The sequence below is a fragment of the Spermophilus citellus genome (genome assembly GCF_964194105.1).
Source record: "Spermophilus citellus genome assembly, chromosome: 1".
In the NCBI taxonomy this organism is placed as follows: domain Eukaryota; kingdom Metazoa; phylum Chordata; class Mammalia; order Rodentia; family Sciuridae; genus Spermophilus; species Spermophilus citellus.
In genome coordinates this window covers 15,452,324-15,740,681 of record NC_138182.1, presented here as the reverse complement: position 1 = coordinate 15,740,681, position 288,358 = coordinate 15,452,324, and the positions used below count along the sequence as shown (strand labels likewise).

Sequence of the window (288,358 nt, the reverse complement as noted above, 5' to 3'; positions counted from 1 at the left end):
GAGGAAAGTTCAACCTTCCATTTTCCCTTGAGACCTTTTAACATGACCTTTCGTTCTTCCAGCCATCTTTTATTCCTGGCCAGATGGCATAATATACAATCTCTGCCTGGTAGAACCAGGTTTATTTTCAGCCAGCTTACACTCCTGCTTTTACTCTCATGTTCAAAAGCTGCTCAGATGCCCAGTTATTGGTTTATTGGTCAGTGGAGGTGAGTGAATTATACTAAAATAGTGCAAGCTTAGCTGATTTTTAAGGAGTTGTTCATAGGAACAGAACATTTGGCTACTTTATTCTACTGGGCATATGTATCTGATGTTGGGTGCTATTTTTTTTTTTTTACAGTTACTTAGACTCTTTTTCTTCCCTTAAATATTCATCTCTAGCTGGTCTGTCTCTGTCAATTTAATACTTTTGCGGGATATTCCACATCCCTGCCATCCAGTGATGGACACTGCTGATCCTCTACCCAGCTGCATCTGTAGCATCTCGGCTTCCACCTGGGGTGTTAACCAGATTATTTTTCTATCACTCTTGCCCACACTGAATATGCTGAATACTGTATCTCTAAACTGGCTAGCCCACTCTCACAGCCTGAGTCTCTATTATCGTCAGCCACAGCATGCATATGTTTATTTAGTTTGCAGTCCTTAGGGAATCCTCTCTCTGTGCCCTTCCTCGAGTAACAAAATCTCTGGATTTTTTCTCTTCTGTTACATCTCCTGAAATACTCATCTTTGAATGTCTATTCCGAATGGCTACAGCAAGCTTTCCCACAACAGTAACATGTCCCTGCCTGCTTTGAATTCTGGCACAGGACAATGCGATTATTTTATGCATGCTTGCCTTGTGTCTTCTGGCTGTGTTCAGTCCCGCTGCATCTCTTGCTGCAGTTTCTATAAGCACAGCGGCTCACAAGCTGTTCTGAAATATGCAGCCTCCTTCAATCCAAATCTTGGTCTGTTTGTTTCGGCTGTGTGTTTTTGCACCAATTTCTTGGTTATGGCACTAGGAATTAGTCCTAAGCAGCCAAAATTCGGACAGTCCTGTAAACCATTCTATACAAAGTAGCAGATTTGTATTTGAACACTGAACCTCTCACCCTAGACAATAACAGAGTAGCCATTGAGAAAGATGGCTTAGATGTTGCAGGTGTGCAATGAACAGACTGGCTTTCCTGTAAACAGCCCATCTCAGCCCAGGGGCAAACTCAGAATAAGGAAGGAAGAGCAAAAGTGTCAAAGACCCCCAGAATTGCCCAGCACATCTTTTCTTCTCAATTAAATCCGTAAGATTACAAACTTATTCCAGTACTGTCTAAAATATCTGTTCTTTCTTCCTAGTTATGCTTTTCGGAGCTCTGTAAAACGGTTAAAGGTCCATGCAGAGCCTACTCTGTTAATCCAGATGGTGATGCTCCTTTGAAAGAGAGCAGTTGATAAGATAGGGATCCAAGATATAATTTTGCTAACTTTCTAGATAAAGTTTCTTAGGAACAAATGAGCCTTCCCCCCCCCCCCCGCTATGATTTACCCAGGAAAAAGTATGACTGAAGGCATTTTAAGAAAAAAAAAAAAAAAGCTTTCCCTAACTAAACTGTGGAAACAGACTTGCCATTCCCCAGCAGCAGATTCCTGCAAGGAGCTCCGTTTATCCTTACTCTTAATTACTGATAATTTGCACTTAAACTTGGGAAAGAGTCATGTCAAAGCCCTGACAACTCTTTATCAGTATTCCCATTTTAGTGGCACAGCTAAAGAGGCACAAAGAGGTCAAGTGATTTGCCCAAGGTCATGGACAGAGTATTATCTTTTCATCAGATTGTTTCTATGGTGCCTGGAATTGCAGGAACAATGATGTGTTCCCACAGCACTATGAGCCCAAGGAGAGGGCAGGAGGAAGAGATTGGTGAACCAGCTTGGTACCAGAAGAAAGAAGACCCATAGGACTGCCTTTAAGTGGGCAGTGGGACTGACTAGTCCCCAACCATGCTTATTTGCAAAAAGGAAATAACAGATGGAATTCATTCACATATCCAATATATTTTTTTACCAAGGGAATGCTATTGTAAGTGACATTGTCTCAGACATCCAATGGAAAAGTGCCAAGAAATATTAAGATGGTCCGGTAGGAGATTTCCATGTAAATGAAAACATAAGGCATATTAGCAGAAGTGAATATGTACATAGCACCCAACTATGAAGTCTCAGTTTCTAGCATAATTACAGGGGCATAATAGATACTCAATAAATATTTGTCAAAATGATAGTTATTCAGCCAGGCACTGTGCTACATGCCTATAATCCCAGTGGCTGGAGAGGCTGAGGTAGGAGCATCACAAGTTCAAAGCCAGACTAAGCAATTCTCAAAATAAAAAATAAAAAGGGCTGGGGATGTAGCTCAATGGTAAAGCACTCCTGGATTCAATCCCCAGTGCAGGAAAAAAAAAAAAAAAAAAAAAAAGAACAACTTATTCACTCACTACCATGCCTGAAGTTACCCTCTGACAGAGTGTTTGTATGTGTGATTTGACTGCCTGAGTTTATATAGGCAGGTTTTAGGAAGATAAGATTTGGATTGGTTTTTAGAGTAAGTTAAAAAAATTATTTTAGCCTATAATTTTTAAATAATTTCTAACTTTCAAAAAACATGCAAATACGGTCATAGAATTCTTATGGATCCTTCACTCATTTTCAAATATTAACACCTTACATAACCTTAGAGCTATTCTCAAAGCCAGAAAATTAATGTTGTTATAGTACTATTAGCTCAGCTGCACCCCTTATTCAACTTTCCCCACTAATGGCTGTTTGGGGATCTAGGACCTAATCCAGGATTGCACATAGCATTCAGTTACAGTGTTTCCTTGGCCATTTCCTATCTAAGCAATCTTGAATTGCCCTTGACCTTGGTACTTTTGGAAAGGACTAGCCATTTTGTAGAATGGCCCTTGATTTGGATTTATCTCTGGCATCCCCTTGAATAAATTTAGGTTATGTCTTTCTTGGGCAGAATGCCAAAGAAGCGATGCTTTGCTTTTCTCAGTACATGGTATCAGGAGGTACAAGGTGTCGCTATGCTTTGTTATGGGTGATATTAACTCGGATCATCTAGTTACAGTAGTATCGGAGAGGTTTCTCCACTAAAGGTTAGTGTTTTCCCCTTGTAATTAATAAGTTTCTTATGGGATTGCACTTTGAGGTTGTGCAAATATCTTGTTCCTCATTATCCTTTTGCCCACTAATTTTATCATCCACCCATGACTCTTGCCTACAATTATTACTGTGGTGTTTGCCAAATGGTAATTTTCTATTTCCATCATTCCTCCTACGTGGATTAATCAAAATTAGGCTATAATTATTTATTGAAGAGGTTTTTAAAATAAAGAATGGGATTTCACAGAGGCAGATTGAGAGCCAGTAACTCACAGAAAAAAGGAGATCCCAGGCTGCGTGAGAGATAATGACCAGGTCGTTGAGTGAAGCAATGGACAGAAGCCAGGCCTGTGACCAGAAGCATCACTCACTGAGAAAGAAAATAAAAGCCTTTAACAGTTTCTGAGAAGGCAGAAAGATACCTAAAGGGATACTCAAAGATCAGCATCTCAGGGTGCTGGGGATGTGGCTCAGTGGTCAGGCACTTGCCTGGCCTGTGTGAGGCCCTTGATTTGGATTTATCTCTGGTATTGCCTTGAATAAATTTAGGTTATGTCCTTTTGGGGCAGAATGCCACAGAAGTCATGTTTAGGTAAAAGTGATGGCGGAAGACTGGCAACCAGTACAAGGCACTTGGGGACAGATGGGCCTACAGCAGGATGAGTGGATTCATGAAAGGAGAAAAGGATCACCCTTCTGACTTCACTGGCAATTTGTGCAAAGACTTTGTTACCCCTAATGGAGACTGAATGCTTGGGAAATGCTGAGGATTTTGTAGAAAAATACAAAGACTACCCCCTGAGTTAGGTTACCTCAGATTTTTCATCTTCTCCCCCAATAAATGTTGGGTGGTCTTCCTAAAATCAATCTTGGGGGACACTGACCTTTATTTCTCATTTCTGCCTCAGCCAGAGTGAATTGTGGTCTCATGACTAGGTAATGTTAGGTAGGACCAAAACCACTCATGAGAGAGTATTTAGCTACTTACCAAACCTTCTATATTGGTGCAAAAGGAGAGGAAACGTCCAGGTTACCGTGACAGCTCCTCCTGCCTCAGCTCTCCTAGTGAGCCTGACATGGGGATCTGCTCTGGGATTTCAATCTCCCGGATGAGCAGCCAACAGGGCGAGCTGGAGGGTGCACATAAGGTGATTTCCATTCCATCTTCTCCTCCAGCTCCTCCACAGAGAATCTGGTTTGATCAGGCCTTGGATCCCTCTCCCAGTGTCTTGGCAGGACTGGTCCTAGTCCCCCAGGAACATGCTTTTGAAATAATGACTTTGGAGTCAAACTGAAACTGCTTGCTATTTTTTCTTTGGCTGATGAAGGTAAGTTGTCACTTCTGTGAATTCCTGTCCTGGGCCTTGAAATGGCACCAGAGCGTTGACCTGTCTCACCTGGAGCTCCTGCAGGGTCCCAGGCCTGTCTGACAGGCAGTGGTGGCCCCAAGTAGTATCTCTCTCCTTTCTCTAATCCTCCATCAAGGACTCTCCCTAACAAAGGGGTGGTAGGAGAACACTGCCCTCAAATTGGCATGGCAACAGAAGGGGGTACTCCAGGAAAAATAAAAACTGGGGGGAAACCTCCCAAATTTCAATTTGGGGGGACAGAATTTTGAGTAACTGTGTGTACTTTTGTGTGGCATGGAGGGCCAGGCCACTGGCTTGAGGCCTGGAGCAAAGGTAAGAGAGAGGCAGCTCCCTTCCTGCCACTCAGAGCCCCAAACCTTTCAAAGACTGATTTTTCATCTTCTCCTGGGGGGAGAGGGTGCACAGTGCTGTGGGTGACATGGAGGTTCCATTCAGCCTATCTGAGATCACTCAAATCACAGCCCCAACACTTACTATGTGACAAACCCCAAAAGCCTTGCATAGTGCTAAATGAATGGTGGCCATGACTAAGGTTAGGTCCCACAGCAGTGTTCTAATGCTCTGGGGTTTCTAGTTCAGTACTCTGTTTCCTTTTCTCATGACCATTCATACTGGCATTTTTTGCACCTCTATCAGAAAATTTAATTCTGTTATTCTCAGGAAATCGGATAATGTCTACTAGCAAGAATGTTATGCATACTTGGGTATAGATTATTAAAATGACATCTATTAAAAATGTCACCATGTCATATTTAAGTAGCAGCACATAAAAGCCAAAGTTCAACAAGCCCAAACCACTCATCATACCAGGCAAGTGAAACTGCTTGGCTGAGGGTTTCTCTTGAACATTCTTCCCTTGCCTCCTTCACCCCTGTGTCTGGGAGAATCCTCCTAAACAGACACGCTACCTTCTGTACTCTGTGCCTTTATTTTTACAAGTGTAGTTTAGTTTCAATTATTTGTGAAAATTCTTAATAGCATATATTATCCAAATAATGATGACCTAGTGTGAGACTTTACTGGAGACCACTGTTATTAAGTCTCACTGAGAAGTGGGGCATGACTGCTGAACTTTTATAGGAATTACAGGGTTATGGGGTTAAAAGCAAGGTGTGGCAGGACTCAGCAGTGCAAGACAAACACACAGGACTGTTAGAGTCCTTGGATGCTAAAGGAAGATCTAAGGAAGGAAGCTGGTGGACCGAAAGTGTTGTTAAAGGGGCCAGGCGTCAAGAATCCCATAGAATTTCTGTGAAAGAAACACTTGCTTTAATTAAGGACTGTGATTCCCTAAACTAAAAGTCAATAAAAACTTTTTTCCTAACCCAAACACAGAACAGGTTGAAGGACTGTGTGTGTTTCTGTCTGTGGTTCCTCAGATTACACATGGACAATCAGAGCAGCATCAGAAGGTCCAAGGTTCTTAGGAACCTTCACCAATGAGCAGGACTTTAAGAAGCCTAACCATATATGAAGTTTGGGGTCTTGTCCTGAATATTTTTCAGGACCTAATCCTCCTTTGTCAGTGAGTTTCTCTTACAGCCTAGAAAAATAATTTATAGGTATGGTTGTTAGGCCAGTTTGTATCCCAAATGGCTCTGGGTGAAAAGTGAGAAGTGCTCATTTCTTTTTTTGGGGGGTGGGCGGTGGGGGGGGGAAGGGTACCAGGGATTGAACTTGGCACTCAACCACTGCGCCACATCCCCAGACCTATTTTGTATTTTATTTAGAGACAGGGTCTCACTGAGTTGCTTAGTGCCTCGTTTTGCTAAGGCTGGCTTTGAACTTGAGATCCTCTGCCTCAGTCTCCCAAGCTGCTGGGATTCCAGGAGCGTGCCACTGTACCCGGAAAAGTGCTCATTTCTTTATTTTCTCCCTAAAAAATAATTTGTGGCCCCAGATACTTTTGTCCACCTTTTGAACATATGCCCACTGAGCCCTTGGAGAGTAAGAACTTACGTGCGGCAAGTTGAAAACAATATTGTTTTTATTATTTTATCCCATGTGAACCTCCTGGTGGGTGGCAGAGTGATTACAATTTTCTGTGGCCTGATTTATTTTCATACTGATTTGCCAGGCTACTGTAGCATTCCTACATTCCTTATAATTTGGGTGTTTATTACATACTTTACAAGGCACTTGAGTAATATGATATCAAACTTGAAAGTGGTATTGTATATACAGAAACTCTATTAATAAAAATTACTAAGTAGTGCTATTTGTTTATGGTAAAGGGGGATTGGCTCATAAGACGATGGAAGATTCCACTATACATAATGAGCTAATTAGCAATTTGGAGGTTAGTTTTCCTTATTTAACTATCTCAGCGACTGATTTCTGCCAAATTCACTGGAAAAATTATCTCAATTATTAATCTGTTCCCCCCCTAAATCAGGTATTTTTTATTTGAACATGAATCTCTATGTGAGTTTATAAAACCTCTATCAAGCTATATCTGGAAATCATTGTCCTACAGACTGTTGACCTGGGTCAACAAGCCATTTGTTGACCATGAAGACCATATTGCAATTACAGCTATCCCTCAATATCCGGAGGGGATTGGTTCCAGGTCCTCCTTCCCTGAAGACCAAAATCTGTGGTTGCTCAAGCCCCTTAGATAAAATAGTGTAGTATTTGTGTATAACCTTTGAATACCCTCCCATATATTTTAAATTATATCTATATTACTTATACTACCTAATACGATGTAGATACTATGTAAATAGTTGTTACCCTGTACAGTTTAGGGAATAATGACAAAGAAAAAAGTCTGTCCATGTAATCACACCTTCAGTAAGATGTAATTTTCCCCCAGTAATTTCCATCCAGAGTTGGTTGAATCTAGTAACATGGACCCCATCGGCATGGAGGCCCAGCGGCACACCTCCAACCACACTGAGAAGCCAAGTGGATTACATTGAGCCTCCGCTGCCTTCTCAATGTGTATCACTCCCAAAGCCTGGTGTTCCACCAAAAACCTTTCAAAATCCATCTCAGATTCCACATTCTGTGAATACCTGGAACACAGAGTTATTTCCTCATTTGACTCTATTTACAATAATCAAATTGCCACTGTCCTTCCAATCCCATTACCTTTGCAGAAAGTAAATTAGCAAGACCTGCTGAGTGAGCCCACTGCAGCCAATGGGTGCCCAGGAACAGACGCTACCTGAGTGTAAAGTCCAGAAACATTTATCTAGTGAACAATTTCTCGTTATTACCTTCATTAAGTCCTTTTTGCAAAGAAGGATTTAAAACAGTGGTTCTCAAAATGTGGTTCTCACACAGCAGCAGCAGCAGCAGCAGTATATGTTAGAAGTAACAACGCTCATGTCCCACCTGGACCTACAGAATCAGAATCTCTGAGTTTGGGGATCCACAGCCTCTACATGAGTCTGACTCTTTCTGAAGCTGGAGAAATAGTGGCTTAGAGAAATACTGCCCTGTAAGTTGGCTAGAAGCAAAAGTATTCTTTGGTTAGGCCTCCTTTGAATTCTTTTTTTTAAGGGGGTATGTTGTCACCAAGATTTTTTTTTAAACAGCAAACTAACCCTGCGCCTAAAAATTAAGGCTCTGGAATTAAAAAATAATAATTTATATATATATATATATATATATTTGAGATTTTGTTCATTTGTACATGTTTTTCTTGTTACTCAGTTAATCATACCTAATTAAAATTTATAGTGAATTTATATTGTCCAATTCCCTTTTCCTGAATTTAAACATATCCCAGAGAAATCATTACCCAACCATCCTTTTTTTTCTTTTCAAGTAAACATTCACCCATTACTTCTGTGACTAATCTAACTCATTTTCCGTCTTCAGAAGAAATTTTTTAAAAATCAACTTAAAAGGAAAAACAATGACAGGAAGATATCACAGACCACATGCATACTCTATACCACACAATATAGCTATCAGATATATTTATCTAGGGTCTTCCATGGAATTTCACATCATCCTGCTGGCTGTTTTTCATGCTTAAGTGTAATGTATAAAAATGAAGTAGTCATTAGATGGTTCAGCCCAGATCAGAGCCCTAGGGTTATTTGAAGAAACAAAATATCTTAACAATGAGATCCATAATCCCATTTCTCAGATGAGGCATTGAAAGGTTAATTGGGTATAAACATTAGCCAGATTTTCTCTTGGTTAGTTTCAATATTTCCAACTCATATTCATGTATATATCTGTTAAATTATAGTAGCAGTTCTGTATCTCATGTTGATGTAAAAGTTCAGATTATACATGTGCATGGTTTGTGATGTGATGTAATCATGACTTTTTACCAGTGTGTATTAAGCAGCTAGAAAGAACAAAGCACTTACCTTTAGTTTGTGGGAATGACAAAGGAAACAAGAGTTTTGGCCTGTGGTCTATTTTACAGGAAATAGGGGAAAATGATATTAGAGATACACACACACACACACACACACACACACCACCATGTATAAAATATACATGTGCACAACTGATAACAAATAAACATAGACACATAGACTTGAATGGCAGAAAGTTAGTGCTTGCCAACTGTTCCATGTCCTTCCCACACTCCCAGGCTTCCTTGATGTTAAATTGGCCACATCATTTGTTCTAATTGACTATGCGCCAAGGGCAAAGCAACTAAGCTCCAGGATGGCTTTTCCATTCCTCTCTTCCCCTCTGTGACAGCCTTGGGGACCATCTATTGCAGACAATATATCTAGAAATAGGGAGAAGGGCTGCTGACTCACATAGGTCATTATTGTTGTATTAAGTGAGCATTTAAGATGTAAGGATTTGTCCTTTGCAGCACCTGGTTTTGATTACCTTGCCTAATTCCACCTGGAAATGTGGAGCTGGGCGACCATGCACTGTGCTTCCTTTCCAGTCCACATGGTCCTCATGGGGAATGCCCTTCACCTGTCCATTCTACTGAGTTGTAATCTTTTAGGACCCAAGTAAAATGCCAGCTTATTCATTCACTTATTCATCAATATTTTGGCATATCTAATATGTGCAGAAGGTATGCAGAGAGTATGTATTCATTCTTGAGGATCCAATGAAGACAGACCCATGCCCTGGCTTCACAGATTTTGCACCATGGCAGGGAAACAAGAATAAGGAATTTTAATCCAGCCCCATGCAGAAGGCCTATCTTCCTGCCCTGAGTTTTGGCAGTTCCTCTTACACACTAACCCGGTCACTATTCTTGTTAGAGTACATGGTCTCCCTCTCCCACCAGGTGGCAAGCTCTTCAGTGGTCTGGACTTGATACTTACCTGTGACTCTTCCACCACTTCAAGAGGCTTTCTGTAGGCAATTACTGATGATGTATTTGGAGGGGTATGTTCAATGTATGAAAGAAATTTAACTTCTGGAATTATTTCGGAAAACTAATATTAATGTCGGGGAGGTCAGGAAATGCTTTATGGTGTTTTTTCAGGAGTATTCAGTTAGGCTGTAACGATTCATAATTAAATATTTTCCTCTTGTGTGCCTGGCACATAGGAAGTACTCCATAAATATTTTGAATGAATATGAACTCAGTGAGTGGGTTTCCTCACTTTCTTGTTGGTCAATGGCTCTCCTGAGTGAATGAATTCTTACCCTGAGGTACCCTCAGTAATTGAATGAGGAGACATGTCACACATTATTGTGGCAGATAGAGGCAGTCCCAAGTCCACAGAGGAGCAGGAATATTGGATTTTTTTTTTCTTTTTAACATCTTGAGAAATCAATATACTTAAACCAACTCAAGTGTAATTCTCTTTAAAATATTGAATTTATTTGGCAAAATTATGAAGGATCTTGTTTAAATTTTAGTGAACTAAAATATGAATGATGGTCTTCTTACCATTCTGTTAACAAGAAGTTTTCTCCAGGATTCACAGAAAGTACATAGACTTTGATAGTAATTTAATGAATTTAATTTTCCCAAGGGCCTATCTTTGATAAAGAGCAAACTGAAGATTAAAAGAAAATGAGGTTATTATATTTTTATACTAAATCTAATTTCATTTTGCTAAAATATTTCATTAAAAATTATAAAGCAATTGAAGGAAAGGTATTTTACTTATTTCTCTCCTCTTCGTTTTGTTCTGTTGAAGACCCCTGAGGACAAGCCATTGTTTTGCCTCTGTTACATTCTCATATATATTGTTGCTGGTGATCTAGCCACAATGTGAAGAGTTTAACCACCAGATAATAATACCCCATGGGGTATTGATGAAATAGCCATTTGTGCATATTGATTTATATTTCTAAGCTCTAATGTTTCTCCTTTGAAGCATTATTGATTCTGCATCTTAAACTTCCATAAGCAGTGATTATATTATTAAGGTTGGATTTTCTCTCATATAGAAATAAAGAGATTATTCTTTCTGTCTAATAATACTATTCACAAAATATCAAATAAAAACGGCTATTTAAAAAATAAATAAAGGCTCAGATGAAGCTGAGAGTTTAATCTGGCATGATGAAGCAAATATAAGGCACACTGAAGATAATACAGAGTAATAGTAGCAGTGTATGCTAATGACCTGCACCTTTTAATTAATGGAGTTGTTTATCGGGCTCCAGACAGCCGGGCCGTAGTCTCTCCTATTATTTTTGGAGATGTACAATCTTGGGAATTTAACGTGAAGTATGGAATGAATCCAGTGGTTTCCATGTAATCCACAGGAGTTTTTCGAAGCCTGAAGAGTGATTTTAATTGCAGATGTTAATCAGATGTGTATTTTCGCCTATGTTGTTATTCACCTGATCTTTTTATGTTGCATGATTTTTGTGTCACTCTTGAAATTAACATTGTTGTGTTGATTTTGTTCTTTTTTGATGCTGTGACATGGAATGTCATAACCATCCTGAGTGAATATGCAGAAAACAAGTCAGATCTTTCAAAACACTTGTTTCAATCCACAAGGGAGTTAAAAATAAATTGTTTTTCCTCCTAAGAGGTCTTCTGAAATGGGTTCCATTGAACTCAAATTACTTCAATTCAAATCAATATAAACTGGGCACCTATTGTTTTTCAATTGTTTTATGAAAGGAGCTTGGATGGTCAAGAGAAGGCATTTTTGTTTAGTGAGGTAGATCATAGGATCCAAGAGTATTAAAGCTAGAAGGAACCTTAAGATGCTAAATGGATCTTTGGTTTGTAGATGAGCAAGAAGAAGCCACAATGAAGTGGGAACATGTGCTCAAGTTCAGCAGCTGGTATTTCAGCTTGAACAAAGTCTCAGGCCTACTCCAAATCCAGGGAACTTTCTGCACATCAGACCTCCTCCTTATATGACCTGAGTAAAATCTGTCCAGGGTGAAGTTACCCTCTAGCTGTGTCTCAGACTCTCTGCTAATGGGCCCGTGGTTAACACTGACACATTCATTCAATGGGATCTTATATAGCCAGTCAAGATAATATTCATGAAGACGGTATAACACGGATTTGTGACAGGAGGTAATGATAAAGGAGGAAGCAAGAAATAAAGGTGTGTGTATAACATAATGACAATATTTAAGCCTTTTAATAGAAAAAGAAAGTGGAAAAAAATAGAAAGTTACTTGAACTTATATTTCATGGTAGGAATAGCAAAAAAAAAAAAAAATTCCTTATTCCTACTTTCCCAATTTTTAATTCAAACTTTCTTTATAAGGACAGACTATTTTAAAGTAGAAAAGTGAAAACAACTGTTCTTGAACAAATGTTCAAAGACACTTGAAGCAAAGCCCTTTTGCAGTGGTCTGAGGATGTTTCTGGAGCAGAACACACACTCAAACACAAAGACGAGAAAACCATCCAGTGGAGGAGTTGGAGTGAGGGTGCCAGTCCTGCTCCTTAGAGCTGTTTCTCAGGGAGACCAGGATGGGATGTGTGCCTTGGGTCCAGGGAGACAGGGAGCTCTCCCCAGCAGCACCAGCCAGAACCATGAAGAGAGGAGCGATTAAAAGACGTGGTGGAAGGAATCTCCTTGATAAAACCAAGCCCTAACCAGAATCCTCTCCAGCTACAGCAAGCAGACTTGAGTGACAAGCTCTGTCTGAGTGTGCGCCACACAGGAATCATGACCCTAAGACATCAGAGAGCCTAATTAAAATGGGGGGACCTTGTGATTCCTGCACCTCTCACTTAAATAATTTATTATGAAACATCTATCAACATTCACTACCCTCTACAGACTCTAATTTTCAGAATACCTTGCCTGGGTCACCCCTTTCAGTTCACTCTGTCAGTTCCGTGGGTTCCCACTGGCCTTTTGATTGTTCCATTTGGTCTCCTAGAGGTGAGTGCTGAAATTTCTTTTTAACAACTTCATTGGAGCTACTTTATACGAAATACACTGCATAGCTTTAAAAAATGCATTTTGAACAGTTTTGACAGATTTCTACACCCATGAAACCACAACCACTAAGAAGATACTAACATTTTCATCACTCCAGAAGATTCCTTGTGCTCCTCTCTCCAAGCTCCCTCCAAGCCCCTCCCCATACCCCAGGCAGCCATTCATCTGCTTTTTGTCACTATGGATTAGTTTTCATTTTCTAAAAATGTACACAAATGGAATTACTTTTTTTGTGTGCTTTCTTTAACTCAGAATAACAACATTCATGTTCATTCTAATGGTTAAAGGTATCAGTGGATGGCTTCTTCTTACTTACAATCAGTATTCTGTTGCATAAAACTATAACAGTTTACTTTTCTGTTGAGGGACATTGGAGTTGTTTTTCTTTTCAAGGGTATTACAAATTAAGCTGCTGTGACAATTCAGTACTCCTTTGTGTAGATGAACATTTTCCTTTGTCTTGGGTAAATACTTCAAAGTAGAATGGCCAGGTTGCATGTTATGAGACATTTGCTTTTTTAAGAAAATACTGCAATGTTTTCCATTTTCCTTGCCCACTGCAGCACCTGAGCATTCCAACTGCTCCAAATCCTCGACATCACTTGGTCTATGCAGCCTTTGGTTTTGCCACTCTGATGGGTACATTTGGATATTTCACTGTGAATCACACCTGCATCCCATCCTGGTCTCCCCATAGCTGGCACCCCATTCCAACTTCTCCAGTGGATGTTTGCTCTCCTTCTTCGAATGTCTGTTCTACTCCAGAAACATCTTTAGATCCACTGCAAAGGGGCTTTGTTTCTGTCTCAAGATGATGCCTAACTTGTCCTTGCTGGAGCTTCTTATTCTGTCGTGAAACTGAAGCCAAAAAGCAGTCATTAATTCTAGGAGATTCTTAAGGCTCCATCTTATTTGGTGGCTGAAAACCACAGAAATTTACTCTCACTCTCTCTGGGTTCTGCAGTTTAGAAGTTGGAAGTCGAGGTGAGGCAGGGTTGCGTCCCTGTCTTGGGGAGAATCCATTCGTGCCCTCTTTAGCTTTAGGTGGGCTGTGGCAGTCTTCTATGTTCCTTGACTTGTGGCCACATCACTCCAATCCTGCCTCTGACTTCACATTGACTTTTCCTCCGTGTGTGTCTTCTCTGTGTGTCTGTCCTAAATCCAGCTCTTCCTTTCCTTTCTCTCTCTCCCCCTCCCTCCCTCCCTCCCTCTTCTGTGTTAAAAAGATACTTGTCAGTGGATTTAGGACTTACCACGAGGATCCAGGATTATCTGTCTCAAAATCCTCAATCATATCTGCAAAGATCCCTTTTCCAGACCAGATAACATTCACAGATTCCAGGAATTTGCCCTGGCTATCATTTGGAAGGTCATTTTTCAACCTACCACATTGTTGAGAACTGGGCATCCTGCTGGACACATGACATTGCCTATTTTCCTGCACAGTATTATTCCCATTTTGGAGATAATCTAGACTTCGATAATTATCTTGTCTACTTTCAGTGCTGGCTAGAAATAGGGTCAGTAATTAAATCCGTTTTTTTCCCTGGCTCCCACAGTATTTTTGGCTACTGTGTCACAGAGATGTTAAAACCTCCAGAATGCTGAAAATTTTTCCTGAAATGTATGTGTGCTCAGTGGATTCTTAGATCCACAATTTAGCTTCATTCAAAGTCCTAAGATAGTCTTTGTATCAGTGATTCCCAATCCTGGCTTCACATCAGACTCACCTGAAGAACTTTCAAAAATGATTAATATCCAGTTTCACCACCAGAAGTGATATCTCAGGGATCGAGCCTTTTCAAGAAGCTATCCAAGTAACTCTTTTGTGCAAAGAAGGATTGAGGGGCCCTGGGATTCTCTGCCAAACCCATGACCTTGGAAGTCCTCTGAGGTAGGTTAACTCCATTCAATGATCAGAAATGACCCACAATACCTTCGGTGGTCAAAACCTAAGCCTCATTTTATCTTCATATTTTTTAAAAATTTGTTCTTTTTTATATACATGACAGGAGAGTGTAATTTGAAACATTATATCTACATGGAGTATAACTTATTCTAATTAGTATCCCATTTTTGTAGTTGAACATGATGTGGAGTTATACTGGTCGTGTATTCATATGAGCATAGGAAAGTTATGTCTGATTCATTCGACTATCTTTCATATTCCCCTCCCCACTCCCTTCCCTTCATTCCCCTTTGTCTAATCCAATGGACTTCTATGATTCCCCTCCCTACCCACCCACCTTGTTGTGGGTTAACATCCACCTATCAGAGAGAACATTCTGCCTTTGGTTTTATGGGACTGGCTTATTTCACTTAGCGTGGTATTCTCCAGTTCCATCTATGTACTGGCAAATGCCACAATTTCATTCTTCTTTATGCCAAACCTCAGTTTAGACTTACCCAAGTCTCTGGAAACTACAAGATGTCTAATTAAATTGTTCAGTAATTTAAATTCTATAGGTGTGAATAAATGAACTTACTTTACAGCTCTGCCCACTTTCTCTAGTTCTTTTTGTCAATCAGTGTTTCCTGAAGAAAGAGCTCTTTCAGACCCCCAGACCCTCATCTATAGAAAGTCACATATTCAAAAATATAACTCCAAAAGCTTCACACCCAGAGACAAACTGAAAGCCTTCATTTCTATCAAAGGAATCTGAAGTCAATTGTAATTTTCCCTCTTTGTATTAAGAAAGGCATATTATTTCTTCCTCTGCATAATTAGAAGTGGGTGGATGGATTGATCTGATTTTCTTTCTCTAAAAATTGCCCAAGGGTTAAAAGCAAACAGGGAAAGATTTCTTCCCCAAAATAAAGATTTGAGAGACAATTATGGTACCTTGATATTTGCTTCTTTAAACATAGTAATTAAGGAATTGAGATACCTATGTTGATATATTTCAAATGTTCATGTGGAATATCTTAAGTAGGTTTACACATTTGCTGGTACATCTTCCACAAACCATGTGCTATTGGGATTCCTTGTACTTGATATTTTATTGTGATTTCTCTTATCTGACACAATTCAACTGAGAAAGTATTCCTTTTCAGGTTTATATGTGAAAAACATACTAAGTGCAATGTTTATTATTTTGCTTTTTTTTTTTTGGTATTATGTTAGAGTCTGTTTGCATATTTTCCATAGAGAACTAGGGGCTAATCAAGGCCATTCTTGACTTTCCACTTTTTAAAAAATTACCATGTAATAATTGTACATTTTTGTGGGACACAGTGTGATATTTTAATACATGTATACGTGGTGTAATGATCAAATCAGGGTAGTACATTTCTTTATGTGTGGAGCTTTCAAGCCCCGCTCTTCTGGTTCTTTTCAAATACATTAAGAAATTTTTGTGAATAGTTGCAGTAGTGCTGTAGAACATTAGAACTTATCACTCCGGTCTCATGTAATGGAGGTCTCATTATTCAATCTCTGTCCTCTACCATTCCTAGCTCTAGTAGTCGCTATTCTACTTTTTTATTTTGAGATTAGCTCTTTTAGCTTTCACATATGAGAGAGATCATAGGGTATTCATCAGCAGTCACTTTTTAATTTATGAATCTATACCCTTTGGAAAGACACAGGAAAAGAAGTTTAGAGTAATTGCCAAGTCATATCTAAGATCATTCCAAGTCAGAAGTCTCTTTTGCAGAATACTCAAAACTGAAAGTCGTTAAGTCATAATCAACTTGAATGCCTCAGTTTGGGCACTTCCAAATGGAAGAAAGAGTTCCTGAGAGAGCTGTTCTGCAGAATATGAAAAGCCTTCGAGTTAAGAATGTGTCATGGATCTGTCCTCTGCCTGACTCTACAGCAAAATGGACTGAGAGATGCTGTATGGTATCATACAGGCTCATTCCCTAGTGTAATTCCAAAGAATGTGAGTGAGCTTCTAAAAATCAAGGGCTCCTTGGGGAATTTTAATCTGTAAAAATTGTGCAACCTCATATTTTCCAGAAAGGACTCAGCAGGGAAATTTTAAAACTTTCTCCTCTGGATGTGCTTGAAAGAAGGCAGTTCTCTCCTATCTAAGTGGTTGGGAAAATGAGTCCCAGAAACTTTGAACAGAGGCTTGCCAAGAGATTCTGCATTGTAACTCTGTCCTCAAATGCCCAATAGGTAGAGGGTGTGGCCTGGAAAAACCCTGCACATAACAATTTTCCATTCAGTCATCACTTGAAGTATAGTTCCCACAGTCGGTTGATCCGGGCTGTTTGGCCATTGCAGAACTGACTGAATGATACATGCTTGACCTGATTTTGTTATGAAGGTTAATAGCAAGGGGAGGTCACTAGCATTTCAGAGACCAGTGACTTTGCCTATGTTCATGAATGAATTATATCCCTTTTAAATGTTTTAAATGACTCTTTGGGCATCCAACTTTATAATACCCAGAAGTTGCTGATCAAACTAAGCATATTAGTATAGTTATAGCCTTAGTTGATCACAAACTGTGAATATTTCTCTACCCTTTTTATTTTGGAGAGTGTCAGCCTGCACTTGCTGACCATATGTTTTGGCAAAATAGATGTTCATTTCTTCCAGGGAGTAATAGATAGTTGTAAAATGTCACTTTTGGCATAGAGAATTTCATAGTCTCCAGAATGGATACACTGTTACCTTACTGATGGAGTTCAAATAAACTACAGAGTGGAAAGATATTTCCTTGAGAGTCCTAGAAGGAAGCAAATGGAAAGCAAGGCTCAGTGATTTCAGCCTCAGGGACATTGTTGAATGTCATGGGTGGAGAAAGGGATCAGAGTCTCACAGAGGATAAAAACAGGAGGCAGAATAATAGCACATGTAAGTATTCACTACATGTTTGCCAAACGATCATAATATCGAGCCACTGTAGTATGACTCGCAGTGTTAAAACCCCCATTCAAATTGAAATAGAAAGTGGGGTGGAAAATTATTTAATGTTCAAGAAAATCTCATTCAGGTTTTGCTGGATATGCATGCTCAAGTTATACACTCAGTTGCTGCCATCTCTTGCAGTTGAATATGACTTTTATCAGCACATGTTGGGTGCTCTGTAACAGTGTTAGAGTCGAAAGAGACTTTGGAGATTATTTGGCAGCTACTCCATATTCCTCTTCATGTGCTCCCTCTTAAAAGCATAAGCCAAGCATGGTTCATTGGACCAACTCTGGGTCATGTACCCATTCCTGCACCAATCACCTGACAGGAAAGGTTAACTATTTTAATTGGTCAGAATCAATCACATGCTACCCACCCCCATCCCCAAGTTAGTTATGCATGGGAAATATGATCTATGGCCAGAATAGGTTGATGGATCCAAGGTCAGAACAGAAAATAAATATTTCCACTACAAATATCATGCCTTGTCTATTTAGTATGTATTAGGAACTGTGCAAAAAAATTTTTATAAATAGTAAACCATTTTATGTGCCCAACAACCCCATAAAAGTAGAATGATATACAAAATATTAACATACTCACCTATGAATCAGAACAAATGTGGAAGGGTCCCTGTGGAACTGGCATGGAATCCTGGAGGTCTACACTGCACCAGGCATTAACCCCTTATTTTCTGCCTCATGAACACTCCCAGGGGAAAGAGATTCTTGTGGGAGAGGCCAGGGCAGCTGGTTGGCAGCAAAAACTTGGGAAGCCTGATGTAGTAGGGCTCTATTCACTTTGTCAGGAGTAATTCAGCATTTTCTAATAGCTGGCAGAGCCATACTCATGCATACCAGCTTGCTTGATGCCAGAGAAACAGGAATTACCTCTAGTTTACAAATGTGGAAACTGTATCTCACAGATTTTTATTAACTTGCTCAAGACCATGTTAGTAAACTGTGGAACTGAAATTCAAAGCCAGATTTATCTTCATCTAAAGTCTATGCCCTACCAAATATTCCACTCATCCAGAGATCCTCCATTTATTACAAGCATCCTTGTATACCTAGGTTTTACCCTTGAATAAGAAAAAAGTCTCCCTGAAAACCAGTGTGTCCTCAATTCTTTCAGCATGACTTTTATTAGTAAGACAGAACTCACATAGGTGCTCAGAATTCCAAACTTCTATCTTCCCATCGCTTACTCGGTTACCATGATTACTATTCATCAAATATTAATGGAACACTTACATGTTCAATCAATATATTTACATGATTCTGAGAAGGATAAGACACAAAATTAATGATATAAACACTGATATTTTCTTACATCATTTTGATTACAACCCTAAGCTTTGCTGTAAAAATTCAAAGGGATTTTTTTTTTACTAGAAAAGTCAAAATTCTTTGGGCATATTTTGGAAGATATTAAGATTAATATGTAACATTTTTAAAAGTTGATTTTGGAAGATAAGCCACTCCCACCCTCAACTAGCTGTGAATTTCCATAGCAAGTATAAGCACCTGAGAATGTGGAATTGGTCTTTCTGTTGCTTTTGAGATTGGCAGTGACTTCATTCCTCTCTAACACTGTGGCAGTCACTAGAGAAGTGTGAAGTGAGCAACACAATGCCCTTGGATTATAACTGCATGGTGTAAATGGTACCAAAACAAAACAAAATGACAACAAGAATTACAACAAAATTGTTAGTGTTGTAAATGCAAAGGGTGATTTGCATGATGGTCACATAATCCAGATAAGATCCCAGTTCCATCACTTATTGAACTTGGACTGCACTTAAACACACTGAGATTTAGCTTTCTAATCTGTGATAGGGGACATAATAGTACCTCCCTCATACAGTTGTTGTGAGGATTATTTGAAAAATCTGTGTAAAATGCTTAGCATTGTATCTGGTATATTCTGTGCCAAATGCTCTGAGAATAATTGCAGAAAAGAGAAATGTCAATCAGGTCACAGAACTAGAGGTGGCTTCCTGGTGGAAAGTGCTTTAATGAAATTTGAAAGATAAAGATGGAATAGATAATGGAGGAGGCAGAGGGGCAATTAAGACAAGGAGTGTTAGGTAATAAAGTATCAGGAGAGTAAAGTACGGAGTTTTGTAAGAAAGCAGTGGACACCATGATTTTATCTGGATGGTGGATGTAATAAAGGGAATGACCAGATAGAGACTGGAATGATGTGTGGGCCTATGTTTGACAGATTTTGAATCTTCCACAGGGTGTACAAGCAGTGCCTTACCCAGTGTTATAAATATGAATGAGTGAACAAAAATAGATTAAGTTCCTAGAGCTCTGAGGAGTGGGGAAAATAGATCTCTCTATCAACCTACCCACATTTCCATCACACAAAAAGGACAGGCTCCGTAGAGATGCTCAAGTACGGGATGATCCCATGATGGGGAGATGTACAGACTGTCACCAGTGGAAAACTGTTTCAACCACTGGGTGGGACAAGGGGAGAAGATAGTGTTTGATGCCCAGTGAGAGCTGGAGTGAGGGGGAAGAGCTGTTGTCCTGGGGGGGATACAGAGGGGTCACTTACTGTCAGACATGCTTCCCTGAAGCTCAGAAGGAGAAAGAAGCTGTCGCTCCACCTTCTGCTTTCCTGGTGCATCACGCTCCTGCTAAAGCCTCCCCTTACTCAAACCAGCTGGAAGCCAGCCCTCAAAGCCCCCCATCCAGAGACTAGACAGGACAGAAGGGTCAAGTGGAGGATATTTACCACCCATATTAGATCATTTTCAGATTTTAACATGTGCTTAGCTCATTTTGAAGAAGACTGCTTACTGTGACTTAACTTCATGTGACTTGTGTGGCATGTCTAGTAGGTTCAAAAGTGGGCCGAAATGGCCAGGATTTGGACCCCACATGAGAAAAGTGATGGGACCAAGCTCAGGTTCAAAACTAGGACTGGGTCAGGAGTTTCCCTGAAAAGGAAGGGGCAAGCTGAAACGCTGTAATTGCTACCTGGCTTTGTGCCTTATATAAAGCTTAGTAACTTCCCCAAATTGTAAAAATCAATACATTTTCACCACCAGAATCTGGACCAACCCTTCCTCCTCTCCCACCTTAGCTCCACGTATGTTTTTTAAGACCCCAACATCACAAGATGAGTTCTCCAAACCACCAATATAAAACCTGCTTATGGATAGGAGGTAGGAAGTCTTGTGAGTAAAATGATCACCAAACCACTACCTAATCCCAATTAAGATAAAGGAGAGGAATTCCAGTGCAGATAACCTTTTAAACTCTCATCCTGCAGTACATGAGGCAAACTAAGGCTCCGAAAATCAGCCAAGTGCCTCAGCAGTGGGGAGAGGAATTCACCCCAGGCAAAAAGAAAAGTTCAAAGCTATCTAAATATAACTTAAACTTATCAAGGAGATTTTTAAAAAGGAATATTATTCATTAAGAAGAACAAGAAATCAGGCTTGGGGTGTGGTTCAGGGTTAGAGCACTTGTCGAACATGCATAATGCCCTGTGTCTGATCCCCAGCACTTTAAAAAACAAAACAAAACAAAACAACAAAATCAAGATGCAAAGGCAGGCAAGAAGTAAAATAAAGAGTGTATGAAAAAGATGTGGGGAATAAAAGAGTCAATGTTAGACTGAATTAAGTTAACTAATTAGGAGAAGAATTAAAACAGAATTTAGCACAGAGATAAAGAGATGAGAGCTATAAAAGGGCATTGAAGATGCATATGCAAGACAGATTGAGATACTTCAATCTAGGCCTAATGAGAGTGAATGAAGTAGGGAAAGCTCTCCAGAAGGGCAGAACAACAATTTTTATATATATATATATATATTTTTAGTTGTAGGTGGACACAATACTTTATTTTATTTATTTTTATGCAGTGTTGAGGATTTTTTTTGCATTTTTTTTAAAAGAGAGAGAGAGAGAGGAGAGAGAGAGAGAGAATTTTTAATATTTATTTTTTAGTTCTCGGCGGACACAACATCCTTGTCGGTATGTGGTGCTGAGGATCGAACCCAGGCCGCACGCATGCCAGGCGTGCGCGCTACCACTTGAGCCACATCCCCAGCCCCAGAACAACAATTTTTAAAAGAACAATGGTTGAAAATTTTCCAGCATTGATGAAAGATATGACTTTCCAGAGTTAGGAAGCATAATGACAGGAAGTGTCAAATAAAAATGAATCCATATCTTAAAATATCACAAACTAACATAATAGTATATCATCAAAGATAAGAATTATTAAAGTTATGAAGATAAGATACAATATCTACAAAGTAAAAATAATGAAAGTTAATTTGGACTTTTCATCAAGAAGAATAGATGCCAGGAGACAATAAAGCATTATCTTCTAAATGATGAAGGAAAATAACTGCCATAAGGAATTCTGTACCCAGCTAAACTATCCCTAATGATGGTTGTGGTTGGTGGTACTGTTGGAGTAGTAGGGGAGAGGCAAAAGCCTTTTGATCTCCAGCTATACAACTCAGGAAGTTTACTATTTGTCTTATTTTGCTTGTACTGTTGTATCAAAATACTGACTGGATGGCTTGAACTACAGACATTTATTTCTCATGTTTCTGGAGACTATAAAGTCCAAGAGCAAGATGCTAATTGATTTTTCTCCTAGTGGGGCCCTCTTCCTGGTTTGCAGGTAGTCATCTTCTTGTTGTGTGTCCACACTGTTGGAGAAGGAGGTGTGTGTGTGTGTGTGTGTGTGTGAGAGAGAGAGAGAGAGAGAGAGAGAGAGAGAGAGAGAGAGAGCGCTCAAGGAAGAACAAGTCCTCTGGTCTCTTACAAGGGTACTTATCCTACCATGAAGATCTCACCCTCATGACCCTGTCCAAATTTAATTAATTCCTAAAGGCCCTACCTCCTAATACTATCATATTGGGACTTAGGTCTTCAACATATTAATTTTGAGGGGTAGACAAACATTCAGCCACAACATTGTTCCTGCATCGTCAATAAGTCTATGTAAGTTCTTTATAAAAAAGAAATATGCATCCAGGATAAACAAGTGAGATGAGAAACTATAATTAACTCAGAAATTAGATAATATATATTTGTAAAAGATGGTAAATACTCATTGACAAATTTAATAACTTCTATAAAATAAATAATAGCATAGTATTTTTATTTTAAAAAATTTTTTAGTTGTAGATGGATACAACACCTTTATTTTGTTGATTTTTTAACGTGATGCTGGGGATCGAACCCATTACCTCACACATGCTAGGCAACTAGGCAAGCACTCTACCACTGAACCACAACCCCAGCCCAGCATTGTGTTTTTTTTAAAGGTGATGTTTTTAATAATAAAACACCAAGAAAAATCATCTTTATTTTGTATCTAATTGTATCTATAATTTACTTAGCCATTGCCTAATTTTTTTTCATGGCAGCAGTAATTTCTTAAAGCTTCAAGCTCTATAGAATAAACATACTATTTTCATAAAATCTAAAAATAAATATTTTATTTTAGAATACTTTTATTTTATTTATTTATTTATTTATTTTTAGAGAGAGTGAGAGAGGAGAGAGAGAGAATTTTTTTTAATATTTATTTATTTTTTTTTAGTTCTCGGCGGACACAACATCTTTGTTGGTAAGTGGTGCTGAGGATCGAACCCGGGCCGCACGCATGCCAGGCGAGCGCGCTACCGCTTGAGCCACATCCCCAGCCCAGAATACTTTTAGATTTACTGAAAAGTTGCATATACTCAGTTTGCTCCATTGTTAATATCTTACAATAGTACATTTATCACAACTAAGGGACCCATATTTGTACACTATGATAAAATGCCATTGATTATTTGGATTTCAGTATGTCTTTACCGGTTCTTAATTTTTTCTATTGCAGAATCCATCCAGGATACCACATCACATTTAGTTATGTTTCTCTGGCCTCCTCTGGTCTACAACTGTTTTTTAGATTTTCCTTCTTTTTGATGACTTTTGACAGTTTTGAGAAACATTGGTCAGATATTTGGTGGACTGGTCCTCAATGTTGCTCTGTCTGATGTTTTCCTCATGGGTATACTGGGGTTCTGTGTTTTGGGGAGATAGACTCTAGAAGAACACACTTCCAAGTTCTTTCAGATTGTTGCAGGATATATTTCCTTGCTAGTGTGGGTCTGGGGTCCCCATTTTCTTGCTGGCTGTCAGCGAGGCTGCTCTCAGCTCCTAGAAGCTACCTGTATTTCATGTCACATGACTTTTGTCACTTCCATGACATCCAGTCCTTATCATGCTTCAAATTTCTCCAGCTTCCTTGTTTCTGACAAGGTCAGGCCCATGGTTAATCTTAAGGTCAGTTGTCTTGGAACCTTCAATACATCTGCAAAATCCCTTCAGAGCAGCACCTAGATTAGTGTTTTATTGAATAACTAGGGAAAGGGGTATGTATACACCAGGGCCCAGAATTTGAGGAACATCTTGGAATTCTGCCTATCACAGAAGGAGGAGGTAGAGGCACAGAAAGAGAAAGAGAAAGAGAGGAACAGAAAAATCATGAAGCAACTTCATTTTGTTTGTATTTCTCCATTTGCTTTATCTTATCTCTACTTCCATATTTCTTTTTCTTTTCTCTTAGTTCTCCCCTAACAACCCCAAATGCTATGTGCATGGAGTTTTAAGTTGTAGTAAAGCCAAATTGTAAAATGGAAATACCTCTAAAATTATATAGTCTGGAGATTTTCTAAACTTTTTATTAACAGTAGATATTTTAATGTTTCCCATGAATGTGAATCTGCTTGGGACCTGTCCATAACCTTAAAACTGTTCCATAACCTTAAAAGGCAAATATTTAAAGAAAATTATGCAAGGATATATCTTCTTATAAAATGTATTTTAAAACATATTTGTAAGACAGACTAATGCTAAACATATTTATATAGAGGTTATTATAAAAAGATGGAAATATCACTTCTTAAAATGGTACAATCCATCAGGGGAGACCAAGATGTAACAAATACATGGTCGTCTGATATGTTAATATTTGGTGCCATGAATATACCAGACAACACTTGTTCAACTCATTTTGCAGTGCTATTAGGCAGCTGTGAGCTGCTGTGAATCTTATAATCTCAGCATCTAGTTGTAATACTACTTCATGTTCAATATATATTAAAACATTTATTTTACTCAGCTTTCCACATATAGGTTTCTTAAAGAGGGATGTTTAAAGTAGAAAATCAATTTTGTGGCTCTGAACAAGCCCAAAGTTGAACAATTCAGAATAAAGATAAATAATTGAATAATTTCAGCCTCTAGATCCTGAAAAACTGGAATGCAAGCTCTCCAAGATGAAATAATTAATGATTTTTGGAGCAACCTATCGCAAGAGTACCCAAATATTACAAAACATACAGTTTGTGTTCTTTGCTACAACACGCTTTGTGCTCCAACAAAAACAAAAGAAATGAATAGACTTGATGTTGCCACTGATAAGAAGTTCTGACTCAGCCCCATTGTTCCAAATGTTAATATGCGATAGAGATGTAAGATAGAGTTCACTAAAAAGCTATTGGGTATGTTGTGTTTGATAATGAAATATATAAACCAAAAGATGCTTTATTTTGTTCTTATATTCTTTGTTCATTCTCACTAAAATAAAATTTAAGTTATGTTATTGTCAGTGATAGTATAGACTAAAAGCATATAAAGTATCAATGATAGAAATACCATTCAATATAAATTAAACAAAACCTTTGAACAGACCTTTCACAAAAGAAAATCTACACAGCAAATAAGCACATGCAAAGCTGTTCGACATCATTAGCCATAAGGGAAATGCATATTAAAACCAAACGAGATACCACTACATGCCCAGTAAAATGGCTAAAATTAAAAAGATTGACAACAGCAAGAGCTAGTGAGATGTGAAGAAACCAGTGTTCTCTTTAATTATGTAAAACAACAAAAACATACTCAGTTCTGGAGGGCCAAAGTTCAAAGTCAAGGTGTAGGCAGGGCCTTCCTCTGTGGAGGCTGTAGGGGAGAGTCCTTCCTTAACTTCCTCCAGCTTCCAGGGGCTGTTGGCATCCCTGTCTTCTGGCTGGGTCTCTCTCTGCTCCATCCTGACATCACCTCTCCTCCATATGTCTGTTCCTAATCTCCCCCTGCCTCTCTGTAATAAAGACATAGGTGATGGCATTTGGGATTCACCCAGAAAAGCCAGGATAAGCTCTCCCTCTCTAAAGATCCTTAACAGTTACACCTTTTGCCATGTAAGGAAATATTCACAGCCTCCAAGGATTAGGATGGCTGTCTTCAGTCACTGCACATCCCAAATGTCTATCAGCTGGTGACTGGATAAATCATTTGTGATATATCCACACAGAAGACTCTACTCATTCACAAAAAGGAACTAAGAACTGATAAATGCAACAACATGATTGCATTTCAAAAGTATTTTAAGTGAAAGAAGCCTGATTCAAAAAGCTACAAATTGACTCCTTTATATAAATTCTGGGAAAAGCAACACTGTAAAGATAGATAACTGATCAGTGGTTGCCAAGGGCATGAGACATAAGAAGTAGATTGACTTCATAGGAGCAAAAGGGAACTCTTTTTTTTCCCCCACAAGGGAACTTTTGGTGATGATGGAAATATCACCTATTTTGATTACAGTGATAGTCACATGACTGTATACATTTTAAAATTTATCAACCTGAACACATTTGAAATTGGTGAATTTTAGAGCTGAGCACAGTGGTACACTCCTATGGCTTTAACTACTTAGGAGGCTGAGTTAGGAGGATCCTTTAAGACCAGGAGTTTGAGACTGATCTAGACAACATAGCAAGACTTCTTCTCAAAAATAAATAAATAAATAAAACAAAATAGGTGAATTTTTTTTGATATAATGCATGCCTTAATAAGCCCACTTTGAAACAAGCATAACAAATTTTAATAATTTTGTGCATTTAATCTGAGACCACTATTTGGTCTTTACTTTAATCAAAATTCATATTATTGAGTTCCTGGTAATGTGTCAATATGTTACAAATTTTCATAGTTCTGTGGTTTAAAAAAGGTTTTGAAAAATGCATGAAACATCATCTTTAAATTTTTAATTTATTTTCTTCTCTTCTTTTGTCTCTCCTCTTTAGAATATGTTACCAGTTACAATGAAGAGGCTAAAGTAAGAATTCTCTCCAAGACCACATTTGTTTAATTGACATGGCAGCCCTTTAAGTTTCTGGAATTTCCTCTAACTTTCCAGGCCCACAAAATTTGGTCCCTAAACACACTGTATCCCTGTCCTAATTAGTTTCTGGCCCTTATCGCTCTCCATTTAGATTCATTCTCCATAGTGAAACACCAACATTACCTTTCAAAAAAAAAAAAAAATCACTGGGTGCACACCTGTAATACCAGCTGTTTGGCAGGCTGAGGCAGAAGGATTGCAAGTTCAAAGCCAGCCTCAGCAACTTAGCAAGGTCCTAAGCAACTCAGCAAGGCCCTGTCTCTAAATAAAATAAAAAATAGGGTTGGGGATGTGGCTTAGTGGCCGAGTATCCCTGAGTTCAATCCTCCTCAGTAAAAAAAAAAAAAAAAAAAAAAAAAAAAACTTCTCAGGTTTTTCTAATGTGCAGTCAGGCTTGTGAACCACTGACCTCCACCAATTCAACTCCAAGTGGTTGCCACTCATAGTGGGAAGTGTGGATGGGTTGGGAAGCAACTAGAACGCCCTCCCTCTATCAGCACCATTACTGTGGTCTGCCAAAAGGGTAAATGCCTCTTAAGAAGAATTACCCTGAACTCTAAATTAATGTTTTACAATGAAATAATATTTTCTTAATCCCATGCCTTACATAAATTTGAAAAACAACATACGATTTTCTAGCCATTCAGTTTGGCGTAAACTACTGGTCATGCTTGGTCAGTGTGTGTACCCAGGGGATCCCTTCCAATGGTTCTCTGGGCTTTTGCCCACTGGCTTGGAAACAGCTGCTGCCTTCCACAACCTCCTATAGAGATGATAAGCGACAGGACCATCATAAAGGGTGCATGGAGGGTTCTGCTGTCTTGCGGTCTCCTAAGACTACCTGTGTTTATGTGTGCGGGCACACAGTTCGGCCGCCCTGAGTGCCTACAGCTAAAGCGAGGAAGGCAGCTCAGGAGTCCACCTACAGCGCACAAGTCGGGTATGACAGGCCAGGAGAGAATTGGGCATCATCATACCCATTTTTGTGGATAAGGTGGGATCCTTTAAACTATACCCAAGCTGGCCTGCCCTATTCCATGTGCACTTCCTTCTTTCTTTTTTGAGGCCGGTGAACTAAAAGGGTTCAGATGGTTAAAAGCAAATAAACTAAAACGAAATCTAGAAAAGCCCATCCTCAGTACATCCCTGGGAATCCATAGTCAGGTGGCTACCAAATGGCAGGTACTGGAATGTGTCTACACACCCCCTCCCAGGGTCCCTTCGCAATGCCTCCCGATTTCTCACTTCTCTGTTCCACCTTCCCACCTGTGGAGGACGCACTTGCGGGAGAGCTGGGAGAAGCCCTGGGCCTCCCCGTGGGAACGAGCCAGCGATCGCTCTCCCCAGGGGCCTGGCGCGCCCCCTCCCTGGCTTCAGGGCGCGGAGTCACCGGCTGTGATCGCGTTCCAGGCAGCAGGCGGGCTCCCGCTCTGGCCGCAGCGGAGGGCGGGCGCCTGTGATCTGCGTCCAGGACGCGCGCGCGCGCCGAGCGTCCCGGGTTGCCCGCCTATGATTGCGCGCCAAGCGCAGCCCCGCGCCAGCGCTCTCGCTTTTCCGCCCCCGCCGAATCGCCGCACCAAGCTCCCGCGGAAAGTGCCAGGGATAAAGGGTCAGTGGAGCGCTTGGCTCAGGCCAAGGCTGTGGTCTGGTGAGTGCCCCCGAGACTTCGTGCACCCACCTGCACCCCGCCATTCACCAGATCCAGCGAGGATCCAGCGAGGCACCCCCCAAACCTTCCTAATGCCGGCTTGCCTCTAGACGGAACCGCGGAGGGGAAACAGCCTAAGGCACAGATCGCGGACCTTGGGGTTGCTAGTCTGTGCGGAGGAAGGACAGTGAACGCGTGCCCAGTTGGAGAGGAAGACCTCTCTGGCTTGGTATTTTAGTTCAACGCGGGGTGTTTTTCAAAGCAGGTGTGAATAGTTTAGCAAGAAAACATTTCTCTTTTAAATAGGTCCCTGAGCAATCTGAAATCAGACAAAAGCCTCACATTAGCATAGGGTGTGCAGAGCCACCTGTTCAAATAACTGGGGCAAATAGTGGGAAAACGGCCTTGGATAGAAGAAAAGAACTCAAAACCAGTGCAAATACTTGAACCCGGGTGAGTTGAAGGATTAAGCTTCATCGCAGTACCGGCAGCAGCGGGGTTGGGTGGTATACCCCACTTGTAATAAGAACTTGCATGGGTTATTTTTAGCAGCCTGATTCCATTAGATGAGATTGCAGCTTTTTTGCCTTGGCAAAATAAAAAATATGGGGGGAAAACCTTAGAGTGCCTGAATCCAGCAAGCATTGTATTTGAAAATCCTGATTTCAGGTCATGGGTGAACAGATAGGATTTTTTTTTTTTTCAATTCCACAAATAGCCCAGCCCTGGAGTCTGTGTCTAAGATTGTTGTTACTGCCTGCTTCCACTCCAAGAAAACAAAACCATGATTTCATCAGCATTAATTCTTAATATTTTTGATATGTTATTTTACATTTGTTTTGAGAGGAGCGGGGGAGGGAGTGGGAAGGTGAAAGGAGCCAAGAAAAACTTGACTAGGGGAGAGTGGGTGGGAGATCAAAGGGTGTCGAAGGTGGGAGAGGACCAGAGCCCAGCAGTGTGGGAACAGAGCCCATTGATGCAATGGAGATGGTGGCAAGAAGGGTCCAGAACCACCCTGAGACTAGAGCAAGGGACCTCTTCCCTGAGCCCTACCATTTAGAGAACCCCCTTCTAGCTCTCCTTGGTCCTGGTTGTCCCTATAGGGTGAAATGACTAAGAGCCTAGAGGGCACACCCATCTAGCGCCCATTCCTTCTTGGTGCTTGGTAACAGAGTGGGTTCCTAAGCCATCACCTGGGAGCTGGTTGGAAACACAGGCTCTCAGTTCTACCCCAGACCCCCAGCTTTTTAATAAGATCCTCAGGTGGATTGTAGGCACATTATAGATCCAGGAGCAGTGATCTTGACCACTCAGGGTAGAGAGGATCCAAGAATGGCCTGTTCAAGATGGCGCTTCAGAACATGTTACAAGGATGAAAGCAGCTGGCAACACTGCAGGTGTGAGTAGCCCTGGGTCTGAGTGGGTCCTTCTGGGAGCTAGGGAGAAGAAGACCAAACATGCTTGTGCCATCTGGGATGTCTTACCTGGTATGGGCTATGTGTGAGACAGCTCCCCTCATACTTCCACTTTTCAGCACAAAACTCAGAGAGTCCAAGATTCTAAATTTTAATCACACCTTCCAGATAGTTAAAATGGGTTATTAAAGTGGGAAGCTAACACATATTGTATTCAATACTTCATTAACTTGGTTTGTAGCTTTACCTATTTAGACCTGTGATTTGTGGACCTCCAATCATGTTCTTGCCCTGGGCCAGAAAATATTAGGGCTGGGCCCTGTAGGTCATAGACGTTTCCTACATTAAAAAAAGGGAACTCAGAAAGAAAGAGTCAGTGTAACATTGCACTTCTTAGCATGTAAATGCATAGTCTCTAAGCAGTTGTTTAAGAGTTTAATCTGCATCTGAATTTTTTTTTAATGTTGAGATGTCCATGACAGTTGTTTGCCTTAAAGGAGGATTAACTTCAAGAACAAACAGAATTCAACTTGTTCAACTAACACTCAGTATGAAAGCCATTCATTTTTTCAACCGACACTGATTATTCTTCCATTATGGCCCAGACACCATGTTTAGCTAGGCTCTGATGAATGAGACCTGGCTGCCCTCAAAAATTCCCTTGACCACTTAAGCAGGTTAAACCTCTCTTTACAAAGCAGGTCTGCTTCTTCAAACTTCCTTCTCCCTAAAATGATGAACTCCAAGTCAAATGCTCCAAGATCCTCCAATCAACTCTTACCTGGAGTGGACCTGAGGGATAATTTGGCTTTATAGGCAAGACAGGCAGGTGGATAGTGCTTAAATTTGTATATTTGACAGCACAAAGTAAAGGCAAATTCAATTGCTTATGTATTAAATCTTTTTTAGGATATTGGTCATTTCCTTATTGTGACTTGATATTATTAATGAAATCTGGTTGTTGAAATATCTTCACTGGTAAAGTTTCTGTCCTGTTTATCAAGGATGCGTTCTTCCCTTCCTGATGGATCAAAAACACCCACACCCTAAAACCAGGTGTCGCATTCATTGCTGTTTCTGCTGGGGAGAAAGCCCTTGCTAAACTCATGGTGAAGTACTGGTCACATCATGTTTTACAGTTCATATCCAGTCTCTTATTTTTAAAAGAAATTCAAAAGCACAAGTATTGACATGAAAAAATGACCAATGGTGGCTGCTCCAGCATTAGTGGGGAACACATTTTCCCCAATGCTTCTTAAATCACAACACATGCCAGCTACCTGGTCTACTGACTCAAAAACTCATGGAGAAGAAGAGGCTCTCAGCCCTGGTGAAATGAACATAGTAATGTTTATCAGGCAAGGCTGACCCTGATGTAGAACTTGTTCTCAAAAATGCCGTCTTCATCAGTAGATTAGAACAAGTAGATCGGGGGGAGAAGAGGAAAAGGGAAGGTGCTGGGAAATGAGATTGATCAAACTGTTAGGTACAGGTATAAATAGGGTACAGTGAATCCCGCTATTATGTGTAATTATAATGCACCAAGTTAAAAGTGCCATCTCCATTCCAATGACCAATAGCCAGGAAATCCATTAAGCTGGAGTCCTGTACTCATTAGGGGAGGAGGGAACAAACCTGAGAAGACAAGGGAACCAGCCTTTTCACTAAGATGGCACCAGAGTCAAGAAGGAAGTTCCTACCCCTTTCAAAGCCCGAGCTTTGAAAGCTCTGAAGGCCAAAGAGGCAGTGTTGAAAGGTGTCCACAGCCATAGGAAAGGAGATGTCCATGTCACCCACCTTCTGGCAGTCCAAGATACTGCTCTCCCAAGGCAGCCCGAATATCCTTGGAAGAGCTTCCCCAGGAGAAACAGGCTTGACCACTATGCCATTGTTAAGTTCCCTCTGACCACGAAGTCTGCCATGAAGAAGACAGAGGACAATGACACACTCATTGTGGACGTCAAGGCCAGCAAGTACCAGGTCAAACAGGCAGTGAAGAAGAAGCTCATGACGTGGCCAAAGTCAGCATCCTCATCAGCCCAATGGAAAGAAGTGTGTGTTCAGCCAGCTCCTGATTATGATGTTTTGGATGTTGCCAACAAAATTAGGATTATCTAAACCCAGTCTAATTTATAAACATACATTTGTTTACCAAAAAAGAAAAAAAAAATAGGGAACCAATAGCTAGAGATGGAAATGTTAATTACCCGGATTTTGTCATTACATATTATATCCATGGAAGGAATTGTCACACTGTACCCTATAAGTATCTACAATTAAAAAATAAAAAAGTCTTCATACAATAAATAAATAATCATCCCATAAAAAATCTACCTACAGACAGCTGTCTCGTCCTCCTCCGTGGCTGGCAGCCTGGAGGCTGGGCTGGCTTGTTGATACAGTCCTCACCTCTCAGCACAGCTGCTTGAGAAGACTTGAAAGTTCAAATTCCACCAAAATGAGTTATTGTTTCATGTTCCTAATCGTCATCTGCATTTCTGCCCCCACACATGTAGATCAGAAGCTTTAACTTTATTACTATCTGGGGAAACACCAAGTTTCTCAGGAAAATTTGCCTAACCATTTCTCTCTGCCTGATAACTGATTTCAGGTTCCTCCCCAAAAGACATGTGGCAACAAATCTGGGCCCATTGTGCAATTGAGGAGCCACGGTTTCCACAATGACTAGATCCCGATGTGGAGCAGACCACTCCTGTGGCTACTTGGAAGTTAAGCTAGACAGGACACAAAGTAGGCTATGTTCACCAAGCACTCTTTGACAGTGATATTTATGTATTCATAAAAAGGATTCCAAATTTGTAGAAATAAGTGAATATTTATCTCTCCTAAAAGTGCCATGCAAAAACCTTTTCTTTTTTTTTTTTTTTTTTTGTTTCGAGAGCACTTCACCAAGCCCAGGGTTCATGTGGTCTGTCTTTTTAATGGGAACACAGTGATTTAGAACAGCAACACTAGAAAGATAAAACTTGATATAAAACTTCTACTGGCCATAGAATTCAGTATTCAAGGGTGTGTCTGAAGCTTTCTACAGGCAGATGAGAAACTATTCTTAAATAAAGATCTACAAGTTTGTCCTAACTGAAAGAGGCACTGTAACTTCTCTTTACATATTTTCCTGGACCTTATAATTAACCCATGCTCATTGTAGATAATTTGGAGAATTCAAAAAGCCTACAAAAATTAAAATCAGCAATGCTCATACTGCTCAGAAATAACGATTTTTATCATTTTGATTGTTTAATTTCAGAATTTTAAGGATGCAAATGTGCTTTATACATTTATCAAGAGAAAATAAATGTAAGAGACAATGTTCAATGTTTATAAAATGTTAAATACTTAAAGGTAACTTTTGTCACTTAATATTATGAGTATCTCAATCACTAAATTATCTTTGCAAAGATGATTTTATTCACTGTTTAATACCTGATTGCATGAGCATACCAATTTTTGACTCTTTGGAATTCAGTTTCTTTCCATTTTGGATATTATAACATTGCAAAATAACATTGCAAAAATATCTCAATGTATATTTCCCCTCATTGGTATTTATAATTGTATCCCTAGAGTTGATCCCTAGAAGAGAATTTTTTGAGCCAAAAAGCAGGAACAGTTTGCATCATTCACATTTTAACCAGCATGTTTGATGCTGCTAATTTTTCTGTGTTTTTCCCAATAGTGTTTTCTATTTAACCCTTGGAAACTGGACAGTTCCCTCATTTTCACTGTATTTGCTAAGAAAGCAACAAAGAGGGGCTGCAGTTATGGCTCAGTGATAGAGTGCTTGCCTAGCACATGTGAGGCACTGGATTTGATCCTCAGCACACTATAAAAATAAATAAATAAAGGTATTATGTCCACCTACAGCTAAAAAGATGAAGGAAGGAAGGGAAGGAAAGGAAGGGGAGAGGAGGGGAGGGGAGGGGAGGGGAGGGAAGGGAGGGAGGGAGGAAGGAAGGGAGGAAGGAAGGAGTTTAGCAAAACAAAACTCAAATTTCAGTAGAACTCCAAAGTGACCAGAGATGTTAACCTCTGCTTTGTTAAATCAGACATCCATCCCCATTTCTCAATACTGTTCAGTTGCCAAAGTGAACTTTCTTGGAAGTGATTCCTGTTGGAGGGGAGGACACCTAGGATCAGTATCTCTCTCCAGTTTGCTTGCACACTGGCATGGTTACTGCATTCAAAAGTAGCAACACAACAGTGATGGTGCTTTCTTATAAAACCCACTAGCAGCAGCTGCAACTGGGTTAAACCAGGTCTTTAGAAAAAGTATGAAAAAGTTTATTTGCATATTAAGAAAGTTCTTACTGGAATAAACTCGATTGGCGCAACTCCAGGTAGAAATAGCCATGTATGGTGGGGAAACAGAGAGGTTGGAATAAAATGAATTTCAACTGGAACAGAGTTGGAATCATCTGCATGGCTTTAGCTGAGCAGCTAGTAGTGCTTTGTGCTTAACTTTTGGCAGAGATGCAAGGCATCCACTCCTAACTCAGCTGTCATCACAAGGACAGCATCATCCAGGTGCCCTCTGCTAACAAAATTATTTCACACAGGAGAGATACAGTATGTGATTTTTCGAGGTATAGTAATGCCAAATGCAGAATTGCTGATGAGCCAGATTTCTAGGACTGCAGCAGTCACCCACTGTTGGAGGGAGTGGCCACATGTGGACCTGCCTGCATCCTAGGTCTAGGTGCTGCACAGGCACTTGACTCCACATGCATATGCCACACAGGTATGCATATTTCTGTGCCTTTGCCTTAAGCTAAATTTAAGTGCTTCAGTTTAGAAGGAGCTGTACAAACCATACTCACAAAATTAAACCTGTCTGATGATTTCTGTAGAAGCATATAGTCATCAGCTCTTGTTTATCTAGATGTGGAGTCTTCACACAGTGGTGGAGCTGTGGAAAATATTGTTTTTAACTTTATGTTGAAAGAAATTCTAAGTCAATAGAAAAGTTGCAATAATAACACCATAAACTCCTATGTATCCTTCATCTAGGTTCACTCACATAACACTGTTTCCTATAGTTGTTTTCTGTCTTGATAATCTTTTGATTCAGAATCATGTTATGTATATAAATAACGTGTATATACACTTGTGCTGAAACATTTGAGAGTAAGTTGCAGACATAATGGTCCTTCATATCTAAAGACATCTGTTTTAGTTAGCTTTTTTTTGCTACTGTAACTAGAAGACCCAACCAGCACAATTGTAGAGGAGAAAAGATTTATTCAGGGACTCATGGTTTCATAGACAGCAGGCTCCATTCTTTGGGGTGGAGATGAGGCTGAACATCATGGCAGAGTGTGTGGCAGAGGGAAGCAGCTCACATGGTGATCAGGAAGCAGAGAGAGAGGTCTTCATTCTTCAGATAAAAATATATACCCCAATGAAACACTTCCTCCAGCCACACCCCACCCGTCTCCAGTCACCATTCAGTTAATCCCATCAGGGAATCAATTCACTGATTAGGTTAAGGCTATGGCCCAATCATTTTTCCTCCAAACCTTCTTGTATTTTTTCACACATGAGCTTTTGGGGGACACCACATCTAAACCATAACAACATCAATGTGTATTTCTTAAGAATAAAAATATTTTCTTACATTGCATGGTATAATGAATAAACCAGGAAACATGGCATTGACAAAACTCTCCTATCAATTATATATTTTTTAAATTAAAATTCTCCAATTGTCTCACTTCTGCCCTTGTTGTATTTTTTTTTTAAACAAATCTAGGATCCCACAATGCATTTCATTATCTTAAGTTTTCACTTAATCTGAAACGGTTCCTCAAACTTTAATGGTCACTAACACTTTAGAGTACTGACCAGTTGTTTTGCAGAATGTCCTCTAAGTTTGGAGCAATCTAATGGTCAATTTCATCCAGGTTGTGATATTTGGGGGCGGGGGCAGAAATATCACAGAAATGACCTGTCATTGTCACTGCCTCACACAGCAAGAGTGTGTTAGTTGGTCCCATTATTGGTGATGTTAATTCTGGTCACTTGGTTAGGGTGATATGAGCCAGATATTACAATGGGTAAGATATAATCGTCCTCTTATTAATATGGGAAGATACTTTCCATCTATGCATATGTATCATTCCCTTCCAAATGTTCACTGTATTATTTAGCAATCAATATTGATTTTGTTGGAATTATTTATGGTAATGATGGCTTCAATGGGTACTTTTTCAGCCAATCCTTCTACATTTATTAGTTGGCATTCTATTGCAAAGAGATTTTCCCCTCCCACTGGTCCATCCACCCTTCCATCTGTCCATTTTTTTATGTATCTACCTATGTGTGTTGCCTCTCTAGATCTTATTAGAATCAGTATGGACTCATGGATCATTTTAAATTCACGATTATGTTATAAACTGGAAAGTTTTAAGATCTTTAATCCTATCTGTTGTTCCTTTTTTTACTTAAAATACTCCTTAGAGGTTCATGTTGATTTATGTAATCTGTAAAATTTAATTTTAAAAATGTTTTTCACATAATGCCCTCTAAAATTAATTATTATTAACTTTTGGACCAACAGTGGTTTTTTTTTAAAGAGAGAGAGAATTTTAATATTTATTTTTAGTTTTTGGCAGACACAACATCTTTGTATGTGGTGCTGAGGATCAAACCCAGGCTGCACGCATGCCAGGCGAGCGCGCTACCGCTTGAGCCACATCCCCAGCCCAAGACCAACAGTGTTTTGCAATACCAGTCTTCCATCTATTGTGATGCATAATTGTGATTTGGCTAGTTTTATGAAAATGGTTACTAAGGGAAAGACAGATTTAGTCAGCACTTTCCAAAGTAAGCTTTCTGACAATATTCTTAGTGCATCTCAGTCTTGATTTTGGCCTGTCTTGAAAAGGCATATAATCCCATATGTTGACCTGTGGTGAGCCGTTTCTGCGGACTGTGGTCGCCATTACAAGATGGCGCTGGCTCCACTGTGGTCTGTAACAAACAACTCCTTATTTGGGAGAGTTGGCGCATGGTTTTTTAACACCCTATGAGAAAGCTCCACGTGGCAGCTTCGCATTGGGGCTTGAGATGCTTTATTAAGGCTGGGAGAGGCATCCGAGAGGAAGAAGAAGAAATATCAAGGACCTGAATAAACGGCTGAAAGAAGATTCCTGTTGTTGCGTCTTCCTTGCGGGCAAGGGGGTCGCGACAAGTGGTGCCGAAACCCGGGAACCAGAACTTTCAGACGTCAGGGGTGGTGCACCGGATAGTCCCAGGTAAGTGGGACCCGCGACCAAAGCGGGGATAGTCCCAGTAAGTGGGATCCGCGACCAAAGCGGGGTCAGCTCCTCTACAAAGAAAGAGAGAGCCTCATATTTTATTGCAGCTGCAATGTGTACTTTCAATTTTGTTTTCTGTGTTTCTTTTGTCGTCTGTGTCTTTTGTTTTCTGTGTTTCTTTTGTTGTTGTGTCATGGGTGCCGCATCTTCAAGTCCGCTTCTCCTGGCCCTAGATGGCCTGTTACGTTCCAAGGGCCTGGAAGTGAAGCATCGTACTTTACAGAGATTTTTACAGAAGATAGATATTGCTGCACCGTGGTTTGCATTTTCGGGCAGCCTTACCATACCTAGTTGGGATAAATTAGGCAAAGATCTTGACTTTGCTTCTGAGCAGGGCATATTAGAGGGCGGGGTGATACCCCTTTGGAGAATAGTCCGTAGTTGCCTCACAGAGGACAGATGTCATGACGCACTTACTAAAGGACAGGAAGTTCTAGAACAATTACATGAGGAGAAATCAGAGACGGCAGGAAGTGAGGTATCTCGGGAGGATGGAAGTGTGCGGAGCGTGAAACAGGGGAAGAGGCGATTGTATCCAGATCTCAGTGCGCTGCGCACACCTCCATGTGAAAGTGGGTCAGAGGAAGAGGAGAATGAGGAGGAGGAGCTTGGGAGGCTGTCTCGCCAGCTAGGGAGTTTAGCTGTAGGAGAAGGGAGCAAAGATAAGCAGGGGCTCAAGAAATGTGATCCTCCGGATCCACCGCCGTATGGTGGGGGTGTTTCGGGGAGAGCTTTCCATGCTCAAACATGGAAGGCTGTTCACGCTGAGATGGGTCTTGCTTATCCAGTTTTTCAGGACGATAATAGGGGAAGATTCCATGAGCCTTTAGATTTTAAAATTGTGAAGACCCTGGCGGAGTCTGTGCGCACTTATGGGGTGGATGCCGCCTTCACACTAACTCAGGTGGAGAGTCTGTCTAGATACTGTATGACTCCCTCTGATTGGGCTAGCCTTGTTCGGGCTTGTGTTTCCCCAGGTAAATATTTGGACTGGAGAACATTTGTGTTAGAGGGCGCAATAGAACAGGCCGCCCAAAACCATGCGGCGGGACATCCTCATTGGGATAAGGACATGCTTTTGGGGCAAGGTAGATTTGCTAATCAACAGACAGGATTCCCTCTTGAGGTATATGATCAAATTAATGCTCAAATGCAACTTATGGGGCCCATTCAAAGAGGGCTGCCTCTGCTCTCCTCTGTTCCTCAAGGCTGGCACATTATTGTTATTGACATTAAAGACTGTTTCTTTTCTATTCCTTTGCATCCTAAAGACTCGCAGCGTTTTGCCTTCACCCTTCCATCGTGTAACCACGAGGAACCAGATCAAAGGTTTGAGTGGGTAGTGTTGCCGCAGGGAATGGCTAATAGTCCCACGATGTGTCAGATGTATGTGGGGAAGACACTCGCACCTCTCAGACAAAAGTATTCCTCCATCAAGATCATTCATTATATGGATGATGTATTATTGGCTGCTAAATTAGAGCAGACAATTCATGAGGCCTATAAAGACCTAGTGAAGTTGTTAGCTCAATATGGACTGCATATTGCACCTGAAAAGGTTCAAACAGGGGATTCTATTAAGTATTTAGGAGCAACAATTGGGTATGGCAAATTACGACCACAAAAAATCACCATACGAACTCAGGATCTCCAAACTCTAAATGATTATCAAAAACTGCTGGGAGATATTAATTGGATACGAGGATATTTACATATTTCTAATGTTATGCTACAGCCTTTGTATGCTACTCTTAGGGGTGATCCAGATCTTACTTCCCCTCGTAGCCTCACTAAAGAGGCTAGAGCGGCCCTTATGACAGTAGAAGAAGCTATACAACATGCTACTTTATGCAGGCTCCAGAGTGATAAACCTTTCCAATTATGTGTGCTTGCCACTATGCGGCAGCCTACTGTTGAGCGTGCTCATCGCACCTTAAAGGAAACTTTACAAAAACAAAAGGGGGGAATAGGAGCTGAACATACTCCTAAAGAACGCCTGTCCTTAGCTCTCTTTACCATTAATTTTTTGAATTTGGATATTCACGGTCGCTCTGCGGCCGATAGACATGTGTCCCCTCAGCCCTCTGTGATTGGCTATGTTAAGTGGAAAGATGTTCTTACGGGCCAATGGAACGGCCCCGACCCCGTGCTGACATGGGCACGAGGATCTGTATGTGTTTTTTCCCAGGATCGCACGGAACCATTGTGGGTCCCTGAACGCCTGACAAGAAGAGTCTTGACGCCAGCTACTCAGCAACAAGAAATACCACAGCAACCCCGTGATGAGGATCTTCATTCTGCTGAGTGCTCTGGCTCTGGTGCTGGTGCCGATGACATGGACGACACCAATGCAGTGGTGGGCAGCGGCACGGGCTTGGCCAATGCCGATGCCGGTTCATGATTTAATGATTCCAGGAATGCCTCCCGTATCATTGGCGAATATTTGGCCGGAAATTGGTCCAGATAAAGCTATGATCATACAAGCTCTTGCAGCTTTAGAAAATGGCATCTCATCTCAAGTCTGGCTTGCGCAGATTAAACAGTAAATCTTTGACATGGTCGTTGCACCCCAAGTTTTATGAACATTGCACTGGGATCGACATGTCTTTCTTTGTTATTCTCTTAGTGTTGGAAAGCCCTTGCACTCTGCCGGCTTTACTGCCATTGCACGCAGATGGGTTTCCACACTAGTGCTTTTCTATCGCCTTAAGACCCGTGCCTTTCTTTTAGGGTGTTGCCAACTTGTTTGTCGTCGTATTTCTATACAGCCACAGTTCAGCCTCAGCCATCCCCCTTCGTCCACCATCATCACAATACAGGATGCGAGGCAAGGCACTGCACTTGAGTGATCCTTGAAGTGGACCTCAAGGAGAGCATGTCCTATTGCATGCGGGTTAGACGCGTCCACGCCCCGTCCCACGAAAAAAGGCGTCGGCTGATATGGCCTCAGATCTGGGGAAGGGCCCTCCTTGGGGCTGAGCCATACTATGCAGCCACTTCTGCACAGTGGGATAGGACCTCTACTCTCGCCTGTATTGTTTTTGGAAAACAAAAGGGGGAACTGTGGTGAGCCGTTTCTGCGGACTGTGGTCGCCATTACAAGATGGCGCTGGCTCCGCTGTGGTCTGTAACAAACAACTCCTTATTTGGGAGAGTTGGCGCATGGTTTTTTAACACCCTATGAGAAAGCTCCACGTGGCAGCTTCGCATTGGGGCTTGAGATGCTTTATTAAGGCTGGGAGAGGCATCCGAGAGGAAGAAGAAGAAATATCAAGGACCTGAATAAACGGCTGAAAGAAGATTCCTGTTGTTGCGTCTTCCTTGCGGGCAAGGGGGTCGCGACATTGACCACTCAGGCAAGTTAGAGCTTGCAGCATTGATGTTGGCCTTGTAGGACCAGGACATGTCATTCCTTTTATTCATGTTATTTTTAAGTTCTAAATTAAAATAAGCACATTTCAGGTATAATAATAAGTAATATTATAATAAATAATAAAATAATATATAATAAGAGGATGATTATATCTTACCCACTGTAATATCTGGCAGATATTACCCTAACCAGATATCACCCTGGAGTTGTAGCTCAGAGGTAGAGCAGGCGCTTTGCACATGTAAGGCACTGGGTTCAATCCTCAGCACCACATAAAATTAAGGTATTATGTCCATCTACGATTTTAAAGAAATTTAAAATAAATAAATAAACACATTTCTAGTCTTCAGCATAACTGCTGGTTAACTGAAAACATGAGGTTGTTTACCTTAAAACTTTAGATTTAAAAAGCAAAAGCTGTTGGGCTGGGGATGTGGCTCAAGCGGTAGCGCGCTCGCCTGGCATGCGTGCGGCCCAGGTTCGATCCTCAGCACCACATACAAAGATGTTGTCCGCCGAAAACTAAAAAGAAATATTAAAATTTCTCTCTCTCTCTTAAAAAAAAAAAAGCAAAAGCTGTTAATTCACATTCTTTATTTTTAAAGGAAAATCAATGGCCTGAACATAAACCCCTTTTAAAAGCTACATTCCTCATCAAGATCATGCTTGTGATTCAAGTATCTAATTGGTATACACATAGGCATAGTATTATAGTTTTTTAGACCTAAAAATTCCCTATCTAACATTGAACAGCATTTTAATGCTATTTAAAAATATTGCTACTGTCTTGAAGAACACCTTGAAAGCCTATGTGGTCTAATTTTAAATGTAAAGATCATGGTATAATTTTCTCCTGATTTATAAAGATCTAGTGTTTACGGAGATCTAACCACAAACCAGGCTTTGTTCTAAAGCAGTGCTTCTCAAAGATCTAGAGTTAAGAAACATTTTTACTTAAATTATTTTAAATCTATTGCAAATGAATAGTTCTACCACACAGGGCTGGCTAGGGTGTAGCTGGGGCCACATGAGCCTCACAATTCAAGTTCAACACTCGATCTGGTGTCTGGTCTGCTTAGCAAGAAGAGTTCACTGATCATGAGTTTAGAGTTGTGGTAATGTCAAAAGGCTATAAAAGTTTCTGAACACTTTCTTGAATATCTTGTGCTTATTGTGACTAGCTATAAGCTCTTCATGGACTGGCACTACTAACCCAAAGGCCATGCTTTGAGTGGCACTGCCGTAAAGTACTACACATTTCATCAATGAAAGTGTCCCCCAAGAAAAATTGCTATCCCAGTATTATCCTAATATTACAGAGAAAAAAAAAGGAGGGACAGTCTGTTTCCCCATTTCAAGGGCATATAGTTAGCAGGGAGTAGAACTTAGATTCAGACCCAAGCAGCCAGTGCATAGAGAAACTAGTGTTTGGACCCAGGTGGGTTAGATCCAGAGCCTACACTTCTTGTCAAATAAGAATAGTTCAGGGCTAGGGATGTAGCTCAAGTGATAGCGCGCTCGCTTGCAATGCGTGCGGCCCGGGTTTGATCCTCAGCACCACAAAGATGTTGTGTCCGCCGAAAACTAAAAAAAAAATATTAAAATTCTCTAAAAAAAAAAAATTTAAAAAAAAATAGTCCAGCTTGGATCATCAGACAAAGACCTCCTGAAATATACCTCCTACAGTTTACAAACAGCCTTCATACACACCTCACTTATTCACCTCTCTTGGTGGAAAGGGACCTTCTTCCTGTCCATGGTCAGTGCCTGTATCTCTTGGTTCCATTCTTCTTATTTTCCCTGTATGCTTCTGATCCATCAATAAGTGTGCAAGGACAGGGAGAAGATCCATTTTACAGATAAAGAAGCTGAGGTTTATTAAGGTAGAAACTTGCCCAAACATGTAACTAAGGCTGCATGGTTGTGGCGTGACCATATCCCAGTTTGTCGAGGATGATCCCAGTTTATTGTCCTAGCACCTTGCTTGGGGCAAGTGGCACTTCCATTTCACTTTCAAGTGTCCTACTTTGGACAGTAAATTCTTTGTCACCCCATGTTGCCAATAAGTGGCAGAGATGGAATTGACTATCTATATGACAGGCTCCCAACCAGGGGTCTGTTACCCCAGGCTATTCATTAAAATTTGTAATTAGGGCTGGGGATGTGGCTCAAGTGGTAGCACGCTCGCCTGGCATGCGTGCGGCCCGGGTTCGATCCTCAGCACCACATACCAACAAAGATGTTGTGTCCGCCGAGAACTAAAAAATAAATATTAAAAATTCTCTCTCTCTCTCCTCTCTCTCTCTTTAAAAAAAAAAAAAATTGTAATTATAAGTCCAGAGGGAGTATTCTCAGTCATTCAGCAAACATTTATTGTCACAATGTGACAGAAATTGCACTAGCAGATGTAAGCTGATAAATGAAAAGGTGGTTCAAGTCCTCAGAAACTTGGTTTAATGAGGAAACAGACCAAGAAACACTTACATTTAGGATAGGCTACCTAATTTATAGGACCCAGTGTAATGAAAACACAGGGCCTTTAAAAATTGAGAATTTCAAGATGGCATCAACAAGGCATTCAGCCAAGTGCTGGGCCCTTCCAAGAAAGAGCCCTGTCTGTGTTCATTACAATCAATGAGGCGTGCTCAGTGCATTACGGAAATACATAGGAGTTGCCCAATCCCAAAAGTGAGCCTAAGATAGCTTCCTGGAAGAGATGAAAACTGTGCTGACCTTAGGGAATACGGATTGGATATTTGCCTTGTGTAGAGTCATTGTGACTTAAGTGCATCCCCAATACTTGGGCTGTGACACGTGCGGTGGACACGCAGATGTGTTACCCTGATCCCCCTTTCAAGGCGTGTTGCCCCAGCTGGAAGAATTGCTGCCCGTGGGTAATCTGTCAGCCTTCTGGGGGCAGCTGGTATGCAATGACCGACCAAGGTGGAGGTACAAAGGCTTGGCCCCGGCACATGGCAGGACGATCCTTGTGCACCATTTTAGCTCACAGCTTCTTGTGGGGTGGGCTAAGGTTGTCTGGGCAACATTCGAGCTGTTTCTTCCTCCACCCAATCTTACTTCTTTCCTCTAGATTCTAAAGGTGTTGATCCCAAGGCTACTGATGCCAACAGCATCAAGAACACTAAACTTGATCGTGGTCACGACAGCATCCCATCCCAGAGAACCAAACTGCAACATGGACAAAACAGCACCCAGTATTCAAGGAGGACTTTTATTTGAAAATTATTGGTTATATGCATACTCATATTATTTATTTCTAAGCCTCCCAAAGGTAAAACAGTAGAAACAAGGGTTGTATGAACGTGGTTACCCTCTGTGTTAAAAGCCAGAATTCGATACAGATCAGCATGCCCATTAAAATGCACAAGCCATATTTTGTAGAAATGGAGTCATGACGTTATCAAAATTCTACAGGAAACCTATTTCTATTTTTCAATCTGTATTTGAGGAATAATGTAACCCATAACTACTAATTATGGAGTAGGATGTAATTTCCCTTATTGACACACTCAATTTTCAATGAATGAACATTTGAAAATTATATCATTGGAGAAGAAACCAGGTGGCAATAAACATGGCTTTCAGGTTGGACCGTTACTTATTGAACTTTCTCAATTTTCTTCATTCCAGGTGGAAGATTTTTCTCTTTCCTTTTAAATTATAAGTCCGCCCTTAGTAGTTGTGGCACATTAGAGGAAGTACAAATTAGTTTTTTGATGTGGTCTCCAGAATGTCACAGTCGTCTAGGTAAAGGTGAATCTTGAAGACATTCCCAAACAGAATTGACTGTGGGAAGTGACTTAATACACATTAAATGGAACACACTTCAGAGCACAAGATTCTGAACATTATTAATCTTTCAGAATTAGATTTGAAACAAATACTCAGATTTGAGAAGTGGGGCTTCTAACACCTCTACAAACATGGACTTTCATTGGTTTACAATTGACAAGTTAGTCAGCTGATAAATTAACTCACCAAATTGTCACAATGCTAAATAATAATCTAATTCACTGCCTCATTGAATTGAAAAGTTGATTCTTCTTCTCAAGTTAAGACATCAATTATTTATGGTGTTATCAAAAGGACTTAGCATTACATTGACTTATAATTCATTCCTAATAATGAAGAATAAAACAAAGACAGCAGGTGGAAACTCTTGGAGGTAATAAATATGTTTAGGACATCCATTGTGAGAATGGATTCACAGATAGATGTACGAAGTATACACATTAAATATGTACAACTTTTTGCATGTCAGTTATACCTCAAGACATTTAAAAAATAAAATCCAAAAAAACCTCATTTTATTTCATATCTTAATAAAATTGGAGAGGAAGTGAGATTCATGTAATTGGTTAAAGAAAATATAGGCCTTGATCTTTCATGTGCCAAGGACTTCAAACGTGTCATTTGCTGTGGGCCACAATACAACCCTAGAAGAGCCTTGGATTAAAACATAAACTCAGTAGAAATAATTTCCCAGATGCAGATGATTCATTTGTAGAAGACATATGAAAAGATATGTTCCCCACCTCCATGCCACCCAGAAAATTAAGGAATTGAATTTGGGATTCTAAAAGAAAAATAATATTGAGAACAATTTTTTTTGTCAACTCAGTTGTAAGGTATTTTAAATAGAAGTGCAGAAAACATATGAAAAGCCCAGTAGATACTGATCAGCCCAAACATACACAAACTAAAACCAAAACACTAGAACATTTTATGCACACTAGATGCCCTCCCATTTTGTATCTCTCCAAAATACCAACACCTTCCATCTCCCAAAGTTAAGAATTGCTCAAACCTAGGGCCGTATGCATGTTGTTTGAATGGAACTTGTTTAAATGGAATCATAAATATTCTTTTGGGTTAGACTTCTTTGGAGCAGTGTTGTGTTTGTGAAATTCATCTGTGTTGTTCATGTAGTTTAATTGCTTTCAACGTTGTGTGTTCTGCTACCTCATTTTCCTTCTCCTGTTGGTGAGCATGTCAGTTATTTCCAGCCTGAGCTATTAGGAATCGTTTGTAGGAACACCCTTGAATACCACTCTTGGTGCATATGTGTACACATCTGGCCAGTCAACAGGGTGTGCATCTTATGAAACTGCTATGAACTTTTTTCTAAAATAGGTTTTTCCAATAAAAATATTCATACCTGCAGCAGTACGTGCGTATTCCTGTTGCTCCATGGAGCCTTTTCCAATTGTTGGCCTCTTGGATATTCTCTTTTGTAAGATGAATTTTCAATTCAGGTCTCCTGTCCATTTCCCTAATTGAACTTTCTGTGTCTTTCTTAAGGAGCTTTAAGAGGTACATTTGATGGCACCGTTTACTCAAATTTTAGCCTATACCATAATCACCCTCTGGGCTTGTTAAAACAGATTACTGGTCCCTACCACCTGGGTTTCCAATTGAGCAGATCTGGGGAAGGTGCCAGAATCTGCATTTTTAACAAATTTCCAGGCGATGCTGCTAGCCCAGGGACCACTCTTGATAACTAATATTCCATCACGTTCTAAGATACAACAAACACCTTGACTATTTAATATTTGCTCAAGGCTGGGCATAAGCTAATATTCTCGTGCCAGAAGGGGAGCAACTGGACCCCCACAGCCACTGTTTCTGTCTATCCACAGCCCACGTATCTTCTTAGAAGACTTGGTTCACCTAAGCAGTCAACAGAACCCACTGATGAAGGAAGACATTCTTTTGATCTCAAGAAAACTCTGGCTTTCTTCAGCAAAGACATGAGTCAGCAATCCCTCTAAGAACAAAAATACAGACCTCTGAATGAAGAGGAAAACTGTCATTTATTTCAGTTGAGTTTTGTTTCATTAAAAATCCTATGACATCAAAACAGAAATGAAATAGAAACATGTTTATATAGCCGTGTAACCTCTAAAGGCCAAATGAACACATATATATTTAAAACGTTTCTCATATTTAAACAGACATCATTGTCATTTCAGTTTCCTGAAATACTAAACATGACTCTCGAAAAACAACTTTGTGCGTGATTGTTGTACTAAACATTAGTCGTAGACTTAATACAAAGTCAGACGGCCTCTGTGGCTCCATGTATTTTGGTGGTTTGCTGTGTGTGCTTTTTTTAATGCTTCATTCTAAAAAACATTCGTTTCTCTCTGTTAATGAATCGAAAAGCCTACTATATATGGGCATTTATGTGTGTGTATAGAAACATACACATACACACACAAACTGATGTATGCAACCTGAGGGTGATGATATCCTATTAACCTGAACTCAATGTACATAGCTACCACATCAAGAAGAACTGGACTCATAGTTCAAATGAAGTACAACAGGTCCTAGAAGTGTTGTGGTTTGTTGACTGCCTATTCAGAAAGACCCAAAGAAACTGCTGTTAGTGGTCAGAAGGAAACTAATCTGAACAGGCTCATGAAAGCTTCTGGAACCATCCTGAGAACATAGTACATAATTACAGCCAATGTTTGCAACAATTTTCAGTTTTAATCACCAAGTTGGAGAGCCTATGTATGCAGTTCTGAAAGGATCTTAGGAAAGGCTAAACCAAAAGATTTCTAGTCAACAAGAGGATTAACCTCCTGTAAACCAGAAATCCAAATAAGAATAATATTCCATATGTTAGGAATTATCCTTGGGGGTTTGGCCTCTTTGGAAAGTTATCACCATGCTGAGTCAGAAACTGCAAGGAAGTTCCATGTCTGAGCCAGGCAAATCTATAGATGAGGGACGTTCACATGTGTGTCCTTCATTATGGAAGCACGTATAAAGGCTCTCATCTTAAGAAAGCATATTCTTTTTTAGAACCTATAATAAAATATTGTCCTTCTATACTTTAGTCACATATCTTTTTGGAGCCAGGTCAGGGTAGATTCTCCCTCCTACGATGTTACTTGAAGTACATTTTTGTTGTTGTTTTGTTTTTTCCTGTTAGTTTTACCTGTACTATTCTAACCAGAGGCCTTTGGGGGAAAGTAAGGAGTCCTAGTTGAGAGTGGTGAGACAAAATGGCAACTTCACACAGTCTTCAAGTAAGTAGAGTCCCTGATATCACTGGAGGTTAGTGTCTTATTTTGGGGAACAGGGGAGGAAAAAACAAACAACAACAACAACAACAAAATCAAAACAAAACAAAAATATCCCAAAACTGATAACAAAAAAACCCTGTCATAACTGTATTCTATTCCTTACAAAATGGGCTTTGGCTCTGGGGTCTGTTAAGGCACAAAACCTGGTAGACACCTTTTATTGGTGGTCTGCACCTCTGATTATTTAGATTTTAAAAGAACAGCTATAACATTTGAATTTGAAAAGGGAGAAAATCCAAGAAAACTAACATCTTGTATGTGTAAATATCTGTTGCTAGAGTTAAGGAAAAAAACAAACTATAATGTAGTTTACACAGTGCAAAAACTATAGAAAAATGCCTTTGGAATTGATTGACATCCTGGTAGAATCATAATGCTGTCTCAAAAATGGTTAAGGCTGAAGGCTGTCCATTGGAAGTGTTCATAACCACAGGACCAGTGTGAGCAATATCTGGATAATTCCTTTTGAAGTACACCTATAAAAAAAAATAACAAGCATAAAAAAAAAACATCTTTAGAAGTTTCAAAGTCCTCCTCTCTAAGGCATTGCATCTCTGTGTCCACTTCTTCGTGTGAAGCAAATCATGTCATTTACTGAGGCACAATTACAAACCAGGGTTGTACATATGCTGCAGAGGAATTAGCCCCCTAAAACCCCCCGCTGGGCTGGGCTGAATGCCAAACCACCTGTAGATCCACTTTAGTTCAGATCATTCTGATTCCCAGATATATTTTATCACTCCATTAAATTGATAAGCAAAATCATTTTACTGACTCAAAACCTGGAGATAAATTAAAAACAGGGTGACAAAGAGGCTGGGAAATCTAGCGTCTGCACGAGGGTTTCTCATTTTCGCACATAAAATGAGCACAAATAGATTTGGATGTTAATATCAGGTTGTAATCCCTATATTTTATAAACTCTGACTGACAAGCATTCAAACTCTGGCTTCTGTGTATGAAATATCCCAGCGTTTAATTTGTGCGGCAAAGCAGTCACAGGGCCCATAGAAATGTGATCTGTGGATAGTGGGTCACAATAATGAAAAGCAGGGAAAAAGCTTGAACAATGACCCAACCAAGCAACTTCTCTAAAATGTAAGATGATACCAAATAATAGGACAGTCCTTTGCCAAGCCTTTGAGTTCCTGAATTCTACCAATTTCTAGCTGAACTAGAAGAGATACAGGTTTCCTGATAATGTATAATCAGAACATAAAGGAAATGAAATGCTGTCAAGTTTCTCTGTTCCACAATCATCCGTTTTTAGTAGCTGTATCGTATCTTGGTTCCTTGACAGATGCGTGTAACAAAATGAAATAATGTCAAGACTTGTGAGCTCTTATCTCCAAATGTGTTTGGGTGAAAAAGGACTTCGAATGTAACTTTTTTTTTTTTTTTATCCCCAAAGAAGAATGTGAAAAGTTTTGTTCGAGTCTTTAAAACAGAAAATGTACCATCTATCTGAGGCTGACGTGTGTCATAAGCTGGGTCTCTTAGTCATTCGATTCTGGATCTATTTTATGAACCCTGGCTCCAAATATATTTGTGGGTGCTGTCAACAAAGTTATCATTGGACATAATGGACTTCAAATACAAAATGAGGAGTGCTGAGACACCCACCTATGTGTTAAGCCCACTTTCTTTCTTTCATTGCTTGCATACTTGTTACTCAAAAAAAAAATCACTTAAACATAAAATTCAATATATTAAAATGTCACATAAGAAGAAAAGTAAATTCTCTACTAATTCCCACTGGGTGAAATTTGGGACAAGTTTTCAAAAATATGATACTTGTGTGTGGAGGTTCTGCTCTTTGAGGTAGCTATATTTTCAGTGGTTATAGATTTACATGTTTCAAAAGGGATATTTCTTGTTGAAACTAAAAACAAACAACAATGGAACAAATGGAAATACAACTGAAGTTCTGCTCCACAGTCCTCCTCAGATATGTTGGTTTTGTCCCCATGACCCTTCTCAATGTCATTTTTTATAAAGAAAATGATGCTATTTGCAATTCTTCACTAAATGGTCTTAGTTCCTGGTCTGAAAGGCTTGGTTGAGAACAACTTCCTTTTGTATAAAATCCTTCATCTGGTCTATCTTTCTCGAATCTGATGCCACGTGTTATAAAACATTCTGGACAAAGGCCTAGATGGATAGAGCATCTCTTATGCAGTGAGGGGAGTGGATGACTGCCCCTCTCCCGCAGGGTCCTCAGGTTGCAGACTCATCCTGGGGTGTAGAGGCACAGTCTCCATGCTCCCTCCTGGGACTTACTGCTGATCCTGGAAAAACTATTCTACCCTCCCTGGATACTGTCTGTAAAATGAGATAACAATGACTTACCTCATAGGAACTAATTAATGGCTGCACGCTGCAGGTGGAAAACACACCGAGTTAAGTGCTGGGTGTGTTTGGGAATGCTGCTCTGAGAAATGGCCCCTTAGTACACGGAAAGTAGCAGCATTACACCAGGAGTCCCATTTGTGGATCTTGATTTTATCATTACAGAACCCAGAGTCATGGTTGAGACTGTTCACTGAGTGAACGTGGCAAGCCGGGAGGAGAAAGTACAACGGAGAGGGTGCTAAAGCTGGAGGACCAGCACCTGCCAGTTGGGAACTCTGGGACATTATTAGCCTCCTCTGTCTCAACTTCTTCATGTGTCAAAAAGGGATAACCTTGTCACATAAGAATGTCTGTGAAGAGTGTATTGGAGACAGTGCTATACAATCTCAAGTCTGGGGCCAGCAGACTTTATGTCCAGTGGATGCTGGGCATCTTGCTCCTCTTCTTCTGGTTCTCTGGGGTCTGGTTCAAAGAGTCCCTTTGATGTAGTCTGAAACTTCATATTTAAACTCAGGCTCATCATAAAGCCACCATAACGGAATTAGATCTTACTAAAAGCAAGAAAGCAATACCAGCTCCCCTTCATGGACATTAACTGGGGCTTTTATTTTACATCAGCCCAACGTATTGAATTCTGGCTCAAGACCATCAGTTGCTTCTCCCTGATGTGTGAAACTCACGGTACCTCAAGGCCTCAGGTTCCTTCCTCATTAAAGCAGGTCTGATTTTGGTGTGCATCACTGGTGTGTATGTACTACTGTCAGAGAAATGGAGGGTTAGAGCTTCTGCTCTTAAGAAAATGTAATAATGAATTTTTCTCTCTCCAGTCCTTTTAGAAATCACCTTAAACATCAAAGAAAAAAAAGAATCAGCTCAGCCTTTGATGGAATCAGTTGTCATTGGAAACCCTGACTGGGAAAATATGCGGAAGGGTTGCCATGTGCCACTGGATTCAATGAGGTTGTGGAAAGAGAGACAGTGGACACCAGTGGGAGCAGATCTCAGCCATCAGGGAGAGTGCAGTCCTCCAACCAGCTGGCACCAACAGGAATCATACAGAAACAGCTTTGTTGAAGAATATACATTGGTGAGGCCCAGGGGGAGAGAGGTTCTGAGATGTGAGTTGCATTATAAATACCCATTTCTCTCTCTCTCTCTCTCTCTCTCTCTCTCTCTCTCTCTCTCTCTCTCAGTCATAAGGAGATTCTATGATAAACAGGGCGAATTTGCTTTGAAACCATGCCCTAGCCACAACTATCCCACAGCTCTATGGTCTAGGCAAAACTCATTTTATTCAAAAGTGAGAAGTAGGAAAAATAATAATAATAATAAAAAGAAGTATAAGATCTGTCAAATATACAAATAAAAAGTGAGAAAAGGAAAATGATGGACACATGATGAATGAATACTACTGATCAGGTGAAAATGGCAAAACAAAACAAACAAACAAAAAAACCCAACCCACCATAATGCAATACATGCAAAGGCAAAAGTTGCAGAACAACCAACCAATGCTCAACAGTGGTACAAGTGACTAGGGTGAAAATGCAAAGCAAAAAAGATGATGAGACCTGAATTGACAGAGGTCAACGGAGGAGTGAAGAGAAAAATGAAAATATCAATGAAATGAATGAAGAACTGAAGGGAGCGTGGAGATGGTTAGCCACGGATGGAAAAAAACTGCATGAGACATGGGAACAGGATTGAGTACTCAGTAAAACAACTGGAAATTAATAATTACAAAGGACTGGGAGAAACAGTTTATAAAACAGACAAAGGACACATAGCATAAACAGGACTGAGACTTGTAAAGAGGACAATATAATCAAATTTTTAAAATGGGGTAAATTTCCAGAAACAAAAGCCCAAGGGAAACACAGTGATATCCCAGGAAAAACAAATGACCTCCAAAATAAAGAAAGAATCCTTTGAGCACCAAGGGGAAAGACCAAATTATGTCTGTGTGGCTTCAGACTCCTTCACACGAATAAACAATTTTAGAAGACCTCAGACCAGAGATTATAACATATTAAGTCAAACAAAGTGTTCAAATTTTATAACTAGCAAGTTTAAATTAGACAGCAGCCAAACATTTCAGACATGTGATAAGTCACATATTCTAGCTCCAATGAACCCTCCTATAGAACACTGTTTTATAGCTTATTACTTATTTTTACTGCTACCCGTAATAATAAATATGTCTCACTTTACATGGAGTTCAGTACACATTCCTGATCTATAAGTACATCCCTATAGATTTCAAGGAGATCCATGAAATATCTAATATAGTTATTTTCCTTCCATTTCATTATTCTCTAATTCATTCCTTAAAAGCCACTGATTGTGATGGACTAAGCAAGTGCCAAACCCACTAGTGGATTACTAGAATCTAAAAAGGGCTACACTAGGGCTGGGGGTGCAACTCAGTGGTATAGCACAGCCTTGCCCAGTATGTGCAAGGGCCTGGGTTCAATCCCAGCACTGGGTAAAAAGTAAAAAAAAAAAAAAAAAAAAAAAAAAAAAAGACTATACAAGAGCACAAACCCTAGCCAGCTAAGAGTTGGGGAAAGTATCATCAATTAAAACAGAGAAGTGAAATACACAGGTCTAAATATATTTTAAAACTATTTAAACAACTAAAGTTTTGTAGTTAAAAAAAACCCTAAAATTTTACAGCATTAGCATTTATTATTAAGCTGATAATTAAAATAATTTCTAAATATTCAGAATTTCTAAAGCTATTCAGAATGCTTTGGACATTTCTTTTGTTATAACCAGCATTTCTTTTGTTATAACCAGGAGGTAAGGGTTTGGCCTCTAGCCTTCTGAAAAGCGAACAAATTTTTGTTATTAATAGATGACATTTCTTTATATCTGTAAAATGCTTATGTTCTTGGAAGCATGTAAATACATACCATCTCATCTGATCCCAGCAGGGTGAAGGGGCCTGGACAGTACTGTAATCCCTACACTACAGACTTGTATCCAAGGCCACTGCCTGCTAAGGGCCTCTTTATCTAGTTAATCTATTTAATCAGGTCCAGGCTCCTAGGATCCAGGATGCTAGGATGTTCTATCTGGTGATTTCACGAATAGATAAAATGGCACATCCATCCCACAGGGAGAACAAAGGAACTCTGAAAGCTTCAACTGGGTTTGCTGCACCCAAGAAGAGGATGATGGGCACTCAGCCCCTGTTACATGGTGAATGGTGTGGTGACCCCCTCCTCCCAGTGCTGAAGCACTAACCCCACTACCTCAGAATGTGACTGCATTTGGAGACAGGGTCCTTGAAGAGGCGAGTTCATTGAGGTACTCAGGGTAATCCAAGAGATTACAGGCAGAGGAAAGACCATGAGAAGACAGCCATCGACAAGCCAAGGAGAGAGGCCTCAGAAGAAAGTCATCCTGCTGATGATGGCTTTGACTCTGGATTTCCAGCCTCCAGAACTTGGAGAAAAATAAGTCCCCATGCTTAAAGCCAGCTAGCCCACAGGACTTTGTTAGGGTAGCCCAGCAGACTAACACACCCTCCAGCTTTATATGTCTACAAAGTACTTTTCTCTAGTTTTTCATGGATCATGTCTCTAAAGGCCAATCAAAGAGTGATTCAGCTGGCCTGCACCAACGTTTTCAGAAAAGCAACTATGTGGTCAAGGATACGTGACTTGGAAGTACCTTTACCCAGATGCTGAATTTTCTTTTCAAACCAACGAATTCTAATCTGTGAGATGAAAAGCTTGTTGATTTAGACTAATCCCCACGGTGTTAAGAGTTCTGAAGGAAGTGTTGATATTTGATCTTGTACATTTAAAAAGCTGACACTCTGACAGCTTGTTCTCCTAAGAGGACCAAGTGTGTGCAGAAATAACGTCAAGAAGATATTCAATGGGGCTAGCTATCTGTATTTCCTTTATCTTTCTGTAGAAGTGACCTGTGCTAGTGACGGGCAGGCCTGAGATCCAAGAGGGATGTTCTGCCTCTGGGGTAGCCTGGGTGACTGGGCCCACCTTGCACACCCAGTGAAATAAGAAGGAGTGTTTTAGACTCGATGCAGAATATAGCGGCTAGAACAGGCCGTTGGCCTTACCCAGCGACGTGCCTTCTGCTGACCAACCCATCAGTGCCCTCACAAGGGCCCTTGATCCCACATCCTTGCCAACCAAGTACCATAGGAAAGAACTGCTGTGAAGAGCCAGGGAAATCATTTACAAGGGAACTCTCAAAACTATGTAAGATAAATTATATGAACTACATGAACGTAACTGACCATTAGTATTGTTGAAGAAGATGAAAGCGAATCAAGAGTTCTAATTTTGTGACCTCTGTATACATGTTACACTTGAATTAAATGGAGGGTTGAAGGAAAACATTTCTCATTTGGTGTCTACTACAAACGAGGGTAACACTGGTCACTCTATTATCTTGGGGCCTTATTTCCTCATCTTTAAAATAAGGATGATAAACTGTGTTATCTCATGATCTAGATTTACTCCCCAAATTTCATGATCCATCTCTCATTACTCAATGCCTTCGTAATAATACATTTTTAAAAACAGGATTTTGACGTGTACATGGGGGAGGGGTGGTTCATCTCTATGATATGAAATGCTTGAGGTGTCAAAAGACAAGAGGTTTGAGTTTCCTGGCTGTTTTGTGACTAGATTACACAGGGAATCCCAAAGGATTGGTTGGGTCTTATGAGGGAAACTTGGACCAGCAGACACTCTAAAAGATGAAAGTCCCCTGGATGATTTGGGACTTTAGAAAAGTCTAGTGCTTCAAGTGCAGCTTCTCACCTTGGGTGCTAGCAGTGTAAGTCTTTATGAAAAGCTCAGTACACAGACAACACCATCTTCCCTGAGCCTATGCCTTGAACCCCAACCTTGCCAACTATTCAGCTAGCTATGTGATCCTGGTGAGTTCCATTCCCTCACTGAGCCCTGTCCTCTTAAACAGTCGTAATGATAGAAGGGAGTCTATCCTAGCACAGTGTGTCCCTCTCAATGAGTGCCAAAATATCACCCTCATCATCAACGGTTCAACACATGCACCAAACACCTCTGTTCTTCTCTATTCTTTGATTTATATGGCCCATGACTAGGGGCATGCCTAACATGTTGTTAGTACCAAGCATAATATTTTGAATATGTAGGCATATACATCACAACTTTAAACACAGATGCAAGATTCAAAGAAATATTGGAAGGCATAGATCCTCATTCTTAAACAAGAAAAAGAAACAGTGACAGAAGGAAACCTTTGCTACATTTTAGACAAATCACTCATACAAAAGGACTGTTAGATACTGGAACAGTATTATTCTGTTGTGTTTAAAAGATATTTAACATGATATATAAAACCAAGCAATGTTATTCTACCTATGGTGTTGAAAGCTTAGGAGATACAGAAAAGAATAAAGATGGAAAAGCTTATCCATGTTCTATGATGCTAAGAGGTGAACAGTTACGACAGGGAGCCTCATCGGGTACCACTGGAAGCCCTTGACCAACAAGTGGCAAGGAAAGTGGACATTCCCCCCACCTTCCTCCTTCCACCAACACAAAACCACCTTACAGAATTATTCAAAGAATTATGAGCCACCGTGTGACATTGGCTAAGTTCTTAAACCAAAGTGCAATATCCCATCTGTAGAAGGAGCTAGGACTGCATGGCTGTTGTTTTCAGACACCATGTAACCCAAATGTCTTTAGTACTCTGTAAACCTTCAAGCACTATTCAGACTGTAGCTTTGATGGATTTTTGATTTGTCCTGACAACAACGTTATCTTCTAGAAGGTAGAAGTACAAAGTGGTCTTTGGACCCAATCTTGACAAAGAATTAGGAGAAACCCGGGGAGAAAAGTGACAGTAGGAGTTTTCTTGACAAATTATAAAACAAAGAATCTTGTTTTATATCTACTTGTTTCCCTGTCTAGAACAAATGAACGATATTCCACATTTCCCTTCACACTCCCAAATCTCCTGGATGTACCTTGACAGTATTTGCATGTACCTCCAATGTCCTCAGCACACACATGAATGAAATTCAATGAGTCTGCAAAATGAGTATTCTGTTCTGTGAGATTCAGAACCTTCAGTCTACATGGGAAAAAAGTCCAGTCTAAAACTGTCCCCATCAGGCACACCTGCTTGCACGTGTATGTACATCCCACGGCCCCCAATGCTTCTGTCAAGTCTCCCAGGCCTGACTTCAACCTGGGACATGTTGAAGCTTTGTCTCTGGAGGTTTGTAATTGAAAGGGGGCACACAGTACTTGTTACCAGACCCATGGTGCCAAATTGTGAGGAACGAAGTAGTGAGACAAACTTTAATTACAGCTCCTTGGCACACACTCACCTGTTTTGCTGTTTCAGTGAGGGCAGCGGCTTCTGCCTTGCCCAGCTGCTGCACCATCTTGTAAAATAGGCTCTCTTTATTTTGCAGCAAAACGTACGGCTCATCATATTCTTTCAGTCTTCCTGAATCCAAAACCTGGTAATCAGCAGAAAGAAGTCCATTGAAACACAATGTTTTGCAGCAACATATTATAACTCAGACAATATTTCGGAAAGGGGCAGGAGGAGAATATAGAGAATCTATTTGGGTGGTAGGCCCGGAGGGTGTTTAAACGGTTTGATTACCCTGTTTTACGAAGCAAACAAAGGCCTAACCTGACCTTTTATTATTATAATGTTATAGGAAAGGAAGAAAATGAAAGTTCTAGACTATGATTATAGGCAATCAGCAGTCCTGTGCATTTTATATTCTGCCAAGGGCATCTGGGGTTGTTATTATTAGTTAGTGCTTTTAAAACTGGGTAACTTCTTGATTGAAGAAAATCAAACTCAATTTATCTAAAACACAAAGTAATGTCAGAAAACCGGACGGCAGTGACCTGACAGCAAATAAGCTGCTGAGCTGGTGTGATATAATCTGAGCAACAGCTGGAAGAGAAGTAAACGCTTGTGGAATTTCTTTAGGGGCCAACACTGTTGTCTGCTGGGAAGGGGGGCTACACCCCTGTTGGTGAGGTTAAGGTGCATTCTGAAGTCACCTCTGGGTGTAGTTTATTATTCTGAGAGCAAAAGACTGGCTAAAAGAGCTGCTACCTAAGCAGCTTTAGCATAATTGCTCTGCACTGAAGAAATCTCTAGAAATCCAATTTTCTCTTTGGATAAGACTAAAGAAGCAATTAAGAAATTGAGCTCGAAATTCCAGTGATCACGGCCACGCAGCACACGGGGGCAGCCCAATCTGAATTGCTGAGGGCCTGGAGATCTGTTTTCACAATTATCTTTCCTTGCTTCTGTCTCTCTCTTTCTTCAGCTGCCTGCCTTTTAGCCATCTTATTGCTCATTAATATGTCCACTGGAAATTGAAAGGGAGAGGAGGGGGCGCTTAGCTGTGCATTTCTTCTTATTAGTGGCTTTGGTTAATGGCTTCAGAGAGAAGAGAGAGTCTGAGACAATTGGCCCAAATGACGCACCTAGCAAAACCATTCTGATGTTAAGTGGTACTTAGTTCTTCAGTTAGGCCATGTTTAGAGTAAATTCATCTAAAGAGAATAGGCAGAAATTCTATGCAGGCACAGGTTGTTTTTCCACATCTAGATATTGCAGTTAATTCTGGCATTTAATCGGAAACATTTATTAAGTCTCACAAAAGGCATTTTCCCGTTAATCTTTTGTTTACTACCGTGAATCACTGCTAAGGGCAGCTTTCTCAAAAGAGTTCAAAAATAATTGAATCTGTCACATCCACATAATAATTAAAATGTCCTATAATTTGGCATGCCAATTTAGATGCCCCAAATGTGTAATTTTACTTAAGCATAGCATTACAGGGCATATTCACTCTTCCTGACATGGAAGAAAAGAAAAAAAAATGCAATTTTAAATACAGATCTCTCCCATGCCAAAGACTAAGTAAACGAGTGAATCTAGTTACTTTATAAAATAGTCAACTTTTCAATTCTGCAAAAGCAATAAGCAAACTTTTATAAAGTACTAATTCAGAAGTGGGGAGAGTGAGCTCTTCACAATGAAGACAGCACATATTTTTTAATGGAAAGAAGTCTATACTTCTTGTTCCTAATCATCTTCCTACAAAATTCATTCAGGTTTGAGATAATAGTATCCTTTCCATCTTCTCTCAGATGCTGAAAACATATGAATGCTTCTTACAGAACAATTGTCAGAATTGACCATAATCTAAAATGAGATATCCCCAGCCAAAAAACAAAAAACCAAGCTCTCAAACAAAACAAACAAAAAACCAAGAGGATTAATGTCAGGAAGACTATTTTGGTCAAAATATTTGATGCCTTGTGAGCATTAACAGTTTAATGACCATATTTGTTGGGACGATTTTAAATTGGGGGTATAACAAAAACTGTAATGATTTGTTATAATGCTTGACAATTTACTAAGAGAGAGAGAGAGAGAGAGAGAGAGAGAGAGAGAGAGAGAGAGAGAGAGAGAATATGCATACATGCACGAGAGCACACATATGCCAGGGACTAAACCCAGGGCCACATACATGCTAAGCACACTCTTGCACCACACCCAAGTCCCAGAAGTTGAATTTTAACTTTAGTAAGATAACAGTTTGAGAATGTAAAATACTCTTTAATATGCACTAAAATAAAATACAAGGCTGGGGTGTAGCTTAGTTCTGGGTTTAATCCCAAACACAAAACAGAAAGCACAGTATCCTCACACGACTGAATTATTATAGCCCCAAACAGATGAATAAACTAGTTTTTGAGGGATGGCATGTTGACATGCCCTGATACATAAATACAATCTGGCAAAGAATATGGTCATCATAAGATCAATGAAATCGCCTAATAAAAAGAGCACTTTTTGAACTTGAAAAGGAAAATAAAAATGGCTATGGGGGTGTACATTCACTGAATTTAAAGCCAACACTGTTAACTCTCAAAATAGATTAGATAAATAAGTTAGGTAATTAATTTCCTCCCTCCCTTCCTTCCTTCCATCCATCCATCCAAAATCAAGTAAGTACCTATTACCAAAGTGCTGTTTTAGAAATGGATTCACAAGCAAGCAAGGCCTAGTCTGTAACCTCCTTGCAGCTGCAGCTGAAGACTGAGCTGCAGAGAAGCTAAATAGCTTGGCCCAGGCATAGCTAAATAGCTTGGCCCAGGTGGCATAGCTGGGGCCCAAGGCCAGGTGTCAGCCTGCTTTCCCCTCCATGTGAGTTCCCAGAGAAAGACACCACTAGTCTACTTACTGTCAAGTAAAATAATCTTAAACATTTAATTTTGGAAGATACTCTTCCAGGGGCTGGGGATGTGGCTCAAGCGGTAGCGCGCTCGCCTGGCATGCATGCGGCCAGGATTCGATCCTCAGCACCACATACCAACAAAGATGTTGTGTCCGCCGAGAACTAAAAAATAAATATTAAAAAATTCTCTCTCTCTCCTCTCTCACTCTCTCTTTAAAAAAAAAAAGAAAAAAAAAAGAAGATACTCTTCCATTTGAACAATATATCACATAATTTAAGAAAATACGTCTGTAAACACAAATGTGTCCTCTGTCCACTTTCTACCACAATTTTATTAGATTTATCAAATCCCTTACTGTGTGCTTTATACACACTCACAGAAGAATAAAACCAATTTTATTTAACTTTCAGGATAAATAAATAAAGAAGTCACTCATAGCCAAAACACTTTGGAAGAAAATGTAAGTGACCTTTCATTAATTCCTGAATTTATTTGGTTCACATCTATAGCACACTTACTGCACTTGTGTCATTATACTGGATGGTATGGAAAGACAGGAAAGTCCCAGCCCTGCCTTTAGGGAGCCTATGCTGATAAGCAGCAAAAAAATACTCAAGAGACTCTACAGCGAGGAGACAAGCAGGAGATGAAGAAGCAGAAAAGGTCCCTAGGGCCAGAGGCTCTACAGAAAAGCCACAGGGAAGAGAAGGCAGCACACGGGGCTAGATAATAAACACGTGGACACACAGACACTGGGTGGAAGGACAGTGATCATTGCCAGATATTAAAAACATCATGGCGCCGGAAGTCTGCAGGTGGGAAAGTCACCTCCTACAAGGCAAGGAGCTGACAGACATGGCTCCCCTTGGTCACAACTGCATCCCCAGGATCTGGCATTGCCCTTGACAAGCACCGGGCACCCACTGCACATGAGCTGAAGGATAAATACAAAGGAAGCAAAACACACCGTCCATGGTACCTGACCATCCATGATATGGAGTTGGGGAGGCTGCAGGGGGAGAACAAGGAGGGGAGGAGTCTAGCTGGCACTGGCAGCAGGATAGGCAGGGGGCATGGGGATTATAGGGTTAGAGACAAGGACGCGGAGAACCACACACTTCAAATTGATGGCCCTGGGCAAGAGAGAAGAGAAGTAGGGATGAGACAGAACAGGGATGAGGGCAGAGGGTTGAGACTCAATTTATGTTAAATATTAGAAGACAGAAAAGAAGGGATAGTCAATCGCTGAAAGAGTCAACTTGGGATGCACATGGAAAAAAAAAAATACCAGGGCTAAAAATTTAGCCTCTTAGCCTTTATATTTACTGATTTGATCAAAGATTCTAGATCTTTCAGAACAAGTAAGCATAAAGCAACTCTGAATTTTCTTTCTGCATAGAAACAGCAGAGTTCTCAGTTTTTACCTTAACATTTTTTATATATATATATAAGAAAAGACTCCTGAAATCTCATGCTGGGTCCCCATCCTTCCTGTTCTCAAGTAAACTAAATAAAACTATGCATTAACATTGATGTGGCAGCTACCCTCAGCTCCAGGATGTCTCCAGGAATGCCAACCTCAAATTGCTTGCTGCTCTCTAGTAGGTAAAAGAAAAAAACATTCAATCAGATGCGTCAGTCAGTTACATAAGCTCAATGAAAATATGGTTATCAGGCCTACAGATCTGCAGATAGTCCAGGTAGCTGTCCTAGATACAAAAACTAGATGGACTCATTGCAAAATAATTTAATCCACTTTAATGGGCAGGATGCCGTCACAACAGTGGGGTGTGCTCAGGGAGTGGTGAGGGGCAGGACAGGGTCCAGGTAAAGGCTGACCAAGGAAAAGAAAAGCCCAGAGAAGCTTTAAATATGGCAAGAGAAAATAAAAGGGACCCCACTTGGGGACCAACAGAGAGAAGGGAGGTTCAGCCCTGTAGAGCTCAGCTTTGGGATTCCAGGGGATAAAGGGGCATCTGGGCAGTCATTGACTTAGAAATTAGCTTCACTGGCAAAAAGGTACCTGTGATTTCTTTTTTACGTGGCACTCGCCTCACTTAAAGAAGGTGGAGGCTAAACCGTGATGACCTACCTGCCACTCCCCAAAGCTCCTACTGTCCCCTGAACCCCCTCTCTCCTATTTCTTCTCCCAGAGTTTTTGCTTCTACCTTTGAGGTAATTTCTCCCCCCTGGAAACCTGAATCAAATCGTTCAGCACATGTTTGAAGGAACACGTTTAAAAAAATTCTGAAATGTTCTAACCGTGGTCACGTAAGCTTATCAAACAAAGTTCTGTGAAGGTGAAAAACAGAATTTAAATAACATTCAAGTGAGCGGCAACTTGTGCTTTTCCAGGTGGATCCATTACTGAAGTTACTGGTTTTGTTTTCTCCAAGAAAAGAAATGAAGAAAGATTTAAGTTTGGAAAGATGGCCAAGCCCTGAGAGGGCCCTGTAAGCAGAAAAGCTGCAATCCAAGTTTGTGAGCCATGGTTTGGGTTCTCCATAATCCATTCCCCAAGAATTCCCTCACTGCTGACAGTGACAACGTTGAACAGAGGCAACAGCAGTAGGTGCAAATCCTCTTCACCTTTGCTCATCTACCAGGAGAATCCAGAGGGGTAAGGACTGGGATGCGCAGGGCCTGGAGGGCCTGGAGGAAAAGCCTTGCTATTGGCTGGAAAGAAAACAGATTACCAGTAACCAGCGAATCCTGAACACTCCAGGGAGGACGCCGTCTTTGGCGAAGAGACAGTGTGGAGTATTTAGGAGAAAGAAGCTTGCTAATTTGCCTGTCTTGCTCCACTGTTTTGTGGCAACTGAGCGAACGAGGAAGATTAAATTAGCTGCCATAACGACTAAGCCATGTTTAATAAAGTTAAAATTGAGAGAACATCTTTATAAAAGAGAATTCTAAGCCTAACCCATTAATGGCGCTTAATGAACCAAAACTGGGTAAATCCCTTTGGAGAGCCAACACATAAACAAAGCTATTAATTAGGTCACAGTTGTTTCCCAACCAGCCTTTTGTTTGATTTACTTATAGTAAACAAAACCATATCCATCCGTCTTTGTGGAGAAGTATTCACCAGTGCAACAAAATGTAATTATTACAACTTAAGCACTTGCAATTACACGACTTTCCGATGACAATGCTGTTGGTTGTGCCCTTCATTAGCATCCATCACTTCCTTAGCTGCTCCCCAAGTCTGGCCGCTGGCCTCTGGAGCATTAGGTTTTGTGGCTAATTGACTTGTCTTTATGTCCTTGATGCATTCAGAATAACAGAACAGAGGTTGCTTGTTTTCTAGAGAGGGAATAGGTATTTCTAAAGCAAGCAAGAAAAATTTCTTTGAAAATCAAAGGTTTAAAATTATTAGCTGCCATAGTTTCAATCTTGAATGTCCTCCCAAAGTATAGGTGTTGAAGGTTTGGTACCCAGGGTGGGTGTTATTGGGAGGTGGTGGAACCTTTAACAGGTGGGGCCTAATGGGAGGCCTTTAGATCATTGGGGGTGTGCCTTTAAAAGGTCTGTGAGACTCCAGCCACTGCCTTGCTTTTTTGCTGGTCATGTGGTGAGCAGTCCTGTTCCATCACACATTCCTACCATGGCATGCTGCCTTACCACAGGCCCAAATGATCATAGACTGAAACCTCCAAAACTATAAGCCAAAATAAACCTTTTCTCTTTATAAGCTGAGTATCTCAGATGTCTTGTCACGGTGATAGAAAGCTGACTGGCATACTGGTGTTCTGTTCAACTGATAAACAAGCACTGAAATATAACAGAAAGTTTCACTCTGAGGTGGATGGAGCACAAAGGCCAACTCTCCATCTGTAAAAGTACGGAATGCATGTCTGTTAGGTTCCCTTAGGTCAAATCCTTCCATTCCCTGTAAAAAAAAAAAGCCAGCAATAGCAACCAGTTTAACTGACCACATTGACATTTCCTGGTAGGACCTCATGTGACACTGCTGATGATCTGGTGGCAAGGGAACCCTAAATTGTGATCTTCTCAACACTGGCGCTAGAAGAGGGAGGCCTACACATAAACAAAGCTATCTTGGGTCACAAAAAAAAAGCTGTTAATCAGCTCATGGTGAAAAATGTAGGGTCATCTCAGTGGGTTGCACATGACCTGTCCCAGGGTCTTCCCCATTCACGAAAGTGCTCAGGCCCCATCACAGAAACCAGCACTGACTCCTCTCTCTGCCACATTCAATCCATCACAGCCCTATTTTGCTATTTACCCCATATCCATTCATTTCACCATCTCCACTGCTAGTACCTTAGTCAAAATCACCCACATCCAGAGGGGAAGAGAGGGCACAACTGTCAGATGAGGGAGAACACTCATCTGAGAAACTGACACACAAGCAGTGTGGCTACACCTATTATGGAAAGAAGGTGGGCAGAGTGGGAGGGCGCTGGAAAGGGAGGGAGGGGCCAGACCACACATTGCTTCATAATCACGTTAAGGATTTAGAGAGACATTCTCTCTAAAAAAATGAGGTTCTTACCAGGAGACAATAGCAAGTAAAGTGTTCAACACATGGATACCTTTTGATACTGTCAATAAAGCTACTAGTTAAAGGAAATGCATCAACCAGACCTTCAACCCTGTGGTCACATGCCTTGACAAGATTTAGGAAGATCAGCTGACAATTCTGTCAGATTCTGTCCTTCCTTGCTATATCCCTAACCAGTCAGGATGCCATCTGCCTCAGGCAGCTTTCTTGAGCCTGTAGAAACCAGGTTAAAGTGGATTCTAGGTTTCTTTTGTCCCTTGAGGCCAATCTCTGAGTAGCAAACTCATTTCACTTAACTTGTTGCCCCTGAGTGTGTTCTGTCTCCCTGGATGTTAGAACAGGTAATACTGCAGCCCAGGATGTACCTGGAAGTGTTTGGATTCCTGTGCCTGGTGGTTGGCATGGTGATGATCTCTGCTCTCCTCTGTGCAGTGGGAGTCCTTCCCTGGGATTAGTGGACATGCTTCATTTTCCTATTTACCTTTTTAGACCACAATTCCAGGAAGGCAAAAAGAATGCCAAACAGTGTTTCTGGAATCAATGAGCATCTTAGAATGGCACACAATCACACACAGAAGTCTGCTGGAGCAGCCTAAGTCCTATTGCCATGCTGCAGTCAAGAAAAGGAGCCCCACTGCTTAAGTCTAAAACATCCTCTAGTTTGGGGCTGCCCCACTCTTGTTGGACAGCTCAGCAGAGCTCACTTCTGAACATGTCCTGCTCTGGGGAGTAGCCTGTTTCAATGCTGACAACTGGGTATTTTATTAATTGTCCCCACTAGTGATCCCCTCTGACAATTCGTGTGAGGTAGGGTGTGGGGGGGATATCCCCAAACTTCCCAAGACATCTAAAGAGCCAGCTCCATTATTATTGGAATAGAGGAGCTTGAATATCACCAATGGTTAACAAATTTTAGTCTGGACCACCCAATCACAGTGTAAACTCAATCTGGGACTTCGCATATACCCCATGGGGGCTTCTTGAATCCATCAAAGCATCACTGGATTCTAGATGGAGGTGATGGGGAGGGTCCACAGATAACGAAAATCATGGGCTGGGAGCTGGCCTGGAAAATAGAACCAAAACTTGTTTTCCTGGCCAGGTATGTTGGTACATGCCTGTAATCGCCTGTAATCCCAGCAGCTCAGGAGGCAGAGACAGGAGGATCATAAGTTCAAAACTAGCCTCAGCAAAAGAGAGATGCTAAGCAACTCAGTCTCTAAACTAAATACAGAATAGGGACGGAGATGTGTCCCTGGTACCCTAAACAGACAGACACACACCTTGCTTTCCTTTGGGCTTCCTGGAAGCCACAGGCACTTCCTTTGAGGGCTGCTGTCCTCCTCACTTTACGAGTCACGTCATAAGACTTACTGACAAGGAATAGGCAGCAACAGGAAAGGACAAAGAGAGACAGGAGAGAGAGAGAAGGAAAAGAGAGGGAATATGGAAGGAGAGACTGAATCAGGAAGAGCTAATCAAACCTGAGAGAAGATGCTAGAGACACAGCTGGGAGACTGCCATGTGTGCAGCCCCCGGGGCCGCCATGGGGAGACTCGCTGGCTACCCCCTACAATCCCTGAGCCCCAGATCTGCCTTTCTTCACCCTGACCTGTGATGCTGGGGCACACCCCATTCATAGGCTCTTTGGCCCAACGCCTCTGCTAGGTCCTGCCAGTAGGAGCACTACAGGGAGACCAAGGTGGGACACAGGTATTAACCTCCGGCTGCTCCAGCTCCTGCTAGCACCACCCTGGCCTCCAGCCTCCAGCCTCCAGAACCATTAGCACATCTGGAATCAGCCTCATGGTGCTTCCTCACAAACAGCGCCCCCAGCTGGACAGTGGGCCCTCCTCAGAGAACTGAGCACCAACAGTTGAGCAGCCCTCTTCTGATCTCCTGGGACTGAGATCTGTCCAAGCTACCTCCTAAGTATACCTCCCCAGTGTTTCTCTTCATGCTCCCAGTCCTCTGATTCCTATGTAACAAGTTTCCTATATTAAATCCTCTGTGGAAACTGCTTTTCTGATTAGGCTGTTTTAAAATATTATTTTTAATTGGCAAATCATATTTGTTTTACTTGTACGTAATACACACAGTGATCACATACACACGTGATGTGGAACGACTGAATCAAACTAGTTAACACAACCATCACCTCAGTGGCGAGATACTTGAAATTTACTCTTAGTTATTTTGAAGTATACAACACGTTAGGATTGATTATAGTTATCCTGCTCAAAATTTTGTACTTTGTGGGAAACTTTGTACTCCCCACTCCCAGTCTCTGGTAAAGTCCAACCTTCTAAGATTCTACAGATGAGGGAGATCATGGCAGTATTTGTCTTTCTGTGCCTGGCTTCTTTCACTCAGCATAATGTCATCTAGGAATATTGGCTTTTCTCCAAAGACATAATCTTCCATTTTAAGGCTGAATAGTATTTCACTGAGTATAAATATCAGTTTCCTTACTTATCCACTGATGGAGACTTAGGGTGGTTCTATACCTTGGCTACTGTGAATCAGGCTGCACTGAACCTGGGTAGGTAAATACACCTTAGAAATACTGATTTTATTTCTTTTGGACATACACCCAGAAGTGAAATTGTTCGATCCTATGAAGGAACCAACTTACTGTTTTCCATGATGGCTGTGCTAATTTACATTCCCACCAACAGTGTACAAAATGTTTTGCTGCAAATGTTCTTCTCTGGATCGTCTCACACACCCATTTCTGACAGAACACCTTATGAATGTCCAAACAGTTGAGAAACTGGAACCTTAGCCAACAACTTCCAAGCATTATAAATGAAAGGTTGAATTTTTTTTTTCTGAAAAGCTAAACAACCGTGACACAGAGAAAAATGATACTATCCCATCCCATTCTAGTATGAACTTTGGCTTCATCAGCCATCTCTTAACATTTGGGATATTTTCATTAGTTGGCCATCTAAAAGAAAAATGGCAACTCAAATAAATTTTTAATACAAAAATAGGCAAAGAGATGTACTGGCAATATTCCTTAATAGCAATGAATGTGTAATTAGATACTTGAACTATTGTCAAGAGTGAGAGGAAAGAGTATCAGAGTAACTTATTGGGGGATTTCTGTCAACTTTTCACATAAGGGATAAATTGAAAAAAATTAACGTACATAAAAGCTTCTGGAATTCCACAGGGGAAGGACTCACCATTATCCTGTCACTGTCAATAATAGTGTTCAGCCTGTGTGCAATGGTGAGCACTGTACACTGCGCAAACTTCTCCCGGATTTTTTTCTGTATCAACTCATCAGTTCTGGAATGAAAGGAGGTAAATTTGATTCAGTCCAGATGGGAAAAGTAGACTCATGACTTAAAAAAGAACAATCAACATTGTAAGACATTCATAAAACAATGGAAAACACGTTCCCTTCTAAACTGTTTGAAACTATCAAAAGTGAAATTCAGGAATGAGTTTGCACAAGGTGCCTGATCCATGTTGAGGACCCCTTACCTGAAATGCTTAGAACCTAAAGCATCAGGGATTCTGAATTTTTGGAACATGTGCATATATAAAATGAGATACATAGCCTAAAAGGTAACTTTGTATAATATTTTTAATAACTCTGGCATGAAATAAAGTTTATGTATTGCAGTGAAAGGGGAAAGGGTCTACCCTGCCCCCCACCCAGGGACAATGAATAAACCATGTGTTGTGTGCCTGTTTTGAGTACGACCTGTCACATGAGCTCAGGTGTGAAATTTTTCACTTGTGTTTGTCACATCAGCACTCAGAAAGTTTTGGATGTTGAAGCATTTCAGATTTTTTTTTAATTAGAATGCTCCACCTATAACATCACCTGCACTGTAAAACACATCCTTTCTTCCTCTGTTTTCCAGAATAAACATTATCAAGATTTATTTTGGGAGGTACACAGAGAACTTAGAAACATTTCTCAGCATCATCGCATGCTTCTCATTTACTACATTTAAAATCCATATTCACTGTTCACATCCTTCACCCATCAGTTGAAAGAAAGAAATTCATATTTGCTATTACGTCGACTTCAGCTCCATACCGTGGGTCCACATTTGCGGTGGCTTCATCAATAATCAATATCCGATTTTTCTTCAGAATTGCCCTGGCAAGGCACACCAACTGTCTCTGTCCAACACTAAAATTGGATCCTGATTCCGCCAATTCAGTATCCATTTTACCAGGAAGATCTTCAATGGTTTCTTTAAGCTGTACCTGCAGATACAGACAGAAGAATGACATTTTCCTAAACAAATTACCACTGAAGCAGGTGAGCCTCTTGGACATTAGAGCTTTGAAGCTCCTTTTCTCAGAAGGCATGTCTTAAGTGTATAGCCTTGGGATGGTGAGAGGTGTATCCAGTCGGCATTCATTAGAAAGATGGCTGAGTCAACTCAGAACAGAACCTGTCTGACTTACAGTGAACAAACCTAAAGGGACCCACTTGCTTCTCGGTCACCATGGATAAGCACTATTTGCGCTGGGTCACCTGCTGGTGCAAACTTCACTTTAAAAATGTACTATGTGCTAAATAAAATTATTCTCCAGGTAAAATGTAGCACAATGAAAATGTCCCTCCTTAGATTTTATTTTAAAGGTAAGTGCTCCTTATCTTTTATGGACAAAAACAGAATAACGGTTGGCTAAGGGCTGGAGGGCTGACTATAAACGAACACACAAGGGAACTTTTGGGGTGACAGAAACATTCCAAAACTGAAATTCTGTGATGGTTGCAGAGCTCTAAAAATTTACCAAAACCACTGAATCATGCTAATAAAGGGAGCATGTTCTGGTATGTAAATTACACCTCAATGAAACTGGTGCAAAGAAATGATCTCTGTGCCCCCATCACCTGAATCTCCTCCTGCCATGTGACATTTACGGAGACCTCCCAGGAAGTTTAGGGAGTCTCTCATAAACCAAGTTCTTTCTCCCAACATACAGAATGTCTCTCTCGAATATGTAAAACAGATCTTACAGTGGAGTCTAGGCATAGGACTCAGTACACAAAAAGGAAACTAGAAATACAAAGTCACTACAGGAACTATGGTTCTGTGAAGAATACTCCTTAGGTACTTCACTATTGAGGAATATTTTAATCACCTGGAAAATTTTTGAAAAAAAAATCAAAGAATGGGACACTGCAGGTCAGAGTCAGGAGAGCCTATTCTGGAGATGGTTCATTAATAAGTTTAAATCCTGAATTGCTAAACCTGTTTCATGCATCGGCTTTGGTCTTACAAAGGCACTGCAGAGAATGCAAACCCACAAACGACAGAACACAACACCTTCTTACCCCCAGACTATGGAATGTTCGTACTAATCATCTTGGCAAAACTGTAATTGTAAGGTGATGTGAGACTATGATGGGTGGGAGTTGTGTTCACTGAATATTTTTTAATGAAACTTTATAGAAGAAGAGCCAAACTCAAGGCTATACTTAAGAGATACTGAAAGACAAAGGGTCAATACACTTCACTTGAAGAAATCAGCAGGTTGGTGAGTGATGGCCATGGAGCAGGTACGATGATATTGTAAAAGACGAAAACACCAAAGGCAACACTTCTCAAAATGCTGAAGCACTTTTATGAATGTGCTCGAGTTGTGTTCATGATGGACAGCTAGCTGCAAAAAGTGGGAATTCTGAGTTAAGATTAAATATAGTACTGGTTCTTGTTACTAGCGTGAGAGACGGGGAAACACAGAAAATCTCAAGTGTAAGATTTGGACTGTGGTGCAAGGCCCTATACTGAAAATGATAGAGCAGAAGGTGCCAGCTAGGATAAGTCCCCTCCATTACAAGGAAGAGAAGCTACGAGACGTTGTTCTCATGGGAGATTCCTAGATCTGCACTCCATACTGCCACTTATCAAAGGTTACTGGTGGCAGCTGTCCCTTTTAAGTGGCCTTTAGGAACCCTGGTACGTGCATTCTTCTCAAGACCAACAGCAAGACTTGGGAGAAATAATCTCTTCCCATTCCCTGACTAAGGTGACATCTGGTCACTTACTGAGTTTTTACTTTCCTTCACGTTTCAATGTCAACCTGAAGAGGAATAAGGGTTTTGAGGTGAAGGACAATGAATGTGTCTTCCAGAAAATAATGTCTTCTGGCATGGTTGTCATCAATGGATCAGGGACAGTGGGAAAAAAAATGATGTGAATATGAAGGTGCTCTGCAGTGCTACTATATGTTCAAGTTATGATGAGGTATTAGAAGAGAGGGAAGAACCACGGAGGCAGAAAATGTATCTGATAATGGCATGACATCAGTAATGACTTTCTTGAGTGAGATGAGTGTCAAGTTACGTAGGAGAATAGAGTTACAAATTCAAGGGGGAAATCGCAACTTAACGAATATATCTGCAATTTATCTTTGAATGGTTCTGCCAGATAAAGACAGACAGTACCAGATAGGAAGCAGATGGAGTAAAATACTGACATCTGCGGAATCTGTGCAAAAGGTATGTGTGCTCCTCATACTCTTCCACCAACCTTTCTGTGAGTGAAAATTCTAAATAAAAAAAGGAGCCTTTGAAGCCAGACAGCCTGGGCTTGAGTCCTGCCTGGCTCTTATCTTCATAACCTGCAAATGAGACATGACATTACTAGAATCAACATGTCGGTCTCCAAACACTGTGAAGTATAACATGACTTAGTATGTGTAAGCGCCTTGTGCCTGACATGAGGTGAAAAGTCAATAGGCATCGTACTAGCCATCTCTCCTGATATTCTGTTTTATTTTGCTTCACTGCATCTATAAGTAGCTAAGTTTGTATCATATATGCACTGGCTTGTTTTCTATATTCACAAGAATTTAAGCTCCAGGGGTAGTTGGGAGGGGGGGAGGTTCTTTGCCTTCATGACTAGTACAGAAGCTTCAAGATCCACAAGGAACGTGCTCTCAACCAATATCTGTTGAATGTATGAATGAAGCCACAAACACATCTCAAGACATGTCCATTCCTATTAATTAGAAAATAAATCCACATGGACATGTACTTTATTATATGAAATGTCATGTTCTTATTAGATATTGTTGTAAAGGAAATTTATTTCTTATAAAAATTAGCTGGCCCCAGGATATCATAGTAGTATATAAAATGTGCAAAACATTTTTACAAAACTATTTATTTCTGGAAAACTGATTAAATAACATAGTATTCTAAACTATGGATATATAACAGTTCGAATACTTTTAAGCTTGGAAAAATAGCACCAAAAAAAAAAAAAACCACTGAAAATACACTGAACTTATAAGACACCCCCAGAACCATTGTCACGCATGCTGTCACCCACTGTGTGCACTGTATCTCCTGGGCACTAGTGACCCTCAAAGGAGATTGATGTGGATGTCAGGGTCTGTTCCTGGGACTTTTTTAATGTCATACAAGAAAAGCTGATATGGGATGGGAAGAGAAGAGGGACTAAAATTTGATCAACAGATGGAGATGAGCTTTTGACTAGAAATCAGGCAGTGGGAAATGGGGTGAGGGGAGCCCTTGACTGAAGTCCCTGGCCCAGAGGCTGTAGAGCGTGGAGGAAGGTTGGCTCCTGGGTGTGTGCATGGCTGATGTTCAGGTTTCTGTATCTCGGTTTCCTGTGTAACGAGATGTACTTTTATCCTAATAGAGATACCATCAATGTTGAACATAACTGGATGATTTCTCTGCCATTCTGACAAGACAAACCCTACTCTTAATGATCCATTCCAATATTAAAGTCGTTTTATAACAGAGGTAACATGCTGCTCATTCATTTTCGGAGTTTATCTGCTGGGATCCCTTGACCATTTTTAATACACTGCTTCCATCTCTGGTTTTAATTTCTATTTATGCAGCTGCTGCTGCTTCTTAGATGCCCATGTTGGCACGAATTCCAGTAAGATATCTTCAGTTCACAGCTATTTTTTTAGTATTTAAGGCAACTTTCAGTATATTTGGAAAAATAACCAACAAGAAATGAGCAATGTTCCAAGGACTCTCCTTTGTGAAGGCCAAACTTACTTTTCTACCTCTGTTACTTCACTCTCCAAGGGACAAGGGGAGCAAGAAATAAGAGAAATCTTTTTCTCTGTTTCATCTTTTCTTTTTTACTTTAAGTTGTTAGAGAGGTAACAACTGAAGTGTCCGTTTAAGCATTCTCATTTGCCTACCCTGTGGGTTTGGGTTTCCATTTCAAGCTGGTATCACTCATAAACTGACTGATCAGGGTTTTCAGTCCAAGCTTCTTGTTTGTTTTGCTTTTTGGTGCTGGGGATTGAGCTCAGCGCCTACACATGCTCAGCAGCTCTACCACTGAGCCACACCCCAGCCAGGCTCTTAGTCCACTTGAATGGGAGCTACCAATGGGACCAGGCCTCCTATCTGCTGAAGAGCAGGCTGGGTCTTGCTGCTCTGGTTTGGACATAGTGGGAAGAAGAAAGCTGTGGAGATACACAGAGTATGATACAAAAATCCAGAGGAACTTCCAAGACACTGGAATCATGGGGTGAAATCCTCTGCATGATATCTTCCCAAATACACATGTACCATCATGTTTACATGATCCAAGGAGGTACAGTTGTGAATCCATTGTCAGAAGACCCTGAGATTACAAGGATTCCAGGGTAAGAAGCTCTGACTTATCAGAATGACCCCAACCTCCATAAGCTTGTGGTCATGAAACTCTAATTATTTCCATGAAAAATTCACAGGGCTTCACCTGCTATCAGATCTAGGCCTTTTACCCCAACCAGATGATGAAAGTATCTAAGTACACTAGAAAAAACTGGAAAATGGAAAAAAAATTTAAACCACTCATTTTAAAAATAATCCTAAATAAGCAATGTGATTAGCTTGGTGACAACATTTCTAAGGTGCAGGTTTCAGATTACATGCATGATTAAGAATAGGTGGAACCAAACTGCAGATATAATACTATGTTGTAATTTTTTGAAAATCTACCAAATCTTTCATTTAAAAAATAGTATACACTGTGACAAGGAATTCTTAGAGAAAGACAACGATGAGTGATTTCTTATTTCTTAAGATTTCACTAAAGCATGAGGTCAATTCCAGAAAGAATACACAGATCCACTTGGAAGGCAGGTCTGTCAAGGTGCACGTCAATATGCCCATGTTATTCCCATTTATAGAAAGCTCTAAATGCAGTTTAAATAAAGGTAGACCTCAGTATTATCTGCCTCTTTTCATTGTCAGAATTCTGAGAGGCTACTAAATTTTATTTTAATGAAATAAGTGTAAGTTGCAGTCAAGTTCACAGATGGCTTTGGATGGAGATGTCTCCTAGGTAGCATTTCTTCACTGTCCTTGTAACAGTGTGTTTCTAAAGCAATTTTGCTATCTGAGAATCTGTAAAGAGCAATATCAAACTGTGAAGCAAACAGAAAAATAATTAGTAATTCCTCTTTGTCACAATACCACTGTTAAGTGTGTCCTGAGAATTCAAGAGCAGGTGATTGTCTTATCTTTCTCTACCGTCTCTGATGGGTAATAGGTAATGTCCTCCTCGCTCTTCTCTCCTACCATTTCACTACAGAAACACTCACACACTTAAATGAAACCAGAGGCCAACTGTTTCTCCAGTAGGAGATGATGAAGTAATCAACCCAATTTAGGACAATAAAATCCCCACGGTTGATGGAAAGCAGGATGGATGTGTAAAGGCTTGGCACTGACATGTCTTCAGGAGCAAGAATTACTGGCAGGAAGTTGTCAGGCCTCTAAGTCTGCTTGCTCTTGGGCAGAACCTATCTTTAAATTAAAGATTTCAGAGCTAACCCCAGAAGGGTGACAAGGACAAACACACCAATCAAAACAATAACAACAAAGAGGAAATTATCGCTGAAATTATGTGGTTTTTTTAATTAAACCATACTTCTCTGAAATGAAGATCAACCATTCAATACATATTCATTAAATGCTTAATTTTGAAAACTAAGCATTTATTTAGATGAACACTAAGCTAGGTCCTAGGAGGGATTAGAAGTCAAAGATATGGTTTCTGCCATTAAGTAGCTTAGAATTAATTTGTAGAACTAGGGTGAACATGCAAAGTAATTACTGTTAAAATACACAAACCAACAACACCCTTAACAGTTCGAATCCTTTCCCCGTGAAGGCAAGGAAATTTAAGCAAGTAGTTTACAATGAGCCCCTAATCAAATAATAGAAAACCCTCTAGAAACGAAGGCATCAGTATAAAACCTTAGCAAAGGCTTCAGGGTTCTGTCAATTGAAGTCACTCTTCAGTATTAAAATGACATGTTGGCCAATAAATTATTACTATCACATTCTATGTGTATAACTTACCTTTATAAACACTTTCCTCAAAAACTTCAAAGAATTTCCTAAGTATGATCTCATCTATCTTTCAGGTAATACTGAAAACCTATTGCTTGTCTCTATTTCCAAATGTTCCCTAGGAACGCAGCAGTAAAATCAAAGTTGCAGGGCACTGAGTCACTAGAAATGGGACACACAATTTCTAACTTAGATACCTGAATAAGAACAAATAAGATAATGTATGTACTGGGTTATAGACAGAAAGTTAAAATGAGAACATAAAATGCTTTATTTTTGGTTTTTATCATCTTCCATTCATACCTTTTAAAGTGTACCCATGTCATCAATGTTTCCAAGGGATGAACCCAGTTAAACTGATCAGCAGCCCTCAGTTATCTGCAACATTATTTTACACACACACAAACACACACACACACACACACACACACACACACACACACACACACATATATATACATACACTAATGCTAACCAATAAAAGATAATTGCACTTTATAAATTACCTCCTCTAAGGCATTCCACAGTTCCTCATCTGTGTGCTCATTAAAGGGATCCAGGTTTTTCCTCATTGTTCCCGTGAACAAAACAGGCTCCTAAATGTCCAAAAGAGTGAATATCATTACTGTTGTCTCTTCTCACTTTATTCCAATGTTCACTTTCAGACTAGAATTAAACTATGAAAACAAAGCAAAGCAAAACAAAACCAAAAAACCAATATTCACTAGAATCATTGATTAAGGTTGCAAATGCCTGTTTATAAAACAACACCTCTACAAATTTCCCATTGAACACACCGGGCTCCACATGTCTTCCAGACCACGGAACACTAACAAAAGCAACGATTGCAGGGTGCCCTCTTAAGGAAACGAAGGAGCAAAAGGGAAGTCTGGTTTTTACAAAAGGTTCCTGGGTAATATCTGTAGAAACCGGAAATATAAGGACATACGTATTTGAGGAACGTTACATCAATGGAACTACTGAAATTATCAATTCTGGATGATGCTGGAAAATACCAACCAACCACATGATTAACTGAAATTTATGCTTCAAAGAAAAACTGGCATTTTCTCCATTAGTAAAATAGTCTTCTGTATCGGGGATCTCTCTGTGTGTCCAAATGGGATGTTCTGTCCTTGGTCCAAAGGGGACATGAACTAATGAGGCCAGTGGCACCTCTGCTCATGAAGAGATCACCTCTGATGTTGCATTAGCTGATGTCTGCGTATCAGGGTCACCTGTCTCAGAACCTCATTATTAATGACAAGGGTAAGGTGACCTGAAACCCACTGTGAATCACATCACGTCATAACATTATTTTAATTTAAATAGTTCTTCTATTCATGTGCTTTAGGAGGACCCACAATTAAACTGCTCTTAAAATACATGCCGCCCCCTGAGTTTCAAGAAAGAATCTTATCCATAAGCTTCTATAGACTGTAAATGTTTCCTTCTGGCTTGAGCCACTCAGGACACAAGGACATGAACAGCAAGGAGCCCAACTGGCTACTTTCAGCAAAGATGGCAGAACCACGAGGTGTGCAGATGTGGGAAGCAGAGAAGCCCTGGCTCTTCCACAGGTGCCAGAGAACTGCTCCAGGAAACCACAGACTCAAGTGTCTCCCAGCCTGGGGGCTGGACCTCTAACACATGAGAAGTGTCATTCACCATCTCAGTTCTAAGAGGGAGAAGTGGACACAGAAGGTCAATGGTTTGCCACCTAAAAACAGGCATCCCTAGACAAAATACGAAAATTGAAGACATTAAAATAGGCATTTTATTTGCACAAAGTTGATTAAGTGACTAATATGCCCCCAAAGCACTGAAAAACCACAGGTCATACCATGTTTCAAAATGACTACTGAATTGAACAGAAAAGTCCCAGGTGCTTTGTTTAAGGTTTTGCCTAAAACCAACAAATTTAAGACTTAAGACTGAATAACCATCTACACAGGAATGGGAATCTCTTGTCAGGGATATAAGCATGATTCTATTGACTTCAGATGATTAACAAAACAAAACAAAACAAAACCTTGGTCAATACCAACTTAGAGAGATTCCAACACGCAGAACATTCGAACTCCATCCAATTGTTCACACAAGGTTCACAGAAACAAAGTAGCCAGGGGCAAGGGGGCAGCTATCTCCCCTTCCTCTCTCTCTCCTCCCACTTCCCCACAAGGGTCCACACTGACAATGATATCCCACTCAGGGGCGTATACTGAGAGGCTCTCAGGATGGGTAGACAGAGGGGCTGGAAGAACACAGGTTCAGAAGCAGTGCTAGCCACGTAGAGAAGAGGGAGGAGGTCTCTGCTTTATCAATGACCTGGATTTTTTCCTTCAGGTCCCTCCCATAGAGCAAAGTCACATCCACCAACACATCCATGGTTTGATCCTCGGGGGTTTTTACAAAGAACCCTTTAGAGAGATGATATCTAAGCTGATGTATGAAAAAACTGCTTTGCTTTATGTAGTCTGACTTTCCTTTCTTTGTTAAAAGGATGGGAAGGGGCCTAGTATTAGCGATTTAGGAATAGTGGTTTGGTGGCTCAGGAGAAATGCACAGGAATGCATCAGTGAAGTCCAAGCCCCTATTCCTTCATCAGGGCCCTGTACACATCCCCTCCCTCACCTTCTCCCCTTTAGGAATCCCCTTGAAATGGATGAGTCCCTCCAAAGATCAGGGACTAACATGAACTCCTTCCAGCTCCAGGAGTTGTTCACTCCGAGCCCCTGACCATCAGTGCCCTATGCTGTGTTCTGAACTCCGACCTTAGGCACACCGGCCCCAGGGAGGTTTGCTCTCCTCATCAAGTCACTGCTGATTGGCATAAAACCACAGAAGTGAAGTTCAAACTCTTCCCACTGAGAGAGGGGTCCCCACTTAAATCTATACTGTCAATTTAAATGGAAAATTTATCACTCATGTTCATTTAGGCAGGAGAAAATAGTTGAGCAAATAAGAACATTTTTCATTATGACATGCCAAATACATTTCACTGAGTAAAGTTTCAATCAAAACTTGTTGAATGAGAAGAATAATTTACTAAAATATTAAGTGATTGAAGCTGTATTTTTCTTTAAAACCAGCAGGCAATTTGTTCAATGTCTATTTTACTACACCAGCGTGTTTTATGTATGGTGTTGGTTTCTGCTCATTCTACTTTCATCCACCTGCCAAAGAAGAAACCAATATATTATCTTCCAAAGGTAATAAAGTGCTCATAGCAGACACATATTGCAAGAGTAGATAAGGGTTGAATTAATTATCACTTCTGATAGATATTATTATTTAACATGTCTACCTTTGTGCAATAAAATTAATAAACTAATCTTATAAATAAGTGTTGTAAAAACGTTTGCAGGCAGAACATTCAGCGTGGGGATTTATGGGAGGACACACAACCCTCTCATAAATATGTGCAAAATTTATTAGCCTAAGCATATTTTTAGTGATGGTACATATTTAAACCTCATTTAATGAGAGTTTTACTTTAACCCCTACAGTTAGCTGGTGTGGTTCAGTTAGGAAAACAATTGCTGTTGTTCAATATAATAATTTAAATGGAGGACCAGCATCAAACCTGTTTTTCATAACCGTTTTGAAAGTTCACACATTTTATTTGTGCTTTGAGCCATATTCAGTAGTTGATTTTCCCTCTGTTACTAACATAACACAAATCATAATGGATAAGTGACCCAGACAGAAGTGGCCACTCTGCATCAAAACATTTAGGGCAGTAACTGATAAGCCCTTGACAGAACTCTCACCAGACCTATCCTATGTATTGACTGGGAGACAGGCCTCACTTATCCCAAGAAACTCTCCCCACTCACCTTCAGACACTTAAGAAGACCTGAGACCAAGACAAAAACTGCTACAAACTAACAAGATGAAGCACAACTTTACCCTGATCTTTTTGGGTCACCAACCAGGCAAATTCATCTATGACTGCTGCTTCGCCAGTGTCCTAACAGCTGCAACTGTTTCATGTTAGAATCGGGAGGACCTTTTTTGAGGGCTGCACCTCTCCTGGTCTCAAAAACCAAGGAGTCACCTGAAGTCACTTTAAGTCTTGGTTCCCTCCCCTGACTTTTTTTTTTTAATCCTGTAGCCTCAGAATGAATGATCATCATCCATTTTCAGAAGAAAAGAACATTGTTAGTCAACAAAGGAAGAAGAATTTAAGTCCTGTAAAGTCTTCTTTAAATACAAAAAGGTCACCAGCTCCAGGGAGCAGTTCCACTGGCTTTAATGAAGACTTCACTGTGCAGAAAACAAAGGTCGACTGCATTAGGCTAGGATCCAATTGTATTTCTTTACTAGTAACAGCATACCTTTTCTCTTTGAGTTTTGTTCTCAGAAAGAAAAAGCGGGTGGGGGAGAGAAGAAAGAAAGAAAAAGAAAGCCAGGTAATCCAAAAGAAGTCTTAAAGAGACATTGCTCTGCTTACCCTGTTCCACCTACTAAAGAAAACTGGGAGAAAAGAACTACCAAAATAGCAGAGTGGACTGCTTAAAAAATACCTGGCTATTGTTCTGAAACAAATAAAAAAAATCTATTCAATGTAAAAGAGAAAATCTGTCTGATCATGATAAAGATGATAGCTGTTGATGTGCGCCAACCCTCAGGGTGTGATCATAAAGGCTGAATTTGCATGGAATTATTCTGCAATTGAAAACATTTTTTCTTTGTGCCCACAGGATAGGGGCTCTAGGTTTTGAAATCCATTCTTCCAGATGCTTTCTGATAAGCAGTCTATTCCCGGAAAACAGCCCCACCTTGGGGTTCTCTTTGGGGAGTGCATTAACCATTTCAAATCCATAGCACTAATGAACTCTACTCTTCTGCAACCTACTCTGGGAGATATTTCCATGGGTGGTTTGCTTATTTCTGCAATTTTGAACACATATGGAGGAGTCCCTTCATAAAGACACAGTGTTGGTTTTTTTAAGTGACTCTAGGTTGGCCTCTGGCTCTGTATGGGCCACCATATATCACCATTCCTGTGCCCCTACCCAGGTCCTGAACCCCTAATTCAGAACTGCTCATGGCTGGGTCCAAAAGGAGAAAGGAGGACCCTGAACCATCAGCTAAGGGGAAATGCACAAGAGAGAGATGACTGAGAGCTGGGAGCTTGCTGCTCTGGGGTTGGGGTGGGGGTGGGTGGCAACAAGAGGCAACACGAGGCAACACTGTGCTCTTTTACTGTGTCCCCTCCAAACTTTTAAGTTCCTCACCAGGGGTGTTGCAACACTAGCAACCCCACCTTGAGCTTGTTTGCGGGGAAGAGGGCCATATGATCTCTGCACTGCAAAACCCAGTGGCCTTCAAGTCACCTTGACAACAGGTTTTCTCAGCCCCTGCAGCCACTAAGTCTGTACTCCAGGAGCTAAGGCTGAAAGTACCTGCCACCATGAGCCATGATACAGAAATGAACCCATTTCTAAAATGCTTTTTTTTTTGAAGAGTGTCAAACATTTTTATTCTCCTTATTGCCTTTTTAAAAAATTTAATTCAATTTTTTTACACAAACAGAGCACACCATTTGTGCAATCATACCCGTACATAGGGTAATAATGTCCGTGTCATTCCACTATCTCCCCACCCCACCCTCACCTTCCAAAATGATTTTTAGACCTGAGTGCCACTCGAGATTTCTGGCAAAAGAAACCACACAAAGAATCCAGCCATTCAAAACCAGCAAACTGCCAAAGAGTGTCTAGGAGAAGCTCTAGGAGAAGGCACCTTCAGCTTTGCTCCATGTTGATTCACTTTGACTAAGGTTTGGGGGAATCCCTTTCAGTGATGAAAAGCCATGCAGTTGGTAGAATATCTGATGAGATGTCATTCAGTTCAACAAACACTTATTGAAAAAAAAATTTTCTAGAGTCTGATAGACTGATAGGGTTTTGATTCTACTGTTTATAAGTCATTGGCCTCATGGTAAATACTGAATCTCTCCAAGCCTTGGTTTTTCTTCCTGGGACATGGGGCTTGCCCCGCCTACCCTGTGGGGCTGCCCTGAGACGTGGTAGCCTAAAGGAGGCTTCTCACAAGGGGCAGCAAGAGCCTGGCCAAGCAGGGCAGAACAGAGGGGCACAGCGTTTTAAAACTGCAGGTGCGACCAATGGATCATGAAATCAATTTTGTGGCTCGTGATCATCATTTTGTCTTTTATACAAACTAGAATAGAACGGATATAATCGAAAATATCAGAGAGCAGGGCACAAAGTGATAATGTTTTATGAGATTTTTGTTTCTGGGCGCGTGTGTGTGCAGGGGTTTAAACACGGGCCTGCACCGGGATCAGGATGCAGGGAGATTCCTCCCGGGGACCCGGGTCTCCGTAGCTTTTCAGCAGTGTTGGTGAGGCTCAGATGCTGAGGAGATCCTGGAGTTCGCCTGGAATCCTGGTGCTGCCACTTCCTGGTTGAGCAAGTTAAGCTCTCTGTGACTCAGTTTTCAAATCTGTCACATGAGGGTGATGATAGAATTGTTGGGAGGATTAAGTGAGAGGTGGTGGGGAAAGAAGTTAAAACATGTGAAGGATTTCACAAAGGTGAGGAATTATTAGTCCTGACTAACTTGTCTGGGGTGGTGACAAGCACTGGAGCCCAGGATACAGGAGAAGCAGCCTCTGTCCTCAGAAGGAGAAAACAGCAAGGAATGTGGGCCATAGCCTGGGGGTGCGGGGTGGTTTGCAAAGGGTGACTGGGGTACAAAGCAGGGATCAGAAAAATGGGTTGGGAGGAAGCCAGAAAACAAAACAAAGAGATGGCTTCACCGTTTGTTCTTCTTGAGAAAAACAACAGATTTCCCTCTCGGGCTAAATCCTAGGGCCATCTAACATATACACTTTCTCTTTCTGTGCTTGTCTAAGTTTTTCTGCTGCTTTGCTATTTACAGTTAAATAATCTGGTTTAAAGAAAATCACCAAGGATTATAAAAACATAAACAGAAATTAGGGAGCCGACTCATTCCAGAATATTCTACCAGTTTTAATTAAGTAGTGATCATCCCTAAATGGCCAGTGTTGTTCACTGGGCCACCTACATTTTTGCATGCAGTCAAATCTTCATGATGAATCTGTTAGGTAGTCACTACTAGACACAGCTTAAGGACAAGGACTCTAAGGCTGAGTGACTTCATCCAGGTCCCACATTGTAGGAGGCAGAGAGGGATAAAAATGTGGGTCCTATAGATACTTGTCCACACTCTGAAGCAGTGGATCCTTGCTGCCCTCTGAATGGCTTCCTGGGACGCCATACTCACTACAACTATGTTTCTTCTATCAACCAACATTGCACCTTGGAGACAAAGTAAGATAAAGGTAAAATATAAAGGATCTGTGTTTACAATGCTTGGTGATCATGATCTACATGGATACAAAGCGTAGCACTGTTTTGTAAGTATTCTCTCTGGAATAGACACACAGAACATTTGCACAAAAGGAGGGTGGGAACTTATGGAATAGAACCAAGACCTGGTGATGTCAAGGTGTATTTAGTCTTTGCTCAGATGTGCTTCCAAAACATTCCCAGCAGAGCCAAGAATCATCTAACGCTATTTCTTTATTTAGAGTTCTTTTATGTACACAAGCATACAACCATTTCTTATTAAGAAGCATTAAAAGTAATGTAGGGCACGTTTCTAGATCCTTTCATCCAAGGATATGAAAGGACTTGGCAGACACACCCCTCATCTCTGCTAAATAAATTTCCTATGGCCCATTTCTGAGATGGGTACAAACAAAAGATATAACTTGGGAATTTAAATTTTCATTTCTACTGTAACCATGAAGTCATGATTAAAATCTCTAGATGGAATCTTGTGTGCCAGAAAATTTCCTCCATTTTTCTGAAAGGATTATCTTTTTTTTTTTCAAAAGGGTTATCTTATTTTCAAAAAAATCTGGGGAAAACACACAAAACATGAAACACACCTTAAAACTGTTTTTAAAGTATATAGTTTTGTGTAATTATACAGTCGTCACCACAATCCATTCATGGGCCTTTTTCCATCTTACAAAACTAAGTCCTGTAATTCCATGTCCTGTCTTCCCTCAGCCCTAACAACTGCCACTCTACTCTGTTTCCATGAACCCAGCTGCTCATAGTGCCTTATACTCTAGACCCATCCAGAACTCTGTGACTGGCTCATCCCACTCAGCACAATGTCTTCAAAACGTATCTGTGTTGGAGCATGAGTCAAAGTGGCCTTCTCTTTTTTAATGCTGAACAATTTTCCATTGTTCATATAAATCATTTTTAATCCATTTATCTGTAGACAGACACTTGGGGTTTTTTCCAGTGTAGGCTGCTCTGAAAACAGCCATACCAACATCTGAAGACCCTGCTTTCAATTCTCAGACCATCTGGTGACTCTACTTGTATTTCTGGGAGGAGACTTGGGCTGTTTTCCACAGGGGTTATAGCGTTTTACATTCCCACCCTAGCGCCCAGCGTTCCCATTTCTCTATATCCTCACCAACACATGGTGATGGATATATGTATATTTTAGAGTGGTCACTGTGGGGTGGTATCACATCATGGTTCTGAGGTGGATTCCTTGATCTCCAAATTACTGGAAGTAATTTCTAATTATTTCAGAAGTGGATGGTAGGTTATAAGTGTGGTCTGTCATGAGATCTAAGTCCACATTCTCCCTCCCTTGGGGACCCAGGTTCTCTGTTTCCTAATCAACAAGTACTTAAAGGCTCTTTATCTACACATCCAGAAAGCGTATTTGCCGGGCTCTTTTTCTTTTGTCTCTGTATTTCTTATCTCAGGAGTGAGTGTGCATGTGTGTGGGTACCTCAGCTCCCCTTGACAACAGTATGCTTGCAGAAAAAAAATCCCAAATTAGAACCCCTAGAACACTCCCTGAAAGTTTTCCACTAAGAAGCAGAAGAAAATAAAACAAAACCAGAGCCCAGGAAGACATGGCAATTCAACCCTCTGCCATCATGGCGATGAGGCCCTGGGTTGGCCTGAGGCACACTACACGCTGAATGCCCTCATGACAGCTCTTAGAGGTGCTGCCATACATAGCTGCCTAGTAAGGATGAGAAAACAAAGGTGCAGAGGGATGCAATTCCTTTGCCCAGCCTCCCTCCTGATTCTGTATGGCCTCCCCAAACAAAACCACTTATGAATGCCTAGATTCTAAAAATGTCTGCAAAGCATCTGTAAGATGCAACTCTCACGGCTCCAGAGTTTAACCAGGGTCCTCCATGGAGATAATCACACCTAAAAGGGTAGCTTTACTCCCTACAGCAAATCCCCTCATTAAGACACTTACAGTCCATGTTTCCATATAGGAACCTCTCGAGAGCTGAACAGACCATTTGCTATTCTGTTCTCAGAACTATGTAGTTATCAGTGGATAAAACTAGCACCTAGGGAAGCTGAATCCAGAATCTATCTGAGTAAGGTATTATTGAATCAGTTTTTCCCCTTCTTCCTCCCTCCCCCCACCACCCCTATATGCATGCACACACACACAAGAAAACAACAACAACAACAAGATCAGATCAACTCTGATATCTGATGAAAATTCTTATTCAGGGCTGGGACTATAGCTCAGTTGCTAGAGTACTTGCCTAGGACACACAAGACCCTGGGCTCAATCCCCAACACCACCACCACAAAAAGAAAATACCTATTCAAAATATGCTCTACTGAGGGAAAGAATCAGTCTTTTCATCCCATTTCTTAAAAAGCAATAAAATTAAAAGCAATTAAACTCAGGCGCCCTTCTGGAAGGGACGCGTGAGAATGCTCTGACTTGCATACCTGAGGTATGATGGACATCTTCTTCCTTAAATCATGAAGTCCAATTTCAGTTGTCAAGATCTTATCGATCCAAATTTTTCCTTCAGGTTCTGACAATCTAAAAAGGGCCGAGATGAGGGAACTCTTCCCAGCTCCTGTTCTTCCCACAATTCCAACCTACAGAGAGATCCAGGAAGGGGGAGGACATTTAATAATAGGCAACACACCTGGAAGAACACTCTGGTTGCCGAAGGTGAATTACAGAGTTCTATACAGAACATCGTCTGAAAGCTTCTCGACCTCGGCACTGTCCACATTTTGGGATTGATAAATCTTCATGGTGGATACAGTACCCCTGGATGCTTATCAGTACCCCTGGTCTGAACCTACTGGATACCAGCAGCAGCACCCAATTGTAAGAACCAAAAACGTCACACATTGACAAATGTCCCCTGGGGGCCCAACTGCCTCTGGTCTAGATCCGTTGGTCTACAGAAGAGTTAAAATCAGCCATCCGTCTGCTGTCTGGGAAGACCCAAGGCATGTAGAAAAGTCAGCTCTTGAACGCTTTAATTCCAAGGTCTAGAGATTTTGAATCTTGAGAATTTCTTGGATAACTTCACAGAGATGTTAACAACTTAAGTCAGAAGCATTATATATAAACAAGTATTAGTTTTCCCAGAGTCCTATGGTTTAAGACAGATTATTCTTTGGCAGAGAACCTAAATCAATGCAGATGCTAAATATCTGGTTACACTTGTTTAAAATGTCTTAAAATGTTTGTCAGTCTTGGGTTTTAACAGAACGTAACCAGTAGCCAAAACAAGCAACAATGAGATCAACACCCACACCACCAATAATATTTGCTATTGACATGGGGCCTTTCATCTGGGCAATTTCAGAAAGCATTTTACAAATCAATTAATACTCATAACTTCCCCTTGAAAAAGAGTCCTCTCAAGTGATCATTCCTCTTATTAAAGCCAAAGTAGAGAGAAATGAACTGCATGGACAATAAGATCAAAGAATCAATATACTACAGGCAAAAAGCTGGTCAGGAATCAAACTGTAAGGTAACAACTAGCTTGAACCTGTAAACAAAAAAACTGGCCTTTTTACCAATGAGGTTGCTCAACTGCAAATTCCTTGGTGAGAGCTTCTAAAAAATGATATCATCCTTACTTAAAAATTGGGAATCAATGAAGAAAATATGACATGTCTTCAATCACTGGTAAATTAATTCATTTAAAATAAGTAAGTTAATTACTTCAAACAGAGAGGAATTAAACTTTCCTGCACACTGATTACGTGCTGGGGACTTTACGCATCATCTTATTTTAATTCATTCAAATAAAACTTATTCTATAAAATCAACAAAGACATCAAGATTAAATGTCAGAAAAGTGGCTTCATCTAATTAAAATAAGCTTTGGAGGGCCATTACCTACTTTATGGGAAATCCTAATTTTGGCACTGGCGGGCAGGGGTGCTAGGGATTGAACCCACGGACACTTTACCACTGAGTTACGATCCCAGCTCTTATTTACTTTGAGACACTGTCTCCCTAAAATGCCCAGACTGGCCTCAAACTTACCTCAGCCTCCTAAGTAACTAGGATAACAGGTACTACTTCAGCTGGTGAAATCCTAATTTATATTTCATGGATGAACTAACTTCTCAGCTGCTTTCTGCACGCATGTATGTATGCCCCAGGGTATACACACGTGGTTTGTGTTTGCTTTTGTCTTCTCTGGGTGTCCTCTTGTATAAATCAGCCCACAGGAGGACATAGACAGATACCACATTGGAGAGCACTGTGGACACCCAGAAGCCATCAGCTCCATGGGAAACTGATCCATCTCTGTAAACTCAAAGAAAACTTGGCTCTAGGTATTTCTCTCTGCCATTCAAAGTCATCAAAAGTATAGTCTGAAAGATTTTCACAGGTCACCTCTGGGTCTGACTGGATGCCGGAGGAGAATGTCCCTAGCATCAGTAAGTTTGTGTTCATCCCACTAAAGGAACATGTTGAGATGCTTTTACTTTAACTGCTTTGTAACTGCCCGGTTGTGCTTTCTCAGCCAGGACTGGGTTGGTCTCTGTCAACTGCATCAACATGTGAGATGTCTGTATTTGGACTTTTCTGCATACATCAAACTCAGCATGATCAATACCCAGTGCCTCACTTAAAAGAGCTGCTGCTTCAAGTCTCCCTTCTGCAATCTCCTGACTTCTCTCCCAGGTATCCACCTTACTTCCAACTTCCTCCAAAGACAGCCTGGCATCAAGCCCTGAAGAGTTAATATCTGTGCCTTGATTTGACCCTTCAGTTAAAGTCCCTTAGCCATTGCCTACACTCAGGAATGCGCCTGGAATCCCTCCACCCACCGACACACAGTGCTGGGGATGGAACCCAGGGCCTCTCCCATGTCAGGCAAGTGCTCTACTACTAAGCTACCCCTCAGCCCTGCATTACCTTTTAAATATTAAAACAAACTTTTCCTAATTATAGTCAGTGCAAATGAACATGAAAAGTACTAGCCAGAGCCCAGGACTCTGACAGAAGCATTCTTCATGTGTGAGTGCAACTGTGTGTATGTTCTTAAAGTTACAAAATCACGGTTAAACAAAGTGAGATTAATATAAACATATTGTTGATCCCTATTTAAGAGTCACATAATATTAAAGCATATATGATCATTTATTTAATAAATCTACTCTCTCTAGATGTTCAGGCTGTATCCAATGTTTTGCTATTATAAATAACCTCGTGTTAAATATTCTTGAAGCTAAATCTTGGAAAATAACTAATTATTTCCTGAAGATGAATTCCTTAGACGTGGAACTTCTGAGCAACAGGTACGAACACTTTCAAAGGAGGCTGTTTAGCACTGCCAAGCTACCCTCCAGAAAGAGGATCCTAATCTCTACCGTCTCTGGTTCCCTGCTCACTCACCAACCTGGGTGTTGTAACTCTGTTTTAATGGACCTTAGTTCGATTCCCTGAGTGGCATCATTTTCCCCATTAACATCTTGCTAGGAGCACAGGATGGCTGCTGGCTTCCAGTCTCCTGCCGGGGTCTTCTCCCTGGGATCCTGGGCACTCAATTCTCAGCCTCAGCCTCTGAAACACAGCTCGTGCCTTACTTCACACTGGAAACTTCCTCTACAAACATTCCCAACCAACCTTCCCATCTCAGCGATGTGACAGCTTCCCTAGGGGAACTGGGTGCTTGAGGCCTGAACCTGAAAATGTACGCTATACACCCAGTAGTTCCCTCCACTGTGTACCCTGCAGGAGCCTCATTCTTAATTTGTGTGGAATCACAGCCTTGTGCTCAGCTCATGGTGGTGCCCCCACCTAAATTCTTTCACAAGCATTTCCACCTACTCAAATCCTAGCCACGGGCACCCCAGTTTATTTGAAATGGCTCATTCCATAAAAACTCTACCTGTCCCTTCTGTGGACATGTCCCACAACAAAAAATGTCATATTACCGTTTCCTAAACTCTGTGACTCCTCCCATCTCATAGAGCCCTCATTCTTACAGGACTCTGCCTCTTGGACTATATGTGCTGAGGGCAGAATCGATATTGGATTTACATTCATACATTGGTTTACCTGTGATGGCCTGCAAAAAGTAGCAATCCCACAGAGTTGACAGATTAACTCAGGCTTGAGAAATGTTGGCGATCATCACCATATTGTTCAGGTAAATGATCAGCTGCTCAGAGAAGATGGACACAGCCAATGAGCCCTATAAACAGGATGGCAAATGGCCAGCCCCTTGCTTTCACAGGAAGACAAGTCATGCATTGTAAGTGGTTAAGTTCACCTTATACCCCAATAGAATGACGGCTACCTCTGATCAAGCACTGACCACATGGCTCTCTGGGCCAGGTATTTTCCTGAGGTGAGGTCCTATTACTTCCATTTTGCAAAAGAGAAAATGGAAGGTTAAAGAATCTGTCTGAAACAATTGAACCTCTAAGTGGTGGAGCAGGACTAGAACCCAGTTCTGTTTGCCTCTTGCCCGTTGTGCTGAGGGCCTCCCTGTCACTTAGGAGACAGTGGGGAAGGTGTGGCCACCATAGTGACCCTGTTGCTAGGCATGGAGAGCATGCTACAGATGCCAGTGTGTAACGCAGGGGTTGTACAAGAATTCTGTTCACTCTGAGCAGATCACAGTTGGTGACAGAAAAAACCTGCAAGTGAGGGACAGGCATGGGTCACCCAAGAAAAAGGACAGATTAGATCTAGTGTTCTACTGGGACAGAGAGACTTTTTTAATAACATCAGGTTATGAAAGGAACTTAAATGCCTGAGCTGGTGCAGAGACAGAGACAGCTATGCAGGGATGGCTAAATAGCAGATGAAAGTAGTCTGCAACAGAAGACAGGTTCTACTTGAAAGATGCAAATAAACACATAAACTTAGGACCATACAGAATTAACTATAAGGTGAACTCATGGTTTATACTATAGAAAAGTTAAAAAAAAAAAAAAAAAAAAAACAACAAAGAAAAAAAACCCTGTAAGGTATTAAGTGGCCCAGGGCCCTCCAGAGTCTCATGTTTAGTCCCAAGGGGCAATCCAGGAGCTCAACTTCATGCTGATGAAGTTTGCTGGAAATCGTGGGTTATTGGTCACAAAAAAAAAAAAAAAAATCGCTGTGGGGGACAGAGGACTTCATGGGAGAGTCTCCTGCAAAGGCAACTCTGACAGAGCTGGGTCACCTTTGTGATTATGTTGTTAACAAGTTCCCAGAAGATGCAGGTGCTGCTGGAGCAGCCAGGGCCAGAGAGCAGAGGGGAAATGCAGCCCAGGGCTCCCGGGAGGCGGGCTCTCTGAGAAAACATTATGTAAAAAAGGAGAAAATGTAGGAAACTCATATTTTTGCACATTATAGCAAGGTCTAGTACACATCTGTAAAAATGTATTATCCAAGTAATAGCTCTGAGCAAGAAAAAAATAACAAACCCAAATCAATCTACCTCTAGAGCAGGAAAATGCTTTAAAATGGCCCAGTACTCTCAAATGATCAAATCAACCACAAAATCACCTAAATGAAAAATGCAGCCAGTGTTTAGAATCGAACCAGGAAGCCTAAGGTGGTGTTTACCTCATTTTTGTTCTTTATTTTTACTTGCTATTTCTTCCATGAATTAAAAACCTGCTTAGTACCGATTATGTTTTCCCATTTACTAGAACTTCCAGGAATCTCGGCAGAGGAGACCACTGAAAGGGAATAAAGCACCATTTTTGCTGTGTTAGCACGTTCCCATGTCCTTGCCTGAAATGGTGATTCTGTCAATCAAGTCCAACACCAAGGGGGTGGCCTGCCATCCCAGGGGCTGGGCACAGGTGTGGCGGAATTGAAACCTAGCAGGACACAGGCAGAGTAAAAGCATTCCCTGATGACACTGTCTGCCTGCAATCTCTAAAGACACAGATGGAGCTAAGGTGACACTGGGTGGACCAAGGCACATGCCGAAAGTTATTGTTGATACTACAATGCGGTCTTCAAATTTAATTTACCCTCAAACATTTTAGCATCTCAGGTGATCCTATCATTTGGGGGTTTTAAGATCAAGGAATACAAATCTGGGGGTATGCATTGTTTTCTAACTTGTAAAGCAGAGGTTCTTCAGTAATTCCAATTTTGTGGCTTCGAGGGAAATTTAAGACGTATGCAAACAACGAAAATTACGTTTGCAACATTCAGATCTGATAAACGCACCGTGTGCGAGTAAGCAAACATCCTTACAGTCCTGCCAGGAACGGACTGAGAGACTGCCTTTCATCATAGCTCTAGCTCATGTTCCCTACACAGCTGTCCTCACTGCCTTTGGACCTACAAGGAAGCCGTGGAAATAATTAGGAGTTTGCTTTTGCCAAGTGACTTACTGAAGCTGTTCCCTGGGTACCCTTTGGGCACTACTAAGTTGTACATTTATTCTTTCATGTCACAAGGGCATCACTCATTAAATCATGCCTGTGATTAGGCCATTAAATGGGCCTGTGGTGGAAAGAGTTTAGAAGCAGCAGCTCCTAAACTATTTAACACTCCAGGGGCTGGGGTGCAGCTCGGTGGTAGAGTACTTGCCTAGCATGTGCAAAGCCCTGGGCTCAAGCCCTAGTATTGTAATAGGGGAAAAGTACTTAACGCTCCCATCTAGGGAATGGGCTGTTCACAGTGTTGCCTTGTGAGTGGGTTTTGTCCTAGGGGTCCTTCCTACCTGCACATTATGCTCCCAGACAGCTGTCCTCAGCACCCACCACATGCCCTGCAGAATGCCATTTAATGGGACACAGGAATGTTCCCTAACCTTAAGAAGACATTCCCCTGTGCATATACATCACATTTTGCATATCCATTCACCAGTTGATGGACACTCTCACAGTTTTTGTGAATAAAGCTGCTGTGAACATGGGTGGACCACAAGTGCCATCTTCAAGTACCTAGAACATGATGTGGAAGAACAGACTCACAGAGGCAGAGGTTTTAGCTGACTCTGAAAATGAGGAGAGTTTCTGCAGCCAGACAGCAGCTGGTATGCTGGGAGATGGAAGGACAGGTCCTTTGGGAGAACAGGGGACACCCAGAGTGTGGGGATGTGTGCATGCTAGGAGTCAAGACAGGAGGGGCAGGTGGGGAAAGAGCTCCTACTGCCTGTTTTGCTCTGGTCTACTCCTTGCAGGAGCCTGCCCTAGTTCTGCCAAGGGAATGAAAGGACATTGGTGGCAGGTGTAGTTGCTGGTAGAACCAATCCACACACCTCCCTGCAGTCTCCCCAGTCCCTCCAGGACTTCCCTTTTTTGACTCTGAGTGAGTCTCTGGGCCCTTTACTGCCTAGAGCATGAGGCTCTGGTTTCTGAGCCCCAGGGTTGTGGCTTCTGGGTTTTTCTCTGGTGGCTAAGAAGTAGCCACACAGCTCCAGCAGGAACAGGCCTGGGTCTGGGGCCTGTGAGGGTTCAAGGAGCCCTCCAGGCCGGGAACCCATGTGGTGGGAGGCCAGGGAGCAAAGGAGAGTACAGGTTGGATGAAGGAAAGGAAGGAAAAGAAAAGGGACAAAGGACAACAAAGGAAGGGCTGGACGGAAGCTGCTGCGGTGACAGAGAGGAAAGCAACCGAGCGGATCAAGGAGCAGGAAGTGATGGTAAGTAGACAGGGAAGCCCTGGTGACAAAGAGCCATCCCAAGTCCGGATAGGTCCCAGCCCTGGCGCTCAGGGCCCAACACCCCCAGGAGGCAGCTCACCGCAGGAAGAAGGAAATGCTGGTTTCCGGGGAAGACTTATCTATCGTTACTGATCTAATTTTTTCCAAGAGGAACCAAATGTCCTCCACAGGTCTAGAGCAAGACAACAAGCAGACCCGGAACTAAATCTTTAGTTGATATGCTAACAAAGATGGTTTAAACGGACCTTTTCTCTCGACTTAATGAGAGCCGTCAGGTGCTTTAACACCAGAGGCCCGTCTAGACTGTAGGTGAAGTTGACGTTGTCGAAGACAATCACGCCTTCCTGCGGCCAGGTGGGTGGTGGGCGCTTCTGGTATTCCCAAGGCGCTTCTTTTTCTAGATCCGTGTATTCAATCACCCGCTCCACTGAGATCATCTATAAGAGACATGGCATCCACACGGGTTAGGTGCAGCGATTCATTGATGGGTGCTAAGGGGTGGTGAGGGAATGCTTATGATTTACACGCGCAGGTCAAGGAGAATGCAGGTCTCAACACCCATCAAGACTGACAAGGATCCACAGTCTCCTTCCCCACCATGGCCCCTTCCTTCACTTAAGCTCCTTCCCTCAACGCAGACAAAATAAAAGGCATTTTTAAAAAGGCTGTTAGGGACCCTAGTCTTTTGCTATAGAACAGCCACTGGCTGTAGATGAGTTAAAAATCAGATAGTCATCAAAACTCATCATAATAATCTTCTCAAGCAAAATTGAAATATTCCATGTTCATTGTCTATCTTTGCAGGAGAAGGTAGAATTGCGTAGAAAAGGAAGTCACTTACAGGTGGAATGAGCCCTCCTAAACAACCCCACCCTGGTTCCCTACCAGGAAGGAATACCAGCGGCCCCAAGGCCTCCTGCCTTCTGCTCATCGCCTAAGAGAAGAAATGCTAGAACTGGGTGTGGGGAGTGGGGAGACCTATTAATTAAATAAACAACCTCAAAATACCAAATTTTTTCTTTTACAGAGAATGAGAAATCATCCATTAAGAAACAAAAATAAACAGGCCCCTAAGAAATTAGCTTATATCCTCTCTAGGATTTCAGAACTTCCCTCCTACAGAGACATTTATTGCATTTGAGGACAGCTTGTGATGAGTATAAAACCTGCTGACATAGCATACATGAGACTGAGAAAAAGATGTATATATTTTATTTTACATTAACTTTAAACAGATGGAGGAAGGATCTGAAAAAACTCTGTTAGCTCCGATGTAAAAATAACAGCTTTAATATTTTACATAAGAATGGCTTTTATGCTATTTAATGGCAAGAAGACTTGAAAAGGCCAAGAACGTTCAGATAAACATTACCATATTCTCCACTTCGGCACTTTGTCTAACAGACCACTGGAACATCCCCATGAGCGTGAGGGCGTAGGACAAGGCCAGGCCAACCTGCCCGGCATCCAACGCTACGTGAGAGGAAGCAGGGAATAACATCAGTCTCATCGATAATCACACCTGGCTCCTTCTGCCGCGTTACCAACAGAACCCAACAAGTTGCAGATAATGATAGTAACCATGATGCTTTTACTAGCTGTTGGTCGAGATCATAATACACCTTTAAAAACCCATGAGGAATTTTATGAAGATTATTAAATGAGTTTATTAATCCCAACAGGATCAATATACATTTGAAAAACTGGATATGCGTGAGTACTAGCGTCATTATTCACATACTCATCACCGTGGTTTCAAAGCCCATTATGTCATAGTGCTTTCTACGTTCAATGTGACCACAGCTGGGGACAATTTTTTTTCTTTTAAAGTAACTACTGCTCTCCTGGTTCTATTATTAAATACTGAAATTCAGCAGTGTTACTATGGGAAAGTCAGGGGTGGCGAATTCATGCCAGACACGCCAACACCTGCTCATCTGGTACCCATCTGGCAGAGACAACAATGCTCTTTCTTTCTGAGAATCTTTGTCGACCTAGAGCATGGGCAACTACGCCGATCATCCAAAAGCAAGACCTAAAGCCATGAGCTGGACAAAATGCTTCAGAGCAAACTTGTGTCACTCCTTACAACTACAGACAGGACTGGGAATGTGCAGAATGACATTTGCACAGCCCTCAACCCATTCAAAAAAGATAAAAGGGACCCATCAAGACCCCATGGGTCACACTGCAGAATCATAACCATCCTGACATGCTGTAAAGCTTTCATACACTTCATTAGAACCAAGAGAATATGGCATTGGACAAGGTGGCAAGAGTTTAATTTAATAACTGTAAACACAGCTATAAATTGTAATCATACCATAAATAGTTATTCACATCTGCACTTACTTTTTGCCAGAATCAGGGACCCAAAGGCAACAACGATGACAAAGATGGCACAGATGGCGTCCAGGCGCACGGCGAACCATCGTGATGTCGTCAAAAACAAGAACCAAGCCTCTGGATGCGCGAACCGTGACCAGCAAGATGAACAAGTACAAAGCCACATCAGCCAGTGAATGCGAGGGGCACGAAGTTGAATGTGCCAGGTGGGACCCCACAGATGCAGACACAAGAAACCTGAGGATTTCAGAAAGCTGGGCCTTGGAAGGGATGCACACGCAACACACGGAGCTGTGCGGGAAGAGGCACTAACACTGCAACCCAGAGAAACGGTGCCATCGGAGTAAAGGACACGCAAAAATGGTCTCGAGGGCCCTTTTCACAACGCTGGACCATGACGTGAAGTTCACCAGCTCATGTGGTTGATAGTTTCCAGTGCTCCAGAGTACACCTCTCACTTTGTATCTGGCACCTTCCATACTTAGTAGAGGGCCCTGCCCACAGGGCACATTGCTTAGGGGCTATCTCTGAATGACCAGTTTGCCAAAGGACCTGCGTGTGGTTTTTCATGTGCCATTTAATCACCAAAATACAATCAAGGTCTGAAAGATGGGCCAGAATTTTAGAGATTTACAGGAAATCCTGAAGTTTTTAAATGGATAAAAAAAAAAATTCACTGATACAAAGAATAGTACGGGTCAAGTGGGTGGCAGATCTGATAATCAGAAGATGGATTTCTGCAGTCAATTCAGCTGCCCCATGGGCTGAAAAGTGCTCCCCATGAGATCTGGGAAAAGTTCTTTGGAACACAGCCATGGCCACTTGCTGATCTGCTATCTGCTTGATTTCCTGCTGCAGCAGCAAAGGTGGGCAACTGCAGTAGGGACAAAGGGCACCCAGAGCCCAGGCTATTACTAGATGGCATTTTGCAAAAATGCTTGATGACTCCTGTCCCAAAGGGACAGAGACCAAGGGCCCAGAGAGGGAGTACCATGCAAGCTATCAGAGGGAAAGCAGGGAAGCCCAGAAAGATTCTGAGAGGAGCCAAAGTCTAGGGGCAAAGGAGAGGAAGATAGGATATGAAGTTATACCCAGAGGCAGGCAGAGGTGCTAGCCATCAAGCCCAAGGAAGCAGTGGGTCCCAGCCCTGGAAACCACTTCCAGAAGCGTACAGACCTGAATGCAAGTCCTGGTGAGCATCGAACAGCTCCTGACATCTCTCTTCAGCTCTGTATGCCCGGATGGTCCAGAGCCCCTGGAGGGAAGATGACAAGTGGGAAAATACTGGACTCCGTGCTGCAGAAAGAGAGACAGACACAAAACAGAGTGAACTCAGAGACTGGACACAGGCAAACCAGATGCCTTCTCTGTTCTATGGTCATGTGTCCGCCAAGCAGCATATCAGGGCTTTGAGTTTCCAGAAGAAATGTTCCCAGCACCCTGAAGAGGACCCTACCCATTTACCCTCAACCCCCTGGTCAAATCATGCATCACTATATTGGTGGGAAAATAAGGGTCTCTCTGTTTGACCCACCTTTGACCAAATTCAAATTTGGTTATTTTTTTCTTTGCAAACCCATCCTTCAAGGTCCTTTCTTCCATATTCTTCCTGGGTATCTCTTTGGTCAGGAATTATTTTTTCACTCATTTTTGAGACATTAACATTTTAAAAAATTGTTATAGCTCTCACTCTACTAAACTATAAGGTCTTTTCCCGCCTTATATTTTAAAGAGCCAGGATATAGCCACTGTATCTCAGTAACTAGAATGGCACCTGGCACAGGACAGAAACCCAGTGAATAGGCTGAACAGAGTGGCACCTCCCTGCATCCTGAGGAGATCTTTCTGTGCCTATTGGTGCAAGATGAGTCCTGTGTGGTCACTACGTTATCTGGATGCCACACTGCACTTGCCCACAGGACCTGCCCGGTCAAGATATCATTGACTGGCCTTGGCTTCAGTTCCAGAAGCCTGAGGGATAGAAATTCATCCTGGTGTGTGATGGTCACCGTGACCTGGGCCATTGCCCTCGCCTTTCTGGAATCTGTCGGTAGTCCAGTGGCTTCATCATCTTAACAGAATTTTAAAATTTGAATTCTCCTTTGTGTATCTCTGTTTTGATTTAGAGCACGATGTCCATGATGGGTCATGTGTTTTGAGCTTGCTGTCTCATGACCACCAGAGCCCAGCCCTGCGCATGGGGGGATGTGTGGGTTGCCTGTCACCAGGCAGCAATGGTTCCCTGACAGTCTTCACTCTGCATTGTGCAGGACGCTGAACTGGGACAGGGATGCGTCAAGAACACATGACCCCCGCACATGACCTCTACCATCATCTGGGATGATGGAAAATACTGACAAATCCTGTCATCTGTCCAGAGCCTGGAGAAGACCTGCTGGTAAAACATGGAGTGTTTGGGAAAAGCAAAGGTAATTTCATCTTACAAGAAGCTGCATATATTTTATAAAATCACTAGGAATAGAAAAATCAAGAGAGAAACTCCAATTTATTCTCTGGGGCATCCAATAGCCTATGTGGCTACGCAGTTGTACATGGAGGTGCTCACTGTGCACACGGGTACAGCACGTGATCAGGAGGTACTGGGCACACATGTGCCAAGGCAAGGAACTGGGCCAGCAGTCAGACTCCACAGTTGCATGAGCAGGGAAGAAGCAGACGGCCAACTAAGAGCCACTGTGGTCACTGGTGGCACAGCCTGGACCATGGGGTCTGTTGACTGCCGGCTCCTCCCTGGGGCTTTCCCAACAAGGATGTCTGACTGGGAAGACTAACTATTAGGAGTCCTCTCCTGAGATACTGCTTTCAGAAAGAAAAGTTTTCCTGAACATGGATTTACCTACCAACACGTGATCTACTAATGCATGTCATTCCGGCAGAGCCCTGGGCGAATGCAGTGGTTCTGAATGTCCAGCTACATGTGTGTTCTCACTCTGACATCCATGCTTTCGCTTTCTCTTTCTCTCTCTCTCTCTCTCTCTCTTTCTCTCTCTCTCGCTCGCTCTCAGACATACTGAGCAGTGAATTGCTATTCATTTTAGCTTCCTTTAACCTTGCACTTTTAAGATGGTAACTAAGCTCATGATCCAAATAAATAAGGCTGGGAGCCCTGCATGGTCTTTCTGCAGACATCAACAGATGGCCCTGCTAGCCCCCCAGAGGTTGGTCACCCTGCACACAGGGTATTCTGAGAGATGACCAGCTCAGGAGGGTTCTAGGCCCCCTGTTACCCTACCAAGATATGCTAAGGGTCTGCCTTCAGAGAGTCCGAGGACTTACTCTACTGAGCTCTCATTTCTAGAACAAGGCAGGGTCTTAACCCTGTTTCATCAAAGGCACGCAGCTGAGGCAGACATGGTGGCCACCCAGGCAGGTTCTTAAAATGGTTCTTCAGCCTGGCCATTCTCAGGTGCTACCCGTACCAGAAAGTCAAAGTCACCACTGGTTCTCTTCTGGCTGGGCTTGAGAGCAGGATTCACTTTAGAAATCGGGTGTCACCCCAGTCTTGAACACCAGGAAACCCAAGGCCAACTGGGGTACTTCACCTTACCCCAAGAGTTACTGAGGTCCCGCAGAAATCTGTACCATTGAAAGATAACCCTGTTTCTTCCACACTCGACTCAGGGCTGTGGGGGATGCCTGTGGGGCGAGCTGAAGGACTGCAATGCAATTCACCCCCTAAAGGCCTGCAGATGGACCCAGGGGAAGAGCAGGGCAGAGAGATGCAGGCAGAGATCCTGGCCTGCCAGTGTTGCCATAGGTATCATTAATGCTATGGGAGGCCTTCTGGTTATTACTGTGGTTTTAATCCTCTGTGTGCAAGATTCCAGGGCCTTTGGTATAGCCAGCAAGCACTTTCCAAGCACTGTCTCAGGGAATTCTCAGAAAAACCAGAAAGGGCAGGGAATTCTCAGAAAAACCCCAAAGGACAGGTGTTTTTATTGTCTTAACAAAAGGAAAACAGACTTCAGGCCCATTAAGGCCCAAGATTAAATAAATTAACTAGAGTAATATAGATAGGAGCCAGAGTGAACCTGCCTTATTGCCAAGGCTGTGCTTTTCATCTGAGCCACAGTATCCTAAAGGGAGAAAAGCTGGAGTTCAAGATTCTCATGCATCACTGGATACGTTTTTGTCTAGGCTCTGCAGCCCAGTCAGAAAACTCCTAAATTTTTTTTTAAATAATTTTTAGTTGTGGGGCTGAGAATTAAACCCAGTGCCTCGCACATGATAGGCAGGCACTCTGCTAATGAGCCACCACTCCAGGCCCCCAAAAAACTCCTAACTCTTACTTAGCTAATATTCAATAGGCTTCCCCATTACTGTACCTCTTATTAAGCACCTTGAGTTGAACAATATCCCTGGAAATCTGGATGGGAATTCCTTACAATAGCAGACTCAAGGATCTATGGTCTGAACGCATGTGGCATTTGCATTAACACTCAGTTAGCCAAAGCCCACGGCAGACATAGCTAATGGATCATGGCACCCTCACAGTCATGCACTTGGATATGGGGTCACAAGCCAGGCACTGTCGAATGAAGAGAGTTCAGTAGAGAAACACAATCAAGTGCCATCCTGGTTTTATGCCCTTTTCTATGACTGATTGCTGCTACATTCATTTTTTTCAAAAATAAACCAGCTTAAATATCAGCCTAAGATTTCAGAAGCAGCCAGGGCAGTATGATTTGAAAATAAACCTTGGGGCTCTAGATGGCCACGAAGAATAAGAATGAAGTAGGCTTTGCCTAGTTCATTTGGTTATCTGAGGGTAAAAGGGAACATCCGTATTTAGCTAGCTGCAGTCAACTAGGGTACAGGAAACCCACATTCCACAGGGCCATGATAAAGTTGTAGAATTTCGAGATCGAAATTATCTCAAAGTTTTGGGTAGATATTCTCTGGAGAGAAAATCCTGTGTACTTCTTGCAAAAGCCTTCCTTGGGTCCTCTCTCCTCACTTGCACATGGATGAGAAGTGGCTCTACAACAGTGCACAGTCTTCCCAGGGGTTCCTTCTGGAACAACAACCCTTCCTTGAATATACCTAACTCCATTTCATGAGCAGCCTCCACTCATAAAATGTCAAAAGCCTTGTTTCTCTGAAATAGACAGACTAGGGCCAAAGAAACGCACAAAGGAGGGTTTCCAGCAATGCCAATTCCCAATGCCCTGCAGCAATTGATAGGAGCAGAGTGCTACGCACACGCTTGGCACACAGACTGCAGCATTCTGCTTCCCGCTGAATTCTCAGCAATGGAACCTCAAAGCAATTTGGCTCATTCCCCTGATGCCTGAGAATTTTCTTCTACAGCTTTTCTGAAGCTACGGGCTCCATGCAGCCACCAGAAGCCACCAAAAACCAAACAAACAACCTACCCTCCATTGTCACAACAAACAGATACTTTTTCCACGGGGAATTACAGGACTCAATATTCCTGGTCCTGATGTGGCTTTCAAAAAGGTGATTTGGCCTTCAATTGCATTATCCATCACAGAGGTTTTCTGACACCATATCTTCCTCTTTTTAAATTTTTTGGCTGGTATCCTTGTACTTTAAAAAATATATAACAATTCTATTACCCTTATAGCTTTAAATTTTAAAAAGAATGGAATGCATTAGTTTGTACATTCAGGAGATGAGCTCTGGATTATTTCATCCTCCGCAATTACCTGCAGAAAACAGTGATTAATCATAAAACAGTTTCCTCTGTTATCCGAAAGCTAGGAAGTTGAAGAGAGCAACAGATTAAAAGCATTCTAAACTGATTCCCCTCCTCGTGGTCTCAAATAAAGAAAATAAAGAGATTATTTTCAGCATCCACACATTACCAGCCTAAGGGGGGAAACCTCAGCATGTCATTGCACCAAGTACCACTGATAATAAGGAGCACAACCAGAAATCACAATGCTTATACTTTCACATCACTTAACTGCAACTTATTTCCAGTAGGAAAAAAAATTTATTTTTCAAATATATTATTTCTGATATTTATGTATATAGTTCTGATACCTCCTCCTTTCCTTTCTCTAATATTTCCTTCCCTTGCCACTTCTGGTATCTTCAAAAAAGAAAAATTCCCTGATTATTTTCCTTCTAAATTAGTTCTAACACATGAGGAAACATTTCGTTTATTAGAAAAATGCTTCTGAAGTGCTGCTCTGTGCACCGGAAGCATGTCATGGGCAAGAGTGGCAGAGGAGGGTCCCCAGTCTTCATGGATTATTCCAGGGGAGTATTTTTCTACCTTGTCCTTCATTCCTTTTTCCAGTTAAATTGTAAAATTGCACCCAGCAGGCCACCAGTTCCACCTGCCCTAAGGGCCACACTGACTCACGCTGACCATAATACTGTGTTCAATTACCTGATGTTAACGAAGTGAGAAATTCTGAAAGATAGAATGTGCAGAATTTCAGAGGGCTCCTTAATCACTGCACAAATGGAAGCTCAGTTGCACTGCCATACCCACCTGAGACCCTCCGTACTCACTTGTAGATTCCAGGCGCTTGACATCCCTCGATGTTTCCAGGAAGTATCGTCGGAGAACCAAGAAAAGGATGGCCAGGGGAACCAGCGGAATTGCGATCCAAGGAATCACTGCCACGGCCACAGACACCACACTGATCACCACCAGCAATGTCTGGAACAGCAGAGAGACAGGGCCTCCTTACCCAGAGGGCTTCTGAGCCACGAGCACTACTAATGGGTACTTTGGCAAGGATTCTAGTCCTTTCCTCGAAAGACTTGTTGGAAGAGGAAAAACTTTCCCGAACCAGGAAATAAAGGCACAAGTGACAGAGAAGTCACCCATCACTGCTGGGCTCCAAGCACCATGCAAAGAAGGTGCTATGCATCCATTCTTTTGGTACAGTCAACATCCCAAAGAGACAGGCATTATTATTTTCCATATTTAGTGAGTAGAAAGCTGGGATCCAGAGAAAGGCTGCATCCCAAACTACCAGAAATCAAGTAGATGCTACTGGGAAACTGGCTGGTGTCACAGATGAGGCTCAGTTAAGCATGGGTGGCCAGGGGCAAATTCAGGGCTCAGAAAAGGAGGAAACTAATTTCAGTCTTTCTCTTTGGAAGTGGGGAGGCTCCCTCTTGATCCTCTACCCTCTGTTAATATTCACTGAGTGCTGACTGTGTATCTGGCTCTATGTTAAACCCGTCAGATGAATCAACTACTTTGAGGCTTACAGTACCCCTAGGAAGTAGTAGTATCATCTCAAACAGAGACATTGAGGCACAGGGAGAGGAGAAGCAACTTGATCAAATTTACACAGCATCAGGCACAGAAATGGGGGCCTCACACACTTACCCACCACATGTGCCCTCAGTACATAGCCAACTTTTTATTGTTGAGGAAAAAGTTTTTATGTGGACCTCATCATTTGTCTTTGATTTTTCCTCTAAACACCCTTACTTGAGGAATTCCAGAGTTTGTCAACAGGGCCAATAAAGAACAGACAAGACAAATGTGACAAATATTTTAACATTCCGTAGAAATCTGTGGAAGAGTTTTGATAGTAAGTAAACAATCTTCAATGTCTAGAAAGGTTTTTTGTTGTTTTTTTTAAAAAATCTTATTTCCTGTATATACATTTGCTTTTCTGCCATTAGGATAAGCATTTGAAATGTCTATTTCAAAGGCAAATGATAATCGCAAGAGCAGATGCCACTTACCAGGCATCTAAGGGTGCAGAGCTCTGTGCTAATATTCACTTAATTATCAAGTCCCCTGTGAGCTGATTTTATTTAGGGAAACTATCTTAGTCTAAAAAAGACAGCAAACAGAAAAAACCCAAGCCACTGGGTGATGCTGATTTAAGTATTCAGCTTTATCAAGACAAGAATGGCCTGTGACTTAAGATGATGGGGCTGCAATTGAACACTCAGTGTCCCCCTCAAGAGAAGCACACACTAACTCCCTGGGGAGGGCAGAAGGGCCCTGGTCCCAGGCTCTGAAGTTCACAATTGTACACAAAAACATATCACTCGGCAGAAGGCACCGAGTGCTGTGGAAATACAGGGAGGCGTAGACAAGCCCCGCGTGAGAGTTTTGAGGATCAGAAGCTGGCTTCACAGATACACGTGACAGCGCGTGCGTGCGGCTGTCACAGGTGCCTGCCTGTGGTTTTAATTCTCCGTGTGCAAGATTCCAGGGCCTTTGGTATAGCCAGCAGGCACTTTCCAAGCACTTGTGCTCCGCGCTCAGCAGTTCTGTGCCTTCCTCACTGGGTGGCTCCCCAAGGAAAGGGTGAGTGGGTGACACCCCAGAAACCTGTTAGTGTGCAGAGCTCCTCAAGTCAGTTTTTTGGGAGGATCATGGCAACCATATTGTAATGAGAAGAGGACTGTCACTGGCATTTGCGTAATAAGAAAACTGGTGCCTAAGAGCTTGGCCATGAAGTCAGTGTCATGGAGAAGGCTAAGAGTGGTTGGTATTCTGGGAGCCCAAGGCCTTAGCGGCCTGCAGGACCCAATGCAGGGAAGTGCTAAGCACCCCCCCCCCCCCAGGAAAGAGGAAACTTCCAGAGCCAAGATCTGATGGGAGGAGCTCCTGGAGTCAAGGTGAGTACAGACACATGCACCCTCCCGGTCTCTATAGCAACAGCAGTACACAAACCAGAGGGAAGCAGAATGGAGTTTCGGAGGAACAAATCCCGAGTATGGGAATTCCAGCTGTTCCACCCCTTGCCTTTTCTGTCTACAGATGAACTGGATCATACACTACTCAGAAGTCAAAAGGTTTTCTGTTCGCTCGGAAGAAGGACTTTTTAGCGCCTTCCAGGCCTGGTCTTGGGTTCACCATCATTAGTTTTCAGGGGGGAAAATAAATCACCCAGGTAATTATGAGAAAAAATACACAATTAAAATTTTTAGAGCAAACTTACATAATTTAATTGGGTGCTACTCATCTGGCTCTCTCTAAGATGAAGGACTTCTAGGGCTAATCTGGCCTGCCACAGGAAGCAGAGTTACACTTGAACCAAAGGGCGTTGTGCTCTTTTCTCAGGGTCCATTGAAGACAAGTAACTGCTCTCAGAAGCTCCCAAGTTAGTTTCGGTCTTTCAGATCTTATGGGCCCAAATTTGTAAGCAATTCATAGAAGCTTTCTGGTAAATTCTAATTCCACTTGCGGGTCTTGCTATAAACAGCCTCCCAGTGAAGGGAAAGTCACATTCTCCGCTTTTTTTCATGCATGTGTGTGTGCGTGCACACATACCCACACAAACACAATCTATACACATATATCACTATATATCACACATATAGGTCCCATGCATATATAAACATGTATAATATATAATCGTATGTTTATTTGTATATACATATATAAATTTTTTACCATAAGTTTTCTTAAACTCTTCATGAAAATTGGCACAGGACAAAAATACCTAAGCAAAAAGCTACAGTCTGAAGGGGGAAAAAAGAGATTCCAATATGTGATGAACGTTCCTCCCAAGAAATCAATCTCATCTCTTCCTTCCAGATTCCCAGGGATTCCCAGAAGCTGAACCCATGGTACCCACCAGCCTGCTGCCATGCCAAGGCACAGAGAACAAGGATGTGTGTACAGCCTGGAGAAGGGACTGACCCAAGCCCTGATACCCTGAAAGGTGAGGGGAGGTGTCATTCTGACACACCTGTCACCTTTGGGTATAATAGCTGGGAATTCTACCCCAAGTTTTATAATTCTGCATGAACAAATACAAACAAGTCTTGGATAAAAGCTTTCACTTGAGATTTCATAACTTGTAGTAGGTATGTAGCTTTTAGAAATGACAACTTAGACCCCGAGGGTAAATTCCTTAAGTCTGGTGTGGAGTGCTAGGATGGATTTAGGGCCAATCCTCTTCAATATGAAACAGGAAGGGTGAGACTTCCTGTCGTTCTGAATGTAGTAAAAACCAGGCTATGCAAACAAACCCAAAGGCTGGTGTTAGGGATCCAGGGAGAAAACTATTGGCAGTTCTTGCTTCACAAGAAATAGCTCGGCTTCCCTTATCATTACTCCCAAGTGGGCTGCTTTTGCAGCCAAGACCAGAAGAGGAGGAACAGCATATCCAAAGATCTACAGTCCCAGCCGGGCTCAGAGGTATGCACATGTAATTCCAGTGGCGTGCAAGGCTGATGCAAAAGGATGGAGAGTTCAAAGCCAGCCTCAGCAATGGCGAGGTGCTAAGCAACTCAGAGAGACCCTGTCTCTAAATAAAATACAAAACAGAGATGGGCATGTGGCTCAGTGGTCAAGTGCCCCTGAGTTCAATCTCTGGCAATCCCCCCACCCACTCCAACACACTCTCACACACAAAGACTTCGAGGAATATCATGAAATTGGAGCATGTGAGGTATCCCACTCTGACCACTGGGCAGCTTGATTCCAACCAAGGACACAAGGAAGCAAGCACTTTGTTTCCTAAATTTCTCATGTACCAAAATGATATTGACTTTCGTCAACCATGTTTAAGGTCTATCTTGCTTAAATGTGCATTCTTGACATAAAATGGCCACTAAACTTCATGCCTTTTACTTTCTAATTCTCAGCATTGATAACTTAGAGAACTGGAGGTAACTCAATATTTTTTCATATGCTTGTTTTATTCTATAACCTTTTTTGTTTGTTTGTTGCAAGTCTTTGCTTCTTTTCAGTGAAGAATTACTGTTCTGAAATCGCTGAGCATTTCAGGGATACTAAGAGAAAAGGTACCAAACTCAAATACCTACTTAGCATATTTGGTATTTAAAAAAACAAAATAATAATAATAACAACAACAACAATTATTATTATTATTATTATTATTATTATTATTATTATTATTATTACTATTATTATTACCATCAGGGTTTGAATCCAGAGGTGCTTAACCAGTGAGCCACATACCCAGCCTTTTTTGTTTGTTTGTTTTTTGATACAGGGTCTTGCTAAGTTGCTGAGGCCGGCCTTGACCTGCCTTAGCCTAAGTTGCTGTGGTTACAGGCATGTGCCACCATGCCCAGCATCAAAAAAAGATAAATTTGGTATTTCATTTCCAATGCATCATGAACTGTTGTGTCATTATCAAGAGAAACACAAAAGCTAGATATTGTACATTAGTGAATCCCAAGAAATTAAACTGTGTCCATTCCAGGTCAGCCTCCTTGGTAGTAAGCAAGCATCCTGACCTGGGTGTCAGGACGACAAAGGTGAAGGACCTTATTTACCACTCATGGAAAGGATATCCAGAGCACTTCATCCTCAGACAGAGCTGCCTGTGAGCAGCTGTTTCCAACAAACCACACTTACATCTAAATGAACTGCTAACGAGGCGTGCAAAAGCAATAAAGGAAAAAAAATGATGCTTATGAAAAATGTTAATTGTGGTGTTTAAAACACTGCCCCCAACCAGGAAAATGTTACTTCCTTGCTAGTACATATGGCAAATGTCCTCAGAATATTGAAGAAATTACACAATTTTCTATATCTAGTTGACAACCAAAGGAAAGTACAATTGCCTTGCCCTTTGAAATACCAGGAAAAAAAAAAAAGATAACACTTCATGATGCTTGCCTTGTGTGCAACCTCTTAAGTATTTCACCTGCATTATCTAACTTCATTCTCATATCTGATCTAAGTAGCAGGGCTTATCACCGCCATTTACAAAGGAGAAAACAGGCTCAGGGGTTAAGTCAGATAATACAGTCCCAAGTCTGTTTTCTTAATCTCTGCACAATAGCGCACCCCATGTAAGGTTCATATTTGAAAAAAATGCCTGAATATATTCCTCTTTTACATACATTTAAGAATTTTGTTGGGTTTCCTGTGGTTGTATCTGGCCTCTCTCACGAGATTAGACCTAGATTCTCAGCTAATTAGGTAATGAGTTTGCAAGAAGATCTTAAATTGCTTGCTAACAGAACACAATGAGACATGTTGATTTTAGGACTATTGTTTCAAGCTAAAAAAAAAAAAAAAAAGAAGAAAGTTTCATAAGAAAAATAAATTTGTAAGCCTCAAAAGCAAAATGACTTAAGAAAAGAGGGGAAGAATCAAATTTAATTATTTAGTAAAGACACAAAATCTAAGAACACAAAGGAAGAGTTGACGACTTTGCATGCACAAAAGCTGTATTTGAATAGTGGTAAAAAAATACAAATTTTGTCCCAAGCAGATACTCTAGAATTAATATCATACTGTAATATAACAGGTTTTAATGTATTTTCACGGGCAAATTTCCATTACAAGTACTCGTCTGCCTGTTTGGCATCTGTCTACCAAACAGCTTATAGTTCTGTAGGAACGTCTAGGTATCTACCTGCAATTTACTTTATTCCATAGGATTCTGTTCCAACAAGTGTAGGAAGCTTGTGCCAAATAACTTGTTTCCTATAAACAGCAGTAAAAATATATTCTTCTTATTTTATGCAAATTCATGCCATTCATCCTTCTGCCTCACTCACTCCTTATTTGAACTCTGTCTCATACCTGTTATTAGGCACAAAGTGAAAATTCATATTTACTCATGAGGCCACTTAATCAGTAGACAGTGCTCCTATTACTTGTTTACAGTATTAAAAAAATAAGATCAGCACCATCAAGATTCCTAACACCTCAGTGGAACTGGAAAGCTTTTAATACTGCTGTCAGTCAGCCTCTAGAATTCTGTTCCAGATTCTGATAAGTGCAAATCATCCAGATTGCCTCAAACTATTACTGATTTTGCAGAAGATATGACTTCAGTGCAATAAGGAGTCACTTCTTGGCAAGAAAGAATGGCAAGATTTTCCCTGATTTAGAAAAAAAGAAAACAAAAACAAATACCCGGATGCCTAGTTTTTTGATCAGTAAGCTGTTTACTCATGTGGGTGTCAAAGAGATTCTTCCATCTATTTATTCTAAAACACATGGAGATAAAAAAAATTACCTCTGGATGAAATGACTATCATAACAGATTGTGTTGCTGGCTAACACAGGATTCTTGTGGAAGCACTAAAATTCAGAGCAGGCTGTACAAATCTCCAAGAGTATTAAGAAATAAAAATGTAAGTCCTATCAAATTATACACTACCTTGCAATTACAGGATGAGTCCAAGCAAAGGGGAAAATATGGAAGGCCTTAAAGGTAAGCTCCTAAGCCTTAGCACAGCATCAGCATAAAATTCGCAGGTGTGTCAGTGTGGCACCTGCCCTTGGGCAGTTCAGGTCAACTCTGGTTCCCAGGTCTATTGTTACTGGACCCTCCTTGGGGGGGGGGGGGGGGGTCTCTCCTCTGTCACCTGGATCTTTTGACCTCAGCCAACTCAGTTACCTCTGTTAAGTCAGAACTTTAGGGGATGCTGGCATGACTGATTCGTATGAGGAGATCCACACACATGTTCTTAAGATTAAGCCTTTCTGAATTTGGATATAGTAACCACTCCTTTATCCTTCATTTGGCTGGTGATCTTTTCATATGCAGAGCAGTCCGGGGACCTATGTCATCCTTCAGTTAGCTCTTGAGTCAAGGCCAGCTGCACTGAAGAGAGAATGGCTGGTGGGTTACACCCTGTTCATCAACACAGGAGAGAAGGCAGGAGGGAACGCAGCAACCATTCTTGCCTTTGGTTCAGCACATCTGATCAAAGTCTTCCTTTCCATCTTCCTTCAGTGTCAATAAACTCACTATAAAACCCAAGGAAGGAGTCTGAAGACAGACTACTTTTTAATTTTTTTTTTAGTTGTCGATGGACCTTTATTTTATTTATTTATATGGTGCTGAGAACTGAACTCAGTGCCTCACACATGCCAGGCAGGCGCTCCACCACTGAGCCACAACAACAGGTCCTGAGACTTCTTTTAAAAGGCACATGTTAAGGGCTAGAGTGTGGCTCAGTGGTAGAGTGCTTGCCTGGCATGAGATCCCCAGCACCACACAAAAGGGGGGGAAAATATATCAATTTATATGAATCTGAAAATGTAGTTCCAGAATGCATAAAGCAAAATCTGACAGAACCCAGGAGAAACAACTTCAGTCACAGTGGGAAATTCTGGCCCACTTATCTCAACAACTGATAGAACAAGGATATATAAAATCATAGATGTAGAAGATGTGAAAACATGATAAACAAACTAAAGGCTATTTTCTACATTCTTTTCAAGTACATATGTACTATGCCACAGAGCAAATACCAACAGACTTCAAGGAACAAAAATTATTCAGAATATATTTGACTTAAGTGCATTTAACAAGGACTCAATAACAAACAGAAAATCACTAACTGTAAATTCAGCAATACACTTCTATATAACACCCAGTAAAAGGAAATAAACATAAAATTAGAAAGAATTTTGAAAAAATAAAATTAAGATCTAATAATACTAAAATTTGAAGTATGCAACCAATGCTGTGTTTAGAGGTAAATTTATAGCTCGAAAGTAAATCTTTTAAAAACAGAAAGGCTAGCTAAGTATGGTGGTGCATACCTGTAATCCCACCTACTTGGAAAGCCATAAGGACTCAGTGAAACCCTGTCTCAAAATAAAAAATAAAAAGGGCCAGGGATGTGACTCAGTGGTTAAGCACCCCTGGATTCAATCCCTGGTACCAAAAAATAAAGTTCAAGGCCAGCCTCAGCAACTTAGTGAAACCTTATCTTAAAAAACAACAACAATAAACCCAAAAGGCTAAAAGTCCAGAGCCTAAAAAATCTACCTTAAAAGTATAAAATAGCATATTAAAGTATAAGAAGAATAGAAATTAGAAAAAAAGTAGATACTAATGAGATAGAAGAATAACACCCAAGGAGAAGAATCAGTGAACTGAAAGGTGGGTTCTTGGAAAACAATAATGAAATAAATAAGCTGTCACACTAAAACTAAGCAAGGGAAAACAGGGTGGGTGGGATTACCATGATGGTGATTATAAGAGGATAACACAAAGGGAGCCCAGGATAAACACTGCACCCATTGATTTCACATTTTGACCCACAGGGCACATTTCTTGAAAAATAATGGACAAAGAGCAACATGAGAAGGAATAGAAATCTGAATAATACCATGTCAACTTAGAGTTGGAAAGAAATGAGAAGCATAATCAAAATACCCACAAAGAAAATTCCTGGCCTATAGACTCTCACTGGTGAATTCCATGAAACAATTAGGGAGAAACCCTTCATTCTCTTTCAGAAAACAGAGGATCAAGTAGCAAACAGATTTCCACTAGAAAAACAGAACCAAGATAAATATCAGGGGACTGGTGGCAAGAAATCAGGGGGCGGCCAGGCAGGTCCAGAATCCACACAGAAGCTCTTAGTGCTGGCGATGAAGATGTCATCCACAGCCTTAAGTCTTCTTTAGGGAATCCACAGCTCTTGGGCCTTTTCACTGACTGAATCAGGCTCATGCAGATTAACTGAAATAATGATCCTCACTGGAATTCACCTGATTATGAACTTTAATCACATTTACAAAATACCATCACAGGAACACCTAATGACCACCTGACTAAATAACTGGGTAGTGAAGCCTAACCCAGGTGACACATGAAACTCACTCATGGAATTGAACATCACAAGGAAAAATCCCTTGTCAATTCTTTTCATGAAATCAATGTTTATCTTGAATACCAAAAACTGACAAAAGATTATAAGAAGAGCAAACTACAGACCACATCCTTCAGGAAAAATAGCTACAGAATTCATGACAAAATATCAACAACTGAATACAATGATACCATGACCAGTGGAGTTTATCCCAGAAATACAAGGTTAATTTAACCCAAAAATATCAACTAGTATAATTTGCCATATTACAAGAGTAAAGGAGACGGCTGGGGTATAGCTCAGTGGTAGAGTGCTTGCCTAGTATGCATGAAAAACTGTGTTCAACTCCCAGAACAAAAACAAACACACACACACACACACACACACACACACACACACAAAAAAAAAAAAAAAAAAAAAAAAACAGGAAGGGGAAATAATTATATGATTATCTGAACAGGCGAGGGGGAAATAGTTGTCAAAATTCAAACTCCTTTTTGATTAAAAACATTTTTAACTCTGAATACTGGAAATTATTCAATGTGTTAACAGAAAAAAAGGTCAAATTACCCAAGTCAAATTTCCACTGGAAAATACACACACACAAACACACATACACAATTGTAATTAACCTCCTTCTTTATGGGAAAATACTGACATTTTTCTCCCTAAATGTATAAGTAAGCCCTTATCACTACTACTCTCCATTGTACTGGCAGCAAAAGCCACACCAATAAATCAAGAAAAGGAAATAAAAATCATAAATATGGGAAAGAGAGAAAACTTACTATTTGCCACTGACATGACTGTATATGCAGAAAATTCTTCAGAATTAAAAAACAATAAAACAATTCCAAGAAATGCAATGTGAATTCAACAAGTTCAATGACGGGGTCAGCATACATAAATCAACTGCACTAAACACTAGCAACAAAAAGATGATATTTAAAACAGTACCCTCTACAGAACAGGAGAGTATCAAATACTCAAGAATAAATGCAACTAAAGAAGGGCAATATGGAAAACTACAAAATATTTCTGAGAAAAATTAAAGAAGAATTAAGTAAGTGGAAAGATATACCAGGATGATAAATCAGATACTGAATATTGTTAAGATTTACAGACATCCCCTGCCACGGCCCCATACTGATCTATGGCTGAAGACTCCTGTCAATCTCCCAGCATGGCTTCCCCATCCCCACCACCACTGAATGGTATTACAATCAAACCCAGTAGCAAGACTTAAAAAAAAAAAAAATTGACAAGTTGATTCTAAAATTTAAAGGACCACAATGCACAAAATCTTGACAAAAGAGGTACAAAATTGGAGGACTTGGGTCTCATGCTTTACTAAAATGAACAATAACCAAGACACTGTGGCACAGACCCAAGGACACACAGATCAGTGTAACAAAATCAAGTGCACAAACAGGACCTGCTCACAGGCAATGAATACCAGTCTTTTTAACCAATGTGGCTGGAATAACCAGGGGTTGAAAATAAAAACAACAATAAAAACCAACACAAGACTCATCGATTCTTAAAAAGGCAGAGCAACAGGAAAGTATCTTCACAGTCCAGAGGGCAGCACCAAGGTTTCTTAGGACACAAAAACTCGTACTACACAAGAGAAGATTTAAAAAGAGCATTAAACACTAGCAACAAACAGAGAATACTTAAAACAATCCCCTCAACAGAATAGAAGAATATCAAATACTCTGAGCTTCATCAGAATTAAAACCAACCAAAAAGAATATTAAAAAGCACACTTGTGTATGCATAAAGTCCTATGTTCCATCCCCAGCACAGCAAGAGAAAGAGAGAACTAAAGGTCAGAAAGCATGACACCGGGCTGGGGTTGCGGCTCAGCGGTAGAGTGCTAGCACCTAGCCTGTGTGAGGCCCTGGGTTCGATCCTCAGCACCACATAAAAACAAATAAAATGAAGGCATTGTGTCCAACTAGAACTAAAAAATTAAAAAAGCAAGACACCAAGCAGGAGAAAGCATTCACAAAGCACTAATATTAAAAATACATAAAATGTACATAGAAATCAGTGACAAGATTTTCAAAAATAGTTTTAAAAAATCAGCAAAAGATCTGAACCAATATTTTACCAAAAATATCTAAATAGCCAATAAGCATGTATGAAAAGAGCATGATACCATTAATCATCAGGGAAATACAAACTAAAACACCAACCACATCAGCTATACCCAGGAGGAAGACGAAAATCAAAATGACTAATAAGACTAAATGTTAATAAGCACTCAGAGCAACTGGACTGCCCATAAATTGTTGGTGAGTGTGTAAAGTGGTACAAGCATTTCAAAAGACTCTTTGTTCATGTGCTCTGTTTTATTTTTTTAAAGTAAACATAATCCTCACTATAATTCAGCAATTTCACTCTTAGGTGTTTTATCTAGGAGGAATGAAAACATATGTGCCCATAAACACTTGAATAAAAGGGTCAACTGCTTAAAAAGGAAAAAAAAGCAACAATCCAAATGTCATGTGCAGAAAAGATAAAATCGGGTATCTTCCTACAATGGGATACTTACTATTCAGGAAAAAATTTAAAAAGAAACCCTCAAAACATGCCTGGAAGGAAAAAACATTAGGATGAGAAAGATAATCCAGCCACAGAAAAAATATATTCTGTATTGATTTCTTGTATATGTAGGTCAGAAACAGGAAAGCGAATCTATGTTGAAGGCAATGTGGGCGAGGCTGGGGTGTGGAAATTGCAGTATGGCACAGGAGACATTCTGAGGGCAAGAGAAATGTCCTATATCTCATTTCAGAGTGGCAGTCACAGAGATGTGCACAATTATCAAAATCCAGCAAACTAAAGGACAAAGTTTATTTTATTGTATGTAAACTACATCCCAATTAAAAATAAAGATAGGGTAAAAGAATTATGCCACCAGAATTCCATGTTCAAATATTGGGCAATGTATACAGAATAGTCACAATGCCTAGAGGTGACAGCCTTCTGGGCACTGATAGTGGGGGCAAAGGGACACACATGAGGTCCAATGTGCCTCAGAACAAACATGGCCATGGGTGACAACTGCCCCATGGGGTGCTGGCCCCTTGCTGTGAGCGCACTCTGGGCTTCCTGCTTCAGGACTGAATGCAGAGGACAATCAGAGAATGCCCAGTGACCTAGACAAAGGCTGCAAGACACCAATGAGTGAGGAAACTCACAAGCAGGAGACCATCACGAGACAGCAGACTATAATGGACTGTGTCCCACATCACAGTGAAGAGACACATCCACATGCGGATCAGCAAATGCGAGATGTTAATAAAAGGGAGGCAAGTTCGCCAGCCTCACCCTTTCTTGTTCATCTTATCAAGAAAACCCATTAGGTACCTAAACTAAAATGAATGCAATCAAGAATCGCATATGGAGACTCTGAGGGTCCTCGAAGACTAAATGTGTAGCCATTTTCCTCTCCTGAGTAATAACTGCCCATTTTATCGTGACGCAGGATGCCAGACGACAAGAGACCACTCTGTGAATGGCCACAATTGTTTTGCCATGGACATCATCCAATAATGCCAGGATGCAAAGTTCTATGCTCTGCAGAATACCACCAGGCTTGATAAAAACGAGACCCTGCATTTTTTTTCTTTAGGTCTTAATTAGTGTCTTGTTAAACGACAACCATTATCATTGGAGCGCACATGCTGCGACAAATTGCAACACCGGTTGCCAGCCTGGAAGCCTGGGAGGGTCCCCGGTGATTAACTGTCACCATGTTGATGTTGACAGTGCTGCTTTCTACGTGTGCTTTCTCACTGGAAAGGACCCAACCATCTCATTGTCATTGAAAAAAGAAAAGAAAGAAAGAATGAAAAGTAAAGAAAAAGAAAGGTAAGGGAATCATAGGAATGGGCCTGTGTGAACCCTATCACCCTGATTACTGAAGCCCGCGGGTCAAGTCTGGTCCAGAACCATGTCATCAACTCCCCTGTCCGGGGCAGGAAGCCCACTTTAACCTGGCAGCTGGCAGGAATCATCATCTCCAGGGCTGGCGCTTCCACGGACTATTCCCTCCTTGCAAACTCACGGACTAAACCTCTTTTGTTGCTGTTGAAAGCATGAAAACACTGTGATTCAGTTAAAATGGATGATTTTACTCTTAAAGAGTAAGACAGAGATCTTTGAAACGAGGGCAAAGCAACCTCACTAACAATCTCTTTTGTGCGAGGGGGATTTGAGGGTGGGAGTGGGGAGCAGGGGTGAACAAATGACAAAGTCATTGTTCATGGGCTTTCTACACACTTTCCCTGACATCTCTACACAATGAAATGCAAGGGTCAGTGGTACGGAGACAAGCCAAGGCAGTCCCACCCTTATGCTTCCATAAAAGCCAGTGACCCGGCCCATTATCCCCAAGTCTTAGGCTGGCTTTGTTCTCAACGCCCAGATGCAGAAGCTTTTTCTCACTCCTCCCCCAGGAAGAGATGACTGAGGACACCTCCTTCACATTTTCTTTTGCTTGGGCATTTTCACTTCATAAAGCCGCAGTCAATGTGTTTTGTGTGGGGGGAGGAGGCAATGACACATTCCGTGGTGGTCCCCACCACCGCCTGCATTGGTGGCTCAAGTAGCCTCAGGATTAGCCCTTTGTGTCCCATGAAAGGATATGAAAAGTCAGTTACTTAAGCTCAGTCAAGCTGTTTTTTTTTTTTTTCTTTTTCTTTTGGGATGAGGGTGTGTGGGGAAGAAAGGTTTGCAATTCATTTCTCCTCAATAAATTTCGGCATTTTGCTGAGGGCAGCTGTGCATGGGTTTCCACGCTCAGAGCAACCCCGAATCGTTAAACTGACATGCCCAAGTCCCACCTCTGCATCATAGGTTCATTTTCCCATGTGTCCCGCAGGAAGACCTCTCAGAAGTGATGATGGTAATGACAAGAATTCCAGATCATTGAGACTCTACTCACTGTTATTGGGGACAAAGGAAGTTTCACAAGCACTACGGAAATCACGTGAATATGAAATCTGTCACATTCTGTGGTCTTTTCTGAGGACAACTGATTCTGATACTGTAACTCTAAATGGGAAACAGCCATTTAAATCTTCAGGGTTCATAGATGTGTATGTACAGCCCTAGAATCTGGGATACAAACACATGTAGTGATATTATTGGGCTGGTGTCCACCTGACATTGTTACTATAATACAACATGATGTGACCAATGTTGCTAGAGACTATTTGTCCCATTTAAAAATGAATGTGGTTTCAATATAACTACCGCTTATGTATGCATGTCATGTGCTTGGACAATACACTAAAAGTTTTGCTGAAATGGTGCTGGGGTGTGACTCAGTGGTAGCGTACCTGTCAGCATATGCAAAGCCCTGGGTTCAATTCCCAGCATCCCCAGAGGAAGAAGAAATATCTCTCTCTCTCTCTCTCTCTCTCTCTCTCTCTCTCTCTCTCTCTCTCTATATATATATATATATATATATATATATATATATATATATATAAAATTTAACCAGTCATGGTAGCACACACCTATAGTACTAACTACTTGGGGGGTGAGGCAGGAGGACCACTGAAGCCCAGGAGCTTGAGGCTAGCCTGGACAACATAACAAGGTCCCATCTCTAAAACAAAACAAAAACCAAAAAATAATTTTAATGAAAAAATGCCATTTTAGCCTCACGGCAACCCCAATGGCATATAGGGGTTTTACAGGTGCAGAGTGTGAGACTTTGAAAAAGAAGAAAGACTAAGGATACAGCTGGCCTTGAAATGACAAAGTGGGATCCGAGGCCGCCCCCACTCTGCCCTACCTGATCCTTGAACCTCACTTATGCTGCAAGTGCCACCCAGTCATGCACATCCATTCCTGTGCAGCACGCTCAACCCTCATGCCAATAACACATGAGCCTGGGAAGCCAACAGCACTGGCTGAAGCAATTTCAGGATTCTTGAATCCCCAGGTAAAGCACACTAAACAGACTGCATCATTAGGCTCCTATGCTGCCTTCCTTCTTTCTCTGGAACTGCTAACAGCTCCAATTCTCCCAGCAACTACAATCTGACTAGAGAGCAACACACCTAGAGCTATGTACAGTGTATGTACAGCCCTAGAATCTGGGATACAAACACATGTAGTGATATTATTGGGCTGGACAACATAACAAGGTGATATTATTGGGCTGGTGATATTATTGAGCTAAGGGTGGTATGCATGCTGGTGCTGTTGGGAAAAGGGCTTGGGGCTGACATCTGCCCTTGGGGAGGGGGTATCCTGCAATGTGGACCCACTATGCAGAATCAAGGACTTGCATTGCCCACACTTTGGAGTTCCTACTTGGATGTCCCAAGGGAATGACATTCAAACAGTGTCCTTTCCTGTCTTCCCTGTGTTACTGTAACTCCATCCTTCTGGTCATCTCAACACTCCAAAACTAAACTTTTTTGGGGTGGGGGGTGGGGAGTGGTACTGGAATTGAACTCAGGGGCACTCAACCACTGAGCCACATCCCCAGGCCCATTTTCCTATTTGTATTTTATTTGAAGACAGGGTCTCACTGAATAGAACCACACTTCTGCTGTGGCTGGCTTTGAACTAGATCCTCCTGCCTCAGCCTCCTGAGCCACTGGGACTATAGGCTTGTGCCACTGTGCCCAGCAAAACTAAATCTTGAAACACAAGTTTCCCTGAGGTCTGACCCCTTTGGGGCCACCTACTTTTATCTCCTCCAATGCCTGTCTCTAGCTTATTGACATGGCTGACCTACCCTGTGGTTCCCTGTGAACATTCCATGCTCTGGGCTTCCTGCCATGTACGTCCTCCTCCTCTACATGTGGTTCAGGAAACATCTAAATGCCTTCCCCAACTTCCCCAGGCAGGTTACAGAAGAAGCCTGCTTACCTGCTGTGATCTGAACACATAGAAGGCAGTTCTGAAGTAATGCAAAACTTGAAAACTTTGCTTTAACTTAAAAACATGGATAGGAAGGGAGAAAGAATGGAACAGGAAAGACAGTAGAATGAGTCAGACGTGACCTCCCTATGTTCACATATGAATACACAACCAGTGTAAATCCACATCATGTACCACCAACTACTGTCATGTATATCTACAAAGAACAAATAAAAAATATATATTTCCCAGCAGCTCTGGAGGCACAGGCAGGAGAAACTAGAGTTCAAAACCAGTCTTGGCAAAAGCAAGGCACTAAGCAATTCAGTGAGACCCTGTCTCTAAATAAAATACAAAACAGGGTTGGAGATGGGTTCAGTGATTGAGTGCCCCTTAGTTTAATCCCTAGTACCAATATATATATGGATATATTTCAAAAAACATGTATAGAGTCTGATCTGATGATGGAGTTTCTCATGATCTTCTTTATATAAACACACCTATAGTGCACTGTCTACAGTTTTTGAGACTCCTGGGAAACTCTTGAGTACAGGGTCCTCTTCTAGTCCTCCCATTGCTCGCTGACCCTCATTTATTTTCATCCATATTGAAATTACAGAGGGGGAAAAAACACTTACTAGTGAAGTCTTTATTAAATCTTTTCAAAGCCTTCAACTTGTCAAAACCACTCTGCTATTTGCCACTCCAATTCATCGGTTCAGATGGTAAGTGTGTCAAGAACAAGTAGCATGAACAAGTTTAGGAAGAACTGCGAGTGACTCTGGGGCAGAGCATGGGCCCTGAGAGGCAGCCCACTCACTAGCATTCTGCAGAGGAAACGCCAGCACCGCCACCTAACCCAGGAGGAGAAAATGAATGAAGAAATAAAACAACTTCTTCATTCTGTCTAGAGCACTGACTGACAATGGAGTCAACAGGTCAGGGCGAACGTTCACCCTGGGGCTTCAAGAGCAAGTCTGAAGTGGCCATCTTTAGTTTCAGCTTACGAAGCCCTAGTGACTTCCCCTGTGTTTCCCCTGAAAACAGAAAGCCTCAGAAAGAATCCAATCATGAAACACCATCAGGGTTTATTCACCACTGGGCACGTGGGTGGTGAATAAACCAAGTGGACCGTGGCACTGCCCAACACCAAATAGAAATGGGGTGAGGGGTCCGTCAAAAGCCAAGGACAGGAGGCCCACTGTGGCACAGCATGGAAGGAGGCCACATGCAGCGGTCCCAGCCCAGATGCAGGGACCAAGTATTGAGGGAACAGGAGGAGTCCACAAAGACTGAAATTGGAGAACAAGAACACAATTCAGAGAACAGGCAACATGTGTGCACGAACCACATTTGTGGCCTTATCTTCAGTGAAGCCTGCCAACTGGGAATGATAATATCTTCAGAGGACACAGGCACAGACAGGGACATGGCACGCATCCTTACGCTGTAGGATATCACCAGGCAGGAGAGGGGCTCCCTGGCCTGCTCAACATCCTTGTCTGGGTCCAGATGTCTCCAGGTTCAAGTATAAAGTCTTCAAAAAAGTTTTCAAAGCTGGCTAAAATGCCAACCCTGGTTCAACGAGAGCTCAATGCACACCATACATTCCAGCCATGAACATTATTTTCCTCGATTTACATTTTAAAATCAAATCACTATTTGATTTTAAAGTATCACATATTGATGACTTAATTTCTCCTTGAGGAGGGTGTGTGTGTATGTGTGTGTTTGTGTATACTGGCAGCCTGTGTTGTCTGAAATCAAATGTATCAAAACTATCTTCCCAGAAAGATATCACTAAAAAATAACATCAGAAAGAGATGGCTTAGATTCTTGATTATTTTTAAGAATACTGAAATTTTAAATTAAACATTCAATTTAATTAAATGACAGTTTTTAGTTAAATAAAAATGATATTTTTTCTATGTAGTTTATATATTATACATAGTATTTAAATTTAGCTTTAGAAAACAAAGGTTTGTGAGGGAAATCCCATGAAAAATTGAAGGAGATCAGCAGAGTTGAGGAAAGGGACCAGGGGGAGGGAGGAAGAGAAAGGAGAAATACTGAAGAATGATTGATCCTGGCCAAATTACACTGTTCCTTCATGTGTGAATATACTATAAATCCCACCATTATGTATAATCATAATGCACCAATAAAAAATGTAGGGGAAAATTAATTTAACTTTATCATACCTATATGTACTTATCTATAAAGATCACCCTTTCAGCCAATAATACAAGTATGATATAGAATCACCTGTTGTTCAGAAAGTCTTAAAGTTAAGCTCCAACCTGAGCAATGTGTATTTGCTCTGTCACAGCCAATTTTTCCTTCTTATTCACACAGTGTTATCCCAGAGCTGTGCACAGCACCACTCAAACAAATATACAAAAGCCTTCCACCTTATGTGCTGACTTAAGAATTCTTGGTTAACAACAACTCCACTCTGCTTAGAAAAATCAAGATAACCAAATAGAAATTGAATCAGTCCAGCCTCATGGAAAACAACAGCAAAAACCTGACATCATCCTGACCTTGGCACTCAGGTGTTTGCCCTAAAATTAGGGAAGCTTGCTAGAAGGAGGAAGCTCCTGTCCTGAACAGGGAGCCATCTCTGCATGGTGGATGCACTCAGCAGTTTGTGTGGCCTCAGGGGATTCGCAGAATGCAAGCCCAGAGCCTCTCCTATAAGAGACTATTTATTCCAAATTGGTGACAAAAGACATGACATCTCCTTTCAACACACAAAGTGAACATGTCCCTCCTTTGTTTAAGTTGTCCCTGTCATTTTCCCTTGCACCCAGGGCACAGGCCAAGCCTCTTCCACTGGGGCTGGAGGCCACGGTGGTCCCGCTCTCCTACCTCTCATGTCTCCTCTTCCTCAGACCAACATGTGACTCTTCCTGGGGACAAGCCACCTGGAGTCTTGGCAACTGCTCCTCACCCACCCTGCCCCTGACCTCTGCATGACTCTCTCCTTCTTATTGTTCAAACTCAGCATCACCTGGACCATGTGTTTCCAACGATCACTCCTGAAGATGTGCCCTTCCTGAAGGCACCAGCAGCACACGGGACCCAGCTGATGGGCTTTACTGGCTTGTCCATTTTCTGTCTCCTGCATCAAGATGTCAATTCCCAGGAGCTGAAGCCCCCCTGGTTCACTGCTCTATACTTTAATTGTAGAAAAGCGCCCAACTCACAGGAAGCGCTCCAGGAATATTAACTCACTGGTGATGAGGAAGGCTTAAATGAGAGAGCCAAGGGAACCATGCTCAGTGACAGACCCCTTCTCTTTTGCAGGACACAGACTTGGCTTTGTGATGAACTAGAGTAAAGAAAGAAAGTGTCCCAACCATGGAAGGGAAGCTTTTGCTGATCCTCAAAGAATAAAGAAGATACATATGAAAATGGGCTAAAAGTGTGCAAATATACCATTCAAACACACACACCACACTCAGTCTAGCTGGCATGTGCCTTCTTTCTATGAGTTGGAGAGAAACGAGGGCTAGGGAATCTGAATTTTATTCTCTGCTTGCCCGTTATAACCCAAAACTTAGGCAAGTGAAGCAAAACAGATCGATTTAGATAACGGATTCTAAGAGGGTGCTAATCAGTGAGAAAAAGGTTTAAGTCCCTGTTCTAGTTACAGGTGCTCCCCAGCTGGGCCCAGAGGAAGCCGTAATCTGATTATCCACTGAGGAGACTCACCCTTCTAGGACATAGTCAGGTCTCTGATTCAGGGGAGAAGATCTAGTTAAAGCATTGAAACCAGCAATGATACTGGTATTTTCAAGCAAAGAACAAAGGTATCTGCTGATTTCAGAGGATTGGGACAGGCTAATCTCTACAGCGCAGAGAAGGCAAAGACAGAAGGAGCTGAGAGAGAACCAGGCCAGTCTTCCTCCTAATTCCAAAATGTTAAATAAATGACACGAGATTGCATTTAAGAGCAAGAGATAAAATTGGTTGAGAAAAGATTTATGAATAAAGTCTTCAGAAGTAATATAGTTAAAATGATGGAGGTTATTGAATATGCCAAAGATGAACAGATTCATCAAAACCTGAGTGGGAACACACCTGGCACCTAAAATAACTTTAAAAACATAAACCAACGGAACAGAAAGCTGTAGCCACTTCCTTTCTCTCTCCAGGCCTTCCTAGGTGGTACTCAGAAAGTGAACATTCACACTCACTATGGATGCCAGGGTCCTTGAGGAGGGCTATGGAGGAAGAGAGCTTCCTGCCTTGTCCTCCCTGGTCTCAGGGCACCCCACGCTAACCCCCTTCCCTGAAGGGAGAGAGGAAGTCTGTAGCCATCTCTGAATCCTGTCCAGCCTTTACCCCTCTGGATCCAGCCTCACCTGTCCCTTGACACATGCAATGCCCCCCCCCCCTTGCACCCCACAAGAACTGAAAACTCCAGGATCCAGCAACACCTCCCCACACCCTGCATTCCAAACAGGAATCTCTACAGTCCACTCTGCTCTTACCGTCCCACAGCCGGCATCCTGGCCTCCTTTCTTGGACTTGTTCTTGCTGGTGGTCACTAGGGACCCCCCCTCACCCAGCTGGCCTGACGCCTTATCTCTCGCCTTCTCCTGTTTATCACACCATCTTCCTTTGGCTTCCCCAACAGCAGTCTTCCTCTTCTCCTTTCTGCTCACTCTGCAGCTCTTCTGTTTCTCTGCTTTCTCTTGAAACCTCAGGAAATCATGGCCCTTCAAAGGGCTTCCCTGTCTCTGGGAAACCACTGCCCAGGGTCACTGACTACCTCCTGAGGGAAGAAGACGCAGGCTCGACCCGGGTACCAGCTCTTTCTGAAGCACTCCTGCTTCCAGCTACCCACAGCACACCCACCTCTGGAAGTCTCATGAGCTCCCCAAGATAAGCAACTGAAAGCACACACCTGGGATTGGAAACATGCCTCCTGCAAAAGTCTTAACCATTCTCCTGCAGTGCTCCCTCTTTTGTAACTTTGTCACCCAGCATGGCAGTGGTGGCTTTCTATGGGTCCCTCCCAGCGTGATGCCTCAGAAGACAGAATCCCATTCCACTCAAGTTCTATATCCCCAAGCCCAACATGGGGCCTGCACACATGAGACACTCCATAAAAGCTTGTTAGGAAATGAAGATAAAGGCTCTTTTTCTTCTCTGTACAGCCAACACACAATAAAAGCAGCTCAATAAAAGATCAGTGGGGTGGGGCTTGGTATAGGAATAAGCATTAGCAATTCTTTTCAAAATTCATACATTTATAATAGAAATAATGTTTTCCTGTTGGGGGAATTTCAAGATTTTTCATAATACATTTAATTGCAAACAGTGTCATAAAACATATCTGGCCACCAAATATCACAAATGTTTGCATTATTAAATTTATATAAAAATTACCATTTTAACAATTAAATTTTAATTAAAATGCTATTAAAAGATTACAAATATGGCATCTATTAAAAAGTCAATCATTATTTTAAGAAAATGAAGTTTTACAATCATGCTTCTGTATTTATACTCATCACATACTTAAAAATGTGAATTTCAGTGATCTATGCTTTCTTTTTTGGTTTACCCAAATACATCATCTTTTAAGGGCCAAATTCCTGTTCAAACAGTCTCCCCCTCGCTGATTTCTCATACCTGAGATCTAGATTAATATCTTCAAATATGAGTATTTGATTCCTGTTTTCATAGAAATCCCAACTTTTAAGTTGACAGATAACTTAGTTTTCGAAATCTTGTTAATATTCACAGAAGTTACAATTGTTCAAACAGCAAAGAAACAACATTTGAACAACACTCCTAAGCCAGATGTGCAGTGACAGACCCTAGCTAACTTGCCTGATAAGCCCAGGGCAACCCTCCCAGAACCTGCAGGTGGTTACCTCATATTCTGTACATAATATTTGCAATGATATATTTATGTCTTATGATATATTTGAAACATCCTTCCATTTTGATCTACACTTCTACCCTGTCAAAAACTCACCTTTGGATCACTACTGTTCCTCGACCTGTCCCCTCTGCCCTCCACCCCTTCTGAACTTCTTGCACTAATGTAGGACAGCTGCAAATGGCAAACATTTTCCAAACTAGATATGACACTGTTTTTCATGAGCATTCTACAGTGACTAAACAATATAAAAACCCCTCAATGCTCATCCAAATACAAATCTTTTGTTGAAGTACCAGGGACACAGGCAAATAACCCCTTTCCAGTGAAAGAATTTGCTCACCTTTTAATAGGATTTCCTTATCTCAGTCATTTCATCAGAGTAACTCTGTCCCTGGTTTCTGCCTGGCTTCTACAGAGCACAGTGACTCTGGACATCATGCCCGAAGCAGAGGGACTGTGTTCTGGTCCCTCACTGATTCCTCAGCATCAGACTCAACTGCAAATCCAAGTTCTATCCCAGTGAGCCACTGTTCTGAACTCTTATTTATAAAACCACAAAACTAATCATTATCTTATAGAAAAATCAAAAATGCGTGCTTGGGATATGAAACTCCACGGGGATAAAAGGAATCATATTATTTCTATAATCGATTTTAACTCTCAAAAAGCATGTGCATATGCATATCTTTAGGCAGAAAAAAAATACAAACCAGCAAAATATCCTGATAACTGGAAAGCTTAACTCCCTATTCATAAAGATACTAAGTTTTGTATTTGTGATGCTGGGGATTGAACCCAGAACCCTGCACAAGGTAGGCAAGTACTCTAACCCTGGGCTATAACCACAGCCAGGTTTCTAAGCTTTGAATTTTTATTTTTATCCTGTTTGTTACTATATCCTGCCAAGTTCTTTCTGGCTCAAGAATATCAGATGATGTGCAGCTTTCCTGGGTATCAGCAAGCACCCTACCTCCTGCTAGACATCACCAAGGGTACTTCCTGATAAAACAGCCCAGTCCTTGCTAAACTCCATTATCTCAGTCAGACTCAGCAGCCTCGTGCTTTGTGAGTTTCTCTGCACCCAGGGGGAAGCTGGTTGTGCTGTAAATACCCACAGAATCTGATGAGAGACACTGAAACCCTGGGCCTGCTGATGTCAACAGAGGGTTCTGCTAATGACGTTAAGAACAAAGGCAGACAGGAAATTTTCTACTATCTCAATTTTGAAAGGGGCTAATGAATCCTTTAGAAGAATTGATGAGCAGACAAGAGGCTTGAAAAGTCATTTCCCTTTCAGACACCCATGCCATTGAGGGGCTGCTGAGACAGATAATATTCATGCTACCTGCAGGGTCTACCTGATGAGTACTTAAATGTTTAAAAATGTATTAAAAGGTTGAGTTAGAGTTAACAAAATTTCCACTGAAAAACCAAACAACCCTCCCACCACCACCACCCTAAAGATCAGGTGAGTGCAGCTGATTGTCATTTTGACCTTGCTTCGCTTTAATTCAGGAGACTATTTAGAAATGTAAGGAGCAACCCCTTCATTCGGCTCAGCTAGCAGAGCTAATAGGCTTCTAATTAATTTCCAGAAGATTGCTGTTATAACTAACAGGTTTTAAACATTTGGTTGATTGGGGAAAATGAATTGAATATAATGTATTTGATTTGGAAAATTAGTTTTCATTCTATGTGCTTACCATAATAGTGTTTATTTTAAGTTTACATGATTCCATTAAGAGTCCCAGAACACCACTGGTTGTTTTTATCCTTACACAGTCCTATACAACTTATAAAGAAAAAAAAAAAAACTAAATTAATTTATACTCAAGACTTTTGTTGGCCTTTATTTGAGGGCAAGTTAAATTCATTTTTGTGGCTTTAATAAAAACCTTTGCTGGCTAATATAGCAACAGGCCCCAAATACTTCAAAATGATCCGGGCGATAGCTCAGTCAAAAGCCCACTCATCGAATGCAAATCCTCCCAAGAAAGGCTCGGCACACAAGTCAGATGAGCCAGTGAGGGTATTGTTTATGGAGTTTCATTTGATTCCTCCTGACAACCATTTAAACAATGAATGTTGGGAAATGTCCCTCAAAGAATCAACAACAATGGCAGGGATCAGCGCTTTTATATTGAGCTAATACTATTTTTAAAAGGAGAAAATATTTCTTCCTGAAGGGATTATGGGAAGCCTTATTAAAGACACCTGCAAACAAAACAAGTGACAATAGATCTTTATCATAATTGATAACTGAGTTATCCTCTCTATAAAACTCCTTTCTTGGAGACAATACCATCAAGATTTACCTTTGCTGGTTGACTCAAGAAATCAGCTGATTGGGACCCAGAGTATTCAACAATGATAAGTTTACCAAGATTATGTGAGCGGATTTAAAAAAAAAAAAAAAAGGCCCTTGTCTATCTGGTTAAACAGAAGTACAACGAGACTAGAATGTTCTCTCCTCACACTGCTGAGAGTGTCTATATTGAAATGAAGTAGCATCCTTTCCCTCCACAAGCGATCCGAAAAACACATGAGGGGTTCTAATTAGCAGGGCTCACTCTGCTAAGCACACAGTGGGCCAGCCGGCGCTGGGAACCCAGCCTTCGCCTAAGTTGAAGTTGCGAAGGAAAGCAACCTTTCACAAAATCTTCTCAAAGTAATTAACAATCACTGTCAAAATGTGTACTTCCAGTCATCTGTATTCTGTGAAAAAAAATGAAAGTGTTTCAGTGGAAGACTGCTCCTGGGGATGAATAACTTAGCTAAACCCAGCAGGACACATTTACCAAATAAGTTTGAAGTAGGGAAAAAAACAAAATCAGAGGTGCTTGTTTGCAGTAAGAGGACTCCACCCGTGAGTCCCAGGTAAGTCTCGGTTTACTTCCCCTTGGTAAATAGTGGATGCCATCGGCCAAGGGCTATGCTGTTTGCAGTTAGATATATTTATTGCCTCCTTTCTGTGTGACTAATAGGAATTTCAGTATTCCTATCAGGACTATTACTGATTTTTCTGACATGTCTAATTTTCCAAATTAAGTAATTTGGGCTCCTTTAAAAAAAAAAAAAAAGTGACTCCAGAAGTTGTCCTAACCTTGGACTCAGAGAACTTCTGAGCATTAAAGAAAAGGGAGAAGGACCACTAGGCCCAAACAGTAAATGCACTTCATAGCACTTCTTCTTACCCTTTAACCTGGCTCACGGTTAGAACTGTCAACTGGCCCTGAGGGGAAGTGAAAGTAGTTCAAACTCAGGATGCATTAGCAACAGAAGCTGAGATTTTAGAATATGTGCAGCTTTTGATAGATGCATTTCACTTCCAAAATAAACACTTAAAAAAAAAATCACTGAATCACTGCAAAATAGGCAGAATTAAACAAGAAAGAAAAAAAAAAAAACACCACATGAGATGAAATGACCCAACATTGTTCTTGAGGACCTCAAGTTCACAGACAAAAAGAAATGCTTTATAGAAGATACTTCTAGGGGCTTGTTTTTTTAAGACACATTAAGACAGAGCAATCAACTTGTGAAAAGGAAAGCTGCCTAGAAAAACAAAGAAGACATTTTCTGAGATGACTTTGATCCTATGCTCAAATCATTGGCTTAAACACGCTTGCCTTTAAAGGCTTTGTATTTGCAATAACTACTCTCTATTGTACTTACTAACAAAATATTATTTTCACCTTATTATTACTAATCTTTTCTTTGTAAGTAACCACACCTGGTTTTATCCCCTCCAAACACACACACACACACACACACACACACACACACACACACACACACACAATGGTACAGTAAATATTTGGCCTTTGTGGTACTACAATGCATAATTTAGTTAATCTGAGCTATCTTTCCGTGAGAGCTGATTGTTTCTATATTATGAAATGAGTTCACAGTAAAGCAAAAAACCACACCAGATACCTGGGAGGCAGGCTGAGGGCCACTTACCCAGCATGTAGCTGCCAAGAACCAACCCTGACAGGACGGCATGGCCACTCCTACACACCAGGTATTACTCATGCTAACTCAGCCTCCTGATCATAACCACACCTTTCTTCTACAAACATGGTTTTTATTAAGGTAGCACTGCACATTGCCAGGCCCAGGGCCCTACTCCCACCCCAACCCCTGTGAAAAGCCTTGAGAAAATAGGAATTTCAGAACTGTCATTCCTGTTACATTACCTGGATGAAATCTAGAAATGTCAGGGGAAGCAAGTCATCCATATGTCCAATGTCTTTGGAGAAACGATTTAAAATTCTTCCTGCAAAAACAGGATATGAGAAATTACTCATTTCCCCAGATAGACCCTTTAAGAGAAACAATTCACAAGCAAATCAAAACAATATTTTAAATGCATATGTATTCAATATATTATGCATTCATATGAAATAAGCCGATGTCACTGGCAAAGAAAAAGAAAATAGTATGATACCTAAAGAGAAATAAAAAATACCATTAAATGGTACTGGGCAGGGAATTACCATGTGGCCCTGATTTTAAAAATTAAAAAAAAATGTGGTGGTGGGGCAGGGGACTCTTGTAACAGTATCAGGAACGACTAGTGGATTTTAGAAAGTTCCCTTATTTTTGAGACCCCATCTAGGACTTGAATTCAAGTGCTACTTAGGTACATCAACAAGTGCTACTTAGGTACATAAGTCAATACTAATTGTAATATTAATTTCCGGTTGCCTATCAGAATTAATTTTGCTAAGTGGAACATTTTTGAATAAATGTGACTGTAACCTTTGTATTCCCCCCCCACACACACACACACACACCCAGGAGGGTTCCTGACCCCTCACATTTTGGGAAAACTTGAAATCCTTCCAAGTGGTGGGTGTACTAATGGAGCAGGAGTCGTTATTTCCAGACGAGTGCCAAGTGTGACCAATAAAGAATTAAATATCCAAGAAGAAATGAAAATAACACTTGCGGATTGATTAAAGATCCCTTCCTATCATTCATTAATAGAATCCAAGGAAATGCTATGCCATAAAAACTTCAGAAATGGAAGGTTGAACTAAGAAGCATCTATTCTTCTGCATGACTAGAGGGGGCGGGCAGTGGGGATGGGAGGTTTGAAGGTACACACATGCTCGGTCTACTGTTTTGCAGGTAAGCCTGAGAGACATGTTTGTATAGTGCCCCCAGGGCCCAAGCAGCTGCTTTGGGAAGCCAAGCTACAGGGCGTCTGTGCTCTTCCCAGCATTGGCAGGGGCCTTCCTTTCTCCAGAGCCTGCAAACCACAAAACAGCAGGACCATCAGCAGTCAGACTTCCACAGCCCCTGAGGTCCTTCCTAGAACACCTGTGCTCCACCAGGAAGCACAGGGTGTTCAAGTCAGATATGAGTTGGGCCTTGATTTTCCTGTCTCAGCCGTAAGACATACAGACTCCAGAAAATATCTTCTAGTGACATCTTTGGCAGGCCCTGTGATAACTTTCCTTAGCCTTTAATAACATCAGCTTTACAGGGTTGTCCCAAGGATTAAATGGGTCCATGCATGTGAAAGAAGCTGATCACAATGCCAAGCACTTTTTTATAGGTGCTCAAAGTAAAGAGACACAGAGGTGGGACCCTGAGTATTAGCAGGTTCTGCAGTGTGCACCTAGGAGGAAGTTTACCGTGCTAAAATGCAGATTCTGACTCAGTAGCTCAGAAGGAGCTTGAGAGTCCATGTCTAAAGAACTCCAGATGCCCCCTTCCGCTATCTCCCTGATGAGCTCGGAGGAGCAAGAAGTTAGGAAAGTATTAATCGGACAGGCTTGAAGAACACTATAATCAGACAGGTCATTTTTTGCCACATATTCTTTTAGATTTTGTAGCCTATCTAGTTATTTTTTAAAATTTTTTTTTACTTGTATAGTTTATTTTATTTATTTTTATGTGGTGCTGAGGATTGAACCCAATGTCTCACACGTGCTAGGCAAGCGCTCTACCACTGAGCCACAACCCCAGCCCCTATCTAGTTATTTTTTTAACTTTTCAAAGTATCAATAATGAAAGACAGAAAAATACACCTTAAAAAATATTAAAGACATGATTATAACACTTGCTGCTTCCAAAAAGGAAAATGCTACAACTTTTTAACACAGGCAAGTTTCAGACACACAAAATATGATTCAGCTTTAAAAATGTCAAGAACAAACTTTTAAAAAAAATTTTAAGATGAAAAGGCTACATAGAGATGAGCAGTACATGAAAACCAGTCCTTTACCTTTTATTAAAAATAAGAATCTTAAGGTCTGAGAAACCCAAGGTTTGCAAACAGCATAGAATACAAGAGAAACACAAACCACTGAGAAAAGTCATCTCCTCACACAGCTACTACGATAACTGAATGCAAAAGATAGTCCAAAACTTATATTCACCAATGAGCTGAATGAAGAAAATGTGACATCGGAAGGTTCCATGATTTCCTTGCTCTAACAAACAATGAGGAAAAGGAACGGTGTTCGGAGAATACTTCCACCTGGCTTTGTGGCAGACTATTGGAATCGGAGCTGTGGTGTCAAGTTCATGGCCCAGAAGTCATTTTCTCAGAGGTCCCCCAAATCCTGCATGCCAATTCATCCCTTTGGATGGCCTTTGCTGAAAGGTGCCAGGAGACGCAAGGGAAGAGGAGCCACGATTTCCTGAGGGGAACCCAGTCCATTTTTAGCCTGTTCTGGTAGAGAGTGATGGCGAATCTTTCCTTCTTGTACTGCCCAACTGTTCCTGCTACTTATTCAGTCCTCATTGAGTGACTCAAACTTCTCATGAATGACAGCTCTTCATATACTTGGACAGAGTTAATCACAGCCTTTCCAGACTTCTCAAGAGCAACTTGCCCTCAATTATTGCTCAAAAGACAGCGTCCTGGCCTGGCCGTGGCCTCTCTGCATGCTCACATGGCCAGTCTCACTTCATGCCAGGAGCCCATGATTAAAATCCATACCCCAGGAACTGTCTGCATACCTCAAGTGGGAACCCCATTTCCCCCTTTCTGCACAGGACATACCCAGCCAGGAAACACCCCGGCACAGTAGATTCTGGCAACCAGAGCATACCTGGACTTCCACTGACTGAGAATTCACACCAACGCAATCGTGCATCACACAGGCAGATTTTCAGGAACAACAGTGGTGACATGAACAAATTGGAGAGTTCATCCCTTCTGACCTATAAATTCCATTTTTAGGAAATATCCCACAGTGCAAAGATATTCAAGGTGACATTATTTAGCAAGTCAGAAGTGGGAATCAATCTAAATGTCCCAAAAAATGGTCTAATGTGCTATGAGTAATTTTAATTTTAATTTTATTTTTTTTAATTTTTGGTGACTCAGTATTATTTGTGTAAAAGTGTGAAGTGGATGAGGAAAAGAGAAAGAAAAGAGACAAGGAAGGTTGTTGGGAAGACTGACTTTCATCCATCACATTCAGGGTCTACTCAACTGGTCCGGTTCACATTAAAAATGTTTCGAAAGAAGTTCTAGAACTTCTTCTCAAAATACAAATCAATAAGAGAGGTATCTGAAGAACTGATCCTATAATTTAACCTGGAGTTAGCATCACCTGTAGAATTCTGGCTCCTCACCCAGAGCCAAGACCCTCAGCTTCTGTCTCACTAAACCATCACTTAACACATGGAACTTCCCATGTCTAGTTTGAACCCCATTTTTGAAAAGTTATATTTATATTTATAGATAAAAATATTGTGGTATATTTTTGAGGTATATTTCATATCTCTTCAATTTATACGTTTTAGTTACACAATTCAATGGATTTTAGTAATTTTACTGTGTAGAAATCATCACCTAAAATAAGCTGAAGACATTTTTACAGCCCCATAAGATCCCTCCTGGCATCATGAGATCAAAGCTGGCTTCAGCAACTTAGTGAGACTCTGTCTTGAAATAAAATTTTAAAAAGGGTTAAGGATGAGGCTCAGTGGGTTCAATCCCTGGTGCGTGCAAACAAACAAAAGCAAAAAATTCCCTCATGCTACTTATATTGATGCCCAGGTTCAGGTAACCACTAATCCACTTTCTACCTCTACAGATGTGCCTAATCAGTACCTGTCATACAGGTGGGATCATTATGTGGCCTCTCATTTCTGGCTTCTAAAGCTAATATGCCTGAGATTCCATCCATGACACAGCATGGACCAGTAAGTAGTTCCTCTTTTAAGCCCTACTCTTTGCCATAGAAACTGTCTTAGGAACCAGCAAACCAGGCCCCCTCGAGGGGGGTAAAAGTGGATGTGTTCAGTGAACTCTTTGCCATGATAAACTTCTATGTAGCCACATTAAGATAAGCATAAAGATTCATACCAAGAACTCACTGCTGGTTCTGCAACCTAATTCTTTTGATAAGAACTGGACCCTGGGATGGTAGCTCAGGGGTAAATTGCTTGCCTAACATGACTGAGGCCCTGGGTTCAAGCTGAAGGAAGGGAAGAAGGGAAGGAGGAAGAAAAAGAGCAACTGGCCTTTGGGCTGATATCCGGCAGAGCAGGAAGCGAGAGGTGCTGAGTTTGAGTTGGGCACTGCACATGTGGACCCTCACAGACCTGTAGCCAATGGTAGACAGAGTAGGCAGGGACAATAAGCACAAGAACTTGGTGAGAAGTGGAATCTAAATCCAGGCAACCTAAACAAATGAGCATACAATTTACCCAATGGGACAAGGAGAATGGACTTGTACACTCCAGGCAGAACAAGATGGCAGAACAAAGACTGGTCCAAAGTAAAGGGCATTGAGTGGGAACCCTGCTGAGTCTCTAGGCTGGAAAGGGTCACTGTGTGCATGATGCTGTGGGCCTGGGAGATGAGGATGCCATTCAAGGAGTGTGCCAGCATCATTCTACACAAGATTCATTCTACTCATTCAGCCAGGCCAACGTGAGAACAAAATAGGAGCTATAGCTGTCTGTGGGTCCGACAACTTATTCAAATTCTGGTGAGACTCAAATTCCTTATCTTAAAGATGAGGAGATGATAAATTTCCTCCAACTACTTCACAGAGTCAAAGATATGAAGGATAAGAAATGGTGCTTGGGAAGGCCTCATCTAAATTCAGAACTTATGTCATTACTGTAAGATTTCAGATTTGGAAGAGGCATGAATGATTTCCAGAGCCAATGATTTCCAAACTCTCCTCTGAAGATGCTGAGATTCCACCTTGAAGAATGTCCAGGAGGTAGAGACTGGCCTTGCCCAACTCTAGATACCCGCCTTTCTCTCATGGCTGCTTGTCCCCTCCCCAGGTTCACAAGGAGCTCGCCCCTGAAGAAGGACTCTGCAGGAAAGAAAAATGTCTGCCGCTCTTTGTGGACCTCGCTCCTACTGTTAGAGCTGAGGAGACAAAGACCAACCAAGGTGCTCAGGGAGACTCGTGTTTCATAAGGGGGTGGATGCTGTCTGCCCAGCCTGCTGGGGATTTCCAGCCTGCAGGGAGAGAAGCTTGGCAAACCTCATTCTTCAGAGCAAAGTCCTCTGCTGGCTCTTCCATTTTTATGAGGATAGAGCCATTGACTGATTTTTTTTTTTCCTGGTTCTCTTCCTGAACTTCTCTCTCTTATTACTTTCATTTCCTGTTTACTGATATACTCCCAATCTGATCTCCACTCCCCATCTCCCAGGGCTTACTCACTCACCTGACTATCCTACAAAGCATCTAAGCTCCAAACAACTACACTAAACAGAAGCCTTTGAAACTGATCCACAATGACCCTTGCCCAACTTCTCAAGCTCTTCGTTAGGCCAATACCCAAACACTGAGCAGAACACTTAAGTCGCTTATGACTTATCTTTATCTCACATCATAACCAGCATGTTTTAATTTTCCATTTAAAATAACCTCACTTGCATCTTTATTTCTTTTATCTATCAGATCAATTCTATCAAGTTTTTAGGAACAGGGAGGAGACGAGATTGACAGGAGGTACCCACTCAGCTTCCCTTCCATTGCTCCTGACTGTATCCATGTTCTGACTGGGGAGCTTCTCTATTCATCTATCAGGAAGGTCCTGAACCCCACTCAGCACCATCTACAAACTTGAACTTCTTTACCTTTATTGGATGGCTCTGGATAATGGCATTGCCCTCCTCAGGAACCCTCTAGAACACTAGCCACAGTTAACTCACCCAAGGTGATAGGGGACCTAATCCAGGGACTGGCTATCAAATCATTCAGATGCCCCCTCAGCAAATGTGAGTCCATGAGAGAAGCGGTGGAAGCACCATTCATAGCAGAGAGGAGAGGCAAAGGGCCCCCTGAGCCCTGGACAGTGGCCCTTTGCTTCCATTAAGGACCAGCCCAGTTCCCGGGTGGTTACCCTTACTCCAGCCGCTTGAGCTGCCCCAGCCTCCTTTCTGTCCACCCCTCCTCATCTGACTAACGCAGGGAGATTCTAGCCCTAGCAACCCAAAAGCCTTAGCCACGACATTATCACTTACCTGACAACTCACTGACTAAAATTTCTTGGGGAAATGATGAATCCTGTGAGACTTAAATTTCCAAATTATCAATTACTCTTTTAAGTAATAAAGCTTAAAAATTTTAATTGCTCTGGCAGAAACTTTTTCAAGTGGAATACAGACTTCTGATTCCTTAAATGCACACATCTCTGGACAACACAGAGGCTCAACAGCGTAATTGTTTTTTAAAGGTGGCAATGTCCGAGGAAGCACCTAGATCACTTGGATGAAGCCCCTCACCAAGGATTTGGGCTCTGTATTACTGGGCTCTCAGGAGACACATTTTGTCATGGTCCTGGGCCTGCATGTCACCTCCATTTTGCTTTAGTGTTGAGAATGGAGGAGATCCTACAATAAGTGGTGAAAACAGGGCCTGAAATGAGACTCAGAAACAGAAGCAGTGTCCACATAAAGGCACCGTGCTGTGAGACTGTACTTGGTGAGACACTGTTCTTGCTTGCTTCCTGATATCCCTGAGGTCTGGACACATTCTCAGAATACACACAGCAAAATCTGTGCAGTGAGTTAACTGTTCAAGTGTGTTACTTTTTGCATATACATCTAGACTTATACACCTCTGTAAACACAGACTATATTTCACATGAGATCAATAACAAAGTGTGTGTGTGTGTGTGTGTGTGAGAGAGAGAGAGAGAGAGAGAGAGAGAGAGAGAGAGAGAGAGATTGATAATAACAGGCTATAAACCCTTAAGGAATGTTCCAAATCTTTTTAAAATATGGAAAATTTTCTGAGTAGAGGCACTCTTACACAAAAACATAAACAAATCCATAAACTTAAGAAAAGAGACTGAAAAGAGACTATGAGACCCGAGACTTGCTCCATGACCATCTTTCTGCATGACCTTCAGGGAACAAAACTGGGAAGATGAATTCTGCAAACAATGCTCCCTTATCTTCCTCAGTCTGTAAACACATCAGGGAACTTATCAGGACATTGAAGGTTCATGGGCATCAGAGTGGCTTTATTGTTTATTTGTTTATTTTGGTACCAAGGATTGAACTCACAGGTGCTCAACCACTGAGCTACAACTTCAGTCTCTTTTATTTTTTATTTTGAGACAGGGTCTTGCTAAGTTGCTAAGAGCCTCACTAAGTTGCTGAGGCTGGCCTAGAACTTGTGATCCTCCTGCCTCAGTTTCCTGAGCTGCTGGGATTATAGGCATGCACCACCATACCCAGCCACAGCGGCTTTACTCAGAAATAATCATAAGGACTCTAATCTGCACAGTCATCTCCAGAGCTCTGGGTGGGGCCTGAGATTCTGCATTTCCAACATACTCCGAAGGGATGTAGATACTTGCGGTCCAGGAGCCACACATTAAGTAACAGGAAAAAATCTGGAAAATTTATGAAGCCAGCCCTTCTGCTATCAAGAGCAAATGGTTTTTCTTTTTTCAAATTTCAAGTCTCTCCTTCCAATGCTGTTTCACGCCACCTTCTTCAACAGTGTTTTCCGACTGGGGGACATCTGGTACCACAGCAAGTGCTGGGTTTATCATCCTGGTCACTTTCCCTGTCCTACTCTTTAACTCATCTGTCTGAGCTCCACCAAAGGGATTTTAAGATTTCCAGCTGCAGAATGAGCTTGGGTACAGCTAAAGATACTGCCATGATGACACAGAAGTTCTCTAGAAAGCCAGAGAAGATACAGAGAGAAGGACAGTGGGCTCCAGGTGCAGTGGGGTGGGGGCAGCTGTCAAAGAAGGAGGGAGGAAGGGGCATGCACCAGATGCAGACCCTGCAAGGGCCAATGAGTGGGCACAAAAGATGGAAGGACAGACAAGAGAGAGGCAGGCACAGATCAAAATACAATCACAGCTCACCAGCCCAACAGATCCGGAGAGTATCAGAGGTCCCACCTAGCCTTATAGATAAGCCTGGAACTTTTCCCTGAATTTAAAATAAAGTCAGGTAACAAATGGCATCCAATTTAAGCAGCAGCCTTAAATGGCCACATGCTCACCCAGACGACTTTCTTAAGGTACTAAATTTGGCACACAGGCCCAGGAGGGTGCTGAGGAAGAGGCCTCCTGATCTCCACTTATAGCCCTTCTAAGACCCCATCTTCCTGACACAGCAAATATGGGCAAAGAGTTGTGTGTCATTCTTCTTCCTGCCCTACCTCCTTATCCAGAGAAATCCAAAACTGGGTTCTGGTGGCAAGTCTCAGACATGCCTCCTGCTTGCCTTTTGGCAGCCATGGGATGGGGGAGCCACAGGCAGACCAAGGCAGACACTGTGCAAGCGGTCCCAGTGACGCAGGGACAGGCAAACACCTGGGATGTCTGTGTCTCCTGGGAGTTCAGCTAGAACTGGGATGGCAGGGATTCAGACTCTCCTAGGGTGATGTGAAAGGATGTCTTTCTAGAACAACTGCAGTGTGTTTTCAAAGTCTAGTAGTCTCTTGCCTTTTCACATAATTAAGATATATTCAAAATATTCATTTCAAGGTTCCATTATGTGACATGACAGATTGGAGCAACGAGTTTCAAAAGCGGGTGTGTACTCTTTCCTTTTCTCATGAGAGCTTTCTCGTTTTGTCACCCACCAGGAAGATCCCAGGTGGGACTGTGCAAACAAGAAGACCTATAAAAATCCCAGCTTCTTCAAGACCAAGGGCAGCCTCAGAGTCTGCCCTATCCGTCCACCTTCCGCTCTTTCTGCTTCTAAGTCACAAAATTCTCTTACCTTGCACTCTTCCCACCTGCTCACCAATTAGGGAGCACACCTTGCCCTCTCATCAAAACCTGCTATTTCAAATTACAACCACATCTGTCTTCTTGTCGGGTGTCATCTGGGCATTTGGTAGGTTTAATGGGATACAGCAGTCCCCTCCCCCTCTGCAGGGGAGCTATTCCAAGAACCCTCATGGATGACTGAAACCACGGATAGTACCAAAGGCTGTGTACTTTCCTACACATACATAACTATGATAAAATCTAATTTAAAAATTAGGCACAGTAAGAGCACCAATAATAGAACAGAACAATTATAACAACATGCAACAATAAACGAGCATGGTCTCCTCCCCCTCTCAAGAATCAAGACAAATATTAGTATTTTCAGACTGCAATGGTAGCCAGTACACACAGTGACACAACATGGTCTGAGCACACACCCCAGAGGCAGAAACAAGAAAGCTCGGGCCACCCACCAGGTGGAGGCGACAAGGAGGCCACAACAACCCAGCAGGGTGGGTCCAGGGCTAAGGCAGGGCTGGCCTAACATGCCTTTGTGATGGGAAGAGGGCCTCCTCATTTGGAAAAGCAGCAGAGAATAGGTTGTCCAGGTGGGGGGAGTGACATCTGTCAGTAGTAAGAGAGACAGGGAAGAGGGCCAACAACATTCACCTGGTTGATGGGAGGAGCATGACCTAGGGTATGCTGAGTCCAGAAAGGAAGCGGGTGCAGAGTGGGAGAGGAAAAGGACCCATGAAGGTGGGGCCTCTGGGAAAGGCCCCTTGGTGGAAACAGGTCTGATTTCTGTCTTCAAAGCAGTGTTGGTAAGAACAAGTGGAAGGAGGACCAGGGGACATTCTACACATCTGCCGGATTGCTTCTACAGAAGACGGCCACGGAGATCAACCCAACCCCTGCTTCTGTGTGACAGGCCCACCCCGAGCCAACTCACATGGTGTCCTCGCCACCGCAAAGGGTGCCCACGACTCACTCTCCTGGTCTTCGGGTTCACTCACAGTTTCTAAAACCAACAGATGATGGGCACTAAGTGTCAGAAGCCCTGTAAAGCCTGGTGTACACATCACCTCCAAACTAGGGCACAGCTACTGTCTCCACTTAAGTACAAGGCGGCTCAGGCTTCCAGACAGTCAGAAATTAACTGGCAGAGACCCAGGTGTGAAACAACCATGCTGGGATTCATACCCAGCATTGCAGAGATTCAGGAAGGCACGTCAGTGTCAACATACTGGTGACACCAAGCTACTTTACTGAACCCACCTGCAAACTCTATTAAATACCTATTACTAAGGATGCACCCATAAAGTTACAGGCCGGGCTGGCAGTGAGCTGGCATAATGGTGATGACCAACCCAGCACTGGACAGCCCAGGCCCCTTCGGATTGGCTGCTACCTGCTGCACTGGCTACTAAGCCCTCTGGCTGTCACTCTTGGTTAGAGGAGTTTCAGGAATCCTCTCTTGGCTAACCATAATTAAAGTAAAATATTTAAAATAACTCCACCTCGGAATTAAATTACATAAATTATTGTAGGCTGAAAGAATCTATTAACAAGGGAACAAATGAATGAATGAGGGCAGAGGCGCTATGAAAAGGCATAACAGATTAGCTACGTCCAGGGGCCCGAAGGCCAACTCATACCAGGCCTCACCCGGTTGTGGGCCCAGGAACAGGAAGATTCTCGAGGGTCATACTTTAAGGGGCAAATATACCTGGCAAAACGGCCTCAGGACGTCATTTTTGCTACAGCAGCCACTGAACAGTTTGCTACAGCAAATAGTCAGTACTTTATACTTTCTAAGCATTAAAAAGAGAAAAAAAGGGAGGAAGAAAGACCAGGCCATTTCTTTTACCCACCAGGAGTGAGTCTGGCCTGGACCCCTGGTATGGCCAGGGGAGTGCAGGCCTCTGGGGAGCAGTGCCTAGAAGACTTTCCCAGATGGAAACGCGTCCAACCTGAGGAAAGCTCCAGAGCCTTCCCACTGCAAAAGGCCCAGACAGGGTGTAGGATTCCAGGAGATTCCTCACCATCGGCCACAGGAAGCAGCCAGGCCTCAGAGCCCCAGCCAAGACCTTTTCTGATGCTAAGAGAACAGGAAACTGCCATGACATGACCTCCCCTGCCACCAGAATGTACCACTTTTGTCAACCTTTTCCTCGTCAGGCATCCCGTGACCGTCATTCATGGCCAGACACTCATGAAATCTTTCTAGGAGAAAGACTGTTTGTGGGCAAATACAAAGGCCTGGGAATACCCAGCAGTCTCAAGAATGAGCCCACAGCGATGGCAGCGGCAATACCCACTCATAGCGCTTTCATCTAAACGAAAGATCCCCATTTCCACAAAGGCCAGCGCCAGGCTCAATCCCCGAGGTTACTGTGAATGGAAATTAGCATCTGGCATGTGGAATCAGCTCTCTCTCTCTCTCGCTCTCCAGTACACATACCAGTATAGGTAATGCTCAAAAATAGGACAGCAAAACACTTGGTGTGAGAACGTGACTAGACTTGAAGACAATGGGCCCTCCTACTCCCCACCCCATGTAAAGGAAGAGTGCTGGAAAGGGATCAACCAACACGCAAATCTGATCGTCAGTTCTATCTCCAGAGCATCATTTTAATATCTGGGAACCGCCAACAGATGTTACACCAAACTGGCTGGGTTGTGTTAATGTAAATGTGGGATTGGGGGGGGGGGGGAAGTATGCCATTAAGAAGTGGTGGGGGAGACCGATTTCAACTACTGTATTACTTCTTTTAAAAATCAGCATAAAATTTGGAAGACCTGGAAAATAGTGCTGTGAGTACTAGAATTCTATTTGTCCTGTTAGCTATGGAAGTCTCAGGATGCATGCTACCTCTTCACCAAACGATTGTCTTTTTCTCCCAGGGAAGAAACTATTTGCAGGTTTGCTTTCATGTTGACTTTTTCTGTACCATGTGACACTACTAAATACTCTCTCTATTTTCTTATATTTTATTTGGAGACAGGATCTCACTGAGTTGCTCAGCATCTCACTTTTGCTGAGGCTGGCTTTGAACTTGCGATCCTCCTGCCTCAGCCTCCTGAGCCACTGAGATTACAGGCCTACACCACTGTGCCTTGATTAAATACCCTCTTTTTAAAATATTTACATACACTCGTTTTGGGGATATTATTATTTTTTTCTTTTCACATATGTCTCTCTTCATTCAAGCTACTCTGACCATCCCTTAAATCCAAGGACCTCCCTTATATCTCAAGGCTTTTGAGTCCATGAACTCTATTCCTCTGGCCAATGGTAGTCTTATCCCCTTGAGTGTGAGCTCTTCTCCAAAGACAGCAACTCCCAACCAGAATGTGAAACCACTGACTTTCTTCTCCCTTGCATTTAACTTTCAATGCACCCAGATGGTGAATCTCTCTTCTTCTGGAGAGCTGCGTGTGAAGGTATAAGATGTTTTAACTGAACTGAGGACAACCTTGATGACTTAAGAGATTTGACACCATCCAATAATTAACTTCAAATGAACTTCGACATTTAAAAAGCTTTATGGACTTATGGTATAAGTTGCCCAAACATTTCCAAATATTAAGAAAAAGATATAAATCCAGATTCTGAGCTTTTGATATTTAGGACCTTCCATGAGCTTGGAGCAACCACAGGAGTTGACCTTGATGGTGGCAAGGTATCAGAAGGCCTGAGCTGACCTCCCCAGCCCTGATGCATGTTATTACATCAAATAACTTAATCAGAACACAAACGGTTCTTAGATTTCTGCAGAGGTAATTAAATAACAATCCAATGCCAATTAATCACAGTCCAATAAGTGCGTGTCAGAGAAGAACTTGATACACACTGGAGACTATTTAATGGTCAAACACTTGGCAGGATTTTAGTTAAACAATGATTCATTAAACTCCTCTGCCACACAATGGCTAGGCTAAACTCAACGTGAAAGAATCGAAACTCTTTTGTTCTCCCATAAAAAGACATCAAACCTCTGTGCGTGATATTCTTTTCTCTCTCACTTAGCAGACTGCTCAGCTGCATGATTCATGTGTTCAGCTGCTCCTATGCCCACGGGCGTCTGCAAGTCCTCCTTGGCGCCGAGCACTGTAGCTAAGCGACTCTTTCCTTCCCAACTGCACTAGTGAAGAGCTGGACACATGACCACACCAACTTAAACTGTTGATTCACTTCAAGCAGGAAAAAGCACCCGGGACTCTGAACCACCTTCAGCCCCAGGAGAACAAGATCCCCCATCACAAAAACCCTGGGTCCACACAACTTGTCCATCCACCAAAAACCCACGTGACATTTTTGGTTTTCTTTAAAATAAAATGGCCCTTTATAACACAACTCCCCATGAAAACCCAGGGATCCGCTTCAAGTTCAGCTGGTAATTAATTCCCAAAGGCTTGTCATCAGGTTTCTTGGGATACTACACCTTTCTGCAAGTTCATTTCTTCATATGGAGCAAGAATCGAAGAAAAACAACATACATCTGTATTTGCTGGGGTTTGCCTACCCTAGCAGGAGAAGCACCTCCAGAGTTTCACTAATGTTACTCTTTCTTAAAAGTATGATTTTTGCACTTCATTGCTGATATGAATCTGAATCCAAGATCAGAGAGGTGGCTAAAAAACAGCTCTATGGTGTTACACTGCAGATGCTTTGGGATGGTATTTGCCTCTCTTTAGAGAAGGGTTACCTAACCCAGTTTTAGTTAAATGCTGGGTTGTTACTCATTTTTTGATGCATTTAAAAATATGATTTTAGTTGAGAGGGTAGCACAGTGGTAGAACACTTGCCTAGCATGCATGAGACCCTAGGTTTGAGACCAGGATTTCAAAATAAATAAACACAATTAAATTAAAAATTGAAAAGTAAATAAATAAAATTAATTGCTGTCTTCATTGCCAAGAAAATATGAATGAGGTAACATTTTTGGAAGGGATAAAAAGTTTTTTAAAGATGATTATATATATATGTGTATATGTATATATATATATGTGTATGTGTGTATATATACATATATATATATTATATATTTTATACGTGTGTGTGTTCCTATGACTCAAATTGAATTTATTATAGGTAAAATGTATTTTAACTCTGCTGGCACATTGGGCAGTAGAAAATAAAGTCCTGGGCTGGGGATGTGGCTCAAGCGGTAGCGCGCTCGCCTGGCATGCGTGCGGACCAGGTTCGATCCTCAGCACCACATACAAAGATGTTGTGTCTGCCGAAAACTAAAAATAAATAAATAAATATTTAAACAAAAAAAAAGAAAGAAAAGAAAAGAAAGTCCTACTTTTAAGTGTCTTTCTGGATATAAAATGTGGAATTTGTATGCCTATAAAAGTAAATGTAGGATATAGTGAACATTTACTAGGTCAAAAATATTTAAAAAACTATGAATCAAACACTGCAAACTCTTAACACAATAGCAAAAAAAATAAAGCAAGAAGAACTGACAGTGTGACTATGAAACCTATCCGGGGGCTGCCTCAGTTGTAAACCCATTTTATTGTGCTCCTGCAGCCCACAATGATAACAGCCCTGCGTGTGTCTACTTCTAAGGTAAACTATGACATAAAATTATTTCGAGGGGGTAGGGACAAGCCACACTGAAGCTAACATCAACATACTGTGGCAAAACAAATTTTCTTGCAAATATAAGCAGTTTTACAGTCTATCAAAGTGGTGCCAAAAAGTAGATTTATTCGCATTAAAGTGCTGACAGGAACGAAACGTTTCTACAGTCAATAAAGTGCGTTGTAACCCAATCGTCAAATCAATACAGTCATTAAAAATAGACTGCGTGCTTCAAGGAAATGGTGAGTTTGGGGGGGGTGGGAGAGAAAATCTCCGGTTGTGATGGAGGATGTCGCCAGACACAGCTGACAATTAGCCGAAGTGGCTGCCGCTCCTCCGTGTGCCTGCAAAGGAACGTCCCTGGGTGCCTTATCTCCCTTGGTGTGTAAACTGCCACGCGGCATTTCCAGCTTCCCCACAGGCATGTTATAAATACAAATAAGAAAATACGCCCTGGGTTTTTCTCCTCTTCCTTCTTCTAGGCCCCAAACTGACAGAATATTATCACTTTTGTAGACGCTTGCAAGTCGACACACTGGTATTGGGCCAAAATGTGCTGAGATTATAATATCCATTTATCTAAACTGCTAGCATGCAACGAAATTCAGGTGGGGTGCCTGCCACCTAAATTAATTTACTACTTGAAAAAGACTTCTTCTGCCAAGCCTGTCAGAAGAAGACAGGAAAGGAGTCAAACTGTAAATAAATCTAAACATGGTTCGCGTTTGATCTAATTTTCAAGAGTAGGATTAAAAAAGAGGAAGCGTGCCAAGGGATGGTGCCAAGAGGAGAAGAGCCACAAAGGAGGCTGCCCTGGGAGACCAGGAGCCCAGGATCACACCACCGCCCGCTGCAGAGAGTGCTGCCCAGCTGTGCCAGGGACCCAGCACTCCCCGGTCCTGAGGCTCAAAGCCGCCTCAAGCGATTTATCAAGTTGAGAAAATAAAGGACACACCACTCAGACCCAGCAGGATGACTGCTATCAAAAAAAAAAAAAAAAAAAAAAAGAGTAACAAGGGTCGGTGGGCAGTGGGGAAACTGGCACCCTGGTATACTGCTGTGGGATGGTAAATGATACAGGCCAGGTCCTCAAAATATGAAATGCAGAATTACTGCATGATCCAGCAAAGACTTTGCTACTGGGCATACACCCAGAAGAACTGAAAGCAGAGACTCAGATATTTGTAGACCCACGATCACAGCAGCATTATTTTCAGTAGCCAAAAGGTAGAAGCAACACTATAGAGTGTCCAACAACAGATGAATGGATAAAAACGAGATGCGGCATGCAAAGATACGGTGGAATACTACTCAGCCTTTAAAAGGAAATTCTGACATCGCAACAAAATACATGATACCTAGTGAAGACACCATGCCAGGTGAAATAAGCCAGTCACGAAAGGAAGAAATTTATATGATTCCACCCAGGTGAGGAACCTAGAGTAGTTGAACAGAATGAAACAGAAAGCAGCATGGTGGATACAGACTTTCAGTTGGGAATGATGGGAAAGTTCTGGAGATGGCTGCAGGCAATGGTTGCTCACAGTGCTCCTTTGTTCAATGCCATTGAACTATATAGTTAAAAATGCTTAGGATGGTAAACTTTACTGTTTTGCCACCCTTTTAAATAAAATGGAAACAAAGTATTCGAACTTTATAGCTATGCTTCTCCCAGCAACCGTGATTTCCCTCTTACCCACCGATTCCTGGCCATGCTTAGAGCATTAAGCTCCACAGGCACTCCTGACACCAAGGAGCCTGGGCCAAAGAGGAGGCTTGTGCTGTGGCAGCCCCTCTGTCACTACCTGGTGAGGAGAGGAGAGAGTAACAGCACTCGTGGGACAAGGGGGTCCCAGAGGCCCAACAGCACCCCACTAAAGAATTCTTGCTCGCTAGTGCATTCTCGCATTCTCTCTCTCTCTCTCTCTCTCTCTCTCTCTCTCTCTCTCTCTCCCCCCCCCCTGGGTGGGAGATAAGGAGGGCAGCATCCAAGGGGAGGGACAGTGAGAGAGGAGCCTCAGGTCAGGCAAAGAGGGCTGTGGAAGGAAGGAACACAGCGTCCCCCTGCACAGAGGAAGAAAAGGAGAGGGAACAGGTGTTGGACATTTGACTGTGCAAAGCAGAGCCGACCTCTGAACAAACACCGTGGCAATTCACCTCCCCCCAAATATTTTACATTATAATCCATGATCCCCCACTTCTGGCCCACTCCCCGATGCCTTGGAAACACTTGAGTTAAGATGGCAAAAACAGACGTAATGGAATTCCACCCTGCTAGGTGACATAGCCAAATCAACACAACCAGGGGGTCCCGAAAGCCTTTCGTGTCTATTCGAACCTCAAGTGCCCCATCAAGAACCCCAAAACCAGTATTTAAATTGGTCATCAACATCCAAAGGCATGATTAAAATTCTTAAGAGGCACCTACCATCTGTGAGTACAAAAGTACAGAAAATTAAACAAAAGATGCAGAGATGCCAAAATTTAAAATATAAAAAGTGGGTGGTGTCTAAATGGTGAAAGACAGCGATGTCCCAGCCTTCTCTGCACTTCCAGGGGATGTGCTTCTTGCAATGGAAGCAAAGATAAATATTCGACTGGATCAAGGGAGGTTTCCAAGAGCTAGGTTGAAACTTGAAGAAGGTAATGCTATGATAGATTATTCTAGAAAAGGGGCTTAGAATCACGCACTGAGGAAAATGAGGGCAAGACAAGGAAAGGCTGCTCTGGACAAGTGTGGGGCAGGGAGGTGAGGAGAGAAGGGAGGACACAGCACCAATGCAGGCACTCTGGTGGCCAGTTTAGAACAGACACTCCTGTCTGCAGAAATCACGTCCTGGGAAACCGCAAACGTCTTCCTTAAATTTTATATTTACAAGGCAATAAGTAGCCAGGTGTGGTGGTTCCTATAATCCCAGAGCCTTGGAAGGCTGAGGCAGAAGGATCACAGGTTCGAGACCAGCCTCAGCAACTTAGCAAGGCACTGTCAAAGCACCTCTGGTTAAATCCCTAGTACCAAAAAAATAAAAATAAAATAAAAATTTTAAAAGGCAATAAGCAAAGTAATTAGCGAAATATTCTCTCTCCTGACTGCAGAGGCTGTTTGAACATGAGTTGGCCCATGTTGGTTAGCAGAGACCAGGCTGGCGAGGCTTGTGATTCACCCACTGCCCACCAGTCCACTGTCCTCTGGACACCTGTGTAGGCCTGACCATGCCACCCTACTGAACTGATTTTCCTCATATTTCATGCAGACACTTAGCTAAAGACCCAGAGAAAAAGGTAATAACGTTAAAATTTTTCAGAAGTTAATGAAGAATGTAAAAATTATAATTTCTCAAAGTCAAATCAAGTTTCTTTCTCTGAATCCTACAATGTCAGGATCACGTAAGAATACCATAATATCCTTAATTTGTATAAAAAAATTAAGATGTTGCTTGTATTCTAAACAAGGCAGGGGATACAGCTTCATAGTAGAGAGCCTGCCCTGAACACATCAGGTCTTAGATTTGATCCCCATCACTACAAAAAAAAAAAATAAAGTTAAAAAAAAAACACCCATGTTAGAAAGAAAAAAATTCTGATAATTAGTCACTTTGGCTTTTCATTTATTTGATAAATTTCAATTATTAGGCACAAAAACTAACTATACATAGTTTATGAAACTGCAGGAAACATGTTGTAAATAACCAGTCAAAAAGCCACTGCTTATAGATATAAAATAAAGAAAATGTATTTTTAAAAATCTCGGTTCATCTTTAGAACTGAAAGAATGCCAAATATTCGATCATAAAGAATGCCCAACTTCTCTCTGTGATTAGACTAAGTGAGAGAGGAGAGAGAGAGAGAGAGAGAGAGAGAGAGAGAGAGAGAGAGAGAGAATTTTTTAATATTTATTTTTTAGTTCTCGGCGGACACAACATCCGCTACCGCTTGAGCCACATCCCCAGCCCCTCAGTCTGTGTTATAATAGACATTTAGTAAAATCAAAACACAGTGTTTTAAATATCATTAGGTCTTGATGCTTCATAAGTGGAAAAGTGAATAATTTTATTGATCACATAATTTCATGTAAAAAAATTAGTGAAATTATTTATTTAGAGATTTCCAAGAGAGAGAGAGAAAGAGTGAGAGAGAGAGAGAAAGAGAGTGAGAGAGAGAGAGAGAGAGAGAGAGAGAGAGAGAGAGAGAGAGAGAGCGCGTGCGCACCAGGCACTGTGGAGCAAGCCTATAATCTCAGAGGCTCAGGAGGCTGAGACAGGAGGATTGTAAATTCAAGCCAGCCTCAGCAACTTAGTGAGGTACTAAGCAACTGAGTGAGACCCTGTCTCTAAATAAAATTAAAGGGTGGTGGGGGCGCCTAGGGATGTGTCTCAGTGGTTAAGTGCCCCTGAGTTCAACCACCAGTACAAAAAAAAACAACACACATGCTAATTCTGGGGTGGGCAGACGTAGCTTTCCTGGGGGTATTCCTGAGGCTATTCCCAGTATGACTGTGCAGAGGGAGCCTGGCCAAGCTACTGATGATCAAGTGTGGGTTCCTCTGAGCCGGTACTCAAGGTCTCACATGGACGTGGAAAGGTTCCTCTGCAGGTAGGCTAACTTGGAGAAGGCAGAGTGCACAGCCCTGGGAGTGAAATTCACCCAACTTGGTCAACAAGCTGGGGAGAAAGCAAGGGGGTGGAGAAGCAAACCCCTTACAGTATTATGAGTCAGGGGAGTGCCCAAGAGCACACTTGCCTCACACCCAGCCTGCCACCACCACACCCTGTTAACTCTGTCCACCACTAAAAGCATGAGTTACTATGGCCAAGAGGTCCCTGTGCTCAACGGGAAGCCCCTCCTACTCCCTGAGACCCAGAGGTGGGCCAGAAATGAGAAGATGCAGAGTCCATGTTTTCCTTCATGAGCCAGATTCTCTTCAAGGTTGTCACTTTATGCAACTACCTGCCTGTCCCCCAACTCGACTCCCAGTGAGAAGAGACCAAATATGTAAGAAAACAACAAAATATCCACTGATGGCTTTTATAACAATTACCAGTGATGTAATAAGCCAACTCAACTGGCCTTAAAACATTCATGAACAACTTCATCCAAGAAGGCGTCTCTACTTGAGACTCTGATTCAGAACAAAGAAGGCTGATTCTGGAAGGTCTCAGCGGGCACTTCCTCTTTCAGGGATATCAGACTCTCCGTAGCACTGTCACGACATGAAGTTTCCCATTTATATGGGAGGTTACTACATATTCTTAAAATAATGTAGAAAATGGAAACCCATACTTTTCACAAGCAATCTAAAATTATATGTGGTAGAATATTCAAGAAGATGGAGAAATAATTAATTCCCATATTTTAAAGGAAAAACTAACACACACATCAACAATAAAATGTGGTAACACATTTATGAGGAGCCAGTGAGTTCACTGAAGCCCCGTGTGGCAGGAAGGTTTCCGATGAGTGTCCCTCACTCACCAACTCCGATTGGGACGGGTTCTTCTGGCAAAGTTCCCTGAGGTCCTTTGGTTCCCATCCGGAACATTCCTCAAACAAAGACTTGGACTGTGAGAGCTTTTATTCTGTTCTTTTAATATAAATCATTTTAGGGACTGGCCCAACGTGCTGCAGAGAGTTCATAAGACACAGGTCTTTGATCTTTGTGGCTTTGCCATGTATGTTTTTAAAATTTCTGGAATGCACCCAGGGAGGCAAACTGCTTGACGGAGACACTATAAATATCCGAATAAATAAATACATACAAACATCTGGAACCCTGATTAAGCACCAAAGTTTTATTATTTGGGGGGGTAAAGGGGTTGGGGGAAAAGCACTGAACATCATTTTTACTTTTATGGAAAAATGTCCTATTCTTTCCTTATGATAAAGCCCCTCTGATACTAATAAAGCTTTTAGAAAGCTCAAGTTTGTAAGTCACATGGAAAGTGGAGCACTAATGTTTTTTAGCCACCTCCCCACAAACAAGCAATTTAAACTTTATTAGAATTGATGTTCACCAAAATTCACTTTTTAAATAGCATGAGGTAAATGAATATTTATGAAACATTGGTCATTATTTGAAACAAAAATAAATCCAGGAAATATATTCATTTGTACTAGAGCTTCAAGTTAAGTGTGCACATGTATAGGTTTTAACTCATTATGCAATAATTCTGTGGGCTACAGATATAATAAAATATGTTGGTTTGCTCCTCTGTGCGAGGTGCTTGGAACAGCCATAAACAGAGAGAAGGTAGAATTTGTCCTAATTATTCCCAGTGCAATTAAATTAAAGAATCAAAACAGCTACAGATCATATGGTTAAGTTTGAATCAGGGAGTAGCACAGTTACAAAACTTGTGACATGTTAGAATACCTTCATGTTCAAAACAAACGAAAACAGAATCCCAGATGAGTCCCTGTTCTACCCTTTATGGGGCTACCCAATAAGACAGGGATTTGATGAGCACAGGAAGGTCAAGTTAGCAGGAATCTTAATAAACAGAAAGGCTTCCTGCTGCTCTGGGGATAATGTAAAAATGGTTTTATTGGCCCTGTGTGATCCCACCTGGCCTGGGTGTCCTGTTCCTCCCTGAAATCTTGCCCCCACACTACACAAGTAAGCAGCCTTCTTCCCCCATTTCCAAGTTCAATGTCAGGCCAACCACACACTCCCAGGTCAGATCCACCGAAGACCCTTCAATGCCCCCTCCTTGAGTCCCTGTCAGCCACCCTCCATACCTCCTGGGCGCCCCCGGCCCTGCTCCCACAGCACCCTTCATGAGCACTGTTCTATGGTACTTGCTCCACGTGGTCTTATGCCCATCTTGCCCACGAGCAGCAAGGGCCAGGACTTCTTGGCCTAGGTCAAGACTCAATACCGGGCTGTGGATGTGGCTCAAGCAGTAGCGCGCTCGCCTGGCATGCGTGCGGCCCAGGTTCGATCCTCAGCACCACGTACCAACAAAGATGTTGTGTCCGCCGAGAACTAAAAAAAATAAATATTAAAAAATTCCGCCCCCCCACCTCTCTCTTTAAAAAACAGACTCAATACCAACTCAATGCCAGACTCCATAAGAATGGAGAATTGGGTGAATGTGTTTAGAAACTGGCATTTTCCGTATTTGCCCTATTTAGAAAAGAGACACTGTGGGCACTTCATGATTAGCACTGAGACCAATGCTGTGACTAGTGGACACTGACCACCCAGGGCAGGAATAAACGAATCACTAAAGGTTGATGCCAATAAAGGTGAGGGGGCGGGGAATAACCAGTGGTCCAGTTCAAAACAAAAAGAACGTTCCAGCTTGTTCCTGTGGCAGCTGCAGCCCAGAAACTTGGCCCTGCTACAAAAGCATGGGGGCAAGCTGTGTGGGGGGTAATGAAAATAAATACCCCCAGCCCCAGGAGCCCCCTGCCTCGGCACCTCCACAGCCCGTGCCCAATGGGGCCGCGAGGGCTCAGAAACAGCATGCACACTTATATGGTTCTAGTTTGCCTCTACCTCAAGGAAGGCAGGATAAAACGGAACAAATGAAAGAATTCGTCTTGCTCTTCCCTCTGTGTTCCTGCTCTGCAGCTTCACGATATTAAACCACCCTCGTGTCAGAGCCAATCGCTCTTGCCCACTCAGTTCACACTCTCCAGAGGATGCCCTAAACTGCTAGGTGCCCCATGAGAAAAAAATTCATTGCTGAGTATCTGGGTGGTTAATCACATCTATACCCATCTGTACATCCACAATTGCCATGACGTCCCTTGGCATGAAGCTGGCAACAGAACAGATGGAAACTTCTGGTCGATTCCATGCTGATCTCTTGATCACCCGCTCTCACACTGATCTGTTCTACGATCCACCACCTAAGGCGGATCCTGGGTTGCCTTGACGGTTTCCATGCCCCTCCCTCCCTACCCTTGGGACAGTTCCAGTTCCTCAGTCCTGCCTCTGGTTCTGCTTCTCTACAAGGCTCTCCTCACCCATGATGTCAATCACGGACACTCAATGCATCCACTAAGCCCAGTGGGCTACCACCATCTGGCATAACCGACACTGCCGGGGACCCTTCATTCCCTCAATGGTGGGCAGGAGGGGACTCCACTCTCCGTACTCCCTTCAAAAGAAGGGCAGTCCACGGACCCTCCACCACCTTTACAAGGAGGCGACCTATAGTCCAATAGCCAGATGCAGGCTGCCAAGGAATTTTTAGGTGCGTTAAAACCTGACATGGAATTAAAAGTTATCTCCTTGCACAAATTAGCAAATCAACACCAAATAATCTGATTAATATAAGCTACCAAAGACCACACCAGGGCAGGAACAGAATCAGTATGCATTTCTTTATAGAGAGCTAAAAAGACATCCACAGAAAAACGGTCATTTGTGCATTCTCAACACAAAAATATGAGAACTATGGAGGGAGAAGAAATGTCTATGTAAGAAAAAAAGTGGGGGGTTGAACTCTATAAAGAAGCCATTTGGTTGAACTCTATAGAAAAAAAAAAAAATCAGCAAATCTCCACTTGCAGGATCCGTCATTCCTGGTAAACCCAGCTGACACGTCGGTGGTGACATTCTTGGCCTCGTATTTGTGGATTTCCATGGCTAATTTTTTCATACTAGTTCTTCCCCTTTTTCCTCCAAATCCATATTCCGCCCGACATTTCCCATCACTCACAGGTTATGTCTGCTATTGTAACCCACAGGAACAAATATTCATCTCCTAAAAGCCATACTGCACAGGCTTTTCATGCATATTAGGGGAAAATCAGGCTTCTGCAGGACATCAAAGTCCTTTCAGACCATGACCTTAACTGTGTTCTCTACCAGCATTCAAAACTTGGTTGCATTAAATAATACCAGTGTAGGCTCATAGTGAAAGAAAATCACGACGGGATCCCAATCTCTCAGGCTGTCATGGACCCTGTGTCCCTCGGATGAAATGTCGTGTTGCTCATCACTGAAAGGTTCTCTTAAAGCTGAATAGACCCACTAGTAACAAATCTGAAATTGCTAATATTTTCATCAGAAAAGAGTCAAAGAGCTATAATTCACCAAGGTGTTACAACTTGGAGGCAAAGGCGACAAGCCAGCTCAGGAAGAATGGGTCAAGATATTAAGTGCCATGAGATGTGATCAAGATGTTAGTGGAGAAAGTGTGGTCCAACACAATATTTTTTCTGTGCTTAATTCAAAACACACTCTTCTGTATTCTCGGGCTTTTTAGGTCAATTCACTCTCCATCAGAGTCTCACCTTATTTCTCTTAAGGTTTCATTCAGACGTATTATCATTCAGTTGTTTTGGTCTAGCATGGGTCCTCAAACTTAGCAAAGAAAATGAACATGACACAGAATTTAAGAAAAAAATAGTGCACAAGATACAGCATAAGTCTAGAGCTCTGCATACAATCTCTCACTGCATTGCAGATTACACACGGAGGGGGGATATCGATGATATTTAATATGGCAACTTATTCTAGTCCATATTTGAACAGAAACCTAGCAGAGAGGCCAAAGGGAAGCAGTGGAAATCCTCAGCCAAAGAGAGAAGCTGGTCCAGTTACCCCAGGACCACTCACTCTGCCATGGCAAATGGCAGGCTAATTCAGCAAACTTATTCCCACACTTCTAACTTCTGAAAGTGACCATCAAGACATAAGGGAAACAACAAAAACATGGCTAAAGTTAGGATTGCGTCCTTAGGCTGCTTATGAATGTGTATGACAAAATCAAAGTACCTTATTATAAAATATTGAGCTTTGTGCAGACTGAAGAAGATCTCCTGTTTTCCTGCAAAATTCCAAATACCCTTTAACGTCTACAGAGGACAAACCAATAAGAATAAAAAACTCTGAGTTACGGTCATCTCCTATTTCTGTAATTTCAATTACTAACAGTCAATCAGGGACTCAAAATATGAATGGAAAACTCTGGAAATAAAGAATTCAAAAGTTTTTATTACAATATGTTGTCATCATTATTCTATTTCTTCTTAGTTATTGTTGTTAATCTCTAACTGTACCTAAAATGCAAACTAAACTTTATTGTAGGTATATATATATAGGAAAAAACAGTATGTGTATGTGCAGTTCCAGGAATTTACTGAGGTCTTAGACATGCCTTAGGTCTAAAAAGGGGCAACTGTATTGCAAAATAATTAAGGTACAAGCAGTAAGATAGATAATGAAAGAATCTCTGTCTTTCCTGTCACCATAATTTGTAACTAGAAGAGGACAAGCAGCTGGAAACGGAACCAAAGCCTACTAAATACACATAGAAAACAGTGAAGAGGAGTTTCTCAGTGGGACTTCTCTGTATTATTACACTGTGACTCCAGGCTGCCATCCATAAGCTCTAGGTCCAGGCACGTTTGACACTGAACTACCAACACTCGTAACAAGGATTTTCTCGACTAGACTAACAGGAGAAGTTCAACCAGTCTCTGAATTTCTTAGACCTAGAGTGCAGCTGGATGGGATTCCCACAATGATAGAAACCTCCAGGCTGTGGTTCAGCCAACAGGATCCTTTGAGGTCTCCAAACTGATGACTTCCATTTCTAAGCTCTCTGACTGTAGCATTCTCTCAAAGTCTAACAGCAATGAATCCTACTAAAAAAAAAGAAGAAGAAAGAAAAAAAAAACTGACTTTCCAAAATAGCCTGCATAATGAGTTCTAGATGAATTTATATTAAATGAAAAAATTTTTTGAGGATAATCAAAATAATTCAAAAGATTTAAATACCTTTTTATTACAGGATGCTTTCATTGTCTTATTTCATTATGAGTTGTTGTTAATGTCTTATGGTACCTAATATGTAAATTAAACTTCTCATAGGCATGTGTATAGGAAAGGATGGTAGATGCAGAGTTCAGGACTATGTCAACAGACATCTTGGAAGAGTTAACAGCACTTTTAATTTGATAGGACTTGAGAAATCTCAGTCTCCCTTTCCATATATATGTATGTGTACACACACACACACACACAGAGTTCATTCCAAGTGCTGCATGATCCTCACTCCCAGGAAGGACGTGACTGACTAGAGCTCACTATTCCACATCATCTCCAGTAATATTAAATACTATAAATTTCAGAGCCAACATTTTCCTAATAAATTATCAGTCATCAAAATCACAAAAACTTTAATAAGTCATGACAATGCGCTCACAAAAGTCTCTAGACAGCAGAGGGCCAAGAGAAGAGGCCAAGTGATCATCGGCTTTCAGAAACGGAAGGCTTTCCTACAAAGATGTGGGGTTTTTTTTTTTCTCCCACTTTGGAACCAACTCATTTTCAAATACTGAATCCTTCTGAAAATTGATAAAACAAGAAATTTCATGTAAAACCTGAATGAACAGAATGAGGAAAGCGTAGACCAGAAAAATGAAAACATTTTTTCCTCACTTCCACATTGTAATTCAAGTTAGAATTTGTACTTCAAAACACACAGGGCTGGGGATGTGGCTCAAGCGGTAGCACGCTCGCCTGGCATGCGTGTGGCCCGGGTTCGATCCTCAGCACCACATACCAACAAAGATGTTGTGTCCGCCGATAACTAAAAAAAAATATTAAAATTCTCTCTCTCTCTCTCTCTCTCACACACACACACACACACACACACACACACACAGATACACAACCATTAGGACCACACTACAACACCTTTGAACGTGTAAACTGTCGAGGTCATAGAAGTTTTCTAAATTCTTGAAAATATTTCTGATTAATGTGATATCTACCATCATTTAAAAAAAAAAACACACACTACACTAAACAAATTTAAGCTTTACCTGAAGAGGTGAAGTGTTATTTAGTGCAAAATATCACAATAGCGTAAGAATGCATGGCATGTCTTCAGGAAATGACCGTAGAGAATTTGGAATACAGTATCTGGTTGCCTTATGCAAGATTTCCAGCACACTGGCATATGGAGATGCTTAATAAATGCTGAGTTATAATCTGCATTCTGACTTGATGATTTTCAGCAATCTTGTTCTTTAAATTTTCAATTACAGTCATTGTATCTCACTCAAACCTACCCGGACAACAGCCAGAGGACCTAAAGAAGACAGAGAAGAGCACGGCTCCACGGTGCTCAGAGGCACAGAGATGAGGGCAGGATGCTTGCTACTTTGTTGCTACTACAGATGAAATGAGACAATGAATTGACAGAATTCGGGTAAGTTTAAATTGTCAAATAAATTAATGTGGTTGCTCCAGAGTGTCAAGACACAGGGAAACCGTCCAAATCCATCATGCTTCTGGCTGAGCTTCCATGTGATGGAGAACTAGATTATAAACTGCCAAGAGACGAAATCTCTGTCACAGAACAGACCCCAAAACATTAGAGAGGGTGGGGAAACAAATATCAACATCCTGACATTCTTTCAAACAGCCTACTTTTGGTTTTCTTAGGCTTTTATTAAACTATTTCTGAATAAGCTCCACAAATTGATAGACTCATTAAGTTTCCGAGTAGAAGGCCCCTCTGACATTACTGAAGTTGAATCCCAAGATTCAGGACGAGTTAGGGGCTTCCTACGTAAAGACTGCTGGTAAATCAGCAAGCAGTCTCTTCACTGAGGTCTCTCCACCCAAAACTATAGGCCTTGACATATCCCCAGGCTATTATAACCAGTCAGTAATTTACAGCATCTAAATTGTTGGTTTATTAAGGCTAATAGGATAATACACCTAGAAGAGTTTCATTCATCCTGTTTGATTTATTATTCCTTTAAATGTTTGAAAAAGGTAATCTACAGTTTCTAAGAACCAAACAGAAATCTCATCTTCCTCCCTGACCACTTGAGCCATATTTTTGCACATGAAGTATCAGGATGGCCATCTGAGAAATGCAGAAGGACTGCCCAGAATTGTGAACTGAACACACCACAGAATGTCTCTAAAAACATCCCATGAATAAAATTTGAAGGCTCAACAATCTAATACTGCCTTAGGTCAACTTTCACTTTCACTTGTGAAATTTGCCATTTTTCACGCTTTTTGAAAAAGGTGAACAGGTGAAGTCTCTACAGCTGACCCGTTGTCGGATTTTTTAAAAAATAGTAAGTTTCTCCTCCTCCTAGGAAGGATGTTCGTTTCCCTGGAATGACTCCAACATTCCATTTAAATAGAACTTAATTTATAAAATTTCAAACTGTCTTTCCTTAATTACACAATAGACTTCTGTACTGAACTTCAGCCGTATCATTTTTCAAACAAAAAGTAAACCAGATGTTTGGTGCTTACATGCAAAATTGAGCTCTCATTGTAAAACCAAATTAAATTTAAAATGAACTCTGGAATGAAGTTAAGCCCCATTGAAAACAAAAACAAAACAAGCAAAGAAAAACAAACAACAACAACAAAAAAACAAATACACTATAGATTTTATTTGGTGGCTTGTAAGTTTTGATCATTTCTCTATTTTTCCTGAAGACTAGGAAAACACACACACACCCCTCCCCAACTCTTATCAAAACTAGCATATTAATTTGGAATTTATAAATTTATATGAACCTAAAATTTCATCACGATAAACATGAGATCAATGTTAAGTATGTGCCTTGCATTGTCTTAAACTGTGTGTGTATGTAAGTTCTCTTAATTCTCATCTCATGGCACAGATAAGGTTGAAAGCAACTTGGGAAGGCTGTGCAGGCTGCCAGGGATTCACAATGAGGCAGGCCAATTCCAAAGTCATGTTCTTCACCACAAAGTACTGAGGATCCCAAACTACAGGGCGGTTCAAAACCACCATTAGGAAATAAAGAAAAACCATCCCATCTGCTGGTGGGTGAAGTCAAAGGTCACCTTATTGCTGGCTAATTTACAAACTTTAAATTCCACACTTCTTTGATGGAAAGCAATAATACAAAACATACTGTGGTTTGACACTCTAAAAAGAAGTCAGTCTGTCTCTCTCTCTCTCTCTCAGACACACACACACACACACACAACACTTCTTCAGATAATTGTTTCAATCAAGATCACAAATGACAACCAAGGCTCTCTCTCATCTGACATCCAATCAAACATTAGGGAAAAAAAATAATCCAAAGTTTATCCAAAAATTACAAGGTACTCCTTTTTCAATGTAAAATTTCAAACCCTGATCTCATCTAGAATGCTCAGTCACCATGATAAAGAGGAGGGGAAAGGCAAAGTCAATTTAGCTTTAAACTCTACCATGGTGTGTGAAGGAGGAATGGTTAGAAAATGTGGTATCCACGCAATTTTTGAAATTCTCTAGAGCATGAGCTAAGTCCCTCACGTGGTCTAAAGACAATTCCTTAATGAGCAGCAGCTCATGATTGTGTAATAACCTGTCTGGATCACACAGGTGTTGCCTTTTATTACTCTGGCTCTTTACATCAACAACTATTTAGCTAATCTCGAAGTCAAGGAAGAACAATTCTCCAGTAAATTTTCATCATCCTGAAATATGTGTGAATTTTCCCTTCATTTACAGGACTGTGTTCAGACCAACTTTTAAAAGTTGGCACCAGCCGCACATGGTGGTGCACACCTGTGATCCCAGCAGCTCAGGAGGCTGAGGCAGGAGGATCACAAGTTCCAGGACAGCCTCGGCAGTTTAGCCAGGCCCTCAGCAACTTAGTAAGATCCTGCCTCACAACAATAAAGGGCTAGGGGGCTGGGATTGTAGCTCAGTGGTAGAGCACTTGCCTAGGATGTGTGAAGCACTGGGTTCGATTCTCAGCACCACATAAAAATAAATAAAATAAAGGTCCATAGACAAACTTTAAATATATATGGTGGAGATGAGGATGTGGCTCAGTGCTAAAGCGCCCTTGGGTTCAATCTCCAGTACAAAAAAAGCAAAAATTCACAACAAAAATAAAGAACACTTCTATCTACAATACAGCCCTTTGAATCCTACTTGACTTTCCTTTCACTTTTATGCTAAGTAATAAGGAGAACATAGAGAAGATTTATGTTAGCATGAGATATATTTTTAAGCTATCACTATCATTTGATTCTCCAAAGAGAAAAAGAAGGTAACTTAATAGTTCCTTCAAAGGGAATAAATTTTATGAACCCAGGCCATTCTAATGCCTATAGGTGAGAAAATTTTTTTTTTAATTTTAAAACGGACTACTTATGAGAAAGCAACTATTTCCTTCTTAGAGTATTGAAAGGCAACAACAACAAAATTAATCCATGGTGCTAACTATGTTATAAAGCACTGCTCCTAATCCCTGTATATGGAATTATATATGTGTGAGAAATAGATCTAAGGACGAATCAGCTTACACTGTGGTATATTTGCAAATATCTTTGTGTAGAACAAAAAGAACTGGGTACACTGTGGTTCTTACCACACCCTCAAAATCTATACTCTATTGTATGCTTCAACCAAACCCCATGGGAAAGAAGACCAATCACTGAATCAAAAGAACTCTTCTATAAGCTTGCGCTTGAAGTTCAGAGAAGTCATTTACTAACTATGGACTTAACATTCCAAAATCAAGCACTCGGGCTGCAAATCCACCAGGGCAGATATACAGACAACAAGCTACACCAGGCACCACTTTACCAATAGCAGACCAGCAGGCAGGATTTCCCTGCAGTGATGAGTGTGATTGCATTTGGAATAATGTCTGGCTGAAGATTTCTAAACACCAGAACAAGTTTAAAACAGACTTTCCAGGTGTTCAAGAGTTTGAAACAGTCACCAAGTGATACAATCTATTAGAATGCAAATAGGGAAAAGAAATGAAAGGAAAGTATTTCCATAAGAGAACTTGATTTTGTGATACCTAAAACATACTACCACAATATTTTGATAAACTTCCACTCAAAATGTACTTTGAAGCTTATTCCAAATATTGAAGGGCTTTTACTTAAATGATGAGTAAATCTCTCAAAAATTAATCCTAGTTACCAAGAATGAGAATACTCAATGGAACCCGGTCAATGTTACCATAACATTACTTATAGAGAAAACATTGTTGCTTATGTTCTATAGCCTTTCTAGACTTCTAGAAGCCCAAAGTGCATGTAGGTCCTCAGAAAACGTGACACTGGGCTGGGTGTAGTGGTGCATGACTGTAATCCCAGTGACCTGGGAGGCTGAGGATAGAGGATACCAAGTTTGAGGCCAGCCTCTACAGCTCCACAAGACTTATCTCATAATAAAAAAAAAAAAAAAAAAGGGATGAGGATGTACCTCAGTAAGATGGAAGCTCCTGCCAGTTTCCTGAGGTGAGCTGCAGCATCCAGATGTTCCCCAATGAAAGCATCTGGATGCACTGAAGAATCTGGTTGAATACTGTGCTGGGTTTTCTGAAAGCTTAGAGACTGTGGTCTTAAGAATCACTGACTTCTGTTTTCCTTAAACTCCTCTCACACTCCCACTGGTGTGATTTCAGTTTGAAAACAAATTTGCCTTGAAGTACCATGAGAATGGTTTTTGGAAATTTTTATGAAATCAAGGTCAATCACTTATGTGATGGATTAGGACGAAGACACATACGACTGGACTGCGTTTGTAAGTGTGTGTGTTCCACGTACATAGATGTCTCCTGCTGCACTGAAGTTTTAACCAATGCCTTTTCCGTATGCAGTCACAGAACAATGGAACAGGGTGATATGTTGGAAATAATCTGTTGCCTGTGCTTTAAGTTTGCAAATGCCTTTGCAGACAGGACTTTCTGTGACAAGTCTCAGATCACAGGGGACAACTGGATGACCAACAAATGCCTCCTAACAACAAAAAAAAGTCCACCTGTGAGAAACCACAGAAGAGACAGCTGGCTTAGCAATCACAGAGCTATGTCCCTATGAGAACTGGAGCAGCTTGACAACTCAACCTGCCTCCAACTCCCCGCCAATCTCAGCTTCAAAAATGGAGAATTGCGCCTCTCTACTCCTCAGGAACACACGGTTTATATGGCAAAACTATGATACCCGAATCTGTTAACTCACAGCAGTGCTGAAGGTCCTCTGCAGTGAGCATCAGAAGCCCAGGGAAATTTATCGGGCATTTGTCAGGCTCATCTCCTTGACTGATAAAGAACAGGAGAAACTGCATCCATGTGGAGTCTACTCTGGTGAAGTACAGCTTCCCAAGAACCAACATATGTTCTATGCCATCACATACTGGAAGCTACCAGAAATACTCGATTATAAATCGTACTTTTTGTTTGTTTGTTTGTTTGTTTATATGTGGTGCTGAGGATCGAACAATAAATCGTACTTTTGAAAAGCAATGATAGGGAAGAATTCGATATAACATAAACACCAACTGTAAGACAACAAGGCTTGAATTTTATTTAAAGACTGTAAAGTTTTGTTGTTCTTTGTGGGTGTGGCTGGGAGAGATGCAAATATACCTTGGAAACTTCCTAGTTCCATTCCACCAACAATGTTTTCTCATCAGCTACAATATGTCCAATCCTGGGTCCCAGAGACTCAGCAATACAACAGATAAGCTCCAAGACTGCAGGGGGCACCAGGCCAGTGAAGCCACCAACAGCACATACATACTTACCGGCATCATGGTACAACTGTAATTCTGATAGCCTACTATCAAAACTTGGATCAGAACAGAAATTGTAAAGTTTATGTGAAACAAAATGTCACAGACTCAGTCAGTTTCTTTTCCCCATTGTCTTTACAGCAAAATAAATGTTTATAATAAAGGGGACAAGGATGAAACATTAGGATATGAAAACTCCAGTTATAAGTGAAAGTTAAAGCTCTATCCATGATGTCACATGATGTCAGAGCTTCAAAGTCAAATCTTGGATGAGAATCACTTAACCCTTATAGCAAAACAATGGAATTTAAACCCAGCAAATCCCCACCAACTTCCACATCCCATGAGAACACTATGCTTAGTCCTATCACATTCTCAGTGGTATACTCATCAATAAAATTTATACATGTTGAAGGTGATCCAGAAACGGGCTTCATTTTCTCTTGAAATGGTTGCACAAAAGCAAAGAACTATTTCATAAAGTTACCCTAGAGCATTTCTGAGGGTCACAAAGAGTAGAAATTTTGAACTAGGGGTAGGGGGAAACCTTCGAAATGACAACACCTAATCGCTATCCATCACTCATCTCATAGAGTTAATACCCAGGTCCTCAGCCTCCACCACCAGACACAGGGACACCAAGGCCTAATTTAGCTAACATCCACGACAAGCCGACACCAACCAACAGAACCTCAGAGCTAGTCAGTGGCAACATCACAGCTGCAATGTTAGAGTGAAATGGAGGACTTAGATTGAGAGGGCAGTTAATACAAGATTCAGGCAGGACACACCTACTACCTAACATGGTAATGTAACCAAAATTTTGAGAAACATTTTACCATGATTTTGTTAAGTACTATCAAAGTTTGATAAAATATTTTAAACTAAATATGAAATACAATGTCACTGTCTCAATGTTGTTTTTTTTCCAGGTTCTTATGGCAAAATAAATAATATTTGTAATAAAGGGTGTGGGAATGAAATCTTAGACAGATGAATCATTTAATATATTCTATGAACTATTAGAAAATAAAGCAAAACCATAAAGCAAAATGTGGACCTTAAAATTTCCTGAAATATTACATGATCCCCACCTTGAAGGAGATGCCAGTTTCCTAACTCTTACCTTTTTAATATTTTTAATGGGACAAACACAAACTCAGTGTTTCCTGTTACTAAGTTGCCAGTATTTCCATGTAAAATATATTACAGAGAAGAAACATGATTAAAGAGAGATCAGAACATTCAAGAAGCTTTAAAATGTACACTAAAACAGTGCAGTATTCACCAGCTGCCAACAAGTGCAATAATAATCACATTTATAGAGATTATTGACAAAATAACAATAGCAATCAAATACATGTAACTATGTAACTATTTAAACTTGTAACAAAGGCTTTTTATCATACTATTAACAGTAAATGAGCAACTCCCATAAAATATCACTTAATATCACCCCTGATAAGAGTTTAAGTACATATAACCATTGTTATGTGAAAAAACATTATTTTTAATGTGTGACAACTAGACAGGATTTAATTACCACACCTACTTCAAACCATTAGCTGTTTCATTCAAACCTGAAAAAATAATATTTATGTGGCTATTGAGAACCATTATGATTGATGCAATCTTTTGTGTAGCTCCCTTTATAGTGACTTGCATTTGTTATTATTAACAAGGAAAAATGAAAGGGGAAATGTGTGTTTTTGTTCTGCCACAAAGCTTTTCTGATGATGACTAACTTCTTCCTTTGAACAGAAAGAGCCTCTTAAACCAACTAATGTACATATAAATATGCACTTTATAAAGAGCACCAAGCGAGGGGGGTGGGGGGGAAGTCAGTAGGACTGGAGCCAGAATAAAACACGCAGGCTGTCAGGACAGTTGTTATTCTTATTCTCAATTTCTTACAGCTCATCTGCTCTCAAGGAAGGGGAAAAGAAAAAAAAAAAACATAGTTTCTTTTCACCATATCCACAACAGATCTCACTTGAAAGGAAACACGGCGAATGATTTGGCATGAATGGGCATATTACCAATTTTCCGGCATCACTGCTGAATATTTATGTCGTGAAGAATGACGACACGGGAAAGATTCTAACACGAAGCCCTGCCTTGTAAATCGTCTGGATGATGCTGTGTCAAAACAACACCTACCATAAATCAGAGGTTTTAAGACCAGTATTTCTTGTTTAAACATGCTACCTGCTCCGCAGCCGCGCTTGTGTGAACAGGCACAGATTAACGCATGCTAAGCACTGCCATTTTCCCTCCGAACTTATAGAGCTATAATTTAACAGGCCTGTTATTGTCAGGGTAATTTTGACAGTGCTGAAATATTATACGTGTTAAAATATGCATTTAGCACTAACTCCAGTGGTCATTTGAACTGAATAAACAGACAGACAGGCATCCCCGCAATTATGTCCCTTCCCTATTGATGACTCTTTTTTTCCTCCTGGCAAGGAAGCCCTAGGCTGACAATTGATTTTATAAGCAGTACAGCAACACAGCCCTTCTGATAGTACAAAAAGCTCGTCCAGTTGCTTTCGTTCACTCTTCACTTCTCCAAGAGCTATCCAGCAGCCTGCAGTGGAAGTGAGGGGTCCCCTTCCAGGTTGGGGAAACAGCCACATTCCCACCACTTCCACCCTCCTGCCCCAGCCCCTCTGAAACACACATCCTCATTCAGGACATGTGAATGTTTGTGGAGTCATCTACGGAGCCTCACTTTCCAGCTGATCAAGCTAGAAATCTTAAACAATGGCGCAATTCTAGATTTTTGATTAGGGAGGATAGAAGAGGGTCTTCAAATCCAGGGTACGGTTCAGGCCCCACACCTCAGTGACCACAAGCACCTTTCACCAGAAGAATAAAAGACCAGCAGAGATGTCAGCGTGTTTCTTTTTCTAAGGTTTTAGTTTTAACTTCATCCATAAAGAAAAAAAAATATTTTTTTAACCCTGTAAAATGCATAAGGGAGCACACACACACACACACACACACACAACACTGCAGAAAAATCCACTGTGTGATGAACACACGGGCTGTAATCCAGGATTAACTTTGTACTTCCCTAGGAGAATAAACTAATACATCTACCAACATCAGTAGCTCAGTTTCCTAAAGCCAAAATAACAAATTGAAAGCAAATAAATATTTATCTGGAATCTACTAGAGTCAATGCACTCAGCCACACACTATGTCACCATAATCGGGAAAGGGATGACAGGACAGTTAGCCACTCATCTGGTTTCCAAAATAAGGGAAAGATTGGAGGGGCCCGTCAGAAGGAAACGTTTCACGTGACTCGGGGAAAACTCAAGAAACTGTTTGATTTTCTCCCTAAACTTATGTTTCAGAAGAAGAAAGAAGCAGGTTGTGTGAGCACCAGTATGTACCCTTTAGGAATTCAAATATATCCAGATGAAAAGTCAGTGGCTGCCTATTCCAATTTCTAGTCCAGAGAGGGTTTATTAGGAAATCTGCATCCTTCGTTTGAAATGGTAGGTATTTCTGGACAATGTTGTTTATATTTCTTTAATGTTCCAAATATACACTGAAGATACTTTTAAAATTCCCTGTCAATACATATCAAGGTACCAAAGACCTAAGCTTCAAAAATGGAATTTCCAAGATAGCTTTAAAATCAAACCATGTTTTGCTATGTCTGCTTTTACACGCTCTATCTGAAATCCTGAAGATCATGCTGCCCTCTTGTGCCAGATGTCAAAAGCTGCATAGATTCTGTCCCAGCAAGGAAAACCTGATTTACATTTAAAAGAGAAATGGGCTCTTAATTTCTGAAAGACTGTTTGATTGGCGTGGATTGGCGTGACCTGGTTAGTACAATCTGATGAAAATGGACTGGAGCTAGGATTGAAGACAAATTTCAAAGGGGGAGTGGCAGAGGTGGCAGATGACATCTGCAAATGCACTATTCAATTCAAGTCACCATTGAAATGCGGAGGAAGCCTGGGCAAGGCAGAAAATGTGAGGGTCTTTAACAGACATGATACCATTGCCAAGATACATCCAGGAAGAGCGGATAAAAATCGAGATGAGTGTGAAGGAAGACAGGAAACAGAAGAGAAGTGGAGGAGAAAAATCTGGCTCTGACCATTTGAAGGTTATACACTGCTTTGGTTCAAATTTTACCCCAAGGGCTTAAGATTTATCAGGTTATCAAAGATGAGTAAGACAGTAAAGAATCATATTACACAAATTAGGACCTGATAAATCATCATGCACCCATGCCTGGGTTCAAAACAGAGAGTAGTAACCTAAAGTCTGATGACTGGAGACTGGTGCCCTGGTGTGGTCAGAACTTCATGATGAAAAAGAAACATGTGCGTCCAGGTTTGCCTTGCTCTTCTCCATAAACCCAAGTAAGTGAACTTGGGATGTTGGCCTGGCAGTCAGTATTTCTAGCAGCTTCCGTGAAGGTGGGTATTAAGTATAAAGGTTTGAGTCCCCTGATGACTAGCAACAGGGATGAGGGTCTGGGGAGGAAGTATGCTAAGAGAAACAGCACATCGAGGCTGGAGCACTCGTGAACCAATGAAGAAGACACTTGTACCTGCCAGAGCAGGGTCCCTGGGTGGGAACTACAGATGGAAATGAAAGGAGACTCTGGCGAGACCTCAGGTGCACGCTGGGATGTAGCAACCCCAGGATAGAGAGTTTCTTCCCCAGTCTCCTCCTCTGTCTAGCTTACTGGACATTACCTGCTGGCAGAAGTCCTTGCTGCTCGGAGCTCATACTCTTACTGAGCATGCTCTAAAGAACTAAATATCAAGAAGTAAAAAGGTATGCTTCTGGGCTGGGGATATATCTCAGTTGGTAGAGTGCTTGCCTTGCGTACACAAGGTGCTGGGTTCGATCCCCAGAACCAAACATACAAAAAAAGTATACTTCCTTCCTCACCTTCTCAGAAAACACACTCCTGTAATTCAGGAGGCATGACATTATGGGTGGGTTTGGGGGAAGGAGTCTGCACATTTAGCATATACACTGAATAGCACTGAAGATGAGGACATGCTTGCCTTGCTACCTTACAGAGCAATTATTTAAGTATATTGTTAGATAACCATTACAGTTGATAAATAGGCAACATAAACTATGGGGCATAATTGATAGCTGTGGTATATCTTTCACCATTGTAAAAAGTGCAAAAAAATTATCTAAATAAAAATTTAAATCTAAACAAGCCTTTAAATTTTTGTTTTAAATCCACCACTTGAAAAGTAAATAATATATGACTTCCAAACATTTTGGGCAAACCAGGCGTGTCTTCAGAGTATTTATCTGGGCTCCTTATTTCACTGAAGGGATAAAATCCTGCTCATAGGTATGAGGGCGGAGAAGATGAATGCTTATGAGCTGCTATTGTAAGATTGGTGACCTCCAAGATTCAGTCACTCAGCTAGGCCCCAAATCCCTGATTAATGAAGAAACCATCATGAGGAGAAGTCTGTGGGTCTTGAAAATGAAGGGCCTCCTTAACTGCATTCAGAGGCCCATGAAAATGACAGGTGGTGGCCCTGAAGGCTCTAAGTCTGCAGTTCTCAAGTTAAGTGGGAAAGTGCAGCACCCTTAAGGACCTACAGTACAGAAGCCGCCAGTCACTTTCTAATTACAGCCACAACGGCACCATGTTATTTGTGTGGTCTCTGCAGTTCACAATTCTTTGCACTTCACACAGTGCCTGGATTAAACAATATTTTCTGAATAAATCTACACAAGACGCTTTCCAGAATGGTCTTATTTCATCCTTACAATACGGCATAAAACAGAAAGGGCAGGAACTGGCATCTCTATCCCACAGGAAAGGAACCTGAAGTCCACGACACTGTCACTGCTGCCAGCCTTCACTGGCCACCATGGGGTGCAGCTTGGCTTCAAGCACTAGGGAAGGATCAGCCTGCTGAATTCTCACAGGACTTCAGTAAGGTTGTTATGCATGCTATCCCAATTTCACAGACGGGAACACAAGAGATGTAGAGAGACTAAGTAACTAGCTTGTGAGTATCAATGTAACTATAACCAGCTATTATGATTAGAAACTAGTACCAAGATTGAACCCAGACAGTTGGCTCCAGGGGCCACACTTTCACCCACTACACCCTGCTTTGAGATTTTCTGTACAACAGGAACTATGGGATTTGGTCTTAGTCACTCAGCTGTCAATGGCCATGCCAAAGCTTCTCCTGTGCTCCCTCCAGACCTGCTCCCTGGCAACTGTCATCTGCATAAACAAAGCCATTGTGGGCCTCACCACAAGTGCACCCAACTAGCCAGTGTGCAGATGTATGGCCATGACTAACCCAGAAACCTGGGTCAAGGAGGCTACTTCAGACGCAAGGCACCCGGGTCGGAGCATTACAGGGTCACAGGGCAGAGACATTTACCACCTGGAAACTACCAGGTACTCTAATGTGGAAAAACTAACTACTGAGGATCTCCATGGCAGGTACCACAAATCCCCATTGTGCAACCAAAGTGATTTCAAAACCACAAATAGTTACAGGTGACGGCAACAGCAACATCTAACAAAGAAAAGGAAGGTTTTTGGTGTTTTTTTTTTTTAACATACAGATTAAAACTTTGACCGAGGGCTGTTTACACTTTACCAATCTTGGGGTGTTTTTGTTTTTCTTTTATTACTGGGAATCAAACCCAAGGGCACTTATGTACTGAGCCACATCCCAAGGCCTTTTTATTTTGTATTTTGAGACAGGGTCTCCCTAAGTTGTTTAAGGCCTTGCTGAGGCTGGCTTTGAACCGATGATCCTTCTGCCTCAGCCTCCCTAGCTGCTGGGATTACAGGAGTGTACCACCACATCCAGCAATCTTGGGTTTTAGTTAACTCATTACTACTTTGGGTAAACCTCATCGTCAGGGTCTATAGAGCCCAGGGGTTCCAGAAATGGACAAGCCTCCTAAGGAAGAGGCACGCAGTCTCGCATTCAGAGTGTTCCTCCAGAGACAATCTTCCCCAAGGGGGGCTGAGGCCAAGGCGTGTCCACAGTTTTAGCAACTGTCCAACTCCATTTAAACACACTGCACGTGTGCCACATGACAAACTTATTCCTAAAACATTCTGCAAAGTAAACATTCATTCATTGTTCCACACATACAACTTAAAATAAGACTGTATGCTCCTGATATTATTTTCTGTGGTGGGAGAAAAATATCAGTGAGGCTGAAAACGAATCAACAGGCACAGTGATTTTCTTCCAGGATTGCCACCACTTTCAGAGACTGAAATGTCACCAGATCGTCAATGTGTTAACAGGACGTATTCACTGAGCAATGTGGTGTCTGACTTACCTATTGGATTTCTATCAAAGAACAATACCGGAGCTTTCAGGATTGACTCAAACATTTTGTTGTGCAAAGTTTGCGAAGAATTAACGAGGACGTAGAATACCAACAGAGATCTTGCTATGCCAAAAAGGACGGTGGATACGGTTAAACCTGAAATAAAGAAACATCACTCAGAGAACACAGGACCCTTGCATTTTCTTCCATAATGCTAAAGCAGATCAGGTGATCTATAAGGATGGTACGTAATTCATTCCAAAAAGCATCTGGATTTTACAGAAATATAATGTATTCACAAGATGCACTGACAAAAAAGAATTGAAGGGGTTCATTTTCTTCTTATTGAATGGAAACTACATGGAGAAAAAGAGAAGTGCAAACTATAATTTCATTCTAGGCTTATCTAATTCAATTACATGTTCTGTTAGAAACTGAGAATTAACAAAAATAATCTTAAAAAGTAGGCAACCTTGCCTTCTCCTTATCCCAAATAGTACTCTCTACCACACATCCCATAGTCTAATGTTGTGGTATGTTTTGATACCAACATGTGATATTAACAGGGAACAGGAGAAATGATTTACCTTTTCCTTGTAGAAAATGCCCAAGTAGCTTTAAAGAATTTGAAAATACCACATTAAGTTGCACATGGAAAAACTCTTAAGTTACTGAAGTGCAAGAAAATAGAAATTATATTTTAGCAAAAGATAATTAATCTAAATAAGCAGCTAATCCCCCAGTATTTCATATAAATACAAAATATTTGTAAATGAACATTAACAATAAGACATGCATGAAGATCTAGTATGCCTGTAGTCACATAAAGAGTTTTCCTAATACCTCCCTCCACCTGCTTTTCTTTGCCCTGCTGGGTTTCGAACCCAGGGCCTCAGGAATGCTAGGTAAACACTGCACCTGAGCATCAAGCCCTATTCCCCTGCTTAATGCACAATGCTACTACATACAATGGAGATAACTTCTATAATAAATATTTTCCCTTCTAACAACACCTCACATTATTGAACCACCAAAAGCTGCGCCAATAACCAAACTTCACCACCAGGCATTTATTTGCTTTTGCCCCACATCCTACTTGAATAAATAACGGAACCAGTCTCCTTTCTCCTCCAGGTCTCCCAGCCCCCACCGATTCAGATGGTAAACAGCTAATGGCTTCAGATTTCTTAGCAAGAGATCAACAAAATGAGTACCAAATTTCAGGGAGCAGCTTCTTACAGAGATAAACTCAACTCTGAGGAAAGCTTGTACAAGCATTTTCTGTAGAAATATTTAAAATTTTAGATGAGGATTTCCTTTAAAAAGCATGCAAGGCTACATATATTCTAAGCACTCTTGTGAAAACAGCGCAAGGTGTTAATATTAGTCTGGCAAGCCAAATGTTAAATTAATCACACAGTCGGGGACGCGATAACATTGTGATCGTGAAGTAAGAAAGAGAAGGATCCCTAATTCCCAGACACTGGGTCTCTCCCTGCTTAGCTTCCCTCTTAAGTAATTAGTGAAGCCCGAGAGATGAGCAGTACTGTGGAGGAAGCTTTGCATACCTGTGAGGGAATAATGCTTTTATTTGGGGGTCCTTGCTGCCAGAGGATTTCATCCAAGTTCAATAAAAGCCAGGGTTTATTCAGACAGAATTGGAACAATCCGAACCACAGGGTGGGGATCCGTTTCTAATCCCCTTGCCCATCCATATAATGATATAAGATTTAGCTAAAGCAACCTATTAGAATAGACAATAGCCACATATTTCCAGTGGCTGATTTTCTGAATGCTCAATCCTAGTTTAACTTTCAAAATCCAGTACAGAGCAAATTAAGAGTCTTCATTCAGCCTCTTTCTTCTGGTAGATTTTAAAAATAATTATTCTAATTAATTCAGAGAGTAAATGCCACTCAGACTCCTAATCTGTTAAGACACTACTGAATTACTCCTAGAAGCCCTAGTTACCCACACTGGCTCATTGTAAGCATCTCCGGCTCTCATATAATATAGACTAAATGATTAAACTTTACCTGCATAAATTCCTAAGTACCAGTCAAGATCTAGCTTCTCGGTTACATTTCCTTCCCCATTGACAGTGACATTCAGCATACTTTGTTCATTTGCCCTGTGGAACAGGGGAGAAAAGGAAGTATTAAGCTATAGATGGAAATTAGATAAACATCAAAAAATGGACTTCAATTTGCAAGGAATGTTTTATGCTAGAAAATGAGCCCTGTCTCACACAGTGCTTTGTATATCCACCTTATAAAAATTCAATTTGAATCATGACTTTTAGTTCTCAACATGCTGCTGAGAATCAGACGTGGGTAGAGATCATTATGGGTCACACTCCACCAGCAAGAACTTTAATTTTTCTTCAGGTAACTATGCGAGGATTAGGAGAGAAGGCTCAACAAACTCCACCTCTCCCTTAACTCTGGAGAAGTGAGACTTGGTATTGATTTTATAGCCCTTCACATGAGACCAGAAATAACTCACCAGTAGGAAAGCCACCAGTCCTGAAGGACATAAGAAACCTGGAGGAGAAAAAAATAAAACCCCAGCTTTGGCATGACTTACCAACTCCAAACTTTAAATCCCCACAAAGCATAATCTAAAGGAAGGTTCCAGAGGACAGAAATGGTTCTTCTGGCCCAGGTCTGTGCCGAGCAAGCCCTACTTCCTAGACAACAGCAGGACAAGTCAATGCACATGTCATTTAGAGTCTTTAGAAGATGCTCTTTTCCTCTAGAAGCTCTTTGTAATGGACACACAACCCCAGTTAGCACCACTCCTATTGGTCCCCAAAGGCAGCACTTCCATGCAAACCCCAAGGGAACTTCAAGGAGCAGCAATCACAGTGCAAACGAAGATCCGTGGAGATCACTCTGAGGGCCAAAACAACTGCTGTTCCGTACCTGAGCTGCCATGTTCAGCAGAATGAGGAAGATGATGATGAACCAGGATGCCCCAGCTGTGAAGTAATTCTTATAGGCCTTAAAGCCAATCTTTCCCTCAGAACGGCTTTCCTCTGGTTGCACTGCCTGTGCGTTCTCTGTCTATGAAGCAAAAAGGGCAATTAAGAGACAAAGTAGTGCACAAGCCTGCACACCTGAACGGTTCAGAAGTTGGCAGTGCCCCCTGCTGGCAGAGGGATGGGAAAATAGGCACATGCTGCTGGAGGAGTCCAGAATGGTACATCTTCCATAGAGAAGGGTGTGCAAATACCTAGCCAATCTATAAAGACATTCACCCTGCCTCTAGTCATCTCACTTCTAGGAGTCTCTCAGAAATAAGAGAAGGCGGGGCTTTGCTTGAAGCGTAACATGATTTTCAGCACATGCCGGACATACCCAAGTTCGAGTGTAAATGTTGAAAAACTTGCACCAAAATCAAAAGTTAATAATGTGGAAATAATGGCTACTCTAGATTATTTGTGTCAATCAACCATGGAAATATAGTAGCCTTGGGTTCAATCCCCAGCACCAACAATAACTACAAATAAAGCAGAGGCTCAAAATGTTATTAGCCCAATAAAGTAACTGAGTTCAAAGAGTTTGGGCAATGAGAGTTTGGATAGAAGGAATAGCATGTTATCTCAAGCTGCTTGTCAGAATCATCCAGGCTCCTAGATTTGGACAGTGAGGGTTTGGATAACAAAAGAATACCTGTAATATTCAGTTGGACCTCTGCAACCATGGGTTCCACAACCACAAATTAAAAATGCCTGGGGGGAAAATACTGCACCTGTACTGAACATATACATACTTTCCCTTGCTGTTATTCCATAAGAAATATAGCATAACTACTACTGACAGAGCATTGAATTGTATTAGGTATTATGAGGAATCTAGACGTATTTGAAGTATTCAGGAGGATGTGCATAAGTTATATGCAAATACTATGCCATTTTATATAAGTGAGTTGAACATCTCCAGGTTCTGATATCCTCAGCAGTTCCAGAAATGATCTCCTCCCAATACCAAAGGATAACTATTTTTAAGGGAGCTTTAGTGCATTTCTGCCTGAAGGACTTAAAAATACATTATAGATTCACATGAGCTAAGGATGTACTTGGCTCTATGCTGGCCACTGGACATTCAAAGATGACTAAGATGTGGCTTAAAGAATACAAAGAAAATACAGGAATTAACTTTAAAGGGTCTATCTCACATGCATACACAATTTCTGGTCTAACACGAACCATGGGAAAACAGGGAAAAAGAACCCCATCAGTCACATGCAACGTCAGAATCTTACAACAATTAGAAAAAGTAATTCATTTAACACAGGCCATGGCAGAAACAGCCTAAGGGGTTCTTCAAATCAAGCCTGTGGATGTAAAAGGGGAGCTAGGAACCAAAAGAGCAAGTAGGGGTGACCTATAATAAAGTCAAGAATTCTGAGGTCAATGTCGGCCACATATCCCTCTGGAATGTCTAGCAGCATATCCACCTACTGATACCTAGGAGGTTCTCCAGCCCAAAACCAAAGGAAAGCCCCCAACCAGGCTTGCTCTCCTTTGGTCTGTTTTAATTCTACCAACTCTGCTGAATAAGACCTTGGAACCACAGAATCTACTGTGGGACAAAAGAAGATGCTATGCACACAGTAGACCAAAAATTTACGAGGCCCCTAAGAGCCAACAGAACCAGGACATGTTGTAACGAGAGACGAACTCACATCTTGGCCCTCTGCGACACCGTCTTTCAAAGACGGTCTAGAAGACTGTTGAGACCAAACCGAGGACTCAGAGAAGGTGCGATTTCTCAGCGTAGGAGTCCCTGGAACAGGAGACTGTTCGGCTTCCTCATTTTCCTTCTTCAAAAGAGAAGCAAAGTCGACTCCAGATTTCAGAAATTCAGTGTACGTTCCCTTCTGCACCATTTCACCCTAAAATAAAGAATTTCACAGAAATACATTTGCATAGGATAATATTAATCTAATCCAATCAAATCCTCATCAAAGATTAACTGGTCTTAAACTAGGAATGTACTGAGGTCTGGAATCCTGCTTGACAAATCTGGTATAATTTAATTTGACACATACCTAAGAATTCTGTTTTCTGCTAAATCCTATGTTAGGTGCTGGGGGATGGATATATATGTTTTTTAAAAATTATGTGGCTGTACATTAAGAATGGAGGGCATTTAATAAGCAAAAAATATAGATATTGGGGGGGTGGTCAGAACAGTCTTTTAAGAGAACATGGAAAATGAGATAAGCCTCGTGCAGAACAAACAGAGAATAGGGAAAGGGATTCCAGGAAAGACACTTGATTGACAGGGAGGCAGACATAAGTATATGTACACAGGCAGAAATCACTCAATGAGCGACAGCTGGCTACCTGTCCCCACTGGGACAAGATGTACAAACTAACCCTGGACATTGACCCCATGAACTGCATCCTCATAGTCTTAACTCTAAATCTGCCCCCCCCAAATTGAAGAAAATTCCAACTAAAAAAATCAACATACCATGTGACACTTCATCTCACAGCTCCCCCTTACAAACTTAAGGAAAATAATGTGCAGACATCTCTACCATTTTTTCACCCCATTGAATGAGACTGATTTGATTTACTCAGAGCCACAAATGAAAATCCTGGGATACAAAACAAATCACAGGAGAATAGCCCTGGATTTAAGGGCAGGTCAGGTGGGGAAATGTGGCCAGAAGCCCACCTGCTACTTCAGTCATTAGGTACCACCCCAGGTGTCTTGGCCCACTTCAGAAGTAAAATTCGGAAGTTTCTTCAATGAAATTACCCCTTTTTACTCAGTGTCAATGAGACACATAGAGACGACTACTGGTATAAAGAGGACAATTCTCCTGAGAAGACCAGTACTGAGAATTCAGAGGCTGAAGTAGGCAGCGATACCCTCTGCTGTTAGAAAGGGGCCAGACCAACAGTCAGAATGGACCCCAGCCCATCCAAGGTACCCTACAGTAGACTAGAACTGGGAGGTATCCTCAAAACCAGCAGGAAGTAGGACCCCAGAAGCAGTCCCCATCTGAGGACTGGTGACAAGGCTAATCTAACCCCCACTGACTCTGTGTTCATCGTATTACTGGCATTTGGATTTTACCATACTAGTTTCAGCCCTGTGCACATGAAATTAATTGTTTTTCAAGTTTGAGGAATCCAGGCTCCCTATTCCTGGAGGAAGAGGAAAGAACTGACACAGAACTGCTCCTGACAAGGTAGCTACTCTGCATTTTTATAATCCTCCTGGGGGTGGGGGGATTCATTTGACAGAGCTTTGACTGACAGGTTCCTCACTATGCTTTATTAGGCACATTGAGCATCAAGGAGGCACTTAAAGACTTTTGCAAGAACTCTGCTATAATTATATATACTGCTTATTGCAATAATGTTAAATTTTTCTGTTTTTGAGAATGATGCACACAGATTTTGTGAACCGTGGCTAATATTCACTGTGATATTCCTATAATTTTACCAAGAAACTGTGGGAGGGTGCTATGGTTCACTTACGGTTTAACAGTGTTTCCCACTGCCCTGCGTGTTTGAAGACTTGGTCCTCAGAATAGTACTCTTGGGAAGAAACGTTTGGGGGGCCCTTTGGTCATGAAGATAAGCCCTCAGGAGGGGCTATGGGACCTGAGTCTCTCTCTGCCTTCCTGTTTGGCCACGTAAGCTCTTCCCCACCCACACCTCCTCCATGACATGACTACAACTAGAAGGGCCTTTGCCAGAACTGAGCCAATGCAGGCACCCAGCCCTTTCACCTTAAAAATTATATACTAAATAACTTGTTTCTCTTTACAAATTAGCTTCCTCATGCATTTTGTTGTAGAAATGCAAAGTGAATACAGACAAAAAGTATCAAAACATTTTTGAAGGGTACAAAGGGGACTGTTTCTGATAGGACTGTTTCTTTGCAGGTGTAATCAAGTTAAAATGAGGTCATCTAGAGTAGGGTGTGTCCTAAGTCCAATATGACAGATGTCCTCAGAAAAACCCAGACACACACAAAGCATGCCACATAACAAGAGAGGCAGAGACTGAAGTACCCCAGCTACAAACCAAAGAGTGCCAAGGACTGCCAGCAAAGGACCCCAAGGTAGAAGATGCAGGAAGGGCTCTCCTGTAGAGCCTTCAGAGAGGGAATATTCCCACTCATACCTCGACTTCAGACTCTCAGGATCTGAGACCAGAATGGAGACCAGAATTTCCTGCTATTTTAAACCACCTGTTTGTGGTACTTGTGCTGACAGCCCTAGCAAACTGACACACTTCTGAACTACCAAGACTTCTAACTGCTTCTGCTATAGCCCCTCCATTGCCAAGAGGGTTCTTTTTACAAAAAAAAAAAAAAAAACATGAATCAGAGCATGTCCTTCCCCTGCTCTGGACCACACAATAACTCCATGCCAATTCCAGGCTACTGCCCAACGCTCTGGGCCATGTCCTATAGCATGGGGCCTCCCTGAAGTTCCTCCACACATGCCAGATGACCTCCTTCTTCTGTACCAGTCTGTAGGCAATACCCAGTGCTCTATCCCAGCCACCATATCCTCCCTAGGAAGAACGGAAGTCCCACCACGGCAAGGGTTTTGCCTTACACATCACCACACAGGATCCACACAAACTGGGCACTTAAAAGCACCTGTGCGCTAAGACTAGCAAGTGCTGTGCACTAAGACTAGCAAGCGCTGTGCCAGGAAGGTGGGAGCTGCAGGTAGGAAGCCCAGCTATCTGCCTGTGAGTTGCTATGAATGCAGGCTGCTCTTTACAGAAACTGTGGGTGACAACCAAATGGGAGCAAAGGTGTCTTAACATCTGTAATTTCCAAATAAATAATCTCCTTTATTTAAGTCACAGAAAAGGAGACAACACCATTATTATCATTAACAATTTCACTAGAACCATTGTAATTTGATAAATGTAAGGTAGCAATTTTATGTACTTTTAAGATAAAATTGATTTAAAATGTAATAGTGACATTTCTATAAAGCCTTTGAATTTATCTTCAAAGATACGGATGCAGCTCTAAGAAAAGGACTTGAAATTGAGGAAAAAGAAGGAGTTTCCAATGAAGCCCAAGGAGGGTGACCTGCTGAAGACGCCTCTGGGCACACACGAGAGTACTAGCAAGTCCAGATCTCTAGAAATTACTTACGTCTTTCAATATCAGAATATGGCTTGCGGCTTTTAGGTACTGCAACTGATGAGTCACTAAAATTGTGATCTTCTCGTGCAAGGTTTGACAAATACACCTATAAATGTAAAAGGTAAAATATATGAAAAACACATTGGGGTTGCTCCAAATGGAAAAAATAAAATCATTTCAAGCCAAAATGAGACAAAGACAACAGTGCAGTCAAAGGTGCATAGCTTAAGTACAGATGTAAATATGAACTAAATACAAATGCAAATATAAATCAAGGGAGCCACCTGGGCACTCAAAACTCACTAGCAGCACATCTGAGCTTAAGCTGCTAGGAAATTCTAAACAGCTGTTAGATTTTTTTTTCCTAAAACTCAGTTTAACAGTTAACATATTTCACGATAAAAAAATGGAATGATACCAAGATTCTAAAAACTTAACTAAAATACTTATTATTGTATTGCTATGTTGAAATGAGGAAGAAATAGGCTGATGTCATTTAATAAATATGTGGCTCTTTTCCTTAGACTGTTTCCTAAGTGATGATGTATGAGACTAAGCAAAACACAAGAAGTCTTCGATATTCAGTAAGCCTTGCCAGAGTGCATATTCTAGACCCTAGATAGAAAAATGACTGAACTGAGGCCACAGTCGGTCCCCACAACACTCCCAGCCCCGTGGCAGAAGCCAATTTTCTTTTATTAGGACTGAATATGAAAGTGAAAATATAAAATTTGAATGGTCTAAATCACAGTAGAGATCATCTAATGACTCAAATAACCCTAAAAAGTGCCCCCACATTTTAATTGCAGACCCTGGAAGCTCAAAACCAGTCCCCATCTTCAGGTAAACAGAGTGGGACCCGGGGAACAAAGGCAGGGCTCCTGGTAGACACTGCCCAACGCTCTGGGCCATGTCCTATAGCATGGGGCCTCCCTGAAGTTCCTCCACGCATGCCAGATGACCTCCTTCTTCTGTACCAGTCTGTAGGCAATACCCAGTGCTCTATCCCAGCCACCATATCCTCCCTAGGAAGAATGGAAGACACTGTGGGTTCCAGGTCCTTGCACAAAGCAAATGCCAGGAACGTGGGCTACACCACCACGTGCTGGAGAGCACCAAATCCGAGCTCCTCAGATCTCTGCTCCCTCTCACCAGCCTGACAAAGCTGGGTGAGCCACTAGACCAAGTCTTAGAACCTTGGTTTCTTCCTATCTCACAACAAGACTCATAGGCATGTTCTGAGAAATTAAAACACCAACCCCTGGGAAAGGCCTGGAACCTAGCTGTGCTCAATAAATGTTATCTCCATCTGCTAACCTTTCTCCAACCAACCAGCCCTGGGCTTTTAATCCGGGATTGACAAACTGTAAATAAAAGATGATTTGGGTTCGGGGTCCCTGATCAGAACCAAGATCTCAAACTATACATAAAAATTATCACTTCATTCTTTCAATTATCTTACTTTGTCTTATTTCATACCTAAGTTTCTCAACCTACTAAACCTTTCTTCCTGTATAATATTCAAGCTTTCCATAAAACTGTTTAATCTGTGAAATCTCCTTAACGCAAAACTACCAGCCAAACATCCCTTTATATAAATATCTGTAGGGAGATGTTGACAATCAAATATGATGTGTTCCTGTGTCCCAGAGTCTCAAGTCCAAGGTTTTAAAATGTTTTCTTTCTAACATGTTTCATCACAGAAAAACTAATGTAAATAATCAAAATAATATTATTATTGTTTTCCTAAACTAGGAGTTTTTCAAAACCTCAAGAAAAATACTTTGTGGACTGTTAAGAGTAGAAATTTCAAAGACATCTTGCTATGTTGCCCATGTTGGCTCTGAACTCCTGGGGTCAAGATCCTCCTGTCTCAGCCTGAGTTGCAGGTGTGTGCCACTGCGCCTGGCCATGCCATAAAAACACTGATTGGTTCAGCAACGAGTCTATACAAGGACTGTTGTTCTATACAAAGAACTGTGAAGGGTTGACCCATACTGTGATGCAGGCAACACAAATGGGAAAGACAGAGTCACTGCTTTGATTCTTTCCATCAACACACATTGGCTGAGCAGCTACATAGTGTCAGGCTGTGGACACACCCACTAGTCAAACAGACAACACCATGCACCATACAGAGGAGAAACAAAACAGAATATGCATTATTGGGTCATGATGTGAGCATGGTGAAGGTTGCTATTTTAGAGGGAGTGGTCAGGAAAGACTTGTCTATGAGGAAGTAACACATAAGCCATAAGAATATCTGGGGGAGGGGAAGGTCAGCGGGTTGGCTCTAGGGAACCTTCACACACTCACAGACCAGAATTATACCTAGCAACAGATCGGATGGGCATCAGTTAACCTAAGGGCCCCTGACCTTCTGCATGTGAAAATTCTCTTGTATTTACAACATATACTTGTAAAACTAACAAACCTTAATACCTTGGATGTATATTCATGATTGAAGTAAAACTGTTAATGGCAAACAGAAGTGTAATTCATTCATTTTTAATACAAAACACTTCACATTTCTAAGCTTCAACACAACCGCCATCTTTCATAGCATATTGTTCAATCCAATTTTCTAACTCGTTGAGAACATTCTCCAGTTGCTGCTGAGTGATTTCCTAAATTGCATTCGTGCTCCCTGCTCTAAGTTTCCCCAAAGAATGTGGTTCTGATTAGCAAACAACAATTTTAACAAGCTTGCTTCTATCAAGTGTATATCCAAAGTCATTAAACCCTAAAGGTGCGAGAGGACTTTATAAACACCTTCGTGTTCTCAGGAAAACTTGGGGGAGCTCTTGCAATATGCACACTGACACTCAGCAATTAGAATGCCTTCCTCTCTCCTCCCGAGGGACTCTACTGCAGGATCCCACCGGGAGTTGCTCTTCGAGTGATGAGGAATTGAGTGAACAAGAATTGTACAAGTGACAAAGGCTCTTCTCTGCCCAGAGGAAAAGCCGTCGAGTCACAGTCAGGAGTGGGCAGGAGAGGAAGGTCAGATCGGAGAGCTGGGGCTAAAGCCAAGTGCCAGCCACGCCCACTTTCTGCTTTCTGAAAAGACTCAATGCTACCAGGCACATTTTTTGATTGTGGTTTAAATAAACACACCCAAACTGAGCATTGTAACCACTTTTAAGGGCACAGTACAGTAGTGTGAAGTGGCCCTGGGTGTGGCACCTTCACCACCATCCACTCCCAAATTATTTTTGTCACCCCAGCACCCGACACATCTATATCCCCACTCTGGTGGAGAAATGTTAGTGAACCTCCCTCCATTCCAGAGACCCACGCAGAGTGGAGGACCCCATGTCCTGGCTCTGTGGGGTCCAGAGCCTGGTGCTTGCATCTGTCTTCATATTTAGGACTGACTGTGGACTGAACTTGCCCCACTCCCAGTCTTGTATATGGAAGCCCAACCCCAGCACCTGACAATTTGGAGGAAGAACCTTTAAGATAATCAGTTAAAATGAGGCTGTGAGGGTGGGCCTTCATCTAGCCTGACAGGTGTCCTTCTAAGAAGAGGAGCTCTGGGCACAGATACATAGGGGGAAATACTCAAGGACAGGCGGCTACCCTCAAGCTGAATGGAGGAGCCAAACCAGCCTCCAACCCAATCTCAGACTTCCTGCCTCCAAAACCTTAGAGAACAAATTTTGGCTTTTAAGGCCACCCAGTCTGTGGCATTTTGTTATAGTAGCCCAAGATGAGTGACTCAGGACCTTACAGTGAGCATTTCCCAATGTCTTTCTATATAATCGACATCCTTGACGTGACAGAGATTTGCCTGCTTGGGGTCCTCTTCTTGTGCCTTGCTTGTTCCTATCTCTACATCTCTGTTTTTACTCTTCCTATTGCCAAAAGGAATTGAATACCTCATTCTCAGCCTCTCCAACCCCCCAAGTGGCAAAACCCCAAGCTACTTCGCAAGATAGCCAGCCCACAGTGAGCTTCTGGCTCTCGGCAGAATGCGGGGGTGTGATCAGATACTGTTTTAGCAGGACCAAGTCCACAAGCTTTGAAAAGACCAGTCTAGAATACACAGGGTGTGTCTGTCTGCATGGGTTACACACACACACACACACACACACACAGAGAAAAGCCTCCAGTCTTCTACCTCACTGGCTCAGTGGCTAAGCAAGAACAAAAGAAGACAAACTGCAGAAAAACCACACGCAAGCAAGGAGGAACACTGGACTGCAGAGGCCCAGCTGCACACGTCAGCTGACCCTTCACTGCAGAGAGTCTGCAGCGTTGAGGCTCCGTGAAGCAGCATCAAACTCCTGCAGCCATGCGCTGCTATGGAGCAAACCGTTCCTGAATTCTGGACTAGTAACTATTTCTAAACCTACAGATGAAAATAGCATAAACCAAAAAGGTCTTTCCACAAAATCCCTGCACTGTACTATACTGAAAACCGTTCCCTCAAAAAAGAACCGACAGCCGGCACCAGTCTGCCAGAGTCGCGTCCTTCAATGTCAGACCTGCACGTCATCCCTCCTCTTCTGGGGGTCTGAATCCCCTCAAGCCCCCCATTCCTTAACTCCCTGGGACATGGGCTCCTCACTTCAACTGGCGGGCAGCTCCTGCAATTTCCTACCCCGACCTTATACAAGTGCAAACTTTTCTCTAAAATGGATCTTCCGGGAGGCAGGCGAGAGGGACAGAGGGGCACAAAGCCGGAGGAGCTGAGCCTTCTGAAGCTAAAGGCCTCTCCTGCGCCTCCTGGAAAGGGCCCCTGATGCAGAGGTGGTAAGACCAAGCAGACTCACAGCTGGAACAGGTGCTTGCTGACTTCTGCATCCACCGCGCTGAGCGGGTCATCCAGGAGGTAGATGTCGGCATCCTGATAGACTGCTCTAGAAAACGGGAAAAGGGGTCAGGCAGGCCGATCCAGGTCACCAGCTCCCTCCTGGGAACCATCCCATTCCACCAACTGCCACTGAAATAACCCAAAATCAGTGCTTCCCCCGGACCCAAGCCTTGGCGAGCAGGTTCTGCGTGTCCTCCCACTGGAAGCTGCAGAATGGAGAAGGACATTCACCTGGCAAGGTTCACCCGCGCCTTCTGCCCTCCGCTCAGTGTGGTTCCCCGATCTCCGATGACAGTCAGGTCCCCGTCCTCCAAAAGCTGTAAGTCCTGCATGGAGAAATACAGGAAAAGGTTGAAAAGACTCAACACTGCTCTCCTATTACCAACCTAAGCTTTGCAGTTCCTCAGAAACACAAGCATATCTGATCAGCAGCAGTGGATCTATTCACAGGGGATAGACTGGAACCTTGAACCTTTCAAGAAAACTTCTGGAGCATTTTAATGCTATAGTATTCCAGAGTATTTTATGCACTCAAGTATTTTACTGGGTATGTACTGAGCAACAGCAATAGGCCAGACATTGTTCTGGGGACAGTGACTTCAGCAGGGACGGAAGCAAAGTCCTTGTAGTTTCCTTGCTGGAAGACTTGACATAAAAAATTAACATGAAAGGGAAATCGAATGGAAATGGAAGGTGATCCTCAGGGTTATACAAAATCACATATAAGAGGAAAGGAGGGGTAAGAGAAGAATAATACAAGTGGAAGAAATGATTTACAGTAGAGGGGGTAGAGAGAGAAAAGGGGAGGGGAAGGGAGGGGAGGGGGGATAGTAGAGAATAGGATAGACAGCAGAATACATCAGACACTAGAATGGCATTATGTAAATCAATGGAAGTGTAACTGATGTGATACAGCAATCTGTATACGGGGTAAAAATGGGAGTTCATAACCCACTTGAATCAAACTGTGAAATATATTAAGAACTATGTAATGTTTTGAACGACCAACAATAAAAAAAAATTAACATGAATGTACATGGTGATATATATTTTAAAAAATCAAAGGAAGTTAGTTTAGGGGCATAGAGAATTCCAGAAGTCCAACTTCTACAGGGTGGCCAGCAATGGCTACAACCAAAGCTGAGACAGAGGGCAAGATGGGCCAGCACAGATATGGACAAAGAGCATACCACAAAGAGGAAGGAGCAAGGGCCAAGGCCCCGGGGCAGATGCATGTGCAAGGTATTCAAAGGATAGCAACTGCTGTCCAGCAGTTCTGGGCAGAGGGAGCAGTACTGGGAGATGAGGCAGAAGAGACCAGAAGCTCAGTGGTTCTACTGTCACTGAAATAAGAACAAAATGATCTGGCTTGTAGGAAGCACTGCTGCCTCTTTGTGGAAGCCGGTGAAAGGGCAGGGCGGAAGCATGACACAAGTCGGGGGCTGCAGCCATAAGGTGAGAAATGTCCGTGGTGGGCGCCAGGGGGAGCAAGGGGAATGGTCAGAAGGGGCCACACTCTGGGCAACTTCAAAGGCAGAGCCTTTAAGTCGTGGTGATGGGATGCAAGTGGGCTGCGAGGCAGAGAGACCACAGTGCTTTCAGCATAGGAAAGGGGACAGCAAGGGCGCCATTGACGGAGCTGGGAGGCAGGGGACGCAGGTGGAGGGGATAGAGCCAGAGTTCAGGTATGGCCAGACTGGGATGCCCACTGCTGCTGGACACACAAGTCTGCAGCCACAGGCCGAAGAGCACTGTGCAGGCTTCAGCAAGCGGGTGGCCTCTAAAGCCATGGGGCTTATTTTCCCCAGCAACAGACAGGTGCCTTCACGAGCCATCTGCTCACCTCTGCCTTAGTTCCCACCACCTGCACAGTTTCCCACGCCTGCACAGTGACACGGGAGGATCATGACAGAGCAACATTCAAAATCTACACAGGAAACAACAGCAGGGAAAACCAAAGGAAATGGAACTGGAGGGATACTGGACAGGTGGGGTGGACTGAGACCACTGTTCCACACAAGCCAGGAGAAAAAGGAGAGCTAAGATAAGGGGGTTCTACTTGAAGATCTAGGGATCTATTCGGTTACATTGGATCATTTTTAAATCGACAAAGCACAAAACCTTAAAAAAGAAAGAAGGTAAGAACAATTTCCAAAAAATAGGATAACAATCATGTCTAATACACAATATTCTATCTAGAAATCTCTACTTAATTAATCGTCACTATAATCATCACTAGACAGGGCCTGGCTTAGGCCAAGTATGTGGGTACGGACGAACTTTCACAATTACACAACCACAGACTCTCTAGCATTAGCCCTTTAGAGATCAATCCTCATTTCTTGGTCTCTACTTGGAACAATTTGAGGAGAAAGCAAATGGCACATTGGGCTCCCCATGAAAAGTGAAGTCTTAGACCTCCCTGGGTCCTCTTCCTGGAGAAACAGGAATTACTCAACTCCCAGGAGGCTGTGAGAACCCAAAGGAATATGAGGACGAACACCCTCGACATGGAGGAAAAGAACAAGAATGCACTGCAAATTGCACTTGGTGCCTGGAGACATAATTCCCAAGCCAACCAGCAGTGGGACCCCAGCCACTGTTCGAATCACGCTAAGCACAGCACATCCCCAAAAGAAAGAGACTATTTTTAGCTAATCCCACCCCCCTCCACCCCCAGTCCAAAATGACACCTAGACACAGAGTTCCCAACAGACTCAAAGCTGAGCTGGACTACTTTCCAGGGAAAAGCAGCAATCACCCTCGTATGAGGTGGTATACTTTATTTTGCTTCTTTGCCGCACTCAGAAGTGGTCGTCATCTCTTGCTTTCAGTTTTCATGGAAAACAATGAGCCGGTTTAAGATATAGGACCCCATTCTCCACCCCACACACTGCTGATGTGGCCCCTGGTTCATTGCTGACCATCCCTGTAAGGTGTTCTCATTATTTCTATGCCTTGATTGTGTGTTGTTTCCTCTCAATGTAGCACCAGGGGGTAGCACAGCAATCTTAGCCATTTTCAGAGAAGACACTTCAAATCCACTCTTTTCATTTAGCACAATTAGGGGGAAAGGAATGGCTTCATTTAGCATAATTAGGGAACAAGAGAGGCTCTAGTTTGGCAGAAGAACACTGAGTACTACAACCACCAATGCTGTGGTTCTGCAAACTTACCCATACGCTTCTGATAGGGAAAATGATCTTAAGTGAAGTCTAAGCCAGGCCAATTTCCCAATCGTGATTTTCTGGTCTGGGCAAAGGGAAAGCACATGTTTCAAGCGTCCCAGGAGAGGAAGGTGCTCATTCACACTCACCTTCGTTGTCTCTCAGTAAAACTTAACCCATTATTCCATTTACGACTGTTTGACGTAACCAGAGGAAAACCAGGGAATGGCTATGCTGGTTTAATGCCAAAAGGCCAGAAACACACCACGTTGCCTTCATGATGGTAGATGCCCCACTGAGGCTGTTGGCCCTGAGGCCTTGGCGAAGTCAAAGGGCAGAGCTCTCCTGCCTCTGCTCAGTTCTTCTTCCACATAGAACTGTCACTCCTCTTGTGGCCTGTCAGTGACCTCCCCAACTTCCAGGCCCAGCTCCAATCTCTTCTATGAAACCGTTCCCGTTTCCCCAGGTAGAGATCACCTCTCTTTCTTGTCTCATGAAGGACTCGCCTTATTCTGCTTCACCATTTATTGTGAATCAATTGTACTCAGCTCATTTCCCCACTGGTCAGCTCCTGGATGGCAGGAACCAGGCACCCAGCGCCGGTCTGGATGAGCGATCATCTAAACCTCGCTCCAACCTGCATTAAGTACTGGCCCCGTGGACAGACGAGGAAATGGAGATCAAGCGTAAGTGGCCCAGGGACTCTCAGAGATCACAAAGAGGGCTGGAATCTGAACCAAGCTCATCTCTGAACTGAGCATTTTTACTGTTTCAGTTCACGTTGCCCCCAGTGGTTGTTGAAAGATATATTTAAAATACAAACAATACCAAAGCAACAGAAAACCCGGAGCCCTCTCTCCCCATTCGCACACTGCACAATCAACTCAAGCCTCCATATTTGGATCCCCCTCTTGCAGCTCTTGCGACTCAGCACTTCTTATTTAATTATTTGTTATTTCTTATTTAATTATTAAATTTTATTAAATTTCTAATTTAATTTTTTATTTATTTCTTATTTATTATCCTAAGCCACAGGAGCCCATCTGTTTATCCCAATTAAGGGATTAAGAAAAAAAGACATAATAATTATTTCATAATTGTCAGGTCAAACTGGAAAGAAAATGTCCAAGTTAACAGGAATGTGAAAAATAGAAGGAAAAAACTATAAACCTGTGGGTATCCCAGAGAGGTGGTCTATGTGGAAAAACATCACACTTGAATTTATCACCCACACCTTTGTATATTACTTAAAAGTTCTAAAAAATACCCAAGGATAAAAGGATAATGTACAGACAGATGTCAATTAATAATTATCCTGCATTTATTATTGTGGCAACCATACTTGTATTGCTGGGGTTTTTTTAAGTACACTATGAAGACCCTACACAAATGTCAAATTAAATAATAGAAGTTGTACAGTCAGATACTTTATTCCCAATGTTACATTCTAGGTGATTTTACCCAAAATTTGGGATATAACAAAGGGCTAACATTAATATAAAGCCTCTCCTGTGCTAAGGGATCTGGTGTTTTAAACTGATGATCACATTTCACGCCCACAAGCCTTATAAGGTTGACAGACGGAGAAGATGAGGCTTGTAAGGTTCAGACAATCAGCCAAACACACACCCAGTTAAGAAGAACTGAGACTCTTCACAGAGCTGTTGGACCACAGGGCCTGGGATTTTAACCACGGTGACAAGATGATGAGGTTGCTTCCTGGGTCAAGTTCAGGGACTCTTCACAAGGCCCCTTGGAATATATAATCAGCCAGAGGGATGCTCCTACATGGGAATTATCCCTTCATCTCACTATTTGATCTCGGAAATGTTTTCATCTCCATGAACTTCCAAATTTACTTCAATTAGATCTAGTACAAAGCATTTAGTAGTTATCAATATATCAAATGAGAGATCCGGCCTTTTTCTGTTTTTTTTTTTCCCCCACCTCCAGGGCTTTTTGGAAAGAGGGTAAGAGGAAACTGTGAGAAGAAATCTTTATTTCACTCATCACTGACTGATTTAGATAAAAGGGCTACATCGTGCCAACAGCTACCACTTACCAAAACCTGACATGTTTGCACTTCACAGGTGCCATAAGACCAACCCATATCTCCCCCAATTAATAAGAAACAAAACTGAGGCAAAAGCCCAGAGCTACCCAGGAAAGTTGCCCTCCCATGACAAAGCCTCTTCCACTACACCGCAGTCTGCGTACTACAGGACACCCTGATCCGTGGCCCCCTCACAGCCACCCCTGACACAGGATTCACCAAGGAGATGGCTGAGGCTCTCCCAAGGCATTAAGTGGTTCCCTGGTTTCTTAACGATCTTGCTGATGTCCTGCTAAGTAGGGTCACCCGCTGGCACTTCAGTAACTGCAAAACATCTCAGCCAATGCTCTCATTTTGCATCTGACACCGGAGGCCACCACAAGGTAACAGGATGCTGTCTTCAAAGTAACAACAAGCAAAGGACAAGGCCGGGCCAGGACTCCGGCTTGGTTCTATTTCTTTACCCTGGGCTGCCTTCACGCAGAGGACGGAAATTGTGCCCTTCAGCAGAGCAGGATCACCATCCATGTGCATCAACAGCTTATGAAAAGTCAAAAGTAGGCCAAAACCCCAGACACGGCCCCTGTTACTGGTCCAGGCCTCCCACGTGCCTGTGGGGGCCCTTGTCCCACTTGCCATCACAGATGTTCCACCATGTGGAGGAAGAAGGCAGGGCTGGCTTGACCTGGGAGTATGAAGCCGCACACGGGCATCAGGAGTTGAACCTGATTAAAGGAAGAAGGCAAGGCTTGAGATTCTTTTTTTCCATGCTCACCCTCATAAATCACCCAGTCTCTCAAATAGTTCTGTCCTAGAAACAGCATAATTGAGAGGTACCAGGGCACTGGCAGAATTGGAATCTGGAGTCATGCAGCTACACCTGACCCTGATCTGCAAGCATTCAGGTGAGTCACTCTGTATCTCCAGACCCCAATGGCCCAATAAGGAGAGTAGCATTGAAGACTAAGAAATTATAGTAGAAGACCGAAAACTCAGGTACCTGTGTACACACACGTCTCTATGACAGGCAGAGAGAGCACACATATGTGATCCAAAGAACTAGAGCAAGATGACTGACACTGAGTGGACGCTCAGTTGATGGGATCTATTATGATCACTCTTCTACGTTTGCTCCCCCTCCTTGGCACATACAGTCTGTATACAATTGAATTAAAACTCTAAGGCCTGTAATCCCAACAACTTAGGAGGCTGAGGCAGGAAGACCACAAGTTTGAGGCTAGCCTTGGCAGCTTAGCAAGACCCTGTCTCAAAATGAAAAATGGAAAAGCCTAGGGATGGAGCTCAGCTATAAAACAGCCCATGGTTCAACCCTAGTATTGCAAATTATTTAATTAAAAACAAAAATCCAGCTCATCATTGCTTGCTGTAATTTTTGAAAACACATAGTCTCTCAGGACAAGGCAATGAAAGTTCATTAAATGATTATTTCCCTGTCCACACCATCCTAAAATGCTGCTTACCAATACAATCTATGATATTCAAGCCAGTATTCTAGCGAAATTATGCTTTCCCCACAAAGCTGGCTGGGCACCTTCAATACCACCCCTGTGAAAATCTGCCTGGCCTTTCCTTCAAAGTACAAAAGAATAGCTGGATGTGCAGGCCACACTGAACAGACCCCGCGGAGAGCCCTTTGGAGCCATCATTCGCGAATTTTTAACCCAGAGAGGGTACACAGTGTTTATCAGTAATATACATTTTGTCCTTTTCCAACTTATATTCAGATAACTATGTTCATCAATCATCTGCCAGTGCTCAATAAAACCTTTCATCTTGCCATTTTTGTGAAACTCAACGTCATCCTGAAAATAATCTCTAACGGGGAAATGATGCAGTATTAAAAATACATTTTAAAACATTTTATTTACTTTAAAAAAGTACAAGTAAAAAACCAAGTGGAATGAGTGTAGTGGTGCATACCTATAATCCCAGCAACTTGGGAGGCTGAGGCAGGAGGATTTCAAGTTCAAAGGCAGCCTCAAAAATGAACTAGGCCCTAACCAACTTAGTAAGACCCTATCTTAAAATGGAAAAAAAAGAAAATTTAAAAGGCTGAGGGTACAGCTCAGTACTGAACCCCTCAGTTCTGTTCCCAGTACCCAAAAAAGAAAGAAAACAAAGTGGAGCAGGGAATCTATGGTCAAACAGGTCCATCCACCAAGTGAGAAGTGCAGTTCTTACTGGAGTCTGATTCAAACTAGCAGGTAAACAAGGCTTCTTAATGAGATAATTAAAGAACTACACATGCCACCTAGAAAGTCAACCATAGCAAGGAATTCTGTATAATGTTCTGATGGGTTTTTTCCAAAGGAGTCTTACCTTTTAAAGAGAAATAATGAAAAAATTTACAGATGACATATGTGAAATCTAGGGTCTGCTTGAGAATAACTGGGGGAGGGGATGTGTCTGCAGGGGGCAGGGTTGGAAATGACACAAGGTTGGCCACTAGCTGACCATATTTGAAGCTGGGCAATAGGCAGGCATGGGAAGGCTCAATATGCAGTTCTCCTCACTTTTGCAACATTTATAATTTTCCAACTTAAAAAAAAAAAAAGTCCGAACTTCACGAAACCAAACCAAATCCCATCCAAAAGTCGGTCAAAATAAACTCCACGAAAATCTTGTGGTTCACACTAACGAGACAGAACTAGAAATTCAAGGGCTGCAGCTCAAGTCGTCACTCACCTTTCTTAAAGCACAAGCCTTTATTACTTTTTCATATCGTTCTTTTTCATATTTCTTCCCAAATAAAATGTTACTCCTCACGGTTCCTGAAAACACCCAGGGCTGCTGAGAAACATAGGCGATCCTTCCGTGAACATTCACCAGCCCCTGACTCGGGGGCAGCTCCCCCAGCACGGCGCTCAACAGCGAGGACTGGAAGGAAGGGTGGAAAACACGTGGGAAGTCAGTACTGGGGACAGCAGGAGCACCCTGCACCCAGCCCTGCCCAGCCCTGGGGATGGACCTCCAGCCTTTCATTTAAAACAAGATCAGAGGCAGCACTAGGCATTTCAACGAAATATTAGAAATACCACTATTAGTCAAAGTAAAATAATATTTTGTAAAGAATATTAATAAAATAGAGCATAACTATCTACTCTGCCCAAACCGGTTTCTCCCAATGAAATGCTATATGCAATTACTATACGTCATTAGTAATACTACAGGAAATGTTGGGTGCAGCTGAGAGTTGAAGTGACACTGTAGCCTTGCATGATATATACTGCATATATCAGATACTGAGTGCAGTTGTTACCCATAGCCCATACTTTACTCATCCAAATACTTGTTCTGGAGAAGGTATCAAGAACTAATACACCTAATGCACTAGGGAAGATTTTTTTTTTTAGAGGACCTTTAGAGAGCAAAAATCCATCATAAAAGGAAGCGATCACGCTACCACCTGTACATGCTACATTTAGATGACTCTGTTGCTTTAGAACACACAAGACTCAATGTGCATGCAGGTTTCCTTCTAATCTTTCACAACATAGGGATGTGACATGCCTGTGGTGGCCACTGTTAGAGTGCTTATAGCACTGAACTAAAAACGTCTGTTTCTCGCTGTCTGGCCCCAGAACCTGGGAGCTTGTTGAAGGCACAAGCGACTGGGTCTAACTTATATGTGCACCTTCTGCTCTAAGCATAGCACCAGCCGTGGACGTACTTTTACAACACGTGCACTGACATGACATTATGAGTGACATGGGTAAGATATAGGAAGACATGTGTAAAGATGGACAATCTCCAGATGTCTCATAGCATCTAGGGTATGCTCTGACCAAAGGAAGTCCCCACTTTGTCAGTCACTGCATCCTGAACAGCAGCCACATAAATAACTTTGTTCCCTGACATGTCCAACTTCTAGACAAGGAGTTCCCAACTGTAAAACCTGAAGCACCAAAGCAAATACAATACACAAAAGGCAGAATTTTTCAGAAGATCACATAAGCTTCTTGCAAAACCATCGTCCCATAGAACACGCTGAGAAAGACCGTTCCAGGGGCATTCAATTCAAAACCATGTTGTGCACTGCTCTGGGCTCCACTCTAGAACATCACAAGGAATGTGGTGGTGCCTGAGCTGCCACAGGCCTCACAACTCACCTTGCCTGCTCCCACGGGGCCAATCACAACTCACCTTGCCTGCTCCCACGGGGCCAACCACAGCCAGCAGTTCACCAGGTCGGACAGTAAAGGACAGACCTTGTAGGGTTGGGGTTTCTGATGCCTACAAATTAAAGTTTACAAAAAATGTGTCTATTTTAATAAAGTAATATAAATCACTCCAAAAGGTGCAGAAAATAAAGCAAGAGTCACACACGAATGTACCCCACATCTTTCTTCTTCCTATTTTAATAGGACACGTCCTAGCCTTCTTTTCATCCAGCCACACTTCTTGGTGGGGTTGACAGCAGTTCCAGCAACTTTACGATTTAAGGGAAAAGCCCTTGAACCACATTTCCACATGAATTCAGCACTAGACATTCATAGATAGCATTAAAGTAGCAGAAATGACAAGGCAACCCTTTTGAAATGAAAACTCTTCATTTCACACTAACTTATTAAAATAATATTCCTTTTCATTTTTAGTAAAATAATATTCTTTTTTATTTTGGGGGGTTTGTTGTTGTTTTGCCTTTTGGTTTTTTGTTTGTTTGTTTGTTTTTTGAGGGGGGGGGGGGTATCAAGGATTGAACCCAGGGGCACTTTACCAGCCTATTTTTTATTTTGAGACAGGGTCTCACTGAGTTGCTGAGGCTGGCCTCAAACTTGCAATCCTCTTGCCTCAGCCTCCCAAGTTGCTGGTATTACAGGTGGGTGTACCACACCCGGCCTAAAATAATATCATTAATATTCAATATGGAAGGTTTTTCATTGTTTTGAGTTTTCGCTTGGTTTTCATCTTCTGTTTCACCAACCTCCACAAGGTGGCAGCACGAGTTCAAAGCATTCCCAGTCCCTAAGAAACAATTTAAAATCCCCATTCATCCCTGCATCTTCAATTGAAAAAGAGTGTGAGTAATGCTCGCTTACATCATCCAGTCACTCTCTGCAAGTGAATGCTTACAAATGATGCTCAGTGCTATAACCAAAGCTCCACTTTAACAACAAAACTGGGGAATAGATGAAGGGCAGTGGAGCCTGGTGTGGGTCAAAGTGAAAAGTCTGTTCCTACACCTGTGGCCTGTTACCTTCCTGCCAGGCAGGATCAACATGGAGCTTCTACTACAAACACCAGGAAGACTCCCCACAATGTGCAGTCCAGCACAGCAGGGGGAGGAGTAAAGTACTTCAACACTCCCAAGAATCACATTCCTGAACAGTGCATAAATTCTAAGATCTAATTGGAATCCTAATTAGAGTAAGATATGTCATGTTTGTATAAATACGTCAGCAAATACTCTGTCACATGTATCTAAAAATGACAAATAAAATTTAAAAAGAGACTTAAAACTATATGTATCATGTAGAGTTTGAACATCCCTGATCCAAAAGTCCAAAAGCCAAAATCTGAACCTTCTGGATATCCCAAGTAGAAAATTGCACATCTAACCTTCTTGTATAAAACTACCTTTAGGCCATGTATATCTGAAACATAAATGAATTTCACACTTAGACTTCAGTCCTAACTCCAAGATAACTTTTTATGGACATGTAAATATTCCAAAATCTAAAAATATCTGAAATCTCAAATACTTCTCGTCCCAAGCACTTAGATAAGGAATATTTAACCTCTACTAAATTTCAAGAAAATTCTTAATAATCGCTCAAGTTTAAAAAAAAAAATCTTGGGCTGGGGATATAGCTCAGTCAGTAGAGTGCTTGCCTCACATACACAAGGCCCTGGGTTCTAATCCCCAGCACCACCAAAAAAAAATTTTTAAAGTGTTGTTTTATAGTTTCTCAGTTCAATTTATTCTTTAGAAAGCCAAACCAGATTCATTCCTTCTGCACAGAACTTCCAAATATTACAAAATCAACTCACAGATCAAAGTGTGTGGATGGAAACAGGAGTTCAGCACAGCATAATAAACCAAAATGAGGCTCCCTTTTCTCATTCAATGAAAATCAAAACTTTGAATTATCTATTCTTCAAGAAAAAAGTCAGATAGTATAAAAGAGAAAAAGAATGGTTTTAAATTGAGTACAGAACCTCAAGAGTAGAATCACCAACTTTAAGAACTTTTGTCCAATCCCAGACATCATCACTATCAGAAGGAAGCTGACATAACTATTGAAAAGTGGAGTAAGAAGACCTGATTCTGAAGAGCCACCCGGGGGCTTTAATCCCATAGCTAGGATCCCTATCTGCATTTCCCACAGGGTGGATCTGAAGACTCTTGACCATGTGCACCCCATGGCTGAAGATCTAGCAAATTTTGAGCCCCAATCCCTGTGTGAGGAGCCCTCTTAAGAGGGGATATGTTCTATTATATAAAAGAACAACCAAGAGTGAATCAAAGGCAATGTGGCCTTTTCAACTCTAGCAGTGGCTCATACCTGTAATCCCAGTGGCTCAGGAGGCTGAGGCAGGAGGATTGCAAGTTCAAAGCCAGCCTCAGCAATGGTGAGGTGCTAAGCAAATCAGTGAGACCCTGTCTCTAAATAAAATTACAAAATAGGGCTAGGGATGTGGCTCAGTGGTAGAGCGCCCTTGAGTTCAATCCCCAGTACCCCCCCCCAAAAAAAAAATTGAAACTGGAGGGGCTGAGGCTGTAGCTCAGTGGTAGAGTGCTTGCCTCACACATATGAAGCACTGGATTTGATCCTTGGTGCCACATTATAAATAAATAAAATGAAAGTATTTTTTAAAAATTGAACCTCAAATCCCTGAAGGGCAGGACCCCCTCGGACAGGGCGTACCCATCTCCCATCATGCCCCTCAGGTTCTTGTTAGGGCAGGGAGGTTTCTGCCCCATGCAGGTGAGTCAGGCTGTGTACTGCTCTACTATAACCAGAAGGGGGCAGCATTTGATGGCTAAGGGGGCTCCTGGTCATCTAGGCTCCCCTCACACTGAGGAGCTCCAACTCTGGGCCACACTAAGCCCTGGGAACATAGCAGAGAACAAGCCCCCATGGAGATCTGAAGATCCCACAGGACCATAAACTACGGATGAGTCATACAGATTATAAATGAGAGCTAGCTTGGTGAGATCTTCCCCCAAATAAGGGTCTGACCCCAGGGGGCTGCAAATAGAGTCCGGATATTTCAACTCCAAGCCCAGCACACTCCTCATTCGACCTCAGCTTCCAACTACCCCCATCTCTGTGTCCCTGTCCCATCCAAGGACCCTGACCCAGGACCTCACATGACCCAGGATCCCCCAGACAAGGCCAGAGCAGATGAAGTGCTCTGCAAGGGCAGCTGCAAAACAGGCTAAGAACATGGTTGTTCTCAGGAGAACAGAACAGCCCATTTCCCAACACTGCAGAGTTTGATTCAAAAGCAATTTGGCAATGGGTCCTACAAGATGTGTACCGGCAGCCTTGGTGCTTTACCTAATCCAGTAGCATTTACCGGAGAGCCTCTTTATTGTGGGATTTTAGTGTGCTTCTCATTGACCCACAGAGCATATTAGGCTAGGATGTACCAAGTAGGCGAGGAGAAACCCCAGGTCAGAGCAGCCTGTACAAGTTCCCATGTGCAAAAGGTGTAGTGCTGTGGCTGGGACAGATTACAGTTGAACTGGTAGAGATGGCGGCATTACATCCGAATTAGGTGAAAAGGATGAAGAAAACAATTACTTAGAGGTAAGAGCAGGTGAAGAAAGGAAGAGTCTATTATTTGGCATTCGCACCACAGAAGTGGGGAGCAGAGAGGAGCTGGGAATGAGCGCTGCTCAACCCCTCTGGCTGCCAGTCTGTCTCACACTCCTACAAACTGCGATTCCAGACTCCCTCCAGCTCAAGTTCAGCAGTGGAGAGCGCCTGGTCTGAGGCTGGTCCTTCCAGCTCCACCCACCTGCTGGCCTTACCCACCCATGGCCTCTTCTGCTTTCATCTCCTAAATAACAAATTCCCCGAAGGAAATTCCCTCTCCTGTGCTGTGACTTCTGTTTCCCAGACTGACCCAGACTGAGAGAAGGAGTCCTGCACAGAAGATCAGTAGCCCAGGTGGAGGGCCTTGGAGAGGAGGGTAAAGGGGGCACAAGGGAGAGTCCGCAAGTCTGAGCACTTCTTGAAGGTATTCCTGTTGTTCTTCCCATCTGCCTAAATGTCCTCAGGAAACCAAATGTGGCAAAATCCTGGTGGCCTCACCTGTTTCACTGTCTGTTTAGTATAAGACAAAACCCTGCAGTTAGGAATCCGGTTTACTATGCTGCCCCGCTACCTCCTCCTGCATGGAGTGCCACCAAAATAGCCAGTACCCTCCAGAGGCACAAATAAGGAAGTCCCACCCCTCCTCAATGCCAGCAAAAATCCAATTCATGGGCTTTCTCAGAATGTAATAAGATGACCTGAACACATGAAGGTAAAAAACTGACTCCCTCCAGTCTCTAAAACCATCTGAAATGTGGTTAACACACTCCATGCCACACCAAGACTACCCTCTTCTATAGATTCTAACCTTCTCAGTGTCTTAACTCAAGTATATCAAGTCCAAACTAAGGCAGCAATGAAAGTTCTCTTGAAATTGTGATAAAGAACAACTTGTCAAACAATTTAGGCTGATTTTGTATTTACTTCCTACTGACGACAAACCTTCCTCATGAATTTTAGAATTTATATAACATTCTATCAGTAAATTAGTAAGCACCATTTTGTGCAAATATGTAAAATTACATACGTAATACATATCATGCAATATATAAAATCTCAAGATTTCTATGAAATCTGAGGCACTAGTTGTCTTCTGGAAGTCATGACCTTGTGATAGAGGATGTGTTACCTTATCCCAGAAAGCAGTAAAGTCCTGCACATGCACTATCATTTTACCCTCTGGTGGCAGTTGGAGGTCGTGCGGTGATATCTCATCAAGTAGCAGGAAGTTCTAAAAAGAAGGAAAAACAGATTGTTTGAACTGCAGAACCAAAAATCACAATAAAAAATCACTGCTTCCGTATAATTTGCAATATAGAACTCTATGCAGACTACACAGCATTTTATTGGTTGTATTTTAAGTGTTGATTCTAGGGCTGGAAACGTTGCTCAGTGGGAGAGCTGCTTGCCTAGCACGTTCCTTCCCCAGCACCACAATAAATAAAAAGTGTTGATTCACATCAGAACATGCTAGATATTAAAAGATTTTACACACACACACACACACACACACACACACACACAGAGGAAATTTACAAATTAACAGCCATGAATGAACTGTCTGTTTAACATTCTCAACAAGTACATGGGTTCCTTTCTAAAGCAAAAATCCTGCTCCAAAGTTGAACACAGGTAGAACCTGAACTTTTTTTTTAACTTCTACATTACTAAACAGTAAACATGGGGTGGGGAGTTGCGGTAGCAGAAAATGATTTGATATTTATTAAATCCTCAAATGTGCCAAACATCATGCTAGAGGCCAGGAGTGCAAAACTGAAGGCCATTCTAAGCCTTCAGGAGTCAAGTCAGGACAGAAGCACAGGCAGGGACACATGACCAGTGGCCGAGATGGAAGGCAGGCCCAGGCTCTATCCGACTACCTTCTGGCTGGACTCAAATTCACTCTGCTTTTCTCCTCCCTCATACATATCAAATCAATATCACAACATATCACTAATAATTCATCATTTTTAAAAAAATGTTCTTATTCAGTTAGGTTCCCACCTCCTAAAATATATTTTATAAGCATGTCTTCATAATCACTGTGTCTTCACCTTGGTAAATGTCCTCTCTTCTACTACCTGCTATTTTCTATACTAGTTAGCAGCTATTTGATGCAATTTAACTGAATAAATTCCTACTTATTATTAAAACCTAACATAATAATAATCGGCAAACACCCTCTTGCTTCTCACATGCCAGACAGAATCCAACTAGAAAAGGCACAGTGGCACAGAAATTAAATAAACAACCTGGATGTCCCCTAGCACCTCCTCCCCCTCCCCAAATTTTGCATATATGGCAGAAACTGCTGGCTGTCCTCAAAATCTGTTCTCCATCTTCTGAGGTTAACAAGACTCTTCATGTTTAGCTGGTACGTGGCTGTCAAGAAAAAGGACCACTCTTCCCAGTCTCCCGGGAAGCCAGGTGCGCGCATGTGACACCATGCTTCTGCTGCCATTAGGAAGCTGTTTCCTTCTCTGCACAGCAGGAACACTGAATGCTTATCTCCTGGGACTGTTGTCAGGATGGAACACTGGGCAGCACACAGACACCCAAGCCCCAGGCAGCAAGGCCAGAAGGAGCAACAGCAAGAGGACAACAGCTCAACACATGAGAAGCAGCATCGGGAGAAGTTACAAGGTATGTATACTTAGAAGTGCGCTGTGGTTGAAGTGAATTCTTCAGCGTTTTCTTTCAAGATGCAAAAGCTATATAAATTTTTCTTTTCTTTTCTTCTTTTTTTTTTAAAGGATCCCACTAATATGTCCAGGCTGGCCTCTAACTTGGATCCTCCTACCTCAGCATCTGAGTCTCTGGGACAATAGGTGTGCACCATCACAAGAAGAAAAAAAAAATATTGAGCTGCATGGATCATCCCTTACAAGTGTTCCTTGATCATGACAGAAAAAAAATGAGAAGCTTAGGACTCTATGAGTAATTACATTTTTTAAAAAATTTAGATGTTGATGGACCTTTATTCACATGTGCTAGGTAAGTGCTGTACCACTGAGTCATAGTCCCAGCCCCGAGTAATTACATTTTACAAAAAAAAAACTTTTAAATTTTATCACTTAAAAAAAATCTTGTCTTTTATGAAAATCCCCAATCCCCTAACGCCCCCCAAAAAAATCCCACACAGGGTCATGTGAGTTCACTGGAGGTCTGTTATTGGACATCCAGCACTACTGGGAACCAGGAGCAAAACAAGTATTTTAAAGCTTCGATCCTGAAGTCCTTCCCAGGCCCTCTCACAGAGCCAATTAACCCTCATCTTAGACAGGCTCATCGACACACAAATACTTGAGACCCGTGAGGAGACAGGCCCTTATCTTGACTACGCCGCTAGCGATTTAGGGACCACTCTTTAGGAAAAGCAACAGCAGCACTGTAGAAATCAATAACTTGCACAGGAAGAAGCTTTCTAGAGACGCGCTCCTTGAAATTAAGAAAAAGTGAAGAGGGGACAGGGAGGAAAAGGGCAGGATCCAAAAGGCACACCCAGAAATCAACAAGCAAACCATCTGCGGAGAAGAGAACCTGTCCTTCAGCAGGGATGACCTTGTGAAGTGCAGGCCATCCTTCCTGTCCATGCTGCAGGGAGTTTCTAGCAAGTTCTTTCCTTCCAGGCCAAAGTAGCTTCCACTCGACTCAGCCCTGCACACAGCCCTGCCTACACACTCCAGCTGGCCTTGGGAGGAAATGTGTTTGCTTCCCCTGCTTGGGGACACGCTCCTCGCTCCTGCAGTCCTCATTCCTACATCCAGGGCCCCGGGCTGCTGCCCCTAAGTGAGCAACAATTCTTGTGCCATGTTCGCTACACTCTACCTAAGAAACATACCACATTTTGGACTGACTGTGTGTGCTGGTGCTGAAAGATTTAAACTTCCCTAACTGGAACAGTGACACTAAGTAAAAAGAAAGCACCGCTGGACCTAACAGCCACCTACAACTTTAACATTATTTGCCACCACACCTTGATTCTTCGAATGCTGACGACTGCTTCAGACACTCTCTCGATGGCTGAGGGGAAGAACAGGGTGACCGTCAACCGCACAGCCCCGTACAGTGTCATTGCCACAAATACACGACTAGCTGTGATCACGTTGCCGAGCAGCACGTAGGTGGTGAAGGTCACAAACAGGATGATTTTATTTGCAACGAAAAATGAGGCCAAATTCATCCCTCTGAGGTAGGAGCTTCTCAGGATCTTGGAAATTTCCTTCCTGGAAAAGAGAGTCAAATGCATTTGTTTTTCCAAGAACCATCATCAAAAGTCATGAAACAGAGTGCCCTGTGAATGTGGCCCCTTTGTTACATTATGGAAACATTTGCCAGCACAGGCCCTGGGGCAGCTTCCTCCAAAGACCACACAGAGCACTAGGTGACCATTCTGCTTTTCCATCTGAATGATGCTGAAGTCACCATGAGTCAATCAAACCACATGTGAAGAATCACCCTATCAAATTCATTCAATAAGTATTCGTAGCTATAAGTCGTGGGCCAGGCATCCCACTGATGTCAGTAAAATAAGCAAGACACACACAGCCTGTCCCCCGTAGGAGCTCATGAACTCATGGAAAAAGAGAATAAGCAGCCCCAAAGCTGTGAGACCCCAAACCACTGGAGAGAATAGCTAGCAGGAAACCTCACAGAGACACAGGAGAGGCAGGAGAAGCTATGGTGGAGTCAGAGAGGGCTGCAAGTCTGCAGGAAGCCAGAGAAGAATGAAGCAAAGAGCACATCTGAACACCGGGAGTACCTACAAGGGTGCAAAAATGAGGTGGCCAGGGGCTACCAGAAACTTGTAAGTCCCTCGTATGAGCACATAAAGAACACGCCGCAGCTGGGAAGGCTGAGGCAGGGAGTTCAAAGCCAGCCTCAGCTATTTAGTGAGGCCCTAGGCAACTCAGTGAGACTCTGTCTCTAAATTAAAAAAAAAAAAGAAAAAGAAAAAGAAAAAGGATTATGCTGGGAATGTGGCTGTGTGATTACATGCCCCTGGAACCAAAAAAGAAGAAGAAAAAAAAAAAACACCAGTATTTCTATAGCTGTTTGTAATGAATAACACCCATTTATATAGTTTGGCATAATACAGATATACCCAATCTCTATCATCTGCCCTCTGGTTACATTAGCATAAAACAGTTTTATTTTAAATGCAAAAGTCTCAAACTCTTGCATCTGGAAATCCTTGCTTATGGGGGTTTGGAATGTTCAGAAACATGTAGAATTTCAGTTTTGTATCACAAAGAAGCCTCATGACTTTTGCTGTAGGAGAACAGAGACTGGAGGCCCAGGTGAGCATGGCGTCTGGTGCCATTCTGCTTGACCCTCTGCCACGTGCAGGGCTGGCGCGGGTCATACCGAAGTTCACCCTCATGTGTAAGCACAGAATGACTTCTAAACTCCTTCAGTAAAAAACAGAAAATAGAAAAGCACAAAAATATGGTACGATGAACACAAAAACTTACTTTCTCAAGTTGGTAATGAGGTCTGCAAATGACTTCTCCCAAGCATACATCTTTATTATTCTTATTCCAGTTACAACTTCATTCATGGTCCTGATCCTCGCATCGGTGTAAGCTGCAGTTTTACTCCTAAGGGGGACAGACAAGAGGGATGAGCCACACCTTTCCTTATCAGCAGGGGACACAGGCCCAGACCAGGGACCAAAAGCTTCCCTCCAGATCTGCTGATGACACAGGCAGGTCCTTCTCACAGGACAAGTGGACAAAGGCACAGTGAGGAAGCTGACAAGGCACCCAGCTCCATGAGTGTTTGGAGCATTTGCAACACCCCCTGGAGAAGAGGGGAAAGTAGGCCAGATACAATCAATCCATCCCCTCAAGGGGCACCCAGGTCGGGGAGGCAGCAAGGCCTCCGGCTCTGACAGTGACATGGTTGGCAGGGGTGGAATGAAGCAGGAATAAAGCGCTGCAGAGCAGGAGTGGGAGAGTTGTTGGTTGTTCCACGGGGAAAGAAGAACGCAACAAGGCTCCAACACACCGGGACCCTGGCACAGGGTCTCCAAGGAAAAGCAAAGAGGGAAGAGGAAATTCTCAGGTAGAGCAAACACCACATCAAACAGCAGGGCATCTCCACCACCTGACACCCTCGCAATGACCCACTTCCAACTCTCTGGCACCTGCTTCAAGTCTAAGTCACTTGTACCATCATCGAGCTCTTTGCTGACAGCCATTTTTCTAACATACATGCTGCTAGGACTGTGAGACTTTATGTCAATTAAGACTGACCCGGCCCTTGGGGAGTTTCTAATTTAATGGAAACATCAAATTAAAAATAGCCCACAAACCATGGCATGCGCCTGTAATCCCAGTTTCTCGGGAGGCAGGAGGATCGTGAGTTCAAAGCCAGCCTTGGCAAAAGAGAGACACTAAGCAACTCAGTGAGACCCTGACTCTAAATAAAATATAAAATAGGGCTGGGGATGTGGCTCAGTGGTTGAGTACCCCTGAGATCAATCCCAGTACCCCCAAAAATAAAAAATAATGCATACAATAAAATAGTGCCAAAACACACGTGATAAAAATATATGCAATTAGAAGTGGGCCTATGAAATATTTTAATTTATTATTCTTTAAGATACATTTAAATAACTTCTACATATCCAACTTCTGCTCACCTACTTGGTAAGACCACAATGCGTGAAAAGGCAGCTGGTAGCAGTGAGGGCCTTTACCTTCTCCCTTTAACACTGGCCTTCAGCTAAGCCTGAAGAGTTTGTGACACATGCAAAGAATAGAGGCATTTATTTTTAATCAGAGGCATTTATTTTGTGTCTGAACAGAAGCATCAGGCAGGTGATGGCTGTTACCACACAGTGACATTGTTTCCAAATTAGTACTTCTCTTACCGCAGGGAGGAAAACAGCTTCCCAATGCAGCTTTGCAGAGGCAGGAGGATAACCAGAACCACCATCCCCGCAAGACATGATATTCCTATTTCCATCCAGAGAAGGGCAGTCACGGCAATGGCCTGCAGCGGCCCCGCCCACAGAAAGTGTAAAAAGATTGTCACCTTCAAAGGAAAAGACAACATGTTCTTAGGACTAGATAAAAAAGATTAAAAAAAAAAATCCAGTAAGAACACAGCACAGAAACGCTCTGCTCCAAAAATGACCATAGCGGATTTCAAACCTGTGAGGAGGAAATTCAAGTGTCTCTTGCGGATGAAGCCATGTGGGGCCACAGAGGGCTTTCGGGCCCTTTCAGGAGCATATGACTGGAAGCAGAAGGAAGACTCCGAACTAGTCTAGCTCACAGAGGATCTCAGAACATCCCAGAACTCTCTGTGTAGCATAATTAGGTCCCATCTCCCGGGGGTTCCCTAGTACTTTAGGGGGTGCTATACCATGGTACCTGCTACCTTCTCCAGCCACTGCTTAGCTATATAAATACATAACTCCTGGACAGGTTTCAAGCTTCTTTAATCATAATCTAAAATCTTCACCCCTGGCATTAAGCAGGGAAGGAGGAAAGTTAGTTTATATTTGATGAATAATTGAAAAAGAAGTGGCCCCTGTGAAAGACAGATCTGACCAGAAGCTAAAATGTCCCATATTTTGTGTTACAACTATTAGGTAAGTGTAAAAAGTAAGTGGCCCAACAGAGGAAAGTTGCTTATTCTAACTAGGGACCACCCATTTGGCATTAAGTAACAAAGGATTCCTACAGGCCACGGGGAAAAGATTCAGCCCACCTGCCCCCCAGGAGTTTACCTCTAGAAAAAGAGAAAGACAATTTAGCATGCTGTCCCACTGTCACATGCTAAGAGTTAAGAAGGGACAATGGAGGACAGCTAGGTAGTCAAGCCAGCTGGGCAGGATCCCTGTGGTCTGCATACATATTATTCAAAGATGGTGTATGGGACGTGCAAAAAATCCAAACCTGAATCTAAAGGATAACAATGTATTCCTGCATCTAAACGATACCAGGAAAAGCGAGATGTACATTTAAAAAAAAAGCCTCTGTCTTACATCCTCAAAAGAATACTGGTCTACACCAAAAACCTGGCATCACAATAGGTTAAACTAAAAAAGAGGCACGCATGGAAAAAGGCACCCCTGGATTTACCTGGTCAAACTTGTTCACATCATTGGACAGCAGGTTGACTATCTGGCCTGTGGTCGTCTTCCCCATGGCCATGTTACTAAGACGAAGTGCCTGGAGGAAAAGGAGAGGGGAGAATCATACTGCTAGGTGATGCTGCATCACACGTAGAAAACAGCACATTTTCCTGGGGACTTGTGCATTGTAAAGGCCAAGGTGACTCGTGACAGCAGCTTTAAGAAGGGCTCCAAGCAGCTGGGGCCTCCAAGGACATCAAAGAAAAGAGCAGGAAGTGGGAAAGATCGATCCTCGCTTTTTAATGAATGTGATTGCATCCAATATAGAAAAGCACGTACACTCACACTGAACCACCTACCAAATAATTCTGAGCCAAGTGAGATAGGAAGTAGGGAAGTAGCCAAAGAAAACAAATTATAGGACTTGGATTATATATATGGAATGAGTAACTGTGCATCCACAGAGGAGGAAAGCAACGTGCATGCACTGCACTGTGGGCCCCCTCAACCAACATGTGGCTCTCCCAGCCGCTTTCATCTAGGGCACTGCAGTCACCCCCATACACACACACATACATGCTAGCCTCCACCTTGGGACAACAGACAGGGCCCAGAGGCAGCAGCCTACCACAGCACTGCACACTACAGTGCTAGGTCTCCAAACAGGCTGCCCAATGCCCCCACATGGCCTGCCCTCTCAGCCACATCTCTGAAAGCAATTGCCTCCATCTGGGTTCCCCCTGCTGCCACCACACCACCATCTTTAGTTAGGAAAACTTCTATCTTAAGATACCCGTTGGACCTAGAAGCCTAACATCAAGGTACCCACAGATATGAAGCTGCCAACTCCACCAACTAGGGACATGCCTACTTCCATCTAGAGACAACAGCCAGAATCTGTAAGACCATCACCAAGGTCCCCGCAGGCTTGGTTCCAGCAGAGGTATCCCTGCTAGCCTACATCTCGATTCCTCTTTCACTCTTCCTGTGATCTAATACCTCTATATTCTCACCTCCTACTTCATAAACCCCACATCCGACACCCCACACCACCCCTGCTCTCTCACTGTCCACTATTAGAAACTGTAGGCCCTTATGCAAACCTACTATTTATATTGTAGGATTAATCTAACACATCATTTCTCTTTATCGTGACGAAACTGTAACTGTCTAAACAGGAGCTATTTGGTTTAAGGCTGCATGTTGTTCACACTGGGTGCTGTAAATATTGATCTCTCCCCCAGAGGAGAGGCATTGGTAATCTGCAGGGACACTATAAGATTATAGGGTAGAAACTGTAACACCTCGAGGATCTGCATTGCTAGAGGAAGACACATAGATAACATTAAAAAAAAAAACAGGGAAGAAGATGCCCCAAACAAACCAAGATGCACATTAATAGAATTCATTGACAGCAGAGTAGATGAAATGTCAAAGAAGTTGTTCAGAATGTACATAATTAAAATGATCTGCAAAGCAAAAATGCTCTTACGAGCACAAACATAAGCAACAATTGATCACTCCAACAAAGACATAAGATAGAGATAGAGGTGGTAAAAGATTACTTCAAGAAAGAGATTCTGAGAAAGGAAAAAAACTGAAATCCTTGAAATGAAGGAAACAATAAACAAAATAAAAAATTAATAGAAAGCATCGCCAACAGACTAGGTCACATGGTAGACAGTACCTCAGGCAGTGAAGACAAAATACATAATCTTGAAGATAAAGTTGACCACATAGTGAAGATGATAAGAAACCACGAACATAACCTCTAAGAACCTCTAAGAAATATAGGAGAACATGAAAAGAACAAAAGTAAGAATTATCAGGATACAGGAAGGCACAGATATACAAACCAAAGGAATGTACAATTTCTTCACAATTTCCCAACCACGAACAATGAATTGGAAAATCAAATGTAAGAGGCTTACAGGACACCAAATGTACAAAATTACAACAGATCCACAACAAGGCACATTATAATGAAAATGCCTAGCATACAGAATAAGGACAGAATCTTAAAAGCTGCAAGAGAAAAGTTTCAGATTACATATAGGGGAAGACCAACTCGTATCTCAGCAGATTTCTCAACCCAGAGGCTCAAAGCCACAAGATCCTGGAACAACATACACCAAGCTCTAGAAGAAAACGGGTGCCAACCAGGAGTCCAGCAAAATTAAGCTTCAGATTTGATGATGAAATTCAAACCTTCCATGACAAACAAAAGTTAAAAGAATTAACAATGAGGAAGTCTGCACTAAAGAACATTCTCTGCAAAATATCCAATGAGGAGGAAATGAAAACAACAACGAAAGTCAGCAAAGGGAGGAAAAGGGAAAGCCAATCAAAGGAAAAATCAAGTCAAGTTAAAAACCAAAAATAAACCAAATGACTGGGAATACAAACCATATTTCAATAATAACCCTGAATTTTAATAGCCTAAACTCATCAATTAAAAGACATAGACTGGCAGATTGGATTTAAAAAAAAAAAAAACAACAATATGCTGCCTTCAAGAGACTCATGAAATGAGGAAAAGACATCCATAGACTGAAGTTGGAAATGGGAAAAAAACATGGATCACATAAACAAGCCCTCATATTAGATCAAGTGAATTTCAAACCAAAGTCAGTCTGAAGGGATAAAGAAGGTCATTTTATACTGCTTAGGGGAATCCTACACCAACAAGACATAACAATCATAAATACCTATGCTCCAAACAATGAAGCATCTACGTATATCAAATAAACCCTTCGAAATTTCAAGAATCAAATAGACCACAACCCAATAAAAGTGGGTGACTTCAATACAACTCTCTCATCACTGGATACATCTTCCAAATAAAAAACTAAACAATGAAACTATAGAACTCAATAATACAATCAATAATTTAGACTTAACAGACATAGATAGAATATTTCATGCATCAACAAGTGAATACAGTTTTTTCTCAGCAGCACATGGATCCTTCTCTAAAACAGACCATGTGTTATGCCATAAAGCAAGTCTTAACACACAAAAACAGAGATACATTCTATCAGACCATAATGGAATTAAATTAAAAATCAATGATAAAATAAAAAATAGAAGCTACTTCAACACCTGCAGACTAAACAATGCTATTGAATGATGATGCATAGATACCAGAAGACATCAAGGAGGAGATAAAAAAAAAAATTCTTAGAGGTAAATAAGAATTCTGATACGACACTACCAAAATCCCTGGGACACTGTGAAAGCAGTGCTAAGAGGAAAGTTCCTTGCATTGAGTCCATTCATTAGAAGAATAAGAAGTCAACAAATAAATGACTGAAATTACATCGCAGAGCCCTAAAAAAAGAAGAACAAATCAACACCAAAAGTAGTAGAAGATAGGCAATAATTAAAATCAGGACTGAAATCAATGAAATTGAAACAACAGAAACAATTGAAAACAAAAAGCTAGTTCTTTGAAAAAAATAAATAAAATTGATAAACCTTTAGTCACCCTAACAAAAAGGAGAGAGAAAATTCAAATTACTATTATCCGTGATGAAAAAGGAAATAACAACAAAAAAAAAAAGAAAAAGGAAATAACAGACACTTGAAATACAGAAGATAATTAGAAACTATTTTAAAAATTTTATACTCCAGTAAAATGGAAACTCTCGAAGACACCTCCAAATTTCTAGAGGCATAATAACTGCTCAAACTGAAGCAGGAGGATATACAAAATTTAAACAGATCAATTTCCAAGGAAACAGAAGACGCCATCAAAAGCCTACAAACAAAGAAAAGCCCCAGGACCAGAGAGGTTCTCATTCTAGTTCTACAAGATCTTCCAAGAAGAACTAACACCCATACTCCTCAAATTATTCCATGAAAAGAAAAGGAGGGGACCCTTCCAAACTCATTCTATGAAGCTTGATACCCAAACCAGACAAAGATATCAAGGAAAGAAAACTTTAGACCAATATCCCTGATGAACATAGACACAAAAATTCTCAATGAAATTCTGGCAAAGAACATTAAAAAAAAAAAGAAAAACAGCACACCATGATGGAATGGGGTTCATCCCAGGGATGCAACGTTGGCTCGACATCCAGAAATCAATAAACATAATACATCACCATCAATAGACTTAACGACAAGAATCATATGATTATCTCGATGCGGAGAAAGCATTTAACAAAATACAGCACCTCTTCATATTCAACACTAGAAAAACGAGGAATAGTAGGAACATACCTCAACATTGTAAAAGCCATCTATGCTAAGCACCAGGCCAACATCATTTAAATGGAGAAAAATTGAAGGCTTTCCCTCTGGAAAAAGACAGGAATGCCCTCTTTCAACACTTCTATTCAACACAGTCCTTGTCACTCTAGCTAGAGCAATCAAACAGATGAAAGAAATTAAAGCGATACACATAGGAAAAGAAAAACTCAAACTATGACTATTTGCTGATGACATCATTCTATACCTAGAGGATCCAAAAAATTCCACCAGAAAACTTCTAGAACTCATAAATGAATTCAGCAAAGTAGCAGGATATAAAATCAATACCATTAAATCAAATGCATTTCTATACATAAGTGATGAATTCACTGCAAGAGAAATTAGGAAAACCACCTATGGGGAGGGGGGGAATAGTGGTAAGGAAAGAATAAAGAAACTTTGGTTTGTGTGGAGGGGAGGGAAGGGATGGGCGGTGGGGATGGGAAGGAAGGCAGAAAGAGACAGACATCATTATCCTACATCATGTATGATTCCACTACTGGAGTAACTCTGCACCATGTACAGCCAGAGGAACGAGAAGTTGTGCCCCATTTGTGTACAATATGTCAAAAGGCATTCTGCTGTCATGTATAACTAAGTAGAACTAATTAAAAATTAATTAATTAATTTTCAAAAGTAAAACAAAAAATCTGTCAGTAACTATCTATCAGTAACTCTCAGTGTGGTGTCATTTAAACACCCGGAGTCTTGTTTCCCTCATTCTGTGAATGGAAATTCTAGATCCTCATCCTGCCTGGATCACAAAATCCCAACAAGAGAAATGACCAGTCATTACTGACCATCTGCTAAGAGGAGGACACCAGGGGTTCCCACAGACAGGACAACTGATGAGTCACGTCTTCCAATCTCCAGAGACAGCACCAGACATGCACACAAACACCTGTGATTCAGAGTGAAGGTGACGGTCAGCACGCTGGCCCAGTGAACTGGGAAGAAGGTGCCCACTGAGGGGCACTGTGAGCAGGAGGGGCCCTGGGTGCCAAGGAGAAGAAACTGTACAGAGAAAGGAAGCCAGAGTCTGGGAAAATGAGGAAGGGAAAAGATACAAGATGGACACCCAGAAGGGCACAAAGAGAAACCCAAAGGACAATACATGGTTAGATATAAAAGAGCGCCTTTTTTCCTTTTAATTGTTTTTTTTTTCCTTAATTGTAGATGAACGCAATACTTTTATTTTCTTTCTTTATTTTTATGTGGTGCTGGGGATTGAACCAGGTCTCACAGGTGGGAGGCAAGCGCTTTACCGCTGAGCCACCACCCCGTCTCCCTTTTAATTGTTTTTAAAAGACAACTGACTGTTTAAAGCAAAAATGGTAACACTGCATTGTGAATGTAGACTTAAAACACATAACAACAAGAACACAAAGGGCAGGGCAAGGTAGTTGGGAGCAGTGACAATGCCTGTAGTCACAGCTACTCCAGAGACTGAGGCAGGAAGATCACTTGAGCTCAGGAATAATAGGCCAGTTTCTGTAAAGAGCAAGACCCTGTCTCAAAACTACTCAAAAAAAAGTGACGATTTTACCACTCTATGCTTCTCACATTTAAAGTAATATAAACACCAAGGCCGCAATAAGTTAAGAATGGTATTTTAATCCCGAAGGTGACATTAAAAGTACAAAGAGAAATAAATATTGCTAAAAAGCCAATAAAGAAATCAAAATGGAATACTAAAAGTCATTTGGGTAACCTAAAAGACAAGAATGGGGGCGGGGGACCAAGAAAACATATTTAAAAATAAATAAATAGCAAGGACAGACAAAGGTTTAAATCTAACCAGATGACAGTCACACTACATATAAATACGCCAATCGTTCCATTAAAAAGATAGATACTATCAGACTGGATTAACAAAAAAGCAAAATCCACTATATACCATAGGCAAGAGACTGTTTAACTGTTATAGTGGGTTAACAGTACAGGGATGGGAAAAGAAACCTGGTGGGCTGCATTGATAGGCAGTGTTAACTGCAGGCCAAGCAATATTACCAGACTAAGAGGACGTTTCATCAACACAAAAGAGGCAGCTAACCCCTCCTACGCGTGCCAGGACCAAACTACAAGAGTTTCAACATAGGAAACAAACAAACAAAGCAGAGCAAAAGGGGAAAATGATACAACTCTACAATAATAGCTAGAGATTCCAACATCCATCTCTCAGTAATTGATAAAAATGGGGGAAAAAAAGACTTGGGCTGCACTTGTAGCTCAGTGGTAGAGCACTTGCCTTGCATACGTGAGGCCCTGGGTTCAATCCTCAGCACCACATAAAAAATAAATAAATAAAAGATAGTGTGTTATCTACAACTAAAAAAAAATTTAAAAAGAAAAAGATACAGAAGACTTGAACAACACTGTGACCATCTTAAGATGACATTTATGGACCCCACAGCCAACAACTACTCAACAATTTTTTCAAGTACAGGGGAAATTCCTCTATTCTGCTAGTGCATAAAACAAATCTCAATAAATTTCTAAACACAAAAATGAGATGCAGAATGTTCTCTGACGATAAAATTTTAAAAACCAGTAAGATATTTAAAATCTTAAACACTTGGAAATTAACATTTTTCTAAATAACCATGAGTCAAAGAAGACATCTTAAGGGAAACCAAAATTTTTGTTAAAGCAGTGAAGTAAGAATTTTTTAAAGAAATGATAATGAGAATATACTTTATTATAATTTGTGGGACACAATTAAAACAAGTCATTCAGAGGAGACTTCTGGCTTTAAATATTTTACATTGAAGATGAAGACATAAAATTGATGGTCTAAGGTGCTACCTAAGACCAGGACCAGGACCACAGAAATAAACAGACAAAGAGAAAAGCAGTCTTCTCATGAGCCCCTGTGACACACCAGACAACCAGACAGGAAAACAACCTCACAGAGTAAGAACTATTTCTAATTCACAAACAAGAAAACACTCTGAAAGTCCTGCCTGACAAAGGAAGGGCACTCAATTTTGCCTCCTTTCCTTTCTTTTTTTTTCTTTTCTTTTCTTTTCTTTTGGCAGTGAAAGAGACCAGGGTTTTACTATTTTCAGCTTCTATTCCCTTTTTCCCCTCTTCCTTCTCTGCCAATGAAAAGGTACACACTCCCCTTTAAGACTAAAATGGTCTCTTTTTTTTTAATAAAGTAAAGTTACCACTGTTTCCCATTAATATAGGAACTTCAAGTTTGATGCTAATAAAATGTATATGGTATATTTCAAGACAATTCATGTCCAAACAACGTAAAGAAAATAAATGCAAATCAATGCACAATCATTCAATAATATGATGGTTCAACACTTCTTAAATTGCATAAAAGGCACGATTTGGTTAAATTTGTTTTTCTTCTGAGAGCAAAACTGTTCTGTCATGAGAACAATAAAAGGCAGACAAAACAAACTGGAATCAACACCTGCATTATAAAAGCCAGAAAGAGGGTTAGTGTGTATCTTTTAATAAGTTAAGAGCACCTAAATAGAAATAAAAATTATTAATCTAATAATTTTTAAAAACTTGACAAAGGTAGGGTGTAGCTCAGTGCTAGAGTGCCTGCCCAGCACTCACAAGGCCCTGGGCTCAATTCCCAGACTGTAAAGAAAGGGAGGAAGCAAAGAGGAAAAAATACTGCAAGAACTTTACAAAAAATGCAAATTGCTAATGAATATATGCGAATACTCAAATTATTATTCAATGCTATATAAATAAAGCAACTAAGCAGTATTTTTTTAAAAAAAAATATGAAACTAGTGAAATCACAAAGATTTTTTCTTCAAAATCTAACATCCAATCTGAGCAAGGACATGGGGTCATCTCATACCACAGGGGAGAATATATATAGTTAACAACTCTTTGGGAGCAAACCGGTCTGTCAAAAGCCTTAAATTGTGTGCAACGTGAGAAATCAGGGATGTGTTCAGAGCTTTAGCTTTAAACCATTCACTATGCTACAGTTTATAATACAGAAAACACTAGAAAACAGTCTAAATGTTTAATTATCGGTCATACTAGAATCCATGTGGCCGTGAAGAACAATACCATGAACTTGCTATCAAAGAAGAGATGGCCATCATGGGCTCCTGCTGAGAGCAGGCCACATGATACCGTGGGGGCTATCAGATATCTCTATCTTCTAAATCAAACATTGATTTATCAACTTTAAAAACATAAATCAGGGCTGGGGTTGTGGCTCAGCAGTAGAGCGCTCACCTCGCATGTGTGAGACCCTGGGTTCTATCCTCAACACCACATACAAAAATAAACAAATGAAATAAAGGTGTTGAGTCCAACGACAACTAAAAGTAAATATTAAAAAACATAAATCAAGCAGGGCACAGTGGCACATGCCTGTCATCTCAGTGGCTCAGGAGGCTGAGGCAGGAGGATCCTGAGTTCAAAGCCAGCATCAGCAAAAAGTGAGATGCTAAGCAACTCAGTGAGACCCTGTATCTAAATAAAATATAAAATAGGACAGGGGATGTGGCTCAGTGGTTGAGTGCCCCTGAGTTCAATCCCCAGTATTGCACACCCCCACAAAAAAAAAGTAGTATCTCATTCATTTAGGGGTGGGGGGAAACCTGATTCCTCTGTCTTAAGTATTTTAATCAGTAAATATGAAACAGAAAACCCAAGTTTGCACACATAAATATGACCATCCAAGGAATGGGGGAGGGGTCCCAAGCTGATGGAATATATTCTCCCTCTAGAAATTCAATCTTTGTCTTAATAGAAAACCTCTAAAAATGCTTCTCTAAAAGTCCTCTTAAAAGAGGCTCCACTGCTCATCTACGTGGTATAGATTCCTCACTACCAACTCACTCCCGACAGGTGTCACTCACCCAGGCCTGTGGGTGCTCCTCCCAAAGCACTCCACGGGCCATGCTCTTTGGATCTGCATAGTTTGTCATTTCACACCTTGTCCCTTACAATGTGCTGTTCCTTCAAATTCTTGTCAGACTCTTTCCCATTTCTTTTTTTTTTTTAAGAGAGAGTGAGAGAATTTTAATATTTATTTTTTAGTTCTCGGCGGACACAACATCTTTGTTGGTATGTGCTGCTGAGGATCGAACCCGGGCCACACGCATGCCAGACGAGCTCGCTACCGCTTGAGCCACATCCCCAGCCCCTCTTTCCCATTTCTTACTACTGTTTTTGGAGGGCTCAGGAATATGTTAAGTCAAGTCAGAATAAGAAGGCTCCAAATAAAATAGGTTAGCACCCAAGAATTTCTTGTATTTGGGCTCAATTCCTGGTTGATGGCCCTACCCCAGCTGAATTTGTCAGATAATGCAGTTTCCAGGTAAACTGGGCATCACTGCAACAGGCATCTAAAAAGAGTATGTTCAGCTCACTCGAAGCAGAAAATTGCCTGTATTTTTCCAATATGGTCGGCCAGAGCTGCCTGGTCATGCCGCCACACCTGTTCCTGATTGCACAATCTAAAGACATTCATTGCTTTGAGGAGCGGACCCAGAAACTGCCCAATATCTTCCATCCACAAACTTAGTCTGCTGTGGTTCTGTAGAAGAAAAAAATGAGTCAAGGAAATGAAAAGCAAAGCCTGCACCAAATCAACAACCTGCTGTGCCCTATAATCTGACAGCCCTGCTGGCCGCTGGGGTTTGTTTTGGTTTTGCCGGTTTTCATGGCTGGCACACAAGCAGGCAAACCTGTAGAGAAGTCCCCTGCAAGCTTTGAAGGATGTGACATTTACCTCCCGGGGGCACACCCAGTTTCACCCTGCTGCTAGCTTTTTGCATGACATCACTATGACCTACTGGAGTTGAGAGGTCAGAAATCCACTCACAGGGCTGACCAGCCAGACCTGGCCTTGGATAAATAAGCCTCCACACACAAGGGCCACAACGAAGACCCAAGAGCCACTCCACCTATGAAGAGCCCTGTGATACCTGTTCTGGGGGCGGGCTGAGAATCAGGCACTGGCCTCTTCTAAAAACATAGGAGAGATGAATTCAGCAGGAGGAGCTGCTCCACCTCCCCTCACATCCCCCCCAGAGAAAGGCCAGAGAAAGGACTCCTTCAAGGCTACATGAGGCCCTGACCCAGGCCTCTCCAATGCTCTCAGGTCCCAGGGGCTCTGCAACCCTGGCAGGATTGGGGGAAAGCAGAGCATGGCCAGGCCCCCACTGACAGCTTCTACACAGGGTCCCCAACAGTTTGCTGGTAAAGATGAAAGCACTACTCCCCATAGGGAACCAGAATGTCACCATACTTGGGAACCTTTGAGAAATCCTAGTTACAGAACTAAAATAGGTATTTTGTGGAGTAAAGGGTGGTCAACATATAATGTCACAGAAACTGCACTTTAATTCATAAGCTCATCTGACATCCATGGAGAAAAGAGGTGGCTTTCTGTTTCTAAAAGAAAAGTACAAAATACAACCCCCAAAAAAGGTGTTAATAATCTATTTTCTCAAAAATGGTACGTTTAGTACCAAAAAACTTATATATGGAGCCAATGCCAACTTTTTTTGGGGGGGATGGTATTGGACATTGACCTCAGGGGCACTTTACCACAAAGCTACACCCTCGGTCCTTTTTGTTTTCTACTTTAAAACACGTTCTCACCAAGTTGCTAAGACTGGCTTAGACTCCAGAGCCGCTGGGATGACACGTGTGGCCATCACACCCAGCCAACTCTTGTACAACAACTATCTTTTAGACCAAGAGTAGTCATAGAAAATAATACTCCCAACGCAGACTCACCATGGTACGTAATTTTCCTAAAAATTAGTTGAAATGAGAAAATGTAATCTTCCTTTTTTCCTAATGTATATTTATCAAAGCACTGACCTTGAGCAGTTGGCTATTAGGCCCTCCGAAGGCATCAGTGCACACCTGTAATACCACAAATTAGTTCTGTCCCTTGTTTACCAACATCACCTTTGAAGTGTTAAAAAGGAGGGAACAATTAGAAAAATGAGAAATTATACCCCAATGATTCAAATGTATGAATTACCAAGATCATTGTAATGTCATGTGTAGCTAATAAAAAAAATTAAATTAAAAAAAAAAAAGAAAAAAAGATAAGAAGGTCTATGCAGCAGAAATGAAAAACAGTGACCAAGGCAAGGACATGCTACAAACTTGATCAAAAGCAGCCATGACTTTAACTTCTTTCACCAGTAGATACAAAGGAGGAAGCTGCATAGCACCCAGGGCAGGCTCTGCCAGGTCACCCCTTTCTCAGCCCCACATTTCCCAGATCATTGGTGTAGAAAGATAAGCGTATCAAAGACCAGCTGTGGGCCAACAGCTGTTACCTGGCAGAGAGCACCAGCCGGAAAATGACCCTGTTCGTGCAGCTAATGGGTTCCCCGGGGATAGGAAGCAGGAGAACTTCAAAACAGCCAGGACCTGCAGAGGTGCTGGCTCAGAGCAGGGAGCAGGCAGGCACAGAACCTGAAATCCCTCCTTTCCCTCTGCAGTTAGCTGAGGCCACCTCTACAGATGAGGAGCAGGATACAGGGTCAAGGTATGACCTAAACCTATTAAAAAATTAACCTTGAGGACATTAAGCCAGTTATAAAAGGACAAAAGCTGATTCCACTTAAATGAGGTACCAAGCAAAGTCAAATTTGTGGAAACAGAAGCAGTGGTTGTCAGGGGCTGGGGGAGCAGGGAGTTAGCGATTAATGGGTCCAGAAATCCAGTTTTCCAATAGGAAAGAGTTTGAGATGGATGTAATTAATGCCAATATATATACTAAAACATTATTTTAAATGATAAATTATAATGCTATATATATATTTTTACCACATTTTAAATTTTTTCAATTTTTAAATTTAAAAATTTTAAAAACAAAATCAACTACCTTTGAAGTGAAAGGAAATAGCCATCAACCAGCAATTCTAAACCTAGAAAAATATCTTAACAGAATAAAGACACACAAAAAAAGTCATACCAAAAGTCAAATTAACGTTAAAATAAAAGTCAAGTTAAAGTGAAAATAAAGCATAGGCTCTCTATTCACCTCACAGATTGTTTCTTTTGATGAGAAGAAATGTTTTAGTTTGAGTCATTCCATTTATTGATTCTTGATTTTAATTCTTACACCAAAAGAGTCTGATTAAGGAAGTTGGGGCCTAATCCCACATGATGGAGATTGGGGCCTACTTTTTCTTCTATTAGACGCAGTGTCTCTGGTTTGATTCTTAAGTCCTTGATCCATTTTGAGTTGAGTTTTGTGCATGGTGAGATATAGGGGTTTAATTTCATTTTGTTGCACATGGATTTCCAGTTTTCCCAGCACCATTTGTTGAAGAGGCTATCTTTTCTCCAGTGCATGTTTTTGGTGCCTTTGTCTAATATAAGATAATTATAATTTTGTGGGTTAGCCTCTATGTCCTCTATTCTGTATCACTTGTCTATGTCTATTTTGGTGCCAATACCATGCTGTTTCTGTTACTATTCCTCTGGTAGAGTAATGCCACCTGCTTCACTCTTCCTGCTAAGGATTGCTTTAGCTATTCTGGGTCTCTTTATTTTCCCAGATGAATTTCATGACTGCTTTTTCTATTTCTATGAGGAATGTCATTGGGATTTTGATCAGAATTCCATTAAATCTGTATAGAGCTTTTGAAAGTACGGTCATTTTGATCATATTAATTCTGCCTATCCAAGAGCAAGGTAGATCTTTCCATCTTCTAAGGTCTTCTTTGATTTCTTTCTTTAGGGTTCTGTAGTTTTTATAATATAGATCTTTCACCTCTTTCATTAGGTTGATTCCCAAGGTTTTTTTTTCTGTTGTTGTTCTTGGTTTTGGGGTTTTGTTTTGTTTTTTTTTTTTTTTTTTTTTTTTTTGAGGCTATTGTAAACAGGGTAGTTTTCCTGTTTCCATTTCTGAAGATGTCACTAATATACAGAAATGCATTTGATTTATGGGTGTTGATTTTATATCCTGCTACTTTGCTAAATTCATTTACTAGTTCTAGAAGTTTTCTGGTGGATTTTTTAAGTCTTCTAGGTATAGGATCATATCAACAGCAAATAGTGCCAATTTGAGTTCTTCTTTTCCTATTTGTATCCCCTTAATTCCTTTCGTCTGTCCAATTGCTCTGGCCAGTGTTTATCCTTCATACATCAGATAGAGCACTAATCTCTAAGGTATATAAAGAACTCAAAAAGCTAAGCACCAAAAAAACAAATAACCCAATCAATAAATGGGCCAAGGACCTAAACAGACACTACGCAGAAGATGATATACAATCAATCAACAAGTATATGAAAAAATGTTCAGCATCTCTAGCAATTAGAGAAATGCAAATCTAAACTACCCTAAGATTTCATCTCACTCCAGTCAGAATGGCAGCTATGATGAAGACAAACAACAATAAGTGTTGGCAAGGATGTTGGGAAAAAGGCACACTCATACATTGCTGCTGGGACTGCAAATTGGTGCAGCCAATATGAAAAGCAGTATGGAGATTCCTTGGAAAATTGGGAATGGAACCACCGTTTGACCCAGCTGTCCCTCTCCTCGGTCTATACCCAAAGGACTTAAAAACAGCACACTACAAGGACACAGCCACATCAATGTTTATAGCAGCACAATTCACAATAGCTAAACTGTGGAACCAACCAAGATATCCCTTCAATAGATGAATGGATAAAAAAAATGTGGCATATATCCACAATGGAATATTATTCAGCAATAAAAGAGAATAAAATCATGGCATTTGCAGTGTAATGCATTTCACTATCATATATAAATAAATGGATGAAGTTGGAGAAGATAATGCTATCTGAAGTTAGCCAATCCCAAAAAAACAAATGCCGAATATTTTCTCTCATATAAGGTGACTGACTCATAGTGGGATAGGGAGGGAGAGCATGGGAGAAACAGACCAACTCTAGATAGGGCAGAGGGATGGGAGGGGAAGGGAGAGGGCATGGTGTTAGAAATGATGGTAGAATGTGATGGTCATTATAATCCAAAGTATATGTATGAAGACACGAATTGGTGTGAATTTACTTTGTATACAACCAGAGATGTGAAAAATTGTGCTCTATATGTGTAATAAGAATTGTAATGCATTCCACTGTCATATATAAATAAATAAAATAAAAATAAATCATAGGCATCACCTTCAGCATGCATCTCAGAAAAAGGAAAACAGAGATTCTTGTTGCCTTTTCACTTCCTATGGGGGCCAAAGCCACCCCGTCCCTCTTTCCAATCCACTGTCCCTGTCAGTATCCTCTACAACAGCACACCTCAAACTTTCCCTGAGACACAAATTAAAACATACAGGTTTCTGGAACCTTTCCTTAGATATTCTGATGGAGCAGATCTGGCATGGGCCCAGGACCTGGGCTCTCACTAATCCCACCTGGGCCTGGAGATAGGACAGGGGACTCTCTCCTGGCATATGCACTCATCCTTTATCTGCTCAGCAAGGAAGTCAAGAGGGCTCGCCCTAGAGCTCCCGGGACCACGCCCTGCCCTGTACACACAGCTCTGTAGCCCGGACACATCCAGGCTATTAAACTAATGGAGGGAGGACTGATCTGACCAGGGCTGAGTAACTGATACCGGACCAGCCCACACTTCCCATGTTCCCATAAACCACCCAGAAGGGGACAAAATTATGAGGCAGATGTTTTCAGGCACCAGGTAACGGGCAGTATACAAGACGGATCCCTAAGATAAGGAATACTCAAGAGGTGAACAGCCCCACTCCCCTGGCTCTCAGCCAAGGGACAACTTTCCAGGTAGGGCAGGGAGAACTCAAGGGCATGGCAGCCCTGCTGAGCTGAGGAGCACAGGTCAGATGGGGTCAGCTGCAGCAGTGGGCTTCTGTAGGCAGGGCACTGACAGTGAAGAGGTGTCAGACAGGAAGAATCCCAGGATTCAGGGTTGGGGAGATTTGCAACAAGTCCTTAAGTAAGGGGTGGGCTATCAAGGCACCCACCCACCCAGGACTCAACAGAGAGCTGGGACGATGGAGGATCACAAGGTAAACAGAGAGACTAAAGGTCCAGCAGAGGTGGGGAACTAGAATTTACACATGTAACAGGAGCCCAAGAAAGAGAAAAGCATTAAGACAGAAAAGAAAATTTCAAAAGATAGAATGATCCAATATTTCCCAAATCTTACGATCATCAAATGAAAGAACCAAGAGGTTCATCAAACCCCCAAAAATAAAAATACAAAGTAAATCACACCCAGGATCATTATCATCCTCCTGAAAAATAGTAAAAAAAAGAGAAAACATGTTAAAGCATTCTCCAGAGAAAACAGAAACATTACATACAGGAAAACAAAGATACACATTATGACTGACTTCTTATCAGAAACAAGGCAGCCAGGGAAATGGGACACATCTTCCAAGTGTGGGCTGGGGGCCCAGAGACTACTGACCCAGAATTCAATATCCAGCACACGTAGCCTTCAAAGAACAAAGACTTCCTCTCTGGCAGACCATATGACAAGAAAGGCAAAGGATGTCTTTCGGGCTGGAAAGACATGATTTCAAATGGAAACTGGGAGCTACAGAAAGGAATGAAGAGCACCAACAACTGTAATTCATGGGTAAATGAAAAACTATGGCTTTTGTGCTTCACAAAGAAGAGATGTGAACAGCAAAGCAGCTCAAAAAGACACAGGATTTTACCCAGCAATTCTACTCCAAGGTATCAACCTCCAAGAAATAAAAACCTGTGTCCACAGCAGCTTTACTTCTAACAGCCAATTCTCAAAAACAGGCCAGAAGAGCATTAACATGCGAATAAATCCACAAGGGTGTTCCAGAGTCAGCAACAAAAAATAAACTAAATAAAAAAATAAATAACACTGACATAGGTGATAGCAGGAAATAATCTCAAAATAACCCAAATATGCGGAGTATGGTGGCACACACCTTTGATCCCAGCAGCTCAGAAGGATCACAAGTTCAAAGCCAGCCTCAACAACTTAGGGGGACTCTAAGCAACTTGACAAGACCCTGTCTCTAAATAAAATATTAAAAGGGGGGGCTGGGGTTGTAGCTCAGTGGTAGCACATGCAAGCACCTGGGTTCAATCCTCAGCATCACATAAAAATAAAATAAAGGTATTGTGTCCAACTACAACTAAAAAATAAATATTTAAATATATATTAAGGGGGGCGGGGAGGCTTGGGATGTGGCTCAGTGGTAAAGTATCCCTGGGGTCAATCCTCAATCTAAAAATAATAATAAAAGTAATCAAAATAATCTCAAAAGCCCTTCTCTTTCATTTGTGAGGTTTTAGAAATTAATCTATGATGACAGAAATCTGATCAATGGTCATCTGGAGCTGAGGTAGGGGGTAAGACTGGAAAGAGGCAGAGCAGAACATTCTGGACTGTAGAAAAGATCAGATCTTGATGGCAGAGCAGTATCCGCGTACCGCACAGGCATGGTCAAGACTGAACATGTGCTCATTTACTGTGTAGTTATGGTTTGATATGAGGTATGTCCCAAAACCCCATTAATGCAGGAATATTCAGGGTGAAGTGAGTGGATGATAAGAGCTGGAACCTAATCAGTCCACCCTGGTTGGGATGGGCTGACTGAGTGGTGACTAGGCAGGTGGGCCAGGGCTGGAGGAGGCTGGTCACTGGGACGTGCCCTGGAAGGGTGCATCTTCCCTGTGGCCCGTTCCCTCTCCCCTCTCTCTGTTTCCTGGCTGCCATAATGGAGCAAAGCTCCTCTGCGATGTCCTTCCACCACGATGTTCTACCTCATCTAAGGTCCAGGGCAATGGAGTAAGCCCACCACGGACTGAACCTCCAAAACAGCAAGCCAAAATAAACTTTTCTTCTCTAAGTTGTTCTTGTCAGGTATTTAGGTCACAGCCACAAAAAGCTGACTAACACATGAACCTAAACTACCCTCCAGAGTTGACTCAAAGGAGCCAAGAGAAACAAAATTTCAAGTTATATGAAAACAATCAACTCTCAATATAAGCAGTATTTCATATATCCCAAACTTACAAGCACTATATTTAGGTTTATTAACTTTATTGGTTAATATATTAAACATTTATTTCTGCATATTACTAAATGACAATATGTCCTTACCGTGCCCCACAACTCTAATCTGCTATATGTCTAGAGCCAATTCATGAGAATAAAGCTTCACAAAATGAACAAGATGGTAAATATGAACCAATGAATGGCTGGACCATGAGAACCTCAGACTGTAACTCCCAGATCCAATCCCAAGGTCATTAAGGCCATGTGGACTCCTTACCCCTTCATAAGCAGCCACAGACAGCAAGGCACCAGTAGATGCTTTTCCTAAGTCACAAGCCTGGTCATTTACTTCCTTACTCAAAAGCTGCCAGTGGCTGCCCCTATGGACCAAGTAACCCCAACTGCTATAAGCTCAAGACCAAGGTCCTCCACCACCTGGGCCCAGTGATCCCTTCTAGACTGACCTCTTGTGCTCTCCACCTCTTGTGCTCTCCTAAATCCTTACACACGTGGCGCTACCCTCTCCTCTTTTCCATCACCCCCTCCGAGGCCCCTTCTGCCTAAGAGGCCTCCCCTGCACCGTTACAGAATCCTTTACAGAATCCTTCCCTAAACCCTTAACCGACATGACTATACGCCGCTCAGCACCCTGGCTGCCATTCTGTCTACTTAAGGGTATTGGCAGGAGCTGAGCCCTGACTGACAATAATAAGACAACAGGAAGGTTGGAACACACGCTGAACACTGGGCATCGTGCTAACTGCTCTGCACAGAGGTGAGTCCTCACCACAATCGTGATTTGAGCACTGTTACCTTCCCGGCACAAATGAGAACAAGGCTGCTCAGAGCAGCCGGCCTGAGGCAAAGAGGAAGAGGAAAACTGCACTGCACGTAAAAGACGCCCCCACTCCAGAGCCTCAGTTCTACGCTGACAGTGCCCCACCTCCTAAGTGACGGGCTTCTTCTGCGCTTTGTGCTTTAGAGAAATTATCTTATTCAGGGGCTCACAACCAACCCATGAAGCGGGTACCTTTATCCCCATTAAAGATCAGGAAACTGAGGCTCTGAAAAATGAATGGGCTTCTCTAAGATTTTACAGTTGAACAAATGGCAAAACTGGAACTGGAACTGGGTCTGACTGCTCAGAGTCCACACTTACAATCTCAACCCCAAACAACCTTCCAGTGTCTTCCACGACATGCCCAGCACCTGACTCAACACCTGGGCACTCCTCTAGATGAGGTTCAGTCCAGACTCTAAGACCCTGGGGGCTGAGGAACAACTACCATCACTGAGTCTTACCCTGCAATTCAACAGGGTTAGTTATTCACCTGGAGAAGGGTGAAACCTGTAACCCCATGCTATCCACATGCTACCCCCATGACCTGGAAAGTCTTGGTCACAAGGCATGTGATAAAGTTAAGATGAGCATATATGTGAGGGCTATTAGGATCACCTGGGAGTTTTTTAAACTCACCACCAATTAAACTGCAATATCTAAGCTTAAAAGCCAGACATCAGTGTGGCTTTAAAGATTTCCTCAAGGTAATCCAATATACAGCACAGTTTGGGAGCCACTGAGCTCCTACAGTCTGCACCACATCCCCACAGAGCAGAAAAGGTTATCTTAGGAACTTTAGGGTGCAACTGACCCAACTCTGCAGCAGCAGACGCTTTCCTCTGAAAAAGCTCAACAAAACAGCCACTTGCTTTGTTAGCTCCAACTCCTAACCATGGAAAATCCAAATAGCTCCTCTTAGATCTTCCCTAGCAAATTAGATTGACAAATTGCCCTTTGATGGGATTAACGTTTCACAGAACCCGGGTCTAATTCATGTTGGTATCAGAAGCAAAACAGAAACAAACTCTCTAGAAGAAAAATAAAGTATTATAAACAATGTAGGAAACACTACTAGGTTATTCTAATTTTGTCAGAATATTAGAAAACACCATTAGAGGGACTGGGGTGGTGGCTCAGTGGTAGAGCGCTCGCCCAGCATGCATGAGGCACTGGGTTCTATCCTCAGCACCACATAAATATAAAATAAAGAGAATGCGTCCACCTAAAAGTAAAAAATGATAATTTAAAAAAAAAAAAAAGAAAACACCGTTAGAAAAGAAAGTCCAAAAAGATACTCTCATTTTCATAAATACCACAGAGTTCCACTTTGACACTACTCTCATGATCCTCCCTAGACATTTTCAGAAAGGAAATCTAAGCAGAGACTAATAGGCAATAATTGCTGGTTTTGGAAGTCCAAGTCAGTTGAATATTTGCAATTTCTTATTGTCCTGCCTAAATAAAAAGCAATATAGAATCTATAATGAACTAAATCTATAAATAAAAATAAAACTAAGCCTCTCTGAGAACTACAAACATGATAACATATGGCCCAGACACTGCCAGAACCTTCTACCAACTGCCTTTCCACAATCACCGAGTAAATCCTATATTTATGTTGACAAAACACTGGGCACGTTACTGGGGGAGATCCACAAGAAGTGACGAAGGGGAGGCAGAATGTGTGCAGGCAGCCAGCTCACCTTGGAAGTCAAATCAGAGAAAGACAAATCCTCTCCCACAAACCTTCCTTTGGACTAACTCTGAAGAAAGTGAAGACTGGCAGTTTTATCCAGAACAAGAAGTCTAACCAAGCTGACTCCACTGGGCAAGATGTCCGCACCACTAAAGGAGCATCCGAAATCAGTACCAGCAGGCTCTGTGACTACTTTGGCTTTACCTGGCATTCAGAACAAGCCAAACCATCATCAAAATCCACTCCTCAGAAGCCAGTCCAACGCAGAAACCATCATCGTTCTCTAACCTGGACCCAGAGTCAGGGAATTCACAGCCGATTAAGCAATAGCCTTGGGGGTGGGAGGATCTCTGTGCCCCACATGTTTTATAAAACAAGCAGGATGGCAAGACCATCCTGAGTGCTGAGACGGTCCCCTGCCTCCCAGGAGTGCAGACCTTCAAATATTCAGCCTCAGTTCTACCCCAGCCTAAGCCAAGGTCGGGGCTGGCAGAAGACCCTCAGCTGTTCTTCCTCCATCACAACCACCTCTCACCCAGTCTGGCCCGCTTCTGTGCTCAAGCCAGGAAAGCAACCCTTTGAGGCCTGGGGATGGACAAGCCCCCTCTTCTGTGTCCCAGTGAAGAAGTAAAGCTGGGAAGCAGGCCACTGGTCCCAGTGTAAAAGGGACAGCAAACCTGCTGGAAATGTGACTAGCGACTGATTAGAGACTTTCTAAAATGAGGGAGTACAATGTTAAAACACTAGTGCTGTGAGAAGCCAGGGTCCTTACCACCATTCTGTTGGAAAACAGCCTGTGTTAAAGGCTCCCTTTATTTGGTAAAAATTCTGAGACTCAATCCAGAGACCTGAGGACCCTCCACAGACGTCTATGGGCTGTTTTGAGGAACCACCCCTAGAGCCACTGACCCAAATAAAAGAAATCTTCTCTTCATGGAATCCTCAAGTTAAACAGAAAAAAAAATCAGAGATCAAGCAGGAATATAAAATGGTATGGCTGATGGGGCAGTTCCTCAAAAAAATCAAAAATAGGCCTATCACATGATCCAGCAATGCCACTTCTGAGTATAGACCCAAAAGAAACGAATTCAGGAACTTAAAGAGAGACCTATGGGTACACCTATGTTCACAACAGCACTGTTCACAACAGCCCACAGATGGAAACAACCCCAATGTCCGTCACCAAATGAATGAATGAACACAACATGGCACATCTGCACTGTGTTCAATATAATTCCAGGAATTAAATTTGTGACATATGCTACAATATGGGTAAACCTGGAAGATGTCTCACTACTCCATTAACATGAGCAGTCTACAGCAGTCCAACAGGCACAGAGCAGAACAGGGACGGCTGGGGAGGAGGAGGACATGCAGTTACTGGGTATGGTTTCAGTTGGGAAAATGACAAGGTTCTGGAGGTGGATGGTAGCGATGGCTGCATAGCAAGGACCATGATTCACGTCAATGTGTACACTTAAAAAATTAAAATGGTAAATCTGATGTCATGCATATTTTACCATAATAAAAAAGGGATTAAATGCCAAAAGTAGTTGTACCAAAACTGTGGAAAGGTAAATAAATGGCAAGTCATTTTTCATGTGATACATCCCAGAAGATCATTCAATACAAGGAACCAGGACAGTGATCTCAGCAGTCATCCCATCTGTAACACTCAGCCAGATTTCTCCCAGGATCAGGAATTAGAGGGTGGGGACTGTGCTTAAACTGCAAGCAAGTGCAGAAGGGCCTTTCCCAGCTGCTCTGCAGCACCACCCCCACCCAAGGAAGCAGCCCTCTTGCACAGCAGGTCTCCAGACCCAAGGCAAGCAAGAGGGAACCCTCCTTTCTCACGTTTCTAGAATTTCAGGTTAAGTATAGGGCTTAACCATGAGTAATTCTTGACTTGGTAAAGAGACTATTCTTCTAGGATAATCTAGCTAGCAAATGAATACCTCTGGGAGCTGCTTACCTTCAGGATCAGATTTCCCAAAGGCTACTTCCAAAGCCTCAGTGGAAAGAGGCAGAAAAACAGGTGAACAGTAATACCCACCTGTGCAAGAGCTCTGTTTGGCTAAACTGGTACCTCACACCTGACTCCAGCGACTAGAGTGTTCACAGTAGGTGCCCACTCAATTCCCATGTATTTACTGGAACTAAGCATGAGCTAGAAAGATGAAACGTGAGCCCACTGATAGAGAGAACTGAGTATTCTTCTGAATGGCAGAAGGGAGTGGAACAGACTGTCAATGACAATGACAGTGAAGGCCACAGGACAATGAAGAAGTCAAGCTCATTGGTAAACACTTATAATCCCAGCAGCTCAGGAGGTTGAGGTAGGAGGATCAAGTTCAAGGCCAGCCTTAGCAACATAGCAAGGCCCTAAGTAACTTAGTGAGAATCTGTCTCAAAATAAAAAAATAATAATAATAATAAGGGCTAGGGATGTGGCTCAGTAGTCAAGCACCCCTGGGTTCAATCCCCAATACCAAAAAAAAAAAAAATACAATGAAGGCCCCTCGATTGGAGCATCTGCACACTGTTCCCATTTCCACGGCACCAACATGGATACCGGGTATATTCTTTTTTTTTTTTTATTTTTTTTTTTTTTTTATTTTTTAGTTCTCGGCGGACACAACATCTTTGTTGGTATGTGGTGCTGAGGATCGAACCCGGGCAGCACGCATGCCAGGCGAGCGCGCTACCGCTTGAGCCACATCCCCAGCCCCCGGGTATATTCTTTGATCCCACCATCAGGCACAAGATTCCCAGCCACCAGCACTCACACAACTCCAAGACTAAAAAGACTACCCAGGGCAGACGTGGAGAGGACTGTGCATTCCTCTAAGAAAAAAAATTCACAATACCCAGAAGCTCTAGGTGAGTCAAACAGAGGTACAAGAAGCTCTCATTTAAATGGCTGTTTTCATCTTTAAATGAGGATTAAAAACAAATAAAAACACAAAAGCAAATGGACCAGGGCAAAGAGATACCCAGGCTAGAGTTTATAAAGGTCTTCAGCTCCTTAGTGGTGACTCCTTTATAAAGACACCTGAAATCTTACCCCCTTTAAAACAACCACGGCCATGGCAAACTGTGGGATTTTATGGGACTTCTCAATACAAAAGCACCACGCACATCAAATAAGGCCTTATCATTAAAACTGCAGTAAAAGGAAAACAATCTGAATGGCCAGTGACAGGAAAAACTATAAAAGTTCTCTTCAGAATGACTAAAAGACTCTTAATATTGAAAGGGCTCTTCCAACCAGTTTCCTTAAATACCATAAAACAGCCATAATTAGCTCTCACTGTTTGTCTTTAAACAGGAATCCATTTATATTTTCTTTAGTTGACAAAATTATATTGGATGTAATCACATGGTTCATTTTAAAAAATATAATTCCCTCTCTCAAAGACATTCTTTCCTCCTAGATTTAAGATCAGAGATCCACTTTTAAAGAAAATTAATTTTGAGGCAAATGAAAATTTGAATGAGATTTCCATAAATACAACTATGAGATTTAGCTAGGAAAAGACAATGTTGTTCATTGGATATTTACTTTTTGCCTAGATTTCATTATAAGTTCTGTATTCTGTATCAGCCTGGTATTACAAGCAGCCATGACCTAATAGCAATAGAAAACTTCCATTTTTCTTAAATGATTCTACTTATGTAAATTTTTAATTTTCATAAAACCTTCCCAAAATGCTTCTAATGCCTCAGGTGAAGTACATGTTTCAACGCTGAATGTCACTTACCTTCCGATAAATCATGTGGCACATGGCTACTCTCAACCTCATGCCGGCGCACTGGACATGATAAAAATACAAGTGGTGCAAGATGGCCAGAAAGAGCGTGCAGACCGTGAGCACCGTGGCGTAGCCATAAGCTGTGTACAAGGCCACGGAGTCGGTGGGATCATAATTTTCAAAATAATTAATAACTTTCCCCAAAAATAAGGGCTGAATTACTTTGGTGCCTTCCTATAAGAAAAAAAAAAAAAAAGCCTTCATTAGAAACACAAACCACACCAATCTTTCTCCACAAGCTTTACTTTTCTTAGCATGTTAAAAAAGCATTTTGACAAAGTGCGACATTCATCCCTAACCTAAAAGGAACACAGAACGGCTTTCTTCTCTAAGACAGCAGCTGACAGTTTAACCTGAAGTCAAAATTACAAGTTCAAAGACAATCAAGCTTTGGTACACCAAGCTCGGTACACTGTGGATGCTCATAAATATTATAACCAGTGATTTAAAACACATTTGGCAAAGTATCAAAAAAAGTTCTTGGCTTACGATGAAAAGGGGGTTAAGGTGGCCAAAAAGGAAAAGGGAAAGGGACCTGCCTAGCAATGGACAGCCCAGCTCCTGGTGTGCCTGTCGCTCCTGCTGAACCCCCAGCAGCCAGCCCATGGGCAAGGCCAGTGGCTTATTCCCAGGCACACACCCATGCCATCTCCTGCTCGCCCTGCCTGCATCAACTCACAAACTGGCAAGAACCTGGATGAAGCCTCCCATCTTGCTCAGCCCAAATGCCATGTGTCAGGAGATCCAAGAGAAAAGGGTCCAACTTTTCTTGGAAATATAGAAAGGAGCCAGGCTTTCCAGGCTCCCAGCTCTTGGACCCCAAGGGGTGCAGCTTCCATATGGCTCTACCCACTGGAAACTCGAGTGTGCCCAGAGGTACTGCCACCTCCACTCAGGCAGGTGGAGTCAAAAGTTAAACCCAGCACAAGTCAAGGTAAAGGATACTGTCAGCCTTATATTGTAGGTGCCAGTTTCAAAGAAATATTATCATGTCCTCTCCAAGGCAAAAAAGTAAAATCCTACCCCACTGAGCTCCTGCACCTCCCAGACAGAGAGAGAGAAATAAATTTCTAAAAGCAGAGAAACAGCAAAGCCATGTTGAGCCCGATGCACGGAGGCCCAAGAGTTTTCCTTGACCTGCATATTGCGCCTCTCCCAGCCCGATGGCCAGTGCACCCCACAATCTACTTCCCCCCACCAAACACCTTTAAGGGACCCCCATCATAGAAAAACCAAACGCTCACTGCAAATCCAAGTCACCTAAAGTAAACATGCAGGCCTCCACATCATTTCCTCCTGGCTTCTCAAAAGACAAAATGCCACAAGTTTGGAAATCTTCCAAGAACTTGACTAGGAAACAAGTGCTTCCTTTCATGCAACCCGTCCTTATTAACACAGACATGGCAGACAACTGTCGGGTTTGCTTTTCACAGCTGTTTTTCTGTCTATCTGAAGTGAAGAACCCATGCAGAAAAGGGAGGGAGAATCAAAACAAAAAGAAACAACTCTAATACGCATTTTCCTCCCAACCAACCAGTGCTGGGTCACGACATTTACAGAAGACATCTCTGTCCCTCCAATGGGCCATGACATTAAATCCCACACTCCCGTCCTGCTGTGTACACACACGCACGCACAAACGCTGGCTTCACCAGCCCCACTGTCTTCCATGAGTCATGGAGGTTTCTGTCTAGGACGCACAAGTAAGGAAAAGCAAGTTGAAGAATGAGGAATGAGAGGACCAGATATTCAGAAGGCAGAGGCCCGCGGCTGCATTGCCAGCAAGCCCATCTTTCAACTCTAGAGGGACTGAGAGCCCTCACGTGGTGGGGCACAAAAGACTATCATAGTATAGGGACTAAACTTCACAGATGCACACAGAGAGGCAAAGAGGCCAAGCTGTACACACACAGGAGTGGTTGAGGGCAGGCTAGGCCAGCAGCATTTACACCTGAGCCATCCACCAGAAGCAGAAACATCTGCCATCCCAAACTTGCCTGAAACCTCAACTGTGCAACAGTTGAGATTCAAACAGAAAATAAGAGCAATGTCCCCCAGCAGACAAAATAATGAATAAGGCAGAAAAGGGTACAAAAGAAAGTAGGTCACTATTACCCATCTATCTAAATTTTCCTACTGAGAGAGAGCATGTAACCATCAAGTTGAACAAACAGGCTCATTAATAAGTGAGTCTTATTTGTGGCCCACACCTGCCCCCTCTCCCTCGGAAGTGTTCATCCCTGATCCTAACCCTCAACTGCTAAGAAATAAACAACTGGGAAAATACTCTTTCTCATCCTTGCAATATAGCAAATTGAAACTTTCTGGCTATCAGATCAAAATTCATACAAATCCTTTATCTTGGACAAGAATCTGTGCCCTATAGAAGAATCTCCCCACAACCCAACAAAGAACATAGTCTTTATTTCTACACAAGAATTTCTCAAATGTGAAATTCACATGAGACTTTTAGAATCCCACACGATCCCTCGAAGCCCCAATCACTCAAGGTTCTGCACACTCTCCACATATTCAAAGGCAGGCATTTCTCAAAGGAATATCTGGCACTGGGTCTCCTTAAACCTCTGTCATTTGGGTCATGTGCCTGGCTTTGTAGAGTCACTTATCATAGGCTTGACAGGACACACCCCCAGTGGATAAGGGGTTCCCCCATGCTCCCCAAGGACTGGAGACATTCCTTGCTCAATTCCACCATCCCTGATCCGTGAGAAGGAAAGAAAAACAGAAACAAGCTATCAAAGAAAATCACATTTGAGTAAAAAACAGAAGGAAAGAGTGAGCTTTGGGGAAAATGAATAGGCTGTTAACTTAGACACAAGTGAATAGGTAACAGGAAGAGTAGAGAAAGATCCAGAATGAAAAAGGTATACAGTGAACCTGGGGATCTTACAACACCAAGATCCCAGAGATAGCTGAAGTCATATTTAAATCTGGATCTTGAGCCTGATTACAAGTGAGAATCACCAGGGAGGTTTAAGACGGGCAGAACCCACTGAAGCCCAGAACCCACTAAGGCCCAGATTTAGATTCCGCTGATGGGGCAGGACCTGAGTTCCCCCTCCCTGGAAGGTTCTGGAGTACAAAAACCAACCTCAGGTAAGCACTGCTGCTATCCTCCTGTCCCACCCCATGCCCACATCTGAGTCTAGAGATGCGCAGAACTTAAAAACTACAGAGGGTTTTAATCAGGGCTGCTGGCACACATCATCCATGCCCTCACAAAAATCCACAGGAACCCATAGTCCTGAGGTTTCAACTTTGAAACAAAGACCCTTCATTTTCGCAGTAGGGAGAATTCAATGTTCAAAAAAGACTGTATTTGCAAAATTAAACAATGAATCATAATTTGCTTCTAAACTTAGGTCTAAAAGGACAGAGGGAACATAGTGGAACCAGGGACAAGGACAGCAGCCTTCTTTAAAAACAACCTTTGGAGGCTGGGGTTGTAGCTCAGTGGTGAAGTGCTGAGACGCGTGAGGCCCTGGGTTCCATCCTCAACACCACATAAAAATAAATAAATAAAAATGAAGATATTCTGTCCATCTACAACTAAAAAAAATATTTTAAAAAATAACCTCTTTGGTATACTTGAGTTTGGAACCAAGAAAATATTATACAGAATTACAAAATAATATAAACTTTCAAAAGGCCATTTCTTAACCTGCAGAGTAAAATAAAGCAAATGTATACCCATTCAGTTGTTGGTTAAATAAAAAAGTACTATTGATAGTGATTTTAAACAAAATGATTTGAAAATACATTCCCTGCAAAATATACCTACCCAAGTACAATACAAATGACACATGTCTATATCTATCTTTCAGAAATCCTATTACTAGATGACAGTATTGAAATATTGATACTATAAGATTAAAACAAATGATTATATTGATATTGAGAACTGCATTAGGCATAGGAGAAAACAGAAGAGGCGAAAAAATAAATAGATGAAAAATAAAGAGATCACATAAAAATACTAGTGTCCTGAATGATTGAGAAATACTCACATAAACCTATGATATGATTGTCTCTAAATATATATTTTTTCTACAAGAAACAAGCAACCCAGCAGCGATGAGTACTAGCAGCGCTAAGTCTCCAAATACAGTCTCCAAATACTGCTTCCCCTAAAAGCGGTTGTGACAGTTTGAAGAAATGGCTGTTTCCACAGCTGGGGCAAAAACTCTTCAGGATGTGCTGGAACACCTTGTCACATCAGAAAGAGGAAACTAGCAAGGTCTGCTGGAGTAGGTGCAAAAAACCCTGGACCTCACCTCCAGCTCTCAAAGGTCAGAAATGACCAAAGTACAGCAGACAGATGGTAACTACAATGGACTGAAGCACATCAGAAATGTTTAAATCCATAAACCCATAAGGATGCTCTTCAAAACAAACAACAAAACCTCATCAGCCCCAGGAGAATGCTAGAGAACCACTTGTTATTTTAAAGGAAAAAGTAAGAAAATTAAGAGTTCCTCCTGATTTTCCTATACATACTGTATCTCAAGTTAGTCAAAAAGTTGATAATAATCTAATTTTTCTTTATGGAAATATTCCAGCTAATAAATGAAGAAGTAATTGGAACATCACCATTCTAAAATCCCTAATGAATTGATGGGTCTTAACCAATGATCACAAACAGTTGACTACACACACAAAAAAAGACAACTACACCTTAGATACCTGGTAGTGGTGGCACACAGCCCCGCGATGAAGTAACAGACCTGCCAAACGCAAAGAAACAAACTCAACCCCAGTCAGAGCAAGCTTCTAGATCTAACTACCAACTCCTGGCACCAAAGGAACGTGTCAAATGATGGGAAGGGAGACACAATCCACCTAACACAGACTGTAGGAATGAATCTCTGCAAGACAAACACCCCAGTTTCTTCAATTAACAGGGAAAAAAATAGTAAAGAAAGAAGAAGAAAGACAGAACCAATACAACCTATATCAATCAGAAACCCATTATAATATCAATTCAAACTGTATACACGCCTATAATCACAGCAACTTGGGAAGCTGAGGCAGGAGAACTGCAAGTTCAAAGCCAGCCTGAGCAACTTAGCTAGGCTCTAAGCAACTTAGTGAGACCCTGTCACAAAATAAATAAATAAAAGGGGCTGAGGATGTAGCTCAGTAATAGAGCACCTCTGGGTTCAATCTCTGGTACCCCCAATTTTTTAATATTTTATTTGTTATTGATGGACCTTTATCTATATTTTTATATGTGGTGCTGAGAATCAAACCCAGTGCCTCACAGATGATAGCAAGCACTCTACCACTGAGCCACAACCCCAGCCCATCCAAAAAAAAATTTTAATTAAATTTTTAAAAGTTAAAAATTGGGGCTGGGGATATGGCTCAAGCGGTAACGTGCTCACCTGGCATACACAGGGCACTGGGTTCGATCCTCAGCACAACATACAAATAAAATAAAAATGTTGTGTCCACCGAAAACTGAAAAATATTAAAAAATTCTCTCTTTAAAAAAAAAAGTTAAAAAATGAATTAATGAATGAATGAACATGGACATGCCTGGTGCAGCAGTAAGCACTGTAGTTCCAGTCACTCAGGGTACCGAGGAAGGACTGCTCAAGCCCCAGGAATCTGAGACCAGTCTGGGCAACAGAGCAAATCCTCATTTCTTAAAAATAAATGAATAGAGCTGGGGATACAGCTCAGTTGGTAGAGTGTTTGCCTCGCAGGCACAAAGCCCTGGGTTCAATCTCCAGCACCACAGAAATAAATAAATAAATAGGTAGATAAGTAGGTAAATAAATATAATGTAGGCTGAGAGAGAAAGAGAGATGAACACTGGCTAGATATCGATATTAAAGTATTAATGGGTATGCAAAACAACCGCATTGTAGTTTTCTAGGGGAAACGCACTATCTTTTAAAAATACCAAAAACATTTGTAGATAAAATGATGCTCTGTCTGGGAACATCTTCAAAACAGAGTAAGCAGGCTTCAGATGACTCACACACGTGGTCATGGTTTGATAACTACTGAAACTGGCTTAGGAGTAGAGAGGGGCTTAGGAGAGAGGGACTTATGATCCTATGCTATTTTTGTTTTTTGAAATGGTCTTTAAAACCTAGGAAAGATTAACGGCACACGGAGCTTGGCCCTTGTGAGGAGCTTGCAGAGAGGGGATATGCAGGGGTGAGGGTCTAAAAATGAGGACACTGAGCTTTAGCAGTCAAGCCTGCTGCTTGCAGGCCACAGGACCCTAAGTGCACCCCAATCCCTCCCAGGCCTGAAGGATCTGGCATGGGAATCTGCCCTCTCCACCTCGGAAGATCTCAGGCAGCTGAAAATGTGCCCGGCAGCATCTTGAAGAAATGAGCATGGTCTCGGTCACTTTTTTTTATTTTGGTACTGGGGACAGAACTCAGGGGCACTTGACCACTGAGCCACATCCCCAGTCCTATTTTGTATCTTATTTAGAGACAGGATCCCGCTGAGTTGGTTACTTTTATTATATCAAAGTCCTGGGAAGCAGGAGGTGGAGCTCAGGGGCAGAGGGAGTGCCCAGTGTGCGGCAGGCCCTGGATTAACCCTCAGCATTGCAAGAAGCAAAACAAAAAAAGGTCCTAGGAAAAGACTCATTTTATAAATAAAAAGGGCTGGGGCTACAGCTCAGTAATAGATGCCAGCTTTCAAAAAAGCTGAGTTTTTTTGTTCCTATTGTTTTCTTTTCTTCCCATAATGAATGCAATCTTTTTCAAATGAGTCAGCTGCTTTAATGACTTTTTATTTTTTTATTTGCTTTAAGTCAAAGAGTTAGTTGATGGCAGACTTGGATTTAAAACCTATGGCTTTTTTTCTTCTAAGATTGCTTCATGGTCTCTTTATCAGATGACAAATTGATTAAAATATTGTTAGTGTCCTGGTTTGTGTAACATATGTAATGTATTTTAAAAAAAAGAAGAAAAAGAAAAGGAAGATGAATTAGACAATGGATTCCGTGCCCTTTATGACTCAGGGTTGTCACTGTGATGACTACTAAGTGAGTGTAAGGTGCCAGGTGCCAGGAGCCTGCGGGGTGAACGGAGCAGACCAGATCTGCCCTTCCCAATGCTTCCCACCTCTCCCTCACTGTGTCGTCTTCAGGAGCCCAGGGTATCTTCGAGACTACTCCTTGGCCTCCTGGATTGGGCAGAAGGTGAGGGGCACTGGGAAGAAAGGGCAGGGGATGCAAAGGCCTGGCATGGCTATCAGGAAGCCAACCCTGAGTGAAGACACAGGATCACTGTGGATCTCCAGGACTGCTGACTTCCTGCCTATCAGCGGAGTTCCAAAGTGAGGATTTACTCCGACATCAGCCTCCACCTAGACCACAAAGCATCACAGTCAAAGCCTTAGAGGAAGGCCAAGTCCCTGGACCAAGCCGGCAGCCAGCTAGATCCACTGGCTAAGGGTCAAGGGAGTAAGACCCCAGCCCTGCCACCTTTGCCTTTCAGAGGTAGGAGTGGGTGGTGTCCCAACTTTACACTCCAGCAGGCAAGACGCCTCACGTCTCGAAGCACAGTCTCCCCACATTCCTCCTCTTCACAGCGAGGGCTCTGGGCAGGTGAAGACTTGCTTCGGTCCCCATACACTCCCCTGGAGGTGCACACAGGGGACAGTCATGCTGGGAACTCTCAGACTGCTCTGCTCCAGCTGGCCCTGGCCTGCAAGAGCTCACACTCACCATCACCTCTGCACCCACTTATCTGAACACTGCGACCGCTGCCCAATTCTTACAAGACCAGACGCGCACTGCTTTGAAATCTCAACCTCAAAGCCTCGAAGGACTGGCCATGACCCTGCCTCTTCCTGCTGATGGTCCCTCAGTACCTAGGGCAGGATTTGCTCATGATTTGGCTGGGTAACAGTATACAGCTTAGGAGCCACAGAGATGCTGGATAAGTGCTGTGCCCACTAGAGGAAGTAAGAAGGCACAAGAGGTCAAGGAGACATGCCCGCTTCAACAACCTCTCCTCTGTGTGACTCAGTAAGGAGCTGTAGCAACCGAAAACCAAAACAGCACCTGAAAGGATTTCTGAAATGCTAACAAGATCCTCACCAGCTTCCCCATAAGAAATTACTTCTCTCTGACTTGTCCAGAACAGTGGTGTTAACAGGCAAGCCAACCAAAATAAGAGTATTTATACTGGAATTCAGGGTTCTTTTGGTTGACAGCAGGAAAAAAGTTTACCTAGTTGAGCTCTGATGACCCTTAGTTCCCCGAACCTCACTGCATTGGAACTAAAAGTTCTGCCAATTATTATACTAAATACACAAAGTTAAAATGAGCATTAAAAGCCAATCACCTTGCCCATCTAGGGAACAGCCAGCCACTGTCTAATTTTACACCACAAACCAACAAGATATTAGTCTGTGCAGGGGGCAGGAGGTGGAGCTCAGTGACAGAGGGAGTACCCTGTACCACACCAAGTAAGGACCGGCATCCACCACGTGAACAGCGGAGCATCTCAGACACCAGAACACAAGAGGTGCCCCCACCTAGCTTCTGCAGCCTTGACCTCTGTTCCCACATCTCCAGAAAGCTTGCCCAGCAAGACTGAAGCTCAATCTGAAATGAGACCTGGTCACCATCTGGAACCTAGAGACCCCACCCAAGGACAGGTGTCCTGTGATAGAAAGGACATCCAAAGGCTGGATTCAAACCCAGCCCCATGGGCTCCCCTTCAAAAATCACCAGTTTTCAATTTCTTAAGTATCTGCTAATAAATGAAAACCAGAGAGCAAGGTAGCTGAGCAAGGTCTGGTCCAAGAGATGACTTCACACCTGTGTGCAGCCACTCTGACGCCACCCATTCCTGCCACACCTCACTAGACACCTGTAGTAGGCCTCGGGCACATACCAAAGCTCCAGGGCTCCCAGATCTGAGATTCCCAAAGACGCCACTCTCTGAGGCTACATGGCCACACTTAGCCAAGAAACCCCACATGCAGGCGACGACAACACCAGCTTGTTACTCTTTTCAAACTGAGACTCATTATGACCATGTAGTAGCACCATCACCAGGCTGCCTGGAACAGGTCGCAGATGGACTAGGGAAACCTGAGGGGCTTCTGCACCATATCCCACCCCCATGTCAGTCCCACTGCCCCACCCTCCATGAGGCCAAGACAGCCTCCAGGTGGTGGCAGGTGCCCTTTCAAAGGTGGCATTCACCTTCTGGAACACTGGCCAAGACACTTTTATTGCCAGTGAGACTTCAATCTCCCAGGCTCATCCCTGTACCCATCACTTGACAGATCCCTCAGTTTTCTCCAGTGGTGAAGAGCAGAGCCCAACACCCACCTGTTCCTGCCTCAGTGTCTTTCAACATCCACAGAGCATGTTAGTGGAAACCACACCTCCCTATGCATGTCAAATTAACTGACCCACCGACGTTACCCCCACCAAATAGACATGTGACAACTATCCACCCTCCTGCATCAAAAAACACTCTTCTCTAGAACTGTAACTTCCACCCCTGCTACTCTCATGCATTCAGGACCTCTAATGTCCCTAAGGCAGCAGTAAAATGCCACAACAGGCATAAGTCACCCAGCCAGACTTTCAGCATCCCCTCCAGCACACCACAGACCAGAAAGGGCAGGCTACCTGCCACTGAGCCCCAGGAAGCACACTGTCTTACTGGAGAACCCCAAAGGAAAACCTATGAAGTACAAAAGGTCACCATCCACATGACTTTACAGGTCCTTGGTCTTCCACTAAGTAGCTATTTCTACATTCTCTGCAATGCCCAGCTACCAAAGCTCCACCTTCAACCAGCAATCCATCCAACAACAAGAGACCAGGATGGGAGCTGATGAATTCACAGGAATTCAAAGAGAAGCTGAACCTCCTCCACAGGCAAGGTGTGGCTCTCAGAGCCTGAGGGCCCACTAGAAGCAGGTCAGCTGTCAGGAGCTCTGGCCAGCTCTGGCCTCTGCAGTGCCATAGCCATTCCAGGTACAGGGCCCCAAATTCTGTTCACTTAGGAAGAGAGAGGTGACAATACCTTACTGGAAAAGCATTTATCAGATTTGGCATGATTGAGTTGACAATTGTTTTTTGGACACCAGTAAAATGTCTTCTGCTATGCTGGGCTCTAATCCGAATTTACTCACTCCCAACCCCAGGATGCATCTCCTTGAGGCCATACGATCCTCTTTTGATTAAGGATAACTCTTAGCATTTAGAACATTTACTAAGCACCAACACTATTCCAGCATGGTCTGAAACAGTGCTATCCTTCTGTGATGCAAGATTTTAACTGGTTAAAAGAAAATACAATAACGCCCTTGAGCTTCAGTTGCTTAAGTCGTTACCTTCCAATGATGAATGCAACTGCATCATGCTTCTACACATGGTTTTTATACTCAGACATCAACATACTTTTAAAACCCATTTGGCCACTTCTCTCCCATGGTCCCTATTCTTTTCATTACTGATCCTTTGCAGCATGTCCACTCTGTGTATACCAAAATAACTTTTAGCTGGGTATTCAATTTACCTCAATTAATGTAAAAATTCCCAAAATCACATAAGACTTCCAGTAACACTTTATGATTGCTTTTGTTAAAGAAGGCTTCTGTGCATCCTTCTCTGCTCTCAACACTTCTTTATCCCAGTACCTACAAAGAAACACAAGCTGCGTTAAGAAAAGCACTCGCTGCCATGGGGCAAAATGGGCGAGATGGCAGAGGGACAGGGACACGGTGACTGCAGGGCTTTCTGAAATTATCAACAAACACAGGCTGTAGGGCTCCTGAGAGAGATGTGGCACAAACTGGAGCACCAAAAATAGAAGCCTTGAGGGGAAAAGTCTTGGGACAATGATTACTAACAAGTTTTGCTGGATTTACAAAACCCTCAAAAGCAGAAGACAGACAGTACAGACAGTCAGACACCAGGTTTGGTAATCCCACCTCTGGGGACAAACCTCAGGCTTCCACCAGGGCCTTTGGCACTGCTCCCTGTTCTACTACAGAGATGCAGGAAACACAGGTTTCCCTCACCACCACGGTGGGCCAAGAACAGGAACAGCCTGAGGGGAGGTATGCAGTATCCAGGGAACTAGGCTCCAGAAAAGCCCAGTGGAAGGCCAAACCCACCCCAATTAGCCACACACTGGGTCTTCCTTACCCTTCTCTTTACTGCCTCCCGCTTACCCTTGCAGTTCCTCTCCAAGGTGCTTGGAGCGATCTTGTGGGAGCACTGAATACATATCATCTTCCTCTAGTCTGCGTTTATGACCAATTTTAAACAAGGGGTTTAGCCACCTGGTAAAAAGAAAAAGAAAAGGAGAATGATAGACACCCCACTCTGCACATGTGTGTCTAAGGAGATTCCTACCCCTGTGAGTTTTGCAAAACTCTGCTATTTAAATACACATAGCTATAGGAAAAAAAATAAATGTGTGCTGACACATGCGCACACATATACCCTAGCTCTATCTACTGAAAGGCTCTAGAGGCATTGACGCCCCAGTAACAGAGAGCATTCCAGCACCCAGATCTTGGTTTCTTACTACCCTTGTCCCCTAAAAGGAAGCAAGGCTCCTGGAAGAAATGGCTGATCCCACAGCTGGGGCAGAGAAGGTTCAAGAGGGGCCAGGAACATCTTCTAGCACCATAAAATAAGGAAACATTCAGGGAATCCCAAGAATGGGTCCAAAGGACAGAGGAGCCAACCTCAAGAGGTCCCAGAGGACAAATTTGGGATAGTCTGAGCAACCAAATTAATAATGATAGCAGCAAATCATAACCCACCAAATAACCAGAGAATCCACATCCCTGCTGAGGCCTAACAGGGAAGAAAGGAAACGGTCCTGCACAGCAGGAATGACAAGAGTCAGAAAATCATCTATGAAAGCTGAAACCAGAGTCGAAGTTTGGTGAGAAGCAGAATATCTACATAACCTCCAATTATCTTCCTACAAATTACTTGTTATGAAAGGAAAAGAGCAACTTGGTATAGGAACCAAAAAAGAAATCTATTCAACTATTATGGGATTCTTTTTACCAAAAATAAATAATAAATACACACACACACACACACACATTCAGTATTCATTAGGAAATATTTAAATAAAAATGTACAACCCAAAGATAAACACTGATTTACCAATTTTGCCAGAATAAGGACATTTCCAAGGCCAGACAATAACTAGTCTCATTGATGGGTGTATCCCTCAAACAGCTCAGCCAAAAGGAGGGGCTCCCGAAACATGTTGAATATGAATGTATGAATCAATGGGGATGCGATCTCAGAAATGGATCGCATTCAGACTTTGCTAACCTTGGGAACTTGGTCCAGGAGCTGGCAGATGGGATTTCTCAAACCAGCCCAGTACTGAAGACTCAGGGTTCCCACAGCCTGTCATTCCCCACTCCCACTTCCAGAAGTCTCAATTTCCTTCCAAAAAATGTATGCACACACACACGCGCACACACACACGTGTGTATGTGTATACATCTGTGAGCTTTACCACCAAACAGATTTGAAAACCTGCTGGGCCATTTATCCTATAGTTATTCTAAGCTCAGGTCCTTGGCACTGGAACTGGCATGGATGATACAGCCCGAGAAGCCCCCTTTAAAACTCCTATATTGTGTCTCAGTTAGAAATTCTCTGGGGTTGAGTCTAGACTTTTAAGAATCAGGCTGTGTAACTAGCCCTCATTCTCCCTGAGTGTGGGCCTTGGGCTTATCAGGAAGACATCTGGAGGTAAGAGGGTCAACTGGAGTAGCTTCGAACAAAAATACAAAGTTCCAGCAGATTAATATCAGCCATCACCCTGACACAGACCCGAACCATTAGAAAGCCTCCAGTAGATTTGAAAGATGAAATCACTCAAATTCCTTTCATCTTGGCTCTCTGTCTGCAGGGCATCTTAGCAGGCATGTTTTACATGGTGACATCTATCTACTTGGAAGCCCTCCCCACGGAGAACCTGCTGCTCAGAGATTTCTGCTGAAATTAGCTGTTGAGCATTCAGACACTTTAAGCAAGCTGGTGTCAGAGTCAGCTTCCATCCAGCTCCACCTCGGAATCAGGGACTTCGAGAGCTTTCTAAAGGCACAAGGTTTGACCCAGGAGTTGCAGTTCCCCAAGTTTGGAGCAGGTATTTCAGGAGTATCCAAGATAACTCAGGATCCAGCCCCTCACAACCCACCCTAGTAACTCCAATCCACCCTGAGGGAAAAGGAAGCCAATTGGCTCACTTCTTTCTCCCTACCTTCCCCAAGAAGTTTCCAGAAAATTTTACCCTAACCTGCCCAGGTGTGTTTCCTAGACATGTCTGAGGTGACTTCTGCACACCCAGGACCTTTCCTTCCAGTAGAACATTACCCAGGATTTTCCAGCAAGTACTTGTACATTTTGGAATTCGTTGGTGTCTTTTCAGACTAAAAAGCTTTTTCAATCAGGGTGCAAAACTGGCTTGGAGAAGAGAGTTGAAAAGTTAAGGAAGGGACTGAGGGTGCAGCTCAGAGGTACAAGCACAAGCTTAGCTGGCACAAGGCTCTGGGTCCCCTCTCCTGCACAAGAAAGAAAGGAAGGATGGAGGGGCTGGGGTCGTGGCTCAGTGGCAGAGCACGTGCTTTAGCATGTGTGCAGCACTGGGTTGGATTCTCAACACCACATATAAGCAAATAAATGAATAAAGATCCATCAATAACAAAAAAAAAATTTAAAAAGAAAGAAAGAAAGGGAGGGATAAGGACATTTCAGAGGGAAGAAGGGAAGGAGGGAGGGAGGGAGAGAGAGAGGGATGGAGGGATGGAAGGATGGAAGGAGGGTGGGTGGCAGAAAGAGGGGGGGAGAGAGGGGGAGAGAGAGGGAGAGGGAGAGGGAGAGGGAGAGGGGGAGAGGGAGAGAGAGAGAGAGAGAGAGGGAGGGAGGGAGGGAGGAAGGGAGAGAGGGATAACTGTGCTCCACTAAATGAGCAGTTAAAAAGTAAGGTGTCAAAATTGAATTAAAGTATCTGAAAGGAGCACAAACTCAGATTCTAAAAGAAGATGCCACAAATCATCTAGTACTCGACCCTCCCAGTCCCTCCTCTCACCACCCAAATCACAAAAAACTAAGCTGAGACACATGGTTTAATTTCCACTTGATGGCAAGCTACTGTGACAGAAGATTAATCTGTATAAGGAATTTGACCATCTGCATAAGGAATTATATACAGTAGTTCATCACATAATGCCATTTCAGTCAACAACAGACTATGAATGTGATAGTGGTCCCCAGGCCTAGATGGTCTAGTGACATTGTAACTGTCTTCATTTGTGTAAGTACGGTATTGTGTTTGCAGGAGGACAAAACTGCCTAGTCATGATTTCTCAGGACTCATCCTCATTCTCTCTTTTTTTTTAATATTTATTTTTTAGTTCTCGGCGGACACAACATCTTTGTTGGTATGTGGTGCTGAGGATCGAACCCGGGCCGCACGCATGCCAGGCGAGTGCGCTACCGCTTGAGCCACATCCCCAGCCCCTCATCCTCATTCTCAAGCAATGGATGACTGTACGTGGAGTCCGTGGAGTCCCGTGTCACTTGGCACCTGCATTTCAATTTGCCCCTGAGGGGTTTAGTTATGATTCCAGGCCACTGCTTAAAATCCACCTCTGTCCCCTGCCCCAGTCCTTCTCTCCAGGGTTAGTCCCTTCACCTTCCTCAATCCTTAATATACAAGGGCATCGTTTCTCTCATAACTGACTGGACATGAACAGTGACTCCTTCCAAGGAGTAAGGAGTGACTGCGCCCAAACTACCTGGCACCCTCATTACCAAACACAGCCTTATATGGGATACATGCACAATGAACAGCTACGGAATGAACAAACTCTCAAATAAGACAGATGGCTGGGTCACCTTGAGCAGTGACCTAGAGTGTAACTCAACAGAAACTCGATGGAATGCAGTCATGCTCATTTCCAAACACAGGGAGCCATCAGCTTCAGAGAAATAAGGAGGTGCCCAGGGGAGATATCCTGCACCCCAGTATCAGAGCCCACAGCCTCATTCCCAGATGGCAGATTGTTACACAGGAATTCACTGGAGGGTTCTGAAGTTTTGTTTATTGTTATGGGTGGGGTTCCCCCCCCCCAAGAATTTAATAAGTCCTGAAAAATGTTTCCTTGATGTGAAAGGAAGGTAAGGACACCAGATCAGGAGTCCAGTGCCCTGCAGGACCATCCTGGCCAGGTTCCCTGTGATCTTGACCCAAGTTCTCCATTTGCATGAACTTCGTGTTCCCCAAATACAAGTACAGAGGAAATGAAAGCAAATACTCCATGTGCTGCAAGGCCCTGCCTCTCTCCTTCCTGCGGGGCCTCTCCCTCCTTCCTCACTTTTATTTAACAATTGGCCAGGCTGGAACTAAAATATTATTTCATTTCTTGATATTCATTGAATCAAGCTTGTTCTCTTTTTTTGTAATGAACAAGTCCAACATTTTATATTCCTCTCAGAAGTCAAGTCTAATACACCCTTTTAAGTGTTTATTCACTTGCATGACCCTAAAATTATATTCTACCAAAAAAAAAAAAAAAAAACCCCACAATTTCCCTGGAAGTAAACACATGAAAAGAACAGATTTAAGAGGGAACGTTTTCTCTGCTCTCCAGTTACTCCACTCACCCCTGGGAACACAGTATCCACTGGTAAGTGAGAACACAGGTCTACAGACCCAGAAAGATGACAAAGCCATAGGCCAAGGTCAGAGTGCAGGCAGCAAAGAGGGCAGGGGGCACAGTGGCCTCAGGCCCCCATTGCAGCCCACAAAAAGTATGCTCATGTTTCCTGGGTTACAACATCTAAAAAACGATAAAGAAGTTCCTGATACAGGGGCAGAAATGGAGTAGATGCCTTAATGCTTACACATTTTCTATGTGGAAGTCACAAAGGAGAAAAGGAACAGCCGTCATCCGTGTTTCTTTAAACACTTTCCACTGGCTCACGCACCTCTCTTGCTACAGCCTGGATCTTCAGTGTCCCCTTAGGCCCCATGTGTTAAAGGTTTGCTTCACACCCTGTGGTGCCAATGGGAGATGCTGCCACCCTTAAGAGGTGGGGTCTATGCGGGCACACGCCTGTAATCCCAGCAGCTCAGGAGGCTGAGGCAGGAGGATCACAAGTTCACAGCCAGCCTCAGAAAAAGGAAGGTACTAAGAAACTCAGGGAGACCTGTCTCTAAATAAAATTCAAAATAGGGCTGGGGATGTGGCTCAGTGGTGGAGCGCCCCTGAGTTCAATCTCTGGCACCAAAAAAAAAAAAAAGAAAGAGGTGGGGCCTAGTGGGAGAATTTAAGTCACTGGGCATGCCCTTATCAGGGGCACCAGGACTCCTTCATCTTCCTCCTCTCCTCCTCACCATGAGGTGAACAAGCCCTTGTCATGTGCTTGCTGTTGGTGAGCTGTGCTGTGCCACCACAGGCCCAAAGCAAGGGGGACACTGGGTCAACCCCAAAACCGTGAGCCAAAGCCACCTTTCGTCTTCATGTGCTGATGACCACAGGTGTGTGTCGCGGTAATGGGAAGCCAGCACAGCCCGACCCTGATGCCTAACCTTGGCATCCTTAAGTGCTCCTGCAACAGGGTGGTCTCTGCATCCTCAAAGCAACCCTGAGCTTCTAAGCAGCAGTGTGTGGAAGCCTTTATCACCCTCTGCACCTTCATAGAGAGGAAGGTCAGCCACAGCCCCCCACACACTCTCCCCACCCTTCTCTGAAAGGGCTCCAGGGAAGAAACAGTGCTCCTGGAAGTTCCCATTTTGCATCTTCAGAGACCAGTCTCCATATAAATATACTAACTGAGGGTTCCAGTTTCCTTCCAGAGGTGGGTAAAACCCTAGTGTGAATGTTGGTTGAAATGAGATTTTATAAACAGAATTAATAGACTTTACTTTCTTCATGGCACTGCAAACAGGATTTCTCAAGGAGTGTTATATATTTTAAATCACCTTATTAAGGCTTCAACATATTTATATAAAGTAATTTTTCGAATGGACATAATTTGGCTAAAAACCATGCCTAGTGCCTATGGCTATATAAAGTGTCCCATCTCGTGTAATCCACGGCTTGTTCGGTATCTCCTCTTGGTGTCTCACAGCCACCTAAACTAAACAGAACACCTTGTCTTCCTCAAAACTCCTGTTCCTCCCAGTCTCTTCTCCCCTCCTGACAAGAGCAATCACATCTTCCCATTGCTCAGACTTTAAAAATCCCCGGCTCATCCCGCTTTGTCTCCAAGGTCACATAGGAACACAATCAGCAAGCTTTATTATTTCGACCTTCAAGGTATAATCCAGGAACAACCACACTACCCTCCTCTCATCCTTTGCCTTTATCTATGCTTAAGTTTTCCACTTAGCACCTGTTACCAGGTAAAAGGCTACTGTAGTTCACCTCTGTCTTTCTTTTGAAGTGTTCTCCCCTAAAGCACGTGAGCTCCACAAGGATGGGAATCTTCTGTGTGTGGTCTGCTGGCGCACTGCCCACACCTAGAGCATGGTGGGCACACAGAAGGCACTGGGATTTGTCCAATCAATGAACACACCCTCTGCAAACCCCCAATTTGATATAAACTCCAAAACCCACTACTAGTCTAAAACCCAGAATTATCGTAAGTTCAGAACTGAATCTATTTCTAAGGTTCCCCAAGGGCACTGGCTCTCAAGCCTGGAGTCTGCAAATGGGTTTCAGGAGATGAGGAAGCGAGGTAAATGGATGCAGATGTGACTTTATAATCAGTCAGTGACCTGGAGGCTGGGTGGGCAGGGCCAGGGCAGCCCATCGCCAGCAGCAGCTTCTCCCCAGCACCCCAGCAATCCAGCTCAGGCCCACGCTGCTCACAGTGAACAAAAGGAAGAGCAAACCGACCCCCTGGGTTCACCAGAGCTGCCCTCTTATCAAGTCCATGGGCAAAAGTTGGAGAGGTCCTAGCCCAGGCTGCGGCCTTCTCTGGTTCGTCCCCGTCCTCCTTTGCTCCCAAGGCTGCTCCACTCCCTGTCCTGCCCAGCCTCCTTCCTCTAACCATCACACCTTTACCACTCTTTTCCCCACACTACTTACGACCAGCCCCAAGAATCTGTGAATGGATAAACGTCCTCCTCCTCTCCCTTTAAAAAATAAAAATATACAGAATAAAACGAGGAATCACACCTAAGATGCCATTTCTGCTGCCTGCCCACATCACGTGGGGGTAAAAACACTGTCCTTCTTGCAACTGTCAGGTAAAGGACCTTACCATGCGCAGGTGACAGCTGCATCTAATCAGCACACCCCAGGGCCACCCAAGTACAGGAACTGTCACCAACATCCCTTCTGAGCTCATGAGCATGTTATGCTGACTGTGAAAATCTGGCCACTAGTGCCTGTTCAAATCAAACGCTTTCTTCCAAATGATTAAACCTCATCCTCCACCAGGGATGACACAACTCTTCCTCCAGGCTACGGAGCCCCTTGCCAAACCAAAGGTTAAGACTGCTTAGCAGAGCAAGCACTGCGTTAGGATTTGTGTACCAAGAGGCACAGAAAAGGATATACTTTGTTTGGATACAAGAGTCATTCCAAAAGCTGAATCATGATTGTGAACATGCAATTCACTTTGTTTTTTAATTAAAAAGATCATTACTGCAGGCTAAACACTGCTCAAAGTTTATCAGCCCAGAGGAAATAAACATTGCATTTAAGTTAACCCAGGAGACGCACCATCTCGTGCAGATTGCAAACTGCCTGGTGTCCACAGGATCTGTACAGGTGACTGCGTATTTGCCGGGACCTGAACCTGCTTTTCCAGTCTCAAGAACCTCTCTTCACAGCCAGCTGGTGGCCTCCTCAGCCCCCAAGCACACCCTGATGCCCTTACCTCCATCCCTACCCAGTAGGCCTCCTTCCTCCTTTGTGTGTGTTTTAACATTCTTTACTTTTCAGAGCAGCTGAGGTTTGCAACAGAACTGAGCAGAAAGTACAGTTCCCATCTGCCCTGCCACCACCATGGGCACAGTCTCCTCCGCTACCAACATACACATCGACTGACAACCCACCCTGACACATCAGAGGCACTCAAGGTCCTCCGCTGACATCTGGATTCACTCTTGGTATTGTCCAGTCTAAGGGTCTGAACAAATGTGCACCCACCGTCCCGGTATCATAGTTATTTTCACTGCCTAATTTCCTCTGTGCTGATAAACACTCATCTTCTTAGTGACCCCAGAGTTTTTTCCAAAACATCATGGAATCAGAATCATACAAGACGCAGCCTTTTCAGATTGGCTGTCCTCCTTCAGCAATATATGTTCAACATTCCTCCACATCTTCTGGTTTGACGATTTGCTTCTGTTTAATCACTGAGTCATGTTCCACTCTCTGGATCCACCACAATTTATTTACTCACCCGCTATTCAACTTATTCACTTGCTCACCAATTAAATGACATCTCGATTCTTCCAGGTTTGGCCATTAGAAATAAAGCTGCTATAAACAGGGTGTGCAGGGTTTTGTCGGGACATACACTTTCAACGCACTCAGGTAAAGACCAAGGAACACACTGGTCATGTGAGAGAAAGCTTAGTCTAACTGTTAAACCCTCTTCCCAAGCAGCCGGGCCATTCTGCATTCCCACCAGCAATGAAGGAGAACTCCTGGACCTCCTCCTCTTTCATCTGATGTCATCAAGTCCAGCCTCAGGTGCCAGCTCCTCCATGGAGCCCCTCCCACCTCTCTCCAGCAAACCTTCCTGCCTAGATCCACCGGCACTCACAAAAAATCCCTGGCACAAAACCTCACAGCAGAGCCCACCCCTGAAGGCCCACAGACGAGATCTCCGCAGCAATACGGTTAGTATGGCATACATCGTGCTTTTTAAATGTAAGTTAAAGAAGGAAACTTCCTATAAAAATCCAGATTCCTAAAAGCCAGGCCTGCTGACGCTGTCCACGCTGCCTCACACCACACGGCAATTTTCTATTCTCCCACTCTCATTCCCAAAGAAGTGGCAGAAGCCGCACACCCAGGCTCACTGCCAGGTGGCTGGAGGGATGGCTGCGTTCAGTAATGTGAATGTAATTAAAACACAAAACACATAAAATGGTAAATTCCACCTCACGTGTATTTACCATGTTTTAATTCACAGAAGTGGTGCCAACTGAAATCTACTAAACTGACCTCCTGACACACTGAGGGGCTAAGACTTCGTATGGGAAAACACTGGCACAGATGCTCCCAACACTGCCCTTAGCACTCTGGTCCCCCCTCCAGGTGCAGGGACCCTGGAGGCAGGAATGGCCCACACTCTGTGCCCAGCACAGATCCTAGGACAGGTGAGCACACGTGCCCTGTAGACATGGAACACCAGGACAGATCACACTGAGGTGGGACTGAGGCTCCTTCCACTCAGAGCTTCCTCCTGTGCCGCACGCACTTGGGGCCACTCCTGGGTGGCCTCTTCTTTCCCACAAAGCAAGGAGGAAGTGAATGCAAAAGGACAACAGGACAACTCCCTCCCTCACTTGAGGTCCAGGGCCACATTGTTCCAGGGGCCCAGACCCCAAGCAGTGTTCCAGAGCTGCCCAGGAGTACACAAAGGCACAGAGACACTCGGCATGCCTTCCTGAAAGTTCCAGTAAATTGTGAAGTAGAAAAAAAATCAGTGCTAAGGAACCAGGAAAAAAGAAAATCACAAAGAAACGTCAGTTCACTGAACACGTCCCACTGTGCGGGCTCTTCACCACCTTCCCACGGGAGCTCTGGGAGCAGACCGAAGGGGCAGCGTTCTCAACTTCGGCTTTCTGCACACTCAGCAGGCCTAGCTGCCTGGCCATGGTGATCAGGACCCCGTCTCTAAGCTTCACCTCATACGGCCACATGCTGCAGCCCAAGGGGACATTTGCCAAGAAGCAACTAGACCAGCCACCTTGAAGACTGCAGCATCACCCACCCACCTCTCTATGAAGTTCATCCCTCTGGTCTCTCATGTCCCCTCCTCCCCATCAGATGACCCCCCTGCATAACCATCCACACTCTGACCCCAGCTCCAACCCTCCAGTGAAATGCTCAAGCTGCCTTCATGATCTGCAAAGCCCCCTCTGCTCTCGGCTCCTTGCTTACCCGGGGACATGGCTCCCTCTCACACTGCCATCTAGCCCCTGGGCTATCCTTCAGTCTCTCCACTTCGCAGCTGTGGATACTCTAGGAGCCTCCAGTCACCCAAGCTCTCTGCTTCACCATCCATCACCACTGCAGCTATGGAACCAGGCTCCCCTTCACCCCAGCTACCAGCGTCAACACCCCCCACATCCAGGACCAAGGGCACCCAAAACCCCAAGCTGCCCACTTTTCTGTTCTCATGTCTTCTGGAATCTTCCCCCTCTCCACCTTCCGTGGAATGTGAGTATATGAAAGATGGGCTTCCCCACCACCATTCTATTCCTGCCTTGACTTCCTGGTCCCTGCAGTCCACTCGCTGAGCTGAGCCTCCCGCCTTCCCCACAGTCCACCTCCCTGTCCACCCCTGCCTTGAAACACCACCTAAATGTCAACAGGTCTGTGCAGAGTTACTCCATGGTGTGTGGAACAGCCTAAACCTGAGTTAGTCCATTCTGCCATGAACAGCCCCATTTAGTACACGTGCTAAGGTAGATGGACTCCATACTTTGTTTGTACAAATGAACAACCACCATTTGCCTGGCACGACCACAGATATAAACTGATAAAAAACTTACACATGCCGACCTATCAAACTAAACCAAGGAATTTCCCAAATCATATCAGGACACCAAACCTGGGAGCTTATCAACTTCACCAGACAGAATTCCCTCACCTAAGACCCATAAAAGAAGGAGCCCTCTGACACTAGACTGGATGGCACCCGACACCATCACCTGGTCACCTATCAAGAGCATTGGCCAAGAAATCGCCACCTGACAAACCTCCAATTTCCTGTCCCATCAGGCTTCAATAAAGTGCAGTTTCTCCCACCCAGGATGACCACACCTGCGCAGCCCACTCCAAGCTGACGTTCTGAAACTGGAACTGCAGTCTGTCTACCAGGTCCCTCTGCTTTGACAACTGCAGAACTGGTTCATTAAAATCTTTATCTGACCAGGCACAGTGGCGCACGTCTGTAATCCCAGCAGCTCGGGAGGCTGAGGCAGGGGATCAGAGTTCAAAGTGAGCCTTAGCAAAAGCGAGGCCCTAAGCAACTCAGTGAGACCCTGACTTAATAAGTACAAAATAAGGCTGAGGATGTGGCTCAGTGGTCTAGTGCCCCTGAGTTCAATCCCTGGTACAAAAAAAAAATCCTTATCTGACCACCTGCAGCCTGCAGTGACCCTTTGATTCTGCATTCATCTCTCTCTCTCTCTCTCTCTCTCTCTCTCTCTCTCTCTCTCTCTGCCTGTGCCCTTGGCATACAGCATCCTGTAACCCTGAGACCGTCTTGACCGTGTCTTAGTTTTGTTGTGATATATATCAATCATTGTGTGAAACACGATGTGTGACTTGAGTGTTACAGATATCAGACATTAAGACAAGAATGCAAGAAGTTGTCTTCCAGCCTCACTCACCTGAGGCTGTCCTAAAAACTTCCCAAGCTCCTGTCTGCATGTCCCCTTGGCTGGGAGCAACTGCCCTTCCCTATCTTTACCCAGGACTGGACCCTGTCCCCTCCATCTCTCAACCTAATCGTCACCTCCCCAGAGAGGTCTCACTGCTGTGCTTAAGAAAACAAACAGGGCCTCCCGGTCTTTCTTCCTCTTTTCTTTACCCACTTACTATAGACCATTTGATGAGAAAAAAATAATAATCCATATTCATTTGTGGCTCTCTCCTCTACAATAAAATCTCCCTGAGGCAGAAGCCAGGGCCTTCCCCTGGGCAACTGGCCAGGCACAGATGCACCCCAGCAAGCCTTAATACGTGAATGACTCTCCCCAGCTGAGAAGCAGGAGTGAGACCAGTCAGATCCCTGGGCCCAGCAAGTCTTGCAACTACTTCCTGGAAAAGAAGGGGAATGTGCAGGTCAGCCAAGGTCAGTAAATCATTCAACAGATGCCCCCCTCAGGTCCACCCTAAGATTCTGTTCTTGAAGGAATGATGCATTTTAAAGTCCTTTTAACTGTGGCAAATAGTTAATTGTTGGTGAATTTTTCTTGAAGAGTGCCAATGAAGGCTGCTAGAGATTCCTCTGGCCCAGCCTGGGGCTCCATCAAGGCTGGGGTGGGTAGAAGGGGAGGACCTCAGTATGACAGCATAGCAGGGCAGGAACTGGAGTAGGTCCACACACCAATCTCCCAGTGAGAACCAGCCTGCTAGTGGGTCCCCCTCCCCTAAGACAGGGCTTCTAAGCCTCTGCACCACTGACATTTCAGGCTGGATAACTCTCTGTTGTGGAGGGCTGTCCTGCGCCTTATAGCATGATTAACAGCACCCCAGGCCTCTACACTCAGGAAGTCAGGGGAATCTACCCACTCCAAGTGGCAACAACCAAAAATATTTCCAGATGTTTCTTGGGTGACAAAATCATATAGGTGAGAACCCCTGTTCTGAAGCCTTTCTGGAACTTTCTGGCAGCAAGTCCCTCAGCCACCAAAAAAAAAAAAACCATCACCACACTCACTGGTTCAGTTCTCCTCTAGGAGTTCACCGTCCATGAATATAGTCTGTCCACGTCCACAAAGAATTACAATAAGATGGGGCAGGTGTGGTCCTGAGCAATGTACAGAACCTGCCTCTTGGCTTCCGTTCAAATCTCAGAGCTAAGGGATCAGCATTCTAGCTCAGAGACCCATCTCAAAGTGTGGTCCCCACAGTAGTCACAGCACCATTCCCTAACATGTTAGAATTGCAAATTCCTTTGGGCAGGGGTATGGAGCCCAATAGTAGAGCATTTGCCCAACAGGTGTGAGGCCCTAGTTTGATCCCCAACACCACAGCAAAATAAATAAATAAAATCTACTGTAGAAAGGCAAATCCTCAGACCCCACTTCAGATCTCAATCAGAGACTCTGAAGTGGGGACCAGCAATCTGTCTCCTATCAAGTCCTCCAGGTGAGGCAGAAGCAAACTGGAGTTTGAGAAACTGCTATCTCCAGTGTGCTGTGACATGGCAAGTGGAGAGCATTCATCGGGCATATACACCAATGGTCCAACCCCAGCTCGTTATCAAAATCTCGACCTCAGCCTGGGCAATTTTAAAACAGAAACCCACAGGTTTCCAAGGCCTTGTCCCAAGTGCCTGAATCAGAGTAAAACAAGATGGGCCCCAACTGTTGGTCTTTCTATCCCCACCACTCCCCACCCCCAGCAGATCCTGGTCATCCACCAAGTCTAGGAACTATTTGTATAAAATAGAGAAGAGGCAAGCGGGCTTTTCTAAAAAAGACACAAAACTTGGGCAAACCAGGAGAAGAATGTGGTGCTCACAGAGGAGAAGGAGAACAAGCTGTCCGTAAACACGGAGCAGACACGTGCAAGGAGACCCTGCCTGGAGACAGCAGGGGCACAGAGGAGGGTGCCTCCCCCACTCAGGAATGTGGACTTGATCCTGAAGGTACCAGGGAAACAGTTCTTAAGTTGCTTTGAAAGTGATGGACGACGGTGGAGGCCAAGAAGCCCATCAGGAACTGGATTTAAAGAAACAGTAAGAAAGTATAACAAGTTCAAATGGCCACAGGCCCTCACTCAAGCACACCACATCCACCCTCCCTCCCCTTGAACACCAAAAATCCTACCTCCCTTTTCTTGATCCTAACTCTGGAATCCAAACCAAGTGAACCAAAATCAGAACTTAAAATTCATCATCCTATTATGAATTTATCATAGGAACTCAAAACAAGCAACTGAAATCCAGAAACAAATGCAAAGGAAAAAAATAAAAAGATAATGAGGCAAAGCGCCAAAATAAGGAAACAGAAGATTAGCAACTGTGTCAGAGGCAATTGGCCAACATCACAAAGTGCTGCGGAGGGCTGGGGATGTGGCTCAAGCAGTAGCGCGCTCGTCTGGCATGCGTGCGGCCCGGGTTCGATCCTCAGCACCACATACCAACAAAGATGTTGTGTCCGCCAAGAACTAAAAAATAAATATTAAAAAATTCTCTCTCTCTCTCTCTCTCTCCCCCTCTATCACTCGCTCTTTAAAAAAAAAAAAGTGCTGCGGAGTGAAAAGAGAGCCGGGCCATCGGAAAAGAGCATGCTCCTGGGCACACACCTCACAGAAGGCAGCAAAAAAACAGAGTCCAACACATACATGCAAAAGTCGGAGCTGCCCATGAAATGGGACAAAACCCCAGCTTTGAAGGTGAAGCGCATGCACAGCTACTGTACAAATGGGGGGAAAATGGCTTAACATGAAAACTCAAAGTATTTACCCAAAGCCTAAATAGATAACTGTGAAGGAGAAAAGACTAAAACGGGGGGACATTAGTAGCCAAGATTCACCCTAGGATATCTACACAGGCCCTAAATCCAATGACAAGTGATCTTATAAGAGGTAGAGCTGGGGGTATAGCGCAGTTGTAGCACTGGCCTAGCATGCATGGAGCCTGGGTTCAATTCCCAGGCAGAGGGAGACAGAAGGAGATCCCAGTCACACACAAGATGTGGAGACAGACAGAGACTGAGGTGGTGCACACAAGCTAAGGGCTGCCAGCACCAGAAGTGGCCAGGAATATTCTCCCCCAGAGCGAGTAAGGTCCCGCCTGCACCTGGGGTTTAGGCTCCTGGCCTCCAGGACTCTAAGAGAATTCACTTCTGCTGTTTCAAAGTGAGGTGCCTCGGAAACCGATCCAGTCCCATCACTACTATTCCCAATGGATGAGGAAACTGGCCCAGAGCAGATAAAGTAGCCATACAGCTCTGGTGTGATACAGCTGAGATTCTAATTCAGAGAGTGACAGATCGGGCTCTTACACAGCAAGTACAGGCCCCAAGGGACCAGCTTGTGCCTTCCCCTTCCCCCACTAGTAGATGGAGCACTGTCCCTTTGGCCAGGGTGCACAGTGGGCATTTCCTCGTGGGCTCTGTCCTTTCTTCCTTACTCTCTGCAAAGCCATCCAAGTCAGTGAAGAGGGGTTGGGAGGTCAAAGCAAAGGGACTGGAGAAACAGGGTGGGGGGCTGGGAATGTGGCTCAGGCGGTAGCACGCTTGCCTGGCATGCGTGCGGCCCGGGTTCGATCCTCAGCACCACATACCAACAACGATGTTGTGTCTGCCGAGAAGTAAAAAATAAATATTAAAAAATTCTCTCTCTCTCTCCTCTCTCACTCTCTCTTTAAAAAAAAAAGAAAGAAAGAAACAGGGTGGGAAGTGGGAGAGAAGGAGCTTGTGCAATAAAGAATTTGGCTGGATTTTGTTCCTCTTAAGTTTTTGGAATTTCCCAAGTCACAGGAATGGGACCTGACAGTTTATGCTAACAAGGTGACTCACAGCGGCCCCCGAGAGTTAATGTTAACAGTGACTAAGGATGGGGGCTGCCCCAGAAAGACCAACCCTGTGTTGAGAGGTGTGGGCATTCGGCCAAGTGCTATGGGCCCTACCTCCAGGGTGCTAGAGACTGAGTTTGAGTCCATGGACTATGTGCCCATCAGTCATGCCTACAGAAGGTAACCCCGATGAGCTTTCTTAGTTGACAATACTGTGAATACTGTGGCACACTGATGTGCCAGTCAAGTGACATGTCCCAACACCACAGGATGAGACAAGGAAGACTCTCCCAGCCCTCGCCCTGTGTTACTCTCCCTTTGACTGGTTCAAACTGGCGTTTGTTCGCTATAGTAAAACTTTAATTCTAACTACAGCACTTTCCTGAGTCCTGTCATTCTTATTGAACCTAAGGGGTCACAGGAAGCCCCAAATTTATAACCAGTTGGTCAGAAGTAAGGATGGCCTGGGGACCCCTGACCCTGTACCTGGTGTCTGAAGGGAGGGCAGGCACAAGGTAGAAGGAGCCCTTCCCTGCAAAGTTCAGACCCACTCGGGGGGAGCTGGCATCTGAAGTCACCGCGAGCAGGGGCTCACATCTCAGGACACCCACTTCCTTAACTTCTGCTAGCCAAAAGGTCAGCTCCTTCAACTTCCTCTGTCTGACCACCCTGTTTCCCAGTATCTCCTTGTCCCCACCTCAGCTAACACAGGACTGCAGCCCTCTACCTGGCACCTACCTCCCCATCACTGTCCCCATGCGTATTTCTACTGCAGGCACTGAAATCTAAAGACTAAAGATACTGGGAAAGCTCCCTCCTCTCACCCTACTCTGAGGATCAAAGTTCTCAAATTTCAATCTGCAAGGAAACCACCTGAGAAGCTCATGAAACATAACCCAGATGCCACCTGTGAGGGCTGACTCCACAGACCTAGCGTGGAGGCTGAGGACATGGAGGGCCATGCCTCACACTGAGGCTGGCTGGTAAATGACAACCCAATCAAAATGGGTCAGAGCAGGAACATACCTCAGAAACTCCAGGAGGGTCCATGAGCCCCAGAGAAAAACTCGCCTGAAAGCTCATGATCAAGTAAACTAGGCCCAAAAACCCAGGCGATGGGTCGCGCGGCCCAAGGAAACTCAGAAAGAATAGGTGAACTCTCCCTCCCTCACCCACCTGGAGAAGAAGCCCGAGAGAGAGGCTGGGAAGTGGGGATTCAGGATAGCACCTTGCAACCCAGGCTGAATGGGAACACACAGGACCCCAGCCCTGTGTCCCCTCAGGTCCACCAGTCCTAAAGTGGCTCAGGCTCCAGACAGCTATGAGAAATGAGGGCAGCAATAGGGACAAAATAAAAATGGGTTGTCAAGGACAACGGAGGGAACATGAGCCCCAATGGGCCACACAGGGCAGAGAAGGTAGGATGCAAGGAGGGTCACCCAGGAAGGAGAACTTGGACCCCCCTGGTTAAGAGGCAGATGGAGAGAGAGTGTCAATATGCTCAGGAAACCCAAATTGTGCTGGGAAACCACCAGCCTACATCTGGGGCACAGATGGTACCCAGGATACCAAACAGTGGCATTCGTATGAAGCAATGGTGCATTGTGAAAGAGGCCAAAACATGAACCCTCTCAGTATGCATACAGAGACTACTTTAGATGAAAGAGTAACAGTACCGGTGCATCAATGAAGAAGTAAAAGACATAACCCAGGATTTCTAATTCTTTTTGAGGATGGGGGAGAGGGGACATTTAGAACAAAAATCCTTTCTTTATCTGGGTGGTGGTTACCAGCGTGTTAACCTTATAATTCTTTAAGTTGCTTTTGTATGTGTGTGTGTGTGTAACCTTATAATTCTTTAAGTTGTGTGTGTGTGCGCGCGTGTGTGTATGCATGCACGCACGCACTCACGCTTGGGATTGAACCCAGGTCCTTGTGCGTGCAAGGCAAGCACTCTACCAACTAAGCTGTATCCCCAGCCCCAAGTTGCATTTGTCTGTATCACACTCTGTCTCTAACATGAAGGTTCAAAAAATGTGAAATGCGCCGGCATGATGGCACACGCATGTAATCCCAGTGACTTGGGAAGCTGAGGCAGGAGGATTACAAGTTCAAGGCCAGCCTCAGCAACTTAGTGAGGCCCTAAGCAACTTCCTGTCTCAAAACAAAAAAATAAAATAAAGCCTGGCAATGTAGCTCAGTGGCAGAATGCCAATCCCCACTACCAAAAAAAAACAAAAGGTAAAATGAGAAGATGCTCAATGTGATTTTAATGGATAATTTAACAGTTTATATATAAAATCATATAGTGACTATTCCCTGGCTTTCTTATGCAAATTACAAAACAAATGTATGGTGACTAATAAAGTGAGGTTCTGTTTCTCCTCTTGATAAAAATGAAAAGCAATGAATGTCACTCCTCAGACTTGCCATCCAGGGCAGGAAATGAGCAGGAAAGAGGCAAGACTAGATGGCCAGGGGCTGACCATTGCCCACACCCCCAGATGAATAATCAGGGTTCATCTACTGTTCTTTCTGCTTTTGTACATGCTGGTCACGTTCCATCATTGATGGAAGAGAGAAAGGATGGAGGGAGACTGGGAGAAAAATCCCCATTAGCACAGGTCTTCTGCTCTGGGTATTAGATAAGCATTGAATTTTCTCTAGGAGATCACCCAACTATTAATACTAGTGCTGTCTGTGGTTAGAAATGAAATCAGTATGTTTTTGTCCAATCAACAATGACTGTACTTCATCTTTTACTTAATATAGTGATTCAACATTAGCAAATTAGGAAAGGAAAAAGGAAATAATACTGACCACTGAACCATATATACCTGGGTGGAGCTCACCTTACCGCCTAGTTGCCCCTGCCCTGTTTACTCCTTCCCTGCAGTGTGACTCTATTTCCTCAGCTCCCTTGTAGTGAGGCAGGAAAGGATAAGACAGGTGAGCCATGACCAACCCTCTACCCTTCCCTCTTTCTCCCCTGCACAAAGCAGCAACCAAGCTCCAACCAAGCAGACAATGGGGGCCTGGCCTAGGTCCCTGCATATCAATACCCAGGAGATCTTGTTAAAATACAGATTCTGACCCACTGTGTCTAAGGTGGGGCCTGAGACTGTATTTCTCCCAAGCCCCAGGTGATAGCCATGCTGCTGGTGTATGGACCACACTTTGAGCAGCTGGTGTGCAGTCCACATTTTAAGTAGTAAGACTCTAGGCAGAGCCACCACCAGGGTTTCTCTGTTTCTGCTGCCTCAAAGATGGAGGCAAAATGATAAACAGTGGAAAATACACCCAAAATAATAATAATAATAATAATAATAATAATAATAATAATAATAATAAAAGACCCAACCAGAAAGGGCCAGCTGGCCTTTCTTTCTTGACTCATAACAAAGTTTAACTTGGGTCTATGATTAACCCCAGTGTTAAAAGTGCAGCAAGCAAATGAATCCGGAGACAGCTGCAGCCAGATCACGTTCGCGTGCAATGTGATCGGAGTTGGCCGGCTTCTATCAAAAATATATCCACCACCCTGACTCAGGCAAGGGCTGTAAACACAGATCTCCAGAGGCAATCACAGCCACAGCACGGCAACATTGGCCTAGGAACAGAGGACAAGAAGACACACGCTGGGCAGCCTTTCATGTCACATAGGCCCCCATCAGCCGAGCAGATCACACGGAGGCGGACACGGAAGTTGTTTATTCTCGGAGACCACAGCTATGATTAAGAGGTTATGAGTCTATAAAACCTGGGGAAATATTTGCAACACCTCAGCCCTCAACATCCTAGCAGTCCAGCGTCTATGTCCAAAATTATCGGGAAGCAGATGAGAACTTGCATAATCTCAAGGATACTGTGAGAAGCTCTGGGGTGCAGGGGAACCTTCTTGGTTGCTTGACTTTATGCTCATTTTCTATTTACAAAGCAGACATGGGTCCTAATAGAAAGAGTACGCTGTGTAACATAGTGTCACACGAAACTGGAAGAAGTGAGCAGGATTCCCACAGCCTCCCAGGAGGCTTTGCCAACAGCCTGGAAAACAGGTTGAACTCCATCCAAGAAGCTCCTTCTCACAAAAGAAGGCTGATTTTGTTTTTTCTCCTAATTCAAAAAGTAATTTATGTAGAACAAGGTCCACATTTACTTGGAATCTTCCCCAAACCAAACATGTTCCCTGAGCCTGCAAACCGACGGCACTTGAGTTACAATTAACTCAGGCATTTTCTTTTCCTGAGGTCTCTTTCAGCTTGTGCAAGGGGCCTGCGGCAATCCAGGAGTGAGCTCCAGGGTACAAGTCCATCTTGCCATCCTTCTGGAGCTCGGTTAGCTTGGATCAGGGGTGGACCCCTGAGCAACTCTCTCAGTCTTTGCTTTATTCTGTTCCTGGTCCCTTCTGACCAGGACTTCAGGTCCACATGAGATTCAGGTTGTATCACCTGGAGGAACAGGTCATTGATAAATACAGAAAAGTTCAAAAGAAAGGAAGCATGAGCCCTGAGATAACATTGGGTACATTTCCTTCTGCTGCATGGACAGAGTCTGAGCTAAGACTTTGAGTATGGTGGACTCTCCCGGCCTCTTCCTGCTGGCCCCAGGCTTACCCCTAACGAGGCTGTTAGGGCTCCTTTTTCTGCTGAAGCAAATTTCTCCTCTGGCTAGGCCACCAGACTGCCCTCTAGATCAGCATTTGGCAAGGTAACCCTCTGCAGGGACTCCAAACTGTCTATATTTTTTATTTTATACATAAAAATAAATGTTTTGACATCTTAAAAATCTTTCTGGCTGGGGAGAGACTGCCCAGATGGAGCTAGATAGTTCTTAGAGATAGTGAGGACCCAGCTGTGCCAGGCCTCTGACACGTACAGAGAGCAGTCACCCCTGCAAGGCCAGGCCTCCTCTCTCTGGCCTGTCCAGCCCAGGCAGCAATGATCCTCTGCCAAGTACCATGTCCAGGGACCACACAGAGAGCTCAGAGCCTGCCAGAAATTACTTAACTAACCTGCTCAACAGCCCTGCCCTGGGTGGCCCAGACTCCCATCACTACTGTCCCTGTCTCCTGATCGCCCTGAGTGAAGACATGCCATGCCTCCTGTCTCTGGACCTGTAGGGGGCCGACTTTGCTTCCCAAGCCTCTCCTGAGTCTCTGTGGCCTACACCTGGATGACAGGCACACGAAAGAACAGAACCTGAAAGAACAGAACCTCGCAGCTCTGGATGGAGCCCAGGGCCTGGCACAAGCTGGGTGAGCACTCATTACCGAGCCACATCCTCAGCCCCCAGACTTCCCTTTTAATTTCTAATATTTAAGGTCCCACGGGAACATTCTGACATAGAGGCTTCAGCCCCAGCCTTGGCTTCCCTACAATCTGAAATTATGTTTTGGCAAATGATATAAAGCACACAGAGGAAGAGGAAGGAGAATACTGTGATTTCACGATCAGAAAAAAGACTTGCTATTCAAGTAACTGAGCCTTGGTTTCCATTTAATTTGTATAATGTCACCACCCTATGGTTTTAGGAAAGGCTAGAGGGTTAAATAAATATGCACCAATTTTTTTTTGAGAGAGAGAGAGAGAGAATTTTTAATATATTTATTTTTAGTTTTCGGCGGACACAACATCTTTGTTTGTATGTGGTGCTGAGGATCGAACCCGGGCCGCAAGCATGCCAGGGAAGCGCGCTACCGCTTGAGCCACATCCCCAGCCCAATATGCACCAATTTAAGCTCACCTTTCTGGTACTTATCCATGAGCTGCTGGTAATTGAGACTGCTTAAGCTCCCTAAACGAAACACACAAGACCCTCATGGCTCTGCGGCAGAACTTAAGGTGTCATCCAAAACCACAATGCTCGCATTGGCTTAGAACACAGAATCAGTTTTCAATGAAAACCAGTCCTGCTTCTCTGTGATTACCCGTACCATCTCCTGGGCACTGGACGGAGCTCTTGGCAATGACTCCAGACCTCAAATGGATTTCTCAGCGAAGCACCAACAAGCAGAAACAACTGTCAAAATATAGGTCAGGTATATTATGCACATTACAGAGAAAGTAGGTAACAACACCTGTCCAAGGTAACAATCGATTTAAAATGTAATAACATTTCTGCCTACTATTTAGAGTTAAGGGGAAAAGCTAATTATGTGCTTTTCTAACTGGGCAATGCTATGTCAGTGGGACAGATTTTAGGAAAATTCCAGCTGAACCAATTCATTCTTTGAAGCATTAGGTCAATTATGAACTTACCAGCCCTCAGCATGAATAGCTGCATATTTAGAAAGAACAAAAACTTTCTTTGAAAAGCCTCCTGACATGGTCTATTAAAGGCTTACTTGGTAGGAAATAAATGAAGAGAGGGAAACTCCACAGCGGCTCTGAAGAGGGCACAGCTTTTGTGCTAACCTTGGTCTCCACGCTGAAGACGTGGGGGCAATGCGGTGAAGGAGAACCTTCACTCACACATGGCCCGCTGCTCCCGAGCTGGCCTGGTCTGTCCCCACAGTCCTATACCCAACCCCTGCTTTCTGAATACCAGCTCTTCCAAGCTAATCCAGTTGCCTCCATCGGGCCTTTCTACCCTCACCCCTCCGCAAAGGCCACCTGTGCCTCATCAAAAGGGGTCAGAGAGACAGAGCACTGCACACATGCAAACTCCCCAGGGTCAGGAACAGTGAGAGCAGCCCAGCCCCCAGGTGCAGAGCCAGGAGCAGAGACCATGCCACCCCTCTGCCTACCTCCAAAGAGGTCGGAACCTGATGGACTCTCCCTCCCTCATCCCCTGGAAGGAGCCCTTGGCCTTCTCACAGCATGGGACATGGATGACACCTTTCTAACAACAAGGAATCTCAATACCAGAGCTCCAGGAAACAGGAACCATAACACTCATTCACTTACTGACTCCTACAGACACTGCCTCAAAGGCACTTTCTAGGTCCTGGACCACAGACAGGGTCTTAGGGAGCTCACACTGAGAGCTGGGGGTGGGGCTGGGGATGTGACTCAAGCGGTAGCGCGCTCGCTCGCCTGGCATGCATGCGGCCAGGATTCGATCCTCAGCACCACATACCAACAAAGATGTTGTGTCCGCTGAAAAACTAAAAAATAAATATTAAAAAATTCTCTCTCTCTCTCTCCCTCTCTCACTCTCTCTTTAAAAAAAAAAAAAAGAGAGAGTTGGGGGAGAAGGGGGAAAGGGGAACACAACCACACTAAAGATGTAGGTTCAGAGTAACAGTGACAGAAAGCTCAACAGGGAGCCACTAGAGGGTGGGGGGCGAGAGAAAGAGAGAGAGAGAGAGCACTCCCCAGTGACCAAGCACAGGGTGAGCATGTTGCAAGCACAGAGAACAGCCCCCAGGAAAGCCTAAAACACTCCAGAAGAGAGTCCTACAGAAGGGAGACAGTGGGGAGCTGGGCGCTACCACAAGCATCAAGCTGGGCTACCATTATCTTCCTCCACACTGCAGGGTTAACAGTACACTTCAAGGGCGGATGAAGCAACTAGCTCACACTGGAGCAAGGACCAAGATGCCACGCTGTTCAACAGCCAGGACAGTCACCACAAAGTGGGCCCCACCTGAGCCCCAGCCTCTCCGACGTGGTTCGTGCCTCCCACATCAGGGTCCAGGAACCTGCTTCCCCAGCCTAGGCTGCTTCAGGAGATGCCAAAGATAGGAATCTCCCAGTTGTGGGGCCCAGTGCTTCTCCCAGCCCAGCCCACCAAGACAGAACCAGGCTGAAGGTCTACACCAAGGAGGTAGAGGTCTGTGTCACCACAGAGGCCCTCACCAAGGATGTCTGCAGGTGCTGGACAGCCCACCAGGTCCCCTGGCTCTAGCTAACCAGTGTGCTTACTCTGCCTCGTGTCTTGGGAACCAGCTGCTAATTTACAACCACCTTCACTGGCTGGCTCACCCCCACTCTAGGACACTCTTATGGGCCCCACAAACTGGACCCTGCACTGTCCTTGGTGCCTGTCATCATCCCCCCCAGTTCCCCTGACCCTCAGGACTGCAATCCAGATGCCTACTATCTGGCCAGGCACCACAGCAGGCGAGTCTGACCCACTCCAAGGCCAGGCCAAGGGTCACCTCAAGACAGAGCAGAGAACGGACTTCACATTCCCCTTGTAGCCATTATTCTTTCAGAAAAAGCAAAGGTTATAGGTCATTTCTAAGGCACCCACTCAAGTGTGGAGAACAAATGATTCCACTAATTGTTACTCTGGGTAAAGTTTAGCAAATATTTACATCACCCTGTCCACAGTTCAGTGCAGATGCTCCAGGGAGAGGAGGCAGGTACAAACTTCAGTTGGGTTAAGGAATAAATTACCAGCCAACCTGGGATACTCTTAGGAGAGAAAGGGATAATCATTAATAATAATGTGACAAGAGTCCCTTTAGGTCCACCTGGACCACCCGGTACAGGTGAAAAGGAGAATTTAAAAGAGAGGCTGACCACAGCTCCAGGACCTTGGATGATTAGAAATTCTATGACTCTACTTTCCAAGAAAATCAAGGGGTGGGTCTCTTTAGCCTTTTGGGAGAAGAAGGGCTGTCACACCAATCTCTTCCTTCCAAAATAATACAGGTATTTACACACAGGAACATGGCCTGGACGAAGACCCAAATACAGAGAACACAACCCTTTTCTCTACAATCTCCCAGAATGCCAAGACCCAGCACGACCTGGGTGACACTTTAGAAATTAAGATTTGGGCTGAACATCAACTGCAGATTGCTTAAACCCAGGAGAGGAAATCCATTTCTGTCTGTGGTGTACTCTGGGAGGGGCACTTCTTAGGGAACTTACGGCCCGGAAAGAGCATTTCTGGACACAGTAAAATACAGTGTCATTGTAAGCACCACGTGCTCCATGAAGCCGGTCCTGGAACACACTCGGGAACGTGACTCCCAGTCCTCTACCTGCCAAGGCTGCTCTGCGTGTGACCCTGGGCATCTGAAAATGCTGAATCAGACAGCCCAGCCCCCTCCTCTTACTCACTTTGTTGCTTTTGGCAAGAAAATTAACCCCCTCTGCACCTCGGTTTCCTTAGCTGGAGGCAGAGAGAGTGGCCGCCCATGGTAACGCAGTCCAGGGCTGCACTCTTGACTTCGGGGAAGCTGCCTCTAAGACAGGAAACCTTCGGAACTTCTGGGTGGGTCCTGCAGCGGTGAGGACTGCCGGGCTGACTTCAGGGAGAGGAAAATGTCCCAGCCCCTCTCGCTGCAGGGATTTCCATGGAAACAGGTAAATGGGGGTGATCCGCTGAGCCCAGGAAGGAAACACAGGATCAGGAGAACAAAGGGAGGCAGACGAGGCCACAAGGGAGCACTCAGGGAGGAAGTGCCGCTCAGACTTCCCACCCCACTCGCTCACCAGCTCCCCAGAACCAGAGGACCCACAGGGCCAGACTGCGGGGAGTGGCCTGTTCCTGCCCAGCTCCCCAGGACGAACCCCTGGAGGACACCCAGCCCCACTCATGAAGACACCTCCATACGCCTGCCACCGTGGTCCTCACACATTCATGGCCAAGTTCACCTCTTCTGTCCTTGAGATCTCAACAGGTGAGAAAGGAAACAGCACCTGGGCTTTTCCTGTGAGACTCTGAGGGGGGTTCCTTCCACTGACAGGGACCCCTGCTTTTCACCTGTCACCAACTTCTCAAAATAAAACTCCCCAAGAGTGGCAGCTTCTGAGACAGGAAATCAAAATGGCTTCGGGATCATCTGAAGTGTCCCAGTCAAGAGTTCAAGCTAACCAACTAAACCCTCAGGGCTACCTGTGCCACCCCCTGACGCGTCCCATCATGGCTACCACTTTCCTGCCTCACTCTGCCCTTCAGTAAAAAGGCCAGTTCCCTCTCCATGACCCTGAGCTGGCTGCTCTGTGGGATCCCTTCCGGTTGCACCATATACTTCCTGTAAAGGGACTCTCCGAAAATACGCCTCCTCTTTACAGGAAAGGGATCTGTGGAGATGAGGCAGCTTTGTGGAATTTTCCTTGAAGAGACTTCAAGGCAGCCCCTCACAGAAAGAACCAAAGTCCCTGAGAGAGGCAAGGGGATGGAGAGGAAGAGAGATCCTATTTTGGATTACTCAAAGGAGCTAGTTTTCTTTTTCTTTTTTTGTTTATTATTTGTAGAGGGACACAATACCTTTATTTTATGTATTATTTTTATGCGGTGCTGAGGATCAAACCCAGGGCCTCGCACATGCCAGGCAAGCACTCTACCACTGAGCCACAACCCCAGGCCTAATTTTGTTTAAAAATTTTAAAAAAGAAGAAGAAGAAGAAACAGCAGCAGCAGCAGTACCACATGATATTCTAAAGGGGGAAAGGAAAGATGGTTTTGGGTTTGCCCAAGAGAACAACCTCTCTTTTCTCAATTATTAACCATGGATACCCTAAGGACCTATATGGGGTTTTCCAAAAAGCAAAAGTTTGGAAATTTGCATACAGCTGGAAAGGACAAAGTTCAGAGCAAAAGCCTGAGTCATCCCACCTTCTCAGAGAGCAAAACCACTTACACTGGACAGCCTTCTGCCAGGGACGCTCCCCCACCTGGCCTTGGGGAACTCACCAACAAAAACAGTGATCTTACTTCAAGTGCAATAATTATACTTGGAACAGGGGAACTGCTTGTCCAGGCTCAGAACATGCTCTCCTCCACTGTATTAATCCATAAGATAGGATAGGCTGCACACCTGAAGATTTTTAGCAATCACACCTAAATGAGCAGGCTGAGCACAGGGTCAGAGTCCTTGGTGACCTTAGTCTCCTCAGAAAAATCACCACTATACCAAGAAGCTCTTATTCCTGACAGCCAGTGGGACCAGTGCAGCCAAGGCCTCTGCAGGGCACCGGGTTCCATTAGTCTTCTCAGGCTGCCATAAAAAAGTAAGACAGCCTGAGCGGCTTACACTCTTTCACAATCCTGATGGCTAGAAGTGCAAGGTCAAGGTGGCAACGGGGTTGTTCTCTTCGGAGGCCTCTGCCCTGGGATTAGAGATGTCTGTCTTCTCTCTGCATCTTCATATCCTCTTGCCTCTGTACGTTTGTGTCCAAATTTCCTCTTCTTACAAGAACATCAGTCGGACTGGATCAGGATCCACTCTAATTTACTCTCCATTGCCCCCTTAAAGATGCTTGTGCCTAAATACAACCCCATTCTAAAATACTAGAGGTGGGGCTTTCAACACAAGCATTTTTGAGGGCCACAATTCCACCATTACAACTCAAGTGCTGGAAAAGACAAGTCTAGCTCTGCTGGAGAACCAGGGTCTCCCTGGAGCCCATGTGAAACTTAGACACAGAAAAGACCCAGTGTGGGACGGGAGGGCTTGGGTCATCCTGAAAGCACAGTGGCCTTCTTGGTTTACTCAAGAGGAGCCTCTTCAGCTGTGGTTTATGATAGGTCCCGAAATCAGTTCAGTGGGTCTGACCATGATCGGCACTTTATTTTGTTTAATGAAATCAAATAGAAAATATCCCCTTGGGGCTGGGGCTGGGGCTGGGGCTGGGGCTGGGGCTGGGGCTGGGGCTGGGGCTGGGGCTCGGTGGCAGACCACTTGCCTAGCATGTGCAAGGCACTGGGTTTGATCCTTAGCATCACATAAAAATAAAGGGTTTTGTAGATGCTGCCCATCTACAACTACAAAAAAAATTTTTAAGAATACCAGTGTATTATAGTGACTAATTCATAAAATAAGAATTGTTTTTTGAAACTTTTGTTTCTGTTAAAATACACATACGTTAAATGTGAGAAAAAAAGAATACAGGTGTCTTGGGTCATCATATAAAATTTGTAGAACAGGATGAAAACATTTTTTTAAAAACTGGACTCCTCGCTTTCCTCCGCTACAGACAGCATGATCATTTTTTCTGCTGGGTATCTCATGCTGAAAAGCAGAAGACCGAAAAGATGAAGCCTGGAGACTCTAAATCTGCACAGCTTGGATTCAAATCCTGGTTTTGCCAGTCACTAGCTGTGTGACCTCAGGAAAGTGTCTTAACCTCTCCATAACTCAATTTATTCACTTTTAAACAGGATATGATAAAGCGGCACCTCAGAATTGTTGGGAGGATGAAATGAGTTAACATGCATAAAGCACATAGCAGGAACTGCACAGGTGTTTGCTGTTGATGATGACACCATCCATCATCCCCGAAGCTGTCCCAGGTCCCACTTTGCCAAGGGGCAGCCACTCACACTTCCAATCCCTGACCCTCACCTCCAGCCCTGGACCCTGCTAACCATGGGTGCCCCTGGCTTTGACCAAGTTTTTTAAAACAATTTTCATTGTCTAGGGATCTAACCCTCCAGACTAGAGCAGTGCGATCAACAGAACTTTCTACAATGATGGACCAACCACTCTAGACCTACAGGAAGGGAGGGAGCAAGCTGGGATTTCTTTTATCCCTGTAATTAGCATCTCTTCCACTAGAGGGAAAGCAGATGGTCCGATCACAATTAGTTGCAAGTGTCAGCAAAGTTGTCCTAGTTGTTTGCTCAAGCATGGTATCCAAGTGCCATGTGCCAGGGCCCACACAGGCACTGGGGACACACAGTGACTAGCGCACAGGCAGGACCTGAGGTGCACGGGGCAGTCACTGAGGCCCTGGCTAACCCAACCTTCCCAGCAGACACCCCCAGTGTGGCATCCAGCAGAGGCTCACAAGTACTTATGGAGCCCCTCCCCCCCCCCCCCCCCCCCGTAGGAAGGGGCCTGGGCTCACTCTCCACTCTGACCCCAGCACCTAGGACCCAGAGGTGGCATCTCGTAGCATCAGAGAGCAAGGATTCTGAGCTAGGCCACAGACCTGGCTGTGGAGCTCAGCTCTGCCACTCCCAGGCTGTGACCTTGGGAAATCACAGAACCTAGCAGGTTTGTTATGAGGATTAAATAAACTATAGTCTTTGTAAGGTACCAAAATAGTTCTCAGCCTACAGTAAGTGCTGCTCAACACTTTTAAAAAATAAAAAGCACCTGACATACAGCAGGTCCACATTCTTGGAATAATGGACTAAAAGTTGGTTGATGGGCAGGTATTCAGCAACAGGGTACTGGACAGGAGGAGCATGGGCTAAAGCAGGGGAACAGCAGGCAATGGATGCAGCAGGGAAGGAACAGCTCACTGAGTGCCCGGGGAATGCGGGTAATTGTGAAGGAAGAAAGCCTAGCTGGGCCCATGCCAAGAGAGCATCAAACACCAAACAAGACACCGTGGTAGCTCCGGAGCACAAACCTGGGCTCTGCAGAGAAGAAGCCCGCAGTGTGTGGAGCTGGAATCAGGAATCCCTGAGGCCTCTCTAGTCAAGACATTGCATGGACCAAACTCCCTGTCACCGACCAGACACTTCCCCACATTCAGACTACTACAAAGCGCAAACCTGGTAACCAGGTGAGGCAGTGCCATTCCTGGAAAAGGGGATGCCAGCCAGCAGAGCTGAGTGGGGCCGTTTCCACCATGTTGCTCATCTGTGGAACTACTTTCCAGAAGCTTTTTTTTTTTAATAGCTCTAGACAGGCAACATACCTTTATTTTATTTGTTCATCTTTATGTGGTGCCGAGGATCGAACCCAGGGCCTCACGTGTGCTAGGCAAGCGCTCTGCCACTGAGCTACAGCCTCAGGCTTCCAGAAGCTTTCTTTAAGGATGGAGCAACACCTACTTATAATTTTCAATATATTTCCACAGAGAGTGATCCAGGTCTGGGCATGAATTAAAGTCCCCTCTGCTGCACTTTTTTAAAAGACAGCTTCATTTCTAGTGGGCAGTCAACAAACGGGTCACTCACCACAGATGGATATTACACGCTGCACTACTTCCATATTATTTCCCTGCCGACTTGCCCTGCTTGACTGGAGAGAGGCAAGAAAAATAAGTAAAGAAACTTTATTGTGTCGTCCTTAACTTTTTTTTTTAAGAGAGAAAGAGAGAGGAGAGAGAGAGAATTTTTTTAATATTTATTTTTTAGTTCTCGGCGGACACAACATCTTTGTTGGTATGTGGTGCTGAGGATCGAACCCGGGCCGCACGCATCCCAGGCGAGCGCGCTACCGCTTGAGCCACATCCCCAGCCCTATCGTATCGTCCTTAAAATATAATCTTGAAAGGGCTGAGGCTGTAGCTCAGTGGTAGAGAGCTTGCCTAGCAAGTATGAGGCCCTGGGTTCGATCCTCAGCACCACATAAAGATAAATAAGTAAAGGTACTGTGTCCATCTACAACTAAAAAAAAATATTAAAAAAAAAAAAAAAGAATACATTACCTGGGGTTGGGAGTATCACTGATAGAGCACAAGCTTTTGCACGCATGAGATCCTGGGCTTGATCCCCAGTGTTACACAGACAGACAGACACACACACACACACACACACACACACACACACAGAATGCCTTATCTACTTTACAGTGAACAAACTATGGTGCTTAATGAACACTCAGAATTCACATAAGTGCCACCTTTGGGTTCTGCAATACTGAGACCCCTTTAAGCCCAGGCTACCATGTTAAGCCATTGTGGTCACCCATATGCTCTAGAACAGGTCAAACACCTGTCGAGCTGTTGAGGGATCATTCCAACAGGTGACAGGAACAGAGTAATCAATTATGTCCAGTACATATCTCATTCACATCCTGACAAATAAGATACACCAGTAAAGATCTGCAGATAAATCTGATTTATTATATGAGTAATCTTACCCTCACAAGTGTGAAATTCCTATTCTATTCACCTTGTGAGCTCAATCAATATCTGGTGCAGGGTGAAGAAATAAACACAGGGACAAGGAAGCCAAACTCTTATGTTCTGGAATTTGATGGACCTGACTCTATTCACAGCTCCTTCCTACCTGGCCCACCCTCTGCATGTTACCTGACTCTCTAGCCTCAATTTCTTTCACCTATAACATGAGGACAGAGTCAACTTCAACAAGAGGTGACTATAAAGATCAAAGGATTCAATATCTCTAAGATCCCTGGCAAACAACCAACCCCCCTTGCCCCACTGCCACCTGCTGGGCACCCACATGGATGACCATGTTCCATTGTGATCATGGTTTTCATGGTTTGAGATCAACAAGAAAGAAACCTAAAATGAGTTAGGGATGAGGGCAGTTGGGAACCCTCATCCAGAAAAATGGAAATACATACTGAAATGTTTTTGACCTTTGGGAAGCTGCTAAGTCAGTCCGGGGTTATCAGTGTCCATCAAAACCTCCAAGGAAAACTTTTAAAAATACCGATGCTGACAGGCACTGCGCACACACCTGTAACCCCAGCAACTCAGGAGGCTGAGGCAAGAGGATTGCAAACCCTGAATATTTACTACCTAGCTTTTTCCAGAAAATGTTTGCTGACCCGTGTTCTGGACATCTGATAGAGCAGTGGACAAAACAGATAACAGACCCTATAAATAAAAGAGCATGGCCGAGAAATGTTATTTATAAAAACAGGCAGTAGGCTGGATTGGACTGCAGGTCTGGTCTGCCAAGCTTTGGTTAGAACATTATCTAGAACACAGCCAGCCTTCAAGATAGCCAGGTGCAGCAACACACGCCTGTAATCTAAGCAGCTTGGGAGGCTGAGGCAGGAGGACTGTAACTTCAAGGGCAACCTCAGCAATTTAGAAAGACTCTCTTAAAATAAAAAGGGCTGGGGATGTAGCTCAGTGATAAAGCACTCCTGGGTTCAATCCCTTGTAACCACCCCCCCCAAAAAAAAAACTGTATAAACATTGAAGAAGTTAGGTAAAACACTAACTACCCTTGGTCAGATCATAGGTAGAATATGTCACATTAACATAAAGATATTACTAAACTGCAGATCATTTGGTTTAACCATATGGATGAGGGTATGGAAACCCTGCCATCCAAGGGCAGCATGGGAACTGGAAACACTGTTCTTCAAGACAAGGTTTAATGAGGACATGAGAGCTGCCAGAATACCAGAAAGGCCAGCATGTGAAGGAAGGTAAATCAAATTGACTTAAGTGTAGACAACAGACAAAGGAGTAAAACAGCATAGAAACTACCCAGAAAGAAAACCATGGCTCGCACACTCTAATTCTGGCATCCTGATCTGGGGCCTTGAGAGTCCAACAAGTAATTTCCCCACTGCCCAGTCCTCAAAGGATTCCTATACTGAGTGTGGCCTGGAAGAAGAGCTCTCCCTTTGATCTGGTACAGGTTAAGTATCCCTTATCAAAAATGCATGGGGATCGCTTCTCGGCCTTTTGGCTAAGATCAAGTGTAAAAATGCATGGGGCCAGATTACTGCAGATTTCAGTTCTTTGGATTTTGGAATTTTACATAAGCTTGATGGGTGAACAACCCTGTCATGGTTTGGATATGAGGAGTCTCCCAAAAGCTCCTAGGTTAATGCAGAGGTGAAATGATTGGACTGTGGTGCCCAACCTCTCTGGACCTCCCCATCCTCACTGAGAAGCATGATATCCTGTCACATTGAGAACTAAACTGCATGAGAGTTATATGCTAAACTGAGTCAAGTTCAGAGACTTCAGGCAGCATTCTACAGGCATTCGTGATCCAGAGCATTACTAGCAAAATGAATCCATCTGATCCATGCCTCTCAATGTGTGGCCTGAGGATGTTAGGTGAATTAACTATTAAAATGCAGATTCCCAGGACAGACTTAACAGAATCATAATATACCTGGGGGGCGGGGTAGGAGAGCCTGGCATCTGCCTTTTTTTGGGGGGAGGGGGGTGTCAGGGATTGAACCCAGGGGTCCTTTACTTCTGAGCCACATTCCCAGACCTTTTTTATATTTTATTTTGAGATAGTCTTGCTAAGTTGCTTAGGGCCTCGATAAGTTGTTGAGGCTGTTTAACTTGAACTTGTGGTCCTCCTGCTTCAACCTCCAGAGTCACTGGGATTATACACGTGCATCACCACACCAGGCTCCCTGCAGCTGCATATTTAACAGCAGCTGGAAAACACTGCTGAAACAGATAAGTGCAACCTTTAACATCTAGAGAAAATCCCATGCTAACCCTCTGCTGACTTTCATTTTCAGTTATCTTTAGGAATACTCATAATAAAAAGATAACAAAAGGACTAATCTTTAATGGATGGAAAACTTATCTTCCTCCTCTGGAGGGCAGGAACCTTTTCTCTCCTCAAAAACATGGCCCTCTTTGGGACTATTATAAATAAGGAAATAACTGCTAATTATGAAAGGCTGACCAAGGCTAGAACCAGGCTTCAGGCATCCACCAGCCCCCAGAACTTCCTGGGCTCTCCTGAGTCCTTAACTGACAGGTTGAGAGGCATTAACCATCCTCTCCCAGAAGATTCACTCACACACAGCCACCCTGAATTGTCAGGGTCAAGGTCAATGACAGGACTGAGTGAGTTCAATTTCAAATCCTAGACTTCCTCCCAATGCTCTGGGCTTTCACCTCTTCACCAGTCACACACACTGACTCAAAGAAATGCCTGCAGGGGCTCACAACTCATAGAGGAAAGGCAAGGAGGCAGCTCCTAGTGATGGTGACCCATGGGGTTCCTTGGCCCCATGGAAAAGCTGTAAGGATGACTTAGGATGAAGCTCACCACGTCCCTGGTACCCAGGCTCCACAACCCAGCAACAGCAGAGCACTGGACCAGGAAGTACACCTCAAGGAGGCAGGACAATCAACATAATCAGGGCCTCAAGGGGACTCAGAAAAACAAACTATCCACCTGACACATTGCAAGGGACACTAGTTGACACCTCTCATGCAGGGCTACCAGGACAAAGGAAAAGGAAAGAAAAATAAAGGAGATTCAATTTCTAAAATATGTTACACTATAAAGAATTAGCAGCAGGGCTGGGGATGTGGCTCAAGCGGTAGCGTGCTCGCCTGGCATGCGTGCGGCCCGGGTTCGATCCTCAGCACCACATACCAACAAAGATGTTGTGTCCGCCGAGAACTAAAAATAAATATTAAAAATTCTCTCTCTCTCTCTCTCTCTCTCTCTCTCTCTCTCTCTCTCTCCTCTCTCACTCTCTCTTTAATAAAAAAAAAATTTTTAAAAAAAAGAATTAGCAGCAAATTTTAATATACCTTTGGGGGTGTACCCTGTCTTGTTTGAGGCTATAATTATTATATAAAATTGCCAAAAGTCAAACCATGCTTAAGGGAGAAGAAAAGAAATCAGGTCAAAGAGCCCTGGAAAGCTAACTCAGCCTCCGTCTACAATATTTGGACTTCTGACTATTAATGAAGAATAATAAGAAAGAGATGCATGTAGGAGATATTCCAAAAATGGTACTAAATATTAAAATTCCACTTCTATGCACTAACTGAGGGCCTCAGGACGCCAAGCTCTCGAAGCCATTTACATTTCTACCCTTATGTCATCAGCTTTCTCTAAGATGAGTCTCCAGAGAGTCTATATTGTCACCAGTGGCAATTTCTACAACAGTCCGGGCTTTGCAAGACGACATCTCACCAACTCAGACAAAGCCAGCAACGCAGAGCAAGGACTTAACCATTCTCTGCAGACCAAATGCATCTGGCTCTAGGATCCACTCAATAACCCCCTTTAGGGAAAAGCTTCACTATTAACCTTCCACCTGCTGCTAACCCAAGACCTCCTCACCAGAGGCCAGGCAGAGGAGACAGAGCACACCCAAGAGGCTTGCTGCACAGCAGGGAGTGGGACGATTCCTGGGAGTCTCAAGGGCTTGGACTATCAATCTCATGCTCAGCTGGACATGGTTCAAAAATCATACCACCTGTTTTCAGTTACAGAGGAGAAAAAAATTCAACAGTGATGAGAAAATGTGCCATTTTAGAAAAAAATGGGCCTACCTTATATCAAATACAAAAACAAATTCTAACTGCCTTCATTTTTTTTTTAGGGATGCAATAAGAAAACAGCTAACAGAAAATGCATAGAGATACAGGTGATCCTGGAAACTTAATCAGATATATTAATAGGGCTGGGCGTGTAGCTCAGTAGTAGGATGCATGTTTAGCCCACCCAAGGCGTTCACCTCAAAGCCCCAATGTGTGTGTGCGCGCGCACACACACAAATTGTGTTGAGAGCCACAGTTTAGTGGGAATGACGCCTGGCATTTTGCTAGAGGGAACGGTTGAAAGGTGACCCTGCTCCCCTGCTCCGGATTAGGGCGGCACTGGGATTAGGGCGGATCCTGCTGCCTCAGGCACCAGCTACTCTGGAGTTCCCTTTGGAGTTCCTGTTGAGTTCTCACGGGGTTCTGGGAAAATTGGCAAGCGGAGCCCAGTGGAGGGAGTGTGTTCCCAGGAAGTGTGTGTAGAGTGCTGGTGTGAGTTCGGGAATAAAGAGTTGCTTTTTGAACTACAAGGCTTTGTGGCGGCTCGGTTATTTTGTGCCCAGCCAGACTGTGGCAAAATTGCACCAAAATATGGGCATAAATAAATATGTGCAATCATTAGAAATAAATGACGTTCAACAATAATGAAATACTGAACAAATTTTAGTCATTATCATGTGTACAATATTTAGTACTATGAATGATAACCATCAAAAATTAAGAAGAAATCAAGGGCTGGGGATGTGGCTCAAGCGGTAGCGCGGTCACCTGGCATGCGTTCGGCCCGGGTTCAACAAAGATGTGTCCGCTAAAATAAATATTAAAAAACTAAAAATAAATATTAAAAATTCTCTCTCTCAAAAAAAAAAAAAAAAGAAATCAAGATTCAAAACTATTTACAGTTTTATAAAAAGCACGAGTGTATGAGTATGTGTGCTGATGTGTGAAGATGTTTAGGGCAAAAAAAAAAGTTTAGGGCGAAGACCAACTGAAACAGCTGCTGTACCCAGATGACAGAAATCATCCTTATTCCTTTCCTGTTTCAAGTTTTAAATTTCTTGCAGAAATAGAAAACAAAATATTGTTTTCAAAAATCCACAACCATTATTAATAGCCATAATGTATGGCCCAAATCCAAACTGCATTATGAATACACCAAAATTCCAGTGGCACATTTTGTATTAAAGTCAGTAAGCTAGTTACTGGCATCATTTGGGTAGGCAGCTACAAGTTCAGAAAGCAGATGAAATTTGAGAAGAAAACCAAACACCCAATAAGAAGATAAAGAATCAGTTTTTCTCTAAGGTGGGCATTGTCTCCAGGAGGCTGCAAGGTGGGATACACAAGGATAGCACTAAGTGGCCTCAGACTTTACAATTTCTCAAACTACAGAAGGTAAGTAAATATAGGATGGTCACCAGTTGACTCTCCAGTCACAACCGTTTTAAAAGTAAAACACTGGAACAGCAAGGTCCACAGAAGTAGGTTAAAGCTGTGAGCCAACCTTAACCTTAAATTAGTCCCACCTGGAATACACACACACACACACACACACACACACACACACACACACAGAGTTTCTGGTTTTACTGAACCAGTCTGGAATAGATGCTAGAGACTTTGTATCTCTAACAAGGTCCCAGCTGATGCTAATGCTGAGAACCTTCCCAAAAGATGTTTCATGGTCATCATCTCCAAAAAATAGGAATGTTAGCCAGGCAGAAGACTGAGGCAGGAAGATTGCAAGTTCAAAGTCAGCCTCAGCAACTCAGTGAGGCCCTAACTAACTGAAGGAAACCCTGTCTCAAAATAAAAAAATAAAAAGAGCTAGGAATGTGGTTCAGTGGGTAAGGACTTATGGGTTACATCACTGGTACCCCCACCCCACCCCCAAAAAAACAGGAATGTTAAGAACTTCCCCTGAGAAACTCCAGCCCCCTCAGTGCACTCAGGAGCAAACTCCCCAATGAAGCCACTCAGTACAGCAGTTAGGACTATCCAGGTGGGGACTGTGTTCCAAACCTTAGTAGCCATGTGATCCTAGGCAACTTAACCAAAATATCTCAGCTTGAGTTCAAATGTAAATAGAGATAATGGTTTCTTCCCCTCCAAAAGGGAAACAAAAATGGTGCCCACCCAGTCATCAACTCGTTACCTTCCCATTTCCCTGAATCTATCTACATTTTTTTTTAAATGACAGGATGTCACTTTGTTGCCCACACTGGTCTCAAACTTCTGGGTTCAAGTTATCCTCCTGCCTCAGTGTCCCAAGTAGCTGGACTACAGAGATTCACCATCAGGCCTGGCTTTCCCTGTGCCTACATTCTGAAAACCCACAAATGGAATGTGAATGGAGAGTTCTGGGACCTGCCTGAAGGAGAACAGTTTGCCTACTTTGAGTTATGTTTTATGTTAACCACACCCATATTCCTTCCTCCACCACACCCCTCTTTCTCCCTAAAAGCCTCCAATCTGCCAAGAGCAGGTCCTTAAACCTCTGAATACACCACAATTAAAACAAGAATAGATGACTAGTTTTCTTGGGATTCCCTAGGTTTTCCATTAAAAAGGAAATATCAGAATATGTGGGAAAGATGAAAGAACAGAGGTCAAGAAACAAAAGCTATTCTAATCAACCAAGTGTGATTAAATCCCAAAGGCTCTGGTCCACAGTAGTAACCAGGCTGCTAGATGCAAATCTTTAGTTAATAGGCCCCTTTATCTAAGATCTTTATCACCTATTTCCTCCAGCAAGCCGGGTAAGGTTGGGGACCTCCCAGCCCTGGACCACCAGGGTTTTAAGAGTTTGCATCAAGCCCATAGATCACCTCTCCCAAGACTAGACAGCCCACACCCAGAGTAGTCCTCAAAGACAGAAATGACGATTCCACCAAAAAGGGAAAGGGTCTGGTCAAAGACATACTCCAGAGTGGCTATGAGTGTCCCCGCCAAAAGCAAAACGTGGAGGCAGTTTCTGTTCAAGTATAATGTCCCCATTCATCCATTTAAAATAGTAATAGCCTTATTTTACATGAAACCTGTCATAACTAGGTACCACGACACAACACACCGACAGAAAGCCAGGGTCATAGAGACCAGGGATTCAGACACTCAGTCACAGACACTCGGGCACACACAGGCGGAGCAGGTGCAGCAGGAATGAGTCGTGCAGTAGGGAGAATCAGAGGGGTAGGGGACACCATTGGGAGATGGCACTAGTGGTTCCGGGACGTTAATCAGGCTGCGAAAAGGGCAGCTCTTACAGCTGCTTATTTAAACTGGAAAAAAAAATGTGCATTTTAATGCGGAAGAGCGGCGAATCCCCGGCGGTAGGTGGGCGTGGGGGGGCCCGGGGGTCCCAGGGATGCTTCCACTGGGCAAGATTCCGCCTCCGGGCAGACTCGTTCCCCGCCTCCGCACCTCCCGCTGGGCATCGTCCGCTGTAGGGACCTCCACCTGCGCCCGCCACCAGGTCCCCGCGTCCCCCTCCACCATCTCCCCGAGTCCCCCTCCCCGGCGCACACGCCGCGCACCGGCCGCGCACAGGAACGCGCCCGCTCCCGGGAACGGCGACGCGGCATCGGGCGCGAGCCGGGCGGCGGCGGAGGGAGATACTCACCAAAAGAACACGCGCGAGCAGAGGTTGGCGTCCTGCAGCGGGTTGGGCTTCACCTCCGGGTGCACGGGCAGCATCTTGCCTCCGGGCTGGGGCGCGCGGATCGGGCGGCGGTGGCTCGCGAGCTCCTGCTCCTGGGATGCTGCAGCTCGGGCAGTCGCGCCGGTCCGCTCGGCGGGAGCCAGACAATCAGCCGCTTCCGGGAACCGGACGCCGGCGGCACGCCCCGTCCCCGCCTCCCGGGCCGCCTCGGGGAGCCCGCTACGCGCCGCCGCCGCCGCCGCAGCCGCTGCCGAGAGCCCAGAAGCGGCGAGCCCAGCGCGAGAGCACCCAAGGGCCCTGAGGCCGTCCGCTCAGGGAGCCGAGGGCCGTGCACAGGTGCCGGGTGAGGGCCGCGGAGGCGCCTGTACAGAGGGGCCACGCGGGCCACGCAGCACAGCACCCGGCGCGGAGGCACCCACGTGCTGGAACCAGGACCCGGCAGCAGACTTTACAGAAGTTCGAGATCAGCGCCAAGGAACCGACCCTGAAGGTGGCGAGGGCGGTGCTGAATCCGCCCGCCCCTCCTGCTCAGAACCGCCCCCTCGGCTGAGGGTTTCCGAAGACCTGGAGAAAGCTGCTGGGCGGCTTCGGCAGCCCGCCCCCTGGCGCGTTGCCCTCCTCTGGACCAAACCGGGCGCCTTGGGAGGTTCTCCAACCTGCGGGCCAAGCATTTGACCTTGGACCGCAGCAGGGTTTAGTGTAGATTATCTTTGTAGAGCAGCGAGACCGAAAGACAGGCGGGTAACGTGAGATTAGAATTTAAATGGTTTGGGAAGATAAATGAATGCTGTCACTGGGAGGGCTTTTGGCACCCTGAGCTTTGGAACCTCTGAGCTTTTCGCTGCCCGCCTAGGTTGGAGGAAGGAGATATTCGGAGAGACACTCCTGCTGTATGATCTTTTTATTGGCGCCCTGAAAGCCTAGCAGAATAACGGTGGCAAAAATGACAAAGGATACAGATTACATACATTTCTCGGTGTCTTACCTCACTTTTGACCGTGCCTTGTTCAATAAGGTTATCTTTATTTTTCAGAAGAAACATTCAAAGGCAGCTGGTCCAAGGTCTTAGGTCAGTAATGATGAAACCTGATTCGTGCGCAAGTCTGAGTGTAATCATGGTCTGGCTCGTTGGGAGATAGTGTGTTTGAAAAGTGCCAGGGTGTTCTGACTGAATGAATGAATGTAGAAATGAATGAACAAAATCTTTTTCCTAGCTTTTGGACCTTCCACTCTTAAGTCCTCAATCACGTGTGTTGCCAACTCAGCAGCTTCTCATCCCTGCAAACCTAAATGAAGAAAGATCAAAGGTTACAAGTTCATGGTGCTAGTAACAAGATAGTTTTATCCTACTCTGATCATTTCTCATATGCATGCACTAAAATGATCTGATTATTAATTTAAAGAAAGCTTCACTGTATCCGATGAGCAACTTGGGAGGCTGCAGTAGGAGTATTGCTAATTTAAAGCCAGCCTCAGCAATTTAGTAAGACTCTGTCTTAAAATAAAAAGGGCTGGCTTTGGAGCTCAGGGGTAAAATGCCCCTGGGTTTCAATCTCTAGTACTAAAAAAGAGGAAGAAGAAAGAAAGAAAATATTACTGTATACAAACATTTATTTAAAAATCAATGCAGCCAGGGGCATGGGCTCTCAGCTATTCTGGAGCCTGAGGCAGGAAGATTCCTTGAGCTCAGAGTCCAAGGCCAACCTGGAAAACATAGCTACACCCCATCTCTAAAAAATAAAAGCCAGTCCTGGTGGTACAGGTAATCCCAGGGATTTGGGAGACTGAGGTAGGAGGATCTCAAGTCTTAGACCAGCCTGGGCGCTAGTTAGGAAGACCCTGTCTCAAAAATAAAATTTTTTTAAAAAGGGTTAGGGATACCCAGACATGGTGGAACACCTGTAATCCCAGCAACTCAGAAGGCTGAGGCAGGAGGATTGCAAGTTCAAAACCAGCCTCAGCAATTTAGTGAGACCCTGTCTCAAAAATTAAGTGGGCTCTGGGGATGTAGGTCAGTGGTAGAATGCCCCTGGGTTCAATTGCCCATACCACTTTAATAATAAATAAAAGGTAAGTGCATAAGAATGACAAAATGTTAATAGTTTTTTTGTTTATTCGCTGACCCATAGGGGTTTATTAGACTATTTTCTTGATATGTTTGAGATGCATAACACAAAAAGACAGTTTTAATTTGAATATGGTAAGAAAATTATGATCAATTACCTTCCTTTCTAGATTAGCTGGTTCTCCATTAATGTGGTCTATAAACCAAAATAGGTCTCCCTCACCTGATATACAGTGCTCTTTAAAACTCCCTAACTTCCTAGCCCAGGAAATGCCCAGCTACCAGTTCTACTTGAAAGGTGAAGAATTTGTTTGCTAAAGTTAGAAGTGCGCTCTCTATCCCCCACAATGGTGCCAGAACCATAATTAGCAATTTCCAAACTGCCAAAGCACTTAGGTTCCTCAGCTTCTGCTGAGTTGTTCTGTTACTGGTTTCTGTTTTTGTTTTGTTTTGTTTTTTAATATACCAAGCTCTTTTGAAGCTTCTTGACATTCTTTTCTGAACATTAACTAATGTGGTATTTAGAAGCAATACTGAGGACTAGTGTCTGATTGTAGCGAGAGGACTAGACATAGAACTCTACACATTTCATTGTCACCTGACCTTTCTCACCTTATTTTCCTCAGGTCTGTAATGGGAATCAGATTCCCACTCCTCTCTACAGGGTTATTGTGAACTTCATCACTTCAGAATGCCTTCTGAGGACAATATACAAATGAAAGGAGACTTTTCCACTTTTTCTACAAATATTGGGGCTTGGGATGTAACTCAGTAGAGCACTTGCTTAGCATGTCCAAGGCCCTAGGTTTAATCTTTAGCACTATATGCCTTTGGGGTACTTGAGAGCTGGGCCAGGCAATGATGGGAGATGTCTTAAAAAAGACTTCCATCTGCACTTGCTTAAAGACCTTAAATAATTCAATAATGTAACCCAAAATACAGTAATAAGTGTTGGAGAAGAGGAAATTGGAGCACCCACACATCATTGATTGTGACGGAAAATGGCACAGCCACTGGGCAAAACCTGCCAGTTCTTCAAAAAGTTAGTTATCCAAAAAACTTAACAGCAGAAAAACAAATAACCCAATCAACAAATGGGCGAAGAAACTAAACAGATTCTTCACAGAGGAAGAAATGCAATGATCAACAAGTATACAAAAAAATGTTGAACATCTCTAGCATTAGAGAAATGCAAATCAAAACCTATACTGAGATTCCAGCTCTACCCAGTCAGAATGGCAATCATCAAGAATACAAGCAACAGGGGCTGGGGATGTGGCTCAAGTGGTAGCGCGCTCGACTGGCATGCGTGCGGCCCGGGTTCGATCCCCAGCACCACATACAAAACAAAGATGTTGTGTCCACTGAGAACTAAAAAATAAATGTTAAAATTCTCTCTCTCACTCTCTCTTTAAAAAAAAAAAAAAAAGAATACAAGCAACAATAAATGTTGGCGAGGTTGTGGTGAAAAAGGTATACTCATACATTGCTGGTGGGACTGAAAATTGGTGGAACCACTATGGAAAGCAGTATGGAGATTCCTAAGAAAACTTGGAATAGAACCATCATTTGACCCAGTCATCCCACTCCTAGGTTTATACCCAAAGAACTTAAAATTAGCATGCTGCAGTGATGCAGCCATATCAATGTTTATAGCAGCTTACTTTACAATAGCTGTTATGGAACCAAACTAGGTGCACTTCAACAGAAAAATGGATAAAGAAATACACACACACACACACACACACACACTGGAATATTAGCCTTAAAAAAGAATGGAATTATAGCGTTTGCCAGTAAATGGATGGAAGTGGAGAATATTATGCTAAGCAAAATAAGCCAATCCCAAAGACCCAAAGGCTGAATGTTTTCTCTGATATGTAGATGCTAATTCACAATAAGGGGGAGAGAATAGAGGTATTTTGTACTAGACTGATGGGAGGGGTGGGGATACGGGGATAGAATGAACTGGACATTATTACCTTACATACAAATAGGATTACATGACCTGTGTAACTCTACATCGTGTACAACCAGACAAATGAGAAGTTATACTCTGTTTAAGTGTGATGTGTCAAAATGCATTCTGCTGCCATGTATAATTAATTAGAACAATTTTTTTAAAGGTGCAGAATTTTTATCATGTGCACTCCTGGATACACAGAAAAGAAATGAAAACACATCCACATGGGCACAAATGTCATAACAGCATTAGTCATTAAAGTCATAAAGGAAACAGAAATAATAAGTGTGAATCAGCTGATGAAGGAATAAATAAAACATCACATATCAATGGAATGATATGTGGATGCACATTGGAAATATGCTAAGTGTGTGTTAGTCATTTTTCCATCTTTGACAAAACACCTGAGAAAGTCAACTGAATAGGAAGAGTGGTTTTCTCTGCTAGTTACAGAGGTCGCACACCATGCTCGCTTGGTCTGGTTGCCTTGGGCCTGTGGTGGCCCAGTATAGCACAGCAGTGGAGAGAGTGGTGGGGGAAGACTGTCCTACTCTTAGTGGTCAGAAAACAGAGGAAGGGCCAGGTTCTCCTCTTCCCCTTCAAGAGTGTGCCCAATGACCTGACTTCCTTTAACTAAGCCCCACCTCTTATAGATTCTGCCACTATCACACACTGACTGGCAACCAAGCCTTTAGCATATGGGACTCCAAACCAGTCACAAACTACCACATGCTATATGATCCCATCTATATGAAATGTCCAGAATAGACAAATCTACAGACACAGAAAGTAGATTCCTGTTTGCCCAGTGGAGGAATTGGGGTGAATAGAGAAAAATTGCGAGGGAGTGCAGGGTTTCTCTTGGTGACAATGGAAATGTTCTAAAATCAGGTTATAATATTGGGTTATGATGACTAATTTTAGGTTGTGTTATTCTACAACCCTGTGAATGTCCTGCAAAAACTAAGAATAAGTGAAGGGCTCAAGGGTGGAGCTCTGAGAGAATGCTTGCCTAGTCTACACCAGGCCCTAGCTTCCGTTCTGGCTCTGCAAAAAAAGAAATAAGCATCTTGTATGGCATATGAATTATATCCCTAAAATTGTTACAATGTTTTCAAGGTTCAGTAAATTGTAGATATTTATATTATACCTATTATATGTCATCTGAAATACACAGGTTACTAAACATCATTTCTAACTGTGTGTTGCACCCAGTATATAAATTCTGATTCATTTGGTTTGCAGTGAGGTGTGGGCCTTGGTTTGTTTTGTTGTTGTTGTTTATGGGGGTTTGTTTGGGGGGGGGGGATGTCTGTGTCTTTTTTTCTTTTTTTAGAACTGGGGGTTGAACCCAGGGCTTTGTGAATACAAGGCATACGCTTTGCCTCTAAGCTACATCCCAGCCCCTGGGTATTTTTTTTTTTAATTAAGGCTTTTAAGTGGTATCAAATAGCAGCCAAGGTTGAGAAGGAAATGGAGAGATTATGTGTGCACAATGAGCTTAATAGAGATGTATACAATAAGTGAATGCCGGACTGTGAGTGTAGCTCAGTAGAACACTTTCCTAGCATGCATGGGCCCTGTGTTTGAGCCCTGCACTGCACATGATGATGATAATGATATGATGATGATGATGATGATGATGATGATGATGCAGGAAATGCTAAAAACACTAATAAGGAAGCATTCCACCTAAAAGGGGGATGAGCAGTCCAGGTTGTGGGATGTGAAATTTCATCTAACATAGAGCTACAAGAGTCACAACACCACCAGGTAGTCAAAGTTCAAGAAGGACAGGGAAATAGTTCCATATCAAAGGAAAGACACAAACAAGACTCTAAATAAGGACCCTAGCTTGTCTATTTAGAATATGATGCTTAAAAGCAAGGTACTGGAGTTGATCCTAAAAGCATGGCTCATGGGTTGGATTAGCAAAGGCTTTGTGAGCCACACAAGGGAGATGGAACTGTGCTTTCAATGAAAGGTCTCTGTTTCTGAAAACTAACATTAGTGTGAAAGATAGATTTAGGAGAAAGAATGTAGGTGTGAAGAAGGGGTAAAGTGACAGAGCCATAAGGAACTGGACTGGAGCCAAGTAGGAGGGACCCAGAGTTGAGGACATCAACCCAAGACATTTCTGGAAGAGGAGTCACAGAATTATATCATAGCTATAAGGACCACAGAGCCCAGCACTTAGTAGTTACTAATTGAGTATTTATTTGTTCAACAAATATTGAAAGTCAAGGGGCTGGGGTTGTGGCTCAGTGGTAAAGCACAGAAGATCTCAGAAATGGCCATCTCCCAAACTAACAAGTGAATTACAGCTTCTACAGAGAACATGTGGAATGTAGCTTTTGAATCCCTGTTTGAAAGCCCCCTGTTCCTGCTGATGGACAGAATCACAGACTATGGGATAGGAGCCCCTTGTATTTCTCCTTTGCTAGCAAAGCAATAAACTTTTTATTTTTTTCCTTTTTTTCAAAACCTCATCCTCATTATTGGATTGGCATTGGGGATGAGGACTGAGCTTTCGGCAATGATATTATACAAATATCCTCAGATTTCAGAACCGTGTTATTAGTAACAAATTGCTTGGGTCACGCTTCCCATTTGACCAGAGTCGTATCTGTGTTATGACACTGTTACTGCTATTGACCGGTGACGAGTCCTTGCTTCCCCAATGTTGAAGAATAACACCAGAGAAGCACGCCGAGGCAAGGTCAGAGTAGAAATTAGAAGTTTATTAAAGGACAGCAGAAAAGACTTCTTCCGGAGGAAGAAGAGGACCCAAGAGGTGGAATCCATGGAAGTGCGGTTGTTTCCCCTTTTTATAGTTTTGGTGATGGAATGTAGGTTGGAAGGGTTATGACACAGGTGGGCCAAACGGGCAGGAAGGACTTTTGGGATGGGCTTATCACTTCTCTGGGATGGGCTATCTCCAAATCTGTTGGGGGCTGTTTCCTGGGCTCCATTAACATTTCTTTGAGGTGGACTTTGGCCTAGGGCCTTTTCAGGACTTCATTAACATTCCATGAGTTGTCCTGTTTTCCCTGAGTCATTCTCAGCATGGCCTCCATTTTAGATTTCACTCGGTATTAGACCCGATTTATCTAACTACACTGACTACCTAACTTTAAATCTGGCTTCAACACTACTGTACAGAGCCACCGGTGTAACAAATTAAGCGAAACTGCTCACAATATCTAGTTTAGTTCAATAAATTTTATTCGGTTATCCTTAAAATATGACAATAATATTGGAATACTTTGCTTTCGTTCTTCTGAGAGATGAGCCCATCATGGGAATGAGTTGTCTAGAAACTGCTTAAAGTTCATGAAAATATCCTTAGAAAAGGATATACCTGGGCTGGGGATGTGGCTCAAGCGGTAGCGCGCTCGCCTGGCATGCGTGCGGCCCGGGTTCGATCCTCAGCACCACATACCAACAAAGATGTTGTGTCCGCCGAGAACTAAAAAATAAATATTAAAAATTCTCCCTCTCTCTCTCTCTCTCCTCTCTCTTTAAAAAAAAAAAATTCTCTCTCTCTCTCTCATTCTTTCTAAAAAATAAATTAATTAATTAAAAAAAATATTTAAAAAATTCTCTCTCTCTGTCTCTCTCTTTCTTTAAAAAAAAAAAAAGAAAAAGAAAAGGATATACCTAAAAAAAATAAATGAAGTCTCTCCTTCCAGTAGGCTTACAACATATAAAAGAACAGCAAAAAGGAAATTACAGCATAATAATACAAATAATAAAATAAATTCAAATATACAAGTATAATTGAACAAATCAACAAATAAATAACTTTTTTTAGAAAAAGAATATCCAGGGGCTGGGGATATGGCTCAAGTGGTAGCGCGCTCCCTGGCATGCGTGCGGCCCGGGTTCGATCCTCAGCACCACATACCAACAAAGATGTTGTGTCCACCGAGAACTAAAAATAAATACTAAAATTCTCTCTCACTCTCTCTTTAAAAAAAAATAAAAAAGAAAAGAACATTCATTTTAAAAAAAGAAAAATAAAAAGAATATCCAATGCTAATGAAGGCAAAGTATGGTAGTGAAGCCAGATTTAAAATTAGGTAGTCAGTGTAGTTAGGTAAATCGGGTCTAATATCCAGTGAAATCTAAAGTGGAAGTCATGCTGAGAAAGAATTCCGGAAACGCAGGAAAGAGCCCCAACAGACTCGAAGACAGCCTATCCCAAAGAAATGTTAATGAAGCCCAGGAAACAGCCCCCAACAGATTTGGAGATAGCCCATCCCAAAGAAATGTTAATGAACAGCAAACTTGACTCGGAAATGCCCAGATTACTTCTTTGGCCCACCTGTGCCCCAACCCTTCCCACCTACATTCCATCACCAAAAACTATAAAAAGGGGAACACATTCGCCCTTCAAAGGATTCCACCTCTTGGGTCCCTTTCTTCCTCTGGGAGAAGTCTTTTTTGCTGTCCTTTAATAAACTTCTAATTTCTACTCTGACCTTGCCTCGGCGTGCTTTTCTGTTGTTATTCTTCAACATTGGGGAAGCAAGGACTCGTCACCGGTCAACAGCGGTAACATAGTAGGCTCTGTAATATACTAACCATAAAGTGTAAATTAAAGTAGACGTTTCTGAAAACAGTTTGGCAATATTTATTAAGAGCCCCCTTTGGTTAACTGGGGGAGAAAATGAGCATGGATATGATACTTTAGGGAGATAGTGTAGATTAAAAGAAGAGAGGAGTCCTGAGATGGAGCCCTGATCCCCTCCAACATCTCCAGGTGGAGAGTCCATCAAAAAAGAGACTGAAGTAGGATGACACAGTAACAGAAGTGCAGAGAGTGTTTAAAGAAGAGAAACTGGAGCCTCGGCTTCTGAGGGGTTCTGGGAGAGGAACAGAACAGCAGCCACTGGATTCAAATGGTGAGGACCTTTGTTGAGTTAACCAAAGCTGTGTTTTAAAGAGAAGGAGACAGAACCCCTATTAAAATGTGTTGAGGAGAGAATGGTACATGAAGATGTGGAGACAGCTGGGAGATGTGGTGCAAACACCTGTAATCCTGGAGACTCTGAGGCTGAGGCAGGAGGATGGCAAGTTCAAAGCCAGCCTCAGCAACTAGTGAAGCCCTAAGCAACTCAGCGAGACCCTGTCTCAAAAAAGGAAAAGGACTGGGCATGTGGCTCAGTGGTTGAGTGCCCCTTGGTTCAATCCCCAGTGTGAAAAGGAAGAAGGGAGGGGGGAGGAGGAGGAGGAGAGGGAGTGAGAGGAAGATGAGGAGGAGAAGGAGGAAAAGAAGAACTACTGAAGGCACATACCTGTAATCTAAGTGACCTAGGAGGCTGAGGCAAGAGGATCTCAAGTTCAAGGCCAGCCTGGGCAATTTAGTGAGATACTGTCTCAAAATAAAAAGGACTAGGGATTTAGCTTAGTGGTAAAGTGCCCCTACATTCAACCCCCAACACAAAAATAAGTAAAGAAATAATAAAGCACTGAATTATATTACGTATATTAACAGAGGTTTGTGAATTTCAGAAATCTACAAAGAAAAAAGTTGTTACTAAAAAAAAGTCACTGAATGTTGACTTTCTTAGCAACATAGCAAATGCAGTTCCAATTTTCACACGTAAAATCCAGCTTTCCAGGGAATTAGAATCAGTCTAGAATTATGCTTCAAATAAAATGTTATGTCACATAAGGTGATCATTGGACAAAACTTTATTTTTTTCTCATTCAAGAACAATAGCTATCCTGCATTGAATGGGCAACTATACCTTTTTACCACTTCACTAAGATCTCATAATACTACTCTGAGTGGTATTATTAATAATGATATTATATCATTATCCTTTATATCTAAAGAAGTTTAGAGAAAAGTGAAACCTACAATGGAAAAAAACAAGATTTGCCCAAGCCAGTGAACCTTGGGCCACTTCACTTTGAGCTGGCAATCTCTTCCTCTTCCAATATTATGCTAGCTTCACCCCCAGAAAGTCAAGGAATACAGTCAGAGAGTCAGCTGTTCTGATGTGCGGGATGTAATCGAGCACCACTAGACACAAATAAAGATAGATTGCAGCAGCCAATGGTTGCCTCAGTGCAGGCGGAAAAGGGGTCAACAGAGCCAAGTTGGTCAAACCACTGGCAGGAGTCCTGTGGTCCTTCACCACCTACAACCTAGACAGTGAAATCAGAAGGACAGGGCTGGGGTTGTGGCTCAGCAGTAGAGCGCTCACCAACATGTGTGTGGCCCTGGGTTCGATCCTCAGCACCACATAAAAATAAATAAATAAAATAAAAGTATCGTGTCCACCTTCAACTTAAAATATTTAAAAAAGAAATCAGAAGGACAGAAAAATCAACCTGCCCAGGAATCAGACACATTAATTTTTTTCAATTGCCCAGGCTGGGCTGGGGCATAGTTCATTGGCAGAGTGTGTGCCTACCTAGCATGTGCAAGGCCCAGGGTGCTCCAGTAACCAATACCACACAAGAAGCTTCCAGTCTACATGAAGTGCAATTTTAAAGTACAACTGACCTTTTTTTTTTTTTTTTAGGTATTTATTTTTTAGTTGTAGTTGGATGCAATACCTTAATTTTATTTATTTATTTTTATGTGGTGCTGAGGATTGAACACAGGGTCGCACACGTGCTAGGCGAATGCTCTACCGCTGAGCCACAACCCCAGTCCTACAACTCACCTTTAAAGGACCAAAAATGACACAGATCACCTATATACCTATTGCAGAATAAATTTTGGTCAGAATTAGATTCTTTGTTCACACTTCACATGAGAAGGTGCTTGTTTTCCTACAACTCAATTTGCATAGGAAATGTAAGCGAATCTTCAGGAGATGAGGGGGAACGAATCTTGCTCCTATTGGTTGAATTTATTGTCTTAAAAGAGAAAGAGAGAATATCAGTCCAGCAGGAATATAAATAACTGCAGACCTTTTTCCTATACATGAAACCCATCTGGGTATATGTCGAGATTTGAAGAAAAGAAATGCACAAGGGGCCCGGGGTTGTGGCTTTGTGGTGAGTGCTTGCCTAGCATGTGTGAGACAATGGGTTCAATCCTCAGCATCACAAAAAAAAATAAAAATAAATAAATAAAGGTATTGTGTCCATCTGAGACTAAAATTATTTTTAAAAAGAAAGAAGGAGCTGGGCACAGTGGCGCACACCTGTAATTCCAGTGACTTGGGATGCTGAGGCCAGAGGATTGCAAGTTTAAAGTCAGCCTCAGCAATTTAAGCAAGGTCCTAAGCAACTCAGCAAGACCCTGTCTCTAAGTAAAAATGTAAAAAAGGGCTGGGGATGTAGCTCAGTGGTTAACCCCCCCCCCGCCCCCGCCCCCACTTCAATCTTCAGTACTAAAAAAAGAGAGAGAGAGAGAGAGAGAGAAAAGGAAATGCAAAAGTATTATTTCTGAAGTGGATACAAAAAAATGCGTTATCCACCTACAGTGGAATATTTGTCAACCATAAAAAGGAGGGAAAATCTGACCCATGATACACGGTTAAAACTTGAGGACATCATACGAAGTGAAATAAGTCTGCACCAAATGGGCAAACACTGTACAATTCCACTACTCCATAGAGTAGTCAAATTGGTATAGACAGAAAGTGGAAGAGTGGGGGCTGGGGCCAGGGAAGGGGATTGAGGAATTAGTGTTTAATTGGGACAGAGTTCCAGTTTGAGCAGATGAAAAAGTTCTGGAGGAGGATGGCAGTGATGGTCACCGACAATATGAATGTCCTTAATACTACAGAACTGTATGCCTAACACCTGTTAGGTTTTGGTTTTGGTACCAGGTGTTCCATCCAAGGACACTTAACTACTAAGCCACATCCACACCCCATTTGTTTTTTGGTTTTGTTGTTTGTTTGTTTGTTTATTTTGAGACATGGTCTTGCTAAGTTGATTAGGGTCTCACTAAATTGTTTAGGGCCACGCTAAATTGCTGAAACTGGCTTTGAGCTTGTGATCCTCCTGCTTCAGCCTCCCAAGCTACTGGGGTTGCTGCCATGGGCCACCACACCTGGCTAATACTAGGTATATTATACTGAGGTTGTTAAAAATGTTACTCCTGAATTCAAGAAGAAATGCAGGGGCTGGAGATGTGGCTCAGCGGTAGCGCGCTAGCCTGGCATGCGTGCGGCCCGGGTTCGATCCTCAGCACCACATACCAACAAAGATGTTGTGTCCGCCGATAAATTAAAAAAAAAATAAAAATAAAAAAAAAATTAAAAAAAAAAAAAAAAGAAATGCAGAATACCTCCATCTGTTTCTCAGAGCCTCAGATGCCCAGGCTCTTCAGTGTGAATGGAGTGGTAAGGGTATAATGTGCCCAAGTCATCCCCAGATGCTGCAAGGGGAGAGTGCAAGCTCACCCCTGCCTCCACCCCCTCCCTTTCTACCAGACTCTCCAGTAAAGCATCTGTGTGAGGTCCCCAGGAGAAGGGGCCATTCCTGGCAGCTGGGGTGGCCCAGGCAGCTTGGCCAAGTGGTTCTTTGTCTGCTGAGGGAAAGCTGGTACTAACCAGACTATCTATATGATAGAAAATACTGGAGAATTTGACTCTATGGATCCAGTACCACAGAATATCCTGGAACAGATTCTGCCCTGAGAGTGATGAAGGAATGCTGCAGTCTGGCTGGGCACAAAATAACCGAGCCGCCACGAGGCACTTTTAGGTTCAAATAGAAACTACTTTATTGCCCCAACTCCACAGGCACTCCACTCGCACCGGGGCTCTGTGAGAACTCAAAAGTAGCGGGCACCCGAGGCAGCAGGAGCCGCCCTATTGTCGGACAGCAGGGGTCTATATACAACTGAATACACAGCCTGTTTCAATCCAGTTGTAACATCATCCAGTTGTACAATTATACACAGCTTAACTTAATTATCATCATCTTAAGGGCTCTCTGGTGTCACCTCTCAACCATTCCTTCTGGCAAAATGCCAGGTGCCATCCCAACTCGGCTATGGCTCTCAACAAAGGAAGCCCAAACACTTTGCCTCCATAGCTACATTCTGCTGCATGGAGCCATATTACAGAGTTTGAATTCAGACTTTCCTCCAAGTCAAGTTGGCTTCACAACAAATAGGCCCAAACACACAGCTCAACAGAAAAGCCACAGGCATCCACTATTTTACCTCACAAACCCAACCACTTTCCATAATACTGGCCTGCCTCTGAAGCTCTGGGTCTGGAATGTTCTAGAATCTGTTGTCTCTCTGGCCCAACCCAACTTCCCCCTTTTCTCCTCCACAGAGACAAGAAACCGCTCAAAAGAGCAACAGTCCTGTTAAAAGTTACTCCCTGAAACATGGGTCCGGTCATCCCAAATAACTACTTCTGTGGCTCCAACTAAACTCAGGACGAAGCTTCCTTGAAGGTAAATCCCTTTACAAGTGGGGCTACCTGCCATGTCCTGATATAATTGAACCCTGGTCCACGGCTGCTTGCTGAACAAAGGAGAATTTATAATGTAAAGAATCTTTCTCCGGGCTGGGGATGTGGCTCAAGTGGTAGTGCGCTCGCCTGGCATGCGTGCGGCCCGGGTTCGATCCTCAGCACCACATACAAACAAAGATGTTGTGTCCGCCAAAAACTAAATAAATAAATTCTCTCTCTCTCTCTCTCTCTCTCAAAAAAAAAAAAAAAAAAAAAAGAGAGAGAGAGAATAAATAATTTTTTTTAAAAAAGAATCTTTCTCCTAAAATGATGGGGCCTGCCAATTCACCCAGGTGATGCACTCACACTGAGGGGCCAAGGCCCTGTGTCAATCGCAGCAGAGGGAAACTTGGGAGAAATCCTGATCCCTATTAAGTCAAGTATGGCTTGAAGAATTTCAAAGTTTAAAAAATAAAAATGTTTAAAAACTAGACTTAATAGAGACTAAAAATAAGCTGGGGTTGGGGACATAGTTTGGTGGTAGAGCATGTGCCTAGCATGCTTATAGACCTGGGTTCAATCCCCAGCATTACTAAAAAAAAAAAAAAAAAAAAAAAAAAGTGGTTAACAACTTAGAGAAAAAATGCAAAAACCGATTTTAAAGTTAAAATTATTGAAATAGTTTGGCACCCTAGAGCAGTGAAACACAATGGACTCTAATTTTAGACAACAATTCAAGGAATTAATTTCATGTATGATAAAAAATAATTTGAATTTCTCATTCAAATTATTGAAGAGTGGATACATTATTCAATAAATGGTGTTAAGGTAACAGGCTAATAGAACAGGTGATACCTTATACCAAGAAAATGTGGATCAAAGATTCAAGTGTTTTGAAAAATGAATCTATAAAAGTCCTGGAAGAAAAAACCCCGCTGATTTTTATCTAGTAACATTGGATTAGAGAACACATTTTGTGAATGTGTATGTGTGTGTGTGTGTGTGTGTGTGTGTGTGTGTGTGTGTGTCAGCGCTGGGGTCAGACCCAGGGCCTAGCACATCCTAGGTAAGCTCTCAACCACCCAACCCCACCTCAGCCCAGAGAGGACTCTCCAAACAAAGTACAGTCCCAGACACTGTGGAGAACAACCATGATAAGAAAGGATTCTCAGAAAGTTTTGCTTCAGGGCAAAACAATGATAGACCCAACCTGATCTTTTATTAAAATTGGGAGCCATCTTGCCACAAAGCCATGAAAAGCTAATTTCGGCTTTACTATAAATTACTGCAAATTCTGAACCTGCTTGGAATGCCTGCCCGTGCCTTGAACTCATCCATGCCTGGCTCTCTGACCAGATAGCAGCCCTCTCTGAAACTTTAGTGACACCTCATAAATATTGGCCTTCCCTGGCCAGACAACGACCCTCTCTGAGGCTCTAATGGTCCTCATAAATTCTGATGTTGGGGCCAGCAAAAAAAAAAAAAAAAAAAAATGTAAACTACCATTAGTGTGATGCTTGTCAGAGTTCTGTTATCTGTAACCCCCCTTTTGTGTAACTTGCTGGGCTGTAAAGCTGGGCTGTAGGAAAGGTGGGGTTGCTGTCTTGTTCCCGCCGTTTTGGGAGGGAAAGGCAGCCCGGCCGGTCGAAATAATAAGCTTGCTTTAATTTGATTTTAATTGGAGTCAGTGGTCTTTTCTTGCATCCTGGTCTAACATTGGCATCAAGAAAAATCAAAATCAATCTGGGGATATAGCTCAGTGGTAGAGCACCCCTGGGTTCAACCCCTAGTACTGAAGAGAGAGAGAGAGAGAGAGAGAGAGAGAGAGAGAGAGAGAAATCAAAATATAAATGATAAGTAAGGACAAAATTATTTCAATCTACATTACCTCTCATTACTCTTCATGTGGGGGAAGGGACAAGGTAACTGGAGTGGAACCCCGGGCCTACCACATGCTAGGCAAGTGCTCTACCACTGAGCTATATCCCTAGCACCACTGTATGAATTTTAAATCAGTTTTCAAAAACATTTATGTTTCTTTAGGTATATGTTGTAATTACCATGAAAATACAGATAAATCACTATTTTGCAGTATTAAATTTTCTATTCATTAAAATTACTAGCGGGCTGGGGATGTGGCTCAAGTGGTAGTGCGCTCGCCTGGCATGCGTGCGGCCCGGGTTCGATCCTCAGCACCACATACAAACAAAGATGTTGTGTCCGCTGAAAACTAAAAAATAAATATAAAAAAAAATAAAAATAAAATAAAATTACTAGCACTCCAACAACAATTTAGGTCAATATCAATATAAAATATCAAAAAAATATTAATATCAATATAAAACTTCTCCATAGTTTTATAATTTTCTCTTTGAAGATCTTACATGTCTTTGGTTTAATTTATTCCTAGAAATAATAGTTTTTATTACTAAAGAAAATACTTCTGTGACTTTGTAATTTTTAATAGTTTGTTAGCATTGTATATGAAGTTTTTATATATTGCTCTTCTATCCAGCAACTTTATTAAACTGTTGTTAGTACTAACATTTGGAAGATTTCTTTGGATTTTTCTATTTAGATACTTACAATTAAGTAGACTTTTCTCTTCCTTTCAAGGTTCTTAAAACTTTGTAATTTTTTTCTTTTTTGTCTTACTAGTCTAAGTCTATACAGTGTTTGGGAAACAACTAGCTGCCATTATTGTTTCATTCCCAATTTTACAAGGAATTTTTCAGATGCTTAGCAAATAAGATGCTTACCAAGAATTTCGGATATATAATCAGATTAAAGAAATTGTCTTTGATGTCTGACATGTTAATCATTTTTAAAACATCTACCCAGGCTCGGTGGTGCACACCTCTAATCTCACGGGCT

The 288,358-nt window shown here is 42.7% G+C and overlaps 1 protein-coding gene across 3 annotated transcripts; it reads right to left on the bottom strand.

The window, feature by feature from the left end:
* Positions 1-46,037: 46,037 nt before the first annotated feature.
* Positions 46,038-272,375, bottom strand: ABCC4 (ATP binding cassette subfamily C member 4 (PEL blood group)). Of its 3 annotated transcripts, XM_081281510.1 has the most exons (31): positions 272,032-272,375; positions 234,333-234,443; positions 233,675-233,795; positions 223,083-223,307; positions 199,565-199,654; positions 198,346-198,509; positions 196,943-197,068; positions 195,445-195,694; positions 192,598-192,699; positions 187,846-187,935; positions 186,388-186,579; positions 178,693-178,787; positions 178,421-178,507; positions 173,652-173,748; positions 170,191-170,400; positions 168,426-168,566; positions 168,007-168,044; positions 167,538-167,632; positions 165,511-165,657; positions 126,099-126,178; positions 100,089-100,239; positions 94,758-94,877; positions 93,588-93,698; positions 92,608-92,708; positions 91,481-91,672; positions 84,076-84,231; positions 74,782-74,871; positions 68,015-68,187; positions 67,146-67,251; positions 56,534-56,668; positions 46,038-48,296 (listed from the first exon to the last, which is right to left on the bottom strand). In XM_081281510.1, the coding sequence occupies exons 1-31, from the start codon at positions 272,103-272,105 to the stop codon at positions 48,189-48,191; spliced, it is 3,978 nt and encodes a 1,325-aa protein (XP_081137636.1). In that variant the 5' UTR covers positions 272,106-272,375; the 3' UTR covers positions 46,038-48,188. The 3 variants fall into 3 exon arrangements, with proteins under 3 accessions (XP_081137636.1, XP_081137635.1, XP_081137637.1); XM_081281509.1 differs by lacking the exon at positions 223,083-223,307 and having other exon boundaries at positions 272,032-272,240; XM_081281511.1 differs by lacking the exons at positions 223,083-223,307; positions 272,032-272,375 and having other exon boundaries at positions 234,307-234,419.
* Between the last annotated feature and the right edge of the window lie 15,983 nt (positions 272,376-288,358).

What these genes read in the sequence shown, in the direction of transcription:
- ABCC4 (XM_081281510.1), bottom strand. Translation starts at nt 272,105, where the DNA reads ATGCTGCCCGTGCACCCGGAGGTGAAGCCCAACCCGCTGCAGGACGCC. An exon ending in TGCTGAACATGGCAGCTCAG is followed by an intron (nt 168,045 to 168,425) that starts GTACGGAACAGC and finishes TTTCTCCTCCAG; the next exon opens with GTTTCTTATGTCCTTCAGGA. An exon ending in AGATGTCCATCATACCTCAG is followed by an intron (nt 74,872 to 84,075) that starts GTATGCAAGTCA and finishes TTGGACATTTAG; the next exon opens with GAGCCTGTTTTGTTCACGGG.